Source organism: Vidua macroura, chromosome 16, assembly GCF_024509145.1.
Source record: "Vidua macroura isolate BioBank_ID:100142 chromosome 16, ASM2450914v1, whole genome shotgun sequence".
Classification (NCBI taxonomy): Eukaryota; Metazoa; Chordata; class Aves; order Passeriformes; family Viduidae; genus Vidua; species Vidua macroura.
This window is the reverse complement of record NC_071586.1, coordinates 15,020,817-15,281,008: the sequence shown is the minus strand read 5'-3', so window position 1 is coordinate 15,281,008 and position 260,192 is coordinate 15,020,817. Positions and strand designations below refer to the sequence as shown.

Sequence of the window (260,192 nt, the reverse complement as noted above, 5' to 3'; positions counted from 1 at the left end):
AAATTCCCCCTGATCCCCCTTTTCTCCAGGCTGAGCCCCTTCCCAGCTCCCTCAGGAATTCTCCAGCCCCTCCACATCTCTCTTGTCATGAGGGGAAAATCAAAAAGTGGGAGAAAATGTAGGGGGGGGGGAAAGAAAATTTAAAAAGTGAGGGAAGTTTGGGGAGGGCTCTGCAGCAAAACTTTTCCCTTTGGGATCCCCCTTTTCTCCAGGCTGAGCCCTTGCCCAGCTCCCTCGAGTTTGGGCCATCCCAGGAATGTGCAGTCCCCAATTCCAGAGGGATTTCCTGGAGATCAGGCACCAAGCACAGACTGCACCAGCAGGGAAAGGTGCTGGGTGAGGGTGGAGGGCTGGAAATGTTCCTTAAATATGCTCAGAGTAGGTTTCTATTCACTGCACTGGGAGTAAGGGAAGAGACTGGAAACAATTAATTAGAAATGTGAGCAATTAGTGGATGAGGAGGGTCCTTGGGACCCCCCTGGACACTGCTGCCCCCAGGGAAGGCAGGGACAGCCCTCCCCTGGAGCTGGGGAGGACATTCCCACTCCAGATTTTAGGGAAATCCCTTAAATTCACCATTTTCCTAAGTGAAATCTACCATTTTTTCCAGGTGGAATCTCACCATTTTCCCAAGTGAAATCCACCTTTTTTTCCAGGTTAAATTTCACTTTTTTTTTTCCAGGTGAAATTTCACTTTTTTTTTTTCCAGGTGAAATGTCACTTTTTTTTTTTTTTCCAGGTGAAATTTCACCTTTTTTATTCCAGGTGAAATCCATTTTTTTTCCAGGTGAAATGTCACCATTTTCCAGGTGAAATCCATTTTTTTTTTTTTTCCAGGTGAAATGTCACCATTTTCCAGGTGAAATCCATTTTTTTTTTTTTTTCCAGGTGAAATGTCACCATTTTCCAGGTGAAATGTCACTTTTGGTGCTGTCACTTCCTTGCAGCTCTGCTCCAGCTCTGGGATGAGGCAGCTCCAGGGCCCCATTTCCTGCTCCAGAGGCCACTTTTCCATTTTTAATGAGCTCTGTTCTCTCCATTTCACCTGGAGCAGAGCTCAGCCTTCCTTCAGCACCACTCCAGGCCCAAAGAGAAGTGCAGAGCTCCAGAAAAGGTTTTTTTTTTTTTTTTCTCATCCATAAAAGATTAAATCATTACCTAAAGGATCCATAGGGCTGCTCCAAGGCATTAAAATTCAGCAGGGATCAATAATGGAGAAGGGTTTGCTTACAGGAAAGAAGCACTTCCCAGATTTTCTGTGCCAAGGGGGAGAAATCCAGGCTGGAAAGGGACACAAAGCACCTGCCCTAAATCTGTTCCCATTCCCTCTTTGGGGTTCTGGGATGGGGGGATTGGAGGAGGCTCAGCCTGGCCCAGTCCAACCCCAAGGCAAAAATTCAAACTTCAAAAAGAAACCCCAAAGTAAAAACCCGACACTCAAAGGAAAATCTCAACTCCACAAAAATCCCTAAGCCCCCAAAAATCCCTCAACTTCCTAAAAACCCCTAAACCCCCCCAAAACCCTCTCAAGTCCAAAAAAAAAAACCCACCCCCAACACCCTCTCAACAGCCTAAAAAAAACCAACCCCCCCAAAGTCCCTCAACTTCCTAAAAAAAACCATAAACCCCTCAAACCCCTCAGCTTCCTAGAAACCTCCCAAAAAAACTCCCAAAAAATCCAAAAATCCAATCCCTCAACAAAATAAACCCAAAGCAAAAAACCCAGAGGCAAAAAAACCCTCAAAGCCAAAAAAACCCAACCCTCCTAAAAAACAGGACCAAAATACCCAATTAAAAAAATACAAAAAACCCCAAAGAAACCAAAGCAAAAAAAAAAAAAAACCAAACAAAAACCCAAGCCCAAAACAAAATCTAACCCCAAAAATCCCACCCCAAACCAAGTAAACAACAAAAAAAAACCCACCCAAAATGTCAATGTAACAATGGAACTCAGGCAGTTTTAATGAACAAGGTGTCAAATTTCCATCCAGGTGCATTTTTTTTTGTAGGAAATTTGGGCTATCAAGAGCTGCAGAAGGCCCCAAACCCCTGGAAATGTGCAAAGTGCCCTTGGGCACACGTTGAGGTTTGTTTTCCTGCCTGCCCAAGCAGCACAGAGAGATCCCAAAGGGGCAGAGCCCAGCCCAGGCTCCAGAGCTCTTTCCCCTGCCCAGCACAGAGTGAACTCCAAATTCCCCCCAGAATTAGGATTTGGGAAATAAACCTTATTTTCAGCAGAAAATAACAGCCCAGCCTGAAAGCTGGATTATTTCCAAATCAAATCAGCTCCCCACTGCCCCACACTGGGGTTGTCTGAAGAAAATAAAGCTCAGTTTTATCTTCCAGCCTCTTGGTTTAGAATGAAACCCAAAATCAGAGCTGTGCAAACTGCACTTGACCCCAAACTGCTGCAGAGGGAGTTTTCAGCTCCCTGTTTTCCTGGTTTAAGCTTTTCCCTCTCAGCAGTTGCCTCTTCCAACAGGAGGAAAAATTCTTTGCTGCTTCCTGCTCCATCTGTGTTTCCCTGCTTTTGTCAGCTTCTGAAAACAACTCCGAGCTGCTGCCTCTTCCAACAATTCCTGAATATGTGGAACTGCAAGAAACTCCCCAAATGTTCTATTCTCACTCCAGAGCCAGTCCCAGTTGTTAGCTGACTCTTCCTGGAGGTGACAACCAAACCAAACCAAACCCAAGCAACTCTCCAGGAAGAGATTGCTTGGATGAAAAACCAACTGGAAAACATTCCTGAGGATTTGGTCCCAATTAGAGCTTCTCAAAAGCACTGACGAACTTGGAAACTTCCTGGTGAACTGTGGTGCCAAAGGGGAGCTGCCCCAACCCCTGGGAAGAGACAAAGCAAAATTAATCCCCTTCAGGAATGGTTTCTTAATACAAAAACCATTTCAATATTTAATTGGTAAGGGGTGTGATTGATCTGCATTGCTGCTAAATCCTGCAAATATTGGGATACTCACTGACTCGTGGAAAAAGGTGCAGAGCTGCTTTGCCCAGGGACATCTGAAAGAGAGAGAAATTCCCACTCATTCCCTCCCAGCTGGCCACAGGTGCAGCCACCCCTGCCTTTGCTTGACTCAAACACCTACAAAAATCCAACACTCACAGCTCCAAGCCAAGGGGATTCCAGATTTATGGGAGAATGATTGGGGGAACCCCAGGATTTGCAGGTGGTTCCAGGGCAGTCCCAGTGGGACAATGCCAGGATTTATTTCAGGTGGTTCCAGGGCAGTCCCAGTGGGACAATGCCAGGATTTATTTCAGGGGGCCCTGGGGCAGCCCCAGTGGGACAATCCCAGGATTTATTTCAGGGGGCCCTGGGGCAGCCCCAGTGGGACAATGCCAGAATTTCAGGTGGTTCCAGGGCAGTCCCAGTGGGACAATCCCAGGATTTACTTCAGGTGGCTCTGGGGCAATCCCAGTGGGACAATGCCAGGATTTATTTCAGGTGGCTCTGGGGCAGTCCCAGTGGGACAATGCCAGGATTTACTTCAGGTGGCTCTGGGGCAATCCCAGTGGGACAATCCCAGCATTTATTTCAGGGGGCTCTGGGGCAGTCCCAGTGGGACAATGCCAGGATTTATTTCAGGTGGTTCCAGGGCAGTCCCAGTGGGACAATGCCAGGATTTATTTCAGGTGGTTCCAGGGCAGTCCCAGTGGGACAATGCCAGGATTTATTTCAGGTGGTTCCAGGGCAGTCCCAGTGGGACAATGCCAGGATTTATTTCAGGGGGCTGGGGCAGTCCCAGTGGGACAATGCCAGAATTTCAGGTGGTTCCAGGGCAGTCCCAGTGGGACAATCCCAGGATTTACTTCAGGTGGCTCTGGGGCAATCCCAGTGGGACAATCCCAGGATTTACTTCAGGTGGCTCTGGGGCAATCCCAGTGGGACAATCCCAGGATTTGCAGGTGGTTCCAGGGCAGTCCCAGTGGGACAATGCCAGCATTTATTTCAGGGGGCTCTGGGGCAGTCCCAGTGGGACAATCCCAGGATTTCAGGTGGCTCTGGGCAGTCCCAGTGGGACAATGCCAGGATTTATTTCAGGTGGTTCCAGGGCAGTCCCAGTGGGACAATGCCAGGATTTATTTCAGGTGGTTCCAGGGCAGTCCCAGTGGGACAATGCCAGGATTTCAGGTGGCTCTGGGCAGTCCCAGTGGGACAATGCCAGGATTTCAGGGGGCTCTGGGCAGTCCCCAGTCACTCACAGGTGCAGGTTCTCTATGACCACGTTGAGGCTGAAGAGCCCCACAGATTGCATCCTCTTGTGTCTGCAGGTCAGGAACAGGCACAGGAACTCCCCCACGTACTGGGGACCAAGGTTCTGCCACCTGGACAACAAAACCACAAGGATTGAGGCACTGCAGGTTCACTCTGGCATCTGGGAGAAGGAGCCAATTCCCACAGGCAATGGAATCTCATCCAAACCCAAGGCAGGAGATTCTCCCAGCACTGCTGGAAGCCAAGGGGAGCAGGGGCCCCTTCTTTTCCAGCAACTGCTCCCCAGAACCATGATGAAGGAACTCCACTCCACCTGAGCATTCCCCAGATTTGCAGGCCAGGTTATCCCCCCTGCTGCATTCCCAGGCTCTGGGAGCAGGGCTGCACTCACACTCTCAGCATGGTGGCTTCCTCACGACTCAGGTCCCTCAAAAGCAGGTTGGCAGTGCCACACAGGATGTGCTCCTCACAGGAAAGCTGGTCCAGCAACAGCCTCAGAGCCCAGAAGTTCTTCTAAGAAGAGACAAAATATTATTTCACTTCAGTGCCAATCATTCCTTAAAATAATAATAATAAAAAAAAGAAAAAAAAATCAAAGCAAAGTCAAATTAAACATGGCTAAAACTTCCAGGATGGTGTTTTCATCATCACAGAGATTTTAAACATTATTTGCTTTCTTCTCTTAGAGCAGGAATCAGTTTCTAGGACTCACCCCAAAAGCCAGGACTATCTCTAAGAAGGAAGTCAAGTGGGGAAGGTCACAACAAAGCATCTGCTGCACTGCTTGCACTGCCAGGATGAGAGAAGCCTCGTGGTACAGCTACACAAGAGACAGCAACAAGGAAAGAAATGGATTGAACAGCTGCTTTCCCTTTATGTATCCACTCAAACCAGCACTGAGTTATTCCAGTTCAGCCAGAGAGCTTGGAGGGCACACAACAAATCCACAAGAACCTTATCAAGAGTTAAAACCAGGGGTTTTATTTCTGGTGCTCTCAAAGTGCTCACATAAAAGTGAAATCTCACACAGGAGCAGAAACAGAGAATTAAAGGGGAAAAAAATCCAGCTCAGGAGTCACATCTTTGGAGAATAAACTAAAATTTCCTCCAAGAAAGTAAAAAATAATGAGGCAGCTCCTTAGATGACTGCATTGAATATGCAATGTTTTTCCTGCCACCTTCAAACAAGTCCCACATACCTGAAACCCTTAATTGAAAAGAAATTTAGAACTTCTGGGCAATTCTGAGTTTTTGGGTCCTGTTGGAGCCAAACCCTGGGAGAAGTTAAGACACCATCAATTACTCCCAGCCCTCCTCCTTTATAAATCCATACATTTGGACAGGGATACAGATTTCTCCTGGCCTGAAGACGTAGAGCAGAAGAGACCCTCAGTTCTCTTCCTGCATATCTGCTCCAGATATCTGCTAATCTTTAAGCTGAACACCCCCAAAAAATCTTCCAGGCCCCTCTTAAAAGCTTTTAATAACCCAACATTTTTCAGTGCTGGGGATAAATTCTTTTGTTGTCATCACTCACCTGACCAGAGAAAATAGCAGATGGTAAAGAGACATTAACTCCAGACTTGAGATCCTCCAGGAAGTTGCCACTGGCTGCCAGCACGTTCTGCAAGGGGACAGTGAGGGACAAGCATGGCAGATCCTCCCCAAACAAACACCAAACCTGCCAGAAATGGGGTTTCATGTGCTTTGCAGTGACTCCTTCAGCATTTCTGCAGAGGATGGTGCCTGTTCCACATCACACTCAAGGGAAGTTGAGGCTCTGCAGCACCAACCAAACTCTATAAAAAACTCTTCTTTTTTGTAGGGCTGAGATGGAAAAATCACCTTGTGCCAAGCACCTCCCACTGCCCCAGGCTGCTCCAAGCCCTGTCCCAGCTGGCCTGGGGCACTGCCAGGGATCCAGGGGCAGCCACAGCTTCTCTGGGAATCTGTGCCAGGGCCTGCCCACCCTCCCAGCCAGGAATTCCTTCCCCATCTCCCACCTGACTCTGCCCCTGGCAGTGGGAAGCCATTCCCCCCTTTCTGATCTGATCCATCTCACCATGAACAGATCCAGAACCAGTGCCAGGCCTGAGCTGGGAGCAGGAGGAACCCATTTCCAGCTGCCTTTAACATTCCTGAATCCCCACATGCTGCAGAGCCACCCCTGGCACAGGAGCACTGGATGAGGCACTGGAAGTTAACTCTGGCATCTGGGAGAAGGAGCCAATTCCCACATCCAGTGGAATCTTGTCCAAACCCAAGCCAGGAGATTCTCCCAGCACTGTTTGGTACCTCTTGGAAGCCAAGGGGGGGCTCTCCCAGGGCTAAGGGAAGCAGGTGCCCCCTCTTTTCCAGCAAATCACTGCTCCCCAAAATTGTGATGAAGGAACTCCAACATTTGGCCTAAAAACCAACAGAACATTTGTGTTACAAAGTGAAATCTGTGCAGAGGGGTGAGTTATTCAGAGAAAAAAGGGGTCAGAGTAAATCCTTGCCCTCTCAAGGAGTGGGAAGAGGAGAGAAGAGGGAATTTTGGCCTCACTCACGTTCCTGTAGAGTGCCTTGCTGCTGTAGAGCAGTTTGAGTGCCTGCTTAATTAGCACAGTGTTCCTCAGGGGAGAGCCTGCAGGGATGGAAATGAAAAGAATCAAAGCCAGATCCTACACACCCCAAATAACTCCACAGCAGGAACACAACCAGGATATTCACTTGGTTACAGGCTTCTTTCTGCAGAGCCAGCAAGTGTTTACAGCTGTTTAACACAGGTTTGTTGGTGGAATAGATAAATATCAGCTAGAAACCACAGTTCTGGAAAGCTGCAAAGTCTGCACACAATCCAGCCTGAGACAGGTGATCCCAGAGAAGTGTTTGTTGTGGACATCACACCACACTGAGAGATCTCACACTTCCAAGGATTCTGCCAGTAGGGAACAATTCCCAAATAAATCTTTTGTGGCAGATGACACCCTGAGAAGTGACAAAGCCCAGGACAGATGAAGACAAATTATCAGAGGCTGAGCTCATGATTCTGAGGATGAAACACTGCCCATCAGGAGGTTTTCTCCTCAAGGTCATGGCTGAGACATAAAGCCAAGTCCCCCACTGGCAGTGGCAGTGCTGGGAGGCAATGAAGGCCTCTGGATTTTCTTGGAATAGTTTCTCTTGCTTTGCTTTCAGCTGACAAAATGAGTGCTTTGAACAAAGTGAAGTGAATAAATGCATGCTCCAGTACAAAGTCATCCTGCCTGCCTGCTGTTTTCATGGTTTGGCTTGGAAAGAACCTCAAAGCCCACCCAGCTCCAACCCAACACCTCCCACTATCCCAGGCTGTCCCAAGCCCTGTCCAACCTGGCCTGGGACACTTCCAGGGATGCAGGGGCCTCCCCACCCTCACCCAATTCTCAGCTGGGCTCAGGGTGTCACTCCTTTGACTGCCAGTGAAGAGCTGGAATGAAATTCTCAGTGAAGGAAGGAAGGAAGGAATGACACTTGCCAGCTGTAACCCAGGGCTCTGTCTCCAGCATGTCATTCCCAGAGGGAACACAGCCTGTCCTGAAGATCTTGAGGTAGACCTTGAACTGGCAGGGAGTGATCCTGCAGGCAGAGCAGCAGGCCAGGCTGTTCACAGGGAACAGCAGGGAATGGGCAGCATCCAGGAAATTCCCAGTTTTGCACAGGTAGAATGGGATCAGATCCCGAAGGTCTCGGAGCCTGGGAAGGGGAAATGAAGGTTTGGGTTTCATTAGGATGAGTTTTTATAGGATTTGTGGAGAGATCTGATTGTGCTTGATCATTACAGAGGGGAGGAAAGAGAGGGGATAAGGAAAGGGAGGAAAAAGAAGGGGAAAAGAAAAGGGAGGAAAAAGAAGGGGAAAAGGGAGGAAAAAGAAGGGGGAAAGGAAAGGGAGGAAAAAGAAGGGGGAAAGGAAAGGGAGGAAAAAGAAGGGGGAAAGGAAAGGGAGGAAAAAGAAAGGGAAAAGGGGAAAAGAGAGGGGAAAAGGAAAGGGAGGAAAAAGAAAGGGGAAAGGAAAGGGAGGAAAAAGAAAGGGGAAAGGAAAGGGAGGAAAAAGAAAGGGAAAAGGGGGAAAGAGAGGGGAAAAGGAAAGGGAGGAAAAAGAAGAAGGGAAAAGAAAGGGAAAAGCCATTTACCTTTGGTTTTCATTGCACTTCACAGCTCTCAGGTACCGAACAACTTCCTTATACCTGGGGAGAAAAACAGAAGAGGAGAAGGAAGGGGAAGTAAGTGCAAAACTCTGCACAGAGCAAACATTTCCTACAATGAAAGAAGCAAACCAGGAGAGCTTCCCACACAAGAGACATTGCACAGCAGGACAGAAATACAGCTGGAAATAAATTCCTAGAGGTTATTCCCAGATTATCTCAGCTCTGGCAAAATAAAAGGTGAATTCTTTAAGTGGACTGGATTCTTTGGAATATTGGATTTTCTGGAGCACAACCCTCTGAAGACCCAGAACAGACTCTCCTGGCTGCCTTCCACTTGCCAGCCTTTGATGAAGAGGAATTGCTTTGAAAATCAACCTGTAAAACCTGCAGAGTTCATGGAGAGACAGAAATGAGCCACTCCAGCAATCTTTTTTTGGTCCTGAGGCATTCAAAGGGCTTTGAGAAACTTTAAAAAGCTCCTGGCCTTGTTGAGAAGCAAAAAAAAAAAAATAATTAAAAAAACAAAAAAGTTTGTTTTGTGTTTCCCCATTACACCAAAGTAAAGAGGTTTGGAGCAGTCAAAATATAAGAATTGAGTTGTCAAAGTGAAAAAAAGTCAAACCAATCTCACTTTTTTTTCTCCAGCAGTTTCTCCACTCGAGCCTCCACAACAGGGAGTGCTTCCCACAGGTACATTTTCCTTCCTTTCTGTCTCCTCTGCCCAGTGATGTTCTGGCCTTTTAAAACTGTGGTCAGTGACATGTGGTCCCAGGGCAAAACATTCAAGCTGGAAGGATAAAAAGAAAGTAATTTTTAACTGTGTTTTGTTGCACACTAATTAGCTCCTTTAAGGATTATGAAGTTTGATGAATAAAACATTTTGGGGTTTAGAGCTCAGTTCTGGGGGAAAGGAAATAAATTTAGGGAGAACAGCTCAGCCATGGCATCAAACAACAAACAGGGAAAGCAGCAAACACTGAAATATTCCTCTAAAATGCTCCCATTTTTGTTATTATCAGGGAAAGAACATTCCACAGGCAGCTGGATCCAAACATACTCAGAGGCCCAAGAACTCACCTGTTTGAGAAGGCATAGCAGTGGCAGGGAAGGGAGATGGACTGGAAAAAGTCAACAAACTTTTCATACAGAATTTTTGGGAAGTCACACAACACCAGCATCCTCTGAAGTCGGGTTGTGATCCTGTGATTTGAAAAGAAAAATAATTCAAAAAGGGTATTTTAAAATGAGGCGAGTTACTAATGAGTTGTCTTTTTTAATCATATGGGAAACTGCACAAGTTTGGAGGTTTTTTGTTTGTTTGTTTGGATCTGTATTTGAATTTTTGGTTTAAGTTTTGTAGTGAGTCATGAAATTATTATTGTGCTGTTATTTTTAAAACCAAGGTTCTGTGGGGTTTAAGCTTTAAAACAAAGATCTCCAAGGAATGTGTACAGCAAACACTTCAAACTGTGCTGGGCCTGAGCTCCTGCACCTTCCCTGCTACTGGAACCATTTCTGTATTAATTGATAAGTGGAGATAAAAAAAGAAGACTTTACTCTTTAAAATGTTGGCAGGGAGGTAAAGACAAACTCTTCCCTTTTTTGTTCCAAGTAAGAAATTAAAAAAAAAATCAAGAATAGCAATTTAAAATAAGAACTGCTGAAGGATTTAGGTTGTACCTGTCATTAGTTCCAGAGAAGGTGAGAATATAGAACTGGGTTGGAAAGAATTGAATTCTTCACTCATCAACCTTCTGTGGCAGGTGAATTTGGGGGGAAAGGTGAAGGACAGAGCTAAAATGGGAAGTGAATTAAGCCAAGGGAGCTGGGTGTCCTCATTCTCCACCTCTGGGGAGCTTTTCCATGCTCCACCCCAGGGGAATCCTGCCAGGCTGCTGCTGTCACCTCTCCCAGCCACCGTTTACTCCTTGGTGTAACACCCACAACCTGCCCTCGCCTCCCACGTGCCTCTGAACAGAGGATCTGTCACCTGAAATGCATTTTAAAGCCAAGCAGAAAGTCTGCAGCCAGCAAGGAAACCAACCTCTGGAACAGAAATGGGACAGCAATCCTTAGGGAAGCAGTGTGGCCAAGGTTCTGACAGCTCCTAAGCCTGGAAAAAACCAGCACTAATTAATGCCTGGCTCCCTTTCCTGCCTTTTCCCCTTCTCTGTACTCAACTGTTGAATAAAACACTTTTTAAAGAAAAATCTTGGAAGCTGGCATGCTGAAAAAAAATTCCTGCAAAGACTGAAACAAGTGCTGAAGTGCAAAGCACAGTGCAAAATTCCCAGATAACAAATGCAGCCTGCTCCTTGCAAACCTGGATCATTCCTCAGCAGGAACTGCAGGGGAGCTGCTGTTTCCAACCAATCCATACACCATTCCCTTCTCTTTTACCAAAACCCCTGCATTTAAACCCCAAAATGTTCAGGTTTCACAAAGCCCCTTGTGCTGTTGTAAAGTGTTTTGCTGAGTTGCTAAGTGTAACTTCCAAGTTCTAAGTTAGGTTAAATGCTGTTAAAGTGTTACTCCCCTTAAATCGTTAAGGTTAAGTTTTAAGCTAAGCTTAAGTTAGGTGTTAAGTCCGTTTCTTTGTTGAATTGTTAAGCTTAAGGTATAATTTAAAGTACTGTTAAGTGGGAGTGCTGTTAAGCTTTTAAGGCCGAGCTCCTTTTAATCTTTGCTGTTCCCTTTGTCCCACGCTGCCCTCGGTGGTTCTCGGTTCGTTTCCTTTTCTGAATGCCTGGATTATGCTCGGTTTTGTTGTTGCTTGTTTTCCTTTGTTGTGCCTAAGCTCTCCTGTAAGCAGTGGAACAAATCTTGCCAACCAACTTGGTTGTTTAATATTAAATCTGGCTTTCCCTTAGCGGGGATTTTAAAAAGTCATCTCAAACTCTCATTCCTGCTTAACTTTTCCCTCTCACATCCAACCTCTCCTTTCCCCTCAGATCCCACTTCTCCCTCTGTGTGTTCATCTTCCTCTTGCTGCAGCCCAGGCCGGGATTTTTACTCGTTCCTCACCCCTAATAAAAAAAAAAACCCGGGATTCTCTCACTAATTCCCCTCCCCTGGAGGAAAGAAGGAAGATCCCCCTCTCTCCGTGGGTCAGGTACTTACAGAGCAGGGTCTTTGTGCAGGGCAATCTGTTTAGCTGCTCCCAGCAGCATGACAGCAGCAGCTTTGGGGCTTTCTTGTTCTGCCCGATTTAAAAATCTTGTTACGAGCTCGAAAACATCAGAATACCTGAGAAAGTCAAGTGGCTTGTAAGATCAAGGGTCTGCAACAACGGACTTCCTAATCAAGTAGTAATTGTGGCCATCCCAGAGCTTGAGAGCAATCAGGATCTTTCAGAGGATCTCCAGCACCCTGAGGAGGTGCTGGCACAACCAGTACTTTGGGTATTTTGAAGGTTTATTATACCAGTGAAAAGGTGAAACTCATTCTAAGAAAGAAATTAGTAAAAAATCCCAGAATCCCAGAATGGTTTGGGTTGGAAGGAACCCTAAATTCCAACCCCAACACCTTCCACTGTCCCAGGCTGCTCCAAGCCCCATCCAACCTGGCCTTGGGCACTGCCAGGGATCCAGGGGCAGCCACAGCTCCTCTGGGAATCTGTGCCAGGGAAGGATTCCTTCCCAATATCCCACCTAAAGCCACCCCAAAGCCCCGGCCTTAGGTTCCCACTTTCCCAGGTTATAATAATCAGAGATCATCAGGTGTCCTGCACAGCTCAGGAGATTTAAAGACACATTTAGGAGGGATTTTAAACTACAGCCAAATGCAATTTTATCTTGCTGACCATACAAGTTCTCTCCACTCTATTTTTGCTGTCTCAGGTGCCACAATTCTGATTATAAATCATAAAATAAATCAAAGTTGCCCGGACAAACCCAAATCTGTTGTCACTTACTTGTACACCACCTCGAAGTTCTGTGAGCTGCAGACATTGCACTGCCCTGGGGGCAATTTTGGCTTGCAGCAGCATTCATGTCCTGGGGGCCACACCCTTTCTCCTGTCAGGTATTTGTTATAGGCTACAGAAAGATCCCTGATGAATTTTTCTAGGAGATCTCCTGAGAGACAAGACAAAAAAAAAAAAAAAAAAAAAAAAAGCACAAAGAGTTTTGCATGTTTTTTTCAAAAATCAAAAGAGAAAGTTCCCCATGTGAAATTATTTAGGAAAAAAAAAGTTGCCCATGTGCAATTATTTAGGAAATTGTTTGCATCCAGTTTTATTGGTCAGGAAAACTTTGTTGCTGGAAGAGAGAAAATTCAGGTGGGATATTGGGAAGGAATTGTACCCTGGGAGGGTGGGCAGGCCCTGGCACAGGGTGCCCAGAGAAGTTGTGGCTGCCCTGGAAGTGTCCAAGGCCGGGATGGATGGGGCTTGGAGCACCCTGGGAGAGTGGGAGGTGTCCCTGCCCAAGGAAAGGGGCTGGAATGAGATGACCCCAAACCATTCTATGATTCTCCCAGATGGAGAAAGGCAGGAATCTGCACCTGCAAACCCATCCCTGGTCCAAGCATGGAGAAAGCAAGCAGGCACAGCAATTTACTCCTTAAAAACTCCCCAAGGATTGGAGTGGAGCAGCCAAGCTGTTCCCCAGGACAGGACACCCCAGGTCCCTGGGGACAGAACACCCAGGACAGGGCCTGAGCAGCCCCAGATCTTTGGGGACAGAACACCCAGGACAGGGCCTGAGCAGCCCCAGGTCTTACCCAGGACAGGGCCTGAGCAGCCCCAGGTCCCTGAGGGGACAGAGCACCCAGGACAGGGCCTGAGCAGCCCCAGGTCCCTGGGGACAGAGCACCCACCCCCACGCCGCAGCTCTGTGTCCAGCTCCAGCAGCTCCAGGTTGAAGGTGGCCAGGATCCCAGCCAGGGCAAAGTTCCTCTGTGCCTTCCAGAAGTTGCTTTTGTTGTGGGCATTGCAGTGGCACAGGGAAGGGGTTGTCCAGAGCTGACACTGTGTCAGAAAATACAAAAAAAAAGGGAGAGGTTGATGGATTTTTGTGTTTCCCCTCAGCATTGAGTGAGGGGTTGTAATTCCTTTTATCCTCCTTGCACCTGAGTAAATATTTTAAAATAGACAAGCAATAATTTGATATGATGGCAACCATTTCAAAAGAGCCTCTCACTGATTACCTGTCACTGCTGAGCCCTTCAGAGACCCTCAGGGCTCCCCACTGGAAATTGGGAACAGAGCCCTGTCTTTGCAGGTTCACCACAACTTTGCCCACAGCTCAAAGTCTTCTGAAATTCACAAAAGGTCCAAGCAAATAAACCACCCTCACACAATCCCCTCCACTCCTAACTCCAGTGGGGACAGTCTAGAAAGCTGACATTTCTCTAATTCATTTAAAAAATGTCTGATTTAGCAATCTGATTTTATGAAATGCACTGTGTGCCCAAAGCAAACAGGACATATAAATAAATGTGTGTTTACTCCAACAGCTGCCTGGACTAGAAATAAACCCCAACAGAACAACATTTAAGTAGTTACGAGGAACTGTTAATCAAATTTCCTGTATTATTCTCTTAGAGCCCCAAACTCTTTCCTGGGAGGGTAGAATTGCTGACTCCTCATCTATCCTGTTTCTTTGCCAGCTTTAATACAGGTACCTTGTTATTGTGCACTGCTTTATGTAACCTTTGTTTTATCCTGTGCAATAAATAACTGCTAAAAGCCCTTTCTCTGCTCCCTCCTGTCTATTCAATAAATAACTAATTTGATATTAGATCTGACCTAAAGAACTCCTGAGCCAGAGTGCTAAATTTAGGCACAGTCACCTGAGCAGAGCTGCTGCCAAAAATCTGAGCCTAAGGCAGGGCTTGGCTAAAGCTCTCATTTGAGCCACAGTTTTGTCTCCTGCAAGCTGTGCCCTGCCCTTACCTCAGCAGCCAGTTTGTCACAGATGTAGCAGTAGCACTGGTCACAAATATCTGCATTTTTCCCCAGGGGGAAGCAAGTATCACTCTCTCTCCTCCTGCAAGGTTGAAAACCAGAAGGTTAATGAGGAAAAATCACACCCTTACCCAGCTCTGCTGCTGCCTGCAGCTGTTACAAAGGTAAATGTGGAAAATGGGAGCCCAAAGGGGATTGCCCAGCCCTGGACATACTCAAAGGGGTGCGTGGTGCAGTCGTGTCTGGCGTGGGGCATCACATTGGCTTGTTTACAGTAGGTGACCACTAAATCCCCCTCCTCATCCACCAGTTCTTCTGATTTCTTCTCTTCCAGGGGAGACTTCTCTGCAGGAAAGAGAGCACGAGGTGCAAATCAGTGTGAAGGCAGCTACAAAGTCCTTAGAAATTACTGACATTTACTTTTTGAACACTTTAAAGCACATTTTTTTGGGGGGGATCTCACAGAATGGCACACAAAACTTCCATGAACTATCAGAGCAAATCGAAAAGGACCCAGCTGACATTGAAAAGGCCCAGTCTGAGCCAAATTTGAAGTATTTGAAAACTACACAGCAGCATCCTTTGGAGTAGTGATATCCCAACAAATTGGGGATTTCCTCCTGGCTTTATTCACTTGTGCAGCATAAGGACAGATTTCAAGCATAACAGAGAATTAATTCAGTTTATTCCCCAAATCTTGCAGGGAACTCCAGCAGCAGCGAGGGAACAGCTCTTACCCTGTGGCTCTACAAACAGGACAGAACTCCCTTGGGTGCTTCCCCCTCCATCATCATCATCTGGGCATTGCACTTCATCATCATCATCATCATCGCTGATCAGGATTATGTTCCCCTCCTTCTCCTTTTCTGATGGCCACATGGCCACCAACTTCCAAATTGGAACCATCTGGCAGCCACCAGGGTAACACTGACTGTCCATTTGTACTTTTAAGGTGTTTTCTTCAACAAGGGAAGAAAAAGACTCCTCTGAGACCCAAATTCTTCTTCTCTGCTGGGTAAATTACACTAGAGACAGAGATGCTTCATCCTCAGTGCACTCAGCACCTCAAAACCCACTGGAGCTTCCATCCAGAGCTCAGAGAACCCTGAAAATAAGGAGAGGGAAAAAGAAGAAAAAAACTTTAAATTATGAGATGAGCTGTTCTTCTGGTGGGTTTGGTGGGACTGGCTGTGGAATGAGGACAAGGGGAATGAGTTCCCAGCGACAGGGAAGGGTTAGAGGGGATTTTGGGATAAATCCTTTCCTGGGAGGGTGGGGAGGCTCTGGGACAGGTTCCCAGAGAAGCTGTGGCTGCTCCTGGATCCCTGGAAGTGTCCAGGGCCAGGCTGGATGTGCCTTGGAGCATCCTGATCTAATGGAAGGTGACCCTGCCCATGGCAAATGGTGGGACTGGATTGCTGGAAATGATGCAACATTAAATTAGGGACCAATGAAAGGGAATTGCTTTGGGTTTTGCTTGTATGAATCTGCAAGGTATCCAGTAAAAAGCCATCTGTATAGGGAGTATTTTCTGTGGCACATCCTGGCCAGAACAAAGTAAAGCCTGGCTCTCTATCACTATGTAGTGCTGGAGGGGTTTTTTTATCCTTCCCAAATTCTGCTGACAGGATGAGCTTTAAAGTTCCTCCCGTCCCAAACCCTTCCAGAATTCCACGACAACAACTCCTGTTAACAACAGCTCAGCTGTCCCTTAAACCTGCCACATCAGAAACAGCACAACAACAACAACAACCCTACTCCCTCTCCCTTTCCCCAAACTCCAAAATCTCCTTCCTAAACCCCAACATCCCCCACCTCACCCCATTCCCAAATTCCAACACTCCCCATCTCAACTCCTTCCCAAACATCCCCCACCTCACCCCATTCCCAAATTCCAATATTCCCCATCTAACCCCCTTCCCAAACCCCAACATCCCCCACCTCACCCCATTCCCAAATTCCAACACTCCCCATCTCAACTCCTTCCCAAACATCCCCCATCTCAACCCATTCCCAAATTCCAATATTCCCCATCTCACCCCCTTCCCAAACTCCAACATCCCCCATCTCACCCCCTTCCCAAACATCCTCCACCTCACCCCATTCCCAAACCCCAACATCTCCCACCTCACCCCCTTCCCAAATTCCAATATTCCCCACCTCACCCCATTCCCAAATTCCAGTATTCCCCACCTAAGCCCCTTCCCAAACCCCAGCATCCTCCATCTCAGCCCTCCCCACAACACCAAGTGGGGAGGGTGTTACAGCACCGGGGAGGGAAAATCTCAGCGCTGATCCCGGGGGAATTTTTTTCACTACCAAGAATCAGTTAAAGCAAACCTAGGAAGGATTTTAACTGAAGCAGAACTTGCCCACGGCAGGGATGGTTTTTAACGTCCCTTCCTTTCATGCCCCGCTCCTTTCCCCTCCCTCCGACACCCCCAACGCCTCACCCGCCCCTCGCCCCCACAGCCCCAACCGCCTCCTCCCAACGGCCGCAAACGCACCCCGCGACCAACCTCCAGTGGAGCAGCTCGCGCTGCCCGCTCAGCCCTTCCAGCCGTGCCGCTCTCCCCGGGATTCCCGGCGTTTTCCCGGCGTTTTCCCGGGATTCACGGCGTTTGTTTTCCCGCTTCCCGCCGCCCGCCACTCTTTGAAGGCCGCGAGCGCTTCCGGGCCGGGCCGCGCGCGCCGCTTCCGCCCTCAGCGCGGCGCCGCCATCTTCGGTGAGGGCACGGGCTGGGGGCTAAATAAATAAAAACACTTTCGGTAAAATAAAAATAATAATAAAAAAAAAAAATAAAACCCTTTCAGTTAAAAAAAAAAAAAAAGGGTTAAACCAACGCTTTAATCTCCGCAAAATCGGCACCCGCGCAGCGTCCTGCGGGCGGTGCCTCCGGTGTCTCCGTCGTGCTGGTCCCTGCTGTGAAAAATGCGTGTTTTATGATTGGCTTTTCGCAAATGTTACAAATGAGTATTATGTGTGTGTAATGTTGGAAAGTTATGCTCTATTAACATTTTAATAATAGAGTCAACGTAGTTTTGTAATTAAAATTAAGGTTTAGTAGTTGAAATAGAAACTATGTGTGTGAGAGAAGATAATCAAGAAATTCTTCGTACAGAGATAGCAATTACAGAAACCCCTGAATTTTCCAGAGGAGAGGAATTTATGGCTTTCCCTATCAACAGAAACGAACTTCTTCAAGCCTGACTTAGACTCGAAGGCGCCTGGGGATTAACAGAAACTTTTTGACAAGTACCAGACGAATTTCTTGTTTTAAATAAAATATATGCATAATTATTTAGTGTTTTGTATATGCAACAGGTTACCCCTCTTAAGGGGTAAATTCTCTTTTAACGGTGTCCTTTTTCCTGGCTCATTTTTGTCCAGAAAGAGGTACCCAGCCCGGGCTGTAACTCTTTGCTGTTATTGTCTCATTAACTGTCCTAACTCTAATTGTCTAACCTTTATTACTATACATGCATTATTATTTTTATAACCATTTTCTTTTTATTAAACTTTTATAATTTTTTTTTTTTTTTTTGAAACAAGGGATTGGCGTTTTTCACACCGCACACCCCGCGGGAAGTGCCGCTGGGACAGGCCAGCGTCCACCGAGAGACAGAGGAGTCCTGCAAAAATCAGCTTTATTCGGACCACGGCGACAGAGCCATACCTCTGTGGGGTCTCTCTGACAGAGCCATACCTCTGTGGGGTCTCTGGGGAGTTTTTTTTTTTGAAGGCACAGCCTCCTTTTATCCGCATTTCCCTCCTCTTTTACCCCTTGGCCGAGGCAGTAGGGAGGTACGCTCTCAAATACTACATATTCCCCATTTAACATGTGTCCTCCCCCATCACGCCTTGCATGACCATTAAGATTCGATTTAAACCGAACCTGGATGAAGTTCTTACTCACAGATCTATGAAAGCTGCATGTTTTTCCCTGATTCTACTTAACCAACGAATCTGCTCGGTTTGAGGTTCTTCAACCCCCACACCATTCCTCCAGACCTTTATTGGTTCTTTCAAATGTAGTCGTTACAAAAAACATTAACACCCATTTCTCCTGCAGTTACTTAGACCCCCACACCCTTTCTACCAGTGACTAATTAATTTGTTTCACAATTAGCTGCCACATTAAGACAAATTAGTCAGCTAATTACCAAGACTCCCCCACACCCATTCTGCCAGGACCTGATTCGTTCTTAGAGCTAATTAGTTACATTTTTCATTAGTGAAGACCCCCCCCACACCACACTCTGCACTGGGGTTGGCCCCACCTCGAATATTTTGAGCAGTTTTGGTCACCAAAATGTAAAATACTGAACTGTGGGAGAGTATCCGAAGGAGGAGCAGCTGAGGGAATTTGGTCTGTTCAAGGGATTGGGATTAGACCGTCTTGAAGGTGCCCCCAAACCATTCCAGAATTCCATGATAATCACAATAATTCTGTGATAATCACAATAATTCACGAGATGGTCTTGAAGGTAATTCCAAACCCCAACCATTCCAGAATTCCATGATAATCACAATAATTCAGATAATCACAATAATTCACTAGACGGTCTTGAAGGTGCCTCCAAACCCCAAACCATTCCAGAATTCCATGATAATCACAATAATTCCGTGATAATCACAATAATTCACTAGACGGTCTTGAAGGTGCCTCCAAACCCCAAACCATTCCAGAATTCCATGATAATCACAATAATTCCACGATAATCACAATAATTCCATGATAATCACAATAATTAATGGGATGGTCTTGAAAGGTAATTCCAAACCCCAACCATCCCAGAATTCCATAATAATCACAAGAACTCTGTGATAATCACCATAATTCACGAGACAGTCTTGAAGGTGCCTCCCAACCCCAACCATCCCAGAATTCCATGATAATCACAATAATTCAGATAATCACAATAATTCAGATAATCACAATCATCCATGATAATCACAATAATCCAGGCCCTTACTCCAGTTACAGCAGGAGCACCCAGCACAGGAGAGAGGAGCCCCATTGCAGGTTCCTCGCCAGGGAAATGTGATTTTTTGGGGGTGGTTCTGTGCGGGACCGGATGATCCCCGTGGGGTCCCTTCCAGCTCGGGATATTTACTCCCTGATTCTGTGATTCTGAGTTGTTCCCCTCTCAGCTCTGCTGGACCTGCCCACCCCGTGCCTCAGCTGCTGGAGGAGGAGATGCTCACCCCAATCGCCACCTTCTGTCGCGACATCAGCGAGGAAAAGCCGCATCCAGCAGCTGAGGCTTCCCCCAGTAACACTAGATGGTACCAGAGCTCCACACAGGCTCAGCCAAGACTCGACCTCAAAAAAAAAAAAAAAGGAATTCTGAACCAGGGAGAGCTGCGATGTCTTGATGTGCTGCTGGCACAGAGAATCGAGTTTTTGAAGGGGGAAAAGCCGCCGGGACCTGTGAATAAAATAAAGATATTTTTCTGGTGTTCAGGGCTACAAGCGCAATGTGTTTGTGGTTAAAGTTGTTCAGCAGAGTGATGGTGTTACAGCACCTGGGAGGGAAAGTTTGAGGACAGATTCTGAGGGAGTTTTTCACTAATAGGAATCAGTTAAAGAAAATCTAGGAAGGATTTTAACTTAAGCAACCCCATGGCAGGGGGTTGAAACTGGATGGTCTTTAAAGTCCCTTCCAACCCAAACCATTCTGGAATTCTATTCCATGGTTACATGTTAAAAATGAAGTTCCCTGATACCTTTAATTCTTATCCTTAATATTAGGAACCACTTAAACAGCACTCAGAATACGATCACCTTTTCCTTCAAGCAACTGCACACCCTGCCTGAAATATTCATGCATTAAAACAAAAAACCAAAAACCCCTCTTCCTGCAAATGAATATTTATTCCATGAATAATCTTTAATGTCTTCGTGGCTTTCAACACATTTGGGCAAAATGTTTCAAGTTTCTCTGCTTACAATGACAAAATCTAAACCTGACACCTAAAGAGGTGGCCTGATTTCAGCTCTGTGGGGCATTTTCTAGAGACATAATTTCCTCCCTCTTGCTGCCTCCTTAGCACTACACGGTTTTAGCAACCTTGAGTAACTCAACAGGGCCATTTGGGGGATGAAATGAAGTATGGAGATAGCAGGGAGAAATAACAACAGCAGAGCTGGCCCTTGGCCAGAAGACTTTTCTCTAAAACTCTGCTCTCATGCAGAAATTCCTGATTCTCTGCCCGTGGCAGGGGGTTGGGACTGGATGAGTTTTAAGGTCCCTTCCAACCCAAACCATCCTGTGATTCCATGATTTTTGTGAAGTCCTGGGAGATGATCTTATGGCTAAATATGGTCAGGACTTGAGTGCTGTGCCTTGTCCAAGACACAGTGACATCGGTGGTTCCTCTTTCCAGATGAAGAGTTGGCGGCGGCGGCTTATTTTTAGTGGTGTGGGTGTAAAATATTGAATTTCACATCGCCTGAGCTCGGTCTGCTCTGCCCTGGTGGGTTTTGTGCCCAGACCCAGCCAAGCTCGAAGTCTGGGACTGACATCATGGAATCAGAGCATCCTGGAAGGGACCTTAAAGCTCATCCAGTTCCAATCCCAGCACCTTGCACTGTCCCAGGTTGCTCCAAGCCCTGTCCAGCCTGGCCTTGGACACTGCCAGGGATCCAGGGACAGCCAGAGCCTCTCTGGAATCTGTGCCAGAAACAGCTCAAAACACAGCTAGAAATGCAAACAGATTGATGTGTTTGACAGGTGGTTCCCACATCCCTGCTTCCAGGAGACTCTGCAGCTGTTGGGACATCACCTGGAGACTTCAGCTCCCTGGGAATGAGCAGCTGAGGGCCAGAGCAGTGGGATTCTACCCTCCAGCTCCTGAAGTCAAAGGGAATTTCTCTCTGACCACAACAGCAAACAGACCATTAAAACATCTGTTCAAAAAACCCTTCCCACGTCCCATTTACATTCACTGCTACTTCATTCTGCTGCACAGTTTGTACCTGGTGAAAGGTTTGGGATAGATCACTGGACTGGAAAAGGCTCTGAGGATCGAAACCTCCAATCCCACCTGGGCAGGTGCTAATCCAGCAGCTGGGCCCACCCCAGCTGACTCCTGCCACGCCTCTTTTGGCCCCAAAAATGATGTTCAGAGCTGGAAATGGAAACGAGATTCTTAGAACTGAGCTTTTGGGAAAGAGCTGTGGGATTTTCAAGCTCTTTCCATGGGGTTGTGAGGGCATGTCCCCCCTTTTCACCTTTGGGGAGCCCCTCAGCGCTTTGCTGTGTGGGACCAGCTCAGGTTTCAGGGGGAAACAGGATTTAGGTGATTCTAATGTGTCTGTGAGGGAACAACGGGCCCTGTTTGTACCCTGGTGTTGCTGAGATGGGAGGAAACCAGCCCAGGTGTCCAAAAAAATCCTGGATTCAGGAGGAGGGCTTGGGACAAGAACGTGCCTCACTGTGCGGGAGGGAAATGGGAGCAGAGCGAGGAACGTGGCTGAAGCTCAGGGCCTGCAGCAGGGCTCTGCTCCACCTCAGTTAGAAACAAGCTGTTACCTGAGCCCTGATTTTGTGAGGGAACGAAATTTCTGGGGTGATGGCCCAGTGATGTTCCCCTCACAACCTCATCCCAATGTCATTCCTGAATTCTGGTGCCAAGTTCAACCAACTGGACAGCAGCTCCAAATCCCAGAGGTACCACATTTAACAGATTTGTGAGAAACCCTTCATTGATGCCTTCTCTGAGTTTAATCACAACCAAAAAACTTCAAATCCACAAAGAAATGGGACAAACATTCCCAAACCACAGAAAAGCCTTCACACCTGTGAGATACCAGAGGTCCACACAAGAGAAAAACCCCAAAAAGAGGACTCTGGGTGGCTGACCAGGCAAGAGCTGCTCTGGGTGAGGGATAAATCCTGTTTTTTTCCCCCTCACGTGGTTTTCCTGGTGTGTAGGAAGGGGTGAAAGCCTGACAGAGCCCCAGTTCAGTTGGGTTTAAAAGTCCATCAGCCCTGAGGCACAAATCCATTGCACACCAGGCTCCATCCCTTCCAGCACTGACAGGACCAACACAGATGTCAGCGCTTGAAAGAAAACGTTTTGTTCTGCTCTTTCCTCCTGTAATTTCTTCCCTCTCTCAAGACCACATAAAGCAGAAATGAGATGCTGTGAGAAGGACGGTTCTCTGGGTAGTTCAGAACACATGAAATGCTCTTTTTTTTTTTTTTTTTGGCTTTCCAGCAGGACAGGAGCCAGGCCAGGGCAGGAGAATCAGGCGGAGCCGCCGGCGCTGGTTCCCGAGCCAGGCTGTGTCCCGGCAGTGAGGAGAGGAGATGCTCCTGCCTCGGCACGGCGGCCAAGAGCTCTCGATTTAAGAACCAGATGAGTCTGAACCTCGTTGGAATTCCTTCAAAAATCTGCCAGCACTCTCCTCCCCGCCGAAAACCGGATAAATCCCCTTCGTATTCCCGGCTCCGAGCGAGGCCCTGAAATATTATCAGTGCTCTTTGACACCCTACCTGCCCCTCATCCCACCTGGCTTTCCACAAAACGCATTTCCTCTGCTTTCAGGGGAAAAAAACGTCGGATTCATTCAAGCCCTGACACTCCTCCAGCACTTGGGTGATCAAGTCTCCTCCGGTTTATATCTGATATTTTAATAGGGTTTCCTTTTGGCCCTTTAATGAGTTTTTATTCCCCTCTGTGCATCAGACGCTTCAGGCTGACCGACAGTTTTACTCACCCCATGTGGAGGAATATGAACAGCCAGGACAGCCTTTTCTTCCTGTGGCAAGCTTTGCTCTGCCAGCATTTTTCTTCAGCTCACAGTCAGGGGATGTGTCCTGACCCTTTCCTCGCCCATCCTCCAGCCTTGGAGCTGGGATGTTCCCGCTGCTGCCGAGGCAGGAACAAACCCAGCCGTGCTGTCCACGCTCTCGGCTCTCCAGCAAGGAAGGAGGGAGAAAAAGAGGGAGAAAATGATTCCAAATTAAAGCAAATGTGGGGTTTGGCTCGCCCGAGCAGCTGAGTTTTGTCACTTCAGCCTCAGCCCAGGCACTGGGGACAATTTCCTACAGGGTGCAGTGAGTGGGATGGGCTGGGGCTGTGCTCGTGACTGTGGAGAGCTCCATTCATAGAAATTCGGAATCACTGAAGGGTTTGGGTTGGAAAGGGCCTTAAAAACCATCCCATTGTACCCCCTACAGCTTCCACTATCCCAAATCCTGTCCAGTCTGGCCTTGGACGCTGCCAGGGATCCAGGGGCAGCCACAGCTTCTCTGGGAATTCCATCCCAGTCCCTTCCCACCCTCCCAGGGAGGAATTCCTTCCCAATATCCCACCTCAACCACCTCTCTTTCAGTTTCCCCCTTGTCCTGTCACTACAGAAGTGATTTCTGACGTAGCCCAAGCTGAGCATGGAGAGAGAGAGCAGATGCCATCCTGCAGGGCAGGAGGTGCTCAGTGTCCTGCTGGGAGAAGATCCCTGACTGCTCCTCCTGGGCACGGGGCACTCCCCACATCCTGCCCCGAGCTGGCAGTGCCAGATCCCATTTCCCCTCCCATGGATGGCAGCAGTGGCTGATGCCACAGCAGGGCTTGGTGCAGGACACCTGCCTGGAGTCCTGAAGGATCCCACACCCCACGTGCTGCACAATAAATCAGTGCCAGTGCAGGCCCCCAAATCCTGCTGGACAATGGGGGATGTGGGAGGGGAAGGAGAGGGGGAAAGGCAGAGCCACCCAAGGAACTGAGACCCCACATGGGCAGGCAGTACCTGCTCCAAGTGATCCTGGCCTACTGGAGTTCTCCAGCACAGAAATTCATGGAAAAACTGAAATAAAGTAAATTTTGGGTTAGAAAGATTGACATGAAAATCTGTAAACCCTTTTTTTGGGGTGTTTTGTTCTGCATTTTAGGAATTCTCAAGGTGCTTTCTGCTGTCTGCAGGCACAGGGGTCCCAGCAGCGCTTTGTGCTTAATTCCACAAATCCAGCAGAATTACAGAGTTTAAAACCAACTCTCACTGAAGGGTCCACATTAAACCTGGGCTTGGTTTTTGATGTTGCAGGAGGCTGATGCTCATCTGCTGAGAATTAGGAGGTTATTATCCTGTAATCCAAATTGCCTCCATAGGCAGAAAATGACAGGAATATTTAAGCCCCTTGCCCAGATTGCAAACTTGGTGGCAGAGCTCTGCACCCAGTAGTACCTTGCATCTGATAGCTGCCAATAATTTCAGTCAACTGTTTAACATCTGGCATTACTATTTAATGTCTGGCTTAAACTGTAACCTTTTCCCCCCCCACTGCTTTTAAAAAAAGCTTTTTCTGCTTTGAGAGAATTTTGATTACTAAAGCCTTGCCCAGGACAGATCTATCCTGTGATTTAACGTTTTCTGATGGAGCCTCATTTTGAATCAGTTGAATAATTGGCAGTGACTTTGGTATTAAACTGATTCAGGATGTACATGCAGGCCCTTCAATAATTGAACATTATTGTCTTTATAACCAAAGCCCCTTTTTGGACCATTAAAAACTATTGGAAACAGTCTGGTGATCTGCTTTAATTAAAAATAAAGCACAGAGGATTGGAAATGAGCGGGGATGAGAGGCACTTTGTGGCCCTGGGCAGCTCCAGGATGGGCTGAGGAGTGCAAAGCCAGGCTGGGTGTGCCTTGCAGCAACCTTGGGTAGGTTTAGGTGGGATATTGGGCAGGAATTCCTGGCTGGGAGGGTGGGCAGGCCCTGGCACAAATTCCCAGAGAAGCTGTGGCTGTCCCTGGATCCTGGAGATGTCCAAGGCCAGGCTGGATGGGGCTTGGAGCAGCCTGGGATTGTGGAGGGTGTTGGGATTGGAAAGGGATGAGCTTCAAAATTCCCTTCCACCCCTAACCACTCCAGGATTCTCTGATTAAATAAGTTTTCTCTCCCTTCTTTGGAAAGGGATGAGCTTTAAAATTCCCTTCCACCCCCAAACCACTCCAGGATTCTCTGATTAAATAAGTTTCCCCTCTGCTTCTTTTGAGAGCTCTTAACTGGGATCAGTTAAAAAACCTGGGGAGCGCACGAGAGAAATCCACAACTCTCAGCACCATGAGGTGCTTTGGGTGAAAAACAAACACAAGTGGCCCAGCTCCCTCTCTTTTGGGATCAACACAGCTGCTGTGGCTGGATTTTGGTGTCCCTGATGCCGGGGAGAGCCCTGGGATGAGCGTCCATCTGAGGAATCCCACCGGGAGAGGCTGGCGGGGCCTCGGCTCCCCGAATTCCGAGGTGTCCTTTTCACACTGCAGCCCTGGCCAGCCTCTGGCAGGGCTCTGATCTAACAGGTTTTGCATAGCTGCTAGACATCTTCCTAATAGCATCCCCTGGGAATTCTAAATTTCACTCACAGCCTCTAAATTTTCATTAAGAGCAGTCACACACGGAGAATGATGGATTAGATTTTATTGTTGGAAAATCTCCAGATAAAATTAAAGTGCTTCTTTCTTTTCTGAAACCTTTACCTTTCCCCTGTGGTGCCCTATAAATAAGGTATCAAATAATGTTTATCCTTTTGAATTTTGCCATCTTACATGTTTCATGCTTAGTCCTGACCACTTTCCTGCCTCTGAAGAGATGTCACTCTTCAGTTAAATCCCGGGAACAGACAGCTACCTCATGGATTTCATTGTGCAGCAGCCTGACTGTGTCCCAGAGCCTTCACTTCAACCCAGTATTTATAAATACAGCGTTGTCTCCTTCCCTTTCCTGGAAGCCTTTCTTTCATTTCCTTCCTCTTTCCATCAAATTCCCTCTGTCCTTTCTTTTATCCCGACTTCTCCAGCCTCTCTGTGTCCCCCTAATCCTGCAGACGGATGAGGCATGGCTTTGGGATATGCTGGGATCACGGGGCTGAGGCACTTCCAGCCTCCACCAGCCAAACCCTGAGAAGTGGGATCCGCTCCCGCTGCCCCTGGCCAGCAGATTTTTATAGCAGATGTTGTTTTTTCCTCAGTGAAATTAAAAAAAAAAAAACAAAAACCAAACCCTCCACTATTATTTTAGGACTTTAATAGTTTTGAGATGCTTTTAGTCTCCCCTTGAAAAAGCAAGAGCCCTGCAGGCAGTTGGTAGGAAGTGTCCAAGAGCTGGGAATGCTGCTGTGATTCATACTGGTGTCAGCTCAGTTAAATTGAATTCCACGGGGATTTATCCAGCCAGGCCTCCAAACAAGTTTTAGACAGCATCTCCCACCCCCAAACCTCGCACTTCACAGCATCTTAAATTCATCCAGAGACAGGGACTGGGGAGGGCTCCTGCTTCCCACCACAGCCCAGGGAATCAGCAGCCGTGCCCAGGGGAGGGAGAAAAGCAGGATTGCAGCTGGTTTAACACAAGTCACCACTGGTCCCCATGGCTCAAATTGGGTCAGGGTCAAATTACCTCAGAGGGTGTCCCTGGCAGGGCTGTCCCCAGCCCAGGTGGCTCTGGTCACCCCTCGGGCACTGCAGGTGGGTCCTGGGCTTGTGCAGACCCCCAGGACAGGGGATTGTCCTCAGAGCACGGCCAGGGCTGCCTTTCCAGCCCTCCTGAACCTCTCCTGCTGCTGTTTCCCCGCAGCTCAGGCTGCTCTCGAGGCTCATTCCCACCATTTTGGGACATTTTCCTGTGATTTATGTACTTAAATAGGAAGCTATTCCACACTGCCACAGAGCCAAGCCACATCCTTGTCTCAAAGTTCCTCCAACCTGCCTGCATCAGCCAGGACTCAGTTTCCCTTCTGCACAGGGAAGGTGAAGAGATTTCCAAGAGGAATCACTTCCCCTTCTCCTTATAATGCCTCTCCCCAGGAGCATGTGAGGGAGTTACAGAGGTGACTGTGAGGGTCAAACTCATTAAAATCTGAAGGATTTGGCCAATTTTTACCAGCTGGGCACTGGGCCCTTGGTTTTCCCCCCAGTTTTGATTATCCACCCCTGACCTAAGGGCTGCTTCCCAGAGCAAGCACACCAGGAAGAGCCCACGAGCACCCGTGGCCGTTATCCCTCTGTTTTCCTTCATAAAATAAATCCTCAAAACTCTTCTCAGGCCAGAAGAAAAATTACCCACAGGCCGGGGCACAAACAGAACAGGATGCCAGCCTCATCCTCTCTGCTGCACCCTCATGTCATCCCAAAGGAAGCAGAGAAAGGAGGAAAACTCCCTGGATTTATTGGCCACTTTTATGGCTTTGTTGGTGCCACAAGAAAACCCTTCGTGCTTCCAGAGGCCTCCAAGGGGCAGAGGTGAACCCAGGAGAGGAGGCAAAAGCTGGGAAGGCAAAGGAACCTTGTAAATTTGGAACCAGTGAAGTGCCAGAGGTGACCAAAATGTGCCACAAAAAGGAGTGAGATCTCAGCCGTCCCCTTCCCCGCGCAGGAGCCCTGACGCCCACGGCTGGGAGAGGTGCCAGGGTTATTTCTGGGGAGGGTTTGTGCAAGTTCCAAGCAGAGTCTCAGCGAAAAGGAAAGAGGAGGGAGAGATGGAGCTTTCTTTTGAGCAGAGATGTTGGAAACACGTGGGAGTGAAGAGTTGGAGCAGGGAATGCACAGCCACGGACCAAAGCCAGCTGTCCCAGAGGAGCTCCTGAGCTGGAGTGACAAATCCAAGGATCCCCAGGGCTGCTCCCCGTCCCACTGCAGCTCTGGGTGCAGGATCACAAGGCCACAGTTGCAAATCCAGTTTAGTGGAGCAGAGGGGGCTTCCCTAAAGGCCAATCCCCAGCTGAGGACAGAGGCAGAGCAAAGGGCACAGGGAAGCACAGGACCTTTGACTCCCTTTCCATTTGGGAGGGAGGTGTTGATGTTTTAAATGCCAAGATGGATGGAGAATTGGCAGTGTCTTGGATTCACGAGGCCGCTGAGAAGCAAAAAAACTCCTTTTCCATGCCTGTGCTAAGAAGCCAGCATTGGGTTAGAAGTGAGCGAGCGAGGACCGGGCACGCTCGGGGCTGGGCACGGCTCCCAGCACGCTCCAGAGGGTGTTTCACAAGGATCAGCTGGACACCAGCCTGTCCTTGTCCTGCTGCTGAAGTCATCCTGCCTTTGCACCCCCTCCTTGTCTCCCTCCCCCGAGGATGGAGCAGAGCAGCTGCAGCTCGGCTCATCGGGCAGAAAATCCTCGTATTCTTGCCCTGTGCCTCTCTGGGACCCTGATTTCAGGGTAGAAAATCCTCATGTTCTTGCTCTGGGACCTCAATCTCAATCTCAGGGCAGAAAATCCTCGTGTGCTTGCTCTGTGCCTCTCTGGGACCCTGATTTCAGGGTAGAAAATCCTCATGTTCTTGCTCTGGGACCTCAATCTCAATCTCAGGGCAGAAAATCCTCGTGTGCTTGCTCTGTGCCTCTCTGGGACCCTGATTTCAGGGCAGAAAATCCTCATGTGCTTGCTCTGTGCCTCTCTGGGACCCTGATTTCAGGGTATAAAATCCTCATGGTCTTGCCCTGTGCCTCTCTGGGACCCTGATTTCAGGACAGAAAATCCTCGTGTTCTTGCTCTGTGCCTCTCTGGGACCCCAATCTCAATCTCAAGGCAGAAAATCCTCATGTCCTTGCCTGGTGCCTCCCCAGGCCCTGATCTCAGGCCTTGGGGACAGGTTTGCTCTGCCTGGGCTGAGCTCTTCAGCTCCTGCCTCGTTCCCAGAGCACCCAGAGCTGAGCAGAGCCAAATCCAAGCATTTTTTCATGGATGAAAATGTTCAACAAGGTCCTTCTGGCTGCCACTGCCCCCATGTAGGAACACCTGAGGTACCACAGCTCCAAAGCTCATGAGGAGAAGGAAGAATTTACTTTTGCTTCCTGGTTGTTCCTGGAACTTTGCACATCACCCCTGACAAAGAGGAGTGGCCCAGCTGCTTCTCCCAGGAAATCCTTGCTGGAGCCCTTGAAGGCTCTGCATGCACAGCCCTGCAGCTCCAGCTGAGCCTCTGAAATCATCCCAGGCATGGAAGGAGACCCCGAAGCAACAGTCTGGGGGCTCTGGGCACTGATCCTCACGCCTGGGTGGCTGCTGAGCTTCAGTGACATCAATGAAGTGTCACCATGTCACAGTCCAGGACACCCCTCTGGCTGCCCTGGCTGGCTCCACACCCTGGCAGGGGCTCGGGGACCTTGGAACAGAGTCAAAAACACCTGTGGCTTCGATTTTAGTGGGAAAAAGCTGCCAACTTTGTGTGAGGAATCACAAGCCACAAGGGTTTGAGTGCTGTGGTAGTTGAATTAACACAGGGTGAAAAAGTGGAATTTTGGGGCTTTTTTAGAATGGGGTTCGAGGGGACAAGATGTTGGGATTTGGGCGTGTCCTGACCTCCTTCTCCTTCTCCTTGCCCTCCATGTCTCGCTGTGCTGGTGACACTTTTCTGTTGGTTTAAGGCACAGACACACTGTCCAACACCAATGACAGATATTGGCACGTTATTGTAACCATGGTAGTTGAATTAACACAGGCTGGAAAAGTGGAATTTTGGGAGTTTTTTAGAATGGGGTTCCAGGGGACAAGATGGAGGGATTTGGGCATGTCCTGACCTTCTTCTCCTTCTCCTTGCCCTCCATGTCCTGCTGTGCTGGTGACACTTTTCTGTTGGTTTAAGGCACAGACACACTGTCCAACACCAATGACAGACATTGGCACGTTATTGTAACCACGGCACACGGAGGTTTGGGTATAAAATGTGAACACCATGGACGAGCTGCTGGACAGAGCTCAGCAGGGCAGAGAGAGAATGGGACAGATAAGGGAAATAAACAACCTGGAGAAGCTGATCCTGCGTGTTCAGACTCCTTTGGCTGCCTGGGCTGGGAAAACAAGGAATTTACAATCCTGGGGTCATCCTGACACCCAGACCCCGAGATCACCACTGCTGACCCCGCTGGTGCAGGCCCCATCCAGCACCAGTTTGTGCCCACCCACCCAGGACCAAAGGAAAACGCTGTGGGAGCCACAGGAAAATGGTCCCTTCAGAGAGCAGGAGGAGCAGAGCCACAGCAAAAATCCCAGACTTTGGGGATTCTGGAGGGATCTGTGCATTTTTAGCCAAAACACCGGAATTTTCTTTTTCTCTGGTTGTCTCAGCACACCCAGATAAACCTGGAGACAGGACACTGAAAGGAACAGGACTGTGGAGCCTTATGTTCCCCATGGATCCATTGAAAAAATCTGTTCCAAAGGCACTTTCCAGAAAGGACAAATCTGGGAGGAGTTCCTCATCCTCAAACTCTGAGGGGCTTTCTCATCACTGAATTTACAGAGGTAAATTCTTGAGCAACTCAAGTTGGCCTTAGGAAAAGGCAGTGCAAGTCAGAACCCCAGGATGCTCTTCCACCAACCCATCCTGTGCTGATTTTCCTATTCCTAAACCCAGAGTAATTAATACTGAGGAACCTCTGAGGGATTTCACAAATCTCAAAATTCTGTTCTTTTTCTCGGTATGGAATTCTGGAAAGAAACTTCGGAGGAAAATCGTACCAAAAATGGACTTTTAGTAATTTTTTTTTTTCCCCTCCATCAAAAATAAGGTTCTGATTTTTAGCAACAACAATAACCTGAAAAAAGAACGGGATTAACTCGAAAGCTCCTTCACTTTCACTCCATTTCTTTTGCCCCTCCACAGGGAAATCCTCAATGCACAGCTCCCAAATGTTAATGAACACCAGCCCTTTCTCGGTACCTTTTAGGGCCTGATTCACCAGGATCATCCATAAATATTCCTTTAAAAACCTTCCTGAGGAGCTCCCCAGGGCAGCCGATGTCAGGAAATGTCGGATATTTCTCCCTCTCCTCCTCGAGCCGTTGGTAGCCTGCTCGGAAAAGAACAGATGCGTTAAAAGTTGGGAGATTTACAGCCCCCCACACACACGGGAGCCATAAACCCACAATTTGTTCCATTCCCAAAGCAGCCTCTGCCCGCTGCAGGACCTTTCATCGCTGCTGGAAAGCTGCCTTGAAAAAAAACCCGCGCTCTTTTACGGCCACACGGACACAAAGTTCAGCTCTCGGTGCCTAAAGGATGGAGATGGGGGGGAGGAAGAGATGAATTCGCTGCCCCACTCCTGCCCTGGGCTTGCTCCTGGCCCTCTCTTGGGCAGGGAGATATCCCAGACTGGGAATACTGATGGGAACAGGGCCAGGAGGGTGGGAATCCCTGACACACGAGGTGTGCTCCCACCTGTGACCCCCAGGTGATCACTGCTGGCCCTGGTACCTGTTCCTGACCTCCAGTGGTGCTGGGAGCATAAAAATCCCTGCGTGACCCAGGAGCTGCTGGCCCCACAGGACAGGCCAGTCCAGGCTAACAAAACCCAGCCTTGACAAAGGTGTTGGTGCAAACACCAAAATCGCCCTCAGAGCTCTGCATTTATGGCTTCAGTAGCTTGAGGTGACTGTAATGCAGCCAGATTTGTTCCTTATATCCACTGCTGGAATCAGCAAACGCCCAGAGGAGCTCCTCGATCTGCCTCTGGGATTTATCTGCTGAGCACAACCCAAACCTGCTTCTCCTTCCACCCACGGCCCCCTCTGCTCCCACGGAGATTCCCCCAAAGCACAAAGGGTTAAACCTCTGCCCTGCCCACTCCAGTCTGCCCTTCCAGCTTCCCCCAGTTTGCAAAGGGTGGGAAGGGAAGGATTAGAGGGGAGAGATTTATGGAGAGCCCATCCCGAGCCTCCGTTTGATGCTGGGGGAGCAGCCCCGCTCCAACAAAGGGCTGCAAAGCACTGCCCACCACTAAACCCTCTGTTGGGGGCAGCCAAATCCCTCCTGGGATTATCCCGGGCTCGGAGAGGCCCTGGAAAGAAAGGCTGCCCCTTTTTCTGGCTGCATTATTAATAAAGAGCTGGTGAAATACTCACGGCCGCCCCGTAAATCTGCCGAGGCTGCGCAGACGTTTGGGCTGGGAGGAAAAGAAGGGCTGGGGGCTTGGCCTGCATCCCCCATCCCACCTGGGGTGTTCTCTGGAGCAGGGAGAGCAGATCCGTGCCCTGGAACCCCTTGGGATGCTGCTCTGGGCAGGGAGAGGAGCCCAGGCTGGAGTCACTGGATGGTCCCAGTCGCTGTTCCCACCGACCAGGGGGCTCTGAATTGTCCCAGGGATTGCAGGGATGGATCCTGGAGGAATCCACACTGGAATGAACAGCTCTGACTTTCATCTAAGCCTGTGCAATTCTCCTTTAACCCCTTCAGGTGTCACAACCCCTCAGGGTCACTGGAACTCACCCAATAAAGAGGGACCAAGTGACCTCTTAGAATGTTTTTTTTTCCTCCTCTCCATAGGATTTTTTTTTTTAGCAGAGGAGGAGGAATTGATGGAAAACCAGAAGTGCTCCATTTCAAGTGAGAAATGGCAGAAAAAGCCTGCTGGCACTGGCCAGCCAAGAAGCAGCTGGTGTTGGATGTGAGCTCAGAGCAAGCTGTGATCCACAGGCTCTGGCTTTCCAGAGGGGAGGAGGGGATAACTCCTGCTTTGTCACAGCCACTTTGTCACCCCATGAGGCTGTTCCAGGCTGGTCACCTGCGTCCCCTGCTGTGGGATGTTTGCTCTCCCACACATCTGTCCTCACAGAGCCACGGAACCCTTCCTGCTCCAGGGAAGGCACCACCACCCCTTGCTCAGCTTCCCACCACCAGCACCTGTTTGGAGCAGCATCCCGAGAAACCCTGGAGAGCTCAGACCTGGCTGTGCTGTAGAAAAAGCAGAAATAAACAAACTCTCCTGACTACCATCAAAATCCAAGCCATGACAACGACAACAAACAACAGCAAAAAAGTTCCTTCCTAATTTCAGCTTCTGGTCATAAAATTTTACTTTCATGGAACAGCGTGAAATCTGAACAGCCCGAGCAGGGGTTTTTCATAAAAGGCAGAGCTGGTGGAATATCCCAGCCAAGGTGTTTTTATAAGCCAGAAGAAGAGAGACAGAAACACAGAAGGAAAATAATTTTCTTGACTTCCTTCCAGAAAGGAATTTTATTTAGATTTCCTTTAGCCAGGCTGAACTTCTCCTTCCTCCCCTTGCATGGGTTTTATCAGAGCCCTCCCCGTGCATGAACCCCAGCGAACCCAAACCACTCATTCCTCTTTGCATCCGAGCCCCAACGCCTTTAAAATCTTGGGATTTTGAGGAACAGAGCGATTTGCAGTGGGAATTTGGCTCCCTCTTAGCCCAAAACACAAACCAGAGTGTGGAAGTTCAGCCCTGCACCCAGGGTAAGCTCCTCTTCCAACACCCGTGAGGATGGGGGGAAACACTTCCCAACATCCAAATCTATGAGGTTTGAGGAGAGAATAATGTCTGCTAAAGGCCAGAAACAGCTCTCAGCCCGGTGAAAAACGACTTCCAAATGCCCCCTGCTCTGGGGATTTCATGAGGGAAGATGGATCTTTCTATCCCTTTTCCTTTCTTCTTCATTTTTCAACTCTTGACCTCTGCTGGAGCAGGGAGCTCGCGGGTGAGAGCCCTCGGCAGAGGAAACGCTTCCTCCAGTTCATTTGTCTCCATGCTCTGTGCAGCTGAAGATGCTCCTGTGGCCCAGGAGGATGCTGTTCCCAGCCCTGCCCATCCCAAATCCTCCACCCTGGATTTGCAGCTCCAGCTGTGCCACTGAGAAAACCAAAGTCAGGGCAGTTTTGGCCCCGCTTTGGGGCAGATTCGCAGCCCGAGACTGAGAGAGGCTGATGTGTTTAAGGAAATCAGAGGGGATGGGGTTTGCCAGGCCGTGGAGGACCAGCTGGGAAGGATATTGTTGGGAACCTGCTCCCAGGTGCCTCAGGTCCCAGGAAAGCTGCTCTGGATGACTCCAGCTCCGAGCTCTCAGCTCAGAGAGTGGCACCAACCACAAATCTCAGGCACAGATTTCAAATCCCTTCAAATCGCCCAGGGACTCCCAGCTCAAGGTGCAGAGGCAAAACATTGCCCAGTGATTCCAGCATAGAATCCTGGCGTGGTTTGGGTTGGAAGGGACATTAAACATCACCCTGTTCCACCCCCCTGCCATGGGCAGGACACTTCCACTATCCCAGGTTACTCAGCATTCCCAAGGTCATTGGAAAGCACCACAGATCCAACAGGGAAAGGAGGGTGGGGGTTGAAGCTTCATTTTTAGGAGATAATCCAAGCTGGAGCATTGAGAGCCCAGAGGCTGAAAGATGAAGAAATCCCTTTCTGAAAGGAATTTCTGTTCAGCACCTTATTTACAATCAGGGTAAAATGGGAGGATCTGTGTCATTCCAACCTCTGGAGATTTTTTGAGGTGTCTCAGAGAGCCCCAAACCCACATTTCCCTGGATGTTGTCCACAGGCTGGAACAGGAAAGAAGGGAAAAAGGAGTGAAAGGAGGGATGCTCAGGTGTCTCCCCAGCCTTTCCTCCTTCTTGGTTTGAACATGGGGTCTTAATTTTCCTTCTGTTTTCAGGGAGAGGCAGAACCCATTGGATTTCAGCCCTTTTCTCTTGGATTTGCTGTCCTGTTAAAAAGTAGGACATAAAAATCCCAGATTTCCAAGCTGGGCCTCTCTCCTTAGCAAAATAAAACTCAAGAGGGGAATTTTTATAGGACAATTTGTTGCTCACCATGAAGGCTTGAGGAGGCCAAAGAGCCCGGCCTGCAGCTCTGCTGGGGAAAAGGATCCTCCTGCCCTCCTCCTCCTCCAGAGCTTCCCTTTGGCTTCCAGCAGCCCATGATCCAGGGAAAACACAGCAAGGGCCACTGTTATTCTTTATGGAGGCAGGAGAGGAAAAGAGGCAGCATCCAAAGCTCAATGTGAGATGGAAAAGGCGTCCAAGCTCCGCGGCACCGGATGAAACAAAGCACACACAAGCCCAGGGAAATGCTGGAAGAGGGATTTTTGGGAGTGGGAATGGAAGTGTCTGTGTTTGCCTTGGAGAAGGGGGAAGGAGCCACAGGATTTCATGTCAGCATCTCTTTTCAGCACAGAGATGTGGAGTGAGGAAAAGCTCTCCTGCCAGGCTGTTCCTGAGATCCCAATCCCATTCCTACTCCCATGGACAGGTGATACCCACACAGCTCCTGCCAGGCTGTTCCTGAGATCCCAATCCCATTCCATGCCCAGGTGATGCTCACACAGCTCCTGCCAGGCTGTTCCTGAGATCCCAATCCCATTCCATGCCCAGGTGATACCCACACAGCTCCTGCCAGGCTGTTCCTGTGTCCCAGCTCCTCAGATCCCAATCCCATTCCATGCACAGGTGATACCCACACACCTCAAACAGATTTTTGCAGGAAGAGAAGGCCAAAAAAAAAAAAAAAAAAAATCATCAAGGCATCAGCATCGCATGAGCTTTATCCAGACTTTGCTCCATTTTCCCAAAGCTGGCTCCAGGAGTCCTTCCCGTGTGTCCTCACTGCTCTGGGCTGGGGGGCTTTGATCTGGAGGGGATTTGTCCTGGTGGGATGGAAAGCACTGGAGCTGGACAGGAAAGAGCCTTTGGAGCTCCCTGATATCTCCAGGAGTCCCATAATGGACCAGACCTTAAAGCCCATCCAGTGCCACCCTGCCATGGACAGGGACACCTTCCACTATTCCCACTATTCCCAAGCCCCGTCCAGCCTGGCCTTGGGCACTGCCAGAGATCCAGGGGCATCCCCAGCTCCTCTGGGAATCTGTGCCAGGGCCTGCCCTCCCTCCCAGGGAGGAATTCCTGTATCCCAACACGCCATCCATCCCTGCCCTCTGGCAGTCCAAACCCATTCCGCCTTGGCTGCCACTCCATGCTCTGGGAACAGCATCTCCCCGAATTTCTTGCATGTGGACATCTGAACAAATCTGAGGAACAAATATTCCCGGGCTGGGAGCTCTGCTCTTCCCAGGGCGTTCCTTTGTCTCTGGAGCGACGGCGAAAGCAGCTGCGGGGTCTTGGCTGGGGGATTTTCCCTGATGTGGAGGCAACAAGAGGAGTTTTCACCTGATCTAAAACAATGCCATGCACAGAGGGCCACATTGTTCCCCTGCCATTTGGAAGCAATTACCTGCGTGTTACGTCAAACTTTTATGAAACGCCGGCAGAAATTCGGTAACGTGTTAATCAGGGGCTGAGTGACATCTGCGTGGTGCCCGAGGTCTGGGAGCTGCAGGAGGAGGGGTCGGCACTTCCCGGTGATTACCAAAACACATTGCTCCTTTTCGCGGCCTCCCACGTGTTAATTTTTCAGATTTATCCTCCCAGGCTCCCAGTGTTCTCCCTGCACTCAACATCTGCTCCATCCCTGCCTTCTCCGGCTCCATCCCTGCAGCTCCATCCCTGCCTTTCCTGGCTCCATCCCTGCAGCTCCATCCTTGCCTTTCCCAACTCCATCCCTTCCTTCCCCAGCTCCATCCCTGCCTTCTGTGGCTCCATCCCTTCCTTCCCCAGCTCCATCCCTGCAGCTCCATCCCTTCCTTCCCTGGCTCCATCCCTGCCTTCCCCAGCTCCATCCCTGCCTTCTGTGGCTCTATCCCTTCCTTTCCCAGCTCCATCCCTTCCTTTCCCAGCTCCATCCCTGCCTTTCCCAGCTCCATCCCTGCCTTCCCCAGCTCCATCCCTTCCTTTCCCAACTCCATCCCTGCAGCTCCATCCCTGCCTTTCCCAGCTCCATCCCTGCCTTCCCCAGCTCCATCCCTGCCTTTCCCAGCTCCATCCCTGCCTTCCCCAGCTCCATCCCGGCCTTTCCCAACTCCATCCCTGCCTTCCCCAGCTCCATCCCTGCCTTTCCCAGCTCCATCCCTGCCTTCCCCAGCTCCATCCCGGCCTTTCCCAACTCCATCCCTGCAGCTCCATCCCTTCCTTCCCCGGCTCCATCCCTGCCTCTCCCAGCTCCATCCCTTCCTTCCCCGGCTCCATCCCTGCCTCTCCCAGCTCCATCCCTGCTTTCCCAGCTCCATCCCTGCTTTCCCAGCTCCATCCCAGCCTTTCCCAACTCCATCCCTGCAGCTCCATCCCTGCCTTCCCCAGCTCCATCCCTGCCTCTCCCAGCTCCATCCCTGCTTTCCCAGCTCCATCCCTGCCTTCCCCAGCTCCATCCCGGCCTTTCCCAGTTCCATCCCTGCAGCTCCATCCCTGCCTCTCCCAGCTCCATCCCTTCCTTCCCCAGCTCCATCCCTGCCTCTCCCAGCTCCATCCCTGCTTTCCCAGCTCCATCCCTGCCTTTCCCAAGCTCCTCCGGCTTTGCCCCGCCGAGATCCCGAGGCTGCTCCAGCTCAGAGCTCAGGCAGTTTCCCAAACTCATCCAAAGGACAATTCCCAGGGAAATCTGGCTCCTTTCTGCCATCAAAAGGGGTTTGCAGATGGATTCAAAGAAAAAAAAAAAAAAACAACAAAACAACAACAAAAAAAACCCAACAAAACAAACCAAAAACCCCGCAGGTTTAGGGAAAAACGCGCTCAGGGCAAGGCTTGGTCAGGCTGGGGGTGAAAGATGGGAAGTGTGCTGGAGAGCTGCTGAGTGCATCCCCGTTCCTGGCTGCTCCCGCACACCCGGGGCCATTCCCGTCACACCCTGAGCCGTGGAATCCTCGGGAACGCTCACCCTCACATCGGGGCGTGGGATGGGAGCCGTGGAATCCTCGGGAACGCTCACCCTCACATCGGGGCGTGGGATGGGAGCCGTGGAATCCTCGGGAACGCTCACCCTCACATCGGGGCGTGGGATGGGAGCGAGCCTGGAGCTCACCTCGTTCCTGCCCTTCCCCTCTCCCCGGCTGCTCCCAGGCTGTGGGATGGGATTGGGAGCACTGGGAATCCCCATGGAGCCACGACAGAGAATTCCAGCCCAGCGTGACTCCCTGAAAAACCTTCCTGCAGGAAATTCCCGTGCATTTCCCTGGATCTTACTCCAGGAGAAACTCCCCTTCTCCACGAGCCAAAAGCTTTGTGTGCTCCTGTCAAACCCCATTTCTAATTTATGCTTTTTTGATTACTCTGGTCCCTCACCCGTGCTCTGCTCCCCTTTCCCAATAAAAATTACAGCTTCCATTTATCATTTTTCCAGAGGTTGCCATAAATTCTGTTTGTTCCATCCCTCCCTCACCTTACGCCAGCTCTGTCCTCCTCCCTCTGGGGCTGTGTCGTTGCTGTCACCTCACACATCTCCTTCTGTCCTTTTTGGAGAGGGAGATAGAAATAAAAAATAAAAATAACCAAAAAACAAACAAATAAAAAAACCCCCAAAAAAAACCCCAAAAAACCTACCCCCCCCAAAAAACAAAAACAAAAACAAAAAAAAAAAAAAAACAAACAAAAAAACAAAAAACAAACACAAAAAAACCCCAACAATCCCCCAATCCTGAAATCTTTCCGGGTCATCTCCAAACCTGCAGAATGGCCGGAGTTCCACACAAATAAAACTTTTATTTTATGGTTTTTTTTTTTGGTTTTTTTTGTTTTTTTAATGGGGTTTTACAGCGGAATTTCCTCATTTTCCCCTTTTTTCCCCCAGGAATTGGCACCAGCTTGGAGAGGCAGGAGTGACACTCACTGCCCTCAGAGCCTGTGGGGTCAGCAGTGACTTCAGGAGCCTCCTGCCTGTTTTCTCCCAGGCCTTTTCCACATTCATTTCCCAAAGATTTTTAATTTTCACCCTTTTTTTTTGGTAGGGGGGGAGCACACAGAAAACAGCTCATGCCATGCTCTGCGTCCCATCACGTGGAAACATTATTCCTCCTAAAGCCCTGGCTGGGATAATGAAAAGAAATCAGAAAAAGGTGGGAATGGCTGCAATTCCCAGGGTTTGCTGTCCCGAATTCATCCTCTGAGAGTGGCAGGAGCTGCTGCCCTGCCCGGGGCTGCTCTGGGATCGCTGCTTGTTGAGATTTGTAGAGTTTTGTCCAAAAATCCTCCTTTTTCTCCATTTTTTTTCCACAGACAGGATAAAAAAAATCAACTCTAGAGAGGTGTGGGGGATGCTGAAAATTAATGAGCTAAGGAATTTTAAAATTAATGAAATTAAGGAATGCTGAAAATTAATGAATTAAGGAATTCTTTGGGAGACTCTACCTCAAATTAATGAAATTAAGGAATGCTGAAAAGTAATGAATTAAGAAATTCTTTGGGAGACCCTACTTCAAATTAATGAAGTTAAGGAATGCTGAAAATTAATGAATTAAGGAATTTTTTTGGGAGACTCTCCTTCAAATTAATGAAATTAAGGAATGATTAAAACTAATGAATTAAGGAATTCTTTGGGAGACTCTACTTCAAATTAATGAAAATAAGGAATGCTGAAAATTAATGAATTAATGATTTTTTTTGGCAGACTACTTCAAATTAATGAAATTAAGGAAGGCTGAAAATTAATGAATTAAGGAATTTTTTGGGAGACTCTCCATCAAATTAATGAAATTAAGGAATGCTGAAAATTAATGAAATTAAGGAATGCTGAAAATTCATGAATTAATGATTTTTTTTGGGGAGACTCTCCTTCAATCTTTCTTTTTTTTAAACCCAGCCCTTCAAGAAGCTGCTCTGACTTAAGCATGATTTGAAAGCACCGAGCTCTGGCTGCGCTTCCAGCGCCCAAATGTGTGACCTTGGATGACACCAATCTGCCAGAAAAGCAGGAAAAAGAAAAGGTGTTGCTGATATTTATTTATTTTCTGCTCTGATTCCTCATCCATCATCAGGGAAATTCGCTCTTGGCAGCGCCGGCCACTTCCTCAAGCGCAGCCAAGGTGACCACGAAAATTAGCATCAAACCCCACAAGGTTTTCCGTCATGGACACGTTGTTTTTCACTGGACACAAATCCTGAGGTGTTTCCCTTTTATTCTGCCTCCACAGGGATCAGGTTGTTACTCCAGGCATTGCTCCATGCGCTGACGGAGTCTCCGAACGGAGAAGTGAAATTTTGTGTTTCACCGGAGAAATTTCCCCCGTCCTCCCCAGCTGAACGACTCGAAACGGCTGCCCCTGGCCTCAGACAGCAAAACTCCACTTTCACCCTCCCTCGTGATTTTTTTTGCTTAATGAGAAGTCCTGGAGGAGCAGATTTCCCTGGCAGAGGCAAGGAACACAAACGTGTGGCAGCACATTTCTCTCTCTCTCTCAGGATTTTTCACACAGGAGCACAGAGAAAAAGAAAGAAAAAACAATTTCTATTTCTGCTCCTTGTTTTTCCCCATGTGGAATGTGTTTGGAGAATTGTTTACCTGGGGTGATTGCTTGGTTGGATTCTGGTGAGGATTGTTTGGGGCTGGTGGCCAATCCAATCCAATCCAATCCAATCCAATCCAATCCAATCCAATCCAATCCAATCCAACCCAATCCAACCCAACCCAATCCAATCCAATCCAATCCATTCCAATCCATTCCAATCCAGTCCAATTCAATCCAATCCAACCCAATCCAACCCAATCCAATCCAACCCAATCCAATCCAATCCAACCCAACCCAATCCAACCCAATCCAACCCAATCCAACCCAATCCAACCCAACCCAATCCAATCCAACCCAATCCAACCCAATCCAACCCAATCCAATCCAGTCCAATTCAATCCAATCCAACCCAACCCAATCCAACCCAACCCAATCCAACCCAACCCAATCCAACCCAATCCAACCCAATCTAATCCAACCCAATCCAACCCAATCCATCCCAATCTAATCCAATCCACCTGTGGCTGCACTCTCAGAGAGGGTCACGAGTTGTGAGTTAGATATGGCAGTTAGAAAAAGTAGGTTTGTAGTTTTAATATCTTACTTTATATAATATATTAATGTATTATAGCATAGTTGTAATAAAGAAATCATTCAGCCTTCTGAGCTGGAGTCACACATCAGCATTTCTTCCCACTGGCTTCGCCTGCATTTACAACACAAAGGTGTGCGTGGTTAAAGAGCCCTCAGAGCACCGAGGGTGTTAAAGAGCTGCAGCCAGGGCCCTGCTGGAGCTCCCACCCCTGGCACTGCCAGGTGGGGAGTGCAGGGATGCTCTGGGAAAAGCAGTTTTTTCATCCCAGAATCGCTGAGGTTGGAAAAGAACTCCAAGCTGTGCCTGATCCCCACCTTGTCCCCAGCCCAGAGCTCTGAGTGCCACCTCCAGGAATTCCTGGGACACCTCCAGGGTGGGCACTCCAAACCTCCCTGGGCACTTCCAATGCCTGAGCAGCCTTTCCGGGAGGAAATTCTCCCAAATATCCACCCTGAGCTCCCCTGGCCCGGCCTGAGGCCGTTCCCTCTCCTGTCCCTGTTCCCTGGAGCACAGCCCGACCCCTCTGGCTGTCCCCTCCTGGCAGGAGCTGTGCAGAGCCAGAAATTCCCCCTGATCCCCCTTTTCTCCAGGCTGAGCCCCTTCCCAGAGGGGCAGCTCAGCTGGGATGGGATCTTTGGGATCCACAGCAGGAATTCTCCTGGTCTTCAACCCTCCTGGCTGGTCCTGGGGCAGGTGTGGAGCAGGAGTGAGGTCACCCAGGAATGTGAGGTCACCCAGGAATTGTGAGGTCACCCAGGAATTGTGAGGTCACCCAGGAATTGTGAGGTCACCCAGGAACGTGAGCCCAGATCCCTCTCCAGCCTCACCAGCAGCACTGGGAATTCGGGAGTTGCTGTTTCAGGGAGGCAAAGGAAAATTTTGGCCTTTTTTTCCCCCCCATAAATGTCCCCACTCGTGGTTGGTTTCAGGCTTTTCTTTTCTCTTTTCTCCAGGCTGAGCCCCTTCCCCAGCTCCCTCCTGCTTGTGCCACGCCAGGAATGTTCAGCCCCCAATTCCAGAGGGTTTTCACGGAGCCTTTCCCTGAGCAGGAGATGGAGGAGTGTGGCTGAGGGTCTCGTGAGGGCTGGGGTGGCTGTGGGTGCTGGCACGGCTGCCACGGCTCTTCAGCAGGAATTTCCCCCTGGAAAGGGGGCTCAGGCCTTGGCAGGGGCTGCCCAGGGAGCTCTGGGGTGCCCGTCCCTGGAGGTGCCCAGGAATTCCTGGAGGTGGCACTCAGAGCTCCGGGCATCGGGCGCTCAGCGACCTGGGAGTTCTTTTCCACCCTAAAAGATTCTGGGATTTTCATCCCCAGGCGAGACTTTGAGAAGTGAAGTGAAGTGGGAGCTGTAATTAATTAGGGTTAATTAATTTTAAAGTTGGAATGTCATCCAGGGATGCTCACCAGGGCAGAGTCCAAGGAATTCTGAGGGCAGGTAAGGAGCACCTGAAGGTCCCTGAGCTGGAGAAGGCACTCAGGACTTGCTCCATGGCTCTGTAGGAATAATAATATAACATATATCTAATATATATTACAATATATAATAGATTAATATCTATTAATGTATATTAGATTAATATATATTAATAGAAACAATAATAGTATATTATCTAATATACTATATACTATATAATAGTATATTATTTAATATACTATTATAACATTAATATAATATATTAATATAATAATCTATAATATAAATAAATAATATTATCATATATAATATAATATATTATATAATAATATAATGTAATATAATATTACTATAATATAATGATATTATTATACTAGAATACTACTATATATAATATAATAATATAAATATAATATAGCATAATATAATCAATAATATTAATGTAATATGTTATGATATATAACACATCTTATAATATATTTTATATATATATAAGATATATTTTAAATATATTTTAACTATTTAAAAATATAAATATAAATATAAATATAAATATAAATATAAATATAAATATAAATATAAATATAAATATAAATATAAATATAAATATAAATATAAATATAATTTTTTTTTTCAAGGAATATTCAAGGAATTAAATAGAATAAAAGTGGGAAAAGTCTCCGTCAGCAACAGGAAGATGGAAATTCCCCGCAGGGATAACCTTGAGTGCCCCAACATCCCCAGGCACCGCCTGAATGATGACTTGGGATGGAATCACAGATTCCAAGGGCTGGAAAACACCACCGAGGCCAAGCAGAAACGAAATTGTACAAGCTGCGGGGACTCGGCGGGCGGCTGTGCCCGGCCCGGGCAGGGCTGGGGGGCACTAGAGGGCACTGTCGCCTGCAGATCGGGACAGGGAGGGCTCGAAAGACATCCCGAGATCCCAGCTCTGCATCCCGACCTCTGGAATGAGGGACTGGGCCGGAAAAACCTGTATTGAAAAAAAAAAAAAACAAACAAAAAAAACCCAAAAAAAACCTAATAATTATTCAATATGTACTTCCTAATATCAGGTATTTAGTATCACAGTGTCATATATTTCAAAATAAATCCTCCTCAGGCTGCTGGGAGATGCTGTGGGGGATCTGTGGGTGCAATACCCAAACCTTTTCTCCCTGAATACTGCAATAAATGGGATTTTTAGCGTCTTCCAACCCACTCAGCCTCGGGCCAGCTCCAAAAGTAGCCACGGAATTTCCTGGGCTGGAGAGGGTCAGAGCTCTCCAGGGTGTTTGCCTCGGGGTTCCTCCTCCCAGGAGGGATTTTCTTTGGGATTTTGCACTGGAGCAGTGGGAGGGAGGGGAGGAAGGCACAGGGGCTGCCCAAGGAGAAGTCATGGAGAGAGTGCTCGCAGGTAAAAATTCACTTGTTAAAGAAAATGAATGAGGGGAAAAAGGAATTCTGCCCCTGCAGCAGATCCTTGCCAGGACAGGGGGCTGGGCTGGGCTGGGAGCAGCCCTGGGGATGTGGAGACAGAACAGAAATTCCTCACCTGGAGTTCAGCCTGGAGCCCAGGACTGGGCAGGATTTAGGGATCCATCATCTCTGCTTGGAGAGGGAAGGGTTAAAGGCCTTGAGGACTCCAATGAAATCCCAGGTACAGCTCCGGTGACTGGAGGTAATTCCAGACTGAAACCAACCACGAGTGGGGACATTAAGGGGGAAAAAAAAAAAAAAAAGGCAAAAAAAAAAATTTCCTTTGCCTCCCTGAAACAGCAACTCCCAAATTCCCAGTGCTGCTGGTGAGGCTGGAGAGGGATCTGGGCTCACGTTCCTGGGTGACCTCACAATTCCTGGGTGACCTCACATTCCTGGGTGACCTCACAATTCCTGCGTGACCTCACATTCCTGGGTGACCTCACATTCCTGGGTGACCTCACAATTCCTGCGTGACCTCACAATTCCTGGGTGACCTCACATTCCTGGGTGACCTCACATTCCTGGGTGACCTCACAATTCCTGGGTGACCTCACATTCCTGGGTGACCTCACAATTCCTGCGTGACCTCACTCCTGCTCCACACCTGCCCCAGGACCAGCCAGGAGGGCTGAAGACCAGGAGAATTCCTGCTGTGGATCCCAAAGATCCCATCCCAGCTGAGCTGCCCCTCTGGGAAGAGCTCCAGCTCCGGCTGCTCTGGATCCCGAGGTGTGGCTGAGGCCCTGCATCCATCGGGAGACCCCATCCCAAACTTCCCAGGCTTTGTTCTGGTGAAATCACCTGGCAGGAAACGAGCTCCCCCCACCCGGGGCTGCCTCGGGAACGGCTTTTCCCAGGTGTGGGCGACCGAGCAGGACGGGCTCAGGAGCACAGGCACCAGCTGGGAGGTTGCCATGGAAGCCACAGGCTCCTGCTGCTGCTTTGAGACCCAGGAAAACTGGGGGAAACAACTTTTTGGGGACCCCCCCCCATGGCTGGGTCATCCTGGTGCACCTCCACCCCCCCCCGGGCAGATCTTATCTCGCAGAGATTTATTTCCAGTCTTCTTTTCAAGACATGATGTCAGGATTCTAATAACCTGACTGAGGCAAATCCTGGCTGGAATTACCATTGTGTTTATCAATTTCCTCCTCTCTTTTCTTTTCTTGTCTCGATTAATCATGGAACAGCCCCATGGAAAAGAGCTGTTGGCCCGACCTCCCAGCCAAGGCAGGCCTGCTCCCCGCTTCATCCAGGTTATTTTTAAAAACTCCCCAGGGATCAGAACTGTTGGATCACGGGAGCGAGGAGTGGAAAGGAGCTCTGAGCTCATGGAGTCTGTGCTGGCCAGGGCAGCCCGGGCCCTGCAGCTCCCCCGGGCTCAGCTCCCAGCCCGGGCTCCCTCGGGAGATTTTCCTGCTGGAGAGCAGAGCTCCCCCCCAGCTTTGTGCTGATGGCATCTTGGAAAGGAGAGACCCAGCGCTGGCCTCAGCTGACTGAGGGGCTTGAGGCTGATCTGTGGGATGGGATAAAGGATTGGGAGCTGCCCTGCCTGGACCGTGGGGGACACGGGAATGCTGCTCCGTGAGCCCGGGAATTGCCAGGACGGGATTTGTCCAGCTCCAAACCTCTCACTCTTCCCTGACCCCAAACCCCTCGGCCTTCCCCGATGCTGTGCCAGCCCTGAGGCTCGTGAACAAGACGAACAAAAAGGGCAGCCCAAAATGTGGACGGGCTAATTAGCTGCAGCACGGCTGTTAATTGCTTTTGAGGCAGAAATGTCTCAGCTCTCCCTGCAGACATCCCTGCCTGGAGCACACGAGTTCCTCCTGCACACCCACGCTGCCCAAACCTGCCCTGCTTCCCCCTGGCACCGTGCAGGGAGCTGGGATGGCTGCTGGGGGCTGCGCTGGTTGCCAGGGGCTGGGATGGGCGTTGGGGGCTCCCGTGGCTGCTGGCCCTGCCCAGCCAAGGTGCCCAAAGCCCGAGGTGCCCTCGATCCCTGGCGGCGCTCGGCTCTGCCCCAGCCTTATCTGCCTGGAGTAATCACAAATAATTGGTGGCTCCCCAGTGGCCTGATCTAATAGCAGCACGAATAAAGTTATTTTGAACAGTTGTTCATGAGTTCATCTCCTGGAAAGCCTCAGCCCCAGCTGTTGCTGTGCTTTTGATTAAAAAAAAAAAAATAATAATATATTAAACTCAAACTGGGGATTATCGGGGCTAAGCACGTCTCAGCCCTCCCTCCTCCCCGTGTCAGGTGCCCGGCCGGGCTATAAACCCCTCTTTGTGTGCGGCTGCCTCGGCGCTTTCTCCCGGAGCTGGCACGGGCACCGCGGCGCTTTGGCAGCGCTCCGGGATGCCGGGCGAGGGATGCTGGCAGCCCGCGGTGCCCGGCCCGGCTGGCAGCAGCGCCCGCGGCAGCCTCAGCATCCAAATGGTCGCCCAGGCCTCCGGCCAAGTCCGTTTGTTAATGGTCAAGCTCCGGGGAGCTGCGCGGGGAGGGGAGAATCGAGTCAGGCACGAGCAGGGAGGAGGGAGGGCGGCAGCGGGGATGGGGATGGGGCTGGGGGGGGGTCTGCATCCCGCAGGAGGGCGGGTGGCACTGCGGGGGCTTGGGGACAGTGTGATGGCGAGGGTCCTGCAGCACAAAGGTGTCCCCAAAGCCCCTGAGCGGCGGTGTCCCCTCGGGGACAGCCGAGCCGTGCGGAGCAGCCTGGCAGTGGAGGGGGGGGAAATCCCTGGAATGCCGAGCCCCAGCGCAGCCCGGCGGTGTCACCGCGCGGGTCACCCCGCACAGGTGCCCGGGGAGCCCCCCAAGGACATTCCCTGCTCCTGCCGGCGGAGCTGCTCCGCTGAGCGCAGCCCCGGGGCTGCGGCTCGCAGGCTCCGCACGCTCCGGGCGCTGCTTCTCCACCGCCGCGACCCCTGCTCGGAGCAGCCCAGCAGGGCGCAGGACGGGAATGTCCCCTCTGTCCTGCGACGGGGCTGCGGACCCGAAAAATCCGCGCTGAGGACCCGAAAAATCCGCGGCGGAGCCGGAGCAGGGATGCTCCCGCTCCCACCTCCCAAATCCCGGGATCCGGCCGGGACGAGCCGCGCTCTGGCAGCAGCGGGGTTGGGGTGGGGGCAGTCGGTGCCCTGACCCCCCCTCTGCCGCCCCTGTGCCCGGCACAGCTGTCGGGACGCGGAGCCAGCGGTGCCTCCCCCTGCCACCAACATCTGGCAGCACAGCTGGCCACGCGTCCCCGCAGCTGGACGGGGTCAGCCCCTTCCCACACCTGCGGGATTCGCTGCGCTCTGGCTGGTGGCAAAGCCCGCGGCCAGAGCCCTCGGGATGAGCGGCGCGGAGGTTTGGAGGAATTCTTGCCGAGGCAGAACGAGGGAGGGAGCGGGGCCGGCACATTCGGGGATGTTCTTGCTGAGACAGGATGATTAGGGAGAGGATACGGACAATAAGGAAGAGTTTCACACTTAACTTCCCTTGTCCAATCAGTTAGGTAGGAACAGAGTCACTCCATCCATCCATCCATCCATCCATCCATCCATCCATCCATCCATCCATCCTCCCAAGGAGGTGCCCCCTCCTCCTGAATAAAGACAATTTCAAAAGCAGAGCGATGAACTCGCACCAAATAATTGCCCAAAGGTTGGGAAAACTCGGGAGCAATGCAGTGAAAAAAGGGAAAATGAGGTCAAAGAGCAGAAAAAAAAATGGATTGCACCAGATCCTCGACACATTCCAGGCTGAACATGCAGAATAATGCCTTAAAGCTCAAGCTGATAAGGAGATGATAGTAACTAAATGGTCTTAATGAAGATATTAACTCCCAATCTCTGAATCTCCTTCTCCAACCCTTTCCCTGTTTCCAAAATAAAGGCACAAACCAGTGCAGGTTTCCCTGGGCCAGTTCCACCCTGCATTTCTTGCCCTGCCTCTTATTTCCCTTCTCAGCATCGGCCTCGAAACATCTGGGTGGTGGTGGAGCTCGGAGCTGGAAGCGCCACAATCTAGTGAGAAAGGATGTTTTTGTGCTATTTCCAACCTTCCCAGAACAGAGACCTTCAGAAAGCCCCTCACAAAGGCATCTTTCTTCCTCCCCACCACTTTGAAAAGCTGGGTGAGATCCTCCCTTATCTGCCTTCAGCAGCCTTGTACAAGACAGAGACGATCAAAAAGGAGGGGGAAGGGGTGGCACAAACCCCAGCCAACTCTGGTTGGTTTTGTTTTTTTTTTTTTGGGGGGGTTGGGTTTGTTTGTTTCTTTTTTAGCTTCTTTTGGTTCAAAGTGGAGTTCTGGAGCCCCTCCAGCCTCCTCCGTGCTGGGGGAGGATGTGGGATCACAAAGATTTACTGGAGACCCCCACTGATTAGAATTCTGCTTTTCCCCATATTAAAATTTCTTTTTTTTTTAATATTTTTTGGTAAAATATTGAACCAGAGTAACTTTGGGGGGAGGTTTAAAGAAGCTGCAGTGCTGAGCACAGCTCATCCATCCCCACTGGATCCAGCTCACTCCCCGAGTCCTTGGGCTGAGCTCCACTTGTCCCCACAGCCTGGGGAAGTCTCCCAGCTGTATCCCCTCGGCTCCTGTCCCACCCCACAGCTCTTTTGGGGTGTAATCGCCTGTCAGGAATGCCTGGGAGCATTCCAGGATCCCATAATCCTGCAGAGCTGCATCCCTCAGCTGCCTGAAGGGCAGCCAGACTCCCCGGGCAGCGCCCAGGAGAAAGGGACAACACGGGTAAAGCTGCTCTGGGGGAGCTTCCTGCTCTTCAGGGCATCCTCGTGGGAAATCCCACCCCTGGGGACAATCCCTGAGGGGTCAGGACCCCCGGGAGGGCACAGGACCCCCGGCACATCCCTGGAGAAGAGCACAGGGACTCAGGGAACCCAAACAGGGCATTTTTGACCCCATTTGGCAGAACCACCGAGAGGGCAGGGACAGGGAGTAACGCCAGGCCAGCCCCACACTGAGCTCCCATTCCCAGATCCTGGAAAACCAGGATGCCCCTTTCTGCAGCACATCCCTGAGAACATATTTCATCTTCTACATAATCACAAGGAGGGGGAAAAAAATAAATTATTTAAAAAAAAAAAAAAAAAAAATCCCCTCGCCTTCGAGATTCCCAGACAGTTCACTCAGCATCCTCCTGCTACTGATGTAATCCTGGAGGAAAATCCCCCGGGTCTGGGGAGCTGGAGCTGCTCCCAGCCCGTTCCTGCAGCGGGGGTGGGCAGCCCCCAGAGCCCCTCGGAGCTGCACCTCTGCAACACCCTGGGCACGTTTTTATGGCCCCGTTTATGCACTTGTTGAGTGCCTGAATTCCCCGTGCCCCCGCGGGGAACATTAATAGCTCAGCAGAGCTCTTTGCTAATTCCATTTGCTGTCCTTTTGTGTTCAGCTGCAAGAAAAATTAGGCAGGAATAAAAAATGACCTCATAACAAACAGCACTAAACCCAGCACCGCCGATTCCTGAGCAGGTACCGCCTCCAGCCCCAAAAAACTTCACCCTGCACTAAAAACCACCTCAGGGCAAGCCCCGAGCTGAGGGGGGACGAGTGAAACGCGAGCTAAGGCCGTGGCACGAGGCCAGGGGGCAGATTTGACCCAAATTGCTCCATCTCCAGCTGGTTGAGTGATTCACTCATCCAAGGGCCTGGCCTGGCTGCCAGGTTGGGGCTGCTCTCCGCAGAGATGGGAGGGAGGGAGGGAGGGAGGGGGGGCTTTGTTTTGTTTGTCCCAGCGCCTTGGTTATCCAGGGAAGCGTGACACACGTGGTGGGAACGCCTGGAGCTGCCTGGCCAGCTCCCCTGGGACCTCTCCTGCTCTGCTTTGAGCTCGGGAGCAGCACCTGGGAGCTGGGACCCAAAACTCTGCCCTGATCCCATAAATCTGTCCTGACCCCATAACCCTGTCCTTGTCCCAGAGTTTTATCCAGATCCCATAGCCCTGTCCTGATCCCATAGCCCTGTCCTGATGCTATAACTCTGTCCTGGTCCCAGAGTTCTATCCAGATCCCATAGCCCTGTCCTGATCCCATAACACTGTCCTGATCCCCAGAGCTGTGTCCAGATCCCATAGCCCTGTCCTGGTCCCATAACTCTGTCCCAATCCCATCACTCTGTCCTGATCCTATAACCCTGTCCTAGTCCCCATAACCCTGTCCTAATCCCAGAGTTCTATCCAGATCCCATAACCCTGTCCAGATCCCATAGCCCCATCCTGATCCCATAGCCCTGTCCTGATCCCCTATCCCTATCCTGGTCCCCAGGGCTGTGTCCAGATCCCATAGCCCTGTCCTGGTCCCCATAACCCTGTCCTGGTCCCCAGAGCTGCATCCAGATCCCATAGCCCTGTCCTGATCCCATAACCCTGTCCTGATCCCAGAGTTCTATCCAGATCCCATAACCCTGTCCTGATCCCAGAGCTCTGCCCCAATCCCATCACTCTGTCCTGATCCCATATCCCTGTCCTGGTCCCAGGTGTGACACCCCAGGAGAGCACTGGGATTTGCAGGATCCCCAGCACCCCTCCAGCCCAGTGCCAGTTTTTCAGGGATTGAGGGAGACCCCAGGAGCAGCAGGGAACCCTCCCACGGGTTTGGGGCTGTTTGGGCTCTGCCACCACCACGGACATCGGGGTTAGCTCCCACCACAGGTGGGGGTGCAGGAGGAACCAGCCCGGAGTGGGGTTTTCCAGCTGAGCAAGGTTTGAGGAATGAGGAGTTATAAAATCATGGAATCATTCTGGCTGGAGAAGAGCTCTGGGATCGCTGAGGCCACCACTGCCCCCAAGTGCCACATCCACAGGGATTTAAATCCCTGCAGGGATGGGGATCCCTGCCTTGTCCCAGGATTTGTGCCTTCCCACCAAGCAATTTTCCCAAATCTCCAAGCTGAACTTCCCCTGGAGCATCTGTGGGTTGGGCAGAGCAGCATCCAGCCCAGCCCGGCCCCAGCTCCATCCCATTGATTTTTTGGGATGCACACAGAAACCCTGCAGGGCTCAGGGCTTGGCCAGACAGCTGCTGGCACAGTGACCCGAAAAAACGCTGAGATAGAAAATGCAACAAATCCTACAGTTTCCTGTCCCTTCCCATTCGGGTTTTGCTCGGCTAAATTGTTCCTGAATCAGCCAAGCTGGGTCAGAAATGTCCTTTAATGAATTGCAGCAGGGCTCTGGCATTATTTCCCAAGCTCCAGCAAGGTTTAATCCCTGCCTCTCTAAGCCACATATGCTTCAAGGAGGATGTTTTTTACTCCCTGGCATTTCACGCGTGTTGTGCTTTAAAGGCCGTCGCCAGTTTAGTTTAGAGCCCCAAAATGTTGGTGGAACTGCAGGGTGGAGGTGGAGAGGGGCTTAAAAATAACCTCAGAGCAGGGTGACCCGCGGCCTGAGTCTCCTGTGTTCTCCTAGAAAGGCTGGAAATGCCCCCCCTAAAAAAACTGGGAATGTCAGAAAACATCCTGGGGGTGATGAGCACCCTCAGCTTCCATCCCCAGCGCTGCTGCAGCCACCAGGGGTAATCCCAGGGCACCCCACAGGCACCAGGAATGGACTTTGCTAATTAGTCCTGGCTTAACTCGGGCAAACTTTGCGCTCTGTTTGGTTAAGCCCGGCCTGGAGTGAGCCAATCTGCAGCAGGGAGGAAAAGCCCTCCTGGCCTCTCTGTTCTTCCCTGGGAGAGCCCCACTCGGGGGGGATATTAAAGGCTTTTGTTTCCAGGAGCTGTCAAAGCCCTCACCTTTCACAAGCACTAAAACGGCCCAGGGAAAAAAAAAAAAAAAAAAGAAGAAAAAAAATAAAAAGATCTGCGAGTGGAATAATAATTGTGGAGCCATAAATCTGAGCCTGTAAATCAGGGGCTGACGGGGCGGTTGCTGTAATGTCTTGGGAGTTCACGTTCGAGGGTTTCTTTCACCTGAGAAAAAGAGGAAAAAAAAAAAAAAAATCCCTGAGTCTGTGCCCTTCCACTCCAGGGATGCTGTAAATCACCTTAATGTTACACCCTGGCTCTTAAACAGCCCGAAAAGAGCAGAGAGGGAAAGTGGCTGAGTGAAACAGGACAGGGAGAAAGCTTTGATTTCATCCAAATAACCCCAGGGAGCCAAAGCATTCCCTGTTAAAGGCAGAGGGCAAATCCTTCACTCCCCGAGGCCGAGCCCTGCTGCTGCTCCTGCTGCGGTCACGGGCTCGGGGACAGCCTGGGGACAGCTTGGGGACAGCCTGGGGACAGCTTGGCTGCTGCTGGAAAACCTCGGGATCAGCCTGTCTGCTTTGGGATTTGGGATTGAGGGAACACCAGGTGGGAGCAGAGATGGGGAAGGGGGGATGGGGGTGGTGCTCAGAGGATGCGAGCACCCGACCAGGGAATCATTACAAAAAAACGTTGGAAAATGGTTGGAAAATGCCCTAAAGTCCAACCTTTGGGCAAACCCAGCAGCCCACAGGGCAGGGAATGACCCTGCAATGTCCCCATCCATCCTGGGAACGGGGAACAGCATCCCAAGAGGAGCTGGGATTGGCATCGGAGCCACCCCTGCGTGTCACAGGCACCCAGCACGAGCCACCCTCTGCCACAGGGCAGCTGGTCCCCAAACTGGGGCCACCCTGCTCAAACTGGGGCCACCCTGCCCAAACTGGGGCCACCCTGCCCAAACTGGGCTTGCAGCAGCTCCAGAAGATGGGAGGGAGGTCCCACCAGAGGAGCCCAGAGAGGGGACACCAGCGCCTGCTCCTCTCCTGGGAGGGTGACACTGAAGTGGGGAACAGGACGGGAGAAGATGGAGTGGGGAGAAAACCCCACAGCTGGCACCGGGCTGTGTGCACGAGCAGAAATTAAAGATTGTTGGGGTTTTTTAATTTTTCCCACTGTGATTTTTACCTTTTTTTCCCCTTCCCTCCGTGCGTTTACCTGTTTATTTTCCTACGGTTTTACCTGATGGGGATAAAAAGGCTGAAGCTCAGCAGGTGTGACCCCGGTGTCCCAAGGGACAGGAGCTGCTTTGGGTCATCACCTGGGCATCGCCCCACCTCCAGCCCCGCCGTGCCGAGGGCAGCCGGGCCCGGGAGGCGGCGGGAGAGGGAAGAGGAGGAGGAAGAGGAGGGGAAGGCGCTGGCAGGTGGAGCACAAGTGCGTGCGGGATCTCTCCTCTCCCTAATCCGCCCTTCAAAGCCGCCGGGTGGGGCCGGGCGCAGCTGCGGCGTCTGAGCTCCAACAGGTGACAGCTCAGCTGTCCCCTCCCCTCGCTCGGGGGTCCTGGGTGGCACACAGGGTCCTCAAGGCTCCGTCCTGCCCTGGGGACACCTCCCGGGCGTGTGCTCCGTGCCCTGCTCCCGGCGGGATGGGCACGGCAGGGATGGGAGGAACCCGGTGTGCGAAATCCTCCTAAAAGCGCTCCGAGCTGCTGGGAAAGGCGGGATTCACCTGGGGGAAGGTGGGGCTCACCTGAGGAAAGGTGGGGCTCACCTGTTCTGCACGGACACAGCACCAAGACCCTGCCAGCAACCTCTGCCCTGTGCTGGCACCTTCCAGCAGCGCAGGGACACGGCGGGAGCGGCGCTTCCCAGCCCTGACCCCGGGCAAATTCCTGCGGGAATCCTCTCCGGGGAAGGAGGTGGGAGCCCCTCAGCGGGAAATGTTTTATCCCATCACTTTGGAAAACCCACCTGGGAACAGCATCCTGTAGTGCCTGTGCCCTCCAGAGCACCCAGCAGCAGCACCAGGAGAGAATTTTTGGGCAAGCCCAGCCCCAGGAGAGGCTTTTTGGGCAAACCCAGCTCCAGCAGCAGCACCAGGAGAGGCTTTTTGGGCAAGCCCAGCCCCAGGAGAGGCTTTTTTGGGCAAACCCAGCTCCAGCAGCAGCACCAGGAGAGAATTTTTGGGCAAACCCAGCCAAATCCGGCAAATCCAGCACCCGGGGAAACTGGAGGGAGTTTTATTTCAGCAGAAGGGAACATCTCGCTGCCACCAGCCGGGCAAAGTGACGGGCAGGGCACGTGGAGCATCCCGGCCAAAATCCACATCCCTGCCAGCGCCAGGCTCGGGCTGGGACAGTGGCACAGCCTGAGAAGCTCCAGGTCCATCCCCGGCCTCAGCATCCCCCAGCGCTCCCGTTCCCACTGCAGAGGGACGCCCGCGTTTCCCACGTTTGTGTATAAAAACAACAAAGCGTGACCTGAAATCACCGCCCCCAGCTGCGGCTCGGATAAACAACTCCCTCACCTCCACACCCCCCTAAAATACCCCTTAAACCCTCAAAGGTGCAGGTGTGGGGGCAGCCCCGCGCCCCCCATCCCGCAGAGCCGCCGGCAGCGCTCATTAAGCCCCCGGAGCCGGCGCTGTCTGAGCAGCACCATTATCTGAGCATTCCCCAGCCCCCTTCCCCACCGGTAATTTCTCCTTATCTGCATATTTTATTGAAAATTAAAATCCTTTCACATTTTTCCCAGGGCTCGCGCGGGAAGGATCTCTTCTCGCAGCCCTACTTGACTCCAATTAGTTGGGATAACAAAGCTGCCGCTGTCGGGGGATTATTGACAAATGCTCGAGGGGGAAAAAAAAAATAAAGGGGAGCGGGGGGGGGGCAGGAGAACGGTCTGTGAAAATGACAGCTTTTAAGGCTGGAAACAAAAACTCCGGGCCACGAACAAGCGCTGGGGAGGCAAGGAAAATACCAATTCCTGCTTTTTGCATGGCATTTCCATTGATCAGCCCCCTCGAGCCAGGATTCTGTGCCGCGCTTCCCCCGGGTCACCAGCAGCATCCCTCCCTGCATCCCCGCCGGGAGCAGCAGCCGTGCCGGGAGCTGCGAGGGTGGAAATCCATCCCATCCCATCTCTTCCCAGTTTCCTCGTGCTCCCAAACCCAGTTCCCATGGGCGCCCGCCGGCTCCTGCCCCTCCAAACCTGCTCCTGCAGCTGCGCCCGTGCACAAAAGGACTGAGGAGCATTGAGAGCAGCACAGCTCCTTCACTGATAACTCCTTCATATTTTTTTCCCTGACTTTTTCCACCCCCCCCCCCTCCTCTTCTCCTTAATTTCGACTACAAGGATAGAGGGGGTAAAAAAATGAAGCGCGCTCGATAAAGGGCAGCGAGTGTTATCCCCGAAAAAAAGGGGGGAAAAAAAATCAATAAAAACCGCACAGAGCTTTTTTTCTTCCCTAGGTGGCTCGGACAGCTGGCTCTTTAAATATTAATCAGGGGCTCATTGATATGCAAATACGGCGAGGGGGAATAATGCTGCCGCAGCTGCGCAGCCCCGGCCGAGTGCTGGCCTCCCCTCCAGGATGAATGGGAATATCTGAGGACACAGGTGCAGGGAGCGGGATCCTGCTTAATTCGGGAATTTGTGAGCCATGCCCCACGGAGCCCAGGCGGGGCAATCTTCTCCCACTCGACGCTCCCTGACCGCCGAGCAAGGTGTTAATCTCGTGGTTGTGCCGCCGACTGTCCCCTCGCAGCCCCGCTGGCCTTTTGCCCTGACGCTTGGCCAGTGCGGCTCGGCCCCGCGCCAGCCCATGGCCGAGGAATTATTTATTGTTCCCTTCCCAGAACCAGCAGTAAACAGGAAAAACGGGGCGTCCCGCGGCGAGAGCCACTCGGGATGTGCAGCGTCCCTGTCCCCCCCCTGGCTGTCACCTCCTTGTGACAGCTCAGCTCCAGGTGAGCACATCCCGTGTGACAGCCCGGCGGTGGCACCTGTGGCCAGCGACCTGCAGGTGTTGGGGTGGCACCTGCTGTCCCTCCTGCCTGATTCCCACCCTGCTGTGGGGGCCAGGAGAGAGAGCAGAGGGGCAGAGGGAAGGTCAGCAGCTGCTGGGTGTCACCGCTGCCTGTCCCGGGCACGTGGGACAGGCTGGGGTGGCCAAGCTGGGGAGCCTTGGCCAGCGCCGAGTTCTTGCTCTGTGCTCCTGCAGCGCCCGTGGTGGCACCGGGGGGGACGGGGGGAAGGTGGGGCAGAGCCCTGGGCAGCGTCTCAGGTAACCAGGGCAGAGTTGGGCACTCCAAAAACGCCCAGCAGGCTCCACTCGCACAGGTTGGTGTCCCCTGCCATTTGTCACAGGTCAGAGTTACAGAACCGTGGGAAACCCTCAGCTGGATCCATGGGGATCATCCAAATCCTGCCTGGGAAAGGCCTCTCTCCGTAAGGACACCAAGAAAGGTCCCTCCACCCCCTCCCAACACAGCCCACTGCTGATTTAAACACAGCCCTTCGGAAGGGTCGCTCCTGCCTCCCCCTGCTCCCACCCCTTGGAGCCTGGACCATTCCCTGCCCTCTTGGAGCCTGGACCATTCCCTGCCCTCTTGGAACCTGGATCATTCCCTGCTCCTTTGGAGCCTGGACCATTCCCTGCTCCCACCCTTTGGAACTTGGACCATTCCCTGCCCTCTTGGAACCTGGATCATTCCCTGCTCCCTTGGAACCTGGACCATTCCCTGCTCCTTTGGAGCCTGGACCATTCCCTGCTCCTTTGGAGCCTGGACCATTCCCTGCTCCCACCCTTTGGAACTTGGACCATTCCCTGCCCTCTTGGAACCTGGATCATTCCCTGCTCCCTTGGAACCTGGACCATTCCCTGCTCCTTTGGAGCCTGGATCATTCCCTGCTCCCACCCCTTGGAACCTGGACCATTCCCTGCCCTCTTGGAGCCTGGATCATTCCCTGCTCCTTTGGAGCCTGGACCATTCCCTGCTCCCACCCTTTGGAACTTGGACCATTCCCTGCCCTCTTGGAACCTGGATCATTCCCTACTCCCTTGGATCCTGGACCATTCCCTGCTCCCATCGCTTGGAGCCTGGACCATTCCCTGCTCCTTTGGAGCCTGGATCATTCCCTGCTCCCATCCCTTGGAGCCTGGACCATTCCCTGCTCCCACCACCCCACCCCACGCCACATCCTGCCCCTCCTCCTCCTCGGATGCTGCGGGTACAACCCCTCTGCGCCCGGGGGGTTTTGTAGCTTTGCCTCCCGTGGCTCCCGTGCTCCTTTTTCCCTGCCAAGCCCCGTGCCCGGGCTGCTGGTGCTGAATGAGCCCGCGGGTGCCGGTACCAGGCGGCCGCAGCTGCTCCCGGGGGCAGATGGCAGCTCCGGGCCACAGCTGCAGCAGCTGGGTGGCCACAAAGGCTCAGGAATCCTCGGAATGGCCGGGAGAGCGGGAGGGACCCAGCCGTGGCTCCAGGACGGGCACCAGGGAAAGCTCAGCTCGGACAGTCCGGCCTCGGCTTGGATGGGCGGGGTGGGATCAAGGCAGGGGTTGGCTGGCTGGTGGGTCATTCCCAGAAAAGTGAAGTTTTTCCTCGAGACAGGGAGAGGATTTGTCTTCTGACTCAAATTCTGGCCTGTCTGGTGCTGGTTCTTCTTGCCCTGTTCTACTGCAGGGGCAAAGACATGAAAATATTCCACCAGATTTAGGGACTGGGCTTTTGTTTCCAAACCATATCTGCCTTAGTGTCTCAGGATTCCAATCCATTAATTATTAATAACTGATTATCAATGATAAGTCACTAACTATTGCAGTGATTTTATTTCCAGTGGGCTTTGCCTCTTCCCACACTTTATTTGGAACAAACCTGGATGCACAACCTGGGGTGTTGATCCCACCTTCCTGCTCAGAGCCCACTCCAGGGGAGCAGCTGCCTCTGGAATTTGGCCCAGGAAATGAGGATTAACGAGCCAGTGACCTGCTCCAGCCCCTGGGCTCACACAGGATAGCAAATCCTGCTCCTGCCTTGCTCCGGGAGCTCATCCCATGGATCCAACTCCAATCCCGATGTGAAGCCATTTCTTTAGAAGATTTTTTTTCCCTAAAAATCCTTTCTCCACACTGAGGAGCAGCAGGGCTGCCCAGTGGCTGAAATGATCCCAAAAAGGCCGAGCCTGGAGCTGCTGAGCGAGGATGGAGCTGTGCAGGAGGAGGTTGGGATGAGGCCAGAATGATCCCAAAAAGGCCGAGCCTGGAGCTGCTGAGGGAGGGTGGAATTGTGCAGGAGGAGGTTGGGATGAGGCCAGAATGATCCCAAAAAGGCCGAGCCTGGAGCTGCTGAGGGAGGATGGAGTTGTGCAGGAGGAGGTTGGGATGAGGCCGAGACATTCCCGGGATGCGCTGGCACCGCGGCCACGCTGCCTCAGGGGATCTTCTGTCCCTGGATCTCCTTCATGAACAAAAGCTTTGGGAGAGTGGGAGGCTGGGCCAGACAGGGAATAAAGAGGGATCAGTGTCACGGAGCCCCGGAGCCAGGATCGGGTTCTTTTCCCCTGAAATCCAACTCCTCATTGCTCCTGCACCATGCTGGGAGTGCTCCATCCCCTCCCTGCCATCATCAGCTGGGAAAATCAGCTTTTCCAGGAGTTTTTACAGCCTTTAATTCCTTGTTCTGTTCTCCTGTGCCTGTGGAAGAGCAGAGGCAGTGCCAGAGATGTGGCACATCCCTGCCCATCCTGCTGCATCCCAATCATGGAATATCCCAGAAACCCAGAATGGTTTGGGTTGGGAGGGACCTTAAAACTCATCTTGTTCCAATCCCTGCCACAGGGACACCTTCCACCATCCCAGGCTGCTCCAAGCCCCATCCAACCCGCCCTTGAAAAGACTTCCAGGATCATTTTCCCAACCAGGGAATGATGATTCTCAAATTCAGGACCCCCCTTCAGCCCTAAACCGTGGCGTGTCCCCACATTTGTCAGCGAACACCAGAATTTCCTCCTCTATAAAGCTGGAAAAATACCCAGTCCGTGTTGTTCCATGCTCTGGAAGGAGCAATTATTCCTTTCCAAAGCCCAATGAAATCAAACCCCTTCCCATAATCACCTACTGGATTTTATCAGCGTGTTTGGGTTACGCTTTGCCCCTTTGGCTAATTCCTAATTGATTCTTTAATCCTGACAAGTTTTTTATTGCCTGATACAAGAGGGATTTAGCCCAGGAGCGGCAGGAAAGCCGTTCCCAAACCCTGGGAGACGCAGGACACGGGGCAGGGATGACCTCATCCGAAGCCAGGGCTTTATTTGATAATCTATCAGTTATTTATTATTCTAAGTAACCACTTGCAGGTGCTGTGATTTCAGTGGAACTGTCCCAGCACCCGGCACACGCTGGGAAAAGCTCAGCCCTGTGCAATCCTACCCGGAGCTGCTACTGCACAGGGAGCGGGATCCAGCCTGTGCTGGGGAAAGGGGGCAACGTGGGTATGGGCATGGCAAAATCTGTGGAAAAATGGGAAAAAAAAACCGTGGAAAAATGGGGCAAAATCCGTGGAAAATGGGAAAAAAAAAAAAAGTGGAAAAATGGGGCAAAATCTGTGGAAGAATGGGGTAGAATCTGTGGAAAAATGGGGTAAAATCCATGGAAAAATGGGGAAAATCTGTGGAGGAATGGGGCAAGATCCGTGGAAAAATGGGGTAAAATCCATGGAAAATTGGGGCAAAATCAGTGGAAAAATAGGGCAAAATCCATGGAAAAATGGGACAGGAGCTTGCCCTGAGCACCACTGTACTGGAATGGTTTGGCTGGGAAGGGCACTTAAAGCTCACCCAGTTCCAAGCCCAACAGCCCCCACTATCCCAGGCTGCTCCAGCCTGGCCTGGGACACTTCCAGGGATGGGGCAGCTCCTCTGGAATCTGTACCAGGGCCTCCCCACCCTCCCAGGGAGGGATTCCTTCCCAAAATCCCACCTAACCCTGGTGAGGAGGCAGAGCAGGATGGACGCCCCGATGCCACCGGGAGGGACACGCACGGTGTCCGGCTGGGACAGAGCTCACACGGGGACAATTCCAGAGCTCACACAGGGGGACAATTCCAGAGATCACACGGGGACAATTCCAGAGCTCACACAGGACAATTCCAGAGCTCACACAGGGACAATTCCAGAGCTCACACAGGACAATTCCAGAGCTCACACGGGGACAATTCCAGAGCTCACACAGGGACAGTTCCAGAGCTCACAGAGGGACAATTCCAGAGCTCACACGGGGACAATTCCAGAGATCACACAGGGACAGTTCCAGAGCTCACAGAGGGACAATTCCAGAGCTCACACGGGGACAATTCCAGAGCTCACACAGGACAGTTCCAGAGATCACACGGGGACAATTCCAGAGCTCACACAGGGACAATTCCAGAGCTCACACGGGGACAATTCCAGAGCTCACACAGGACAATCCCAGAGATCACACGGGGACAATTCCAGAGATCACACAGGGACAATTCCAGAGCTCACACGGGGACAATTCCAGAGCTCACAGAGGGACAATTCCAGAGCTCACAGAGGGACAATTCCAGAGCTCACACGGGGACAATTCCAGAGCTCACAGAGGGACAATTCCAGAGCTCACACAGGGACAGTTCCAGAGCTCACAGAGGGACAATTCCAGAGTTCACAGAGGACAATTCCAGAGCTCACACGGGGACAGTTCCAGAGCTCACACGGGGACAATTCCAGAGCTCACAGAGGGACAATTCCAGAGCTCACACGGGGACAGTTCCAGAGCTCACACGGAGACAATTCCAGAGCTCACACAGGGACAATTCCAGAGCTCACACGGAGACAATTCCAGAGCTCACACGGGGACAATTCCAGAGCTCACACGGGGACAGTTCCAGAGCTCACAGAGGGACAGTTCCAGAGCTCACAGAGGGACAGTTCCAGAGCTCACAGAGGGACAATTCCAGAACTCACACGGGGACAATTCCAGAGCTCACAGAGGGACAATTCCAGAGTTCACAGAGGGACAATTCCAGAGCTCACACAGGACAGTTCCAGAGCTCACAGAGGGACAATTCCAGAGCTCACACGGGGACAATTCCAGAGCTCACAGAGGGACAGTTCCAGAGCTCACACGGGGACAATTCCAGAGCTCACACAGGGACAGTTCCAGAGCTCACACAGGGACAATTCCAGAGCTCACACAGGGACAATTCCAGAGCTCAGCTTCCTCCTCCTCACCTGCCGGCCTGGCAAATGTGAGCAAGCTGAGGATTTGGGGCTGTGACAAGGAACCAGGCATGGATGTTCCCACAGAGCAGGCTGGCATCGCCCGTGTCCCTCCAGGGGCCAGCGCTGGGATCACGGCTGGCACCTGGAGGGCTCAGCCAGGCACATCCCTGTAAAATCCTGTGCAAATCCTGAATGTGCATTTGGGGGCCTGTTCTGGATGCCTCTCTGTTGTTTTTTTTTTTTTTTTTTCCCCTGCACAGCCCTGGGGAGAAGTGGGATGGACACCCCAGGGAGGTGCCAGCCCAAAGCCACCCCAGTGCCACAAAGCTGCCACTCCTGCACCAGCAGACCTGGCAGGGGTGTCCCCCCCCACCCCAGCATTCCCAATCCCGGGGGATGCTGCTCCCACTGGAGCCCCTGGGGCTGCTCCCGAGGCTGCAGCTGAGAGGAGGTGACAGAAATGAGCCCCTGAAGTGAGAGCACAGCAAGGGGCTTTTAGCATCAATGAATTCTGCATTCCCCTCCCAGACTCTGGACATGGAAATCCCCTGGGATTGGAGGCACTGACGTGTTCTCCCAGCGAGGAAGGGGCTGGGCCCCAGGCAGAGCAGAGAAGGTGCCTTCCCAAATTATCTGCCCCTTGCTGTCTGCCCAAGCTCCTTCAACCAAGCAACACCCTCAGGAAAGCTGGAAAATGGGATTTTGAGTGGCAAGACCCCATTGTGGCTTCACTTTTAACCCCAAGTAGGGGGGGGGAAATAAAAGCAGGGAGTTGGGAGAATCATTTTTTCATTAAAATCAAAATCGATCCATAATGAAAATAGACTTGGAATGGGAAAAGTTGAGGGCAAATGGAAGCTTTTAAAAATTCTTTTGACTGACAATAACCTGAAGACCCTCCAGGAACTCCAGCCTGGAATAATCAGATTAAATGGAAACTAATATACGATCCTGAAATTCATCCCATGCTGCTCTAAACTTGGAGCAGCTGGATAATTTTGCCTACAGGTTTGTGCCTCCTGCCCAGCAGTTCACACGGAATTGTTTGGCCAAACTTAATCTACCAGGAAGGGAAAGAAAAAAAAAAAAGTTTTCTTCCTTTCATATGTGTTAAAGCAAAGCCAGCTTTTCCAAGCAGCTGGGAGCAGGGAATGGATATGGCTGCAGGTATTTCCTATGGGAATTCCCAGCCTGGAGCTTGGCTGCTTTAAAATCAATAACTGATTTAGAAAAGATCCAGGAATAAGGAATTCTCTGGGTTGGTGCAGTGCAGGCGTTGGTGGGGGTAATTCCTGGGCATTCCTGCATGGACACAAACTCACCTCCAGCAGCTCCTCACCACCGACCCCTCCACAGGGGCCACATGCCCAAAACACAAACCAAATCCATGTTTTTAGAGGAATGCTTGAAAATGGAAGCTGTGTGGATCCAGGGAGGCCCTGGCACAGATTCCCAGAGCAGCCGAGGCTGCCCTGGATCCCTGGCAGTGCCAAGGCCAGGCTGGGTTTTGGAACAACCTGGGACAGTGGGAGGTGTCCCTGCCATGGCAGGGCTGGGATGGGATGAGCTTTCAGTTCTTTCCAGCCCCTCTGGGAATGTCTGGATGGCTCAAGCCAGCCTCCCACCGCCCCATCCCTTTACCATGGGATCATCCCTTCCTGCTGGTTCTCCCCGAATTACGCAAGCACAAATCATTTCCTCATTCCCCACGCCCAAGGGATGAGCTAAAACCCCTCTGTCCACTCACATTCACTTTCTGCTGCCCCCAGGAACAGACCTAGATGTGGGATTAAAAAAAAAACAAAAAAAAAAAAAAACTGGGAAAATTCTTTCTTTTTTGGGGGGAGAACAGCTGGGATGAGCTGGATCCGACCTCGCCACAGCCGGTGGCCAGCGGGCAGAAATGCAAACCCAGCTGGGCTTGTGAGGGGACCTCGTGCTTCCAAAAGGCTGCAATCTTGGGAAAAAAGGGGGAAAAGTCACTTCTACCTCAGTTATACCAAGTGCAAATACTTGGGGTACCCCAAGGGTCAGTGACTTCCATGTAGGAAAAGAAAATAAAAGAAATAAAATGGATTATTTCTGATCTGGGAATGGCCCTGAGATGTCTCCAGCCCTGGTGGAGCAGGAGCTGCTCAGGATGGACATGGGGTGACCACCTGGCCATGTCCTGCCTGTCTCAGCTCTGGAATTTCCTTGGACCTGACAGAGAACCAGGAGGAGGGAGCGGGATTGGGATGAGCCAGGAAAACACAGCCCAGAGAAGGGCGTGATCCCAGGGGGCTCAGCCCACTGAGGGACCCAAACCCTGCCCTCCAGACCTTCTGCAGAAGGTGGTGGGAGCTCAGGGACATCAGAGCTGGCAGGAGCAGCTCCCAGATGGAGTTTTCCTCCCCACAGATTCCCGGTGCTGACTCGGGAATGCCGCAGCATTTTCCTTCCAGCGCTGAACTCCGGGATAAAAATCCTCTCCACAAAACCCTTCCCAGTGAGCAGATAACACAACGTGGTTCTGATTTCCTCCCACCTCGGAATAATTGTTCCTTTTCTCTTTTAAATTCTTGTCCCAGGGAAACGTTTCCAATGGAATCCCCTCCTGCCCCTTTGGATGGGTTTTATCTTCCAGGCACTGCTCCGGAGCAGAGCGGGGAGCTTGGATTGAAAAAAAAAAAAAAAAAAGGGAAAAAAGAAAAAGCTTAACAAGCAGCAAACAGGAATGGGAATGCTGGTCTGGGATCCATTATCCCTGACCCAGAGGTTGGAAAGCAAAAGAAATTCATTAAATTGGGGAGGGGGAGGCCAGCGCTGTTGGGTGCCCAGTCCATGGGGGGTGCCTGGGGGTGTCACCCATCACCTGTCACCCATCACCCATCCAGGGCTGCACCCACTGGAGAAGGAGCAGCTTGGAAGGAAAATCCAGTGAAACCGAGGGGGAGCCCTGAGCAAAGGCACCCTGGAACCCAGGGGAGAAGGGGAGGGAGAATTCTCCTCTCACAGCCCCGGATCGCCAGGACAGGGACAGACACTCGGACACCAAATTTTGGATTCTGCCCAAAACACAAATCAAGCCCAGGACTCACCTCATTCTTCACCTGCCACCCCATTCCCACAGGAGCTGCCTTATCCCTGGTGAGCCACATCAGGGCAGGCGCTGGGGTTCCTTCTTTTTTCCCCTTTTTAGCACTTCCAGGAAAAACAAAAACCCAGTGAAGCTCCTGCTGGTTATTCAAAGATTGTTTACTTTAATTCCTTTCCAGGAACACTCTCCCAGTGGTGCCCATTTGATATATGTGGTCAAAAAGGTGCAAAAAAAACATGGGAAAGGGCAATCCTGTGCCTGCATCCACAGCCCACACAACCCCAGAGATCCCTCCTGGTTTGTTTTCCCATTTTTGTTTCAAACCCACATTCAGCTGCTTTTGGCAACACCAACACCTCGCCCAAAACCAGTCGTGGTTACTTGCTTGCCCTTTTCCCAATTCCACAGGAATTCCTGAATGGAGCAGCCTGGCAAAAGAAATCAACCACTGAGGTGAGAAAAAGCAGCTCCCAGAGCAAGTGGGCAAATTGGCCGGGAATCTTCTGGAAAACAGGTGTGAACAAGGATATGGATAGAGGCAGGAGATGTTTGGAAGGGAGCTGCCCATTCTCCATCTTCCCAGCTGGTCCCTCTTGTCTTGGCCATCCTTTTCCCTCAGTTCTGCACGGGATAAGGCCAATTCCTGTCCTCAAAGAACTTCCTCAGGCCCTGCAGGTTGACGGGGGGGAAATAGGGGCCGATCCTTTTCCGGATCCACCACTTCCCATCGCTGGCGTGCTTCCCCCCGGGCTGGCTGAACTTGTACTTGAAGTGCTCCCCCCGGATCCACCTGTGGGAGACAAGAACAGCAGCTCAGGGCTTGGCATGACTTCTGGGAAGAGCCTTGGACCATGGTTTTATTCCCTTTGGACTGGTGTTTTGGAGTCTTTCTGGATGGAGAAATTAGCTTGAGGGTGCTCAGGGTGGCTCCACATCCCAGTACTCACTCCATCCATCCATGCATCCATCCATCCATCCATCCATCCATCCATCCATCCATCCATCCATCCATCATCCATCCATCCATCATCCATCCATCCATCCATGCATCCATCCATCCATGCATCCATCCATCCATGCATCCATCCATCCATCATCCATCCATCCATGCATCCATTCTCCATCCATCCCTCACCCATCCATCCATCCATCCATCCATGCATCCATTCTCCATCCATCCCTCACCCATCCATCCATCCATCCATCCATGCATCCATTCTCTATCCATCCCTCACCCATCCATCCATCCATGCATCCATGCACCCATCCATCCATCATCCATCCCTCACCCATCCATCTTTTATTCATCCATGCATCCATCCATCCATCCTTGCATCCATTCTTTATCCATCCAGCCAACCACCCATCCCTTATCCATCCATTCTGCATCCATCCATCCATCCATCCGTCCATCCATCCATTCTCCATCCATCCATCCATCCATCCATCCATCCATCCATCCATCCATCCATCCATCCATCCGTCTATCCATCCATCCATCCGTCCATCCGTCCATCCATTCTCCATCCATCCATCCATCCATCCATCCATCCATCCATCCATCATCCATCCATCCATCATCCATCCATCCATCCATCCCCCATCCATCCTTTATCCATCCATTCATCCTTGCATCCATTCTTTATCCATCCAGCCAACCACCCATCCCTTATCCATCCATTCTCCATCCATCCATCCATCCATCCATCCATCCATCCATCCATCATCCATCCATCCCTGGGAAGGCTTTGGGAAGGCTTTGGGAAGCTCCCAAGCTGCTCTTGGTGCCATTTAGGAATCCAGCTGTGCCTTGGGAACGACGCACAAGCAGAGGAGCTTTAACACCCCACACCTTTCCACAGCTAACTATGAAAGAATAATAATAAAAGCAGGAAAAATAAGATTTTTTTTTTCCTTTCTCAGAACCTTCCTGGAGTGTTTCTGCCTGGGATATTTTGGAGCAGGGAGTCTGACTCCCCCAGCACCCCCTGCCCAGCCGGCGGCCGCCCCGTCAGCGCGCCTCTGAGCGCATCTGTTTTCCGGCTGCTCCGGGAGCTGACAGCAAAGGAGGTTTGAAAGCAGCGCAGAAAGAAACATTCATCAGTGTCAGGAAACACTCTGGGAGCTGCCCATGCCGCTGGATCCGGGGGGTTTGTCCCCCTTGATGTAGGACATGCTGACAAGGGCCGGAGCGGCGCCCGCGCCGCCTTCGCCGGGAGCATCGCCGGCGTCGCCGGGCGAGTCCATAAAATACCCACAAAATAAAACTGTCAAAGTCGTGTCAGTGCTCATTTAAACCTGCTCTGCTCCACTAGGAAAATACAGACCCTGCTGCTGAGCAGGGCACCGCAGCTGTGGGATCCCTGGAGCGGCGGGAAGGTCCTTCCTGCTGCTAAAATAATTAGGGACGGCTCCGATGGATTTGCCATCAGCGCTCGGCTTTGGGGAGCAGGGCGGAGTGAGGGGCTGGGAGAAAGTGGCACTCAGTCCCAGGGTGGCTGCCAGCACAGCCCAACAGCCCTGCTCCACTCCTGCTGGCACCCAGGAGAGCACCACAGGAAGGATTCTCCTACAAAACCACGGGAATATGGGACGCCCAGGGAGGTTTGGAGTCCCCATCCCTGGAGGTGTCCAAGGAATTCCTGGACGTGGCACTCAGAGCTCTGGGCTGGGGACAAGATGGGCATTGGGCACAGGTGGGATGGGCTTAAGGCCTTTTCCAGCCTCATTGATCCTGGGATTCTGTGTTCATCACACCCATCATGTTTTCCAGAGAAGCTGTGGCTGCCCCAGGATCCCTGGAAGTGCCCCAGGCCAGGCTGGATGGGGCTTGGAGCACCCTGGGACAGTGGAAGGTGTCCCTGCCACGGCAGGGATGGCACTGGATGGGCTTTAAGGTCCCTTCCACCTCAAACCATTCCATGATTCCATGACTCAATGACCTCCATCTTCCCCCCTCCTCTGAGGATGAAGGAAGATAAATGGGAAAAGGGGCCCTGAGTGGAATTTGGGGAGCACAAACCTGCATCTCACCCCCACAAACTCTGCCCTGCAGCTGCTGCCTTCACTCCAGCCTGGCCCATTCCTGCACTCCCTCTTTTCCCTGCTTTCTGAGGTTGGGAAAAGCCAAACAGGGGCTGCAGTGTTATTCCCACAGAGTTTCCTTTGCAGGAACACGAAATTCCTGTTAATAACTGGAGTGTTATTGAACAGCCTCGTCCCTGAGGGCCCAGGTAGCCACTCCAGGGTGACTGGAGTTTCCCAAGCTGTGCTGCCTGACTGCTTTCTGGAATTCCCAAAACATCTCCACCTCCAATCCCAGATCCACCTCCCAAAAACGCTTCAGAGGCTGATTTGATGGCAGCCTCCTGCTCCCAGCGTCCCTCCACCTGCCACTCTGATGCTCTGGGGTTTTTCCTTCACTGAGTGGCTGCAGAGCATTCCCAAGCTGGACCCATCTCCATATATTCCCAAAATAAATGTGACAAAGGTGGAAAACCTGGAAGCCAGGAGGGAATATTTCTTTGCCAGGCTCAGGATGTAAAAGCTGCAGTGTTTAATACCCACTGGAGCCCCTCATTTCAGGGCTCACAGAGTTTACAAGCTCTGCCAGTGTTTATAACCTGCCTGGGTGCCTCAATCCTGGAATTATGGGGTTTTCCAGCTCCTCCAGTGCTGCTCCTGCTCCCTCTTCCCGGGATTCAGGGAGGGAAGGTGCTACAAACTCCCACCCTTCCAGGGTTCACAGAGCTTGTGCAGTTTTGGGGCTTCCACAAAGATCTCCTGGCAGCTGGAAGGGATCCACAGGAGATTCCTGCTCTGGAGAAAAAGCAACAGCCTCTGGAAGGTCAGGAAGGAGCTGCCTGACCTCACCAGGATGTCCCAGGTACTCAGAGAAGGATGAGAAGGATTTGTGGGGCAGAGGAAGGGTGGGGAAGGACCATCCCAGCCACCAGCAGCTTCCCAGGATTTATGGAGCAAACTCAGGCTGGCAGCTCCTCCCGGCTCCCTGGCACCAGCTCCCTTTAAAAAATGGTTTTAAACTGAAATATTTCGTTGGGATATTGGGAAGGAATTCCTCCCTGTGAGGGTGGGGAGGCCCTGGCACACATTCTCAGAGAAGCTGTGGCTGCTCCATCCTGGAAGTGCCCAAGGGCAGCTTGGATGGGGTCTGGTGGAGGATGGGACTGGATGGCATTCCAAGAACTCTTCCAGGAGATGGAAAACCCTCTCTGCTGTGAGGAAAAGGGGACAAAAGGATCCTTTGGGCAACCTCTGCTCCAACAGCGGTGCCAGGAGAGCGACGGCACTGATAGAGGAGGGAGGACTGAGCCACCCCAAGGACCCTTCTGCCACCACCCTTCAGGGCATCCCCACCGGGCCCTGGCCTCGGGGAGAGGCCAGAAAAGCTAAAAATAATCAGCATTATTTCTTAAATCAACGTTTTGCCCTCAGCAGATGCCCGGCAGCAGCTGCCCCGCAGCGCCTTCGGGAGCCGCTCGTATATCAGCCCCTCCTGACATCTCCCAACTGGACGTGTTAGAAATTAGCAGCAATATTGGAGTTGTTGGGATGGAGGCCTAAATCTCCCAGACAGCTGTAATTAGTTCCAGAGGGTGCAGCTGTCTCCCTGCAACAGCTGAGGGGTTCCAGGGAAAAAAAACCCAGTGGTGGTTTCTGTTAGAATTAATGGCCTGCCAAGGCGAGGAGGGGTGGGAGAGGGAAAGAAAGCAAGCAAAACGTGGGGTTTTTGGGTTGTTGGGGATTTTTTGGGGGTGTTTTATCTCGAGGTTCCTTGCTCTGCTGTAAATCAGGTGGTGGGAAGCCCAAATTCATCAAGGTAACATTGCTCCAGCATCGCTGTTCTTGCCCTGTTGGTGGGAGGGAGCAATAAATTAATTAATCTTGGCCTAAATTGAGGGAATCGGGGCAGTTTTTCTGTGCTGATTCTGATTCTGAGGCTCCTGCAAGGTCTGGTCCCACAGAGCTGGAGCATCCCAAGGGCAGCTGATCCTCAAAATGCCCTTGGGAAGTGGCACAGTGGGGTTTTTCCTCTCTGGATGGGTTGGGAAGGGTGGGACAACACCAAGGGCAGAGCAAACTGGGTGTGGGGGGGAAAAAACCTGGTTCCAGATGGATCCAAGGCTGGAATTCACCCTGCCAAGGAAGAGAGATCCCATGGCCACCAGATTTCCCAGCCTGGGGCAAGTCCTGCCAGCTTGGGATGAGCTCTGCCTTCCCTGAAACGCTGAGGGGTTTTTCCACCAAAGAAAACCCCTTAAACTTCCCTTCAGGACAGTGGAATTTAATTCTGGTAATAGTTGAGGGATTATTTTCCACCTAATCCCAGTGAGGCCTGGATTTTCCTGGAATTCCCACTCGCTGCCTGCTCTCAGCACTGCTCCAGAGTCACTTCTGTCCCTCTGGGGAGGGTCCAAACCCCAAAGTGGCTTTTACAAAGTGCAAATACGACCAAGCTCTTCCCATGGCTTGGGGCTGACTCCACAGATCCCAGCCCAGGCATCAAGTCCAGTCACTTTTAAATGGGAAATAATAAAATAAAATCCCATAAAAGAGGATCCCAAATGCCCCATTGCCCTGTGTTCCAAAGCATCCAAAGGGAAGCTCCCTCACAAACACCACCACTACAAATCCAGCTCTTCACGCCCATGGTGGGGCTTTTCCAACAAAGTGCTGCTTTAATTGGAATAAAAATCCTGAAGTGACCATGATTTAATATCAGAGATACCAAACAGACCCAAAAACCTGGAGGGTTTTTTTTCCCCTCCTGTGGGCTAAATCTGATTTTTGTTTCCTTTGATTGTTGCAGCCTTTTCCATGGTGTGTTCAACACTTCTTAATTTCTCAGCCCAAGCCCTCCCGTTCAGATTTATGAGGGCTGGGCTTTTATGAACTATCCCCTGCCCTAGAATATTTGGGAAATCCACATTCCCCAAACATCACCAGCCTCGAGCTCCAAGCTTCCCACTCAGCCAGGCCCTCAACAATGCCCTCATTTTTAATCAGTCACCTGTTTCTCATTTGAAGTTTATCACACTTGAAAAAATACTATAATTTCTTGAGTTGTAAAGAGCCCTCCAAACTTTGGTCTCCGAAATTTCATTTCGAAGGCATTAACTCATTCTGAAAGTCCCTTGGCTATTTGAGGTGTAGAGTTTCCATTAACAGAACAAACTCCGTGGAGGATGGAGTGCAAGGTTCTTATGGAAAACAGTCCCTTCCCCTAATTATTTAGTCTAGCAGGGAATGAAAATAATTAAGTCTCAAAATTCCCTTTGGAATGGAGGGAGGGGGGGGAATAATGGTAGGAAAATTAGGAGTTTTTTTCCACCCAGCTACTGTGGTGGGAATTGAAGGGATCCCTAAGGTTGGCAGCAAACTTCCCCCTCAATCTGGATAAAAGTCCAGGATCGTGGAATGACAGGATCAGGGATGGTTTGGGATGGAAGGGAGGTTAAAAATCATCCAGTTCCATCCCCTGCCAAGGGCACCAGGCCACAGAGGGCAGGGTTATGGGATATTGGGCAGGAATTCCTGGCTGGGAGGGTGGGGAGGCCCTGGCACAGATTCCCAGAGAAGCTGTGGCTGCCCCTGGATCCCTGGAGGTGCCCAAGGCCAGGCTGGACAGGGCTTGGAGCAGCCTGTGACAGTGGGAAGATGTTGGGGATGGAACTGGGTGAGCTTTAAGATCCTTCCCTACCCAAACCATTCCAGGATTTAGGGGTTTTTACCATCTTGGGCTTTACAAAGCACCTCAGAGGAAACATTTTGGTAAAAGTGGGAAGTTTTCTGTGCCCCAGCTGGAGAAGGAGTCTCTCTCCTCAGAAGGTCTGGGGGATGCAGTGCCCTAAAGCTGGAAAACATCCCTGGGATCCGAGGGGAATTGCATTCCACACAGAGCTCTGGGCCTGCATCCCTGTTTGCAGTGCATCCTCAGAGCCCCAAATGGAAAACATTAGCAGCAGCATAACATGACTTGAGTTGATCCAAAATGCCCCAAAAAAATGTTTTCTCAGCTAAAAATAACTCCATCAACAAAACAGACGCTTTTGGGACAAAATTCCTTTTGTATAAAACCTCGGAGTTTTCCTCTGTGCCTTTCCCTGGCTGATGTTGGCTTTGTCTCTTCCTTGAAAACACAAACAATTCCAAGACGAGTGTCCACAAACTCAGTAATTCCTGCAGGGCTGTTTTCTCTTTGAAACACCTCAGGAGGTCCATGGAAATGGTGGGGTTTGAGCTGAGCTCACAAAGAGAACGTGGCAAAAACCCCAAAGCTGAGGGGCAGGAAACCACAGCAGGAGGAGCCATTCCTGGCCAGGAGCAGCAGCACCGAGCCCTTCATGGATCTGCTGGGAATGGGCTCATCCCAAGGGTCCCTGTGGCACCTCCAGGTGGGGAATCGAGGTGCTGGCAGCACTCTGGTGTCCATCAAAGCCACCCTAAATCCCACCCTAAAGCCCACCTGGGTCCCATCAAACACAAACCCCAACAGGAACCAGGATGGGAACGAGGTGGAGCTTCCAGCTCCCTTGGGATAACTCCAGGCTTACCTTGGAGGGTCTCTGCCTGCAAAGGGGTTTGTGGCCAGCAGGGACAAGGTCTCCTCCTCCTGGGCCAGCAGCTTCCCAGCCAGGTGGATGATCCATTCGTTCTGCTCGTAGGTCTTGGGGGAGGCAGGAGAAATGGACACATTAGGAACTGCCGGGCTTTTTCCTGGGATTAAAGATTTCTGGCCTTGGGGAGAGATTTTGGCAGGTTTGGGTGGAAAATGGTGGATTTCCCAGAGTTTCAACACATGTCCCAGGGGATACTTGAGGTCCAGACAGAGACTGGCACCCTCAGGGAGGAGGGAGAGCTTCCCTGGGTTTGTCTCATCTGCCAATTCTGCCCCCAGATATTTGATTTAAATCATTTATTTAGCAGCAAACCCCACAGGGGAGCCATAACAGCACATTTTCTATGGAAAACCCATCCATCCTTCTAATCCAGATTGCTTTACCCTGGGAAAAGGGTTTGGGTTGGTTCCCTCGTGTTATCCAAAGGAAAACAGAAGAAAGGGGCTTCTCTATTCCCAGTTCCTGACTCCTCTTTATTTCCTGCTGTGTGATCCATCCTCTTTAAATTCCCTCCTCATGGAACCCCTTCTGGAGCAGCACAGTGGCAGAGTTTGACTCTGAATTCAGGTAATCCTGAGGAAGCAGGGATTTGGCCTGGATGATCCTTATGGATCCCTTCCAGCTCGAGATATTCCCCGATTCTGTGATTTCCCTCTTGCTCTCTGCTCTTCTTCAGCCTCCCTAAAAGCATTTCCCCACGGTGACTTCCTGAGATTTCTCCTTTTTTTTTTTTCCCTGCTTTTTCTTCGGTGGATTTTTGAGTGCAAGCAGTAGGGGACACTGTGGGAAAGGGAAAGCCGGGAGCTGTACCTGCAGGGCTCTCAGCAAAGCACAGCCCCGAGGCAAAGCTGCTCGCAGAGCTCCCCTCCCGGCCCGCTTTGTTATTCCCGTCGCCAGGGGAAACGGGAGAGAAACCATGGAAAACACCAAGGCCCATCGCTGCAGCTCTGCCTCGCAGGGTTTCTCACCCCAGCTCATCAGGATTTAGAGGAAAACCACAGTGATTTCAGCCAGAAAGCTTCTCAGGATGATGACTCTCCCCCTCCTGCTCCTTCCATCTGCTCTCGTCCATCAGGGATGGGTGATGGAGGCAGGGATGCTCCCCACCAGCCCCTCCACCAACCCCCGGTGCCACCTCCTGGCACAGAGGGTCCTCAGGGAGGGACAGGGGACACCGTGAGAGCGAGGCCATGGTGGTCCTGACACAACAGGAGGCACGGTGAGCCCGGGCAGCAGGAGCCTGGCATCGTGTGGGATGTGCCACACACCGACCTCACCCACGCCCCAGGGAGAGCTGGCACTGTCCCCATCCCTGCCCGAGGCCTGGCTGTGTCCCCACGGGTCACTCGCTCCGAGTCTCCGTGTCCCTCGACAGCTCTGGGATGCTGGAGGGGCTCAGGTGGGATTTGGGAAGGTGCTGCCACCCTGGGAATCCCTGCCTGGGACAGAGGATCTCCCAAAAGGCGCCACAGCAGGGATCAAACACCACAAGTGACACCCTCAGCATCCTGAGGCTCCCTGGCTCTGGATGATGTTAAACACCGTTTCCAGGAGAGCCTGGGAGATTTGGGAGCTCCTGTGTGAAAGCTGGGAAGCAGCAGGAGGATGGAAACAGGAATCACCAGAGTCCCCGAGCTGCAGCTCGACGGAGGCCCCCAAACCTTGCAAGCCTGACTGAGAACCGGGAGGCTCCAGGAAGGTGGGATCGGCTCCCGTGCTCTCCAAATTGTTAATTAGCAGCTCCGTGCACACCAGAGTTGGGACTTCTGGTCTGTAAAGTGTTTTTCTTGTAAAATTTACAACATGTCTGGCCCCAGTGAAGTCTGCGGTGAGAAATTTCCAGGCGGGGCGGCCCCCGCCCCCCTCCCCGGGCTGTGCTAAGGACCCTGCTTAACTCATTACTCTGGAAAGTGACACCGTGCAAAACGGGGGGGAAAGAAAGAGTCCAGGAGATCCGGGCTGCACCCAGGGAAGCACCACTCCAAGGGGTTCCTCTGTCTGTGGATCCAGCTCTGGACTGGATCTGCACGGTCAGCATGGAGGGATCTGAGCGTGCAACGCAGAGCCTGAACCATCCAGGGGGTTGATTACAGGAGAAAAAAGAATCCAGGATAGATGCACGCGTTGCTGGGAGGTGGGCTGGCCTGTTTTGGGGTCAGTTTTAGGGTTTGGATCTTCAATGAGCACGAGAAGCAGCTGGGAGTGATCCTGCACAGCAATGGAACCCTGGGCTCCATCTCCATCATCTCCATCTCCATCATCTCCATCCAGACATGGACCACGACTCCCTCAGCTGCTCCTGCCCTCCCCGGACCCACACAGAGCCTGGGCTGCATCCATACTGGGATAACTGGGGAAGCAGTGACTGCACAGCCACTGCAGGGAGCACCACCCCTGTGTGACCCTGCCCAGAGCACTGCCGGGGAGGTGCAGCCCCCCCCCAGGGGAGGAACACACTTCCCTTGCACATCTTTGGAGAGTTTTCATTCTGTTTTAGCACAGAAAGCAACTCAGGGACCTAAAGGCACAAAAAACCCCCATGGCCAACCCCAGTGCACAGGCAGCACAGCTGAGCTGAGGGGTCCCAAAGTAACACAGCCCTGAAGCCAAAGCCTTTGCTGTTCATGGATCCATGGAAATGTGAGGGGCAGCTCTCCAGCCAGAGCATCCTCAGCTGCCCCTACAGCTGGGACCAGCACCCAGAACCTCCAAAACTCCTATTTCAGGTACAACAGAGGGGACTAACAAAGAACTTTTTTGCTAAGACCCTCCAAGCTTTGAATTCCTGATGGGTTTCAGCCTCAGGCAGAGCTCAGGCAGACACTTCCCCCCACCTTTCCATGCCAGTCTCACCCCAAATGCCACTTTGGGATTGGGCTTTGCTCCTTCTCCCAGCCACAGGTGAGGAGCTGAGCATCACTGCTCACCTCACCAGCAGCGTTGCCCTGGGACTTCCCTGCAGCTGTTGGCACTCCCTGACCTCCCCACTCCGACACTTTTCCAGGGAATAAACACGGTGTTCTCACCTTGAACACATTCACTCATGTCCAGGAGAATTTAATAAATGTACAGAGCTGAAACCCACAGCTCTGCTAAGGCAGGCACCAGAGCAGAGCAGCCACAGTAGCAACCAAACTGCTGATAACAAAGTCAAGGGAACGTTATCATCCCAAAAAAAACCCCCAAAACGCCCCCGGCGCTACAGGGAACGTGTTCCCAACTGAAATAATAATAATAAGGAGGCTTTTCCTTGAGCTTTAATTGGTCATTTAATGAAAAAGGGCTGGGGATTAGTGTGGTGTTTTATGGAATCTCGGGGCTGGCACAGGCACAGGAGGAGGTCAGGATGAGATGCACATGTGGGAACAGCTGGAAACTTGGCACGGGAGCCCGGGGTTATTATTTCACGTGGTTGGGAGCCCTGAGTGGTTTCAGGTCGGAGTCAGTGGCTGCCAGAGGGGCAGGGCAGGTTCCATTTCCCCCGTTATGGTGTGAGGGGCTGTTTCTGTGTCACAGCTGAGCCACCGTGGATGTGACACGGGAATTCCACCATGGAATTCCACCATCCTGGGCATTCTCACCCCATATCCACTCTGCTGTAGTTCAGCACCTTCAGCATTGCTGCTTAGGGAGTGTGAGCCACCAGGAGGAATAATCCCTGTCCCACAGGAAGGAGGCCACAGTTAGTGGCACCCTTTGTTGTTTTATGGAATTCCAGCTCACCACCACTAGTTACCATCCTGCTGTCCGAGGAAGGTCCATCTATCACCTCCAATAAACCCATGGAATCCTGGAATGGTTCGGATTGGAAGGGACCCTAAAACCCATCCAGTGCCCCCCCTGCCATGGGGAGACACCTTCCACTGTCCCAGGGTGCTCCAAACCCCATCCAGCCTGGCCTGGGACACTGCCAGGGACCCAGGGGCAGCCACAGCTTCTCTGGGAATTCTATTCCAGCCCCTCCCCACCCTCACAGGGAAGAATTTTTTCCTAATTTCACCCCTTTTTTTCTGTGAGTTTCCCAAAGCCATGTGTCCAGCCCAATGTGCATTACTCACTAAAAGCCATCCCTCAACCCATCCCATCAGAAAATCCTTGGGAAAGCAGCTGCTCCCTGAAGGAGGCAGGAATAAAAAGCTGCATGAGAGAGCAGAGCAAGACTTTGGGAATCAGCTCCTGGATCCCACCTATCCAGGGAAAGGCCACACCTGGCACAGCTCCTCTGTCACCTCTGGCTCGGGGAAGAAAAGTCCCTTTGTTCCAGAGTGGGGTCTGGGCAGGGCCACTGGACAGGAATCATTCCCTAAGCCAAGGTCTCCCTCTGGACTGCTCCACGACAGGAGATCGGGCTGCTTTGGCATCCTGGGCACTTCCCTGGCACTGCTCCTGCGGGAGGTGAGGCTGCCTGGGAGCCAGCCTGGAATTCTGCATGGCCACAGGGAGACAACGATCCCAGGGCAGGGAGGAAAGCAAAGCTTCCCTGGGCACAGGGAGCAGAGTGCTGCAGTGGGACACGGAGCGAGCTCAGCCTGTGCTGCACAGGGGAAGGGAGGAATTGGAGAAGGCTGAGCTGGGTGCAGGGAGCACTGAGGCTTGGTGACGACACCCACACCTCCTCCCCCGGGCAGATTTTCCCTCTAAGCACCTTCTGGCTGCAAGGCTGAGATAACAGGAGGCTCCAATCAAATATTTGACAAGAATTTGAACCTGCCTTCTCTAGAAATGGGGTTACTTCTCCTCAGCTCTTCCAGCTCATGCATAACCTGAAGTTCCCATCACTCCCTGTTACCACTCAGAGCACCAACCCTGCTGCTGGAGGCTCTCTCTGCTCTTAGGAAAGCAGCTGAAGATTATAAATAAATATCCTCATCTCTGGAAAACACACATTGCATCCCAGAGCATCCCAAGCTCTGCTCCACGGTGGGTTTTACATCCACAGACTTTTTTGGAGCAGCTTCAAGGAACGATCCAACAAACGCTGGGCTTTAAATCCACCCTGAGGGCAGCAGTATTTTGTTATTTTGGAGCAGTTATTCTTTGATAAGCACCAAGAGGGTGCCTTTGAGTTGGCCATGCAGCCCCCAAACAGAATAAATACCCTTCATGCCACAATAAGGAAGGGAAAAGCCTTTCCCTTGGATTTTTCCTTTTCCACTGGTGGACAACAAACCTTTGGGGCAATAAACATCCAACTTTTGTAGAATCCACAACATCCCAGCAGCAGCAGAACTGACCAACTCAAAGCCCCAAAAATATGAGCAGTATTTTGTTTTCTGCTTGTTATTGATCAGTGATGCTGAATCCAGGAATTGGAATTATTTTTGTGCCAGCCCAGCTCAGTGTGGGGCTATTCCTGGAATTCCACCATAAACCAGAAGTCAAATAATTACAGGAGGGTTGGCATCAGCAGCTGGAGCACAGATAAGCCTTTAACAATAAACCAGGATGTTTCTCCACTCACACATGGAAGTGTCAAGGGGAGGAAAAGTTATTCCTAATGCTTAACCTCAATTTTGTGGGATTAAATCATATTCTGCCATTTCAGCCTTCTCTGAGGGTGGGCAGGCCCTGGAATAGAATTCCCAGAGAAGCTGTGGCTGCCCCTGGATCCCTGGAAGTGCCCAAGGCCAGGTTGGAGGCAACTTCCCAGTGAATCCTGCAGCCAATCCAGGCTGGGAAGTTCCTCGGGGATCCCGGGGTCGTTTGTCAGGTGCTGATGAGGTGCAAAGAGGAGCCTGTCAGGAGCAGCACAAGGGATGGGAAATATCCTTCCCTCAAGTCCGGGGCTTTTCCACAGCCTGTCAGAGCTGGGAATGTCAGCCCTGGCCACTGCCAGGGAGGTGCAGACAGCCCTGGAGCAATGGGAGAGTGGTGCCAGAGAAACATCCCAGAACTTCTGGAAACAAATTAAATCTAATCCAGAGGCTGAACTCGCTCGGGTTTATGGACTCTGTAAACTCCCACACGGGTTTTGCACAACTCCTCTGGCTTCACGAGCTCCTCCTGGGCTTTCAGCTCCTGCTTCTCCTCCTTTCTGCTGCTCTGGGGGGCTCAAGGTCTAAGCAACACGCAGGGATTTCTCTGGCTGTGCAGGACCAGCAGCCCAGGGAGGCAGCTGGCAGCAGATCTGCAGCTCTCAGTGCTCCAGCCGAGCCGTGGCCATTCCAAACGGGATTTATTTCCATGCTTAAGCAGGTATTTACATGCCTGAGCATCCCAGCTCACTGCCCTGCCCGGGCAACTCGCCTTCCCACAAGAGTTACCCCCATTCCCACTGTTCTCCACAACTTATCCCCATTCCCACTGTTCTCCACAACAATTATCCCCATTCCCACTGCTTTCCACAAGAGTTATCCCCATTCTCCTGTTCTCCACAACAATTATCTCCATTCCCACTGTTCTCCACAACAATTATCCCCATTCCCACTGTTCTCCACAACTATTATCCCCATTCCCACCATTTTCCACCAGTTATCCCCATTCCCATTGTTCTCCACAACAGTTATCTCCATTCCCACTTTCCAGAGGGTTTTTTTCCTCCTTTTGTTAACAGATCACCTAAGCAGGATCTGGACTTGCTCCGTGGAGATTTCTGTGTGTGCTGAGGGGCTGTGGGAAGTCCCAGGGGCAGGAGGGGAATGTGGGAATGCTGCAGTGGGAGGTGACAGATCCACCCCACGGGAGGGATGCACCTCCTCCTGCCACAGCAAAGACACCTTCAACACTAATTGCTGCTAATTAGCTGCTGTGGACACACCTCGGGAGACCAACTCTGCAACAGGTGAATGGGAACACTTGTGGGGAGCTTTCAGTGAATTCAACACTAAAAGTAATGGATGAAACACTAATAATGATGAAATAAGCACTAATAATAGTGAATTACACACTAGTAAGAATGAATTAAACACTACAAATCATGAATTAAACACTAATAATACTGAATTTAACAATAAGCATGCAGAGGCTGAGTTATTTCCTCTTCCTCCTCCCAGGTACAGCAGCACCCCTCGGCACAGCCCACACTCTGCTCTGCACAGCAGGACCTGTGTCCCATCCTTCACCTTTTAACCTCAGATCCCTTTTATTTGAAACCTTCAGGACGTTTCTGCCCTGGGCAGAGCCTTCTTCACACCTCAGACACAACCTCAGCCTGGGGGAGCTGATTTCTCCCCACTCAGAGCTCTCCCAAAGCACAGCCTGACTTCGACCCCGAGCTCCCACCCACCCCCTGCACCTTTCCCTAATTCCAGGCACTGCTCCTGGCTGGAGTTTGGACCTTGGCTGTGGTTTTCCTGAGGGATAAGCAGCCCTAATGCAGATTAAATGAAATTCCAGCACACACAAACCAGCGGGGTAAATATCAAACCATGGCCTGATGTCAGGGCCCAGGAATCCCAAAGGCTCTGGAATGAAAACACCACAGGGACAGCAAACCCAGGCAGAGGGTAGAAGATATTCCAGGAGAGGATGCAGGGACAAAGAGAAAAGCCTGGGATACTCTGAGATGGGTTTTCCTCATGCTACTGCTGTCAGTCAGTTTTGGAAAACCCAGCCCAATGTCATGTGGGTAAGATTTGCAAAATAAGCTAAACAAGAATTAACGTTCAGCTTCCCCCCCCTATTTAATTTCTGGCTGTCACCTGTTTGCTGATATCACGTGGGGACAGTATTTGGAGGGATCAATGTCCATGTGTGGGCAGGTGGGGAATGGGAGCTGCTGTCCCCAACAGGGATTCTTGGTATTGCTAAGAAACCCTTAAAAAAAAACCCTCACATAAAATTGCCAAGAGTTTCATTACAGTAGCACAGTCCTTTAGGAACACAACCTTTGTTCTCGCTTTTTTTTTTTTTTTTTAAACATAATTAACTCAGCCACTGCTTCCAACATTCCCCTGTGATCCCAACACGTAGTAAATCCATGTAATTGGTTTTTCCTGGTCAAGGAAGGCCCAGGCTTTCAGAGGCACCTACCTGGAAGGCAGCAAACCACATGAGCCAGTCGAGGCGGTAGTGGTAGGGGGAGATGAGGCACGGCCTCCTCCTCAAGTCCCCGGGCTTGCACTTGAACTCAAACTCCTCCCAGACTGCTGTGGGGTCCTTGGGATCCAGGCTGGATGTTCCCTGAAGGATGACTTCTGTCCTCTCCTTGGTGATGCTGTGGGGCACAGCAGGATGTTGTTATTTGGCTCAAATCGTGGAAAATCATAAAAACACAGAAAGGTTTGGGTGGGAAAAGCCAATCCAGTTCCAACCCCAACACCTTCCACTATTCCCAAAGTGCTCCAAGCCCATCCCACCTGGCCTTGGATGCTTGCAGGGATCCAGGGGCAGCCACAGCTTCTCTGGGAATCTGTGCCAGGAAGGAAGGAGAAGGATTTCTCCCCATGTCTCAGCTAAAAGCTCTGGTTCATGAGAGCCCACTGGAGGCACAGCTGGGCCCTGACATCCAGAGAACCTCTGGATCCTGAGAATTTCTCCAGCAGCAAAGTCAAATTCCATGCCCCTCCTTTTACCACCTGCAGCTGTCCCAGCCCCAGGGACAGCTGGGATCCATAAAGATGATTCCTACAGGACAGGTGGGTCTGTGGATCCGAGCAGCTCACGTGGCTCAGCTGCAATCCCAGCACGGAGCAGTGGGAATGGCAAACTGCAGGCCATGGAAACAGCACCCTGGAGTCCTGGCTGAGCTGCCAGAGACACCCACCTGCACCAGGAGCTGCTTTCCATATCGAGCACGGAGCTACAGAAACCTGCCTGGCAAAGCTCTCCAGCTACAACACCCTTTGGATTTTTTTTCTACTTTGATTTTGCCTCCTCCAGCCCAAGAAACTGAAAATTTGGGAACACACAACCTCTACCTTCTGCCCTGATGGCTCCCAGGGAGAGATGCTCCCGACCTAAGGAATGCTGAGCATCTCCTCTTATAATTGTTCCTTCCATTGAGGAGATCTGTGGATTCTCCAGCCAAGTTCCATTTTATCCCCTGGGCTGAGCTCTGAGCCGTGGCCAGCTGCCCAGGGCTCAGGAACACCCTGTAAATCAGGGACACCAAATTACCCATAAAAGTGTGCTCCTACTGTGTGATCCCAAACCTGTCAGCTTTCACATCGTCCCAGATTCATTATAAGCTGCAATCCTCTTTTTATTGGTTTACATAGGCTGGAATTACCATCATATTACAGCAGCATTTCAGCACATGCTCTGTAGGGTCTGGTAACTGCTGAAACAGAAACCAAGGACTGGAGAAGAAAAAGGACAACAACCCAAAGAAAACAATCTCCTGGAGCTTCACCACTCCAGCCTTCCAAGAGGTTTGGGGCTTATTTCTTTCTCTCTCAAAAAAAAAAAAAAAAAGAGGAAAATTTGGCATTTTCCACAAGTGTTGATGTTTTTAATATTTTTTCTATTTTTTTTTCTGTCCACAGAAATTTCTGCTATTTGAAGAACTGAGGAAAAGATTAGATTCATTTGATGTGTCCTCAGCATCTCCAGTGCTTGTGGTGGGACTCGTTCCTCCCTTTCACTGGGGAGGCCAGACCTTTAACAGCCCAACTGCTTCACCTTCTGCAAAATATATTTATATTTATATTTATATTTATATTTATATTTATATTTATATTTATATTTATATTTATATTTATATTTATATTTTTTATATTTTTTATATTTCTTTATTTACAGCTGGCTTCTCCTCTGGGCCTTGGCCAGAGCCCATCCCAGAGCTCTGGAGAACATCCATGGTCACCACGAGCATGGTGGTGGCAAAGCCTGCAGAGAATCCCAGCCCTGCTGCTGTCCCTGCAACAACCTGATGGTGCAGCCCTGCTTTTCATCATTTTCCCAGCTGGAGGAGGCTGGGAGGGACAGCACATGAGAGGGGTTATGCTGAGCCCAGCCATGGCTCACCTAAGCTTTAATCTCCAAAAAACCCAGATTTGGATGTTTAAAGCTCAGCCCAGACCAGTCTGGTTCCAAACACAGCTGGAGATGCTTCCCTTGCCCATCCCACCTTGCAGCCCTGAGTGGGATTTCCTGGGCTGCTGCTGGCCCTGTCCTCTCAAATCTTCTTTTTTTTGAGGCCATTTATACTTTGGTCTCCACAGTTTCCTGGAGCAACGAATTTCCCAAGCCACTCATTGGAAAAATCTGCTACCAGGAGCTGCTGTGGATGTTTCCAGGAGGGAGAGCAAAGGAGTGCAGGGGAAGAGAAGCTCACCAGAAATAAAGAGGGTTGGAGATGGTGAAGATATCCTGGATGAACTCTCCTATGGATATTTTCATCTTGCTCTTACATTTGCTATGTCGATGGAATGAGCTGACTCATAAACAGCTCAGAGAAAATAAATTCAGTGGGAAAGAAACCTGCTCCTTTTCTCCTCATTTCTCATAAACAGATAATCCATAAATTGTAACTTAGTGGGAAAGAAACCTGCTCCTTTCCCCGTTATTTCTCATAGACAGATAATCCATAAATTGTAGTTTAGTGGGAAAGGAGCCTGCCCCTTTTCTCCATTCTCTCTCATAAACAGATGACATATCATACATTGTATTTCACAGGGAAAGAAACCTGCTCCTTTTCTCCATCCCTTCCATATTCCAGGTCTGCAGGAAGGATTTCTCTTTAGGTTTAAGGCCCACAAAAGGTCTGGCTCAGGAATACCCTGGAGGGAGCTCTGGGATGTGCCACTGAAGGCCCAAAGGTACCTCCCAAAGGCTCCGTAGGTGTTGACGATCCTGAGGGGGTTGAAGGAGGTGTTCATGACCTGTCTGGAGCTGAGCAGGTTCAGCACCACCGGGATGCTCAGGTAGGCAATGAGGAGGCCCAAGGAGATGTTCAGCACTCTGCGGACACAGGAGCCTGTGGGGGACACAAAACCAGAGCAGAGGGAGGTGATTTCACTGCTCTGCTCCCATCCCCATTCCTGCTGAGTCTTTGCTTCTTTTCTGCCAGGGTCAGGATTAAATGTGTGAGATGGTATTTCTTGTTCAGACTCAGATGTTTGTCAGTGCTTATCCCTGTCACAGTCTCACAAACCCTGAGTTCTGCAGCCCTTCACTCCAACAAACTAAAAACGGAGCCCTGTCTCTCTCTCTACAAGGCCTTTTAAGGATAAACTGTGCAATTAAGAAATGACACCTGAATTATTTTCACTTTTAACCCAATAACCAACCACCCGTGCCCACAATGGGGACTTTTTATCCAATTACACAAAACCACCCAAACCCATGGGGAAGAAGGGGAAGAAGAAGGACCAGCCTCCATCCTAAAACCTCCATCTTGCTTTATATATATTACTACATTCTAAACCCTTAAACTCTAAGTTTCCCACCCTGTGATATCACACCCTTCTACTCAAACTCCACACCCACAATCCCAGTTCTATCAATTTTGGAAGCTTCTCCACGGCCTCAGGTGGAATGCAGTGTTCTCTTGGAGGTCAGTGCCTGCCAGGACAGAAAGTCTGAAATTCTCAGCAGTCAGGGTTCCAACACATCCCCATTCCCATCCCATTCCCATCCCATTCCCATTCCCATCCCCAGGCCCCTGTGCCGGCCCCGCCGTGGCCACCCCGGCCTTGCCACAGGCCACTATCGCTGCTGGGATCTGCCTTTCTCTAAATAGTCTGAGCAAGGGCTAAAGGGAAAAAATGTCTAAAATGTGACATCAATCATGGCTTTAATACAGGGGAAAAGCCACAGCTGGCACTTGCACCTTGCTCGGGATCAGCCTCCTGCTCTGGGAGCCGCGCGTGGAGCCCTGGGGCTGCTCCTCCTCCTCCTGCTGCTGTCCCGAGCTCTCCCCATCCTCAGGGCTTTTCCTCCTGCAAAATCCCAATTCCCCAGCGCTCCTGGAGGAGATGTGTGTTGCTGTGCCAGCGCTCTGCGATGGGGTTTGCAGGAGCAGCACGGGGCTGGGCTGGATCCCAGGCCACGATCAGACAAATAAGCAGAGGTGACCCCCGAGGGGCTCCTTCCCTCACGGCCCTTTTCAATTTATTTAACATTGACAGCCAAAGGATCAGATTCAAAGCAATTGCGTGGAGCTTTCCCCTTATCTCTGCAGGAGAGGGATGTTTATTTGAACCTCTCTCAGAAGCTATTAATAATTGTTTAGTCTGAGAACATTTCTGGAGAACCGTTTGAATCGGGCCTTCCCTCACCCCCTGTGCTGCTGGGTACGAGGCTTTGGGGTGGTTTTTTGGGGTTTTTTTTTCAGATGGGCTGAATTTTTTCCCCTGTAGTTCAAGAGCAGGTACAGGCACAGAGCCTCACCTGGCTCCTCAGGCCATGGCCATGCAGGGAGTGCTCATCCTCCAGCAGGAGGGATTCTCCTCCTGTCTCCAGGCCCTTGGGGTCACAGCCACTCAATCAGAGAGAAAAAGGGGTTAATTCAGGGAAAAAAAACCCAAAAAAACCTAGATGGAGCAAAGCGTGGGGACAGGAGCCAGTGGGATCTGGATGGCAAGTGGAGGCCTCAGTAGGAATCAAACACTTTAAGGTTTGGCCCCAGAAAATCAGGATATGGCTGAGGGCCCTCCTGTCTTCTGCTCTGGTGGCCCAGGACTGAGGGCTCCTCTGATTCTCTTGGCACCCATCAGCACCAGCTCAACGGCCCCTGCTTCCTGAGCAGAGAAAACACGCAGGAATTCCAGTTCCCAGGATGGAATTGGAACAGACAGACACCCCACCCCTTCTGAGGGTGAGCTCCTCCCAGAGTGGGATGTACATTCTCCTTGCCTGGACACCCTGGCTCAGTCAGACCTTCTGGAGAACATCACAGAAAAGGTGCAAGTTCCTCAAAACAGGATCTGCCTCCCCCTCACAGTGACTCCCTTTGGCTTCTCCTCCCAAAAACAAGGTGCAGCCTCAGTGTTGTTTGGGACTGGAGGCATAAATGGAGGAGGCAAGTTGAGACTTTCACGGCCTCTAAAGCAAAGCTCCAGGAGGAGAAAAGCTGATAAAGATTTATTCCAGCAAAATATGTGAAATAAAAGACAGAATTTAACGAAGCTGCTTTGCTGGACCTCCCATTTTTGGTTAATGAGCTGCTTCTTGGTAGAAAAGACTGGAGACAGATGCTGCCTCTTGTTGACATTTTTCCTTCCTCTGACAGATGTTTGGGATATTTAACCCCAGCAGCTGTGATTGTTGTTGATATTACAGGCAATTTGTTGCTTATATGCGGTTTATAAAAATGCTGCACACACCACTCTCCATCTGTTCCGCAGCCTCATGAGAAACATCCCAGTGCTGCTTCTCCTGGATCAGGGCAGCTTGGAAAGCGCCTCTGGAAGGGGAAATCAGCCACCTCGAGCCCTTTTTTTCCAGTTAGAACCCCCCACTGTATTTGTTTTTTCACATCCACGGGATGAGCAGGAGTTCTCCTCCTCCCTGGTTTGGGGAATTCTCTCCCCACCACCCCGGTGGCCACGCTACCAGTGGTGGCCACCAGCAGCTGCTCCTTCCACCATCCCAGGTGCTCCGAGCCCTGTCCAAGCTGGCCTTGGGCACTTCCAGGGATCCAGGGGCAGCCACAGCTGCTCTGGGCACCTGTGCCAGGGCCTGCCCACCCTCCCAGCCAGGAATTCCTTCCCAATCTCCTACCCATCCCTGTCAGTTTGAAGCCATTCCCTGTGTCCTGTCCCTCCATCCTTTGTCCCAAGTCCCTCTCCAGCTCTCCTGACGCCCCTTTAAGCCCTGGAAGGGGCTCTAAGTTCTCTCTGGAACCTTCTCTTCACCATGCCCTGAAGGAGAGCAAGTGAGGAGGGCAAATGTGAGAACCCATCTTCTGACCCCACCTCAAGTCCCACGGGGTGTTTTATTCTTGACTTCAACCAGTCAAAATTAAAAAACAAAATTAAAAACCACTAAGTTAAATCATGCAACTCCACATTCTTATTTTGAGTTCGAGTCACTGGGGGCAGAGCAAGGATTGACTTAAGAGCTGCAGCTGCCTGGACTTGCTGTGACAATGATCCTGCAGAGGACATGTCCTAGAAACAATGGCAATGTCCCCACATGTCCAAGTCCAGGACATCCCTCTGGCTGCCCTGGCTGGCTCCAGACCCTGGCAGGGGGCTCAGGGACATTGGCACGAAGTCAAAAACACCTGTGGCTTTGATTTTAGCCCGTGGAAAAAGCTGCCAACTCTGTATGAAGAATTACAAGCCACAAGGGTTTGAGTGGTGTAATAGGGGAATTGACACAGGGTGGAAAAGCAGAATTTTGGGGTTTTTTGGAATGTAATTCAGGGGTACAAGATGGAGGAATCTGGGCGTGTCCTAGCCTTTTTCTCTTTCTTCTTGTCCTCCATGTCTTGGTGTGCTGGTGACACTTTTCTATTGGTTTAAGGTAGAGATTCACTGTCTAACACAGGTGGTGGGCATTGGCACAAAATCTGTAAACGGGCAACATGAAATTTTGAGTATTTAATGTGGGAGCCGCCTGAGGCTCGGCAGGGACTGCCATGGCTTCTGTATTAGGTGGACCTCGGCGGGTCAGAGAAAATTTTAGATAAGAAAAAAATAAACAACCTTAAAAACTCGACTTCATGCTCTTCTTCGGCTGCCGGGCGAGAGGAACAAGGACTTTTATGATTTTGGGGTCATCCCAAGCAGGCAAACCCCAACAAACCCACAGACCCTCGCCATGCAACCACCAGCCTCACGTCGCGAGGTCCAGGCCCCCTCCGCCCACGGAGCGGCAGAGCTTTGCTTTGAAGGCGAGAGCTTTGGAGCCAAGCACACCCAAATCCCACCTCTCCCCTGGCTGGGAATAACTCACCCAGGGAAAGCCTCTCTCCCTCCGGCCCCGGGAGCTGCAGCCGCGCCGCCCGCTCCCTCAGCCGCGCGCCGAACAGGAGCGCCAGGCTGGCGTCGTCAAAGCAGGCCAGGCTGGGCACCATGGTCAGCCAGTTCAGGAAGCTCAGGTTCCCACTTACGATCAGGAGCACCTGGATGGGGGACAAGGAAGAGGAGAGTGTTGGAGCTCCCGAAATGCCAGCCGAAAGGCGCGGTGATGGATCCCAACGCGGGGCTCGCCGATCCTCCGGGATGGCAAAGCCTCCCCGGAGCCCAGGCCCCAGCCCAAGCGTGTCCCCCTGGCTCAAACGTGAGCTCTGCCTGTGCCTTCAGCAGGAGGGATCAGCCAGGGCATGGAGTGACTCCATTTCCAAGTGACTCCATTTCCAAAGTGACTCCATTTCCAAAGTGACTCCATTTCCAGTGACTTGATTTCCAAAGTGCCTTGATTTCCACAGTGCTTTTATTTCCAGTGCCTCGACTTCCAACGTGATTTATTTTCCACAGTGACTTGATTTCCATAGTGCCTTGATTTCCAAAGTGACTTATTTTCCACGGTGACTTGATTTCCACAGTGCCTCAATTTCCAAAGTGACTTGATTTTCACAGTGACTTGATTTCCAAAGTGCCTTGATTTCCACAGTGCCTTGATTTCCAAAGTTCCTCAATTTCCAGTGCCTCAATTTCCAATGTGACGTATTTTCCATGGTGACTTGATTTCCACAGTGCCTCAATTTCCAGTGCCTTGATTTCCAAAGTGACTCCATTTCCACAGTGCCTCGATTTCCAAAGTGATTTGATTTTCACAGTGACTTGATTTCTAAAGTACCTTGATATCCAAAGTGACTCAATTTCCACAGCAACTTGATTTCCAGCAACTTGATTTCCACAGTGCCTCCATTTCCAGTGCCTCGATTTCCAAAGTGACTTGATTTCCCACGGGAATCACCCACTTCCTGCTTATTCCAAGGGATCCGTGACAGCAACGCTCCTGAAACCCTTCAGGAGGAAATCTTGGAACTTCTAATTAAAGAGCAGCGTTAAATATAGAAGCGTGCATTTTAAGAGGCGTTATTTTGTTTAATTTTAGCTTTTATTGGCTGTTTAGGAGAATATCTTGCATGTGGTCTCCCAAAATACCACTCCACAGTACGAACATCAAGAACACAGGGACAGTTTCAGCCTGAGGACTTTCAGCCAATGTTCTGTTAAAAAAAAAATCCATGTTTTCTCATTAAAAATGACAACAAATAAATGCTAAGAACGTGTGATTTCATATTTTATATGATTGGCACCATGGTTTCTGACATGGTGATTTGCAGGTTACAAGTTTTAAAACCCCAGCAGGACTCTTCAGAAAGTCAGAGATTGTTAAAAAAAGGAGAGCTCTGACCAGTCACAGCAAGGAACAAAAATCCTAACTATTATTTAGTTAAAAAAAATAATAATTTATGCTGAGTTGGATAATTATGATGGGGAAAAAAAGCGATTTCTATCTGAATTCCAGACACATGTTGAGTCCTGGAGGGGAACATGTTACAGTTGAGGTTTGGGGCTTGCTCTGTGACCTGAATGTGATTTAACTCGATGCATATTAATCAGCCTGGCTTCATTATCACACCTCTCACTCTGCTCCTGTTCCGAGGTGATTTTGCCTCGTGCAGTTGCAGTTGTGTTAAGAAAATCCTTCTGTGCTTTGCCACTTCTGGTTCCCAGCTCTGCAGGAGCCCCTGGGTGGTCCACGGGAGGGTTTTTTCAGGAGTGATTCACCTCTCTTTATTGCTTGGAAGTCAGGAGCAGGAGCTCTTATTTCCAGCAGCCCTGAAAAATCAGGGGACTCAAAAATAACACGAGTTTGGCGTTCTCTGGGCTGGGGTGGAACTGCGGAGCCGACACATTTTTAATTTCAGTGCTTCTGGCTGAGGCTCGGAGCTCACGCCAGCTCCTGCTCAGCCGGGGGTTGATGAAACCATGGACCCCTCGGATCTGCAAGGACAAACCTCAAAGGAATTCCTGCTGCAAAGCCAAAAAAACGGGATTTGTCAAACATGCTGAGGGGTGGTGCGCCAGCAAGCGGCTTCGTGGCCATGGAGAGTGAGTTTGATGTTATTTCATCATCATCATCATCATCATCATGGAGTGGTTTGGGTGGGAAGGGACCTTAAACTCCTCCATTTCCACCCCCAACACCTTCCACTGTCTCAGGCTGCTCCAAGCCCTGTCCAGCCTGGCCTTGGGCACTGCCAGGGATCCAGGGGCAGCCACAGCTGCTCTGGGAATCTGTGCCAACCTCCCAGGGAACAATTCCCAATTCCCAATATCCCATCCATCCCTGCCCTCTGGCAGTGGGAGCCATTCCCTGTGTCCTGTCCCTCCCTGCCTTGTCCCCAGTCCCTCTCCAGCTCTCCTGGAGCCCCTTCAGTCCCTGGAAGGGCTCTGAGCTCTCCCTGGAGCCTTCTCCTCCCCAGCTCTCCCAGCCTGGCTCCAGAGGGGCTCCAGCCCTCGGAGCATCCCTGTGGCCTCCTCTGGATTTGCTGCAGCAGCTCCACGTCCTCATGCTGGTGGCAGTGCTCCAGGTGAGAGTCACCAGAGCAGAGCAGAGGGATGGACGTGTCCGTGGCACCAAGGCTGAAGATGAACTCTGGTGTCTCACAGGATCCCAGAGGAGCAGCACCTCCCAGGATTTAGGGATCCACTGCCATCCAAACCTCACAGGCAGCACGTGCTTCCCCAAATCCTGCCTTTCCTCTGGCGCTCCCATGTGCTGCTCCCTCAGAGCAGAACTGTGCTGGCTCCACTTGGGATGTTCAATTTCGGATGGATTTCCCAGGGCAGATCCCTGTTGGAAGAGCACAGGGAGCTTCCCATATTCTTCATCAGCTGCACGAGGAGGGAGAATTCATCCACACTTCCCCCAGCAATCCCAGCCTTTGGCTCACATCACCTGGACTTTTCCATGCTCCAACCACCACCAAAACCCAGCTGGATCTCCAGACCTCCATCCTCATCCATCCTCAGCCTTGATTTGTGCTCCCGGAGCGTCCTTCCCTTGCTGGACAATATTGAAACTCCCAATTACACCAACCAGATGGGATCAACCCCTGTGGTGACTGGGAGAAATTTTTTATTAAAGCCCAGTATTAATCATGGTAATTGGGGAGGAACTTTGAGGTTATAAAACTACAGCATGTCTAATGAGCGAGCTCCTTCTAGGAGGAACTGAGGGTTTTAATCTAATAATGTCACTTTTATGGATTATGACTGGAGTTTTATGAAGTGTGATATGAAATACAGTGGATTCATGGCTCTCGCTGGATTAATTTGGAAAAGTAGTTTTCCTGGTTCTAGGCCCAAAACCAATTATTCCTCACATTTCTGTCCCCTGCCCCGTTACCAAACCCCTCTGTCAGAAAATGGGCACCTCCAGCCGTAACTTTTTTACAGGTTGGGCTTCTTTGTTTGGCTGGGGTTTGGGTTTTTTGGTTTTTTTTGATTTTTTGAAATCCCAGATTGTTACAAACATCCAGTAGGCAGAGGAAGCTCAAATTCCATGGCACAGCCAGGATATTTGTCCAGGAGGGACAAAAACAAACTGGAAACTCTTTAACACAGGCAAGAGCTGCCTGGAGCTTGTCCACAGCAGGGGGACAAGATCACCTCACTGGGGCTGCCTGATATCGAGCCACTGGCACAGAAAAGCCAAAATTGGGATGTCTGGAACGATTATAAATCATTTAAAGGGAAAAAGGAGACCTCAAGGACCATCCAGTCCTTTCTGCTGTCCCAAAATAGAGTCTAAAAGTCAAAGTAGAGTGTCTATCTGCACTGGAGTGTATTTGTTAAACTATTCCTAGAAAAATACTCACATATGTAGTTTTCCCCAAAAGTTTATCATAGGCACAGACAAAAAAAAAAAATCCCATTAAATAGCAGCAACAACAATTTTTAATTTCCCCCCATTATGAATTTAATTTCTTGTCAACCCATTAATGCTCCAAGTGCTGCACTGAGCAGCTCCATCCCACTCATTAAAAGCACTTTTATGGCGCTGTCCCAGGTTGAGAAGCGAGTTGTATTCATTTCCCATCTGCATGGCAGTTGTCTTCTGTTAATTGGGCAGTTTTCCTTATCCCTTCCACAACCAATCCTCCCTCAGGGGAGACATCTGCTGTTAATGGGCTATTGAATGTCACTGCAGGACTGATAAGAGCTGTGACATCCCATTGGGAGATGTTCCACCCAGAGGGAGGAGCCAAGCATTCCTACCTGGATACAATCTGGAGTTTCTGGAACACCAGCACGGCTTTTCCTGCGCTGGATTTCCCAGAGGAACAGCTGCCTCTTCAGAGGAAGACTACACCTTTTCTACAGGATCCCTGCTCCAACAGAACCACACCTGACACTCCAGGAGGGCTGCAGCCACAATTCCAATTTGACTGCTACCAACACCCTGTCCAACAGGGAGTCAGGTTGTGTTCTGACTCTGTCAGTGTTGTTTTGGTTCACTGCATTGTTTATTTTATATTTTTGTTTTCTTCCCTAATAAAGAACTGTTATTCCCGCTCCCATATTTTTGCCCGAGAGCCCCCCTTAATTTCAAATTTATAACAATTCGGAGGGAAGGGGTTTACATTTTCCATTTCAGGGGAGGCTCCTGCCTTCCTTAGCAGACACCTGGCTTTCCAAACCTAGAGCTGAAGTCCAGCAGAAGGGCTCTGCCCCACCTGTCTCCACGTGGGGATGTTGGGAAGAGCCCCACGAGCTCCAGAGGGACCTCTGCCCTCCATCTGCCTCCTCCACGGGGAGAGCAGCTTGGGAAGGGTTTTTTTTCCAATCACAAGTTGTGAATTCATCAAAATATCAAATGGGCCAGGCTCAGCTCTGAGCACTTTGCCCAGGATGCTTGGAGACCATTCTGCTTCATGAGACACCTTCCACTAGGCCAGGCTGCTCCAAGCTTCATCCAACACTTCCAGAGGAAGGGCAGGATTGGGCAAATCAATGGCAAATAAGCTGAAAGCATCTACCTGATCGTAAAAAATGATTTAATTATATTTTTTTCTTTGTCAGCACAACTTTAGATCTTTCCAAAGTACAAAGTTTTCGTTAATTTTTCCCTGTTTTGGTTAAAAGCAGCAGATGGTTTGTGATATCAAAATCAACTTCCTTCCTGAAAAGTGAGGAATGCACCCATGGACATTTTTTTCACAGCTCCCTTTCAAACCACTTTCAAACTGGAGCTGGACACTCAGGAAAACAGCTTTAAAAAAAAAATAATCCCAAATATTCTGGATGGCACTGGCAGGACTGGGCAGTTCCTGCCTATTCAAGCTGTTCTGGGAGTGTTTTGCTCCAGGTTTTTATCTTCCCTCTCTGCTCAGCTCTGTTCTATGCTTGGATATTAAGACATCATAAGAAAAATTCCATCACGGCAATGAATCATTAACTGTCACCGTTTCCCAGAAGGTGCAAATTTAGGGTTATAAAACTGTCAAACCTAAACAGTAACACGGGGTGGGGGGGGGCTGTGCCATTGGCTGGATCTGCCTCTGGAAGGGGATGCAGACAAATCCTCAATTTTTTGGCTGTGTTTTCAGGGCCATTATCTGGTTTTATCTCTTGAGGCATCCCCGATGAAGCAAATGCTTGCAGAAAATGCTGACATAGGTGATTGGTCATCTCCCCTGTACACAGGGAGGCACAGACTGCACCTGAAAAAGTGTCCAGTGACACGTGGATGTTTTTTAAGGAGCTGTGGGATGCAGCGCCTCGGGAACAGCCAGGGCACATCCATGGCAGAGACCAACCCTGTGGGAAACCACGTGGATGCCAAGAGGGGCTGGGGGATTGTCCCTGTGACCCACCTGGGGTGGGTGTTCTTTGTAATCATGGAATTATTCAGGTTGGAATCATGGAATCATTGAGATTTGAATCATGGAATCACTGAGGTTGGAATCATGGAACCAGTGAGGTTGGAATAATGGAATCATTGAGGTTGGAATAATGGAATCATTGAGAGTGGAATCATGGAATCATTGAGGTTGGAATCATGGAATCATTGAGATTTGAATAATGGAATCATTCAGGTTGGAATCATGGAATCACTGAGGTTTGAATCATGGAATCATTGAGAGTGGAATCATGGAATCATTGAGGTTGGAATCATGGAATCACTGAGGTTGGAATCATGGAATCACTGAGATTGGAATAATGAAATCAATGATTTTTGGATTATCAAGTCCAACCATTCCCCCACCACAGCCAAGGCCACCACTGGCCCCAAGTGTCCCCAAGCACCACATCCACATGGCTTTGAAATCCCTCCAGGCATGGGGATTCCACCCTGGACAGCCCTTTCCATAAAGGAATTCCTCCCTGATTTCCAACCACGTGCAAACCGAAACACAAAGCAGAGGGTCACTCACTCCAGCAGTGAAATGAAGGCTCTTTAGTTCTAGACAGCAGCCAGGATGAGGAATTCCACCCCAGGCATTCCCAGCACCTTGGCCCTTCCCAAAAGGTTCCAGGCATGCAGGTTTTGGAGGGTGGAACCAGCCCTCAGCTCCGTGGGGCCTTTGCCACCAGCTTCAGGAGGACCCAGGCACCTCAAGGACCAGCTCTGGACGTGGTGAAACCACAAACACCATTTTCATTTGCCATTTGTGCTGCAGAGCCAGGATTACGCCCTAACACCAGCACACAGGAAAAGAAGGATTCAGGAAAAGCATTTTCCAGCCCTGTAGAAATAATGCTGGTTTGAGGTTTAATTACAGCCTGGAGTGGGCTGGCAATAGGCACCAATCAATAACTCAGTTACACAGAACTCCCCTGTAATTAACACTGGATGGTTATTGAGTGATCAGTAATAAAGTGGAACACCATCGAGAGTAGGAAGTTAAAGCCTTTCCCAGAATATCCTCCTCCCTACTAATTAGGACATTTTTAGGAGATATGTGGGTTCAAAATTCCCTCTGTGAGAAATGATGTGAATTAAACCCTGCTCTCAAATCCTGGATCGGCCCAAAGTCACATGGAACTGTTTATATTCCTTGATTGAAGGAATGCTAAAACACTTCTGGCAAAAATGCTTCCATTCCCTTTCACCATCCAGGCACTGCAGGCTCCTTTGAAAATCACTTTTTCTGTAATATTTAGAGGTATTTAACAATTGCCAAAGTCAGAGCAAACCCAATTTTTTTGGGGGAAGGAGAGAAGGAGAACACATCAGAAAAAAATCTATTCTGATAGCAAACATCTTCTCGAGTCCAGGTCTTGGTAAAATTTGGATAAAATTGGTGTTAAAGACAGAGTATGGGGAAAACAATGTTCTTGGGAATAAATACTGATGGGAATGCTGAGCATGGCCAATCTCAGTCAGCCCTGGCACAGGGAAACGGGATCTGTGTCCAAAGCCCTTCCAAAATAATTCAAATCCAAGGTTTTGGTTTCACCAATTCACAAATGGAGACATCTGCAACAGCTGGATTGGGACTCTGCTCCCCAAATTCAAGCCCAACACAGATTCAAACCCATCTCTGCCTTTTCAAGCTAAAAGGAAAGGACGTGACCACATCCGCAGGCCCAGGGAAAACGCAAGGAGAAAGTCGAGGATGTCACATCTGATCAGCCTGACAGCGGCCTGGAAAGCACTGGTGGCTTCCCTCATTTGGATCTTTCTGCAGCTCCTTTCCTTGCCTCGTTAAATCCATAATTTTGGGAAACTTTAAGCTCTCAGCAACATCTGCAGTGAAATATTTAACTTGGGTTGGCTACTCGGTGTCACTGGGAGCCAAGGCTGGGTGAGTTTCCAACTCTGGGATGACCTGGATTTTTCCAGCAAACCAAGAGCACGTTCTGGGGGGAACACACGGAGCTGATCCCTGATCCCTGAGCCCGTGGGCTCCTGAGAGCCCGGGAGAAATGGGAAACAGTTGTGGCTGAAAACACACCAGGAAAACCCAGCCCGGTGCTGCGTTTGGGGCTGGGCAGCATTTGATTTTAATAAAGCCAGGCTGCAAAAGCCTGGAGGATAAAAAAAAAAAAAAAGTGAAGGACTGGATGTAAAAAATTTTATGGAAATGCTAAAAAAAAAAAGAGGGGAAATGTGAAGGAAGGGCAGAACAGCCACCGTGCCTCGGCATCTCTGTCGGTGAAGGGCCTCTGCAGCAAGGCTCTGTCCCAAATCCTTCCCTCAACTCCGCTGGAAAATGGCTTCAAACTGTGATAAATATGGAATCAAGGAATACCCTGAGTTGGGAGACACCCACAAGGGTCACTGAGGTCCTTGGTGAGGATCTGCCACAGGTTTCCCAGAGAAGCTGAGGCTGCTCCATCCCTGGAAGTGCCGAGGCCAGCTTGGACAGGGCTTGGAGCACCCCGGGACAGGGGAGATGTCTCTGCCCATGGCAGGGGTGGGGAATGGTCACTGAGGTCCCTTCCAGCCCAAACCATTCCAGGATTCTGGGATTCTAAGTCCAATCCCTGGTTGTAACCACCCAGCTCACTGACACTTTTAAATTTTATTAAATTTTGTTAAATTTTCTGAGGTCAAAAGAAGAAAAAGCAGGAAAAATAGGCGTTTTCCCATTTTCTTTCCATCCCAGATGGCAGCTTAGCAATCCCTGAGCTGTCAGAGGTGGGGACTAAATAAATAAAAAATGAAATGTACCCTGGGCAAAACCAGAGATGCTTAAGAAAACACAAAATGTGTTAAAAATCACATTATTATGCTGCCATCTGCAGCAGTTTCTTTTCAGCCTTACTCACAGTTTCAATTACAATGGGAGCAAGGTGTAAATAATGAAATAATTTTTTTAAAAATAGGTTTTTCAGCTTTTTCCTTCCCTGAGCAGTTGGTTCTGTGTGGGACAAAATGATGCTGGGATGGAGGCAGGGAAGATCATGAGAGATGGGGATGCTCATTGCTCCAGCCCTGATTGGGGGTGGCTTTTATTTTATTTATATGGATTTATTTACCTGTAGGAAAGCTCCAGCACAGGGAATGATGGAGTCTGTTCAGCACTAGATAGGAACAGAAGCCAAAAGAAACCCAAATCCTGCTTTTAGCTTTGCAGAGGAAGACAAGGTGCTCCAAAGGGATGGGATTTAATAAACCTGGAGCCATTTATCTCTGAGCCTGCTGCCTGCACTAATGGCAAATGAGGATTTCAGGGCTGCCTGAGGAGCCTGGCTCCTCGTGGGAGCTTTGAAGATCCCGGCCATAAAGAGATGAGGGCAGTGGGTATTTCCTGGAAGCCTCATCCTGCTTTTCCCAGCCCGGATTTGGCCCGTGGCAGACGGGATCACATGAGCTGTGGATCCCTGAGGATGCTGAGGAGGAAGCAGAAAATGCCACCCACTCGCAAGGTCACAGCTGCAGGATCCCTGCTCAGGCTGCTGCACTGATGGCTTACATATGAGAGGAGCCCTTGGAAGAGGAATGAAAATATTCCGGGCTGGATATTCCAGGCAGGGCTGTCACCCCCAGGAGGGGGAACTCTGCCCTGACAAACACCCAGGGGCAGCTGTGCTGCTCTCAGGGAAAGATGCTGCCCTGCAAACGTGCTGCCCAGGGCTCGAGGCTTTCCAGCTCCAAGGAATCTGCAGCAGAGGATGAAGTGCAGCTGCCTGTCCGTGAGGAAGTTCCTGCTCCCCACAGTGACTCATCCCACAAAACCCAAGGGCATCCACATCAGCCCCGGGGCTCGCTTTCAAGGGTTACTCATTATTCACCCGCAAACTGGGTTTGTCAACAGAGGGGAAGAGCAAAAATCCATCATTGCCTCATCCTGTGATTCCAACAGCCTCATCCAGCAGCGTGGATAAGGAGCTCCTCTGAGCCAGGTGCCAGAGTGGCACTGGGACAGACACTGGGAATGAGGCACCAGGGCAGCAGAACGTGCCAGGCACTGCCTGGTGCTGCTGGAGGAGCACTGGAAAGGGACTGATAGGAAGGAGCAAGGATCTGAATGCTCCCAGGCTGCTGAGCTGGGAAAAGAGGCAGGGAGGTGGGAAAAGATAGAAAGAACTGGGAGGGGGGGGAAATGCAGGGAGCTGGGAAAAGATGCAAAGAACTGGGGGGAAAAAATGCAGGGAGTTGGGAAAACTGCAGGGAGCTGGGAAAGATGCAGGGAGCTGGGAAAGATGCAGGGAGCTGGGAAAAGATGCAGGGAGCTGGAAAAAAATGCAGGGAGCCAGGAAAAGATGCAGGGAGCTGGGAAAAGATGAAGGGAGCTGGGAAAGATGCAGGAAGCTGGGAAAGATGCAGGGAGCTGGGAAAGATGCAGGGAGCTGGAAAAGATGAAGGGAGCTGGAAAAGATGAAGGGAGCTGGAAAAGATGAAGGGAGCTGGGAAAAGATGCAGAAATCTTGCTGTTCCAGTTTTCCTGCACCATCCCCACAACGCTCAGAGCTTTGGCAATGAGTGCATGGCCAGTGCCAGGTCAGGACATGGATCAGGAGCAGGACAGAGGCACCTGGAGAGGTGAGAGTGGATCTGCCCAGGTGTCCTGGGTGGATTCTGCAAGGAGAACCTGCTCAGGAGCCCTGGAAGGTCCTGTTGGGTGAGCATCTCCATCCTGGACCTTCAGGAGAGTTTCTGTCTGGCTTTGGAGCTTAATTCCTTCTGACAGTGAGAAGGAGCCCTGAAGGTTTCTGCAAACCAAACTGCTCAGGAGCCAGTGCCAGAGGCAGGGCCGGGGCCAGCGTGGGCTGGGAGCAGCAATCCCAGAGTTCCAGAATTCCCTGCTGGAGCACAGGCTGTGCTTCCCTGAGGAAGGGAAGGGAAGGGAAGGGAAGGGAAGGGAAGGGAAGGGAAGGGAAGGGAAGGGAAGGGAAGGGAAGGGAAGGGAAGGGAAGGGAAGGAGCAAATTACAGCCCTGGCCAGGATTTAGCAGCGGGAGCCCACGGAGGTATTGCCCAGCCCTCCCAGCTGTGGTCACAGCCGCTCCTTTCTGGCGTCCTGTGGTGGCAGCGCCGCTGTCACCGTGCTGGGGCGCGGGGGAACTGGGCCACCTCGGGCACTGCCACCAGGGAACACCAGTGGTGACAGCCCAGGAGACAAAGGGGACTGGTATGGGTCCAGTGAGAGCCTTTGGAACCGGCCCAGAGGTGTCTCCTGGTCCTGAAGACCCTCCTGGTTTTGGCCTTGTCCTGGCCAAGGAATGGTGATGAGGGAATTGTGACACCTGGCACTTCTCCAGTGTGGGATCATCACAGGCTTTGCCAGCTCAGGATGGCAGGAGAGGGACAAGAGGAGCAGCAGTGTGACACAGCAGCCACGGAGACGGGAGCAGAGCCACCTGAGCCCCACCCAGCCACTCACCTGCAGCCACCTCAGCTTTGGGACATGGTGAACCCCTGGTTTGGGACACATCACAGCCACTCCTGACCCACCCCAGTCACAGAAACCCCTCCACGTCCCCAAACACAATCACTTCTCCCAACTTGCCCATATTTGCAATCAAAGTACAGGTTATTGGCTCTACACTGGGGGTTTGCACTCAGGAACTACTGCAAGGGAGGAAAAGCAGCAGGAGAAGCAGCAGAACCACAAGAACATCCCTGGAACAACTTCCAGCCAGGACATCTCCACCACAGCGTGGCCAAGGGCAGCCCAGGGAAGCCACCACAAGGACTCTTATCACAGCAGTGGCTGCCTGTGGAGTATTTCATTTGGCACCCTTTGGAGCTCTCATAATCTTTTCCTTTATGATTAATATTAAACAAGTCATATTCCTTATGGAATTTCCTAACCCTGTCTGTTTATATTTTTCTCTACATCAGAGTTAATATTTTAAGATCGCCTCTCTCTTTTTTTTTTCTCTTTTATTTCACGTTCATCTGTTTTTCCTCATTTTATAAATCAGGTTTCTTGTTTAGTAGCCATGACAACATCTGCCTGCGGTGGTTACACCACAGCCTGGGGCTTTTTATTTTCTTTTCTCCCCCCAAGCTGCCTAAGAATTAAAAAAAAAACAAAAACCTTTAAATAAATAAAAGCATAAAATGAAAGGGGCAAGTTGGGAAGCGCCTCCTCCTGCTTTCCCTCCAATGACCCACTTCAACAAGACTTCCCAGCATGGTGGGTGAGGACTCATTTGGCTTTAATCCTGCAAAGTCTTATCCACTTAGTTCACTTCAATGGGAACATCAAGTCAGGCACATATGAAAGTCTTTAAAACCTTGAGGTCTGGGCCTGAGAGGCACAAAAGCGAAAAGCTGGAGTTGCATTTTCCTTCTGGGCGTTGAGCTCTGCACAACAGCACAAGGGTTGGGGTGGGATGGGGTGGGATGGGGATGTGGTGCTCCCAGGGGGAGGATGGGGTCACTTCCAGGAGATGTTGGAGTTCAACGTCATCTTCTCAACATGGACCACCACGAATCCGGCCACCACAGCCACCCCATGGCTCCCTTGCTCTGGATTCCCAAAAAAAACCCCAGTGGCTCCCGGAAGCAGCAGGACCCACCTTCACACCCTTATTTCAGTTAAACCCTGTCAGGACAAGCTGGAGATCAGGCAAAGGAATTCCAAAGCAAAGTAGCATCACATCACCAAATGCATTCCTAGGATTTGGGAATATTGAGGAACGCAATTTTCCCCCCTAAGTTCAGTCTTTCAGGATGCTGGGAAGCAGTAGCTGAGAGGGAATTTAGGCTTTTGGAAAAACAGGAGTGGCTTCTTCCACGAGCACAGCAAATGGCCATGGAGTTACGGATCTGTGCTTGCCCATGGAAAAAGACACCACTGAAATTCCACGGGGTGTTTCACCCAGGGGAACCAGGAGATGGCCAGGAACACTGAGAGCAGCCCTGAATCCAGAGGAGGCAAGGAGGAAGGGAAAAGGCCAGGGACTGAACAAAGGCAGATGAACCTTCCATGCAGCAGAACCTCTGGGAGCCCTGAGCCACGGTGTCCAGATGTTCCGAGGTCGCTGTAACCTGACTCCGAGAAGGAAGAGGATGTATTCCTTCAAATTCCCCGTGGTGCTTTAATTTACTGCAGCCTTGCCGAGGCTGCCTGTGGTGATCACAGGTGGGGTTTCACACTGACCAGAAACGTGGAGTTGGGGGCAAAAGACTCCAATCCTTTCAGCTTTGGCTGCCAAGACGGTTGAGGAACAGATTTCCATGAAAACATCTCCCTTTGCCTGCTTTCAGGGGCCAGAGGAAAACCCTCCAGCAGGAATTCTGCAGTGCCAAGGACCCTCTCACTGATGGCCACCAGCACCTGAGACTGCCCTGCCAGGACTTCCCAGCTGATCCCTTCCTGCCTGGGTGGTGGAGAAGGGACACAACATTTTGAAGCTCCAGTTTTTATCTGTGGTCACATTTTTTCCCAAATAACCCCAGGAAAATGATCTCTCTCCATCTTCAGGACTCCACTGTCCCTGCAGTGTCGGCCCTGCAGCACCATCCCTCTGCCCCTGGAATCTCAGGGGTGGAGCTGATTTGGGTGCACTGGGTTTCAGGGTGTCCCCCTGACCCTTTTCCCTTGGCTCTGCTCCCTCTGAGGTTTCTGGCTGCAGGGATGATCCATGTTGGATGAGGAGAACTGGCAGATTTGCTCCAGAGGGATTTGTGTGGGGATTACAACTGCTTTTCAAGGGCTGGCTATGGAATAAAGGACATTAATCATGCCATCAATGCAATCCCTGTCTCTTTCCCACTCCCCACTCCTGCCATTCCCAACCCCATCCAAACAATCAATGCAATCTGACTTGTTTTTCCAGATGAAATTTTGAAATTTCTGTTGACTGAGGCATCCTGAGTTTTCTACTGTTGCTACAGAGGGGCTGGCAGCTTCTCTGAGGGTGACCATGGTGTAGAACCTGGTCCAGTGGGAGGTGTCCCTGCCCAAGTTAACCTTTAAGGTCCTTTCCAACACAAAACATTCCAGGATTCTATTTAATACCTGTCCCTTTCTGCTTCTTTGCTCACAAAGTGCAGGGAATCCATCCATGAGCCATCCCAACCACCACTGCTACACCACACTGGCCAAAATTTGGGACAAAACATTCCCAAACTGCTCTTCTTGTGCATTTTTCTCCCTGACTTCCTCAGCCTTTCCAAAATTGGCCTGCCACTTCTGTCCCTGAACAGCTCCACGTGTGGACACCAAGCCCAGACCAAACCCACGTGGTTCCTGCAGAGCTTAACCCGGCCCCAGAGGGAGGTTCACGTGTGGAAAAAGTTCCTCAGGAACGTGGGCAAAGCAGCACCGTGCTCCTGGCAGCGATGGAAATAAAATCCAAGAGGAAAGCAGGAGAGGTGAGACCTTGTGCTGCAAACACCTGCCTGGACCGAGGGTTTTTGGGGGCTCAGCTCAGGGTTTAGAGCAGCAGCAAAAATCCAGGATGCTCTGCACAATGCCAGCGTAAATCATGGGATCTTTTCCACGGATCAATCAAAACCATGGAATGGTTTGGGTTGGAAGGAACTTCAAAGCTCATTTCCAACCCCTTACCATGGCAGGGACACCTTCCACTAGCCCAGGCTACTCCCAGCCCTGTCCAGCCTGGCCTTGGACACTCCCAGGGATGGGAGGCCACAAGCTGTTGGGAAATGTTGTTCCCAACAAAAGGGAAAGTGAGATTGGGGTTTGCAAACAAATTCTCCAGGGAAGGACCACCACTGACCAGAGCACAGCATCTCCATCCCACACCCAGCGCAGCACCAAACGAACCCCAGCTGCCCCACGAGGATCCTGCACTAATCTCTGAGCCACAGCTCCAAAAATCCCAGTTTTTACAGGAAGATGAAAGCAACGAGTGCCACAGGTTTCCTGCAATTCCTGGCTGTTGCATCACCAGAGAGATAACGGCCCTGCTGGAGCCTGGGGAAGGGGATGGTGCAGCTGTGTAAACTGCGTGTGGGCTGAAGCATCCCAGGGCTGCAGCCTCATCCCAGCGCTTCCAAAGCAAAATAAAACCTCTCTGGGGGCAGCAGCGTTTCGCAGGAACATTAAACCCACAACAAGCCAAGGAGTTCTTCTCATCAAAGCAGGAAAAGGGAAAATCCATCTTCACCTCCGTCCCCGAGCAGCCCAGGCACCAAGATCCATCCCTCCGAAATGATGTGGGGTTTGTAGAAATGGCTTTAATTAAAGCTGTCCAGTGAGGGGGACTGGGGAAAGTGACACCTCTGTCTGTGCATGGTTTCACACATAAAAGCACAAACTCACTGAACTTGGCAGGACAGAACTGATTGGGATATGCAGATTATTATTTAAAAACCCTAAGCTGAGCCTGTGGGAGGACACAGGGCACAGGGAAGCTGTGGCTGCTCCATCCCTGGAAGTGTCCAAGATCAGGTTTGGAGCAACCTGGGATAGTGGAAGGTACTGGGGTTGGAATTGGATGGGCTTTAAAGTCCCTTCCAACCCAAATCATTCCAGTTAAACCATGCCAGGAACCCACAGTAAGAGCATAATCAAAACTGCTCTGACAGCCAGTGATCCCAGAGGGAAGATGAAGGAGCAGGGATGGGAAGAAGCCTCTTTTCAGCCAGGAAAGTCACTTTACCAGCAGCAAAATCCTCCCCTCACTCCAAGAGCACCACACCAAAGGCATCATCCCACTCCAGCCCCTTCCCCTCCTGGAACGGGCACATTCTGTCTTCACACGTCCATCTCTGACACCAATAAATGACTTTCTTCATCATAAATGCATTAAAAATCCTCTTTAAAAGAAGTTTCTCATCTGCCATCTGTTTCCAGTTAGGCTGTTCTGATTTCATCTTCTTTTTATTTTTTTTGAAATGGAATAGAAAACATTATTTAAAGGTCCTGTCATCTTGCTGGTGGGAGGAGAGATCCCAAATCCCAAATCCCACCACTGTCCGAACAGCAAAGGCTTGGTGGGAGCCAAGAGCTGGGAAAGTGCAAAGGCACCAGTTCAGGTAAGGACTAAGGGACAGAAAATGGGATTAAACTTGGAGGACCTTCACCATCTCTTCAAACCACTGCACTGAAACTGGAGAAATTCACAGATATTTCAAGATATTTGACACATTTTAGTGGGCGAGTGCTTTGGCTTGGGCACAGGAACGGGTTGTGATGGTTTTATTCAGCTTTAGCAGCTACACCTAAACGTAAATAAATAATTATCCCTGGAAATACGGTGCCAGAACATGGTGAAGATCATGTCATGGACACCAGGAACATCTCTGGTTTGCAGCTGCTCTGGCTCTCATCAGACAGAAATGTTTTATGCCCTCACTCACAGCCCCCTGCACTCACATGTGCAACACATCCTTTATCTCCCAGCCTGGAGCTGAATCCTGAATCCCATCTGGGAAATGCAGATGTTGGAAGCTCCAGCTTGGATCATTTCACTGACAGCATCCTCAGCATCGATTTTCCCCGTCCTGCCCAAGCACCTGGAAATTCTGCTGCAGGACACAAAGGTTCTGGAGCATGCAGGGATTTGGAAAATCAGGTGCAAAATCCAAGCAGGGAGAAAAGCCACCCACCCCGAGCTGCCCCAGAGCCCAGGAGGTGAAGCCTCCCTGCCAACCACGTCAGAGCTCTGGAAGCTGTTCCTGGGGTGGGAAGAGCAGGCAGGGAGCAGCACAGAGAGAGCCCCTGCTCAGCTCTAACGTGGCCAACACGCCAGGACTGGGTGAGCTCCCACCCTATTTCAGCCAGTCTTGCAAGTTTAGGATCCAGCTGGTGATTCTGGAGTCGGTGCTCAGCAATATTCCCAAGGACACCGTGGCCCACCCGGTCCCTGAGGCTCTCTGGCACAGAGGTGGCACCAAACTGTGCCACCAGCACCAGGCCAGCCTGGCACAAGTGGCAGCTTCCAGCAGGAACCTGGAACTCTGCTGGAACTTGTCACCCTGTTCTTTTTTTAGAAGTTTTAAAGTTATTTTATAAGTTTTCCGTGCCTTCTGATGTTTATGTATTTCTACTGGAGTTCTCACACATGTTCATGTAAATAATGAATTCTTCTTTGTGGGAGGAGAGAATTGATGGCCTGTTGGTTTGACCAGAGTGGTTGGAGAGGTGGCAATTCCACCCTCCAATCCACTGCCACTTTTGGGATTCTAAATATTGCGAGGTCACAAGTAAAACTTCCTCTTCTCCTTCTTTTGCATCTTGCGTGAGCGCGTGAGCTATTTCGTGTCGTAGTGTGACAGGAACTCATCCCTGCCGTGCTCCTGGATGGCCAAAGGCCCTGCAGCTCCTGCTGGCCCCAAACCCAAGAGCCCCAGTCAGGAGTGAAAACCAACCCCGAGCTCCCTGCTGCGTTCTCCAGCCATGGCAGCGCTGCCCACCCTGCAGGCTGTGGCAGCACATTCTTCTCTCTCCCTCAGGATTTTTTTCATAGAGGAGCACAGAGAGAAGAAAGAGAAAACAATTTCTATTTCTGCTCCTTGTTTTTCCTATGTGGAATGTGTTTGGAGAATTGTTTCCCTGGGGTGATTGCTTGGTTGGATTCTGGTGAGGATTGTTTGAGCCTGGTGGCCAATCCAATCCAATCCAATCCAACCCAACCCAATCCAATCCAATCCAATCCAATCCAATCCAATCCAATCCAATCCAACCCAATCCAATCCAATCCAATCCAACCCAATCCAATCCAATCCAATCCAATCCAATCCAACCCAACCCAACCCAATCCAACCCAATCTAACCCACCTGTGGCTGGACTCTCAGAGAGGGACACGAGTTGTGGGTGAGTTAGATATGGGAGTTAGAAAAAGTACGTTTGTAGGTTTAGTATCTCCTTTAAATAGTAAATTAATGGATTATAGCATAGTTCTAATAAAGAAATCATTCAGCCTCTGAGCTGGAGTCACACATCAGTGTTTCTCCCCCCCGGGTTCACCTGCAGTTACAATACTGAGCCTCCTGTGCACATCTGATCTCCTGGCTGGGCACCACATCTCCCTCTCGGGTTTAAGAGCAGAGCCAGGAGCAGCAGCAAAGGTGAGCTGCCAGGGACAGGACAACCAGAGACGCTCCCAGCCCTGCTCCAGGGGAAAGCAGCCCCTTCTGAGCCCACACCAGCACAGGCACCGGGAACCCGGCGCTGCGGAGCCGCCCGGAGCCGCGTTTGGTTCCCAACTCCCCAACGGCCCAAGCGCAGGGCTCTGGGATGCCCTCCAAGCCCCCGAGGTGCCAGCAGCATGAGGGATGGTGAAGGAGCCCAGCTCCAGCCTGCTGGAGTCACTGCTGCTCCCCTCTCCAATTAATCAAGTTCCCATACTGATTAACAGCGTGATTCATGGCTCTCGTTAGGAGCATTCTGGAACAAACAAGGCTGTATTTCAAGGCCACTGGCTTAATGGTTAAAATAAATACCTTCCAAATTTCTATTTTCAAGTAGCTGAACCTTTTCCACCTTTACAACTAATTCAGACTTCCTTCAAATTATTTTTCTAAGTAATATAACAATTTGTTTTTCATTAGAGCTTGTCAAAGCCGGACTTGGGTTTATTTTGAGAGAAACCAGCGCTCTCCAGAAACTGTTTAGTACAATCTGAATGACGCCCAAAGGGGTTATTGCAGCCACAATCAAAATAGAGTTTACAGCACTGGCTTGGGGTGACACTTTATTTAATGATTTCAAAAAAAAAAAAAAAAAAAAAAAAAAAAAAAAAAAAAAAAAAAAAAAAGAGAAGAGAAAAAGCCCCCAGCGCCCTGAATCAGGAGCTAATTAAATGCACTCCTCTGGCTCCCAGTGAGTGTTTCTCAGTCCCTCTGACTACTGCAGAATGCAAGGACTTAACTTGTTGCTAACTAATCCCAGAGCCCATTATGGGAGCGGTGTTATTTACTGGTTTGGGTTGGTATGTGCTGCTATTCCTGCGTCTGGCACTGCAGATCCTATCGAGCTGGATGTGAAATCAAATATCAGAGTCATTAAATAGTTTGGGTTCTGCCTGCTTAACTCAGAATGTTTCTTGTTGGGGCGGGGAGGGGGGGGAGTGTAGAGCTCAGCATTTAATTTAAGGGGGCTTAAATGTAACAGAAAATCTGCCCTGTAACTGCTTTGATTTCACATTCCTTCTGTTTTGCTGTGGGGAAAAGCTGAGCTGGAGCAGCGCCAGGGCTGAGGGAGGGGATCTGGGGGTCCAGGAGGGCCTGAGGGGCTGGGACACCCCGGCCAGCCTCACCCAGGACCAGGATGGGTGCACAGGGCTGGGCATCACCCTCCATAATCCCAGCCCAAGCTCCAGCACTCCCAAAGAACCTCGGAATCTCTCCCCCTGCACCTTCCATCTCACACCCCAGGAGATTTAAAAATCCAAAGCGGATTTTTGAACAGCTGAACTGCAAAACTCTTTTCCACGGGCCCATTCCTCCAGTCCTGTTCTGTTGATTTTCCTGGGACTCTCTGTTTGTTGTTTCTTTCTAAACCACAACAAAATCAACACGATTTGGACTTTAGGGAAGGTTGAATTTCCTCTGCCCAGCCCAGGCAGTGACACCCGCTCCCCAGCATCCTTAGGGATTTATAAAAAAGCAGGAAAGGGATTTTTTTTTTACAGGGGTATGAAGCAATAGAACAAGGGGGAATGGATATAAACTGAAAGAAAAGAGATTTACATTGGGTATCAGGAAGGAATTCATCCCTGGCAGGGTGGGCAGGCCCTGGCACAGGGTGCCCAGAGCAGCTGTGGCTGCCCCTGGATCCCTGGCAGTGCCCAGGGCCAGGCTGGACGGGGCTTGGAGCAACCTGGGATGGTGGAAGGTGTCCCTGCCATGGCAGGGGTGGCACTGGATGAACTTTAAGGTTTTTTTCCAACCCAAACCATTCTGGGATTGTGTGAACTGCAGAATAATTCCCGAATTTTCTGTCTGCTCCATCCTCCAGCGAACTGGGCTTTATTCTCACACACACTGACACCACCACTCGCCATCCACACAGAAAAACTCCTCCTCCAGCAGTGCCCGTGGGTGCCCAATTAAAGCCCTAACGAGGGGCCTGATGCTCCTGCCACGAGCCTGGCACTGGTGTAACCCCGCTAATCCTGCTGGAGACACCCCTGATTTACACCGGCCTCGCCACGAGAACAAACCCAGCTCGGGTCTGACAAGTGAAAACAAACACTGGATTCAGACACTTTCTGCAGGGAGGGGGGGCCTGGTTAATTTTTGTTCCCTCTCTCCGGGCTGCTGCTGTGACCTCTGCTACCTCCTAAGTCAGCAACACAATCTCTTGCAGCTGTGGCACTGCAGCAGCCTGATTTAATTTGTGTGTGTGTGGCTGCAGGGGCAGCTCATCCCTCCAGCATCTCGTGGTGTGGCAGAGGCAGCGCTGGGACAACGGGGGGGGGCTCGGTCCTCCCCTCCCAAAAAAAGAGGGGGGAAACCTCCACTTGGCCTCCCCTGCCTTCCTGGAGAGATGGGAACAAAATCAACCAGAGGGAAACGTCCTTTTCCATCAAAATTTTTAAGAGGTTGGGGTTTGGCCAAGCCAAGGAGAGAAGAAAAAAAAAAAAAAAAAAAAAAAGCCAGAAAATATCTGTTCAACAACTGTTTTCTGCCTAAAAAAAAAAAAAAAAAAAAGAAGGAAAATGACTGTGCTCCTGCAGGGGCTGCCTGTCCCTGGTGCAGTGCCCAGCTGGGCAAGGGTGCTGCTGGCAGCTCGTTCTCCAGGGGAACAGAGCTGGAGGCTTCTGCCACATCCCCAGCAGGTCCCCCCTTCCCAAAGTCCCCGACTGCTCCTTGGCTGGGTCCCGGAGCTGCCTCGGGGAGGGGGGGGCTCCTTTCAGGGCTCTGAACCTCGCAGGGGCTCTGGCTGAGGAGGTTTCACCTCTGCCTTCTGCAGGGCTGGAATTGTGTCTGGCTCCTGGCACTGCCACGCCTCTGCTGCTGCATTGTCACCCCTGTGCTCCTGGCACTGCCATCCCTGTGCTCCTGCATTGTCACCCCTGTGCTCCTGGCATTGTCACCCTTCTGCTGCTGGCATTGTCACCCTGTGCTCCTGGCATTGTCACCCTGTGCTCCTGGAATTGTCACCCTGTGCCCCTGGCATTGTCACCCCTGTGCTCCTGCATTGTCACCCCTGTGCTCCTGGTATTGTCACCCCTGTGCTCCTGCATTGTCACACCTGTGCTCTGGCATTGTCACCCCTCTGCTGCTGGCATTGTCACCCCTGTGCTCCTGGCACTGCCATCCCTGTGCTGCTGGCATTGTCACCCTGTGCTCCTGCATTGTCACCCCTGTGCCCCTGGCATTGTCACCCTTCTGCTGCTGGCATTGTCATCCCTGTGCTCCTGGTATTGTCACCCCTGTGCTCTGGAATTGTCATCCCTGTGCTCCTGGCATTGCCATCCCTGTGCTGCTGGCATTGTCACCCCTGTGCTCTGGAATTGTCACCCCTGTGCCCCTGGCACTGTCCCCCCTGTGCTCCTGCATTGTCACCCCTCTGCCCCTGGCATTGTCACCCCTTTGCCCCTGGCACTGTCACCCTGTGCCTGGCACTGCCACCCTGCCCCTGGCACTGCCACCCTGTGCTCTGGAATTGCCACCCTGTGCTCTGGAATTGTCACCCTGTGCTCTGGAATTGTCACCCTGCCCCTGGCACTGCCACCCTGTGCTCTGGAGGTGGCTCCTGCTGAAATCCATCCCGGGCCAGCCTGGCTGGGAGCAGGGAGAACCTCGTGAGCAACTCTCAGGACCTGGAGTTGGGGGGGACGTTCCACGGCCAGCCCGGCTCCCCCAGGAGCTCTGTCCTGCCCTGGGACCTGGGGCTGAGCTCGCCCAGGGCCTCCTGCAGCCCCCAGGAGCTTCCCGGGGCCGAGGCAGGGAGTCAGACTCCACAAACCCCTCCAGATCCAAAGGCACTTAACAGCTTAAAACTCTGCCCACATTCTCAGCTCCTCAGATTGTGCCTTTATGGCCGTGAGTGGGAATCAAAGCAGTGCCCCTGCCTTTCCGACAGCACTTTCCATGCTATTTATTCATTTATGGATTTCACCTTTCTGATCCTGAAGCTCCTTCCCACCTGGCACTGCCAAATCCACCCCGGCCCCTTCCAACCCTGCTCTACCTGCCAGCTCTGAGGGGCAAGGTGGCTTTTTCCTGCCTCTTTTTTTGGCTTCTCTCTCGCTTCCCCTCATCAACTCGTTTGCCAAGCAGTGGAGTTTTACTGCCTGGCTTCCAAGGAGCCAAGAAATACGTTTGGTGTGAGCTGGGAGTTAGACAGCGTGAAAAACACACAGATCCAGGGCTTGAGGAGCCAGATCTGGGGTTTGAGGAGGCAAATTCAGGGTCTGAGGAGGGAGATCCAGGGTTTGAGGAGGGAGATCCAGGGTTTGAGGAGGGAGATTCAAGGTTTGAGGAGGCAAATTCAGGGTTTGAGGAGGCAGATCCAGGGTTTGAGGAGGGAGATTCAAAGTTTGAGGAGGGAGATTCAAGGTTTGAGGAGGCAAATTCAGGGTTTGAGGAGGCAAATTCAGGGTTTGAGGAGGCAGATCCAGGGTTTGAGGAGGGAGATTCAGGGTCTGAGGAGGCAAATTCAGGGGTAAGGAGGCAAATTCAGGGTTTGAGGAGGGAGATCCAGGGTTTGAGGAGGGAGATTCAAGGTTTGAGGAGGCAAATTCAGGGTTTGAGGAGGCAAATTCAGGGTTTGAGGAGGCAGATCCAGGGTTTGAGGAGGGAGATTCAAAGTTTGAGGAGGGAGATTCAGGGTCTGAGGAGGTAAATTCAGGGGTAAGGAGGCAAATTCAGGGTTTGAGGAGGGAGATCCAGGGTTTGAGGAGGGAGATTCAAGGTTTGAGGAGGCAAATTCAGGGTTTGAGGAGCCAGATCCAGGGTTTGAGGAGGCAAATTCAGGGTTTGAGAATCCAGATCCAGGGTTTTGAGGAGCCAGATCCAGGGTCTGAGGAGGCAAATCCAGGATCTGAGGAGGCAGATCCAAGGTTTGAGGAGGCAGATCCAAGGTTTGAGGAGGCAGCTCCACGGAGCAGTGAAATCCCCGCCAAGCTGAAGGATTTGCCTTCCCCAGCAGCACTTCCAACCTCCCACACCCCACAAACTCCTCGGGGTATGGGCAGGCTCTGCCCTGGTGCTTCCACAGAACCAAGAATAAGAGTCCAGACCTCACCTGGGGTCTCCAAGACCCCCCAAGATCTTTTCTGCCCCCCTCCAGGTACTGAGAGCCCCATTTTAAATTTGATTTCTCCTGAATATTGGGGTGTTTCAGATCCAGGTGTGCATTTCTGAGGCCCACGCCCCACCTCTGCTACACATCACAGAATTGTTAAGGTTGGAAAAGCTCTTGAGCATCACTAAATCCAACCATCAACCACCACATTCACCACTAAACCACGTCCTGAAGTGTCACATCCACCATTTTCGGAAGACTTCCAGGGATAATTTAATCCTGGCAGACACAACTGGCAGCAGAGCCCAGGAGGTCCATGGAAATGGTGGGGTTTGAGCTGAGCTCACAAAGAGAACGTGGCAAAAACCCCAAAGCTGAGGGGCAGGAAACCACAGCAGGAGGGGCCATTCCTGGCCAGGAGCAGCAGCACCGAGCCCTTCATGGATCTGCTGGGAATGGGCTCATCCCAAGGGTCCCTGTGGCACCTCCAGGTGGGAATCGAGGTGCTGGCAGCACTCTGGTGTCCATCAAAGCCACCCTAAATCCCACCCTAAAGCCCACCTGGGTCCCATCAAACACAAACCCCAACAGGAACCAGGATGGGAACGAGGTGGAGCTTCCAGCTCCCTTGGGATAACTCCAGGCTGGAATCCCAGCCCCAGAGGAATCCCCTGGTGGACACACATCCATGCTCAGGCTGCTGAGCACCTCCTCTCTGATGTTTCCACCCTCTCTAAGCTTTTTTCCTTACAAAAGTGAAGCAGGCAAGAAGAATAAGTTCACACTTGGAAAAAGAAAAAAAAAAACCACTTTCCTCTTTTAAAGCCCAACTTTTTTTGGGTTCCTGACAAAGCAATATTCTCCAGGCCAGTTGGAATCTGGAAAAATACACTCGCTCAACCTCGCCACCATGACTCCAATAACAATTATAAAATGTCCAATAAAACTTGTCTGTAATGTCAATTCAAATCTTGAAAAGCAGAATTAAGTGGTGTATCAACATTAAACTTTATTGCTTCCTTTGCAGAGCACAAGGATTGTCAATAAAAGTCATTCTGAATGAAGAAAAGGGCAGTAAATATTAAATAAACAGGTTTTTTGTTGAAATGCTGTAAATGCACCAGAGCTGCCTCTTACACTGGGAGCCTTTCTGCCTTCTCAGACTCCCCTCGTGATCGAAACAAGTCACTAATTGCCAGCTATCAATAAAGGGCCAATTAAAGGGGCTTGATGCCTGCACTCACTCGCTGTCATTAGGACATTTATGGGGTGGCCTCGGCTCTTGCAGGTCCCCTGGCTGTGTCTGAGGTCCCCCAGCCCCCCCCAGGGCCCTGCTGCTCCTCAGGGGCCCTGGGGGAGCCGGGAAGGAGCTGGAGGTGACAGGGATGGAGCGACCCCGAGGGGACAAGGGGAAGAGAGGGGAGCACTGAACGTGGAATGGGGTTGGGGTGGCAGGGACCTTAAAGATCACCTCGTTCCAACCGCCCTGAGGGCACTTCCCACTATCCCAGGGTGCTCCAGCCTGGCCTGGGACACTGTCAGGGATCCAGGGGTGGCCACAGCTTCTCTGGGAATTCTATTCCAGGGCCTGCCTGCCCTGACAGGGATGGATTTATCCCTGATCTCTAATCTAACCCTGCCCTCCTCCATCTTAAGCAGAAGAGAGGGTAGGTTTTGCTTTGTCCGTGGAGTTTTGGGGTTGGGCTGAATAAAATCCTCCCAGTGCCTCCAGAAATCTCAGCGGTGCCACAAACACAGCTGGCACCTCTGCCCAAACCCATCCCAAGCCAAGCAAAGGTAAAACCTTTTCCCTTTTTTTACCCAAAAAGGTAAAAGCTGAGGTCCAGTGGCACCCAGACACAACAGGAAGCGTTTGGGAAGCAGAAGGAACCGGGAGGGCACAAACCCTGCCGGGGTTTCTGTCAGACCTTTAAAACCTGAGCAGCATTTTTGTGGTTTACCAGGGGGCTTTATGAGCTGTTCTCCAGTTTAATCATCACATGAACTCACAGGAAGCAGTAACAGCTCCTGAGCAGGAATTTCATGATGCTGAAATGATGCTGGACAAAGGCAGGGCAGCAAGGGCTGGAAATGGAGTTTCATGAGCTCTTTGAACTCTGCCAGGACAGACAGGACAGGAATCAGGTGGGCTCGAGGAAAGTATTTATGCAGCAGCTTCTGTCCTCTGAGTTTTGCAGAGGTACAAAAAAAACCCACCCAAAAAAATCAACTGGAACGTGAATCCATTCAATTTTCAAGGAATTATTTTCATTTCAAACCTTGGCACAGGCAGTCTGGTATTTGTGAAGAGCAGCTCAACCCTTTTCAGAGATAAAGAACAATCCTTGAATGATAAATACAGAAAGAAAAATGCCTTCAGAGATGGAAAGATGTCTATAAAAATTAACTCTTGAGGGAATCACAAGGATTCCCCACAGACCCTTTGCACGGATCCTGGGCTGCCATTTCTCTGCCACACAGAAACCAAACATCCAGCAGTGGGAAACAGCCAGGAATTCCTGGCTGGGAATCATCCCCACTCTCTGGAGCCTGAACTCTGAGCCAGCTCCTCCTGGGAGGAGTGGGGAAGCCCAGGAGAGGAGGGGACCCTCAGGATGATGCCTTGGGAAGGCTGAGCTAGAGCAGAGGCTGGACAGAGTTAAAGAATAAAGCAGGGATTTATGAAAAGGATCTCCTCCATGGATCCACCTTGGGCAGCACAAGAGATGCACCCAAGATGAACCAAAATGGTCCCAAAAATGGACTCAAGGTCTCTCTCTTTGATCAGCTCTGCTCCATTTGCACCTTGCAGTTCATTGTCCCATTCCAGCTTTAGCCCCTGCAGTCCCATCCTTGTTTTTCTCTCTCCAGCCCACGCTGTTTGTGCTCCTGGGCTGAGATTTGGATCATTTGTCCTTGGTGCCCAGCTGGAGCAGGAATTGTTTTGTCTCCCTGCTCTGTGCACAGAGCTCAGCATCCCCTGACATGAAGCCCAGACCCACGCACTAAATCAGCACAGAACCTGAAAATACAAAACCAAAACCTGAGGCATCAGGACGTGACTCTCACAACAACATCCTAAAGCAGCACGGAAACTGAAAAATATAAAAGCCAAAGCCTGAGGCACCAAGGACACGAAGCAGGAGCGGCTCACCTGGAAGAGGATCTGCAGGAGCCCGTGCAGGATGCTCATCCTCCTGCCCAGCAGCAGGAAGAAGGGCACCACCAGCTCGATGAAGTGGTTGACCAAGGTCTCGAGGCGGTGGAACCACCAGGGCGAGCGGTGCATGAAGTACGAGATGGGGCTGGGCACTGGCTGGGTCTGCAATAGCAGAGGGAAAAAAAGGAGATGAATCCCCTCCAAAACTTGGTATGAAGGGCTGCTACGAAGTTCTGGCCTTATTCCTTATTTCTCTCCCCAAGTTTGCCATCCTGCACCTCTGGGAACAGACAAAATGACTTCACTCAAGTTCTCCCGCACGTCTTTAAACAAATTCATCTCTTAAAAACCAAGAGTTTTAATTTTCCCTTTTGTCATCATAACCAAACCCCATCTTAAATTAACCCCACTGTTACTGAACACTGAAATCTTACACTTAGCTCAGCACTGAGGGATGTTAAACCGAGTGAGGATCCTCAGAGCAATGGAGCACAGAAACTGAGCCTAAGATTTGCTCGGGGTCAGGCCTTGGGTCAAACAGAGCCAGGAATGGAAACCAGATTTCAAAACCTCGGAGATCTGCTTTCAAAATGTTTAAAATTCAAATAAATGTGCTGGTAGAGCTGCTTTCCAAGATGGTAATTTGGGAGAGGAAAGTGTAATTCCTCTAAACATGCTCTACTGGTTAAGGTATTTACATACTGGCCTTGGGACAATATTATTCTTTTGTCAGCCTGAAATCTTTTGACACTGGGAGATTTTTCCATCCAGGACAAGAAAACGGGAAATTTTTCAAAGGGAACAACCCCAAATTCTGATATGCTAATAAGTGCCACCCTAAGAAATCCCACAACTGGAGCAAAAAAGAAACGTGAATTTATCTTAGTGCATCTGACAGGCTCAAATTCCCTGGTATTGTTTTAAAACTGCAACAACAACAACAACCAAAAAAAAAAAAAAAAAAAAAAAGAGAGAGGTTGAAAACACAAATGTTAATTGAAGGAGACACAACACATCTTTAAATTATTTGTAGTTAAACCCAAAATACAAACAAAACAGGGCAAATCCTGAAGGATGCACGGCAGCCAAGCACGCTCCCGCTGCCAAATCCCACAACTATTGTAATTCCTTATTAGCAAAGCTGGGATTAATAAAGCCTGGCCTGGGCTGGAGGCTGCTGCGGCCCCTGAGGACAGGGAACCGCATCCTTCCTTCCCGGATGGAGCCGGGCCGGGGTCAGGGAGCTCTGCCAGGGCCACTCCGGCCAGGCTGGGGGGTCAGGGCAGCCCCAGGGGTCCCCCAGGGTCCTTCCCCTCCACCGGGACCTGCTTCCACTTAATCCCCTGCTGGGCTCCTTCCCAGGGAGCCTCCCAAAGGGAATTTTTGATCCCAGATTGCTGAGAAATGCTTTTATCCTTCCAAACAGGCAGCTGGTTTCCTGGCTATTTTATTGTTGTTATTATTATTATTATTATTATTATTATTATTATTATTATTATTATTGCTTGTTCCTTGGCTCTATTATTATTATTTATATTATATTATATTATATTATATTATATTATATTATATTATATTATATTATATTATATTACATTATATCATATTACATTATATCATATTACATTATATCATATCATATTACATTATATTATATCATATAATATTATATCATATTACATCATATTATATCATATTACATTATATCATATCATATTACATTATATTATATCATATAATATTATATCATATTACATCATATTATATCATATTATATTATATCACATCATATTATATCACATCATACTATATCACATTATATTATATCACGTTACATTATATCACGTTACATTATATTACGTTACATTATATTACGTTATATTATATTATATTATATTATATTATATTATATTATATTATATTATATTACATTATAATTGTTTTATTTGGTATTATTCTTAATTATTATTAATCATAACCATAATTATAAATGTATTATTATCACCATTACGACAATTAGTATCATACTACCACAATTTATCATCATCATCACAATAACAATCATTATTATTTATTACAATGATAAATATCACATTATTATTGTTGTAGTTGTTATTTTTATCATTATTAAAATTATTAATATTATTAATAATAATATTAATATTATTATATAATAATTATTATTTTAGATATATTATATATTATATTATATATATATGATATATCTACAATATATATAATTATATAATTATATATATATATATATATATATATATATATATATATATATATATATATAAAAATTATTATTCTTTTTAAGTGCTTGAACCACTCCTGACCCAGCTGAGGCATCGATCCAGCAGTCTGGAGTGTTTGGCTCTGATGGATGAGGACCACGGAGGGCAGGGAGGATTACAGACGGCACACCTGACTCATAATTGCAATTAACACATTAAATGTGCATTGCTCCCACCTCTTGTTGGAGCTGGGAATGGAGATGTTGACACCCCAAATTGTTTGAGGGCAGCAGGAGAAAAGTCCAGCCTCAAATCCCACTGCAGGGGAAGTTCAAGGCCAGGCTGGAGCATGGTCCTGGCAGGAATTCCCAGAGCAGCCGAGGCTGCCCCTGGATCCCTGGCAGTGCCCAAGGCCAGGCTGGGTTTTGGAACAACCTGGGACAGTGGGAGCTGTCCCTGCCACGGCAGGGCTGGGATGGGATGAGCTTTCGGGTCCTTTCCAGCCCAAACCAGTCTGGGATTTGAGGATAAAGCAAAGCAGTGATTCACATGTCCCAGAAATCCCTGAAAAGCTGCTGGGGGAGGAGGTGTGTGTGTGTGTGTGTTCCTCCAATGCCTTCCAGATGCTGCACAGCACAGGTTTCCCGGGAATCCTGGCTTTCTTTGGGATGGGACAGTGAGGCAGGAGCAGCCTGTGAATCACCAGGATGCTGGAAAACTTGCTGGATTCTTTTTGGGGCCCCAGAGGCACCTACAGCTGGGGAAAAGCCCCCTTCTTTTGTCAGCCTGAAATCTTTTGACACTTGGGAGATTCCTCCATCCAGGACAAGGAAATGGCAAACTTTTCAAATTTTTACAAATTCGCATATGTTAACAAATGCCACCCTAAGAAATCCCACAGCTGGAGAAATCCCACCTTGCTGGGATTTTGGAGAGGGAATTTGCCCCACACCTGCTGTTCCAGAGAAATCCTAATCCCATGGGAACATCCCGGTGCTGTCGGAGGTGCTGCTGTCAGGGAGGGAGGGAAAAGCTTTCCAGGCTCTCTTGTTCCTGGGATTTGGAGCTTTGCACTTTGCTTTGTGGCTGTGCTGTGAGGGGAATTATGGAGCCCCAGAACGGTTTGGGTTGGAAGGGACCTGCAGGATTATTTGATTCCCACCCCCTTCCACTGTCCCAGGCTGCTCCAAACCCCATCCAGCCTGGCCTTGGGCACTGCCAGGGATCCAGGGCAGCCACAGCTGTGCCAGGGCAAGGATTTTATCCCAATATTCCATCTTAATCCACCTGATTCCATCTTCCATCATAAAGCTGCTCTTTTTCAGTTGGAAGCCATTCCCCCATGTCCCGTCAGCCCAGTGCCTGATGAAAATTCCCTCTCCTCATCCTAGGAAGGATCCTTGAAGCAGCTGGGAGCTCTCCTACATGCACAACTGTGATCTCCTGGCACACAGACATGGGAATTGCAGCTCCAGTTGCTGGAACTCAACAATCCCAAGGTGGATGCACACGGAGAGGGAGCAGAGCCCTGGGCTCGGAGCAGCCCCCTTTCTGGGCACCTCTGTGAGACTGAAAATGTTTTTAAATTAAAAAAAAAAAAAACAAAAAAAACCACCACAACAATTAGCAAACCCTGGCTTTGTGTGTCAGCACAACATCATAACCCTGGTGCCGGGGAGGAACCGCTGCTGCAAACGCCTTTGGAAAGGGGAGCAGGAAAATGAATTCTGTAATTCACGGGGCAGATTTGTAAGGTGTGAGTGCTGCTGCAGGAACTCTGGGTCGCCAGCTCGGGCCTGTTCCCTGGCTTGGATTGAGCAGGTTTTATGAGGGCTGGTAACAGAGTCTAAAAATACACACAATAAACTGTTTTTTTTTCTCCCTACGGGGTCTATGGTTTAATTATGTTCTTAGTGAGAACCATTAAAGTGCTAAGTACCTGAAGACTCCTAATTTACTAAAGTGCACCCCACTAAAAGCCAACAGAAGGCCATTATACAGAGGAGTGAAGGCTCTTCTTGGGGGCTGTGAGTGCCCACGGTCCCTCCTCCCAGCCCCCTTATTTCCACAGCTTCCCAGAAACTCCAAGGGAGGATTTAATCCCGGCCTTGGAGAGCCCAGCCCAGCCCAGCCCGGGGAAAGCTCCAGGCTCTTCTACAGGAAAACAAATCCCACATTGTCCTCAAACAACCCAGTGCTCAGACAGGGCTGGGACTGGGGCAGACTGGGATAGGGGAAGGTGTCCCTGCCCATGGAATGGGATGGGCTTTAAGGTCCTTCCAACCCAAACCACCCTGGGATTCTTTACTGGGCTCACAGCACGGCTGCCATGCAGGGAGCTGAGCAGCAGGGCAGTGTGGGGTTGGAGGGTGAGGAATCAGGGGATCATGGAGTGGTTTCGGTTGGAAAAGCCCTCTAAGATCAACAAATCCAGCCAAGTGCACTGCATGGCAGAGAAATCCTGAAAAAAAAAAAAAAAAACAGAAGGAAAGGGAACAACAGCAAATAGGAATGGATAATGAGAAAAAGCAACTATTTGGTCAAAAGAAACAGAATTGCAGAATGAGCCGGGTTGGAAGGGATCTGAAATCTCATCCAGTGCCACCCCCTGCCATGGGCAGGGACACTTTCCACTATCCCAGGCTGATCCAAGCCTGGCCTTGGACACTTCCAGGGATCCAGGGGCAGCCAAAGCTTCTCTGGGCACCCTGTGCCAGTGTCCCACCATCCCCACAGGGAAAAATTCCGTCCCAGTATCCCATCCAACCCTGCCCTCTGGCAGGGAAGCCATTCCTTGTCCTCTGGAATCACGGATTTTCCTCCCCCCTGACCCCACAGAGGTGCAGTGAACACGTCAGGAGCAGCTCTGCAGGCTCCCACAGCCAGGAGAGAGGGAGGGAAAGCCTTTGGCACAGCCAGGCGAGCGTGAGGAGCAGCAGCCCCCTGGAAAAGCAGGCTGAGAGGTTTATTAAAAGTTTTCTGGAGAGCTGTGGAAGATCCAGATGAACTGCAAAGCTCGGCTCTCCAGCTTCCCAAGCACTGAGGCATGAACTCATCTCCTCGGCTTCAAAGCAAAGCCCCTCGCTTCTCTTGTGCTTTGGACCAAAGAATAAAAAGGATTCTCCACCGTGGAGCCTAATTGGATCAGCGTGGTCCAACAGGCTGCTCCCTGCCAGTCCATTCTGCTTCAGATGCTGACCTGGCTCCTCAGGCATCTGCACATCAAAGCTCCTCGTTCCCGAGCCCCACGGGAGCGTCCCCCCAGCCCCGTGCCAGGAGAGGAGATCAGGGAGGGCACTCCCAGCTGCTGGGAAGTGTGGGCAGATGAGGGTCCTGCCTGAAGCCAGCCTCTCTCGGGTCCTACAGCAACCAAAGATTCCTAAAAAAAACCACCCTGCTTGGAACAGGGGGAGATTCCGGAGCTTCCTCACCATGGAAAGGCTCCACGTGGGCAGCGCCCTTGACTGATGGGCAGCAGAGGGATTTCACACAAGGATTCTCATCTAGGGAAAGGTTTGGGAAGGAAATGGAGCAGGGAACTGCTCAGGCTGGGTTTAAACCCAGCAGCATCTTGTGCTGGGGGTATTTTATCTGTACACTCAAAGCTCCACGTCCACGCTACTGAAATACTCACGACAGCTAACCGGTTAAAAATAGCCCCTTCAAAACTTTCCAGTTATTAATAAGATTCCAATCCAAATAAAATCAGAAAGGAAAGAAAAAAAAAAAAAAAAAAAAAAAAAAAGAAAAAGCTGGATCTGGCTTGAAATGCACACTGCTCTGACATCCAGTGGGTCACAAGGGGTCGGCTCTTCAGCAGCGCAATATCAAAATAATCAAGCCTCGATAAAGTAATAAAAAGAGAAGTTGCCTGTAGGTTCTTGCTGGGCAGAGCTCCCCTCGCCCAGTCAATAGGAATATTCAGTCCATAGAAAAACAGACTGGAATCTGCCTGTTTAAGACAGCAGAGCAAGCCAAGGAGATGTGTGTTTGACTCGGTGCCAGCACGGCCATAAAATGTTGGCAATTTAGTAGAGACGTGGTGCCGCGCCACTCTCCCAAAGGACCTAAATAAACTTCAGATGGAGAACATATATTTTTACTTTTTATATATATAAAAATCTGCTGGTTCATTTTTAACTCCTTTCCCCAGCCGGCCCGTGCTCAGAGGTTTTTTCAGAGCTCCAGCAGGTCCCCGTTCCTCCCGGCTGAGCGAAGGAAAAGTTAAAAGCCCGAAAAATCCGAGCAGTGCTTCACGTCTGGAGGTCGGGTTTCTTAGGGAATGGTGGCTGCAGCTGCCAGAGGGGAAAGGGGGCTTGGGGAGAAGATTCTGCTCTGCAATTTCATGCCTCAGCTTTGTAAAATGTCCCGGGGAATTTGCTGTTTTCCTGTTGACAATGCTGTAAAAGTTCAGGGTGGAGGTGAAACCTCCCTGCCACCTTCTGTTTAGGTCAGGGTGAACCACCCCAGGAGGATCTGGGGGACACTGAATGATGGGGGCTGGAATCCCAACCACCTGGGTGGGGGCAGAAAGCTCCTTTCTGTTTGCTTTTCCAGCCTGCACCCAGCTCCTGGTCTGAGCCTCCACTCGCCAGGAACAGAGCCCACATTTCCAGGGCCCGCAGCATCCCTGTTTATTGACACTGCTCCTCCGTAACGTGCTCCGAGCTGCTCCCGGAATATCCAGTTAATTGGGGATGGATTACAGATTCACCTATTTATTCTGGACATTCTTGGAGAGGTCCTGAGCTAAAATTACACAAGGAGCCACTGAGCTGTTGAGGCTATTTATTTGTTCAAAAGCCCGTTCAAATAGCTGGCGGGGCCTGGGGCAGACATTTTGGCTCTGGTGGGGCCATGAAGAGCTGGTGGGACCAGCTGTGGGTCCTCCCTGCCTTTGGGGCTTGTCAAGAGCAGCAGAGATGGGGCAAGTCGGGCTCAGGGAGTGGGACAGGCTGGAAGGTCCCTCCGTAAGAACCTCCAGGATGGTCAAGTCCAACATTTGACCCAACACCACCATACGGTGGAGAAAAACCAAGATTTAAGGGAAACACAAGAAGCTTCCATCCCAAAGGCAAGGGAGGAGCTGAAATCCCTCTCCAGGTTTGCTGTTTCCATCAGATGGTGCTGTTCTGTCTCACACTCCAGGATTTTCCAGCTCAGGTCCCTGGCCTGGAGCTCCCTTTCCCCACGGATCACTCACCAATATTTTAAATTGCCATTTAAGAGCATATTGCAAATGTGATCCTTTAATTGGTCACTGTTATGACTCTCTATTAGAGAAGACAAGTTTTTCCACACAAGGTAAGCCCTGAAAATGTTTAAAAACAACCCAGAGCTGATGTATTTATTATGCATTTCTCCATATATAAATAATTCCATGAAAAGGGGACGTAGTGAGTGGAAACTCCATTTAAAATGTGATCCCAGATGGTGGCAAAGCTCTAAAATTGCAAGGCAACATGTAAAGAAAGATTAACGACCTCAAACAGGCCCAAATTTATGAGGTGAAAGCCCCTGTAATCCTGGAGAAAAATGATACCAAACCTTCGACCAGACAGCCAGAAAATACCTCTGCTTACTCCATGTGCCCTCTGCCATTTTACATTTTCCTTTAATACTCATTATTTGGGGTTCAGTTGGTGTTCTCTCCTGCAGGGCAGAGGTTTTGCTTTGGGAGCACGGTGAGGGATTTGCCAGCTCCCACCAGGGCCCACTGATAAATCAAGGAACAGGAAAGGGATGGGAATAAGCGGTGGAGAGGAGGGAAAACGGAGCCAGGACACCTCAACGAGCCTTGAGCATCCCTGCAGCACCCAGAGCTCCCCCATGGGAGTGGGCTGAGGGGACAGAGTTGAACAATTCCAGCATCAACCCCTTGTTGTGGCCAAGTGGGAAACGTTCCGAAGGGAAGGACGTCAACATTTCTTCCCAAGGAACGCGGGTCGTCCCAGGCCAGCAGCAGCTGCTGTGTCTGAACTCCAGCCAGGAGCAGCCCATTCCCCTGGGCACCTCCAGCATCCCCTGACACTGCTCCTGCTCATCCCCCTGGCCATCCCCACCTCAGCAAGGCCATCTGGGCCATTCCACTACAACGTTTTCCAAGGATTTTCCAACTTCTTCCACAGAGCTCCTTGCACACTCTGGTGCCTTGAAGGGCAAGCCTACGGCTTTGGAGAGTGGAAGAACATCTTTCTGAACATCTTTCTGAACATCTTTCTGAACATTTTTCTGAACATCTTTCTGAACATCTTTGCAATGGCTACACTCAGAGGACCCAGAGCTTTACCCTTCCACTCACAACCCCAAAAACACCCCACGGCTGCTCTCCCACAGCCCCTCATTCCCTCATTTTTTTTTCCCCCCTTTAAAAAGTCCAGTGCTAAACCCAGGCCCAGTCTCCTTGAGAGGGCCTTTTTTTGGTGTGTGCTCATAAACACGAGCTCAGCACCAGGCCAAGGAACACACGGAGCCCCGGCTCGTGCCTGTGTTTGGATTAGGCAGCTCCGTGGCCTGGACGTTTACAGTCGGGTTGGGGCTTTTTTTTTTTTTTTTCCCCCCCCTTCCACAACTCGAGACAAACAGTGAGAGCTTTCATAAAGTGCGTTCACAAAGGGTAAATTGTGCCATTAGGAGCCGACTACCTGGTTGGTCACTGGAATTCTCCGAACTGGAACGCCACCGCGCTCCCGGCCAAAGCCAGCGCCGGGAGGGGGAACTCGTTTAACTCTGCAACTGCCCGGGAGACAGAGCACACCCAGCACAGAACTGCACAATCATTCAGGCTGGAAAAGAGCTCTGAGACCATCGAGTCCACGGCCACCACCAACCCATGTCCCCGTGTGTCACATCCACATGGTTTCAAATCCAGCGCCGGCTCCACAGGAACCATCGCGACTTCAGAGCTTCAGCTCTGAGCATCCTGTCCATCCAAGAGCATTTCTAGAGCAGGATGGGATGAAAATAAGACAACGGGAAAAACCAGGTTGCTGAACCAAGATGGAGCCAAAAGCTTGGGAGAGTTTGTTCCTGTTTTAGGCTTTCTGCCGAGTAACAAAGGATGCAGCCGGGAAGAATTTAGGACAATCAAAACGAGGCACAAGAAAACTCCTGGCCATAAGGAGCTGATGTCCAAACTCTGTTGGGTGAATCCAGCAGCCAATTCTGCTCCCCCTCGGCAAAGAACGAGGGCCTGGAGTGGCAGGACAAGGGGGAACAGCTTCAAACTGAAAGAAGGGAGAATTAAAGTAGAGCTTAGGGAGAAATCCTTCCCTGGGAGGGTGGGGAGCCCTGGCACAGGTGCCCAGAGAAGCTGTGGCTGCCCCTGGATCCCTGGAAGTGTCCAAGTCCAGGTTGGATGGGGCTTGGAGCAACCTGGGATAGTGGAAGGTGTTGGGGTTGGAACTGGATGGGTTTTAAGATCCTTCCCAACCCAAACCCAAGTGATTCCGTGATTCCATGGGCTGCACCTCTCCAGCAGTGACACGGGCACTGCATCTCCTGCTCTGGCCATCATTCCAACAACTCCTTCTTAAACAATTAAGAGGTTAAATTAGTGACTTCTTACAAAAACATAACGTACTCCAGGACATAATACACACAGTGATATAGAACTTTAAATCCTACTCATGTTAGGAAACAGGCTCGGGCATCTTTGGACTCCTGAACGCAAAACCGCGCTTGTTAGAAATATCCTTGTCGTGCTCAAGGCCTTCCTTGGGTAAAACCAATAATTAACTACATTTTAAGGGACACAGTTTCAGGGAAGCTCTCCAGCACACCCTTAATAACTCCAGTGGTTTCCCTCCTGACACAAAAACGTGACGGATTCCAAGCAGCACGTGCCGGAGCAGGGAGTTGTGCTGTTATCCAGGAGGGAAGAAGCCTCTCCCAGCAGCACCGATGTCCAAATCCTCTTGCCTCGAGCTCTGGCAAGTTCTGCCCTTGTGTAATCGCTTGTTTTGTAAGTGTTGCTTGTTTCTGTGCTTTTCTTATAAAAAGAAATCAATAAATTCTCCAGGCAGATAAATTCCACCCAATAAATGTGTCGCTCCTCTATCCCCGTGGACATAATAATGCCCTCACTCTTGTCCCAACTTGGAGCGCTCACAAATCACCATTAAAAATAAATCTGCCAACCTCAGGCAAGCAGCTCATTTTTAATAAAGCCTTTTACCTCCTTTCCTAACGCCAGACAAGATCCTGGAGCAGCTCAGTGCCCGAGGGATGGCAGCTCCCATCCTCTGTGCCAGCCCATCCCGGTGCTGCCATGGGGCTCCTGCCCTGTGTTCTCCTGGGATAGGTTTGGGGCTGGATTTGTCACCCTGGGGCTCGTGCCCTGTGTTTTCCTGGGATAGGTTTGGGGCTGGATTTGTCACCCTGGGGCTCGTGCCCTGTGTTTTCCTGGCATAAGTTTGGGGCTGGATTTCTTGGTGCCAGTGTTGCTGTGGGGCTTGTGCCCGGTGTTTCCCAGGAAAGGTTTTGGGCTGAATTTGTCAGTCCTGGTGCTGCCATGGGGCTCGTGCCTTGTCTTTACCTGGAATATGTTTTAGGCTGGATTTCTCCATCCTGGTGCCACACTGGGGCTTGTGCCTTGTGCTTTCCTGGGATATTCTGAGGCTGGATTTCTCCATCCTGCTGCTGTAATGGGGCTCATACCTTGTCTTTACCTGGGATGAGTTTGGGATGTCCTCTGTTCACCTGGGATGCCTTTTGGGCTGGATTTCTTGGCCCTGCTGCCACCCTGGGGCTGTGCCTTGTGTTTTTCTGGGATATATTTGGGGCTGGATTTCTCATCCCAATGCCACCGTGGGGCTCGTGCCTTGTCTTTACCCAGGATATGTTTTGGGCTGGATTTCTCCATCCCAGTGCTGTCATGGGGCTGGTTTGTGCCTTGTCTTTACCCGGGATATGTTTTGGGCTGGATTTCTCCATCCTAGTGCCACCCTGGGGCTCGTGCCCTGAGTTTTCCTGGGATATGTTTTGGGCTGGATTTCTTCATCCCAGCGCTGCCATGGGACACATGTCCTCAGTTTACCTGGGATGTATTTGGAGCTAGATTTCTCCATCCCAGTGCTGTCATGGGGCTGGTTTGTGCCTTGTCTTTACTCGGGATATGTTTTGGGCTGGATTTCTCCATCCCAGTGCTGTCACGGGGCTGGTTTGTGCCTTGTCTTTACTCGGGATATGTTTTGGGCTGGATTTCTCCATCCCAGTGCTGTCATGGGGCTGGTTTGTGCCTTGTTTTCCTGGGATAGGTTTGGGGCTGGGTTTCTTGGTGCCGGCATTGCTGTGGGGCTCGCACTCTGCGTTTCCTGGCGCAGGTTTTGGGCTGCATTTCTCGGTCCCGCTGCCACCCTGGGGCTCGTGCCCTGTGTTTACCCAGGCTGCGTTTTGGGCTGGACTTCTCCCATCTCCCACAGCCCGTCACCCCCGGGAGCGGGTCCCAAACACTGCTCCCATTGATGCCGCGGGGCCGGGGCGATGCCGGAGCGGGGATGGTGGGTGGGGGGGTTTGCCTGCCGAAATTCGGTTCTGGCTGGGTGTTTAATATTCCCCCTCATGCCGGGCTGTTTCTGCTCGCTGCTGCCTGTCAGTTAAGCCCGGGGATGTTTATTTTAACGGCCACTTGTGGTCAAGGCTGGTGCCAGTTGTACGGCATCGGTTACGCACATTTAGCGCTGGGGACTCGGCCCCCGGCTCCCCGAGCACGGAAGGCAGCCAGGGCTGCCCGGCCTAATGTGAAACAACTGAACTCTTCCAGCAGTCCCTGCTCCAGATTTAACCCTTGCTGGGCAGGAGCTGGCTGATTCCACAGCTCAGCCTTCCCACATCATCCCATATCCTGGCCCTTGTCCCATCTGCTGCTTCCCAAACTGCCCCGGCAGCAAAACGTCTCGGGGTGATGATCCGAAAGCACCAGAAGGAGCAGGCATGTCCTCACTTGTTTAAGGAAGCAGTTTTTAGGGGAAGGAGAGGATTTTTATGGATTTATCATTACTCCAAGAGCACAATACACTACTGGGGGTGGTCACAAATTAATTGAACTAACTGGAAAAGCCCTCCAAGATCATCGAGTCCAAGCTGTGACCGATCAGCACCCGATCAACCAGACCAGAGCACTGAGTGCTACGGGATGCTCTACATCCCTGCCTGGTGGGCTGACACGTGCTTGGGGCACAAAGCCAGGCCAGCCCAGCTCCCTGACAGGAGCCTGGCCTTGGCACAGCCCCGTCCCCAACCCCAAACCTCGTGGCGAGTGACCGGGCAGTGCAAGGCGAGCCCCTGCTGCTGCGCCAGAGCCGGGCCCATGCTCAAACGTGAAATAACCCGGGGCCCGCAGCAGAACTGTGCATCATTTCTGATGGCCTGGACGGGCTCCAAGATGCTAATCAGCCCCAGATTAAGTCATCAAGCAAACTGATGAGCAATCACATTCTGTCAGCGCAGCTGCACGGCATTACCCGGCGCGGAGGGAAGGGAAGGCGGCTCCGTGCGCGGATCCGACGGGAAGGGAGCAGGAGGGCTTGGAGGAGCTGGGCTGAGCTGCCACGGGCTCTGCACAGCAGCAGCCCCAGCTCCTGGCCCTGCTTCTGCCCCCAAGATTTGCCAAAATCACGCCCAGGTGATGGGTGTGGCCGTGCCCAGCCCGATCTGGTGGCACACGGCTGCTCCCATGGCATCCCAGGGTTCTCCGGGATTACCACACGTGGCAAGGGGCAGCTTTGTTTTCCACGGAGAAGCCCTGTGGGAGTGCTTTAACTGGACCATCAAAGGTGCTGCTAACAACTATGAGGGGCAGTAATTAACAGAAACTCGTTAACAGTGAAGCACATGGAAAACTGATGCTCAAATCCCAACTCCATTCGGTGGGAATCTCTCAAGGAGAAGAGATTCCAGGCTTGTTCTCAACATGACCCCACTGGCTTTGCAGAGTTCTCACCCAGAGAGAGCTTCTTCCTAAAACCTGCCCAGGAAATAAATCAAACCAGGAAATAAATCAAATCAAAGCAGCCTAAATGTCCAATAAAGAGATGCAGAATACCTCTGGGAAGTTTTATCACCATAAAATACTAATTCTGAATTTTTCTGCTCTAAATTTTTCTGCTGGCAATATTAATTAAGAGAAAGATTTCTACTCATATTTTAATACTGCTTGAGAGGAAATGAATTAACTAGAGTTGCTAGCAGGGAATGGACTCTTTTTACAGATCATGGACGTGGATACACAGCACCACATCTCCAGCCATCCCTTCCCTGTGGTTTTCTCATCACTTTTTTTGGCTCCTTTGGGAACTCCCCTCCCAAGACGATTGTTTGCCTGGATGTGAACACCTGGAAAGTCACAGAATCCCTGGAGGGGTCAGGCTGGAAGGGCCCACAGTGGGAATCTTCTCCCACCTCCCTGGGTCATCCCAGAGCACGGGATTGTGCCCAGACAGCTCTGGAATATCTCCAGTGAGGGAGATTCCACAGCCTCTCCGCGGGCACACAGGGAAGGGGGATGATGACATTTAATCCAGGACAATGACCCACAGCCTCCTTTCAATTCCTTCCTCTAAAAATAAAAAATAAAAAAAACAATTTAAAAATTAAAAAAAAAAAAACAAAGAAAAGAGAAGAAACTCTGCATTTCGGGGCAGGTGATGGAGATGAAACCAGGACGCAGCGTCAGACGCTTCCTAATAAAACCCTGGGAATAGCAAGGCCAAGCTGCACCGTGTTAAAATTCAAGGCTAATTTAAAATCTTGTTCCTTAGTGCAAAAGCTGGAAAGACGCCCAAGCAGAGGGAGGAGGGAAAAAATAATAACCAAGCCAATTGTATATTTCTCCTAGAAATTCCATGTCAGGAGGTACCTCAGGACTGCACCCGCGGGCTCCAATTTCAATAAATCAACACAGCGTGCGGGGCAACGGTAGCACAAAGTCCTGCTCTCCCTGCAGAACCCAGCCAGGTAAAATCACCAGGAACAAAATGCCCATTCTTCCTGCTCCTTGGCAAGGGGACAAATTACTTTCTGCACCTCTCTGTGCTGAAGGAGTGGTTATTAAATGCAGTCGGGGCTGCCTTTCCAGCTGAAATCGCGGGCGGAACCGAGCGAGCGCCGCTGGCCGCGAGGGATGCGGGGAGCAGCGCCGGGATGAGGCCACCCCCACGCGCCTCCCTGCCCATCCAAGGGCTTAAACGAGTCGGGTTTGGGGTCAGGATGGACACAGATGTGCAGTGGGCACAGGTTTTTGGCAGTAATTTACGGATTGTTCCGACGGTCGCGGCCGGAACGAGGAGGTGAGAGGCGCTCCGAGCTCTCTGCTCATCCCAAACGTGTCTGCACACAAAGAATCCTGGTGGATTTGGTTGAAGAGCAGCTTGCCCATGTCTGGGACACGGCTATGTGAGGACCGTGAAAACAGCAAGGAAGGGAGGGATCAGAAAGATTTATGAGAGGAAAGGAGAAAAAAAAAATAAAGGGCTGGATGTAAAACACAACATTAAATCAGTGATTTGAAGAGGGGTGTCCCCATCTCTTCACTCACCACCTCCACTGTCCCCCCCATAAGGACATTTCACACCATTTCTACTACAAATCATTTCACATTTCCTTTACAACCAACCTCCCTCTCTTTGTTACTGGATGGCACCAGAAGCTCCAACTGCAGACATTATCCCGAAGGATAATGGGAAAAGCCAGGGTTTGGAGCACTTCTAACTCAGTGCTGAGAACGAGACAGTTGGTGGGAACAAAAAAAAAAAAAGTATATAGAGATTTCTATAAGAGATTTACCTTTTTTTACCCCTGAAATTTGAATTTTCACCGAGTCTCCCAGCACGTGGGATTTTGGAAAGTTCTGACTGAGAGAAATGGGATTTATTCCAGCCACAACCAGCACATCCAAGCAGCCACTGGGTCCAACCCCTCCTGGAAGCCACATGCCAGTGGGAGATGTCCCACAGCCGGTGACCCTGAGCGCTCCAGAGACACAGCAGGGAAAAATAAAGACTTCAGGATCCAACTATTCCACAAAAAAAAAAAAAAAAAGCAGCCAGCCCAAATGTAGCCACGGGCTGGTCCTTGAGGAAAGGACTGCACGTGGCACTCGGTGCCCTGCTTGGTGACAAGGTGATGCTCAAGGCCCCAAAGGTTGGATTGATGATCTTGGATTCTGGGATTCAGTGATTTTGGGGAGCGGCAGAAATCTGGGTTTTCTGTGCAGCATTTCTGCACAGACACAAACTCTCCATGGATAACCCCTCAGCTATTTGTTGGGATTTAAATTCCACCTTTAGCTTGCCACATAAAACACCTCGGAGACTTCGTGCCTTCCATAAAATATTCCAAAAAGCAGCTTCTCACCCACACAGGCACCTCAGTGCCTTCAAAGTGCACCCCAACCCCGAGAGAGAGCTGCCAGAACCTCTCTATTAGTGATTAACACATTTCCAAATCCATGCATTAATTAAAATAAAATTAAGAAGCCGGGAAATGAAACTCCTGAATAGCACTGGCCATTAAAACATCTTTAGTTCAGCACAGCCAGCAATTTCCTCCTATATTTAGGGAAAATATAGTTATGGGGCTGACCATTGCCTGGTGTTAATAACAATATTCCCAAATTTGGCCTTTTCTCCCAAATTTACCCTGAACCAAGACAAATACAGAAGGAACTGGCAAATTTGGGAAGCCACTCAGGGCTGGATGGGCAGGAGAGTCCGTGGCTTCTCCCTGGATGGAGGAGCCAGTGCAGAATCCATGGAGAGGGATAATTTCAGTGGGATTTTAGAACTGGGACCACCTCAGCTGCCTGAAGCGCAGATCTCAGGAATGCCATCCAGGCCCTGCAGAGCTCCTGGAGCAGCACTCTTTTCCAAAACCAAGGAACATTGGGAAATGGTGGCGTGAGGGCACAGAACTCCTCTTTGCTTTGTCCAGCTGCAATATCTGAACTTCATCCCTCGTGGCTTCACCCAAAAAACACAGCTCACGTGGAAAACAGCAACTGCTGAAGGGGAGCAGGAATTACTGCAAGGAATTCAGGAGAAGCTGCCATGGTCACTGGAGAGGGAAGTGCCCAGAGCATGGAATCTACTGGTTTGTGACCAATAAAAAACACCCCACAATGATTCTGTGCCACATTACACCAAAATACCTTTTTCTAACATCAGTGGTGGAAAACTTTTAACCTTAAATTTTAGGCTGAAACCCTCAAAGTCAATCACAGCGAACGCTGAATTCTAAAAAGCGACAACTTGGGTGGTTTTTAAAATTCTTTGAACAAAATCCTCCTGCTACGTTTTACCCAGGGACTCACAAAAAGAGGGAGAACTCCTCAGGGATCACTGCCATGAATAAAACAGAGGTGTACAAATATTGATAATTCCCTTCCAGCCAGCCCCCAGCCGGCAGGGGAAGGGTTAATCCTGGGAGCACTGGAGCTTTATGGTGTGCACAGCCCAGAATTAGCTCCCACCCCAAAATGAAACACCGCCAAAGCTGTCCTGCATTAAGGGCACTGGAACTCCATAATAATTTATGAACTGGACTCTGGTTTTTTACACCCCGGGCAAACAATGGCGAGGCAGGAGGTCCGAGGAAGCCGAGGGTTAAAGGTGATTTTGTATTACCCGAATTCCCTTCAAGAACTCAGCACATGACCATTAGCCTGCTTTATCTGCCTCCATTAAGAAGAGCTGATGAAAACTTTTAATCTGCTTCCCAACGGCTCCAAGCACTGGAGGGGACAGGAGATTGTTTTGTTGGGAGCACGGGGATATAAAAATAAAATGAAAATGGAAGTGGGGAGTGGGGTTGGCCAGGCATCAGTGGGGATTGAGGAGCTGTCCCCTCACTGTGGGCACCTGGCCATGGGTGACACTGCCCTGTCCACGCCTCTGCCCAGCCTAGGGATGGGTGGGATACCAGGGAGGAATATCCCTGATGGGATACCAGGCAGGAATTCCTCCCTGGGAGGGTGGGCAGGCCCTGGCACAGATTCCCAGAGCAGCTGTGGCTGCCCCTGGATCCCGGGAGTGTCCAAGGTCAGCTTGGACAGGGCTTGGAGCAGCCTGGGACAGTGGGAGGTGTCCCTGACCATGGCAGGGGGTGGCACTGGATGATCCCTAAATTCCCTTCCAACCCATTCCGTGATTTCTGGGAGAAAACACCAGTCACAAATTACCACGGACTCACTGCAGGTGATAAATCACATTTTTTCCCCACATCAGGATGACTTTCTGCACATTCCCTCCTGTCCTTCCTGTCCTTCCCACTGCCCCAACACCAGCCCTGCCCCAAGGGGTTCTTGGTCTTACAAACCCCACCCTGCACCCTCCTGCTCCCAGAGCATCCCAGGCACAGGGCCCAGGGCTCTCCCTTCTCCTCTGTCACAGCAAACTGGCCCCAAAAACTGAGCAAATTTATCCCACTTTGCCCCAAAATCCCAGGAATTTGGCTGACAGCGAAGCTGCCAGGAAGATTTCATGGGTGAGATGTGTGGGGATTTCAAAGCAGGGAGGTTTTCCCCTGCTCCTCCTCAGCTTGGCACTACTCTCACTTTACAAGAGGTTCAACTCCTGGAGTAGAAGTTGTGAGTGGAGAGCATCACCCAGGGAGAAGGGAATGGGATGCCCCCCAGTCCTACAGCCCTGCCTCACCCAAAATCTGCCTCCACCTCTGCACCCCCAGGCCCTCGTGGTGCATCCCTTTTAAACAAACCAGGATGGAATTAAGCCAGTGGCTCACCCAGCCCTGCCTTGCAGCTCCAGCTACTCAGTGTGCATGTGAGGATTAAAAAAAAAAAAAAAAACCAAAAAAACAGAACTAAACTGGAAACCCTGGAAGGGGAATATTTATTTATTTATTTATTTATTTATTTATTTATTTATTTATTTGAAAGTGGATTTTAATTTTTTTTATTTAGTTATTCACTTGGAAGTGGATTATTTATTTGTTTGTTCATTTGGAAGTGGATTGTTTATTTATCCATTTCTTCATTTGGAAGATGATTATTCATTTATTTATTTATAATGGATTATTTATTTACTCATTCATTTGGAAGTGGATCATTCATTTATTTGCAGAGCCAAGCCAGAGGCATCTTCTGCCTTAAAGCCCCAAACAAACCCGAGCCACTGCTCAAGGAGAACAAATCGAGGATGTTTCCAACAGAAACAAACAGCACAGGCACGAAGCAGAGGGAAAACACTGAGCAATCCCCAAAACCTGTCCAGTCCAAGGTGACAGAGGAAAGCCCTTCAGCACCCCCAGGGCTGCCCTGGCAGGTTATTTCTCTCTGCAGGCACATCCATCACCCACTGCCATCCCCAGCAAGCGCCAGCAGGGAAATTCCTCCCTGGGGCTGGGTTCTGGGGTGATGGATTTACCCTCACACGGGACAGCTCCAGGAAATCCAGGAGCTCTGGGAATGCAGAGATCTGTGGGAATCAATCCCCAGGGATGGATCCTGTGCCACACAGCCTGTCCCTGTCCCCAGGGCAGTGAGCACCCTTTGATCAGCACAGGGAGCCTGGGACAGACCCTGCCAGAGCCCCAGGGAGCAGGGGCTGAGGGATGGCACCACTGACAAGGGCTTTGTGCTGAGTCTTAACTTCTTTTTGCCAGGCTGGGACTAAATGCATGAGTCAGTATTTCTGGTTCAGACTCAGATATTTGTTAGTTTTTATCTCTGTTACAGTCTCACAAACCACTTCACTCCAACAAACTAAAAATGGAGCCCTGTCTTTCTCTCTCTACAAGGCCTTTTAAGGATAAACTGTGCAATTAAGAAATGACACCTGAATTATTTTCACTTTTAACCCAATAACCAACCACCCGTGCCTGCAATGGGGACTTTTTATCCAATTACACAAAACCACCCAAACCCATGGGGAAGAAGGGGAAGGAGAAGAAAGGAGGAGAAGGTGAAGGAGAAGGAGAAGGAGAAGGAGAAGGAGAAGGAGAAGGAGAAGGAGAAGGAGAAGGAGAAGGAGAAGGAGAAGGAGAAGGAGAAGGAGGAGGAGGAGGAGGAGGAGGAGAAGAAGGAGGAGAAAAAGGAGGAGAAGAAGGCAAAGAAGAAGGCAAAGAAGAAGGAGAAAAAGAAGGAGAAAAAGAAGGAGAGAAAGAAGGAGAAAAAGAAAGAGAAAAAGAAGGAGAAAAAGAAGGAGAAAAAGAAGGAGAAAAAGGAGGAGAAAAAGGAGGAGAAGAAGGAGGAGAAAAAGGAGAAGAAGAAGGCCCAGCCTCCACCCCAAAACCTTCATCTTGCTTTATATCTATTCCTGTATTCTAAACCCTTAAACTCTGAGTTTTCCACCCTGTGATATCACACCCTTCTACTCAAACTCCACACCCACAATCCCAGTTCTGTCATTCCATTTTGGAAGCTTCTCCACGGCCTCAGGTCAAATGCAGTGTTCTCCTGGGGGCCAGCACAGAAAGTTTAAAAAAAACTCTCAGCAGTCAGGGTTCCAACAGCTTTGGACCCTCCAACTCCCACTCTGAGCACAGTCAGGGCAAAAGCAGCCCTGGAAAGGGAATTATTTCCTTCACCCCTTTGCTCGGCGTGGCCCATCCCAGATGGCACCAGCACCACCCCCCTGTTCCAACGAAACCAATTAAATTTGGATTAATCCTGGTTAGCACAAGTCTGGAAAAAAAACTTTATTTGCTCAGATCCCAGGCCAGGAAGTGGAAGCCAAGGGGATCAGGGGCCTGCAGTCCCCTGGGATGGCCAGGACACTGCCAGGGGTGTGCAGCTTCCAGGGTTTTGCTCCCCACCAAACCCCAGGGTGAGCACAGAGGAACAGGGGATGGCACCAAGGGACAGGCTCAGAGCAATTTCTACAGGCACAGACCACAGAAGCTCTAAAACATAACCCTTGGGTGCTTAAAGCAGCCTGGGGCCCAAAGAACAGGAGGATTTTTAATTTAATAACCAGTCCTGCAGGTGCAAACAAGGTGGGAAAGGCAAGGGAGTTGTTTTCCCTTCCCAACAAGTCTGCAAGGGTCAAAACATCCCCGCCCCGGGCTGGTGACAAAATGTATATTTATATTTTAGAATTTTATATTTATATTTATATAGGAGTGTATATTTATATAGGAGTGTATATTTATATAGGAGTGTATATTTGAGTGTATATTTATATTTATATTTATATTTATATTTATATTTATATTTATATTTATATTTATATTTATATTTATTTGTGTGTGCTGGAGCTGAGGGTTTGGGGGAGCAGCGGGCAGAGCACTTTGCTGACGATGCAAAATCTCATTTTTAGAGCAAGATCACAAAATCCCACAAGGCTGGAAAAGCCCTCCAGGACCATCGAGTCCCAGCTGTGCCTGATCCCCACCTTGTCCCCAGCCCAGAGCTCTGAGTGCCACCTCCAGGAATTCCTGGGACACCTCCAGGGATGGGAACTCCAAACTCCCCTGGGCAGTTCCACTGCTCAGAATCCCATTCTCTTGTCTTTCAGCTTGTGTTTGACACCAAAACGAGAAGTAAATTCATGATTAAACGAATGAATCCCTCCTGCAGAACACGGGACAGCCGAGGTGTTGGGATGTGGGTACCCAAAGCTGCAATCCCACAGAACAACATCCCCCTGCCACGGATCTGAACCCCCAGAAGCCACGGGGCCACCAGAGGTCTGTCCCTGTCCCCAGGCTGGGCACGATGGGGGCTTTGCAGTGGCTTCTGGTGGCAGCCAAGAAACACCAGAGAGCCCGAGGAGAGGATGGGAAGAGAGGGAGAAAGGAGGAAAGGCAAATGAGGGATTTCACACCTGGAATGTGTTTAGGAAATGCAATTAAAACAACTGATCCCTGTTACTAAACTGCCAGGTTGAGATTCCTGCTCCTCTGGGAATCTGTGCCCACCCTCCCAGGGAGCAATTCCCAATTCCCTGCATCCCACCCATCCCTGCCCTCTGGCACTGGGATTCCCTGTGTCCTGTGTCCATCCCTTGTCCCCAGTCCCTCTCCAGCTCTCCTGGAGCCCCTTCAGGCCCTGCCAGGGCTCTGAGCTCTCCCTGGATCCCTCCCTTCTCCAGGTGAGCAATTCCAGCTCTCCCAGAGCAGAGGGGTTCCCTGGGAGGAGCAGCCCCCACACCCAGAATGGCAATGCCAGGCCGGGAGAAGCAGAATCCACTAAAAACAAATAATCAGGAATAGCCCAAACCTCTCTCCTGTCCCTGTAACCTTCACAGACAGAAACAGGAACTGGAAGTTGAGCGGTCTGGGGGTTTTAGATCCCCCAGGGGTCAAACCCAGCCCCTTCCTCTCCCTCCTTCCCTCAGATTCCTCTTGCTTGGAATCTTCAAGCAGGTAAGAAAATAAAAGCCCAATTAGAGCTACTGTAACTCCCCAATTGTTTAGACATAATTGTCTAAATAAAACAAAGGGCTTAATTAGCAAGATCATCAACATAAAGGCAGATTTGAATAAACATTCACTTTGTCAGTCAGAAGCAATTAAGGTTTCTCTTGATAAGAGCAATCTCAGCTGGATGCAGATGTTTTTAATAATGCAAATATTTTTTCTGCTTGGAATAATTAAGCCCAGTATTTTTTAAAAGAAACTCTGCAAAGGCTGGTGCTGGGAATAATCAATATTTCCCTTTTTCCCCCAAGAACCACACCATGAATGCTTGATAAGGGAATTTTCAGCAGCAAGGGAAGTGTCCTCACACTGAGGATTTACAAGAAATACTTTTGTGTCCCACTTCAGTCAAACAAAAAAAAAAAAAAATCTGGCCTTTAAAAGTCTCTCCCAGCTCAAACCATTCCAGGATTCTCTGATTTCAGCTGAAATAAGAATATAAATGGAAGCAATTTATGCCCAGTGAGAGTGGGTTTCTGTGCATTAATACAAATGCCAAGTGCCCAGTGGGATATTTCTAGGGGCAGATAAAGGAAGGACTCACAGAAATGACCTCCTGTGATCGCTCTGATGTTGCTCCAACCCAGCTGACTGCTCCTGGCCCTGCAGAGATCCCAGGATGGGATTGTTCCCACTCCATGAGCCCTGTCCCAAGGCTGGACTCCATGACCTTGGAGGTCCTTCCCAACCTGAATTATTCCATCCCTGCCTCTGTCCCCGCAGGGCTCAGCCAGGACGGTGGTTTGGAAGATTTCACCCACGCAGGAACATGAAAATCCACTTATTTAATACCCTCTGAATGGGCTTTGCTCCTTGCTGGAGGTCAAGGGGAAGAACACGATGGTAAAAATAAATAAATCACCCTGCAACTTCATGCTGGTGGTGCCCAGGGCAGCTCCTGTCAGTGCTGAATTCCTCCTCCCGTGGCTGATCCTTCTGCACACGCTGCTAATCAGCTCAGCCCTCCCTCCCCTCTGCCCCAAACTGCATTTAAAACACAAATAATAATAATAAAACATCATAAAAACGTCACCAGACAAAGCAAATACACCAGAACCCCAAACCTGCTCTCGCTCATATTTTGTCCCAGCCCCTATAAAATTAACTTTTACAACTTTTACTGGCAACTCCAACCTGGGTCGAAATTATTCTCTGATTACTGTGCCCATATATCTCAGGGCAGCCAGTGACCCTCATCCAATTACCTTCAGGAACACTTTGCACACACCCAGGCTCCACAATTAAATCTGGGATAATGCACACCCCGCTCCCAGGGTGGAAAAGTCTCCCTGGATGATTTGAAATGTGGCAAAAACGAAAAAAAAAAAAAAAAAAAAATTTGCTCTTTTAATCCCAAAATCAATCATGCACAAACTTTAACGGCCTGGGAGGGTTGTGAGGGTGTTTTTTTGTTTTTTTTTTTTTTGTTTTTCAAACACAAAAATCCAAATAAAAGCCCCCTCAGCATGCACGGTGCTGGCTTTAATTTCCTTGAGTGAACAGCGTGTTTGCAGGGAAGAGGAATACCTGGAATTTGGGCTCGTTACTGCCCTATGAAATATGTCTCCAACGCCAGGCCTGGCTGGGGGATGGATTTAAGCCTGACTTAGTGCAGTTGCTCCAGCCCAAGTGTCAGGAAGGGGGAGTTTAATTAGCCCTGGCTGTGCTGGGCACTGCAATCAGGTTCTGCTCACGCTGAGCCGCTCTGGCTCCCACGGCCCCAAAAGCACTGAAGGGGAAGGGGGGAGAGGAATGGGGTGGAAAGCTCCCATTGGATTTTATCCCACTGGATTGATCCCATTGCATCTGTCCCATTGGATTGATCCCTTTGGATTTATCCCACTGGATTGATCCCATTGGATCTGTCCCATTGGATTGATCCCTTTGGATTTATCCCACTGGATTTATCCCATTGGATCTGTCCCATTGGACTGATCCCTTTGGATTGATCCCACTGGATTTATCCCAGTGGATTCGTCCCACTGGATTTATCCTACTGGATTTATCCCGTTGGATCTGTCTCATTGTGTTGTGATGCACTAAAAAAAGGGAATTACTACACCATTGGATTTGTCCCACTGGATTTACCCCATTGGATTTATCCCAATGGATCTGTCCCATTGGATCTATCCTATTGGATCTGTCCCACTGGATTTATCCCATTGGATCTGTCCCATTGGACTGATCCCATTGGATTTATCCCACTGGATTTATCCCATTGGATCTGTCCCATTGGATTGATCTCATTGGATTTATCCCATTTGATTTATCCCAGTGGATTTGTCCCACTGGATTTATCCCACTGGATCTAGCCCATTGTGTTTGTCCCACTGGATTTATCCCATTGAATCTGTCCCATTGGATTTATCCCACTGGATTTACCCCATTGGATCTATCCCATTGGATCTATCCCATTAGATTTACCCCATTGGATCTATCGGATCTGTCCCATTGAATTTACCCCACTGGATTTATCCCATTGGATCTATCCCATTGGATTGATCCCATTGGATTTATCCCATTGGATCTACCCCACTGGATTTATCCCATTGGATTTACCCCATTGGATCTATCCCACTGGATCTATCCCACTGGATTTGTCCCACTGGATTTATCCCATTGGATTCACCCCACTGGATTTACCCCACTGGATCTATCCCACTGGATCTATCCCACTGGATTTGTCCCACTGGATTTATCCCATTGGATTCACCCCACTGGATTTACCCAATTGGATCTATCCCACTGGATCTATCCCACTGGATTTGTCCCACTGGATTTATCCCATTGGATTCACCCCACTGGATTTACCCCATTGGATCTATCCCACTGGATTGATCCCACTGGATTTACTCCATTGGATCTGTCCCACTGGATTGATCCCATTGGATCTGTCCCACTGGATTGATCCCATTGGATTTACTCCATTGGATCTGTCCCACTGGATTGATCCCATTGGATCTGTCCCACTGGATTGATCCCATTGGATTTAAGTTTTTTGGGGTTTTAACCCCCCCAGGACTCAAAGCCAGCCCTTCCTCCCCCTCCCTCCCAAAGCCCTGGGGAATCTTCACGCGGGTGAGAGAATGAAAGCCGATCAGAGCTTTAGGGTTTCCCACCGAGTCTGGAGCAGCAGAGATGCTCTGGGAAGAGGGGGATGCCCCCAGAGGATGCCCAGCCCTCGGGAATGCTCCCACAGAGCCTGGCACAGCCCCTCCCCTGGCAGGGAACGGGCACAAAGAAATAATTTTGATGAAATGGGCTGAACCCGTTTTTTCCAGCAGAGTTAGCCTCTATCTTGAGGTTAACTCTGCAATATAAATAGCTGGAAGAAAAGAAATGCTTATTAATGATCAAAACTTCCCAGGCTTTCAATTAATGAATGAAAGAAAGTGCTAGCCAGTCACATCTATGTCCTCTGAAAGATTCCACTGAGGGGAGAAACGATAGGACATTTCCAATATTTTTTGGGTAAAGAAAGTGAGCACAAGAAAACTAAAAATCTTTCAAAGTGACTTTGAATACACCTGATGAAACAAAAGCAAGTAGAGCTTGAAGGGTCTGTGATCCCTCAGGTTTAATTCCTCAGGGATCAGGGACAGCCTGGGGCAGCAGCTGGGGATTCCTGCCCCCAACACCCTTCCCATCCCAATTTATCCCAAAATGGACACATTCCTCATCTGCCAGCAGCTCTGCTCCTGAGCTCTGCATCCACCTGGAAAAGGGGGAGATTTCTGGGGGAAAACCTCCTGTGGGCTGAGCCAGGGCCTGGAAGCACAAAATAAATGGGGAAGCTAAAAAGGCCTGGAATCTGCTTGCTGATTATTTGAAATTCCAATTTAAAAATATTTATTACAACACAAATTCTATACAACTGTGTGTACCAGCCACTGTCTGCAAGCTTGAATTTACCATGAAAAAAAAAAAAACAAACCAAAAAAGGAAGCGACTCAATAATAAAAAGGCAGAAAATCCCAACTCTAGAGGCATCCAGAGCTGCTCCAGCAGGACCCCCAAACCCAGAGCTCAGTCAGCAGATAAAGAGCAGAACAGTGCAAATCCTCACGGAAAAAAAGCCTGAACTGACTACAAAAAGCAAATCTAAAGAATAACCAATAAACCCCAAGTTAAGCAGCACAGGCGAGAAGCCCAAACAGAATCCTAAAATCTCCTGAGCTGGAAGGGACCCACGAGGATCATCGAGTCCAGCTGCTGGTCCTGTCCAGGACAATGCCAACAATGCCACCTGAGCCTGCCAAAGCCTGGGCATCACCCCTGAGGCTGAAAACCCTCCAGGAGAGGCGACTCCACCACTTGGGAGGGAGCTGCAGAGGAAGCCAGGCTGAAAAGAGCTGTCAGGAAATCCTGACAGAAGGCAAAGAATTGGAAAGGACAGGCAGGGGATGGGGAAGAGGGGTGTGAAAAGAGGAGAGGGAGGGGAAGGCCCCGTGATGCCCTCAGGTACTCCATGTGCAGCTCCTGCCTTTGGCTGGGATGCACAAAGGGCTCCTTCTTCCGAGGGAGAGGGAGCCATGCAGAACATTCACCATGGCTAATTAATTTCGGCCCCTCAATTACCAGGGGGATCTCGTGACACAGCTTTATTTGTAGCCTCTTTTTTTTTTTTTTTTTTCCCCACTTTTTTTTTTTTTTTTTTTTAATAAACAAAAAGCAGATAAGAAGCGTGACACCTTTAATGGCTTTACAATGGCTTTACAACGGCTTTACAACTGCTTTCCTGCCAGCTCATCCCACGTGGAGAGGCTTGTCCTGCCCTTGGGAGTCCCAGCACTCATCCCTAATCGGATCATCCCTGTGCCAGCCACAGGGACACCACACAAATCATGGCATGGTTTGGGTTGGAAGGGACCTCAAAGCTCATCCCAGTCCAACCCCCTTCCACAGGCAGAGACACTTTCCACTGGAATATCCATCCAAATCCTCCAGGCAACGGAAATGCAAGTGGAAAATGGAAAAGCGCTAAAAATGGAATGAATTCAGATAACAAAGCAGAAAAAAAATCCTGTTTTATTACAAAAGATTTGCTGCCTCACTTGCTGCGTTTGGGCAGGAGATGCCCTGAGTTCCTGGACGAAAACCACAGGAAGAAACAACACTGTGGGTTGTTTCTTTTTTGTTTAACTGGAAAGGGAAAAGCTGTTGTTTCTACCCCCCCCTCAGCACAGATCTCCACATGAAAATAATTCACCAAACCCACCACGGTGGGAGCTGCTGCCAGCGTGCCCGTGGGGAGTCGGGGACCTTCACAGCAGAGCCAAACTCCCCAAAAATGTGACAACACCTCGATGACTTTGGGGTGAAGCCCTTGTTCCCTCCTCCTCCCGTCCCTGCAAAGGACACGGAGCAGCCACGAGGGCCTGGCAATAATGGGGACATTCTTCCACCCACCCCAAGCCTCCCACGGAGGGGCCTGCCACAGGAACGGCCCCATTTCAGTTTAAAGGAACAAAAGACATTCCCTGAGCGCCCTGGGGCCTGGAGAGAAACCCTAAAGCCAAGAGTTTGTGCCCACAGCTGTGACATCCGGGGGGGGGGGAATTCCATGGGGTGGTGTCTAAAAGACCAGGATCAACCGTGCTGGATAATGTAAAATAAATTCATGGTTTGACAGTTGCTGGTGCAGAGTTTGCCTCTCACAAACCAACTTCTGCAACCCAGAAGCTCTTTCCAAGGAGAACACCAACATGAAACCTCCAAAGGAACGGAGAAGTTTTCCACAAAATCCCTGGTTTAGCTCGACAAAAGCCAGCAGAGGCCTTTCCCTGTGCCAGAGGGAGGGTTTGGGATGCTCCAGTGCTCCGGGATGCCTCTCCCAGAGCCAGCCCAAGCCAGGGGCTCTGCAGGAGCAGCTCTGGTGCCTTGAGTTGGAGCTTTCATGGTTTCCAGATTCTGGGCTGCATTGGTTTGTAACTCTGAACTCCATTTGAAGGGTCAGCAAGTTCTCCTCACAGCTCAGGCACACACAACAATCCTTTTTTTGTTGGATTGAGCCCTTTTCTAACCCAGAGATGGGGTAACTGAGAGGCATTCTAAAAACTTTTATTCCATTTTCAGTCTCACGTGAAGGGTGAGACCATACAGATGTTATAATTCACACCATCACAATCAGAAGCTGAATATTTCTTAATTCTATTATAAGCTTTTCTTGGCCTATCAGCTTTTGCTACACTCTGCTGTAAATGCCTTAAAGTTAATAATCTAAAATTACCCCGTGGGTCCTACTCCAATGCATCTTCCACAGCTCTATTTCTCTGAAGTATCCAGTCTTATTTGCAAGGCCACCCTTTGAAACTTGTTCCCACTTCCATTTCTCTCTCAACAATGCCTGTTTCTCTAGAAATTCATATTTCTCTACAAACGTTTCTCTGCAAATTCATTTCCTGCACTTTTCCAGCCCCAGGACCAAGGACACGGCTGCAGCTCCAGCCCCAAGAAGTGCAAACAGCAGGGAATGGAGGAGAGCAGCCTGGGAGGGTGGGACTGCAGCACCTGAGCTGGAATTGGACACTGAACCCCAGTGTGCAAATGGAACAAAACTTAGAAAAGTGTGAAAACTCCTGAGCCAGGGTCCATCTTGGGTGGAGCCTTGGCCAGGCCCTTGTACTGCCCAAGGTGCATCCTTTGAAGGCCTTTTCATAAATCCCTGCTTTATTCTTGAACTCTGCCCAGCCTCTGTTCCAGGCAGCCTCTCCAGGCACCAGCTGGATTTCCAGGATCTGGTCCCATCCAGGAGAAGCTCCTGGGGCAGCTCCTGAAGGCTCTGACAGCCCCAGCACCCTCCCAGCTCTCTCTCCCTCGTGGACACACCGTGCCAAAGCCACGGGAGCTGAAATTCCCGGTTCCTCCAGCTCTGCATCCTCCTCCTCATCCCACATTGACATCCCTGCACCGCCACGCTTCCATTGGCACCTGGCACCTCAGCATTCCCGGGATTTCAGCCACCCCACACCCCCTCCAAGCCCTGCTCCCCTTCCCACCTGGGCCAGGTTTTCCTTCTCCAGCAGCACAGATTTGGTTTTAACCCCACGATCCCGAGATCCATACAAGCCCCGTCCTGGACAGTCACAGCTCTCCCACATGGAAGGGTTTATGACACCAGAGCTGCAGATGGAATTCCTGTCACTGGAAAAGGGTGAATACCCCAACCCCACAGCAGGTGCTCAGCTGGGAACCACAAAGTGCCCCGGAATTCCTTTCTTTCCATGAAGATAAGCCTTGGATCCCCACGGAATGAGCAGATCCCGCTGCAGGCCTGACCTGGAATTTGGGGAGAGGAGCAACTCCATGATGGTTTTGGGCTCTCCAAAGGCTGCTTTAAACGAAAAATGGAAAAGGAGAGGCCTCTCCTGCCAGACAGCTCAACATAAAGCACATTTTTGGGTAAACTTCAAAAGTTTAAACCATCCCCAAAACTCGGGCACGGAGCAACTTCAATTTGGCAAAACATCAGCCGTGCCTGGAACCCCAAATCCAGCCAGAGGAATGCTGGGGCTGGGAGGGACGGTTCAGAAGGAGATAAAGTATTACATTTCTGCTAAATCTCAAGCAATAAAATCAAATTCCAGCTTGCAGGGAAGGGAATGAAAAGGAATTGCTTGGTGAAATTTGTGTTTCGTTTACTCGAGAGGGACATTTTGGAGTTTATCAAAACCAGCTGCTGTCACAGCCACACATCCGTGGTCCTGGAACACGGGTGTGATTTATCCCATGAAATCTGCAAACGAAACAAGACAAAGCTCTCAATATCTCCTCTAATAAATTCTTTCGACAGGTAAAGCAAATCCTGCAGCAAGTTTTCCCAATGGGTTACAATGACAAAAATCAGGGATCCACGAGCTCTGGGTGGTTTTTAATTTTTAATGGGTTTGGGCTCTCCAAAGCCACCAAACCATCAAAAATGTGGAATATTAAATGATGACTTAATTATTGCCCAATGACACCTGGAACTCTGACACACCCATGGCATGCTCAGGACTGGGATGAAGAAATTTCCCAGCAAGGAATTCTTCCCAAGATGCTTTTAGGAGAGCTAATTTTGGCTAAGAGTCAAATATTTGGATAAAAATCCAATATTCCCATGGGCTGGCACCTTCCCAGCATGAACTCATGACCACATCAGGCCTTGTGGAAGCTCCTGGTTCCACACCCAAAGCCAGCTCCTGGGATTTGATGGTCCTTATTCCCCTTTCCCAAACCCAAGGTCTGGCATCACCTTGGGCTCCAATCTGGCAGCTGGAAAAGGGGGGGATCATCTTCAGGAAACCAGGATTTGGGAAGTGGCAACGAGATCCATGGATGAAGGAAGGACCAGAGTAAGAGGAGGAGGAGATCTAAAGAAGTCAATTCTCTGTTTTTTGGGATGAAAGGCAGCTCTTCTTTTACAAACTTAATCATTTCATCCACTATTCCAGGATAAAAATTCCTGTCTGGAATCTCCAGCAGGCCCTAAAAAAGGAGGTGGACTAAAAAATCTCCAGGGAAATTCATCAGAGTATGGGTATCTAGGGGTTTAGTCTGGGAATGTCACAGCACACCCTACAAAGGGCTCTCCTGCCACAAAAACCACAGGGATTGGCTCCACCATTGCAGGGAATGGGGCCAAAAATGCAATAAAAGGCTCCTGGATGTGCCAAGGAGCTCCTGGGACAACTCAGGGAAAGGCAAACCTAAAGTTCTCCGTGAGGATCTGGCTAAATGATTACATTTGAGCTAAAAACCAAAGGGATTTCACCCTGTTTTGGTCACCACCTTTAAGCAGCAGCACAAAAAAAAAATCCTGAATCTGGTACAGGGATGTGAATAGGATCAGCAGTGAGAGATTCCATGGAAGTGGAGCCTCTGGAGCAGGGGCAGAGCTGCTCCCAGGCCCTGGCACAGCCCCAGGGCAGCAGTGACCCCCTGACCCCACTGCCCCCTCAGCATTCCCAACCCCCTGGCTCCCTACAAACACCACTGCAGCCAGATTCCTGGGATTTATCATCCCATTTATCCCTGCGTTTGTGTCCTGTTTTATTGCAATGTTCTTATTGCTGTTCACACCCCCAAAACGTGAAATGGATCCCAAAATGCATCCCAAAATTCCCCTGTCTGCAGCATCAGCTCCCAGCCTTTATCCATGTAACAGGCAGCCCTTTGTTCCTCCATGGAGGAGAGTGTGGAACCCATCCTGTCCTGTCCTAAAGGGAACTTTTCCTTCAGTGCAGGGTGCAAATGGAACCAAAGAGCCAGAGGAATTCCAGAGGCTCCCCCAGAAACCCCCAGCCCCAACGGCTCCCGTGTGGGTGACAGATAAAATCCTGGAGGAGAGGAAACATCAGACATCCAGGAGAAGTTAGGAACATCCTGACTGGCAGTTAAACATCACTCCATGGGTGATGTTGAGGCAATCCCACTAAAATCCTGGATTCTTGCCCAAAAAAAAGGGGTCTGGGAGGGAGATGCAGCCTGGCAGGAGCACAGGACAGGAAACCTGGATTCATCCCTGGAGGATGAAACAGGAGATGGTGCTGAGCCAGGAGTGAAGGAAATCCCTGCTCCCCTGGGTCACTCTTCAGTTATTGCAGCTTGGGAGGAGAGCAAGACCCAAAAATTCCTACAGGGCACAAATACAGACACTAAAGAGGGCAAAGCCAGGGATAAATGGGTTTAGACTTCCAGAGGGCAGGGTCAGATGGGATATTGGGCAGGAATTCCTGGCTGGGAGGGCGGGCAGGCCCTGGCACAGAATCCCAGAGCAGCCGTGGCTGCCCCTGGATCCCTGAGAGTGGAAGGTGTCCCTGCCCGTGGGGTGCAGGAATCTGGAGAGGCACCAGCACCTCAATTTTAATCTCTACAAATCCCAAACCCAGGTCTGCAGCATAAACCCAAAGTTTCATCAGGAAAGTCAGGTTTGACCGGCTCTGAGCCCTGCCTTTGATAGCTGTGCCTAAATTACCCTTCCCCTTGTCCTGGCACAGCAGAGAGCTCCTGGAGCTCTCCCTGGCTCCCACTCCCTCCTGTCAGTCCCTGTGCACTCAGAGAGTTCAGGTTCAGTGCTCAAAGGGAGGGAAGTGTCCATCAGCTCTGTTTACCAACACAACTGCTGAGGGAGAGCTCAGGATCCACCCTGCTCCCTGCCCACGGGGAACTCCTGCTGGAGCTGCTGGAAAAACCCTTTGTGATGATTTTTAGCAACTTAAAAGTGTGGCAGCTACACTAAAAATCATTAATGAGCGACACAAAGAGCCCAAAACCATTCCCAGCCCGTTCCTGCTGCTGCTGGATTCCCACATCTGTGCTGGTGTTCCCAATCCTTCAGCTGAGATCAGAGCAGGACGGGGTCTCACATCACCTGCCAAGCTCCCACAGGCTGCTAAAATTGTAATTAACTCCTGGAATTAAAATATTCCCCTCTTTGCCTCGGGGCCAAGGATAACACATTCCATGATTTCCACTGTGGGCTGCTCACAACCTGCTCATGGCAACTCCTGCCCTAAGGATTCACCAACCCTGATGGATCCCACGTGGAGCAGGGCCACCTCCATGGGGACACTCCTGCTCCTGCAGCAGGTGACAGGGATCAGGGAGGGGGTTTTGCCCCTCTGCCCTGCTCAGGTGAGACCCCACCTGCAGAGGGGAAGGACCTGGAGCTGCTGGAGCCAGTCCAGAGGAGGCTCCAGGATGAGCAGAGGGATGCAGCAGCTCTGCTGGGAGAGCTGGGATTGTTCACCTGGAGAGGAGAAGCTTTGGGGTGACCTCAGTGTGGCCTTGCAGGACATTTTAGGGGCTCCAGCAGTTGCTGGTTGAGGACTCCCAACTCTCTCCTTTGCATGAGCAGGGGTGGCCTGACACCCTCGAGTTATAAAAGCAGAGATCTTCCCGGGGGAAAAGAGGGGTGGAGAAGGGATTGTGGTCCCAACTCACCAGCAGTGTGGAATATTGCACTGGGAGAAGAGCAGAACCAGCAGCAGGACGCCAGGAGCTCTTTCTTAGGGAAGGGAAGTGTGGCAAGCACATTCTTCTCTCTCTCAGGATTTTTTCATCGAGGAGCACAGAGAGAAGAAAGAGAAAACAATTTCTATTTCTGCTCCTTCTTTTTCCCATGTGGAATGTGTTTGGGGAATTGTTTACCTGGGGTGATTGCTTGGTTGGATTCAGGTGAGGATTGTTTGAGCCTGGTGGCCAATCCAATCCAATTCAATCCAACCCAACCCAATCCAATCCAATCCGATCCAACCCAACCCAACCCAATCCAATCCAATCCAACCCAACCCAACCCAATCCAATCCAACCCAACCCAATCCAATCCAACCCAATCCAACCCAATCCAATCCAACCCAACCCAATCCAATCCAACCCAATCCAATCCAACCCAACCCAACCCAATCCAATCCAACCCAACCCAATCCAATCCAACCCAATCCAATCCAATCCAATCCAATCCAATCCAATCCAATCCAATCCAATCCAATCCAATCCACTGTGGCTGGACTCTCAGAGAGGGACATGAGTTGTGGGTGAATTAAATACAGTAGTTAGAAAAAGTAGGTTTGTAGCTTTAGTATCTCCTTTAAGTAGTAAATTAATGTATTATAGCATAGTTCTAATAAAGAAATCATTCAGCCTTCTGAGCTGGAGTCACACATCAGCATTTCTCCCCCCCGGGTTCACCTGCCTTTCCAGTAGGGGAGTCCATGGAACTCCTTGGCTCTGGGATAAGAAATCCTGCTCCCACCAAGTCCCACCAAGCTTTAACTCCATGCCCTCAGCAGCTGATGGGAAACCCCAGCACGGCCCAGGGCAGCCCTGGGGAAAGGTGGGCACTCCCTCACCTCATCCCAGAATCCATAAATCCATGGATGCACTGCAGACACCGCCCAGCTCAGTCCTGTCACGTGTCCTGACTAATGCTGAGGCCAGAAAAGCCCTTCCAGCCACTGAGACTGAGAGGGAACAGGAAGGATCTGATTCTTGGAAAACACAGATCAGTGAATTCCTGGGCAGGAGGAAGAGAAATGCCATTTTTAATACAGATATTTCCACGATCTTGGCAAGGGCAGCAAGTCACAATCCCTATTTTCCGTGTAAATTGGTCAAGAGGGAAAAGCCTCTGGAGAGAGCTTGGAGGAGTCAAAGCTTTTTCCCTGGAATGGGGAATGACAGCAAGGTTAGCAAAAAGTTTTATTTCTTTGTCTTGAGCTATTTGGAGGCAGACTAGAAAACTTGGTTATAAAATTCCATAACTAGAAACCCCAGGAAGGGGAAGAAATGGGTCTGAAAATGGGAATACTCCTAAGGCTGGGAAGAGAAACCAATGTGACTCCACACAGGGATTTCATAGATTCAAAATTATTAAAATTTAAAAATTCCAAATTAAAAAATAACACAAAAACCAAAACAAACAGGAAAGGGTGTCCTGTTTTAAACTGGTGAGAAAAGGCTCCCTCCTGCTTTTATGGGAATTTTATCCCCAAAGTGGCTGTTTTTTGTTGCAGCACAAATGACATCACACAGGAGATGACTGGATGGTTCCACACACGATTTTACTGATCTGGGGAGTTTTCAGGCTTGAAAGAGCTAATCCACCCCGAGTTCCCCTCCCAGCTTTTCTGGAGAATGCATTCCAAAAACGATAAGCAAATTATCTGACATTAGATCTAATTACAGAAGCTCCTAATTACACATCCCCGTTCGGAGGCAGCGGAGCAAACGCTGCGCTTCCTAGAACAGCAATTCCTGCAGTGCACAGTAAATCAGCTTGTGCTTGCCACTGATTTGAAACTTTAACCTATAAATTAAATTAATAAGAGACAAAGGCTCCTTTTGTGCATTCGCAAGCCTGTAGGATTTTAGAAATAATAGGACTGGAAAGTGATTTATATTCCAAGATTAAAGGTCAGTTTGGCGCACACGACTTTGGAGCAAAACACGGCAGAGACTTCAAATTAACTCGTTCCTGCACCCCCCCAACCCTGGATTGCTCTTTTTCCAGAGCTACAAGGGCTGGATGGGAGAACTGGAGCGCTCAGAAGATTGGAAAAAACCTGGAGAAATATGTGGAATTCTTCCTGGTCTCTGGGAAGGAAGGAAATGTGCCTGGGAATTGGCTTGGGCCATCTGAGGCGATCACTGAAGTGACACAACCTGTGAGCTGCACTCCCAGTCAATGTGTGTCCAACATGGAGGGGCTAAAACCACAGGGAACTGTATGGAGGTGGCAGAAATTACCTGGAAATTGGAGCCATGCAAATAAAGGGAAGGGCTCAGCTATTTTTAAAGTTCTGCCCATGGTGGGGTTTTCTCCTGGCCAGGTCCTGTTTTATTCTGGGGGAATGAAAATTCCAGCTGAGCTTAAAACCTTTGGTGCACAACGAAAAAAAATGGAATGGTTTGTGCTGGAAGGGGCCTTAAACTTTTCCAGTTCCAACCCCAACACCTTCCACTGTCCCAGGCTGTTCCAAGCTCCATCCAGCCTGGCCTTGGACACCTCCAGGGATCCTGGGGCAGCCACAGCTGCTCTGGAATCTGTGCCAGGAATGTTCCCCAGAGAACTGGGACTGGGCATTACTTTTATTCCCAAAAGCAAATCCCAAAAAGAGGCTGGAGGAGGAGGAAAAGGAGGGATGTGCAGCCCCATCCACCACTGGGAATGCAGCTCCTCCAGCAGAACTGAGGCAAGGCACCTGGAACGAGGGAAAATTCCCTACAAACCCTGAGAAAGGTGGGAATGGGTGGGGAAAACAACTCTCCTCAAACTGCACCCGCTGAGGAGGAGACCAGGAAAGAGATTAATGTCCCTAAAGTGGTTCTTTAATGTCCCTAAAGAGGTTCTGTAATGTCCCTAAAGAGGTTCTTTAATGTCCCTAAAGAGGTTCTTTAATGTCCCTAAGTGCCAGGAAGGATGAGAGGAAATGACTCTACTCGTGGCTATGGGGATTACCTCTGACCTCTGGGAGAATCCAGAGGTGGATCCAGAGGTTCTCACTGGGAGAATCCAGAGCTGGATACATCGGGATGAGGGCTCTGGGCAAGGTCAGGAGGTCCCAAGGCCCCAGAGTGGAGGATGAGGACCAAGACACTTTTGTAGGAATCAAGGAGCTGCCAACAACACCCCAGGAGGCTCCTGGGCCTTGAGGAAGCATGAGGAAAACCAGACCTGGTAAAAAGTCCTTCCCTGAGAGGGTGGGGAGATCCCAGATTCCCAGAGAAGCTCCTGGATCCCTGGAAGTGTCCAAGGCCAGGTCGGAACCTTCCACCCTGGGATAGTGGAAGGGGTTTGGAACTGAATGGGCTTTAGGGTGCCTTCCAACCCAAACCATTCCATGCTGCTTCTAAAGACTGGGAAGTGCTCTTCTGCCACTTCCCCCCCTCATTCCTGTCTTCCAGAAAGCATCAAAATTTGTCATCTTCCTCCTCTTTGTGCATTTCTTGAAACACCCCATTAACAGGCTCAGAAATCCATAATTTCAGTAATTACCTGAGCCTTGCCTGTGTTACCTTCCGAGCTGCCAATCCTCCTGGGCCCTGCGTGCTCCAGGAGCAGTGCACTGTTCCCCACAGCCCTGGGAGGCTCAGGGAGGTGATGGGATCCAACATTCCTGCCCCTGGAGCAGCCCAGGGAGGACAAGAGCCACGTGCAGGGGCAGAGCAGGGAGAGCTGGTGGAGTGAGGATTAATCTGATTAGGATTGAAACAGACCAAAAGCGTGGAGGGGGGAGGAAAAGGGAACATTTAAGGGAAGTGAGGAGGGTCCTGGGTGGTCTGTAAACGAGTTGGGAGCAGTGGGAGCGTGTGAGGAAGAGATGAAATCCAATAGGTGCACAGGAAGCTTTCACCAGGCTTAAAACAAATCCGTAAGAAAAACAGCAAGGAATCCAGGAAGAGGAATTGTGTTACTGCTGGAAAGGGGATTGGCATATTCCCAACGCAGAGTGACTGACAGCTCTGCTGCTGATCCCACACCCCAAACCCTCCTCGGGGGGGAAAAGTCCCTGGATCCTTCACTGCTTTATCCTGCTTTGGGCTGCTGTTGCTGGGAGTTGTGCAAAGCTGAGGGAACCACGGTGGGCACCAGTGGCAGGTGCCACCCCCCTGCTCTGGAGGCAAAGGGGGAAGCCCAGAAGGTGTTTTTGGGTAAATACAGATGATTTTGGTGAAGAATCACAGAGAGAAAAGCAGATCTGAAGCGCAGCAAAGAGAGGAATGAAACCCTGCCCCAATCCTGGTGCTCCACTGCCCGTGGAAGCCATGTCTGCATGGGATCATCACTGGAACGTAGAATTTACTTGGAATTCTGGAATGGTTTGGGTTGGAAGGGACCTTAAAGCTCCTCCAGTGCCACCCCTGCCATGGCAGGGACACCTTCCACTGTCCCAGGCTGCTCCAACCTGGCCTTGGACACTTCCAGAGATCCAGGGGCAGCCACAGCTTCTCAGGGAATTCCATCCCAGCCAGGAATTCCTTCCCAACACCCATCCAACCCTGCCCTCTGGCAGTGGGCAGCACTCCCTTGTGCCAGGATTCTCCTTTGGGCAGTTTCTCCCTCAGCACCTGCCTACCTCCCATTTCCTCCTGAATCCAAACAAGCTGCGGCTGTTCTCTGAGGCTGATCTGCAGCTCCACCTTTTCTTTTGATAAATTCTCTGACCAGACACTTCCTCCCCTTTTCTCCTGAATTCCCTTGCCAGGGGAATCCTGGTCCCCCTGGACACAGAACTGATGCTGATTTTGGGGTGTTGGGACTTCACTTCCCGCCCGCCTGCTGCGTTCGGTGCTCCGGGAACGCGAGGCTGATCCTGCCCCAGCCCTGCCTGACAGCAAAGCCCTGCTCCCACCAGGACCTGCCTCTGGAAAGCTGCTTCCCTGCCTGCTCTGCTTGGAATAAAATATCCCCCGCCACATCCCTGCATAAATCTGCTTTAGTCCTGCCTCAGGCCCGGCGTTATTAATCACCCTCGTTCTTCCGGCACATCCTTTGAGCCCTGGAATTCCTCCCCACTTTTTAAACCCGGCCTAACTGGGCATCACTGTCAGTATTTATCATTCTGTCTCCTAAAACTGCATCTCCACCAGGGTGGTTACACTTCTGGGAATTCACTGCTCCGAGAGCTCAGCCCTCCTTTTCTGTGCTCATTTTTCTGTGCTCATTTCCGCTGCACTTCCAAACCCTGGGAATCCAGGACTCCTTCCCTGAAGGGCTCAGCTGGAAGTGACATCCCTGAATCTCCGCCAGCAAACCCGACCTGTGCAAACCCAGCATGGCAGATCCTCCAAGCCAAGCCTAAATCCTGCTTTTAAAGCATCTGCTCCCTCTTTTTTTTTTCCAAGTGATGGGCACCTTCAGAACAGCAGAGCCAACCCAGCCTTGGGAATAACAAACCTTCCCAGCAAACTGCACTCAAAGATCCCTTGAATCCATGTCAGAGACCTGGGATTCATCTGGAAAGCTCTCTGAGATCAAGCTCTTCTTGCAGAGCCCCACACAAAGTCCAGAGACAGCCTAACAAGCTTTTGATGTCCTGCTGACATTTATCTGCCAATATTATTGCTCCAAGCACTTACCCCGTGATGGATCTCATTATTTCCTTGATCTCAGGCCAGCTCAGCCCTTGGCCCTTCCTCCAGCCTCAAGGAACTCCCCAAAACCCAGCAGAGAGCCCCAAACCCTCAGCTTCCAATGCCCCCCCACAAGCAGCCCTTGGAGACATGGCAATAAAGACAAGTGGTTTTGCAATTCTGCCTCTGGAAAGGTCAGTTCTCAAAACTTCTGACCAAATGGGAAGGAAAAAAAAAATAAAAAACACCAAACAGCTGAGCACCAGTGTGTTCTTCCTTTGGTATCAGCCACCTTGACTCAAAGAGCAGTTTGCTTTTGCCCCAGGAGAAGGAAATAAACTGCATTTACAGCCCCCCACGGGCAGGACTTTGCTCCCTCCTCGCTCTCCTTAGCCAGAACTCAGCAGCAGCAGCTTTGGTTCCTACCCAGAGCTGTCCCATGAGGGCAGAGATGGAGCACAGCTCGCCTCCCTCCTGTTTTCATGGAAACTCAGCTTCCAGTGGATGGCTTTTCCCATTCCAGGCTCCAAATCCCACGGTCAGTGCTCCGAAGTGGCCCTGAGCTCACAGCCACGTGCCCAGCTCCCCCGGAGCAGCCCAGAGATTTGGGACGCCCCCAAACCCTGCAAATGACTTTTTGGGGAAATCTGGGACATCTCCCCACGTCCAGGCTGCCTCTTGTGCCAGACTCAGACACAGCCCTGAGCTGGGAGCAGCAAAATCCACCAGCAAAAGCCTCCAAGCTCACACCCTGCACGAAGCAAGGAGCAGAGACACAAACTATTCTGCATTTCATTAAAGTTAGGAAGGAATCCTTCCCTGTGAGGGTGCTGAGGCCCTGGCACAGGTCCAAACACTGTAAACTTAGGATGCTCCATAAATATTTTATATATATATATATATATATATATATATATATATATATATATATATATATAAAAATATACATCTATATATATATCTAAATATATATCTATATATATATATAAATATACATCTATATATATATCTAAGTATATATATCTATATATATCTAATATATCTAGATATATATATCTAAATATAATATATAAAATATTATATAAATATATTATATAAATATACAATTATATATATAATAGAATCTATTTATATTGTATAAATATTATATTTTATATGTTTAATATATTTATCTATATTTTAATATTTTATAATGTAATTATAATATATATTATATATTACAGATTACATATTATACATATATAATATATATTATATAAATACCATAACATATATTATATATATTACATATCATATATATATATATGTATAATGCTACCAACAAAAAGATCCCCAAAATTATTTACATGGCGACTTCCTTTAATAATTATTGTTTTCTGTTTAATTCAGCACCACTTTCCTCGTCTGAATTTGCGACTTCAGAATTTTCAGCACGAAATCTGAGCACCTGCTTTCCCTGCTTAGGAACATTTTCCCTCCCAGCCATGCAAACTGCTGGAACGAAGCCCACCCTGAGCCATCCGGGCTCATAAAAGCAGCTCGTTTTCTGATTCATCCCAACAGATTGCTAAATATTATTTACTTTTCGTTTCATAATGGCTCGGAGAAAAAAAAAAAAAATAAAGCTGGATGAAAAGCTTAACGAGGTCTAATCCGGGGGAGAGGAGGGAGAAAAGGAATGAAGAGGCAGTTAAGGAGCAGTTTGAGCTTCCTTATCGCCCTTATCAGCACAGCTATCAGTCAGCAAAGGCTAATTAGGCACAAAAGCCATTGTGCTTCACCCAGAGCTTCTCCAGGAGCTGGGGCTGCAGCAATCAGGGACGGTTTGTCCCCTCCACGAGTGGCTGTGCAGCGTCTTGGGGACAGAGCGAGGCTTTTCTCAGCAGCAGCGACACTTCTGGAGCTAAAACGGGGCTGGGGTTAAGCAGAGCTCAGTGAAATCCTCCAGACTTTGCTGCTTTGTGGTGACCAACCCATGCCGAGCAAATCCTGCATCTCACTTCCAGCTCTGACCGAGATTCCTTGCTCCAGGAGCGGGGTTTAGTTTTGCTTTCCCTTTATCCCTTTGCCTCAGAAAACCAATTCAGGTTGGAAAAGACCTTTAAGGAAACCGAGTCCGACCATTCCCAGCAGCACCACCACGGTCACCACCGGCCCGTGTCCTCAAGTGGGTTTTGGTCACCTCCAGGGATGGGGACTCCACCTCTGCCCTGGACAGCCCTTCCAGTGCCTCACCAACCTTTTAGGGACGGAATTTTCCCAAATAATCCCATCTAAATCTCCCTGGCCCTGAGGCTCTTCCCTCTCCTCCTGTCCCTTGTCAGCCCCCGGCTGTCCCCACCTGCCAGGGAGTTGTGCAGAGCCAAAAATCGCCCCCTGATCCCCCTTTTTGTGCAGGCTGAGCCCCTTTCCCAGCTCCCCCAGCCCTTCCTGGGGCTCCATTCCCTCCTTTGCTCGGACAGGTCAGCGAGGTCCCTCAGGAGGGACCCGTGGCTGTGCCCAGCAGCTCGGCGTGGGTTCGGTGCCCAGCAGGGCTCCTGCCCCAGCAGCTGCTCCCACAGCTGCTCCCACCAGTTGGTGGCTGGATTTTCCAAGATATCTGTCTGGAATTAAAACAGCAGCAGCAGCAGCAGTTTGGCAGCCAGTAGGAAAAACACATCACTGGATTGCATCCCACCCCGAGCACCTCCCTGGTGGGACAGGAGAGGAGAGACCACGCAGGGCCTGCCCATCCCAAAACCCCTTTGATTATCTGAACTGCTCTGCCAAAACCTCCAGCAGCATCCAATTCTGGAGTGGCTGGGGTCAGAAATGTTCCCTGTCCTGCCCGTGCCACCAAAGCTGCTCCGTGCCAGGAGATGTGGGCAGAGGGGGCTCTGCAGGGCTGTGGGATTTTCCAGCCTGGCTCTCACCCGAGGGGATTTGCTCTGCTGTGCCCGTGCCAGCCAGGCTGCACTCCCAGACAAAGCTTGGAACAAGGCAATGCTGAGGCCCTGGGGAGGGGGAGCTGCTCCCCCATCCCCATCCCAATCCTGGCTCAGACCTGGTGCCTCCTAAGAGGGCTTGGAAAGCTGCTCCAGCCCACCTGGGAGATGTCCTGCCAGCTCCAGAAACGGCCTGGAGTGGGCTCAGAACCTTCCAGGGCAGATTTTCCCAGAGTGGCTCTGGGATGCAGCTCCTGGGCTCTGGGAATGATCCCTCTGGGGCAGGCAGGGACAGGGGGACACGCTCAGGTGGGCTGGATGTCCCAGGCACTGTGGGCTGGTGGCTCCAGTGGAAGCAGAATTCCAGCTCCAGCCTGCAATCCTTGCTCGTGGATTTGTCAAGCCTGGTGCCCACAGCAGATAAATCTGAATAATCCTCATGCCAAGCAGACCTGAGACCCTGAGCAGCTTCTCCCTGCAGCAGCCTCGCCAGGAACAGCTTCCACTGAGGGAAAACTCCCTTCTCCTGGCATTTCTTGCGGGGCAAAGAGCCCTCTAACCACGGTGAAACAACAGCAACCCCCAAGGAGGGATAAATAAACCCATGGAAGGCAGATTCCAGGACTTCTCCTGCCAGGTGCCACCCAGGTGTGTCCATCTGGATGTGGTGATGTGGACACGTGAAGCTGCAGGACACCACAGGGATTGGGATCCCATCCCACAGCCACTCCAGGTGCTCACCTTGGAGCCCCTGGCCTGGACAGCACAGAAATCCATGGAGAAGGAGGTGAAATTCCCTGTTTGTGGTGTCCTGCCAAGCTGGGATTAGAGTTTGGGGCTCCTGGCACCCACAGGCACCATTAATCCCCCGAGCCTCACCCCAGGCAGTTTCCACGTGCCAAAGCTGTGCCTGGTGCTGCAGCAGAGTCTTCTCCAGCTCCAGCAGAGCCTGAATTCTCTCCCACACTTCCTGGAGCCCATCTCCTCCTGAGGGACCCAGGAGGCTCAGGCTGGTAGGAAAACCCCTCTCCTGTGCCAACCACGCCACTCCCCTCTCCAAACCACACAGAGAGCCCTCAGTGAGGAGCAGGGCTGGGATGAAGGCCCTGCACACCAGAAGGGAAGGAGGAAGGGAAAATGACCCATTTAACCATAACACCACTGGACTATCCCATCCACAATTCCTGACAAAAGTGGAAATGTTCTTTTCCACGGGCAGAGCTGCAGGTCCTACTACAAATAAATAGTCCAGGCAGGGATGGAGGCCATGTGTTTCCATTAATTCTCTTGGCACAGGAGCCCATGTAGATCTTGGATGCAGCTCGTGCTGGAGCAGGAGAGCTGGGGTGGCCAACATACATCTCAGCACAACCCATCTGGCCCAAATCCATCCCTGACCTGCTCCAACCCCCACTTTTATCATCCTAATTACGAGCAGATTCCCTCCCTCCCTCCCAGAGGTACCTCTTCTCCCTCCCTCTGGCTGAAACCAGCAGGTGAATCCCAGCCTTTAGGTATTTCTGTTCCGTTGTTGCTGGTGGACAAAGTTTGGCCTCTTTCATTTGCCTTTTCTCGCAGCCTCTTTTGTGGGGATTAAAATAATTGATATTGATAACGAGATCTGCCCCCTGCCCCAGGTCCCAATTACTTGCACAGGCTGGGGATCCTGCCTCATGGATCTGACAGGAATGGTCTCAATTATCCCTCTGGGCTCCAGGACTGATGCTGGGATTGATTTGGGAGAGCTGGGATTATTGGGGCTGATTGTTGTGGGCTGGGGTCAGCGCTGGAGCCGGCCGGGGGCTGGCTGGGAGCTGCATTTTCCCTGAGTGCTGCCAGGTGCCTGGAAGAGTGGAAAATTTACTGCAGGCACCCCCATGCTCAGGATTAGAAGGACAGCACTGAAGGGGCTTTTCATCCCAGGTTTTACTGGGGATGAAGTTGGATCCTTGGTGCTGTGCGAGAGCCGAGGAGCAGCAGCTTTTTTTGGACAGGCCCAGCCCCACACTGAGGGGGAAACCCCAGTGAAAGTAAATGAGAGCCACACAGAAAAGGAGATTCAAAGCTGAGAAGGCAAACAAGAGCCTTTTGGACCTGCAAAATCTTATTTCATAAAGTAATGGAACTGTAGAGTTGGAAAAGCCCTTTAAGATCATCAACTACAGCAACATCAGCCACGTTCATCACCTTGTCCTCAAGTGCCACATCCACGTGGGTTTTGGTCACCTCCAGGGATGGGGACTCCATCACTGCCCTTCCAATGCCTGAGCATCCTTTCAGGGAAGGAATTTTCCCTAAATATCCAACCTAAACATCCCTGGCCCAGCCTGAGGCCGTTCCCTCTCCCCCTGTCCCTGTTCCCTGGAGCTGTCCCCTCCTGGCAGGAGCTGTGCAGAGCCAGAAATTCCTCCTGATCCCCCTTTTCTCCAGGCTGAGCCCCTTCCCCAGCTCCTCCTCATCAGACTTGTATTCCCAAATATTTGATGGCCACGGATTCCAGAGCAGAGACATTGGAACTGGCAGTGGCTGTGGGGTGAATCCAGGGAAGGGAATATTCCTTCAGGACCATTCCCTTCACCAACCCCGAGCTTCTCCCCCTGGGAACATCACTGGATGCAGCATTTTCCTTTTTACCACCATTTATATAAAGCTCAAATGCAAAAATAGAGGTGAGGAGAGAAGGGGAGCCGAGTTTGCCTCTGTAATCAGAGAGGAGACGCACCCAGAGCCAGCAAAACCCCCCCAATTTATAATTAAAATGCAACATAATCACTGCAACAGATGTCAAAAAGATAAACCCACGGAGTTCTGAACTGCCAAGGATCTGCTCTGCACGTTGGAGAGCACAGGGATGCTCTGTTCCTGTCAAATGGCCTCTTTTTGGGGGTGTAAGCAGGAACAGCACCACAAAAAACCTCCTTTTCCCTTTTCTCCTTTGCCTGCCCTGCAGCAGATTTACAGTGGAAGTTCTCAGCAAAGCTCAGGTTTGCTCCAGGATCCACGATGGGGAGGGGAGGCAAGGAGAGAAATTGGTCTTTTAGGACTGTGGTTGGGAAAAACAGCATCACCCAGCTGGCACATGGACATGGCCTGACTGCCAGAGGCTGGGATAAAGAGGGAAAACATGGAGAGCTGCCTGGCAGGAGAGGAAAGGTTGGGGGAAATTATTCTACAAAAGAAAAGCAGACAAGAGAAATGAGGTTTTGTGTGCACATCACTCACCTCGTAGTGGTAATCCATGCAAGTTAATTCTCTCCAGCAGCGATCTCCTCGGATTTTAATCAGCCCCTGGGGGGAAAAAAAGGGCAAAAATACTGTCACAGTTATTTTATTTTACTTTGTTTTGTGTCTCAAGGTGCCAACTTCTGTGGTTAAACTGCAGGGGTTGAGTGAGACCCACGGCACATCCACAGCCCGGGTCCAGTTGTGGTTCCCAAGGGAACACAATGGATCTGACTCATTCCACTGCCTGGTTACTGAAAATCTGACATAAATCCTCGTGGAATATGCCAAATTCCTCTTCCAGGAAGAAGCCTCAGCCACAACTGAGCCTCTGCTCAGGTCTGAGCAACGCAGGGCTCCTGGCATAGCTCCCAGCATCCCTGGGAAGCAGCAATAGGAAAAATCAGGCTCTGCCCCTGGGATAAGGGACAAAACCCAGCAAGATTCACAATTTTAACATCCAAACCCAACTGTTTCCCTCGGTGGCAAAGCCACCTCTGCTGCCTGTGGAAAAGGGAGCAGAGCCATGGAGCTCTGGGGATGGGGACATGGAGCCAGGTGGGGACACGGAGCTGGACACAGAGATGCAATTAAAATAATTAGAGAAACAAAAGAGGGGCAGGGGAAGGGAGCTGCCAGCCCCAAACACAGCTGGCTGCGCTGCTGACAGCTCTGCCCCACCTCAGGTTAGAGGCTGGACCAGCAGGTATCCCCTGCCCTGGGACTTCAGAACAACGAGAGGGGACATTTCCAAATCACTGGGTCCATTGCAGGGCTGGCAGCAATATTGGGATTGAATTTCTTTGCCTCAGAGATGAAGAGCAGAAAGGAATCAGTCGGCCAGAGCAGGAAAGACACCTGGGCAGGGATGGGCTGGAGCAGGAAGCCGAGCAATCAAGGCCGGCTTTGATGTCCGGGAGAGGTCCCTGATTAGGATCACAATATCCCAAATTGAGGAAAGCTTCACTAGTCAAAAGGTTGAAGCAGCTCTGTCATCTGCATACAATTAGGGGGTATTTGCCTGCCTCTGACATTGCCCTGATTGTGAGGGTTCTGCCTTCCCCAGGAGAAAAACCCTGGGTGTTTCTGGGAGCATCCTGAGGCTTCCTGACATTCTCAGCAGGGAAGGGATCAGTGACCTTCCAGGGCTCAAATGGGAGCTCGGAGCAGGAGATTCCAGCATTTATGAATTCCATCTAAATTCCCAGAATTGGAACAGGTTGGAAGAGACCACAGTGGCTCCTCTGCTCCAAGCTCCCTGCTCATGCTAAAACAAATCTTCACTTGCAGCACTAAATAAAGTTTAACATGTTTGCAGCTCAAAAGAAATTTAAAATTCCAGTTAAAGACCCTCCAAAGCTGTCCAGACCTAGGAAATACCCAGGAATATCCAGTTCCCAGGGCAGTCTGTCTGTCTGACAGCTGAGAGCACAGGGCAGAGCAGAGTTTATGAACTCCTGCCCAGCAGAAAAGGGATGCAAAGCGGTATCACCCAGCATTTCTGGGATGGCAAAGCAGTTTTTATCTCCAGGGATTTACTCAGCACATCCCCTCCATCCCTCTGGAGCAGGGACAAGACACCCTCACTGTCAGCAGCCACTGCAGCCTCCCCTCCCCAGCCTGTCCTGCCCTCCAAGCTTTTCTAAAATTACAGGATCTGGCGATAGCATCTCCCAGGATGTGCCGCAGCTCCAGCCCTGGCAGGGCCAGGACACACTGAGGAAGCTCTGTGCAGGAATGCTGGAATATTAAAACAGGACAGTTATCTTGATGACCTTCCCTCCTCCTTTTGCAGGGCTGTTATCAAGCTCTATTATCCAGCAGGGATAATTAAAACTGCAATTAAAACGAGGATGGGGAAAAGCAGCGCTCTGAAAATCCCGATTTTCCCCTGCAATGACTCACTCGGGCAGTTCATCCCTTTTTGTTTACTAGAAAGCTTTCGAACAGGAAAATCTTCATATCAAAGATGTTCTGCAGCATAAGAAACTCCCACTCTCATCATTAAGGGGTTTCAAGTCAGCTTTTCCCTGAGCTGTCCTCGAGGCCACTTCACTCCCACACTGGCACCTGAGTTTTCCACTTTTCCCAAGGATTATGGACCAAGAAACGTGCACAAGAAAATCTCTGTGTTCCGAGGCTTCAGCTCTGCTGGGAAGAGGCAGGAAAGGAGAATCACAGAACCCTGGAACTGCTGGGGCTGGAAAAGATCTCCGAGCGCCAGGCGCGGCACGGCAGCTCCGCACATCCCGGGGACTGCAGGACAGCGGGAACTTTTCAGGAATACAAATCCAATCTGAGTCAAGGCAAGCGACCAGGTGGCCAAGTGAACCAGCAGAGGCCCTTTCACCTCCGTGGCCTCACTCTGAATCCAGGATTATTAAATTCCCACTGCTGGCTGGTGGCTGCAGGGACACGGGGTCGGGCACCGCTGGCATTATCTCGGGATAATGAGAGCTCCTGGCCTGGGAAGGGGGAGCTTGAGGTCCTTGTCACAGGAATTTACAGCAGGAGGACTAGAAAATGTTGCCCCTGGATTGAATTAAGCTCCAGAATGAAATATGGGCTCAATTCCTCCTCCCCTGCCAGGTTTGTTCCCTCCAGGGCACGAGCTCAGGGCAGGATGGAGATGCAGCACCTGCTCGGACCCAAACCCCAGGCTCCCCTAATTAATTAAGGGGAATTAAATCCAGCAGCATTTCTCACAGGGCAAGGAAAATTATGTTTAGTTGTTTTTTTTTGTTTGTTTGTTTGTTTTTGTTTTTTGTTTTTTTTTTTTTTTTTTAAGATTTACTTTTTTTAAGATTTACTGGATAATAAAATTCCTGGGTTTAACCACTTTGCCCCCACACTGTCTCCACGCACCAGCCCTGCTCTGGAATATGGAATAAAACAACCCCAAAGCAGAGAAAACACTCCCATATTTACAGAATGCCAGCAAACAGAATGCAGGGGGATCCAGCAGGGAATCCAGCCCCCACCTGAAGGGAGGGAAGAGCTCCAACACCAAATCCTGCCCTTTCATCTTCCCGTGGTGGCTGTGCCCCTTCCAGGCTGCTGTACTTGGGTGATTCAAAGCGAAAAAAAGCCAGAATAATTAAAATGTCATTCAAGCCCTAAGCCCATATGAGTCACTGCTCCAAAAAATATCTGAAAAATTCCTTCAGGAGTGGGGGATAATTATATTCCTCCCTATCTATTGATTTTTCTCTACAATGCAGATGTCAGATTTTCCACGGCTTTTTTTTTTTTTCCTTTTTCGCTTTTTTTTTTTTTTTTCTCCTTCTTTTTTTCTTTTTTTCCCTGGAGTGAGTGTCAAGGAGGAACAAAGCACTTCTTTGAGACTTTTTCAGCCCAAAATTAATTCTGAAAAAAATGGTACAGACAGGCCAATAGCACGGGAAGCTGAGCAAAAGCTTGGTGACTCAAGCTATGTCTGCAAAATTCCCTATTGATCCCGGCTCCAGAGGGAAGGGTGGGGAATGGGGCACCCACGTTACAAATTTAGAGTCAATTTAAAGACCTTTCTGTATCTTTGTTCTACAAAAGATGGGCAAAAACCCACCCTGAATTCCCAACTAAATTCTAGATTTTCATTTTGCTCCTGCTATAAATAAGGAAAGCTTCCAGGGAAAATCCCAGCTCCGTGCACTTCCCACCTCTGCTACTCACAGGAGAAGTGGTTTCACCATCTCTGTGAAAGCCAAACCCTCACCAGGGTATTCTGAGACAAATTTAGAGCCCAGTTTGTGGGAGAGGCAGGAGCTTCCCAAGGTGAAATCGAAAAATAAAACCATCTCAGGATTATAGGGCAGGGCTGGAAGAGGCTCCTGGAGAGCCTAAATCCAAGGAATCCAACGAGACCAACTTCAGCTGGGGGTCCACAACTCCCTCAGAGCCCCAGGACCCCAGAGCTTCCCCCTCTGCTGATGGACCCGGGTGCGTGGTGCAGGAGGGATGAGCTGGATCCCGGGTTTTCTGTTCCCACGGGGAGCAGGTGACACAGGTACAGCTGCTGCTCCAGCTGTGGCCACAGGTGAGAACCAGAGCTGCACCTGCTGCTCCCACCAACCTCACTGAATTCACATTCCTGCTGCTCCTTCCACGAGAAGAGAGGAGTGGCAGGATGCTCCACGCCTGGAGGGGTTTGAGGACAGGCTGGATGGGGCTTGGAGCAGGCTGGGATGGTGGGAGATGTCCCTGGCCATGGCAGGACGGGCTCTAAGGTCTGTTCCAACCCAAACCACTCCATGGCTTTACAATTCCTCAGCCAGGGAAGCACAGCTCTGTGCTCCTCAGCTGCCTCTGCTTTGCTCTGCACCTTGGCCATCCCCTGCCAGCCCTGCTCAGCTCCAAGCCTGGCACCTCCACATCATCCTGAGAGCACTGTGAGCGTCTAGGGCCAGGCTGGACAGAGCTTGGAGTCACCTGGGACAGCAGGAGGGGTCCCTGCCCACGAGGCTCCCTCCCACCCCAAACCACTGGAGGATCCTGCGGTGATCCAGGTGAGCAAACCCCACCTGCCTGCTCCCAGCTGCACAGAGGGGCTCTGAGGTGGCCCCAGGAGCTCAGGTGAACCTGCAGGAGCTCAGGTGAACCTGCAGGGAGCCAAACCAGAGCCACCACAACCCCAAAGCCCCGCACGGGCGCAAAGCCTGCAGGAGAACTCGCTGAGGTTGACTTTGCTTCCCTTTGGCTTGCTGCTGTTTGCCTCCCTCAGCTCCCCCCCCACCCCCAAAAATCCCCTCTGAGCAGCCCCCAGCAGCATCTGGGGGGCTCTGAAGGAGCAGTGGGTGAAAGGGATTCTGCAGAATCCTTGGCATTGGCGGCTCCTGCCTTTTCCAGCCACCAAGGAACAACAAGTCCCGCTGCCAAGGGCTATTACCAGACAAACGGAGAGGGATCAGAGGCACAAAGGAGGTTGCTAAGGAGTCAAGTGTGGGATCCCTGCAGAGAGGAGGAGGCTGCAGCTGGGACGGCAAAGGTCAGAACATTGCAGACATCATTTTCCAAAAATTCCCATGAAGGGCCGGCGCGGGAGCCGGGAGCTGGCCCCGCCGTGCTCGCCGAGGAATAATGAGAAAGGCAGCGAAGAAAGCTCCCTTTCTTCCCTCCTACCCACGCTAATGTAATAAAACAAATTAGAATAATTATTCTCCATTTCAGGGCCATAATGCCCAGGATGAGGGCACGCCTGTCACCGAGCTGACATCTACATCCGCTGGATTCTGCTGCTGCTCCCCCCTTCTGCAGCTCGGGATCGCCCCAATTCCAACTTTGATTTGGTTCCATTTTACTGCAGGCATCCAGATTCTGTTTGCATCAAAGTCTTCCTTATTTTTGCCAGAAAGTTCATCTCCCTTCTTAGCTAATCACAGCCCCACCCTTTCCAGTAACCTTTCAAATGCCACCCACGTCCTGACACTTTTAACAGGCTCCAAAGCAAAAACAAAACAAGGAACACCAAGAGTTCCACACGAACCACAAGGTTCTGAAAGGATTTGCTGCAGTGGGTTAAAAGAAATGTTTTTTAACAGCAAAAAAAATTCAGAATATGTTTAAAAACATATTAAATATCAAGTGATGTATAAATTATCTGCAAGGAATTGATTTTTTTTTTTTTTCTTTGTGAAAAGACATCTCGGAGAAAGAGGGACAAATCCACAGGAAAAAAAACTGTGATAATTTAAGGGGAAAATAATTTATTATTATAATTCTGCACTGTTTTTTTCCCCAAAACTGTCACTTTAAATGATCTTTTATCCTCCTGCGAAAGGGGAAAATATCTCTTGTGTAGATTAGAAACAGCAAAGGATTGAAATTATTTTCGAAGTCTCTGCCTGCCAAAAGCTGCTCCCAACTCCTCTGTTCTGCAGCCACTTCCGAGGATGTTCCTGAACAGCTCAGGGGGCTGAGCCTGGATTTGGGAAGGGGGGGGGGGCATTCTGACAGAAAGGGAAATCTGGGAAGTGGCAAAAAAAAAGAAAAAAAAAAAAAAAATTTGTTTACAGGAAGCAAAGCAAGGGGAGGCACGGCCAAGTTACAAATCCCAAGTGGAAAAGATGCTCTTGGGTTTCCCAAAAATTCCCCTAAACTCCCCCTAAATTCCTCCTCAGAACCTCGTGTATGACGTGAGGAGGAGCAGAGGGAGCAGCTCCTGGGAAGGGCTCTCCAAAGTGGGAGGATAAAAGGGGGAAGAAAACCCTTCCTGAGGGACCCATCCCAGATCCTGCAACACTTCAAAGGGCATCACACGGAGAAGGTGTCCAGGGCACTGCACACAGGGCAGATTATTACAGAAAAACACATTTCTGTTATAAAGAATAAAATTATCAAAGAACACACCTATTGAAGGATCTCGTTCCTGGGACAAACCCAAAGTTTGGGATTGGCCTCATGGCCCCAGGACCCACCTGGACACAGACCCCAGAGCCCTCCCAGCCCCAACACCTGCAGCAGGCAGGCAGAGATTGGCAGCTTTAAATCTGAATTTCCTTGCTTTGGGCACTCCTAAATGAAAGTGGTAATGTGCTTTAAATCCCCTTTCCCTGGTTTTTCACTCTGCTCTTCAATCCTTTCCTGCAGAAACTAATCAAGATGTCTCAGACTCACCCTCGCTGCTCCAGCCACCTTCCCTGGTAACTCATTCCATATGGCTGGGATGCCCTGCAAGGCACAGCTCCACCTTCATTCCCTGCTTATTCCCACTTTTCCAGCCTGCTGCTGCACCCCTGCTGCTCAAAGCTCCCCCATCTCTGTGCATCCCCAGCAGGGATAATTATCCCTGTTTCCCGTGGCTGCCCCACCCCTGGGAGGGTCCAAGGCCAGGTTGGATCACCTGTGACAGTGGAAGGTGCTGGGGTTGGAACTGGATGAGTTTTAAGATCCTTTCCCATTCCGGGGTGATATTCCTTGTACAGAACATCATCAAGTGGGCACGAGTGAGCCAGGAGTGCTTTGGATAATGGACACATCCCAGCAGGGCCCAGAGATCCAGGGAAGTGCTGAGGGACACCAACCAAGCACGCAGGGTGCAGCCTGAGCTCCCACCCCAGGGGTCAGCCAGGGAATGCTGCTCCTGCAACCAGGAACAGCCCAGGGCAGAGACATCAGGAGAAGCCCCCCAGCGCTGCCCCCTCAGCCACTGCAGGGCTGGAGGATGAACCTGCTGCTCCGGGGCTCTTCCCAACCCCCCTGAGATCCCATTCCCGTGCTCCTGCAGCTTCCAGGTGTGCTCAGTGCTGCTGCAGTTGCAGGCAGGTGTTGATGTTGTCCGAATTCTCACATTTCTGAGCTCCCCCAACGCCCCTCAGCCCCTGCACTGATGAAGAAACAGAAACTCTCTTTTATGGTTTACTTTAACAATCCCTGACGACTTTCAGGGCACAAGGAGCTGCTCCAGGCTTTCCTCGGGATGCTGTTGGCAATTCATCAGCTCCAATCCAGCCCTGGGCAGGAATTTGGGCTCCCCCAGCACGAGGGTCTCACCTGCAGCAGGGAATTCCCCAGAATGTATGGGCTCCATGAAGTTGTCATCTGCTCTCAGGCCTCGCAGGAGAAACCCAGGACTAATGTTTGCTGAATGGGGTTTTAGCCACAAGCTGTATTTGTTGGAGAGCTCCTGAGCAAGGCTGCTGCCCAAAAAAACCCCAGAACAACCCAAAAAATGAAGCAGAAACTCTTCCACCTGGGAGGGAAAGCCTCACCTTGGAAGCACAGGATGGGGATTCAATCAGAAGCTGCCCAAAAAGCTCCAGGCAGAGCTGGCACCAGTGGGACTGGGCTTTGGGAATCCGCGAGATTCAGGGAGATGCTGGTGCAGGGAAGCACAGCTCCAACCAAGCCCTTTGTTGGGAATCAGGGGTTATTAAACTCTGCACTTTGGCAAAAGGGCTGCCAGGAGCTCCCTCAGGACCCCCAGCCTGCAGCGAGGGGCTGGGAGAAGGGGCTGACACCACCCCAAACCCATCCACCAGCGAGGGAATGGAGCAGCTGGAAAAGCAACTCTGCCTGCTGGATCAAATATTTGTGTTTACTGGAGAGAGGGGCAAGGCTTGGAGAGCACAGCAGGGTCCCCAGGAAGCTGCAGATGACAAAACACCTCAGTGCCACCAAGCCAAGGACCCTGCTGGCAGTGGGGCTGCTCCTCTTGGCAAGTCCCTGTGGCTTGGTTAACATGGAATCACAGAATTATCCAGACTGGAAGAGACCACCCATGTCCCCAAGTGCCACTTCCAATGTCTCAAACACTTCCATGGTGACTTCACCACCTCCCTGGGCAACTCATTCCAATGCTGACCGTTCCTCCAGAGAAAAAAAGAAATAATTTAAATATTTAATTTGACCCTCCTGGTGCAAGTTGAGGCTGTTTCCTCTCATCCCTTTGCCTGAGGCGTGGCAGGAATCTCAGCACACACCTCTGCCTCCCACCTCGTGACTCTGATGGCATCACAAACCCATACTTTGCATCTTCCAAGCCTCAGGAAATCCGAGTGACAGAGAGTCACAAACAGAATGATGAAGCCATCAAACCACCGAGCTCTTCTGAGGGAAAGCAGCCCTGCAAATGTGTGTTTGCATCACTCGCTGCCTAACGAGCTGCTGGCTCACACAAAGAGCCCCTATTCTGTGGCGTGTTCCTGGGAAGCATCCCTCTTTACATCCTGCTCTAATGGCTGATTAGGAACATCAAACATATAGATTGAATCACGTAATTATGCCTTTTAAAAAGGCAGCAATATTTGAGCTCAGCCCAGCACTCGCTGCCAATCAAACCCCGGCAGCAGCGCCTGCCTGAGCTCCTCGCCTCCCACCACAGCTGGGATTATCCCACTTCTCCCTAAACAAGGCCAGCCAGCTCCTGTGCACAATACAGCAAGGTCTGGATGTGATTTTTTGGGAGGTGGTTTAGCCAGGAAACACCAAAACTCCCTAATCATGAAACGGTTTGTGTTGGAAGAGACCTTAAAGATGGTCTCGCTCCAACCTTTCCTCCAACACCCTCCTCCAAACCAGACCAGCTTTGCTCAGTGCAAAGTCCCAGGTTGTCAGAGCTGCACGTGGAGAGAGATGCCAAATATGAGACATGGAAATGGAGGGAAAGGGGGCTGACAAATGAAATCAGCCCCGTGGTTCAGGAAGTGACCATGGAAAACAGGAGCGCGCTGGGATGGGAACCTGGAGAGGAGACAGCACCTCGCCCACCCAAGGAACACTCCCAAAACGCTCCCCTAACACCCAGCACGAGGTGAGGAAAGCCCAGCTGCCCCCAGGGAATGCTGCTTGCTTGGAGGATTTCCCAAGGGAAGCCTCACCCCAAGCAGCCCAGAGAATCCCGGGAAAGCCGAACTTCCTGCAGAAAACACCAGCACTGCCAATCCCAGCCTGGGAAAACTCCTGCTGCATGTGCTGAGCTCCTGGCCAGCTCAGGAGGAAAGCAAAGATGCACTGGGAGCAGGTGCACCTGGGTTCCAGGAGGATCCTTCTCCTTCCCACTGCCTGCCAGCGCTGTTCCCCCAGCCCAGGAGAAATCCTACACGACTTCGGGCCCCAAAACATTAAAGATCCCATCAATCACTCGCCTGGGGGGGGGTCTCCATTTAATGACCTTTCCATGTTTTCCTCTCCCGTGGCTGTTGGTGATATATCAGCATCCCAGGCACAGAGGGACACGTCTCTTCCCAAAAATATCAGGAGTTATTGCTCTCCTGGCAAAGCTGAGAGCAGCGCAGAGATAACGGGAACGGGGATGTTTGGGAAGCAGAGTTTTCCTTCATATCCAGCCTGCCCCATAATTCAGAATATATGAGACACAGCAGCAGGAAAAAAGCTCAGGCAGATCCCAGTTTAGAAGGAATGCAGGATGCAAACTGGTGATCAGATCAATTTTTAAGGAAATTGGGGATGCTTGGCTATGCTTGGTGTAAATTCACTCGACAATCCACATCACAGCTGAGAGCCACAGAATCCTGGGATCACTGAGGCTGGAAAAGACCTCCAAGATCATCATCCTGTGACCAATCCCCGCACTGCAAACCAGAGCAGAGCCCTGAGTGCCACATCCAGGCATTCCCTGAATCCAAAGAAGCATCAAGATCCTGGGATTCAGCCTGTGCTGACATTTGGTTCAGCTTCCCATTGGTGAAAAATGCCCCAAATAAAGCCTTCACCCTGAGATCCCTGAAAAAATTCCAAGGCAAAATTCCCAAAAAAACCCAACCACTCCTCCTACAGTGATGATCCTCAGCTTTTAAGTTTTGGGATGTTCTGGAAGGTCCAAGCAGATGGAGCTGACAGGAGAACGCCCCTGCCACTCCTTGATTTTAACAGGGATGTGTCAGGCCCTGATGGATTCCCTTGGGAATTCCCTCTGGCACTGGGACAGTTCTGCAGCAATTGTTCTGTTTGGAAGCACGGAGCAGAGAGTGAGAGCTCAGAAGAGCAAAAACAAAGGAGAAGAAATCCGGGGAAAGCTGGGAATTACCCTGGATTCCAAGAGTCCTGTGGAAAAGCCACAACGCCCAACTTCCCTTTAATTCCTTTGGAAGAGCCCCTCAAGTGCAGCACCAGCACATCCACACAGACCATCCCCTCCTGCTTTTCCTCCTCCAAACAAAACTCAGCAGCGAGCTGAAGGATCCTGAGGACCAGAGCAGGGAGCTTTTCCTCGTTCTTGGGAAAACTCCCAAACCAAGGGATCCCGAGGTGCTGGACTGGGGAAATTCCCAGCTGGGATGGGACGTTCCTGCTGCTGACACCCCCAAGAAGCCAAACGTGAGTTCCCACTCACCGCTCCCAGCATGATCCTGAAAATCAGCCAGCGGAAGCTCCAGATGACAATTCTGGAAGGAGGAGAGCCCTGGGGCAGGCGGGACAGGGTCCAGAGGGGGCACAGGAATATTCCCAGGAATCCTGTCTCCAGGAGCTGTGATTCCCATCCTGCAGGGCCAACGAGAAGTGAAGAAGGAAATGATTATGGTGAGAGTGCTGGAAGTCATCCTGGAATTAAATTTAAATGGAAGGGTTAAAAAAATAAACCACCTTGAATGCTTTTTAAGGTTAATTTGGGGGAAATCAGGCACCAGCTGCCCTAAAGCAGACATCCCACACAGGGGGGAATTCAGGGGTTTGAAGCTTTGGGGTTGTGTTGTTCTTCTCCAAGCACAAGCAGCATAAAAGGGGGGATTTTATAAAAATTAATAACTTCTATGAAGCAGAAAAAATGAGATTGAGGTGCCCTGGGAAGTGGCACGGGACAACCAAGCAAATGATTCCTCCAGTCATGGATGGATCCAGTGCCATGGACTGGGCTGGATTTTTGCCAAAATGGGGCAGTTGTAGCTTCAAAAAAATAGTGATTAAGATCCTGTTAGGACTTCTCATGAACATTCAGTGCAATGAGAAGCTTGTAATTTTAATCACAAAAAAAATCAAAATGGTACCAGAATTGTCCATCAGACCACTGGATTTTACACATCCCTGGATTTAACCAAATTAGCCTGGACTGAGCTCAAAGCAGAGCCTTGGGATCCCACCATGAATCCATTCCCTGGATCCTCTGGAGCAGACAGACTCCGCCTAATCCATGCAAATCTGTATTTTGCATTTTCTCCTCCATCCCAGCCTATAAATATTGGAATGATTATTCCAAGAGAGGCAGAACACACAGCTCTGTTTTGACAGGTGAAGTCCAACCCTCACCACGTCTGGAAGCACCAATTTATCCCTGCCAAAACAAAATTGCTGCAGCTTTGTCCCACCTCCAATTATTCAGATTCTCAAATATTTCTGCGTGATAGAATTGTACTCTGAAACCATTAATAATAAAAAAAAAAGACATTAAATGGCACATTGGAGAGGAGAATTCCTGAAAATTCCTTGGTGGAGCCATTAAGGCACAGATATTCTCAGCTGTGCCAATTAAACCAGGCAGTGTCCGTGGCTCCAGTCCATTCCCAAGGTTTGATCCAAAACAATTCCCTTCACCCAGCCCAAAGAAGCAGGGAAACCCATCCCAAACCCATCCATCCCTTCCAGCTTCAGCCTGAGCCCCCTGGTCCCCCACCCCAAGATTTTTCCAGCCCCTGATTTGATGTTGCCACACGGGAAAAACCACTTTGAATTTGCTTGAAAATATTTCCAATAACAGTCGTGAAACCTCCTTTTTTTTTTTTTTTTTTAATCTTAATGTGCAAAAAACCCTTAAATCAAAATGGATCTTTAAAAACTCCGATTATTACACATCAAAGCCATTAAAAACTCTCCCTCCTCCCCCCACACAGCCTGTGGTTCCCAGCGCAGCTCCCCCAGATGCCCAAATTAATGTTTCTGGAAGGAGAAGTAAGGAATATTGTCCCAAAAGCAGCTGCAGCAGGAAAGCACCGGCTCATCCCAAAAGTGAAAGGTTAATTGTGCCTGAACCCAGCTCCGGGGCTGACTGGCACCAAAAGGGTCGTAGATCTCCCTCATGCCTGCCGGCACAAGAATCCCACTGTTATCCCTGTTTTCATATGGTAATCACCACCCTGCCCTGCTGGGGATGGGTGTCGGGGTGGGATCCAAACTCCTGCATCCCCGTGCATCCATTCCCCTGGAGAGCAGCACTGCCCTCACCCACGGGGCACACCAGCAGCTCTCCCTGCTGCGTTTTTAACCCCAGCTGCCGGGAAAGGGCACAGAGGGACGCCGGGATCCTGCAGGACAATTCCCGCACATCCCGTGGCTCCAGGAGGATGCTCCCAGCACCCGCGTGGGCCAAGCCAAGCCAAGCCTTCCTGGCATGGCCTAGACCACGAGTTCAGCCTTGCACCTGTGCTTTTATCCCAAAGGGATGGGCTGGAATCCTGGCACCAGCTGGCACAGCGGGACGGAGCCGTGCCGGGAGGAGCACGGAGTAAACAGCGCTGCCAGCTGCTGGGACACAGCCCCGGCACCCCCGGCTGCTCTGCAGCTAAGCTGGGTTTAACTGCAAGTGCAGCCAAGGACAAACCCTGCTCGCAGGCTGGGACAGGAGTCTGGGCCCCAAAACTCGCCCAGTTTGGGGTTAAACCCTGCCCGGCTTGGGCTGCTCCCTGGTGAGGGCATGAATGGCATGTGGGGCTGTGCTCCTGCCTCAAGGTCCTGCTAAAACCAGGCTTAGGGGCAGATAAGCTGGGAGAGGCTCTGGTATATTCACAACCCCCTTCCTGATGGAGTCTCCACAGCTGCCCATGTGGGATCAGTTTTCTGGGAACCATCACACACTTGCTCCATCCATCCATCCATGATCCATCCATCCATGATCCATCCATCCATGATCCATCCATCCATCCATCCATCCATCCATCCATCCATCCATCCCATCCATCCATCCATCCATCCATCCATCCATCCATCCCTCATCCATCCATCATCCATCCATCCATCCATCCATCCATCCATCCCTCATCCATCATCCATCCATCCATCCATCCATCCATCCATCCATCCATCCATCCATCATCCATCCAATCCATCCATCCATCCATCCCATCCCATCCATCCATCCATCCCATCCCATCCATCCATCCATCCATCCATCCATCCATCCATCCATCCATCCATCCCTCCATCCATCCTCACCCTGGACCTCTCCTGGCCTCTTCCTTCTCCATCCAGCACGGACTCATCCTGACCATAATCTGTCATTCCTAGAAAAACGTTAAGCTTGGAGAAGACCTCCAAGACCCCCGAGCCCACTCCTCTTTCAGGCTTCATCTCGTGCAAAGTGCTGCTGGACGCTGCTCCATGGCCTCTGGGAGTGCTGGGGGTGGTGGGATTATCCCAGATGCTCCTGTGCTGTGATTTCTATAAAAATTCCAGCTCAGGCAGGATGATCTGGGGAGATGAAGATGTTGAACACCACAAGTGAATCCACAGCTCAGAGGAGGAGGGAGCTGGGCTCCAGCTCACCCTCACTGGGTTGTAAGATGATGCCAGGCCCAAGATTACCAAATCCACCAGCAGAACCTCCCGTTCCTCCCCGCTGACTCACACGCAGTTGTTCACATCTGCCCTAAAAGCCTCACACTCCAAATCCTTCAGATTCTTAGACAGCTCTGAGGCTGGAGCCACGGCCCTGCTGAGGTTTGAGTGTTGTCACCTCTGAACGCCACTCGGGGGTTCACAGAGCCCAGACACATGAAGGGATCAGCCAGGTCCTCCCACCTGGCGGGGAGCTCTGAGGAGCAGCTGGTTCCTCACTGCCCTCCCAGCTCAGGAACTCCAGGATTTCTCCAGGGTTCCTCACTGCCCTCCCAGCTCAGGAACTCCAGGATTTCTCCAGGGTTCCTCATGGACCCTCCCAGCTCATGAACTCCAGGATTTCTCTCCCGGTTTCGCCCTCCTCTTGCTGCTATCACATGGGAGCGGTGATGAAGGTGAGGAAGGTGATGATCTAAGGTCCCTCCCAACCTGAGCCATTCCAGGATTCCACAGTGAGACGCGTTTGCCAATGTGTCAGTGCCAGGAGGTGAGCACTGCCACGTCCTCCACGTGCACCAAACACCCTGGGAAGCACATCCCAAACCCTCCTCCAAGTGCAGCAATTCCCACCCCTGACATTTTGTAGGGCAGCAAAAAACACAGACAGGAAGGAGACATCTCCATGACCTGGGGGCACTCAGAGAAGAAACTGGGATAGAATCATGGAATGCTTTGGGTTGGGAGGGACCTCAAAGCCCATCCAGTGCCACCCCTGCCATGGCAGGGACACCTTCCACTGTCCCAGGCTGCTCCAAGCCCTGTCCAGCCTGGCCTTGGGCGCTGCCAGGGATGGAGCAGCCGCATCTGGGACAGCCCCACTTTGGGGCTGGGGGATGGGAAGGCAGGTATCAGCCACTGGGAGCTCCAGGAGCATCCACATGGAAGCCACGGAGCATCCCAAAACCAATGAACAATCTGGGAGTGCAAGAAGCAACAACCTCCCGTAACATTCCCCAATCCTGGAGTTCTGGGGGTGAAACCCATCCCATAAACAGCAGCAATCCCCATCAGGGCTCTCTCCAAGAGACAATTCCCATCCTCCAAGCCCCAACCAACACATCCTTATTCCCGGGCTCCATCCCGGGGCTCACTGATACTGCTGGGAACGAAAGGGTCACGTTGTTGACCCACCTGCTCCTGTTTTCCTCACTTGGATCTCGTCAAATTTCAGCAGCTGCAGGGCAGCACAAAGCACCCCATTGTTATCTCTGGCGCAGCCGGAGAGGGAGCCACGGGCTGGGTTTTTTTGGGGAGAAAAAGAAAAAAAAAAAAAAAAAGGGAATAAAATCAAGCGCCAATGGCGGCTGCGCCCACCCCACACGCGCTCCGAGGGTCCGGGACGCGCTCGGAACTCGGCGTGGCAAAATCCACGGTTTGGGATTTTCCAGAGGTCTCCCCCGGGGAAGGGGAGGAGGAGGAGCAGGAGGATGTGCCGGAGGGGAGGAGGGAAGGGAAGAAGCAAACCCCAAACGTAAATACACTTTCCCCTGTTCCTTTTAGGGTTTTCAAGTGTTTTGCCTCTTCCAAACGCTCGAGCCCCTCACGCAATGGAGGGTTTGTATTTGTAGCTCGACGTCAAGTGATGTCTAATTTTCATCTTTTTTATTTACCATAAATAAATTCACCACCACAAGTCACCACAGCCTGGCCGTGGCTGCAGAGGAGTCAGCACAGCCCTTTCCCCCCAGTCTCCTCATCCCAAACCATTTTGTTGGACAATCAGGCAGAAAGCAGTGAGGGAGGAGAGGACTGAAAGCCTTCAGAAGATAAAAACTAGGCTCAAAAACAATGAATTTTCTTATTTTCTGGTTTTTTGACTAAAAAATATCACCAGGCCAAAATCAAACCCTCATACCTGGCTAAGCTAGAAAGAGCTCACGTAATTAATTCTTTTTAATCCCCCTTCCTAAAACACGGGGCAAGGTGAAAACAGCCAATTGTTTCTCTTTGCACAGAAACACCCACACATCAAATTTACCCAGAGCACGTCTGCACGGCACAGACAAATGCTGCTCCAACAGATCCAGATTTTCCAGCTCCCAGTGCAGCTGTCTCCCGATGGATATTGTGTGTCAGACAGCCCAGCAGCCAAGGGGAGGGAGATATCCCATCCAGACTGACTTTCCCTGGAATCAGACCTGCTCCCGAGCCCACCTCCCTGAAACCCAGCGTGGTTTGGTTTCAGCTCGGGCCTTAAAGCACCTGTTGGAAATATCTGAGCTGTGCTGCAGAACGAGGGGTTTATCCCTGCTCCAGGGTCTGGATCACCCCTGATTTGGGGGGTGATTTAATCCCAAATGACACTTTGGGATTGAGCCTCTCCAGGCTCGCAGGAGCTTCCAGCTCCCAGGGTCTGACAGCCAACCCAGCTGGGAATCCTGGAGCCTTCTGGCACAGAGCTCCCTGTGCTGTGCCCAGGGATGGGCACGAGAGTGGGGATGGCCCCGAGCCTCGGGCACAGCCAGGTCACATCGGGGCCGTCCTCATGCCTCAGGTTTTGGTTTTTGTATTTTCAGGTTCTGTGCTGCTTTAGTGGGTGGGTCTGGGCTTCATGTCAGGGGATGCTGAGCTCTGTGCACAGAGCAGGGAGACAAAACAATTCCTGCTCCAGCTGGGCACCAAGGACAAATGATCCAAAGCTCAGCCCAGGAGCACAAACAGCGTGGGCTGGAGAGAGAAAAACAAGGATGGGACTGCAGGGGCTAAAGCTGGAATGGGACAATGAACTGCAAGGTGCAAATGGAGCAGAGCTGATCCCAGTGAGAGACCTTGAGTCCATTTTGGGACCATTTTGGTTCATCTTGGGTGCATCTCTTGTGCTGCCCAAGGTGGATCCATGGAGGAGATCCTTTTCATAAATCCCTGCTTTATTCTTTAACTCTGTCCAGCCTCTGCTCTAGCTCAGCCTTCCCAAGGCACCAATTCCATGGAAACACCAATCCCAGAGCGGGATGTGCTGCAGCTCACATTTAAAGGGTTGATTCTGAAACACCAAATCTTGACTTCAAAGTGTTCTCCTCCTCTCCCTGGCCACCGGCTGGAGCTGGGCAGGAAGGTTTTGGTGGGATACTGGGAGAAGGGCACTGCCCAGGCTCCCCAGGGAATGGGCACGGCCCTGAGGCTGCCAGAGCTCCAGGAGAGTTTGGACACCACTCCCAGGGATGCCCCAGGATGATCCCTGTGGATCCTTTCCATCCTTCAACAACTTCCTCAAAGGAAAGCAAAGCTCCAAACCATCCCTAGAAGAGCTGCCTGGACAACACACGCCCCAGCCAGTCAAAACCCCAGAAATGCCCCAAATCCTGCTCCTGCCAGCTCACCAAACTCCTCGTTTATCTCCAGTGTGGAACAGCAGTCCCAGCCAAAGCAGAACCAGCCCCAGTTCCAGCTGGGTTTGGCTCTCACAGCTCCCAGTCATCACCTGTTGGAATGAGTTGGTTTTCCCAGTCGTTTTTCCTTTTCCAGAAGGACAACATCCCTCCCAGACTCCCTCCCTTCACTCCCCAGCTTTGCAATAGCAGCAGGAACAGAGGCACAAAGACAAGAAATGCTCCAGTTCATGCTGAGTTTTCCCAGTTTTCCCTCTAACTGGACAGGATTTGTGGTGATTCCTAATGGAGAGACCAATAATCACAAACATCAAAGTCCTGTTAATAACCTCAAAGAGCAGCTCTGAGTCTCCTTCATCAACAGGCAGAGCACGTAACTGAGGATTAATACAGAAATAATTCAGGTTTTCCAGTCAGTGGGAAAGCAAAGCCCAGGCACTTGCACAGCAAAGCTCTCTTTTTGATCAATATAAAGCAGAAAGTTTCAACTTTATAACCTAAAAACACTGCAGAGAAACAAGGATGCTTCATTTTGGGGTCACCCCCAAAAATCCCCCCAGAATTCTGAGGTGCTGCTCTGAGAAGTGGAGCTGGACCAAGGCAGAGAAAGGATAAATGAGCAAGGATAAACGATTTAATTGCCCCTCAAATCTCTGAGGAGGAGACAACAAGGAGAGCCCATGATTTATTGCTTCTCCCTCAGCGGTGCCTCTCACTCCCAGACCCCAGAACAAAGGGACACCTCTCACAGATGGGGTCTCGAGGCTTTTCAGGGCTCTGAGAGCCAAAACTCTTTGCTGAAGCTCACAATCCCCTTTGGCACCACGTCCTGGGCAGAGCTGGAACCCCCAGCCCTCCACCCCAACCCCAGGACACCACAAACCCAAGATCTGACCCAGCTTCCCACAGCCAGACCCATCTTCAATATTATGAAATATTTCCCATTCCTTGTTCAAAGTCACCTCAGCCTGGGGATACTTCACATTCCTGCAGCCACCAGAAAAAGTTCTGGCTGTTGTTGGAAGATTTGGGAGAACGTTAGCAGGAACTTTTGTACTTAAAGTATAAACTACCCAGAAAAAAAAAAAAATAAAATTTAGCATAAAAACTTTTAAAAGCTTCCAAGTGCTCTCCAGGGTAGTCATTAGGAACTACTTAGGTAACAGGAGGGTGATAACTGGGAGTTAATGCAGCGTTAAATTAGCCCTCCTTCCATGCAGAACTTTAAGTGACAGAGGAATCAGTTGGGAGGATTTTTATTTTATTTTTTAAATAATGAAGTTAATGGATTTCCTGTTTTTAGCTCTGTGGGCGGCTGTCAATTTGAGGGATCTGTACATACTGGATTTAATTACTCTGTCTTCAAGGAAGGAAAATAAGTTCAGCCCTGTTCTTATGAACAACCAGGAGCTCTCCAGCTTGGCCTCAAGGTGAGGAGAAGGTGCCCACACTGCTCAGGGAGGGTGAGATGCCCCTGGAGGTGGGAAACAGCATTCCCTGAAATCCTCCTCTCCCGAGAATTTGTGGCTGCTCCACCCCTGGCAGTGCCCAAGGCCAGCTTGGACAGGGCTTGGAGCACCCTGGGAGAGTGGAAGGTGCTGGGTTTGGGACTGGACGAGCTTCAAGGTCCCTCCCAACCCAAACCATTCCAGGATTCTCAGCATCTTGACCATCCCAGAAAACCCTCACGTGGTCAGTGAGCTGTGCCTCAAATCCCAGGGAGCGAGGGGAACGAGCCCAGGAAAGGCTCAGAGCCCGACAGGGCACAGCACTCCCGGGGTCCCCCCAACTTAGAGGCTGGCCAAAGAAAGGAGCAGGATCCCAGCATGGTTCAAGCTGGAAAAGCCCTCCAAGGTCATCAAGACTGACACCAGACACTTCCCATCGAACTCAGGCCATGTTTTCCCCAGTTGTGGGAGACCAGGATCCAGCTCCCTGCTTTGAAACAAACGTTGGAGACAATTCCAGTGAACCTGGCAAGGCTTCAGTCTGAGCCTTAACACAGCCCTGACAGTCACCCAGGCCAGTGCACCTTTTCTGATGGAAATCATGGAATGCCAGGATCAATGAAAGCCCTCCAGGATCACCGAGTCCATTTTCAGAGCAAGATCACAAAATTCCATAATCACTGAGGCTGGACCATCGAGTCCCAGCTGGGCCTGATCCCCACCTTGTCCCCAGCCCAGAGCACCTCCAGGAATTCCTGGGACACCTCCAGGGATGGGTGTTACACTACGACACGAAATAACTCACACAAGCAGGTTAGATGGAAAGGTTAAAAGGAAAGAAAGTGAACTAAAAAAAAGAACTAAAAAAAAAAAAAAAAAGACAACTAAAAAAAAGCAAACTTTATTTTCTGACTCCATTATATGTAGAATAGCAGAAGTGGCAGTGGATTGGAGGGTGAAACTGCCACCTCTGCAACCACACTGGTCAAACCAACAGTCCATCAATTCTCTCCTCCCACAAAGAAAAATCTAAACCAATCATTATTTATATGAACAGCGTGTGAGAACGGTGGTAGAAATATGTAAACATCAGAAAGCATTAAAAACTTTTAAAAGAACTTTAAAACTCGCAAAAGAACAGGACAACAGATGGGGACACCAAACCCCCCTGGGCAGCCCCTTCCAAAGCCTGACCAGCCTTTCCAAGGGGAATTCCTCCTGCTGTCCAACCTGAAGGAAAGCAGAGCTTGTGGGACACACAGCCCACGTGTCCCGCAGGGAAATGGGAAGGGCTGGAAGGGCCTGGCTGAGAAATGGGAACAGCCAGGCAGGAGAGGCCAGGGAAAAACCACACCACCAGGAGCAGGTGATCACAGCTACGGATTTGCTACAAATACACAAAAAACTGAAAAGCTGAAGTGCCAAGGCATCGCTTCAGCACCACACGAGGACACAGCAGCACATTCCCGCTCATCCCAGAGCCATTCCCAGCTTTTTGCACAAGCTGCCACACTCATCCCATCTGTTCCTCCCGGGCAGGCCCCGTGCCATGTGCCCGAGGAGCTGAACTGCTCCCAACAGGTGTCTGCTGGCTGTTAAATCTTCCTTTTCTGGCAGCTTCAGAACCCGTGAGCAGCTGCTCCCCCTGATGCCTTGAGTTGGAGCTTTCATGGTTTCCAGATTCGGGACTGCATTGGTTTATAACTCTGAACTCCATTTGAAGGGTCAGCAAGTTCTCCTCACAGCCCAGGCACACAGAACAATCCTTTTCCAGCCCCAGAACCAAGGACACGGCTGCAGCTCCAGCCCCAAGAAGTGCAAACAGCAGGGAATGGAGGAGAGCAGCCTGGGAGGGTGGGACTGCAGCACCTGAGCTGGAATTGGACACTGAACCCCAGTGTGCAAATGGAACAAAACTTAGAAAAGTGTGAAAACTCCTGAGCCAGGGTCCATCTTGGGTGGAGCCTTGGCCAGGCCCTTGTACTGCCCAAGGTGCATCCTTTGAAGGCCTTTTCATAAATCCCTGCTTTATTCCTTTAACTTTTTTATTCCTCTAATTTTAATTCCTTCCTGTCCAGCCTCTCAAGGCACCACCCCAATCCCACCTGCTCTCTCCATCCCAAACTGCCATTCCCTGCTCACACACTTCAGGCAGCAGCAAATCAAACCCAACACCACCCAGGCACCTGGCAGGGGCTTTTGCCAGCAGCAGACAGCGAGCCAGCCTCGAAATAAAAAGCAAATTAAACAAATTTCTCCTGCTGTGTCACGTGAGGCCCCCCCTGCCCTGCACAGATTCAGTTTTAGCCTCGTGCGAGCACAAGTTTCATCCTGGGTGTTTGCAGGAGATAAATCCAGGCCAGGGGATGTTTTTCCTCAGGGATTTGAAGTGAATCTCTCATGGAATATCATCTCTGCCTCCCTGATTTCTTTTTTTTTCCTGAATGGTGTTTCTTAAAGCACAGCTTCTGTATGGTTTAGGGTAAAAATTGTTGGTTAACTGATTAACCTCAAGGCAGATATCCCTGTCTTACACCCAAGAGACACAGGAGGGACACCAAGGGTGGGATCTGAAAGGTCTGTGTGAGAATTGTGGAGTTTTTAAGGTTGGAAAAGATCTCTTAAATCATCAAGTCCAATGATCAATCCGGAGCCACCACGCTCACGGTGTCCCCAAGTGCCACATCCCCGTGGTTTTTGAACAATTCCAGGGATGGCAATTCCACCACTGCCCTGGCCTTGACAACTCTTTCCATGGAGATATTTTTTTTTTCCTAAATTCTAAGAGAAGACCATGAGTGGTTTCTGATGGAATTTACCAGTGCAGAAGGAATTTTTTCATGGAAAGGGTTTCAGGCATTGGAAGAGCCCATCCTTGGAGGTGTCCAAGGAATTCCTGGACGTGGCACTCAGAGCTCTGGGCTGGGGACAAGGTGAGGAACTTTAAATAGTCTTGGAGGTTTTTTTTCCAATCTGAATGATTCCAGAATTCCTGCACCATCTTTTACACCCAAAACCTTAAAAAAAAAAAAATCCAAACCAACCAAACAACAAAAAAAATCCTATTTAAACAAGACACCATGACATAGGTACTTTTATAGTAGCTATAAATATGATTTTTTCTGATTCTAAAAGGGGATTTGCTCTGTCCACGCTCGAGGCTGTTTTTCAGGATTACAGTCAAATAAGAAAATGGGCATTGCCAGTTCCTTTTGGACATCCCTCCATCCCAATAAAAGCAAACAAGAGTCTCCATTCAGCCCCATCCCTCATGGAACTCAACCAGCTCCAGGGAAGCTCCGGGGCTGGAAATCTGCTGCGATTCAGGGCTGCTTCCATCCAGGCCTTCTGCAGCACCACGAGCTCAGAAGTGACCAAAGTGACCCCAACACCCACAGCCTGAAGCTCCAGGAACCTCCAGGAACAAAGGAAGGGGGAGCAAGAGGGAGGAGAACAAATGCAGACCTCAGGAAATCAAAAAGCTGCTTTCAAAAGCTGATTTTAAAAGAGATCTGAGGAGATGGAGGAGGGAGCAGCAGCTTTTTGGTGATTGTGGCACAAATGGCAAAAAGCCAGCTGGGTTAGGAAGCTGTTCTCTCCCTGCACAGTGCAAAGAGGAGCAGACACACACACACAGACACAGAGAGGCAAAAATGCTGATGGCCAGACACCTGAATTAGGGGCCAAGGCTGAAAATCTCCCTGGTGATCCAAAACAAAAAAAAACCCCAAAAAACCAAACCAAAACAAAACAAAAAACCCCCCGAAAAAAAAAAAAAAAAAGAACCAGTCCAGCATCATTTCATAAAGTAACACAGAGTGCAGTGAGAATTCCTAGTCAGAGAATCCTGGCATGGTTTGGGTGGGAAGAGACTTTCAAGATCAGCTCATTCCACCCCCTTTCCATGGGCAGGGACACTTTCCTCTGTCCCAGGCTGCTCCAAGCCCTGTCCAGCCTGGCCTTGGGCACTTCCAGGGACCCAGGGGTGGCCCCAGCTCCTGTGGGAATCTGTGCCAGGGCCTCTCCAGCCTCATTTTCATGGCTCCTGGAGAAAGTCACAGGGTTGGATAATCCAGCAAAAATCCACCTAGGGCAGCTCCAAAGATCCCCTCCTCCAGCCCTGCTGCAAACACCACGGAGCCTTCCTGGTAAAGAGAGCAGGGGAGCAGAAAAGTAGAGTTTTCCCCAAAAAAATTCCCATTCCCTGGGTCCTGCTGCCAGCTGGACGGATCCAGCAGCTCCACGATGACACAAGCTAAGATTTTCCTGTGCTGCTGGGCAGCCTGGGTGGTGGCTTTGCCACGTGAGTGACATCAGGGCCACTTGTGAGCACATTCCCCGCCACATAATGAAGGATTTTTGCTTCTCATTTGAAGCAGCAGCTTTTTACATTTCGCTGGAAACCGCTGGAATCGACCACATGAAAACAACAATCAGCCAGGGCAGTGACAAGTGATATTAAACAGCTCCTCACAGATGTCCCAGCACCACAAAGCTTGTTCCCCCTGTAAGGAATCCAAATGACTTCAGTGCCTAAAGTGAACCAGATGAATGATTTCAGTCCTCACTCTGCACTTATTAAATCAGGCTGAAAAATCCTACAATGTTTTGGGGTGGGAGGGACTGTCGGGATCATCGTGTCCATGCCCCAGAACAGAAGGATCCAGCAAAAAAAAAAAAACAAAAAACCAAAAAAACCAAAAGAACCAAACAAAAAAAAAAAAAAAAAAAAAAAAAAAAAAAAAAATCAAAAAACAACAACAAAAAAAAAACCCCAAAAAAACCAAACCAAAACAAACAAACAAAAAAAAAAAACCAAAAAAAAAACAACAAAAAAAAAAGCAGTTTTTAAGTGTTCAGCAACAGGAAACCAACCTGGAATTGTAAAACTGTGAAAAGCAGGTATAGCTCAGGATTTCCAGACAAATAATCATCCATACCCTAAAAGCTGGGAAAATCTCCTGCCACTGCTTTAATCTGCAATTTCAAGTGGATGGCAGCACCTCTTGCTCCAAGAATGAATTCGATTTCTGGACAGGAATCTCTGGCCAGGCTTTGATGCAAACGTTCAGTCATTGATGGGGAACTTGTCAGGGAAGCTGGGGGCTGGGATTCCCTAACTGGAACCATGTGGGGAGGCAGCTGGAACACCAGCACTGCTTATCCTGGTGATTTATCAACCACCTGAGGCCACGCGTGGCACCCGGTGACACCCCGGCTGCAAGAGGAGGGAGAAATGTCCTGGTTAAAAATCACTTGAAACGAGAAGAGGGAACCAAATCCAAATGGAAAATATCTGTTGTTTGTTAAAATAATTACTAACCAGCCCGTTTTTAAATGGTACTGGGTTTTATACATTAAAAAATTCTGGTTTTCTTTTATATAATCACGATGATTTGGGCTGGAAGGGACCTTAAAAATAATCTAATTCCAAATCCTCATTTGGGCTAGAAAAGGATTTAAGAGGTCAACCCTTTATAAAGTGAGAGTGTCCCACTCTAAGTGACCACATAAGCACAGATATTAAAGATAAATTATCTTTTGAAGTATCCAAAACTGTGGAAATAAAGAGAAGAGAGCACAGCAAAGCATCCCAAAGGAAGGAAAACTGCATTTCCAAAGAAGAGCCCAGATCCTCTCCCTGATGCCTCTGCAGAGAGGGGAGGTTTCAGCTTCTGTGGCATCCCAGGACTCAAAAATGAAATCAAACACTTCAAGATATTCCTGTACAGGATAATTTTCCAAAGAGAAAGTGCTGACCCTTAAAGAGCAGCACGTGTTGGGAGCTGCTTTAATTTCATTTTACCTTAAAGCCTCACCAAGGAGAAATTCAAAATGCTGTCTGTAACTGAGTCAGAGTTAAAAGGTTCTCAATAAAAACCTTCACTGATTTCTTCTGGCCATAAATCCAAAAGGTAAGGTTGTGCAACACCAGTCCTTCATATTTAATAATAACAAACAGATGGGAAAATATTCTAATAAATTATTTGAACTGTCCAAGCTGTGTGCCAGAAAGTCCTGGCCAAATTCCCCTGCTTAACCATCTCTGGGGCATTTTCCCTGCAGATCTCTGAGCTCTCCCTGTTCCTGCAGGGGGAAATATCAGCATCCAGTGCCTTTCTTTTAAAATAAATTTAAAAAGAGATGAAATCACCACTGGAGCTACATCCTAGGGCTGACACAACACAGCTGGACACGAGGAGGGGTTTTCCACGACAGAGAAGGAGCTACAGCATGGCTCAAACCCCCAGGGATGGGCATTTATCCCTGCTCCAGGGCCTGGATCGCCCCTGATTTGGGGGGTGATTTAATCCCAAATGACACTTTGGGATTGAGCCTCTCCAGGCTCGCAGGAGCTTCCAGCTCCCAGGGTCTGACAGCCAACCCAGCTGGGAATCCTGGAGCCTTCTGGCACAGAGCTCCCTGTGCTGTGCCCAGGGACGGGCACGAGAGTGGGGATGGCCCCGAGCCTCGGGCACAGCCAGGTCACATCGGGGCCGTCCTCATGCCTCAGGTTTTGGTTTTTGTATTTTCAGGTTCTGTGCTGCTTTAGTGGGTGGGTCTGGGCTTCATGTCAGGGGATGCTGAGCTCTGTGCACAGAGCAGGGAGACAAAACAATTCCTGCTCCAGCTGGGCACCAAGGACAAATGATCCAAATCTCAGCCCAGGAGCACAAACAGCGTGGGCTGGAGAGAGAAAAACAAGGATGGGAGTGCAGGGGCTAAAGCTGGAATGGGACAATGAACTGCAAGGTGCAAATGGAGCAGAGCTGATCCCAGTGAGAGACCTTGAGTCCATTTTGGGACCATTTTGGTTCATCTTGGGTGCATCTCTTGTGCTGCCCAAGGTGGATCCATGGAGGAGATCCTTTTCATAAATCCCTATTTATTCTTTAACTCTGTCCAGCCTCTGCTCTAGCTCAGCCTTCCCAAGGCACCAATTCCATGGAAACACCAATCCCAGAGCTGGATGTGCTGCAGCTCACATTTAAAGGGTTGATTCTAAACCACCAAATCTTGACTTTAAAGTGTTCTCCTCCTCTCCCTGGCCACTGGCTGTTTGAAAATCTGAACGAGCCAGAAGAATCTTATTAGGAACGTTATTAGGAATATTAAGAAGCCATGTAAATGAGAACGGAGAATATTTGTATTAGATGTTGTAATAAAGGGGACGAAAAGTGGGATTTTAAGGCTTAGCAAAGGACAGATGGGAAGAGCTAGAGCTCTGCATTATCCCCTCAGACACCTCCCTGGCATTCCCCTGCCCATCCCTCTGGGAATTTCTGTCTCCAGCACAGCTGGGCAAATCCAAGTGCACTGACACTGCCCCACATTTACAGCTGGGATTTCCCCCTGCTGGTTCTCAACCTGTATTTAATGAATTAAAAGGTCCTGGCAGTGCTTGCCCTGGTGACAGTCTGTGACAAAGGGCTGTGGCTGTTTTCTCCCTTCCAAAACAACAGCATTCCCTCAGGAACCCAAAACAAGGGACAAGAACCATGTCACTGGAGGTTTCTGCCCCTCACCCTTCACCTTTTCCATGGCTCCTTTCCCCTCCAGGATCCCTTCACACCTCTTCCCACTCTAAGCCACCACATGAGCACAGATATTAAAGATAAATTATTTTTGAAGTATCTAAAAATGTGGAAATAGAGAGAAGAAAGCACAGCAAAACTCCATTATTTCTTGGGGCTCCTTCAGGTGCCAAAAACCCCGATTAGGTCACCCAGGAGCCTCCTCTCCTCCAGGCTGTAACAAGGACAGGTAATTTTGGGATGCATCCAGGCCCACCCCTTAAAGAAGAAGAGGGAAACACCAGAGAATGGCCCTAAAAGCAGCAACTGCTCCAGGCCCGGGAGCTGAGGTGCAGCAGAGATTTCAGCTGGAATTTGCTTTGAAATCCTGACACTTATCTGCTTGGAGTAACAGCAAATATGTACCTTGGCTCCTTCCAGCTTCCCAGGGATGGCTGGGAGGAGGATGGCTTAACACTGCGGTTTCAGCCGGGCTGGGGATGGAAAAAAAGCCCATGAGAAAATGATTTCCCTGGCCTTAAAGTAAATAAATGAATCCCATTTCTTGAGGAGTTGCAGGGATGCAGTGAGGGGGTGGCCAGAAATATTTGGCTAGGTAGCACTGCCCTGAAATCAGGAATGGGAACATGAGTCTGGGACACCCCAGGGCTGGGGGAATATTTCAGGAAATCGAGGCAGCCCACACAGGGCTCAGCAGGAAGCAGGCTTGTGTGCAAAGATGCCACGAAGGACAGAAAAACACAAAAGGATTTCAGCTCCCAGGAAATTCCTGTCAACAGACAGACCCTGGGGACAGCAGGAGAAGTGGCAGCTCCATTCCTGAGCTCCCTGGTGGCTTTGAGACACGGCTCAAGCACTTCTGTGCTCTTTCCCTTCAGGTTTTGCACACTGGATCTTGGAGTGATTTAACCCCAAATCAGGAGTTCAGGTGATGCAGTGAAACCCCATAAAGTCCCTTCAAGCCAGACTTTAATGATGCTCAGTCATTAATGAGCTCCTGCTCCCATTTCAAGGCAGGGGAATACAGAAAATCTGGTTGCTAAGAGTTCTTCACGTGCACAACCTCACTAAACCACACCATTCCTGTTACCACTGAAGTCTAAATTTGTATTTATCTCTCAACTACGACACGTTTTCTTCCTAATTTAAAGACGGCAAGGCAAAATAACTGCATCATTTCCAAAAATCCTGACTTTTCATTTTGTTGATCCAAAAATCTGCTCAACCTCAGCACATTCCCACAAACAACACCAAGGAAACAACATTTTTGGGCAGAGGGACTTCAAGAAGAAGTCCACAGACAGCTCCATTCATGGAGTTTGTTCCCTGCTCCAGGCAGATCAAGGAGGCTGGATTTAGAGGAAGCTCAGACTTGACCTCTGGCTCCCACTTCCACCAGTTCTGATGCACGAAGAGAACACAGAAAATGCAATAAACCTCAAAATAGAGACTTGTGAAGAATCCCAGAGAATTCCAAAAGGGGCTCTGCCAGCATAAATACAATTAAACAATATTTAACTTTCAGTAGCATCAAGCTGTCAAATAAATATCCCTAAGAAGACAACTTAAAAGAAGGGAAAAAAACCAATCCCATTCCTCCTCCTCCTTCCTGCAGGAAAAAAAAAGGGATAAGAATAGATAAGAACACAGGACAAATGTCCTGGAAAAAAGCCTTAATTTTATTGCTCAAACCAATGGATTTTTAATCCATGGCCAAAAGAAAGTACCAGATAGGAACAGGCAGGAAAACTGATTTTTTTTTCCATTTTTATTGCAATGCTGTGGCTGCTTCCAGCTGGGATCCTGCAGGGAGATGGAGAAGGTGCTCCAAACCAAGAGCTTTTCTAATCCTCTCACTGATAAATAAAGGGCAAAAAAAAAAATCAATCGTTTAACCTGACCCAAACTTCTTCTCTGCTCATCAAATATTCCTGCTGGAAAGCAACACAAATCCACAGACTTCCACACCCCGGATCAATGAAAGGGATGGAGAATATCCCAAGAGTTGGATTCCTTCAGAAGGGTCCAACCTCCCTCAGAGCTCCCCACACAACTCCCAGCTGCCCTGAGGTGTCCAGTGCCAAGATCTCAACCCTTTAATTAATAATTCTTCCACAGAAGAACATCCAGCAGGACCCACCACCCCCAGGAAAAATGGAGCTCCAAAACTCCACGGGAAGAGCTGGAATCACCCTCACAAATCACTGCCAGAAAACTTTTATGGGATGTAGATCAGGGCAGAAAAAGGGCGTGGGATGGGAACGAGCCACAGAGAAATCCATTGGAAGTGACAGTGGATAATGGAAAAGGAAAACTCCAGCAGTTCCTTGGATGCCCTTTGGTTTATTGTGATTATCCAGGGGTTACTCTGCACATCAAGGTTTATTTAACTTCAGGAAAACACTAAAATAAAAATCAAACTTCTTCCCCCGTGCCAGAGCTGAGCTTTGGATGGAAGCAAGCCTTGAAGGCAGCTCTGCCCAGCTCTCATCCTCCCTCCATCAAAAGCCTGGAGACAGCACAGGGAATTTGAACAGCTCCATGCTGAGAGGTGTCAGCCTGTGGGAGCCAGCACTGATCCAGTGCTTTCACTGGAGCCTCCCCAGCTGGTCTTTCTCACTAAAAATCAGGAGAAAACCTTCCTATCTCCCACTTCTGAGGTGGATTCTGCTTTTAGGTGGGTTCTGGGCTCACAAAACATTCCCTGGAGCCGGTTGTTTCCAGGTGAGGCCAAGCAGGTGGATTTTCCCCAGAGTTAGGGACAGCTGGCAAATACTGCAGGGACAAAAAGTGCCAAAATTGCTTGGCATCTCGAGGTCCTTCAAGCACAAAGGTTTAACATCCAGCAGAATTCCACAAATCAGGTGGAGGAGGGCTTGGAGCAACCTGGGATAGTGGGACCTCATGGAACAAGATGAGCTTTGAGGTCCCTTCCAATCCAAACCATTCCATGATTCCATCAAATAAAGCCAGTGTCCTCTGCAGCTGCTGTCACACCTGCCAAAAATCCTCTTTAAAACACTTGTCTGGGTTTGGTTTAAAAAAAAAAAAAAACAGAGCAAAAGGCTGAAATCAACCCCACAGCACAACATTCACAGGAGCACTTTGTGGGGGCATTGCTGGTCAGCCTTGCTGGGGGACTCTGCTCTGGTTTTCCTGCAGGAAAACTCATCCTGTGTAATGAAATGGGAACAACCAAAAGAGGGAGAAGCAACAAGCCCCAGGATGTTTGTGATCACAGCTGGAGCAGCCCCACATCCCTGATTTTCTTTTCCAAACTGGCCATCCCAAAGCCCATCCCAGCCTGGGCAGGTGGGGCTCAGCTTTCCCCAAGGATGCACAAAAGGAGGATTGTCTCCTTGGGGTCATTAAAATTCCCACTCCCCGAAGGAGTGGGGGAATAAATCACCCCTTCCCAGCCACATTCCAGCTGGGGAATTCCATGGGATCTCCTAAAACCCCAAAGAAGGGGGTGCTGTGTCCAGGTCACCCCATCCCACCCTGAGCCCTGTCCCCAGGCACTGTCACACGATCTGAACTCCAGCCCAAAGTGGTGGCAGCACTTCCCTGGTTTACAGTGACTTTGGAACAAGCTTTTCTTGGTTAAAAAAAAAAAAAAAAAATCCCTTTTTTAGCACCAACAGGGAGCAATCAGCCCAAATTGGGATGTTTGGACATTCAAATCCTCCTCAAACCTTGGGGTTCAGCTCCACCTCGCTGGGAAAAGGCTGCTCTAGGATTTTGGTATTTTTTAAAGAACTGAGCTGGCACTTGCCTGACCCCCAGGTTTGCTCCTGCTCTTGCACTGAAGGAGAACTGGGAGCAGGCAGAAAGCCTGGGGGTTTAATGGGAGGATTAACACACATCCAGGGAAAGCTCGGGAGAGATAACAGAGAGGCTCCTGCAAGATAAGAACAAGTGCTGGCTTGATAAGGAACCCAGGAGAGCTCAGGGCCAGGATCAAACTCTGCAGGTGAACCTGAGAACAGGTTCAGTCCTACACACCAAGAGCAATTACAGCTAATTACACTAATTGCCTTTCTCCTAGTGTAGGATCATGACTGGTTTGGGTTGGAAGGGACCTTAAAGCCCATCCAGTTCCAATCCCAAAACTCTCCACCAGCCCAGGGTGCTCCAGCCTGGCCTTGGACACTTCCAGGGATCCAGGGGCATCCACAGCTTCTCCGGGAAAGCCATTCCAGCCCCTCCCCACCCTCACAGGGAGGAATTCCTTCCCAACATTCCATCTATCCCTGCCCACTGCAGTTTAAACTCGCTCCCCCCCATCCTGTCATGATGTGCTCCTACAAAAAAATCCCTCTCCCTCTTTTCTGACCCAGTCCAGAGTCACTCCTCAGCTCTGCTCCAACAGCAACCCATGAGCTGAAGCAGCAGACAGGAACAGGAGATAATTCCCTCAGCCACACCAGACACTTCCCATCGAACTCAGGCCATGTTTTCCCAAATTGTGGGAGACCAGGATCCAGCTCCCTGCTTTGAAACAAACGTTGGAGACAATTCCAGTGAACCTGGCAAGGCTTCAGTCTGAGCCTTAACACAGCCCTGACAGTCACCCAGGCCAGTGCACCTTTTCTGATGGAAATCATGGAATGCCAGGATCTTTAAAGCTGGGAAAGCCCTCCAGGATCACCGAGTCCATTTTTAGAGCAAGATCACAAAATTCCATAATCACTGAGGTTGGGAAAGCCCTGCAGGACCATCGAGTCCCAGCTGGGCCTGATCCCCACCTTGTCCCCAGGCCAGAGCTCTGAGTGCCACCTCCAGGAATTCCTTGGGCACCTCCAGGAATGGGAACTCCAAACCTTGCTGGGCATCCCCTTCCAAAGCCCGACCACCCGAATTCATCCCAAATTTCTCCCAAGAACAAAACCCCTGCCTGCAAAAGGCGTTTTTGTTTGCTTCCTTTTTCTCGAGGCCGGGCCAAAAGCCGGTCACAAGAGCTGTGCAGAAACAATCTGCTCAGGGAAAGGCTCTCCCACTTTCTGCAAGGCCAGCGTTCCCATTCCACCCACTTACATTCCTGGATTAAGGGAAAATAAAATCACATCCGCAGGCCAGTCAGCAGTGACACAGGTCGAGATCCAGGAACGTGGCAAAGGGCTGGAAGAAAATTCCGGGCATGGAAAGCTCCTTGGAGAAGTTCTGCACCCCATTCCAGCACCACCATTTCCATCAGGCCTCGTTAAGGAGTATTTTATCCCTTCAGCTCATTTGCATAATTGCCGCAATCAAAGGCACTACTTCACAGTAATAACTTTAATGGCAGATTTTTCCTTAAACATTCTTTTTTAAATTCAGCCATGTGCCGGGAGAAATACAGGCAGGAGGTGACACTGGGGGAATGTGGGGTGTGGAGAGGGACCAGTTGCTTTTCCTTTTGGGATTATTTCTGCTTTATCATGCTCAAGGTGCATCCCAGAACCGAAATATTTGTCAATTAAACAGCAGGCTGGTTGGTACATTGGGAATTTCCTGCTTTTTTCCCCCATTAATTTTGCTACTATTGTCTTATCAGGAGGGAATCTGGCTCATTTCCAGGTTAAAACCAGGTTTTGGAAGGGAGAGTCCAAATCTCAGCCTTTGGTTTGGTTTTACAGAACCCTGGGGTGGTCTGGGTTGGAAGGGACCTTAAAGCCCATCCCATTCCAACCCCTGCCATGGGCAGGGCCACCTTCCACTGGAGGTTTTCCCTGAAAATTTGGAGCTCTGGCCTGTATCCCTCAAATCCACGGAGATAAGAACACGGAGATAACATCTCCAAAGCTTCAGCAGCCTTGTAAGGTTTATTTTGAAGACAAGCAAGAACCACTGGCCTAGTTTTTAACATAAAACACAGAGCAAACAAGCTGAGATCCAACTGGAAGTTGACAGCGGAAGCCAGCTGGGATTTCCACCCTCAGGCTCCTGTCTGTGCCCTCCAGAAAACCCAATTTCACCTCAAACCTCAGCTGTTCCAGCAGTGCATCTCCAGCTCCATGGTGCTGGGACGTTCCTCATGGAAAGCTTCCCCAGGAGCACCGTGGCTTCGCCCAAGCAGGCTCCACACCTCACCCCTGGGGCAGCAGATTTGGGGGAATACTTCCCCTCTTTAGGGGGAAGTAATCGTGTTTTCCTCACTCTGAGGCTGGCATCTTTACTTTATCCCCTGGAAATATCTCTCAGCCCCAACTTTACAGGCCCTGAAGGAAAGCCTTGCTCCCAGTTCTACTGGGAACAGCTGCCCTTGGTGCTGGTCAGCACGAAAGGGAACGGGCAGCAGCTGTGGCAGCACATTCTTCTCTCTCTCAGGATTTTTCATAGAGGAGCACAGAGAGAGGAAAGAGAAAACAATTTCTATTTCTGCCCCTTGTTTTCCCCATGTGGCATGTGTTTGGAGAATTGTTTACTTAAAAATGATTGTTTAATTAGATTCTAGTAAAGATTGTTTGAGCCTGGTGGCCAATCCAACCCACCTGTGGCTGGACTCTCAGAGAGGGACACAAGTTGTTAGTAGTTAGATATGGGAGTTAGAACAAGTAGGTTTGTAGGGTTAGTATCTCCTTTAAATAGTATATGAATGGATTATAAAAAAGGCTCTGCCAGCATAAATACAATTAAACAATATTTAACCTTCAGTAGCATCAAGCTGTCAAATAAATATCCCTAAGAAGACAACTTAAAAGAAGGGAAAAAACGAATCCCATTCCTCCTCTTCCTTCCTGCAGGAAAAAAGGGATAAGAATAGATAAGAACACAGGACAAACGTCCTGGAAAAAAGCCTTAATTTTATTGCTCAAACCACTGGATTTTTAATCCGTGGCCAAAAGAAAGTACCAGATTATAATAAAGAAATCATTCAGCCTTCTGAACTGGGGTCAGACATCAGCGCTCCTTCCCTCCGGGTTCACCTGCAGTTACAACAAGCAGCTCTCCGTGCCACAGGGGGAAGAAAGCAGGGATTCAGGAGAGGCAGTGTGGCTTCAGGCCCTGCTTCCTCAGCGCCCCAGGACACGAGCTCACGCTGCAGCAGGCTGCTGGCAGCACGTAGCAGCCACCAGGTTGCCAAACGAGCCCGGCACGAGCCACGGCCCCGCTGCCCTTTAAGGCAGGCCTAGCAGCTTTAAACCCAGCCACGGGGCGAGGCTGGGCAGGGAAGCAGACAAGCCATAAATTAAAGCAGAGGATATGAATTCCGTGCAGGCTGCAGCGCTGGGGTTAGCGTGGGTCTGGAAGCAGTTTAGGGAAAACCTGGAGTGGCTAAGGGCCAGCTCTGAGCTGAGCTGCTCTGGCCTAATCGTTTCCTTCAGGCAGGCTACTCCAGCTCACTAATAGGTTTTAATAAAAACTTCCAATTGGGCCAGTAAACCCCTCATTAAGCTGTTTTTAAAGCATGAATTTAAGAGGGCCGGGGGTAAAAGGTCAGGGGGAGTTTTTAATTCAGACCGGCTGGCAAAAGGTGCTGTTGTGATTGAAAACACCAGAGTTCAAGTGTCCAGGGCCACATAAACATCCGACTCTGTCACTAGACCTGCTTAAGTGACAGCTTGAAAAATAGATTTAATAAGACAGAGAGAAAAGTTTCCCACTCTTACAGCAGCAATAGGAACAGCAGATCCCAACATTAGGCTGGAGCAGGAATGGTTTGGGAAGCAGCTCCAGCCCTCCCATCCTGGTGTGGGGGGGATGAATAAAGAGCAGCCATGGCCAGCTGGGTGCCCAGCCACTGCCAGGGGCTCTGGGATCCTCTGGGATCCTCTGGGATCCTCGGTGTCCTGCTGGGAATGGAGCAAAGTGCCCTGGGATCAACACGGGGCAGCCCAACCCCAGGTGCTGCTGCCAGGACCAGCAGTGCCACAGGATGCCAGCTTGGGAATCCTGTGCTGCCACGTGGAACGTCACAGGAGCCCACACTGGACTGGGCTGGAAGGGAGCTTTGGGCTGGTCCAGCTCCACCCCCTGCCAAGGACAGTTTCCCACTCTCCCAGGTCCACTCCAGCCTGGCCTTGGGCTCCCCCAGGGATGGAGCAGCCACAGCTTCTCTGCCAGGGAATTCTCTTGGGCAACCTCCCCCTCTGCAGAGGGGTCTGCAGCAATCTCCAGCTTAGCTCTGAGCTGGGCCCAGCCCATCCCCACCTTAAGCCAGGCTTTGGACCAGCACCTGTGAAGTTTGACCTCAGTTGTTTCATTTTCCCCTCATTTTCCTCCATGACCATAGAGCTGCTCTCCAGGCTGGTGCAGCTGAAGGAAAACTTCCCCCCTTCCCTGGGAACACTCAGAGAGCAGAAACATCTCCTCCATCTCACCCAGAACCCAGCTGTGCACTCGAACATTTAATTTTATGTCAATGCACATCTAAAATTCGAGATCCCTGAAGACCTTTTAAAAGAAAATCCTCCTTGGAACAATTTGCATTGAAGCAAAGAGTGAGGATTTAACAAGTGATGGAGAATTACAAATACTCGGCTCTCAACTTTTTATTCTACTTCTAATCAAAACACACTTCAGCTCAAATTCTGAGCTAATAGATGCCACATCAAACTGGGGGGCATTTTGGGCAGGAGCTCAGTTATTTGCTCATTCCATGTTTACAGATAATGGAAAAAAAACCTCCAGAGTTTGTTCAGGGATTGTCTTTTCTCCACACCAAAATGAACAAGGAAGTTTACTGGGAGAGGGAGGGGTGGGGGGAAAAAGAAAATTTTTCTTTGTATTTTAAATGTGCTTCTAATTCTGGCCTGCAAGGAGTGCAGGAGCCAGGCTCCCTGGAATGATCCCTAAGGAAACATTTGCTTTGGCTCCAAACAGGACACTTTGGAGCATCAGGAGTCAAATGGGATCAGCTGCTCCTCCATCCTTTCTGTTTAATGATCCACTGATAGCCACGAGGGCAGCAGATGCATTCCTGCCTTTCCTGCCTGCTCCTTGCTGGGAACAGGGATCCTACAACCACTGGGATAATTCAGGATCCCTCTGGACAGTGGCCTCATTTCCCTGGATTTCCACTCTACACAGATCCACTACGACTCACTCCATCCTTGCAGTTTTCCTGCTTTTACCTCCCCAGTGCCACCTTTTTTTTTTTTTTTTTCCCCGACCGAGACAGACTCAGGACCCTCAAAGTTTCTTCTAAATATCTGGGGGCTCCTTAAAACCAGAAGGCAGAGCAGAAAAAAAGAGGGAAAAGAAAGCCTGGAAAAGAGCAGCACCTTTTCCAAGCCTCTGCTAGAGCAGGGATAATAAATCCCTACAAGGAATCAGATTTCCACTGGGGAAAAAAAGGAGTCCTTGGAGACAGAAGCTTCCCCAGGAGCTCCTGCTCTTGGAGAGAACCCAGGGCCAGAATCAGCAGAGGTGGCACCACCACAGACCTGGTGAGGCAGTTTTGGTCTCGTTCTGAGCCAGGAGAACACAGCTCCTGAATTTTCAGGAAGGATAAAGCAGAAATTTGCCTTGGGGGCTCTTTTTAATCCCAGCAGCTCAGAGGGAACCTGGAGAGAGGCAGAGCTGAGCCAGGCCAGGCCACCAGGACTCCTGGAAGGGGCTCCAACAGGGAGAACATGAGGGAAAGGCCTTGGAACAGCAAAACTCCAGGAGATTTAGGCTGAGGAGGGAGGAAAGCTCTGGAGAAGCAGCCTGGTCCTGCAGCTGTGCTCCAGGGAGGACAGGCAGCACATCCAGCCATCCATCCCAAAAATCCATCCACCCAACACATCCATCCATCCATCCATCCATCCATCCATCCATCCATCCATCCATCCATCCCAAAAATCCATCCATCCCATCCATTCATCCATCCCATCCCATCCATCCCAAAAATCCATCCACCCATCCCATCCATCCCAAAAATCCATCCACCCAACACATCCAGCCATCCCTCCATCCATCCATCCCTCCATCCATCCATCCATCCATCCATCCATCCATCCATCCATCCAATCCCAACAATCCATCCATCCCACCCATCCAGCCAGGATCAGCCTCACCAGAACACTGCCCTTCCAAAACCAAGGAGGAGAAGTGGTCCTGGACCTGGATCTGTGCCCATCCACAGGGAAGGACCAGGTGCCTCCAGCACCCCCTGACTGAGGGCACCCTGCTGGGCCCAAAGCCAGGTTTACAGCAGAGAACCACTAAACTAAACTAAACTAAACTAAACTGAACTAAACTAAACTAAACTAAACTGAGCCTAAAGTGATCCCAGCTCAGCTGACTGCAGAGCAGCACAGGGCCTGGCTGATGCCCCCTCCGGGATCTGCATCCCAGAGCAGCTCCTCAGCTTCCAGGCATCCACAGCCCAACCTGGGGCTCTGCACTCCTGCTTTCCCAGCTCCTTCCCTCCACTGAGGAGGATTTTTAATCACTTTTCCCCACCAGGAGTAAGAGCAAAGAGCAAAACCTGTGGCAATACCAGTTGGTCCCACAGCTTGTTGTTATTTCCAGGCTCTGGAGTTCTTTAAAATTCACAGGGACAGCCTGGAGATTGAATGGAGGCTACCAAAACCCATCCTGAGATGTAGCAAAAAAAAAAAAAAAAACCTCCATACTTCCTGGAGGGGGATAGGAAACAGTCAGCACTTAACAAAGAACTCTCCAGGAATTTTTTTTTTTTTTTTTTTAAAGGATCTTGCTTTGAAGTAGATGCTCCCAAAGAACGAGGCTTCCAGAGCTCAGCAATATTTAATGTACTGCCCCAGCAATGGATGACAATGTTGTTGTTTCAGCTATATTATAACAAAAATATTGTGGTTTTCCTGTGCTCTAACAAAAGGAACTGGAGATTTACATCTCCTTCATCTCATTCCGAAGGAGCCCTCACGCCAAAAACGGGGAAGGGAGAGACCCCACTGCGTACAAAGGGCTCCTTGGAGGGGGATCTCCACTTGGGACACAAGGAAAAGCCAAAAAAATATGAAACACCACTTGAAAAACAAAAAAAACAAACCGTTTTTCTACACCCATCAGCAGCACACCCAGAGGGTGAGCAGCTCCAGTCCAGCCCTCTGGGTCTGTGCTGTCCTGGATTAAACATCCACGTTTAACAGGGAGGAATTATCTGGAATGCTTTATGGAGCAGAATGGAGAATTCTCCATCTTCTGGTCTCCACTTGAAGAAGCTCCACCTCAGCATTTTCCCAGAAAGCCTCAGGCAGTTCGAGGAGCAACTCCAATTCCAGAACATTCCAGTGGGAATGAGGAGACAGCTGCAATTCCCAGAAGGAAAAGGGCTCAAACCACCCTGGAACACACAAATGGAATTTAACCATTCTTGTGCCTCCTTTCTGAATAACCACATTCCATCTGGGAACACAAATCCCATTTCCAACCACGATCCAGAGTCCTTCTCCACCCACCCAAGCCTCCTCTGAAGGGAGAACACGCAGCCAAACTGGCTGATTTAAGGTGTTATTCCATGGAATTCCCAGAAAACCAGCACTTTTCCCAACATTTCCACAGAGAGGAATGCTTCCAGCAGGATTTGTAATTTTCCCTTTAAGAATGGGTTGGAAAACTGCAAAAAAAAAACCCAACTGGGGGAAAAAAAAATCTGACCTCCAAGAGAGCAATGGCTGCAGCTCATGCCAGGAAAAAGCCCATGGTAGGAGTTAGAGGTTCCTGATATCCAAATCACCTGTGGAAAGGGAATTTGGGAGGAAAGATTCCCTCCCAGGGAAGTCCTTCAATCCCTTCATCCCAAACATGACCCTTCCATCAACTCTCCTCAGGCTCAATTTACAAAATTTCCTTTCTTTAAGGGCACGTGGGCAGAAAGAAATGCAGGGAAACTGAATCAAAAATTAATGCAGTGAAAGTTAATCAAAAGCTTAATAAAAAAATAAACTTAACTAAAATACCCTTAAAAAAATTAAATATGCCAGCAAAAGAAAAAAAAAAAATCTAAATTTAAACATGCCAGAGGAAGAGCAAACAAGCTGGAATAATGGAAAAGCTACATACCCACAAATGCATCAACAAAATATTACTGCAGCTTTTGGCTCATTTTTAGTCACTTACCAAAGGAATACCTGCAAAACAAAATGAAGAGAAAGCAAAAGAATTAAAATTGGGGTTGATAAATTCCAGGGAGCGACGTCTCGTGCTGGTTTTGTTCCTCACTTCCAACATTTGGGGTTTCAAAACGCTGTCAGGGAGTACAGAAAAGTCCTGAATTGCACAAAATGTGCCATAAACAGGCAAATGCTGCTGCACGGAAATGGAAGGGGAGAAAATTCCTGAATTTTTGGGCTGCTCAGCGCTCCAAGGAATTGCTTTGGCTAAAAGGAAAATCCCTGCCCCAAATCCCACCAGGTCCCAAGGGCTGCTCCTGCTCTTCCCACTGCAATTCCCTTCAGCCTCAGCTGCAGCACGGTGATTTCCTGTGAAATTACCAGCTCTGATTCAAACTGACTTTTAATCCCAAAGTTGGGCAAGTTTTAAGATGCTGTTCTTCAAATTGTGTTTATTCCCAGTATGGCTTCAATCCCATATAATCCCAATGTATTTATTTATCTGTGATTGTATTTGTATTTGTTTATATTTGTATTTATTTATATTTGTATTCATTTATATTTGTATTTATTTATATGTGTTTATATTTATTTGTGTTTATATTTATTTATATGCATTTGTATTTATGTATATATTTATTTATATGTAGTTATATTTGTGTTTATTTATATGTATTTATAATTATTTGTATTTGTAGCATATTAAACTAACCCCCCCAAAAAACCACCCCAATACATATTTATATGTATTTATAGTTGTATTTATATTTGTATTTATGTATTAGTATTTATTTATATATATTTATAATTATTTGTATTTGTAGCATATTAAACTAACCCCCCAAAAAACCACCCCAATACATATTTATGTGTTTATATTTGTATTATATGTATTTGTATTTATTGTATGTATTTGTATTTATTTATATTTGCAGCATATTAAACCCCAAAAAACCACCCCAATACATATTTATATGCATTTATAGTTGTATTTATATGTATTTATTTATATGTATTAATACTTATTTGTATTTGCAGCATATTAAACTAACCCCCCAAAAACACCCCAATACATATTTATATGTATTTATATTTGTATTTTTATGTATTTGTATTTATGTATTAGTATTTATTTATATATATTTATAATTATTTGTATTTGTAGCATATTAAACTAACCCCCCCCAAAAAAACCCAATACATATTTATGTGTTTATATTTGTATTATATGTATTTGTATTTATTGTATGTATTTGTATTTATTTATATTTGCAGCATATTAAATTAAACCCCAAAAAACCACCCCAATACATATTTATATGTATTTATATTTGTAATTATTTATATGTATTAATACTTATTTATATTTGCAGCATATTAAACTAACCCCCCAAAAACACCCCAATACATATTTATATGCATTTATATTTGTATTTATATGTATTTATTTATATGTATTAATACTTATTTGTATTTGAGCTATTTGTATTAAACTAACCCCCCAAAAAAACACCCCAATACATATTTATATGTATTTATATTTGTATTTATATGTATTTGTATTTATTTATATGTATTTGTATTTATTTGTATTTGCAGCATATTAAACTAACCCCCCAAAAAACCACCCCAATTCTAAGACACACACCAGGTTTCAAAGATTTTTAGAAGGATTTGCTACGACTGAAAAATCTCCTGAATAAGTTGCATTTTATTCTCATCATTGATGGCTTTTTGACCTAACCAACCTCAATATTTCACACCATATTCAACAAGAATTTCCTACAAATTCACCGATGTATAAAGAGAGAAAAAAAAAAAACAAAAAGCAGGACAATTTGTAATTTAATTAATAATAAAAGCAGCTTTTAATGAAGTTATTTGTCATTAGGGGAACCTCACTTTGCTGATCTCCACCGCGCTCCTGGTGCTGCTCAACACCAACTCACTGGAATTATTCTCATTTCTTGGCACAAGTTAAGAACCCCCTGAGGCTCATTAAAAACACCCCTCCCCAAAACGAGGAATTAATAAAATATTGTATTTTGCTGAACCACATGAAGTTTTCTGACGTGTGCCTGGTGCTGATTACATCAATCCAGGCTCCCGGCCTCGTCATGTGATGACAGGCAAACACTTGTGGATTTATTTCTCTGAAGAAGCCTGCGAGACAAATGCCAAGGAAACCAAACCAAATGGCCCGCTCCGAATCCATAAAAACAGCAGGAATTCTTGCAGGGATTTCTTCATTTTTAATAGGTACAAGCAGGGCAGGTACCCAACTCCCACGGATTTCAGGTTGGGGTTTGGAATTTAATCACCAGTTTCCCTTTTCAAGGCGGCTATAATGAGTTAACAGAAGTATTTATTAAAAAAAAATGTAGTTGGGGTTTGTTGTTTTTTTTTTTTTTTCCCCACATTTTGGTATTTAAAACATTCCCAACAGATAAGGAAAAACATGGATTTGATTTCGCAGGCTTGGGGGTAAATTTCACCAGCAGAACTTTTGATCTGCGTGTTGTCAAACGCAGAAATTCTGCTGATTCAAAGGATATTCCACTTGGATTGCAAAAGATTCTGCTGATTCAAAGGATATTCCACTTGGATTGCATAAATCCCATTAAAAAAGTGATGTCACAGCTGCTTTCTGCTGGGAGAGACAACATTTTTAGCCCTGAGTTGTCAGGGGAGGAAAATCCATGTCCCACTTAGCCAGGATCAGCTGGGAATCATAAACATCATTTAATATTTGAGTTAAATTGTTTTCACCACCTTGTCCTGATGATTAATTCTAGCTTCAGTATATTCCTGGGAAGTAAAAACTGAGAGCAAAACCTGCTTTGAACCCCATTATTCCCAAGGAAAACACTTCCTGCTGTCAGGGCTTTGAGGATACAAAAGCTCCCAGGGAGCAGGAATTCCCCACCTGACACAAAATGCCACCTTTTCCAGAGAATTCCTTTTTTTCCTGCATGCAAAGCAGGAGGGATGATGGTTTTTGTTTGCTGGAGAAGGAGCTCATCAGCCAGACTTGCCCCATAAATTCACATTTCTTTCTCCACTCAGCTACCCCAGAGCTACACAGGTTATTTAATGCAGGGGTTGTTTGGGACAGGGGTCTCTAAACCTGTAAAATATTCCCCAAAAAAATATATTCCAAATAGAGTCCATTAAAAATAGGATAAACCAGGCAGATTTTACCTTCACATCTATAAACTCTGTTTCACAGCTATAAATTCTGCACGTTCTGAGGAAAACCCAGCTGAATTTGTAACAAAACCAGAGTAAAACCAGTTCCAGCCCAGCAGTGCCCAACACCTCCCAGCTAAATTCCCACAGGCAGAGAATTCCCTGCTCATCCCTAAATCTGCAGCTGGTGTTAACAGCTCCCACTGCTGCTCCCCATGCAGAACATCCCCCATGGAAAGTGATCCCAGATGGCAACTTCCATCTCCATCATGAATCCCTCTCTTCCCTGGGCTCTGGAACTTGGGATGAGGGAAAATTTATTGGGTACAGGGATATTTTCTATTCTCCACCAGGATTTGGTCCCCAAAAGGAGGTTTTCCAGGAGGTCTCCACATGGTGGGAGCTCCACTGGGAGGAATCCCATCCCTGGGAAGGTTGGGAATGTGGCATTTTAACTCTGCAGGTCTTCCCTCTGGCAGGGAGGGATGGATCTCCATATCCCAGGGGATCACCTGCTCTGGAGCAGCCCCAGGCAACAGCAGGCAACCAAAAGGAGCTTCCTTCCAAAATTCCAGCCACAGGGAAAGCTGCACGAGCCACCTGCCACAAAGCCAGCAGGGTGCTGAGAAGGGTTAAGCCATAGAAGCACAGAAAATGTGGGAAATGCACCTGTCCCAGGAGAGGATTGTGAGAGAATCACCTCAGCCAGAGGCCTGGCCAGGCAGAAATTGGGATTTCCCCTCCCTCTCCAGGCATCCAGCCTGGGATTATTCCACGTGGGCAGTTAGGAGGCTTTTCCTCAAGCCTGACCTGGATCTGCCTTCCCACCACACAAACCAGCAGCTTCTCGTCCTGTGCCCAGGGAGACAGGACAGAGAACAGAATCCTGGGATGGTTTGGGTTGGAAAAAGCTCAGATCCCACCCAGTGCCACCCCTGCCATGGCAGGGACACCTCCCACTGTCCCAGGTGCTCCAAGCCCTGTCCAGCCTGGCCTGGGACACCTCCAGGGATGACTCCACAACCTCTCTGCTTCTTTCATACACTTTATTCTCTGTCTCCTTTCCCTCAGCTAATTAATTTAATTCACTTTTTAAATTGTCTCTCAGCTAATCCAACTCAGCTCCTTCAGCTTTCCCCACCCTGTGCCAAGGCTTGAGCCTCTCCTGTGCCCACAGCCACCTCCAGAGCAAAGGGACACCCAGGCACTGCCACTTCCCTGGCTCTGAGCAGTGGAAAAGCTCATCCACAGCTTCCAAAAGTTACTGAGAGCTTGCTGGAAAACCACAATATACCAACCAAATTAAAGCTGTAAACACTTAGGATGGAAAAACACCCTTTTTTTTTTTTTTTTTTTTTTTTTTTTTCCTGGGACCTGGGGATTCACTTCCCCAGCCCAGTTGGGAAACATCCCTGGCAAAATCCATCAAAATGAGATCCAGGATTAGTCTGGTGCACCATTAATTTCAGAACATCATTAACTTAAAAGTGTGGGGGTAAGAAACCTATTTGACAGCTGGTTTTGGTCCCTGCCAAGCCTTCAGCACTGCACAGCCATGGTGGGGGGAGGAAATCAGCTGGAATGGGAGCAAATGAAACCAGTCTGGTTTCTGGATTCACTTTCTTGTGGTCACAGAGCTCTAAAAGCTGGGATTCTGTGCTCTGTAATTACAACATCCACACTGAAGTGGGAGGAACACGGCTAACATTAAAAATAAAGGGTGAGGAGGAGGAGGAGGTTTTGCTCCTCGTGCTGGGAAAGGTGCCTGGAGCCAAGCTGGGGGTGAGGAATGGGATGTGCATCCACCTGGCTCTTCCCAAAACATCACACTGTGCTCCCCTGGCAAGGCCTGGTCAGGAGAGCAAATGGGAATTATGCAGCTGAGCCCCAGCACCCACCAACTCTGCCCACGCTCCTTCCCAAAGTCCAAAATGATCCCAAAGCCTGGCTCGGGTGACTGCCCAGTTTGTCAGACTCCAGTGGGGCTTGCTCTGGTCAAATCCTGCCAGTGCTGAGGTGGCAGCTTTGGGAACCCCACTGGGAGCTGCTCCTCGGGCTGGACACTGAGTCCAGGGAAAGGGAAATGGGAACAGAGCCCAGGCTGGGATGAGCCCCAGCTGCAGGTGCACAGCTGGACACCTCTGGCAGCACATTTCTCTCTCTCTCAGGATTTTTCATAGAGGAGCACAGAGAGAAAGAAAGAAAGAAAACAATTTCTGTTTCTGCTCCTTGTTTTTCCTATGTGGAATGTGGTTGGAGAATTGTTTCCCTGGGGTGATTGCTTGGTTGGATTCTGGTGAGGATTGTTTGGGGCTGGTGGCCAATCCAATCCAATCCAATCCAATCCAATCCAATCCAATCCAATCCAATTCAACCCAACCCAACCCAATCCAATCCAACCCAACCCACCTGTGGCTGCAGTCTCAGAGAGGGACACGAGTTGTGAGTTAGATATGGCAGTTAGAAATATAGGTTTGTAGTTCTAGTATCTTCCTTTATATAATATATTAATGTATTATGGCATAGTTCTAATAAAGAAATCATTCAGCCTTCTGAACTGGAGTCAGACATCAGCATTCCCTCCCATTGGGTTCGCCTGCGTTTTACAACAGACACCGATGGAAAACCTCGGGATCAGCTTCAGCCTGGACACACCCAGGACCCAGAACCAGTGGGAATCACCTCCTGAGCACTGCTGGGATCCTGCTGCTACCAGCAGAAAGGTTCTGCAGGTAAAACCCCAGGAGAACAGGATATCAGGAACTGCTTGATTAAAAAAGGAATCCCTTAATTGCATTAACGAATCTCTGTGGGGTTGGCCCCTGCTGCCCAGCACTTTGCCCAGTGCCTCCCCCAGGACCAGCAGCCTCCCACATTCCAGCTCTGCAGCACTAACCCAGCCATGGATCTGCTCCTCCTGCCCAGCCACTCCAGATCCCAGCTGAGCAGATCCCACTGGGACCTCTCAACCCCAACCCGGGGCAAGGAGGGGAAACCTTCCCCACGCTGGGAGGGGGGGAAAAAAACACTCAGTGCTCCATTTCTGCCATCAGCCACGATTCAGTTTCCATCCCTCACCCCAGATATGGTTCTCATTAGCTTCATTAGCTCCCAGTTGTGCTGCAAGGCAGCGGTGTCACATGGAATTAATCTCTGTTTTCATTAATGTGTCATCCCCAGTGCTCAGGGCTGCTCGCAGCATTCTTTGAAACCGATCCATTCCCTCTCTTCTGGGCGGGGAGGAAGTGCCAAAAAGCAGCTTCCTGGGCAGGAAGGATGACCCCCTGAGATCCTGCAACTCTGGCTTGATGTTTGCAGAGATCATCTTTTCTTGCTGGGGACAGAGGGAGGGCAGCTCGGAGCAAAAGGGATGCGAGGCTGAGATAACAAAGAAATTCCTGAGCTTCCCTGCCAAGGCCAGATTAAGGAATAAGATATTCTGGCTTTTCTAGGTGTTGTTTCTGGGGTATTTTGGAGAGCTGGGAAAATAAAGCCAGGTTGCAAAAAGGGTTCTGTTTACAAGGCAGTAAAAACCTCCAGTTTAGCAAAGGCACCAAGGTGATATTGGTTAATGAGGTTTATCTAAAGATATTTCTTTTTAATACGCAAAACTGGACACTGCACTCAGGCACAACAGGAATTTCTGCTTCCATTTCCATCCTGAACGGAAAGCTGGTCTCAGTTAAGAATTACAGCCCCTCAGTACAAGCCTGTATCACTCCCAGAAATGATAAAGCAGGATGGAGACTGATGGGAAGCCCCTGCCAAGGTCACCCTGTCAAGCACAGCTGCCACATCCATTCCTGCCTGGGCAGCAATCCCTGAGAACTTCCCACGTGTCCTGATAAAACCCAGGACACCCAGGCTGCCATTCCTTTCTTCACAGCTCCTGAATTTTCAGGGTCTGCAAAAAAAATAAAAAAACATGGGAAACATCCCATTAAAAAAAAAAAAAATCTTCCTGAATTATCCAAACTGCTTCAAAACCCCTGAGCCACTGACTCCTGCTGCCTTGGGCTGCTGGGAGATGCTCCAAGGGGGATTTTTCCATCTGCTGCTCAGGACAGGGCTCCTCCAGGCCAGAGGAAAGCCCAGGATGGGCAGAGGGAGGGAGCTGGGATAGTTGGGATTACTCAGCCTGGAAAAGCCTCAGGGTGACCTAAGTGTGACCTGCCAGGACCTGAAGGGAGCCTGCAGGAAAGAGGGAGAGAGAAGATTGACAAGGAAAGGGAGGGATGCCTTCAAAGTGGCAGAGGGCAGGGCTGGGTGGGAGAGTGGGAAGGAATGTGAGGATGGTGAGGTCCTGGTGGTCCCTGGAGTGTCCCAGGCCAGGCTGGACAGGGCTTGGAGCAGCCTGGGGTTGTGGAAGGCATCCCTGCCCATGGCAGGGGTGGGATGGGATCATCCTTAAATTCCTTTCCAAGCCAAACCACTCCAGGATGATCCCATCCACACTCTTGTGCCCTCAGCATCAAAGGGTCACAACCAAAAGTGCTCAAAAATGGGAATGTTTTGCCAAATCCAGCCCTGATTCACACCCTGGCTGCTTTCCACACTGGAGTAAGAAACTCAAAGAGCTGTCTCCAACCTTTCCTGGGCTGGATCACTCTGGACAAAGCACCTGAAGTCTCAGAACCCAAAGGTGGAGAAAATAAGAGGAAAAAGCACTGGAAGAGGTTCATTTAATGGCCACTCACATGCTCCTGGAGAGGGAAAACACTCCCTGAGCCCCAGCAGGCACTGGAGCTCAGCCTGACCCAGCCCTCAGCTCACCCTGATTAAACCCTGCATGGCTCAAGTGCTTTTTCATGAGAATAAACCCCACAAAGCCTCCACCACACTCCAGCCCTTCCTCTTTCTCTGCTGCAGATGAACTCCTGAGGACACTCATTTCACTGCAATTAAAGCACCTGCCTCAGAGCCAAGCCTTCCTGACCTGCTGCACACTTGGCCTTCCAAAATGCCCTTTAATGTGAAGCTTCCAAACTGTTCTGTTCCAGCAGCTCAAGAAGAAAAACCACCAGGAACTCAGGGGCAGAAACTGAGGCATCTCCTCCCCTCTGGGCCATTTTTGGGGCTTCAAAGGGCACATTTCATATTCCTTGCAGGATAAAAAGGTGCTGCCTGGTCCTTTTGTGGGCCCCCAAATCCCTGCCTGGTCCTTTTGGGCCCCCCCCCAAAATCCCTGCTGGCAGCAGCTGCCCCACCCTTTTCCCCAAGGGAAGAGCACACTAAAAAGAACCTCGTGCTATAACATTTTATTTATTGCCTTGTTTAACTTATTCCCTCGAGCTCCTGTAACTCAACCAGAAAGAAAATAAAGGATTTGAAAATCCCACAATCCCAGCTTATTTTTTTTTTAATCTGTGCTGTCTGACAATGGGCAATGAGCTTTGGGAACACAAGAACCCAAGGGAAGGAAGGGTTTTCAGATGCCAGTTGGAAATGCTGGAAGGGAGGAAACAACAGGAGAAGAAACAGGAGATCAGTGGCAGAGTAGCTGAAAAGTTTGTTTCTATAAGAAAATGTAATAGCTCTCTGGAGACACCTTACTGGGGGATAAAAGTGAATTTATCTCAGAATTACTCAGTCATTTTAGAAGTGCATTAGTGACTCTGGTGCAGAAACTGATTTAATTCCTGCTGGAAGCCTCTCCCACAGAGCTTGTCCTGCTCATCCCCACAAACACCAACCCCACAAATGGAGGCTTCTGGGGTCACCTGCAATGAGGATTTTGGTTAAACCAACCAAGCTTCTCCCATCTTCTTGTTTAAATGGATGAAAACCCACGCTAGGAATATCCAGGAGGGAGGAAGTGGGGAAAAAGGCAAAGCCACTTGTATGGGACCAGTGGAGCTGCTCTCTGGACAAGCTGGATTTGCAAAATGGATGCCAGGCTACAAGGAATTCTCACAAAAATCTTTTTTTAAAGATCTTGAAACCACTTCTACTCGATCCAAACTGACTACTGTCATTTTACTACTGCAGAAATGACAGGAATAATCAAGGTTAAAATGAACATAATGATTCAGCACTTCACCCAACAGGTCAGATATTAAATATTCCTCTGTCCTGGCAGATTTTGAACTTCTTTACAGTCTCCTACTTCAAAAGGAAAAAGTTCAAAGTGGCAGATGGGGAAAAAAGAAAAAAAAAAAAAAAAAAAACCACCAGTATTTGAAGGCAGACACACTGAGCTTCTGATGGAAGTGTGACACCATCACATGGGTGGCCTTGACCCCAAACACACCCAGGTTTACTTTGCACAGAGCCACAGCTGCTTTGGGAAACACTGTGCCCAGAATGACAAAAACTGCCACATTTCAAGGTGGAAAGCACTGGCAATCTCAACCCCACACTTCCCAGGCACCAAAATAAATAAATTTCTCTGCCAGGTCACTTCACTTCGAGAACCACCACAGTGCATCTTTGTGGCAGCACATTCTTCTCTCTCTCAGGATTTTTCATAGAGGAGCACAGAGAGAAGAAAGAGAAAGCAATTTCTATTTCTGCTCCTTGTTTTTCCCATGTGGAATGTGTTTGGAGAATTGTTTCCCTGGGGTGATTGCTTGGTTGGATTCTGGTGAGGATTGTTTGAGCCTGGTGGCCAATCCAATCCAATCCAATCCAACCCAATCCAATCCAATCCAACCCAATCCAATCCAATCCAACCCAACCCAATCCAATCCAACCCAACCCACTGTGGCTGGACTCAGAGAGGGTCAGGAGTTGTGAGTTAGATATGGGAGTTAGAAAAGTAGGTTTGTGGTTTTAGTATCTCCTTTAAATAGTAAATTAATGGATTATGGCATAGTTATAATAAAGAAATCATTCAGCCTTCTGTCTGAGCTGACATCAGCATTCCTTCCCCCTGGGTTCACCTGCCTTTACAACACATCTTATTTCAGGCTGCTGAGTCAAGGACAATGAACAGCCAAAGCCAAGGGACACAAGCTGGGCCTGCTTCTTGGGATTTTAGGCTGCCCAAATACTCTTATCCTGCAAGCAGCTCAGAGGAGCAGTTTTTTGAGGGGTTTAAGGCCCTCCAAGCCCTCAGCTGTGCTGTCCCCTGGCCTGTGGATATTCCCCAGCTGCCAGGTGGGGCCAGGGCAGGCAGGGAACTCGTCCTGCCCTTCAAAGGCCACCCTTTGCTCTTCTAAAGCTTCCCCTGGCTGAGCCCAAGCCAGCTGGGCAGCAGTTGAAAGAGCTGCTCCTTCAGCAGCCCAAAACAAATAGGGACATTTAAAATTAAAATAGACAAAAAGGCGATAAAAGGAATAAATTGTCCCTCACTGGCCTAAAGAAGAGAGCTCTACTCCTGCTGATCCTGCTGGACCTTCCCTGGAGTGGCTTCCCAGGGAGGCTCAGCAGAGGATTTTGGTGGATGGGGAGAGCCCAGGGGGTGGCTCACAGGAGTCCAGGCTGGCCAGTGGATAGGGACAGCAAAATTGTACAAAAAAAATGAAAATAATGTTTTTGTTTTGAGCCACAGAAGGATTTTTTTTTTTTTATTTGGGCCACAGGAAGAATTTCCTGCTCATTTCAGAGACCTCTCTGCTGGGCTGCCTCACCACTGCAGCCAGGAATGCCTGGCATTGTCCTCCCCACTTCAGGAGAGCTGTGCTCTCCTGCAGGTGGCTCTGGAGAAGCAACAGAACCCACCAAAACCTCTCAGCCTGCCCCAAACTGGGAGCAAGACAATCACTGCACCACCTACAAACCAGTGTGAGAAGGGAGGTTCAAAGCCAGCCTTGGTTTTAAGGCCAGGCTTGGTTTTAAGGGCAGCACTGCAGATTTTGGGCACTGTGAGCTGCTCCCTTTCCAGCAGCACAGCTCCTGAAGGACAGTGAGGATTGAGGGAGCTCTGCTTTGCTGGGAGCAGCCAGCATCCCTCTGTCCAGGGAGTTCCATGTCTCACTGCAGGCACCACAGGAATAATCTGGGTTTGGCCCATCCCAGATGAAAATGAGCCCACAGCTGGATGAGCTGGGCTGCTTGGAGTCTTCTCCCTCAGCCCTTCCCAAGAACCACCTCATTTCCTGTTTAATACTGAAATTAAGAGGAAAATCAGCTGAGGGAACACCTCTAATCCCCCCTTTTCTCTTATCCCTTCCCCCTTGGTGTGCTTCTGTTGCACACCAGGCTAAATTTCACCCCCTAAATCTCAAGGAGCAAAGGAGGGGGAAAATAAAAAATAATCCAGCCTTATCTCAACTATCAGGAGTCAATTCCTTCAAACCACAACAGGCTCCAGGTGCATTCCTGCCAGGATCATTGTCCTGGAGCTGGGAGAGGACCCCAACCCTCATCCCTGAGCTTCCTCCTGCTCAGAACTGGGCTTTGGACAAGGGCTGGTGAGGAGAGGGAAAGGCTCCTCTCTGTACCCCCCATCTTTGCCTCTTCCTTAAGAAAGGTGCCAAAACAGCCACTCAGAGCTCAGCAGGCACAGCTGGAATTGTTTTGGGAAGACCTCAGGAGTTCTGCAGGACTGGCCAGAGGAGCCAGCACCCCCCGTGCCAGGAGGAGTGGGAGCAGAGGAAAGGCACAGCACCCACTGCTCCAAGACATGGAAAAAAAAAATCATATTCCAGGTGTTAAAAATTGGAATATAAAAATTAAAACTACATAAATATTTTATAAAAAAATAAAACTACAAGAGCTCTACAGCACCAGCACAGGGAGCACTCCAGAGAGCTGTGGGCACTAATGAAGAGAGCCTGTCTTAATTATCCCACTGCTCCAGGAATTAACAGCTCAAAGCTCCAGCCTTGGAGTCACCAGAGCTCAGCTACAAAACCTTGGCAGCTTCAGGGGGAGGGTTGTTGGGATTTTTTTCTTTCTCCCCTCTAAACAGAAACACAAAGAGGAAGAAGCCAAGGATCACAGCCAGGTTTTGCTCCTGTATCCCTGGAAGCCAGAGCAGAAGGATGCTTTAATTCCTGTCCTTTCACATTAAAACATCTAGAAAATAGACAAGAAATCCCAGAATAATTTGGAAACAGGCAGTGAAAAACCATCCACTGAGTTATTTGTCCAACTCTGGGCTTGGTCTCACAGCTTTAAGCTGGTGCTGAGTTAAGAGCTCAGAGAATGGAGCTTTTCAGAGGCTGTTCTTCACCCACTTACATTCCAGCTGGAGTAGGATGGCAGTGAATGGGGCAGCACATGCAAACCCTTAAAATCAAATCCACTCAGCCCATCTGTGGAAAAGGGGTCCTGCTGTAAAGCCAGAAAATTTGGGCAGAATCTCCCTGGGCACCTCTTGATGGCAGAAGCTTTTCCCTCCACGTGAGCTCAGCTGCAAGCAGAGAGGCACCTCAGGAGGTGACCTGATGGAATTTGGGGTTTTCAGGGCACATCCTCTTTCAAACAATGTATTTGGGGCCTTAGCAAGAGCAAGGACAACCAAACCCCTTGATCTGGGCACCACAGCCCTCCCCTGCAGCAGGGTGACTGACAGGAGTCAGGGTTTCTCCTTTTCCCCCCACCAACTTTCTGTGCTTAGCCTGAAGCACAGAACTGCAGCTCTCCCCTGGGCAGAGCTGAAAACTGAGAAACCACCCTAAAAGCAATTACTGAGGGAATTCCCCTGCAACAGCCATGAGGGGAAGCACTGCAGAGCTGGGATAACGCAGTGTGGAGTGCCATGGAATCGTGGAATGCCATGGAATCATGGAATGGAGCCACAGGGATCATCAAACCCCACCCTGCACCAACAAACAGAGGAGAACTCAGGGCGGATTTCCCAGGTAAGACAGAGCAGGGACATCCCATAAATCATTTGTGCCCATAAATCATCCCTGCCAGGTGCTGTCCTTATCTCACATTCCTACATGGACAATCTGGTGAGGAGCAATCACAAATTGGACTGGAAACCCAAACGGCACCAGGAAAACCAAGGTGTAGCACAAAACAGCACGAGGGGAAAGCGGAGCAGAGGGACTGAGAACCCACCAGATCTGTCCAACGTTGACCAAGGAGAGGTAGAGGAGCCACAGCAGGGACATGAGGACCATGTTGGCACAGCCAGTCAGCAGCACAAAGGCTGCCACTGCCAGGCCAGCCAGGGCCAGGCAATCCAAGGTGCTGTCCATGGCAGACCAGTCCAGGAACCAGATGAGCGTGGGTGCATAGCTCAGGGCATCCAGGCCGACCTTCCCCTTGAAGTATTTCTTGATGTCCTGCAGGTAGAGCTGGCAGGGGAGCAGCCCCTTCTCTCCTATCAGCTGCTTGTTCTGCTGAAAGGCCACCAGGAAGGCCACGACTGCAGGGGAACAAGGAGAAGGGAAAAACTCTGTGAGGAATCACCCAGCATGAGGGAGCTGGTTTGAATGCAGAGCCATTCTTGGAAGGAATTTATTCCCAAGTCCTTATCTCCATGAAATCCAGCACGGCCATTACAGTGCCCAACAAAAGGTTCCCTGGCTTGCACCTGGAGGATCTTTAAGGTCCCTTCCAAGGTGAACCATTCCAGGATTCTGTGGTTGCTGTGAACCACAATGCAGCAGGGAAAGGAATTCTATCAACCCTGTCTTGGCTTTGGAGGAGAACAGGTCCCCACCTTCACACAACATTACCTGGGCATCTATCAAGGACCAGAATCTTTTCCTTGTATTGAAAACACTTCATAGATCAAAATATTGTTAATTAGACAGCTTAAACTCATCCACACCATTAATGAGGTGTTCATAGACTCCCAGGGTGGTTTGGGCTGGAAGGGACCTTACAGATCCTCTCATCCCACCCCTGCCATGGGCAGGGACACCTCCCACCGCCCCAGGTGCTCCAAGCCCTGTCCAGCCTGGCCTTGGGCACTGCCAGGGATCCAGGGGCAGCCACAGCTGCTCTGGGAATCTGTGCCAGGGCCTTACACCCTCACAGGGAACAATTCCCAACATCCCATCCATCCCTGCCCTCTGTGAATGTGAAGCCATTCCCTGTGTCCTGTCCCTCCATCCCTTGTCCCCAGTCCCTCTCCAGCTCTCCTGGAGCCCCTTCAGGCCCTGGAAGGGGCTCTGAGCTCTCCCTGAAGACTTCTCCTCTCCAGGTGAGCAATTCCAGCTCTCCCAGCCTGGCTCCAGCTCTGGAATTGCTCCAATTCCTCCCCGTGCTGAGGAGCCCAGAGCTGCTCAAAGCACTCTCAATCCTCTGAGCTCACGGTTCACCACAACTGCCCAGAACAGCAGCTCTGACCCTCTGCATCCTCTCACATCCTGGAAGGTTGGATATCCAAAATCTTACCATTTTCCCACCCCTTAAATTCCCACTTTTCCATGTCCTTACAGCTGTCCCATTTACAGTGTTTCTGCTCCAGCCCTGGACACTCTTAGACCAGTCAGCTGCTTTTTTTAACAGCACATCAGCAATTTAATTACAGCTCATAGACCTAGCATTTGATGTCCTACAGAGAAAGTTGGGCAGTTTTTAGGCATTATCTCATATTTTAGGCATCTCCTGCAGTTACCAATTTGCAGTTTGTAACTCCAGTAATCTCCATGTCTCAGGGAAAAAAAAAAAAAAATGAGGAAGGCCAACATTTCCTGATTAGGCTGCATCCACTAATTTACCCATCCTTCAAACATTACCCAAACACCAGCCACGTCATGGGCAGCAGCACCAGAGCTCCTGGAAAAAGCCAATTTGTTCCCCTCCCCAATCTTGCTTGGTTAATGATCAAATCTGTTTCCTTCCTTATCTCAATGCTGGCATTCTGCAAACAACAACCCTGGTGTTCATCTGGTGTCTCTCTCTGGGAGCACTGGGGGGAGAGGCTGTGTGAAATCAGAGCCCAAATTCCCATTTCTTTGAAGTCTGAAGCAGCAACCCAAAGTCTGCAGCCCCAGGGAATCCGACTGAAAGTCCCATTCCCCAGACAAAGGTCTCCAGTGGGTTCCACTTAATCCACTTAACGCTCCCCCAGCTCTCTGCACACAGCCATGGGTTTTATTCTCATTTAAAAACCACTAAAAGTCATCAGCAGCACACAGCAGAGGTCAGTGGGAGGGTTCCCTTTGATTCCAGCAGATCCTGGACCCCAGCGATGGCACAATAAAGTTGGGAGTTAATGGGTTGTGTCTCTTCCCATCCATCTTTTCTACACAGTGAGTGATTTTACAAATAAAAGACATTTTTCTTCAGTTATTTTACTCAATTATGGACAGGGAGAGACATGAGAAAAGCTGATTCAAACACTACAGGATCAGCTCTGGGACATAAATTAAGTGTTTTCTATTTTATCCATATTTTTCTACCAACGCTCAGCTCAGCACAACTGTGTAATCATAAAGTCTGACATGAAACCAGCAGAAATAAAATTCTTCTGAGCTTCAGACAGCTTAATATCTTCATTTTTGGCTCTTAAAAAGCCAACTGAAAGCCAGTTCTGCCTTAAAACTCCATGGCTTGATTTCCCGTGATTAGCACTGCAATTTGCTGCACAGTTATGCAAAAGTGCTAATCAAATTCACCTCTAAATGCTCCAGAATTGCTGCCCCAACCCATAAATGCTGAGCAGGTTTTTGCCTAAAAAAGTCCAAATTAGACCCCTGCGCCGTGCACAAGACAAACAAGGAAAGGGTAAATTAGGAAAAACAAACGCCAGCAATTCCAGCAAAGTGCTGGAAAAAATCCTGCAGGCAGCAAAACATGGGTTGGAGTTGCAAAACATGGGTTGAAATTCACATTTTGGATGGCCCAGCTCAGACTCCAAAGGGGGTTTTCCCATTTCCCACTGCTGGGATTTCCCACAGCACCATCCACGATGAAAACCCAGCAGCACCAGCCCTGATTTTGGGAGGATTCACCCCCCCCAAAAGCAAAGCCCACCGTCCCAGCCGTGTTTGATCCATCACCTGCCAGGTGATGCTCACATTCCCAGAGCTCCAGCCCGGATCCAGCTCCCTCTCCTGGACACTCCCCATGCTCATGGATCACTCCAGGCTCCCTCTCCAGCACCTTTGGGATGGGCTCATCCCCCATTTTCGGCTCCCACCTCCACCCTCCCTGCTCCATCTCCTGAGGTTTCCCCCTCAGGCAGCAGTTCCTGTGCTGCTGGACACGGGGAAGAGCTGAAACTAAAGACAGAGACTGCAGAGGATTTCAGCAGCACAGGAGATGCCCAGATGCAGGAGGGAAAAAGGGAAGTTATTTATCAGCTTGTCACTGCTTCCTCTCCCTGAAGCCCAGAGAAACTGGAGCCTTAAATTCAGTGTAACAGACCCTGCTGCCTTCTCCATCCCTCTGACCGTGGCTTGGTCAGGGGGTAAAAAAGTCCCTTTTCCCCCAAAGGGTGCTCCTTCCTCAACCCTTATTCTGGAACCTCTCTTCCTTGTGTTTGCAGATTTCTCACTCTGCATCCTCCAGCTCAAACAACTTTGCTTCCACCTTGGGCGCTGACTGGCACCATCACCACCCTGCAGGGCTTGGGGCACACTGACCCCCTTCTCCTTGCTCCTGGAGCTTTTCCCTGGCATCCTGCAACCCCTCCAGCCCTGGCACAACCCCCACCACGCTTCCACCACCCCTGGGCTCACTGCCTGTGCTTCCCACAGACAACTCCAGGATTTGGGAGTGCCCAGCCCCGTGTTCCACCGGGCTGTGCAGGTGGCAGGAACGGAGCAGCTCCAGGTCTGCCTCCCACTGCAGAGCCTCTGACAGCTCACATGGGAGCTGCCAGCTGAGCTTTACATAATACATGCAAATTACCAGGGCTGCTAATAGACCTTCCCTACTTATCCTCACCTCGGAAGGTGCTTCACTGTACTTTTCCATTAACTCCCCCCCCTCCCAGCCTCCCCTCTCCCCCCAAACCCAGTGTGTTCCTCGTTCAGCCCCACAGGGTACCAATAACCACCACCCAAGCGTCCCCATCCAAAGGGATTCGCTCCATCCAGACTTCCCTGGCACCTCAGCTCTCTTCCCTCAGTCCAGGCTCAGCCTGTCATGGTGGGAGAATGAGAGGATCCCATTCTTCATGCTCAGGAAAGATTTAAAGATGTGAAATCCAAAACTTTCCGGTCATATGGCTTTTTCTGTCTTCCCCCTTCTTGTTAAAAGAGGTCTTAACTTTTCCTTAATGCCCAAACCACAAGAAGAACTGAACCAAGGGCACAGAGCTTTGCCTGGAAACCAAACTACGTTTTGCACACACACACACAAAAACTCTGCCTGGAGCAGTTTATCAAGTGCCCCTTTGACCCAAGGAGGCATTTGAACAGGCCCTGAGCTGGGTGCTGCAAGCTGAGGTTGTACTGCTGGGAAGAAGAAAGAGCAGAATATTCCTGGTATTTTATTACCAGAGAAATGAATCAAATAAATTTGCAATTGACGAATTCCCCTGCAAAGTTTTGCAACACAGAAGCAACAACACCAGAGCACTGAGCAAAAGGGTGAAGCCAAGCGCCCACAAAAAACACACAACAAAGTGCTGTGGTTTTTTTTACACCTTTTTTGTTTTCTTGCCTTTCACGGCCAAGCTGAAGATTTTGGGGTGGTTTGAAGTGCTTTATCTCCTTGCTGCCTCCTTGTTTGAAAGGGTGTGGAAATAGAAAAAGCTTCCCTTTGGGTCTCAGGCTGTTCAAAACCACCCCAGCCTGCAGCTGGAGGATGCCCTGGGAAGATCCCTCTGCTCCAGGGGGGCTTTGGGCAAGGAGAAGACACAGAGAGACATTCCCTTCTCTCTGCTTTATTATTTTTTTTCCCTTTCCAGGGGGATGCAGCTGCTCAGAGGACCCAGAGCTGATGCACTGCTGGTGCTGCACAGCCCAGCCAAGGAGCACTGAGCTGGAACAAAACCTCTCAGGGCAGCAAAAGCGCCTGAAGATGTTCTCTAATCCTGACCAGGCAGGCTGAAAGCTACTGGGAGCCTTTGAATAAAACTGAGAGAAGGGAAAGCAGGGGAGATGGCAGAGAAAGAGAGGAGGAAGGACACCGGGGAGAGCCAGGAGCCTACAGGAAGCCAAACCCCCCGAGAGGGCTTTGGATTTCAGATTTAGGAAGAAGGAGCCTGAACCTCCCGTAGCTCTGGCGCTGGGGAAAGAAAATACTATTAAACAATACATAAGGAGAAGGAAGATAAACTGGATTTAAATAATAGCTTTTATTTCAAAGCTCTCCACAGAGCCTGGCTGAGATTGGGGAGGGTGGTATCTAATTACTGAAATTTCTACAGCTGGAATCTGATGATGGTAATCACCCAAAAAGAGGACTTAAAAATTATTTAGAAGGAGGGTGAAGGGAGCAAATAATGCACATTTGTTGTCGAGAGCTTTAGGACCAGCTATTTACCTGTAAGAGCACTTCCAACAAGACCTCAAAGTATTTCTGGATTGCCAAAACACCAATCCCTGTCACAGGGAACACACACAGGGCATGACCAGGATGGAAAAGCTGCAAATCTCCAAGTGACATCTGGCCAAACCTCTGCCCTGCTCAGGTGAGACCCCACCTGCAGAGCTGCCTCCAGCTCCAGGGTTCCACCACAGGGACGACCTGGAGCTGCTGGAGAGAGTCCAGAGGATGAGCAGAGGGATGGAGCAGCTCTGCTGGGAGAGCTGGGATTGTTCACCTGGAGAGAAGCAGCTCAGGGGTGACCTCAGTGTGGCCTTGCAGGACCTGAAGGAGCCACCAGGAAGCACAGAGACACCATTTCCAAGGGACAGAGGGACAGGACAGTGCTGTAAGGACCACAGCTCACAGAGCCCTTCCAGCTGGATCCGCTTTCCCTGCCAGCAGCAGGTGGGGTTGGTCTCTGACCTCTCCAAACCCTCAGATCTTCTCCCACCTCCCATCTCCAACCTGCCTCTCACACAGCAGCTGCTTTGCCAGGGACTTCCCAGGCTCGGGCTGCTTCTGGAAAACCCCTTCAAAAGACACAAAAAAAGAAGGGAAGAGTAAAAGTAAAGGGGGAGGGGAGGGCACACAGAAGGACACTCCACACCTGCCTTGCTCTGCCTGTCCTCCTTCCACACAGGAAGATCCTCAGGGAAAACATCTCCCGTACCTGCAGCAGGCAATGAACACCCCCTTGGGAATGGGGTGGGGGCAGGAAGGAGGTGACAAACCCTCAGAGCACACTTTGGGGTCACTGCACATCCCAAATCGTATTTCTCTCCACCCCATCCTCAAGGTTCTTCACTCTCCCACCCAGGAGGGGAACAATCCCTCAGCTCCCAGAGCTGAGCTCCGATCACATTCCCTGACACCTTAACACAAACCCACCCCCCCCAAAAAAAAGGAAAGGGAAAGGAAAGGGTTACACATAAAAGGGTGAAATGAAAGAAGGGGGGAAAACATCCCACGGCTGAGGAATGTCAAACTGTCACAACGGCATCAACCGTCTCCTCAGCGAGTCTGAGCCTCGGCGCGCGCGGAATCGCCGCGTCTGGGAGAAAAATCAGCTGTCACAGTAAATGCTTCCATCTCCACAAAAAAACCTGGAAGAGCAGCTTGGCACAGAGGCACAGAATTGTTTTCTGCTGTTTCTAAAGCCAGGCATGCCGAAGAGATCAAAGGGCAAAGCCTCCTTCCCACTGGAGCATCCAGAGGCAATCTGCCCGCTCACACACAACAAGCACTTTGCACCCCACAAATCCTCGTGGGGCACCTCTCCTGCACTGCCAGCCCCAGCAGTGCTGCCCGTAGGAATCTCACCTGTCTCAAACCCTGCCCAGCTGCCTGGCTTTGGTTCACTTGGCACCCCAAACCAGCAGCAGAACTCCCCAGGGCCTGAGCGCAGCCAGGCGCAAGTTGCACAACAAGCAGGTGAACTTTTCCTCTCCTCCACCTCTCCCCTTAACAAGAGACACAAACATTCTCCTGCCCTGCTCCTTCCAGCTCCAGTAGCCCAAACTCTCCCTCTGCCACCCCACACATCCAAAAGGTTTCCTCCCCCCCCACTTTCAGCCATTCCCACTCCTCTCTCCTGCTTGAAAAAAAAAAAAAAAACACTACAAAGAATTCTCCCTCTTTTTTTTAGCACCCCAAATTTACTCACCAACCTGCAAGCTCAGCCCCTCCCAGCCTCCTTTTCTCCTGCAGCCCAACAGTTTCAATCACTTCCACCTGTAACTCACCTGACCCCCCCCAATCAGATCCTTGTTCCCCACCTCGTTGTCCCAGGTGTCCTACTCACCACAAGCTCCCACACCTCTGATTTCCACCAATTCCCACCCCTCCAGCCAGCCCCTGCTCCCTTCCCACACCCCCTTTGGTGTGGCACATTTATCACCCCAAATCCACCCCCCGGGGAAGCAGCAGCCTCCACCGAAGGCACAGCAGAGAGCACTAATCAGTTTCTCATAAGGAAACTGCAAACTGAGCCACGGGAAACTCAGCAGCCTGGATTTACACACGGGGGAATATCGGAATCGCTTTCATTTTGACTGAAAGAGTCATAACCTCGCATTTCACCGAGAGCTGAAACCAAACTAGAACCAGAGCACGTGTCAAAGCCATACGAAACTACAACTTCTGCATGGTTTTGATGCAAAATAATCTAAGCAGGCTGGCAGGCTACAAATTCTAACGATTCTGTGGACAAATCTGGGGCAAGTTTAGAATTTGTACTGTAGTGTGTTACTTGTCAGTTTTGGTTTCACTGTAAATATTTTTAAGCGGAGCACCAGTGGGCTCTGAGCACAGCTCTCAGTGCCAAAGCAGGAGGCAAAGGAGCACGGCAGAGGCTGGAAACTGCTTTCACTGTGGAATATTTTAAGGTCATGTTGACTCTAGGTCCTGGCTGTTGGTGGTGTTGGCACCCAGGGATGGCATCTGTCCCTGCAGTCCTGCTGCTGCCTAAGACAAAGAGTTCCTCTCTTGCACTGTGAGCGCACAGCTTCAAGGGAAAGGATGAGCAGCTCTGCTGAGAGGTGCCAGCCTCGTGGTGTGAGCAAACTTCTCCTTCCAGCTCCACCAGCTTCCAGCACCACCAGCCCCACCAACCCAATCCACCAGGAACGGGGGAGCGGGAAGGAAGAGAATCGTGGAATATGCAGAGCTGGAGAGGACCCACAATGATCATAAAATCATAGAATATTCCCAAGTGGGAGGGACCGCGCTGATCGCGGAGTCCAGCCGCTGTTCCCGTACGGGACATCCCCAAGGATGTCACCATTGCTTGGGGAGCGGTGTCCAAGGGCTCCTCTGGCTCATTCCTCTGGCTCCTCTCGCTCATCCCCCTGGGGAGCCTGCTCAGTGCCCCACCACCCTCGTGGGGATGGGGGGAAACCTTTCCCCGCTCTCCCCCAGCCCTCCCTGGCACAGCTCCAGCCGTTCCCTGGGCGCCGTCCCCGGGCGCTCCCCGGGGGGAGCGGCGCCCGCCCGGCACTCACAGTACAGGAAGGCAATGGAGCGCAGCAGCACGATGCGGGTCAGCCAGAAGGTGCCCGGGGAGAGCGGCGAGGCCGCGGTAACGAGCCGGGGCTCGGGGGATGCGGCGGGGGCCGCTCCGGGAGCTGCAGCGGGAGCTCCGGGCCGGGCCGGGCGGCGCTGCCGCGGCCCCGCGCTGGGCGCCGCCATGTCGGGCACAGCGAGCATGTGCGGCCCGGCGGGGCGGGCCGTGAGGGGACGCGGCGGGGACGGGCAGAAAATAGGGGAGAAATGGAGAAAAACGGGCAGAAATGGGGAAAAATGGGCAGAAACGGGGAGAACGCTCTGCAAATTGGGGCCGCCGTATCGGGCACGGCGAGCGTGTGCTGCCCCGGCGGAGCGGGCCGTGATGGGACGTGGCGGGGACGGGCAGAAAATAGGGGAGAAACGGGCAGAAACGGGGAGAAACGGGCAGAAATGAGGAGAAATGGGCAGAAAATAGGGGAGAAACGGGCAGAAATGAGGAGAAGTGGGAAAAAATAGGCAGAAACGGGGAGAACGCTCTGCAAAGTGGGGCCGCCGTATCGGGCACGGCGAGCGTGTGCGGCCCGGTGGAGCGGGACGTGAGGGGACGCGGCGGGGACGGGCAGAAAATAGGGGAGAAACGGACAGAAATGAGGAGAAATGGGCAGAAATGGGGAAAACGGGCAGAAATGGGGAAAAATGGGCAGAAACGGGGAGAACGCTCTGCAAAGTGGGGCCGCCGTATCGGGCACGGCGAGCGTGTGCGGCCCGGTGGAGCGGGACGTGAGAGGACACGGCGGGGACGGGGAGAAAATCGGGGGAAAACGGGCAGAAAATAGGGGAGAAATGGGCAGAAATGAGGAGAAGTGGGCAGAAATGGGGAGAAACGGGCAGAAATTACGGGAAAAACGGGCATAAACGAGGAGAACGCTCTGCAAAGCGGGGCCGCCCTGTCGGGCACGGCGAGCGTGTGCGGCCCCGGCGGAGCGGGACATGAGGGGACACGGCGGGGACGGGGAAATATAGAGGGAAAACGGGGAGAATTCTCTGCGAACCGGCGCAAAAATGCAAGGTTTTATTTGAAAAATAAAACAAAAGAGGCGTTTCAGCGCGTCTGCGGAGGTGTGAGAGGGCTGGAGCAGCTCTGAATGAGGCTGCGGGAGCTGGGGAGGAGGGAAGGTGAGAGCGGATCCCATGCATCCAAATATTTCCAAGGGGTTTTGGAGGATGATGCCGGGCTCTGTTCGGTGGTGCTCAGTGACAGGATGTGGAGAGATACCGTAAGGTAAATCAGAATCCAAATCGCAGAATATTCTGGTTTGGAAGGGACTGACGGGGATGATCGAGTCCCTTCAGCGAATGGCTCACATTGAATCCACAGCCTTGGAGTTGTCAGCACCATGCTCGGACCGGCTGGGCTCAGGACAGATTAACTCAACAAATTCCACCTCAATTTACAGAAAAAACTGGTTTCCATGGAGGTGGCAGGGCCATGGAACAGGGAAGGTGTGGATCTCCCTTTCTGGAAACATCCCAAACCCACCTGGACACAATCCTGTGTCACCTGCTCCAGGTGACCCTGCCTGGGCTGGGGAATTTAAGTTCATTTTAAGTCCAATTCCTCAGGTTTTCCTCATGGAATCACGGCATGGTTTGGGAGGGAGCTTAAAGCTTTTCTGGTTCCAATTTTAGGCACCTTCCACTGTCCCAGGGTGCTCCAAGCCGTGTCCAAGCTGGCCTTGGACACTTCGAGGGATGGAGCAGCCACAGCTTCTCTGGGAATTCCATCCCAGCCCCTTCCACCCTCACAGGGAAGGATTTCCTCCTAAAATCCCAATCAAATTCACTACTTTTGATGCCACCATAATTTTTATTTTAAATAATTTACAGACGTCAAACACTTGGCTGCGTGGAATTCACAAATAGTATTTTTGGGCATAAACATACATTGAGTATCCCCTTAGTAAACACCTCGGTGTTGGTCGCTGAGAAATCATCTGCTATCAGGTGTAACATTATTCAACACTTCCCAGCCTCTAAGCCAGTCCCTTCTAAATGCCCCTTTTGTTTTTCCAGTTTCCCATCACTGCTGCTTGCATTGTTCTCCTTAGGGGGAAAAAAAAATAGAAAAAAAAATGCCACATAATGGTGCATTGTATAGGGAAGGAAAAATCAGCTGTTTGTTAAAGGCCACTGGAATACTGCAGTTCTGGATCTGCCACGAGGTTTGGAGAGGAAAATTTAAATAGATGGGAGCTAATGGTTTTCTTTGTGGGGTCTTTTCCAGCAAATTCCACATTAAACGGGGATGTCTGTAAAACAAACTGGATAATTGAGGGAATTACTGCGGGAAAGCGGAGGGTTTAGGCTAAAGTTTAGCAAAAAGGGAAGAGTAATTGGGGCTGGGAGGGGAGGTTTTCATTGCCGAGGGTGGCTCTGAGATGTGCCACATCGAGCACCAGGAGCACCTTCCAGCAGGACAAGCTGGAAATTTTAAGCCTAAACCAGCAGAAATGCGTTGTTACTAAAAAGGACTCAATTCTCATAACAGGCAGTGGAAGCATTTCCTGGCTTTCCTGGAAGATGATTCAGGCTAGAAAGAAAAACGTGATAAACCAGTAGTTGATCAGGACACCAAATGACGCCTTTTCTGTCCCAAATACCACTCGAGGATCTTTGTGTGTCCCTCCCAACTCAGATATTCTGTGATTCCACGAATCCCCTTGTGGGAACCATCACCTGTGCTGGCTTTTCTGCTCACTTCTGGATTTCTTTTTTTTTTTTTTTTTTTATTTTCACCTGGCGACTCGAGGAAAGAAAACAGTGCAAACCCCGAGCAAAACTAACTCAGACGAGGTACTTCAGAGCGAGGTTTGGAGCCTTTCAAGCCTCCAGGGGAAGGCAATTCATGAATGCCAGGCGGGCAGGGGCATCATTGATGCTCATCTTCATTCACCAACGCCACGTCCCCTATTTTGCTGTGTTCCAAACCAGCTGCAGGAGTGGCAGGGGAACAAGCCTTTACTGTCACAGCAGGCAGCAGCTGTCCCCAGCAGCACCCCAACCCCGCTGGCTGGCCCTGGCACCCGAAATCGCTCTGTGTTCATTCAGCTCTGGCCTTTCTCCCCTCTGGCTGCCAGGATTCGGCTTGAAAGGGAGCAGAGAAAGCTGAGCTCGGGAGCTCAGGAGGCAGCATGAGCACGGGGGGCTCCTCTGAAGGGAACAGACATTCAGCTGTGGATAATGCAGGCACACACTGAGCGCTCAGCTGCGCTTGCTGCAGGGGACGTGGGCACCTCACAGAGAATTCAGGAGCTTCCTCCTGCTAATCCAGTTTTTTTTTCTCCAGCAGTAATAATTCTTCCCTTTAAAATCCCCAATTTTCCCTGTGGAAATCTGATCTTTAACTCCAGGATTAAGGCTGGAAAGGATTCTTAGAGGAAAAATCACCTTTTTTTCTCGTGTGTTTGTGCAGGTTAATGAGGAAGGGCTGGTTCAGAAGAGGGATCCTTAAGTGGTACCATAGGACAAGCAATTAATCACAATAATTGTAATTAATCATAATAATCCCCATTATTTTGAAAAGATGCCATCCAGGCTGTGCTGTGCAGGAGGAAAGAAGAGATCCTTTGCCAACACCTCACCTGGCATTTAATGTCTCATTCATACATGGGTGGGTTTTGATCCTGCAGAAACAGTTTTGTATTTTTTGCTGGGATCTTCAAATACTTGAATAAATAACAAATGAACTTTATGCAATAAATTTTGAATTTTAAAATTGACATAAGATGTCCTTTTTCTTTGGTATCCACTGCTAGAAGAAGAAGATTTAGGAATCTAGAAGAAGATTTAGGAATCCCAGGCGCTCCTCTCCACTTGCATTCCAAGCAGGAAAGAGAGAAATCAGTGGAGTCTGGCCCAGTGCAGGCGTGCAGAGTTTTTTTATCCACACCAGGTAAATATTCATGTTGGAAAAATGCTGCTGCAGGTCAAAGAGTTGTGGGATTGGGATGGAAAAGCCCCCTTGGATCATCCAGTGCCAAGGCCACCCCTAACCCATGTCCCCAAGTGCCACAGCCACACGAGCTTTGGGTGAGGCAAGGCCCATTTTATGTCAACAGAAGGCAAATTTTGGGTCTGAAGTGACCTGCAAGGAATGGATCTGCATAAATTTGGCCTTAAAATTGCACGAGCGGGCAGCAGAGCCTTCCCAAGCACCCAGTGTGGGATGGGACCCGCCACTATTGTCCAGCTTGAGGGCAAAGCTTTTTTAAATTGAAATTAATTGAAATTACCACCTGTCTTTTTATTCCTTCTGTTCAGATAGCATGAGTTTTTCTGGAAAGGCTTGAACATTGTTTCACAGCAGCCTCAGAGCTGCCACGTTCTCGGGGCTGAGCATTAATCCTGCGGGTGTCAAAGGCTGATTTGAACACCACAGGTTCCTCTTACCTGATCAGGGTTTGTTTTTAATTCCCCATAAGGCTCTTTCTCTTTGCTCCTTGGAATTCCCATGTGCAATCTGCTGGCAGGTCAAAGGAGGCCATAAATAAATGGGATAAATGAGAACTTTCCCCCTTGGTCAGGTGAAGGATGGAGCCCAGTTTGGGAGGAGCACGGCCTGTGTGTGCATCCCAGAGCATATCCACGGGCTCCAGAGATTCCACGTGCTCTCATCCTCTAAAAATGCCTTCCCTGGCTGCCACTGGAAAGGAAATTTTTCCTTCCTGGCACGAGCAGGGCTCTGCCTGCTCTGGAGCCAATGCACACACGCTCTTATTCCTGCAGGAGGAAGGGGTATGGAACAGAGGAACCGGGATGGGAGGTGGAGCAGCCTCCATCCCACAGGGGTGCTGAGGATTCCCAAGTGGGAATGTGATGGAGCCAGGCACACAGACCTTGGATTCCCAGAAACACTGGCTGAGCTGGCCAGGAACTTTCTTGGAGGCCACGTCAGAAAATGAAGCAATATCCCAAATATCAGCCTCTGCCGTGCCCACTCCGTCAGGAAGAGCTGGATCTGTTCCCCGAAATCCTCTCTAAACTGGATGCACTGGGCAACAGGAACCTGGGTCGTTCCCTCCTAAATCTGCACCCTTTTCCTGGGAATGCTGATGCCTGCTGTGTCAGGCCAGGATGACACAGCCTGTGGGATCCTGCCCTGCAGCTCCAGCCCGTGCCCATCCCTGGGCAAACATCCCCCCATCCTTTGTCATACAAAAATCCGGCCACGAGACCCCCGCAGGACAAACGGCCCCACTTGAACCCACTTGTTCCCTGAGCGTTATCTCATTCCATTTCATGGATGAGTGAACTTCTCAGGAAACCAGAGCTCCTGAGCACCTCCAGGTGCTCCAGCTCCCTCCTTTCCCTGTGTTCTGGCTGTGTGAGGCCGGGGAGTTGTGCTCCAGCCCCCGAGGAGGGACAGGGGAACGCGGAATGGTTCGTGCGGGATCACGGACGTGCGGCAGGACACGTTCCCTGCCCCTGCTCCCAGGCACGGCCTCATCCCCCAGCCCATCTCTGGAATAAGAGGAACCAACCACCCAAAGTCACCTTCCTCCTTCTACCTGTGCTGGACAAAGAGGAATTCAAGGCTGTGGGCTGGGAAATGCAATTCCCTGCCTCAGGCAGGGCTGGGGAGCCCTGGAAGGCAGCAGCGAGCGGGGAAGAAAACCAAAGTCTGTAATTCCTCCTGTCCTTGGGGGCTTCTTTTGCAGGAATCTTTGGAGCTGAAGACAGGGAGCAGAAAAAAGAGGTTCTTGTTCCCATTCCTACCTCCAAAACTCCGAGCATCCCACAAATCCCTTCCCAGCCTCAGTCACGCGCTGAGGTTGGGATCTTCCGAGGAAGGAGCTCCACAGGAGGGGCTGGATTAGGAAAAAAATGGACTAAAAATAGTGATTATTGCTTGGCCTCACCCCTGGCTAAAACAGATGAAACACTGGAATTCTGCGAGTCAAGGTAAATTGCCCAATGAGACAGGATTTATAGGAATATGCATTAATTATGTGTCACAGGAGAGGGGAAAAAAAGATTTTCCCAAGTGTCCAACAGCACTGCAAAGTCACCAATCCATAGCCCAGGGAAACATAAGCTCATCCCGAATCTCATTAAAATTTAGAAGAAAATTCCAATTATTCAATTAGCAAGTCCAACGTATTTAGTTCGCCTTGGGCCTTGAAATTAATTTTTTTTTTTAAAGATGCTTTGAAAATTGTATTTCAAATATGTCAGGCGGTAACTCTGCAAACAGAAAGCTGAAAACTGGAAAAATTACAGTTTGGGGTTTTTTTTAAAAAAGTAAAATTAAATCCTGCTTTGCCATTTGAGAGAACAAGTTAATTTTCACATAGAAAGCAGACGGATGTTTGGGCACATTTAAACACATTTAAATTCAAAGCATACGGTTTATTTATTACACATCACAGTAATTAAACAAAAACCACCACGTTCCTGGTACTTTTTAAACGCTGGAATGCTTGAAGCCCAATTTCTTATTTTTCCCCTGTCAATCTTATACGTGACTCTATTTTTCCGGGGGAAAGTAGCAGAAAAAACTTGAATTTGGGGAGCTGCTTTTATTTTCCCCCCCCCCAGTTGCAATTAGAAGGCTGAATTCCGCGGATAATTAGAATCAAATGCTCCAAAGAAATGCTGGAAGAGCAGGGCTGGCTCGGAAAGGGACAGACGGGGTGAGATTTTGGGGGTCACCCTCCCCTTTTTCCCCCATCCAAAGGCTCACCCCGAGGTGCCGCATCCTCCTCCGGCCGGGACCTCCCGGGCGCTTCCCGGTGCTCGGGATGGAGCCCGCTGCGGGAATGCTGCGGGAAAAGAGGAGGGACAGTCGGGGAGGGGACACGGAGGGGGCTCGTGTCGCTTTTTTTTTCCAGCGATTCCCCGATTTCCTCCGTTCCTCTGGAAAGAGAGCGGGGCCGAAGCGACGCGCTCGGGGCTGCGGGAGCGCACGGCCCGGGGGCACCGGGGATGGGCTGCGGGGGGCACTCAGGGAAGCTTTGCCCTCCCGGCCACGCACCGAGCGCCCCAAAAAAAAAAAAAAAAACCCTGGAAAAGGGGATTTGAAATTACCGGCGGTCCCACGGCACCGCTCCGGAGCCGCTGCCGCTGCCCGCGGCGCTCGGAAAAAGACCCGGCCGCTCCATCCCGCACCCGCTGGCCGGTACCCCGCTAGGAGACCGGCACCGCGGCTGCACACCGGAGCGTGAAACACATCCCCACCGGCGGGGGGGGTCCCCGCCAGTACGGCGCGGCGGCGAAGCCCCCGGACGATTTGCAGCGGAAAAAGCACAGAGGAGCCGAAAGAGGCAGCCGGAACAGGGAGGCGGAAGAGCGGCGGGTGGCATCCACCGGGCCCGGGCGGCAGCGGAGCCGGCAGCGGAGCCCTCAGCGGGGCTCTCGGCGGGACCCCCGGCCGGCGGCGGCTCCGGCCGGCGGAGCGGCAGCTCTGAGGCGGCGGGCGGGCGGCACGGCCCCGCCGCCCGGAGCCACGCCCCTTATGCAAATCACCGCGCCCTCTCCGCCAATGGCGAGCGGCGGCGGAGGCGGGGCCGCTCGCCCTGCCCTTAAAGTAACTTGTTGCCAGGGGCCCCGTTTCGCACTGGACGTGGAGCGCGGCGCGGGCAGCGCGGGGCCCCGGCGGCGGCGGCAGGACCGGCTGCGGAGCAAGGCGGGGGGAAACGCGGATTTTGAGCTGAGTTTTGAGCGTTTCGCGTCTTTTTTTTTTTTTTTTTTTTTTTTTTCCCTTTCTAGAACTTCTTGTTTTTTAACTCGTTTCCCCGCGGCGCCCCCGCGGAGGGTGCGCGGCCCCCGCCAGCCCCGGGCGGGCAACAGCGCGCGGCCGGCCCGGCTCTGCCGCCCGCCGATGCTCAACATGACCGAGGAGCACGACAAAGCGCTGGAGGCTCCGTGCAGCCCCGCGGGCACCACCAGCTCCATGTCCCACGTGGACTCGGACTCGGACTCGCCGCTCTCCCCCGCCGGCTCCGAGGGGCTGGGCTGCGCCCCCGCGCCCGCCCCGCGCCCGCCGGGCGCCGCCGCGCTGGGGGCCAAGGTGGACGCGGCCGAGGTGGACGAGCGCTTCCCCGCCTGCATCCGCGACGCCGTCTCGCAGGTGCTCAAGGGCTACGACTGGAGCCTGGTGCCCATGCCCGTCCGCGGCAACGGATCGCTCAAAGCCAAGCCGCACGTCAAGCGGCCCATGAACGCCTTCATGGTGTGGGCGCAGGCCGCCCGCAGGAAGCTGGCGGACCAGTACCCGCATCTGCACAACGCCGAGCTCAGCAAGACCCTGGGCAAGCTCTGGCGGTGAGTCCCGACCCGCGCGGGTCCCCCGCGCCGCGTCCTCCGCGGGGCTGCGCGGCCGGACCCCCCCTGCCAGCGCTTCCGTGAGGCTTCTGCCCGCTTTGTTTTTGTTAATTCTCTGCTTCTCGGGGCTCTCGGAGCCGTTCGAAGGGAGGTGCCATCCCTTTCCCCGAGCATCCCGGCGCGCTGCGAAGGACTCGGCGGTCCCTGCTCCGAAAAATCCCCCGAGCAGGGGCTTGGGCACCCTCGCTCCTGCCACGGGTGGATTTTCGCTGCTCCGTCACGGAGATGGAGCACAAGCCCTTCCCTTGCCTGCGGCTTCTCCATCCCCACGCGATGAGACTTTTTTAATGACTTGTTTTATGGCTTTTCCATTTTTCTTTTTTCCTTTTGGCTCGCTTGATGCTTTACAAGCTATAAACGCGGCTAAACTCATTTTTAGCAGTTATTTTAACGAGCTTCCTAATTTCCCTGCTTATCTGCTCAGTGCTGCCCGGGGATGCAAACTTTTATTTGCTGAGCAGCGCCCGAGCCCGCTGTGCTTTCCAAGGCTCTTCCCCGAGCCACGTTTCTCCGTGTGGTTTATCCCACGGTGTCTGCCTGTACCTAATTCCCATCTTTCCTGCCTGCTCGGGCCAGCGATGCTCCCGCTGCGGTTCGAGCCTCTCCAAGAGTTTGCAAAGGGAGGTGTGGGCAGGGGGCAGAGAGTTTGGAAAGCAATAATCCCATCCTCGGTGCCTCGGTGGTTTCTTTGTAAGCACCAAACAAAGCTGGAAATGTTTGTGGCGGCGAGGGGGTGGCATTTGCAGGGCAAACGTGGGAATTATGTTTTGTGATTGTGTTAGAAATGTGGAAGGGGGATTTTGTTTTGCCCGGTTACTCCTGTCTATAGTGGTCGGGCTTTCCATGCTGCTGCAGTTGGTATTTTAATCCATTTTTTTGCCGTGGATTTTAACTCCTTTTTACCACAGCAAATTAATTTTGTAGTCAGCTTGCTGAGTGCCTGAGAAGTGGGGATGTGCGAGTCTAAAAACAAGAAGAAAACTTCTAAGGAAAAAAAAAAAAATCCTAATTTTGGCTTCTATTTTTTTTATTTTTTTTCCTTCTTCTTCCTCTCTTCCTTATTAAAACAACCAACCCCCCCAAAAACCAGTTTGTTGAGCGAAAACGAGAAACGTCCCTTCGTGGAGGAAGCCGAGCGGCTCAGGGTGCAGCACAAAAAGGATCACCCGGATTACAAATACCAGCCCCGGAGGAGGAAAAGCGTCAAAGCCGGGCAGAGCGACTCGGACTCGGGGGCTGAGCTCAGCCACCACGCCGGCACGCAGCTCTACAAGGCCGACACGGGGCTGGGGGGCATGGCCGACTCCCACCACCACGGGGACCACACAGGTAAAGGGCAGCATTCCCGCTGGTCCCTGTGCCTTGCGGGGTGGGATGGGATGGGATGGGATCCCGCTGCTTCCCACCGTGCAGAGCCCAAGGCAGGAGATGTTGTCCCAAGAGCTGGAGCGTGGCTGTGATTTTCCTTAGTGAGTGCTCTCAGAGCTGCCTGTGCCGTAGGGAATGCCAAAGCGTGGGGATCCCGGTCTGTGGGATGGGGAGAGCGACTTATTCCGGGCTAATTATTTGTGTGATGGGCTAATAAGGGTGCCTGGGGAGCAGGGTCCTGGGGCAGAGCTTCCCAGCACTGGGAATTGGCGTGCTGACAGATTCTGGGAGCACTGGGGACATCCTGCAGCCTCAGACCCCGCTGGGATCACAGCCCTGGGTCCCTCTGCAGCCCGCAGGGAGAGTATGAGCTCCATCATGGGCTTCACTCTGTGAATGCACCCCCCGGTGCTGCCAGGGTGTCCCAGAGCGATCCTGATGGGCACGGCGTGCTCCCAGCTCCATCCCATGTCCCGTGTGTGGGAGGCTCATCCCGGGGGAAGGGGGGGACGCGGTCGCAGGGCTGGACATCCCCCGCGTGCGACACGGCGCCGCAGGTTGAAATCCCCAAAGAGAGCAGTGACAGACAGGTGGAACGCCTTCATTGAACGGTGAAGGAGTTGGGTGTTGTGTGGTCACTGCTGAAGCCTCGCTGTCCCTTCATCCCCAGGCCAGCCCCACGGACCCCCCACGCCGCCCACCACCCCCAAAACCGACCTGCACCACGGCAGCAAGCAGGAGCTGAAGCACGAGGGCCGGCGCCTGGTGGAGAGCGGCCGCCAGAACATCGACTTCAGCAACGTGGACATCTCGGAGCTGAGCAGCGAGGTCATCAACAACATGGAGACCTTCGACGTGCACGAGTTCGACCAGTACCTGCCCCTGAACGGCCACGCGGCGCTGCCGGCCGAGCACGGCGCCAACGCCGCCTCCTACGGCGCCTCCTACGCGCACTCGGGCGCGGCCGCCCAGGTGTGGACTCACAAGAGCCCGGCCGCGGCCTCGCCGGCGGCGCCCGAGCCGGGCCAGCAGCGGCCTCACATCAAGACGGAGCAGCTGAGCCCCAGCCACTACAGCGAGCAGCCCCACGGCTCCCCGGCACACTCCGACTCGTACGGCTCCTACGGCGGCCAGGCCTGCGCCACCTCGGCCGCCCCGGCCGCCGCCGCCGCCTCCTCCTTCTCCAGCTCGCAGTGCGACTACACGGACCTGCAGAGCTCCAACTACTACAACCCCTACCCCGGCTACGCCTCCAGCCTCTACCAGTACCCCTACTTCCACTCCTCGCGCCGCCCCTACGCCACCCCCATCCTCAACGGGCTGTCCATCCCGCCGGCGCACAGCCCCACCGCCAACTGGGAGCAGCCCGTGTACACCACGCTGACCAGGCCTTAAAGGATTCCCGGAGCCTCCCGAGGCTTCCCTGGAATTATGCACTAATGAAGGAATGAGGAGGAAGAGCGTGGAGTGTTCCAAAGTGCCTCCTGAGCCGCTGGGAACTTTTCTGCTGGTCGCCGCCTTGCTTCGAAACTCCCCGAAAGGACGCAGCTCTGTTTTTTTATTTTTTTTTTTTTTTCTTTGATCTGTAGGGTTTAAGAAATTCAAAAGAACTAAGGGGGGAAAAAAAAAAACAAAAAAACAAAAAACAAAACCACCAACCAAACAAAGGACAAAAAAATTAAAAGTAAGAGGAAAAAAAAAAAGAAAAAAACCAACAAAAACAAAAGGAAAAGGACCGGCGATGCCTTTTGAGTAAATGAAGGACAAAATGTTGGACTGAGCCGAACTCGCTCGGCCTGGAAGTTTGGCCAAGTGCAAAACGTGGAGCAGGGGTGGACAGAGAGAGGGGGGGGAGACAAAACAACAACAAAAAAGCTGTTTGAGACTTTCAGGGTCTATTGCAATGTGAGGAACGGACCAACCTTGAGGGCAGGAACTCACTGGGACCAACAGGGATGAGCCCCGAAATCCCAGAAAAATCCCGTGGGAAGAGTCTGATGGGACCAACCAGTTCAGTGTCTGAAGTGTTTGTTGATTTATTATATTTTTTTTTTTTTTGTCAGGAGTTTTTCCAAGCAAGGTTTGGCTGTAATTAACATTTTGTTTTGATTTTTTTTCTTTTTTTTTGTTTTGTTTTTGGAAGCTTCAAATGGTTTTGGTTGTTTTGTTTTCGTTTTTTGTTTTTTTTTTTTTTAATCTGTTAAATATGTATTTATGTTCTGTATTATTTTGTCTTTTAATTAATGAAGTCATTTTGTGCAAAACGGAAAAAAAAGTAGAATTTTTAAAAGATTTTAAAGACGGGGGAGGGAGCCTAAAAAAAATAGTGGAGATGATACAATAAACTGGTGTTATGAGTCTATAGATTTTCCTTGGTTTTTGGGTTTTTTTCATTTTGGAACCGCTGCAGGAGCCGTGCTGGAGAGAGGGACTGAAGGAATCCGCCTGGAAACTCCGATGGGAATGTCAAATAACCAGGGGGGGGAATTACTAATTCAATTGGGAGGCTCAAATGCTGCCTGAAAAGGGCAGGTGATTTTCTGGCCACCTGTTTTGGGCTGTTAAAATCGGATTTCAGGAGTCTTCGGAGGCTTTCAGAACCAGGACTACTTTAAAGGAGCTGTAATTCCATGAGAAACCATCGACTTCTGCTTTAATTTTGGCTTCTAGGGACCAGATATCATCCATCAAGCTGTGAAACTAAAATCTCCTCCACTAAAAAAAATGGGTTTAGGGTACTTAGTTTTTAGACTAATATTTCATTGATATATTTCTACTTCTTCCATTGTATGCTGAGCATATAAATAACCATCTATTTTATGGGAACTCGTGCCTTTAAAAGCCTTTGTAAATCTAAACCCACCTTTCAGAGGTTATTCATCTTTTTACCTTTTCTACGTTTCCTACTCTTTTTTCTAAAAAAATATTTTTTTGCATATTTCCTTTCGTGGGGAGTGGGGGGGAGGGACACGCTGGGCTGGGGGAAAAGACAAAAAAAGCTCATTTTTATGCAATCTATTTTTCTGTATAAAGTTTGAAAGACTTTTGGTTGTTACTGATCTGTTCTCTTCACTCGCTTCTGACTAAGCAATGCTAACTTTTGTACAGATCCATTTGATAAAATTAAAAAGTGCTTTTTATCAAGGATGTGTTCTGTTTTCTTTCTGCCTGAGCCTATTTTCTGTGCCGGGAAAAAAAAACCTGGGAAAACAGCTTGGAAGGCGATGGAATCTTCAGAATAAAATATTCTCATCAAGGATTTATTTCCCTTTTAGGCTGGATTATTTTTTGTTTTTCCTCGCTCCTTTTCCCTGCGCTTTGTGTCTTACTCTTGAGATTTTTTTTTTTTTTGAAATACAGATGAATTAATTTGATTTTTCCTTTAAGAAGGGCTTTTCCATGCCCGTAATCCTGAGGATTTCCCAGGATTTCAGACCGCTCACACAAGGCCGGGTTTGCAAGCTTTTAGCCCCAGCTGATTTTCCTTCTGTAGGAAATTTACAGGAAGAAATTCCCTTTTCTGCTTGCTGAGCCCTGGTAAATAAATCCCTCTGAGCTAGGAGAGCAACCAAATTACACGTTGCACATCAGGCTTGGTGTATTCCTTTTTTCAACACGGTCATTAACGTTGTTGCATTTGTAACTTTTATTTTGGTTTCTTACAGCAAACATTCCCTCCCTCTTCGGGTTCCGTCCGCTCGGGGTCTCAACCTGGGAGCAAAAAAGTTGGGATTTGGGAATTTCAGCCCTCCCTGCTTGAGAGAAAAGGCTCGAACAGGGAGGGGAATAAATGTGATGACAATTAATGAAGCTGCAGCCCATTAAGAAGGGCTGGGGAGCAGAATCCCAGGCGGAATTTGGTGTTTGCAGCCTCTGCCAAGAGGGGCTGGAAGGCGACACCATTTTCTCCGTGCTCCTTTCCAGCGCTCCTGGCAGAAGGATTTCATTCCAGCCGGAGCCAAAGTGCAGCGTAATTCCCTTCCCTCCCTTCTCCTCCTCCCGTGACTCTGCAGATTTCACTTTAATCCTGATTTATGCCTGGAAAATGGATGCGTTTTGGCTCTGCCCTTGAGGCTGGGGTTTGCCTCCAAACCCGCTCGCTGCGAGGTGGGGGGAAAAAGGAAATGAAAGGTGAGCTGGGGATATTTTTGGGGATGATCTTTGCTTTCTGCTGGATGTTTGTGAAGCTTGGAGTGGCTTCACTGGTGGCTGATAAAATTAAAATATCTACGTGAGATCAAATGGTGAGTTACCCAAAACGACGACATTAAAAATTGAAAATCACCCCAAAATTTCAAAGATTGCACTGAAGCACCCCTGGTTCCTGGCAGAGCACGGGGAGGGGGCTCTGTGCATCCAGCAGGATGGATCCTGTCCCCTTTCCCTCCTCCCGGTGACGTGGGTGACACCAGTGCCACGTCCTTGTCCCAGCCAGGAGCTGCAGGACGAGCGTGGAGCTCTGCTCTCATCCCAACCAGGCAGCTTTTAAATCCACTTGCTGCAGCCACGGTTGGTTTTACTTCCCGTAAGCTTTGCAAAAAGAAATTTAACTTCTGCTGGTATTTTACAGAAATAAGGTCATTAAATTGTACATTATAATATAGATCTGTGTTGTGTTTTACCATGGAATTGGGGTTGGGAGTGATCCACAAGGGTCATGCGAATCCAATCCTGATTTTAGGTACCATAATTCTGTATTTTAGATCCATTCCATAGTTCAGGGGGTGATGGGAGCTTTGGAACCATCAAATCCTGGGATGGTTTGGGTTGGAAAGGACCTAAAAGCTCATCCTGGTCCCATCCTGGGCAGGGACAACTTCCAGTGTCCCCGGCTGCTCCATCCAACCTGGCCTTGGACACTTCCAGGGCTGGAGAGCTCCTGGAAGCAATTCCAGGGAACAGCTCCTGGGGCTCTGCGGGGCTGTGGGTATAAAACTCAGAGATGTTGCAGAATGGATGTTCAGGAGGGTGCCGGGCAGGTCAAATGCAGCATCCTGGATAATCCAGGGCTAAAACTCAGGGTTTAGGAGGAGCTGGACATTCCCAAGCTCTCCCAGATTTCATTCCCTACCCGTCAATTTACACTTGCTCTCAATCTCCCATTCGAGAGGAAAACACGCATCAGTTTTTACCCCCCCAAAAAAAAAAAAAAGATAATTTTGATCAGAAATTACTGCTGCTCGCACAGCTGCATTTCCAGCCTTGTCCTCCCCTTCCCTTTGCCCATCCAGGCTGAGGGAGGAGAAGGATTTTCCGTGAGTTTTGCAGGCTGAATGGCAGCATTGTGTGTCCCGTGCTCGGGGCTGGTGGCTCTGTGCTGGCGTGGGCTGGAATGCCTCTGCAGAGTCAATGAGATCAGGTGAAACCAGGGCTGCCTTTTGACCCCTGCCTGCCAACAAAAAAAAAAAAAAAAGGCTTCTCAAGATAATTGCAGGAATCCACGGGTGAGAAAAGTCCCTCCATTTTATTTTTGGAGCAGGGAATAAAGAGTGTTGCTGTTTAGCTCAGACAGTGCTAGTTAGCAAGAAAGAGGAAATTAATTTTATAGACCATATCCACATTCTTTCTGCAGGCTGGAAAAAAAAGTCCCTTCCCATCCTCCTTGTTTTAATTTTTTTTCTGGAGTGACATCAACTCGTGTTACACTTTTTTTTTTTTTTTTTTTTTTTTTTTGTAGGTCTGCTGCAAAGAAATGATTAAAAGGCATTTTTATGACAGCCTTGGGCTTTAATAAACTTCCACACAGGGATGTCCCTGCCTGTGCATCGACCTCTTCCCTCTGCCACCTTTACATTCCCAGGGCTGGATGCTCTCTGTGGCCTGGGATTTGTATGGGAGGAAAAAAAAAATAAATAGAAAATAAAAATGCCTGGAGATGTGATGTCATTTGGGATTCAGGGTGGATTCCAGGAGGGCAGGAAAAGCCTTTTCCAGCTGATCCTGGCAGGGCAGAGCTTTGCTGCCACAGGGATTTTGGGAGCAGGAGAGGCACATCCGAGCCCATGGGAGGCGTGGTGGCCACGAGGAGGTTTTGGTGGCCACCTGAGGAGGTTTTGGTGGCCATGGGAAGGTTCTGGTGGCCACCTGAGGAGGTGACACTGCCGTGACCCCAGCGTGGCACAGCCCTGTCCCCACGGAGCTGGGATGAGTTTCCCTTTGGGAACCTTTAAGGAAACTCCAACACTGCTGGAAAAGCCTTCAGGGCCGGGAGTTTGGATTTGGGGCTCTGAGGGCAAATTCCTAAACACCAACTGACCAAGGGCTCCGAAGTCCCTTTTTGGGGGTGGGAGGAGGGAATCTCACATCAGTTCCTGACTGTCCATGAGGGATACATGGAAAAACCCCAGGAGACAGCACTGCCACGGCCTCACCCCTGCCCTGCTCCTCCTCAGAGACCCTGCAGAGGCTCTGCCAGGGTTTTTTTTGGGGGACTTCTCCACATTAACACAGTGAGGGGACCCTGCAGAGGATTCCAGGATCCCGGGAGAGCCCATCCAGCTCCGGATCCATCCCCTCTCCAGCAGCTCCAGCTGAGCCAGGGCAGTGCCATTCCCAGTCCATTTCCTGCCTGTTCCAGGCAGGAATTTGGGATGGCACCAGGCTGAGGCTTGGGGAGGGGAAGCCATTTCCCAAATGAGTCAGCAGCAGCTAAAAATAATCCCCCCGGAGATAAACCCAAACCACAGCAAACGGGGCTTATTCCAAAATGCTTCGTTCCCTGCTGGCCTGCACCCCCAGCCCTGCCGGGGGATGGGGTGCAGGGGATGCTGCCTGGGGGGATTTGGGGATTGGGAGCCCTCCAGGCAGCACAGGTGGCTCAGGGCGGGTGTCAGGCTGCGGGGGCTGCTGTCGCAGAGTGTTTGCAGAGGTTCCAGCTGGGGGGTGAGGCCGGAGTGAATGAGGTGGGAAGGGAGTTTATGATATTCCAGGCATCGTTTTTCCATAAGCCCACGCTGTCTGCATGGGAAAACTCGGTTTGAGCGGAGCTCAGACACCAAACCAACCCCGGCTTCTGCTGCAGCCCAGTGCCACAGAGGGGTGGGACACTGTGGGGTGGCTGCTGCCACCAACCCGGGCCCTTTTTCCCAGAAATAGTTGGGATAAAGGGGGTGGCTGCTGCTGAAATCACAGCTCTGCCCTTCCCAGGCTTGAAAGAGCAGCCAGCATCGCTGCTGACCCCTATTAAACTGTTCCCATATGGCCCCGGAGCTCAGGCAGGCCCAGTGTGTCACTGGCTTAACTCAGACCCGGGTTTGACCTGATTTTGGACAGCCCAGGTTAAAAAAAAAAGCCAGTTGGACACACTGAGTCAGGTTTAAAAGCCCCTTCTTTCAGATTATCTTAAACAAATCAGGGATGAAAACCCAGCTGCTCCTAATCCAGAACAAGAGGAATTCCCTCCCTGCTTTGAACCCGCTCTGGGGCTGGGCTGGTTTGGGGAAAGTGAGGCAAAGGCACTGCTGGGGTGGGAGGGGAGGTCCAGGAGGGATGGGGAGCCACACACCTGTCCCAGCACGGCACCTCCCACAAATCCCATCCCAGGACATCACACCCATCCCCTCCCACAAATCCCATCCCAGAATATCACACAAATCCCAGAACATCACACAAATCCCATCCCATCCCATCCCACAAATCCCATCCCAGAACATCACACAAATCCCATCCCATCCCACAAATCCCATCCCAGAACATCACACAAATCCCATCCCAGAACATCACACAAATCCCATCCCAGAACATCACACAAATCCTATCCCAGAGCATCACACAAATCCTACCCCAGAACATCACACCCATCCCAGAACATCACACAAATCCTATCCCAGAACATCACACAAATCCCATCCCAGAACATCCCACAAATCCTATCCTAGAGCATCACACCCAGAACATCCCACAAATCCTACCCCAGAACATCACACCCATCCCAGAACATCACACAAATCCCATCCCAGAACATCACATCCATCCCCTCCCACAAATCCCATCCCAGAACATCACACAAATCCCATCCCAGAACATCACACAAATCCCAGAACATCACACAAATCCCATCCCAGGACATCACACCCATCCCCTCCCACAAATCCCATCCCATCCCATCACACAAATCCCATCCCACCATGGAACTTCACATCCGTCCCAGCACCTCACACTGATCCCATTCAATCCCTTCACACTCATCCCAGCATGGAATTTCACCCCCATCCCATCCCACCCCATCCCATCCCATCCCATCCCATCCCATCCCATCCCATCCCATCCCATCCCACCCCACTCCTCTCCGTGTCCCCTCCTCTCTCTCCTCTGCCCGGGATTTGTTTGTGGCTGCGTGCTCAGGCAATATTGGGACTGTCAGAGTGACATTAAAACATTTACCCAAAACACCTCTGCCTGCCTCTCTCCTCCCCTCTCTCACCCCCCTCCTCCTCCTTTCCTCACCTTTTTTTTTTTTTTTCCTGGTGCTGTCAAAATTCCCAGCGCGGGGCTGGGAAAGGGTTAAACATTTGGAAAGGTCTTGTTTGAGGTAGAGTGAATTTTAACCACCACACACATAACGAATGCTGCAGCAGCCTGAATTGCTGGTGAGGAGCCAAGAGCACAAGAGAGGAGCTGCTGAATTTTAATGATTCATTATTGCATGGAAGGCCTTTGTCTTCCTTTATCCGGTGCACAATAAAAGAATTAATTGGACAGAAAATGGCAGGGCAAAGAACTGACAAGTCATTAAGGGGCTCTGAATGGCTGATTAGGTGCACATTGGGGGTGGAATTTCAACTGCACTGTTGCAGCAAGGGCTCCGGAATAATAATGGCATGGCACAGTTTATATTTTGTATGCAGTACCAGAAAGGCCTTTCTGTCGGCATTGTGGGGCTATTTATTCTGCTGTCTATTTAGCCATTGTGGGCATTGTGCTGCCAATAAGAATGCGCAAACAAAGTTGGGATTTTTTTTTTTATTTCCCCCTTTTTTTTTTTTTTTTTAAGAGGTGGCTGTGGGGAGGGGGTTGGATTTCAACTTCAAAATAATTGGGGAAGCAGAATCTCGCTCCGTGCGTGGTTTTATTAATTTTGCTCTCTCTCTCTGTGTGTGTGTGTGTGTGTTGAGGACTGGCTGTAAATATTTAGACTTGCCAGAAGGAGCTTCATTTAGCACGAGGAAAAAAGAAGGAATGAACTTCTCCTGCTTTTTTTTTTTTTTTTTTTTTTTGGCTTTCCCCCATTCCCGACGAGCCGGCGAAGCCTCGCGCAGCTGCCGGAGCCCCCGTGGGGGTGAAAAACGCCGGGCTCGGGGCAGGGAGCGCTTCCCCAGCCCCACGCCGGGAGGATGCAGCCCAAGGAAAAGCAGCCAAGTGGAATTATCGGTCGCTAGGAAGTCCCCGGGACACCTCGCATCCTTCGGGGCGGCTCCTGCCGCAGCCGCGCTGCTGTTGTTGATGCCGAGTTCCAATAAAACCCCCACGCGCACACACGGGAGGGGAAAAGGCAGGAATAAAAGCCCGGCCCGCTGGGTAGGTGTGATCCCCATGAGGAATGGGCTTGGTTGGTAAAAGGAATAACAAACAGGAATCGCAGTTTGCTGTCAGGGCTGGGCGCAGCTGCTGCAAAGTTTCAGGGGGGAAAAAGGGGACTTTAATGGAGATCCAGCTTCTTTCCCTTTCCCCTTTCCCCTTTCCCCTTTCCCCTTTCCCTTTTTCCTTTTCCTTTTCCTTTTCCTTTTCCTTTTCCTTTTCCTTTTCCTTTTTCCTTTTCCTTTTCCTTTTCCTTTTCCTTTTCCTTTTCCTTTTCCTTTTCCTTTTCCTTTTCCTTTTCCTTTCCCTTTCCCTTTCCCTTTCCCTTTCCCTTTCCCTTTTCCTTTTCCCTTCCCTTTCTCCCAGCTGATTGATCTCATCCAGCTCCTCTGAAACATCCCTGGATGTTCCTGCAAAAGAGATGGGAAGGACTGGGATGAATGGGGATGGACTGGGAAGGACTGGGATGGACTGGGATGGACTGGGAAGAATGGGGATAGACTGGGATGAATGGGGATGGACTGGGATGGACTGGGAAGAATGGGATGGACTGGGAAGGACTGGGAAGAATGGAATGGGGATGGACTGGGATGAATGGGGATGGCCTGGGTTGAATGGCATGGACTGGGATGGACTGGGAAGAATGGGATGGACTGGGATGGCCTGGGAAGGACTGGGAAGAATGGGATGGACTGGGAAGAATGGGGATGGACTGGGAAGAATGGGGATGGACTGGGATGGACTGGGATGGACTGGGATGGACTGGGAAGAATGGGATGGACTGGGAAGAATGGGGATGGACTGGGAAGGACTGGGATGGACTGGGAAGGACTGGGAAGAATGGGGATGGACTAGGATGAATGGGGATGGACTGGGAAGAATGGGATGGACTGGGATGGAGTGGGAAGAATGGGGATGGACTGGGAAGGACTGGGAAGAATGGGGATGGCCTGGGATGAATGGGATGGACTGGGATGGACTGGAAAGGACTGGGATGAATGGGGATGGACTGGGATGGACTGAGGTGGATTCCAGCTCTGCCTCCCACCCCAATCCATTCCCCATCCCCATCATCCCTCCCCACTGCCCGGCCCAGGGGGTTTAGGAGCCCTCCCACCGCTCCCACGGCGTCCCAGCTGGAGAGCACAGGGACAGCTCCGTTTGCTCCTCCTCCAGCTCTGATCCCACATTTCCCTGCCTGGCATGGGTGGGAGCAGAGGGATCCTCATCCCTACGCGGTGCCATGGCTTTAAAGGAGGGACGATCACTCCCGGCGGGATGCCAGGAACGCCCGGCAGGGAGGCAGCGGCCCTGGCTGCTCCATCCCTGGCACTGCCCAAAGCTCCTCCCCACACCTGCCCGGCTTGAATTCCTCCTTGGAATTCCTCCTTGGAATTCCTCCTTGGAATTCTTCCTTGGAATTCCTCCTTGGAATTCCTCCTTGGAATTCTTCCTTGGAATTCTTCCTTGGAATTCCTCCTTGGAATTCTTCCTTGGAATTCTTCCTTGGAATTCCTCCTTGGAATTCTTCCTTGGAATTCCTCCTTGGAATTCCTCCTTGGAATTCCTCCTTGGAATCAGGGCAATAAGGGGTTAACGATTCCTGGGGAATGGGGAAAACGGGAGCGGGGCTTTGCGTGCGCGGGAGATGGAGGAGCTGCAGCCCGAAAGGTTTTGTTTGGGGAAGAAGGAAAGGGAAAAGCAGCCAGGGGCTGGGAGCAAAGATGCCACTCCAGGTAGGATACAGCAATGAGGTAAATAAATAAATAAAATAAAATAAAATAAAATAAAATAAAATAAAATAAAATAAAATAAAATAAAATAAAATAAAATAAAATAAAATAAAATAAAATAAAATATAAAATAAAAATAAAATGAAATAAAATAAAATAAAAATTAAATAAAAATAAAATGAAATAAAATAAAATAAAATAAAAATAAAAATAAAATAAAATAAAATAAAAATAAAAATAAAATGAAATAAAATAAAATAAAATAAAAATAAAAATAAAATGAAATAAAATAAAATAATAAAATAAAATATAAATAAAATAAAATAAAATAAAATATAAATAAAATAAAAATAAAATAAAATAAAATAAACAAACCAGCTTAAATAAATAAATAAATAAATTTAAATAAGACTAAATAAATAAATAAAGATAAAATAAATAAATAAACTAAATAAAACTAAATAAAAAAAATAAATAAATAAAGAAATAAAATAATTAAACAAACAAACAAAACTAAGTAAATAAATAAATAAAACTAAATAAAACGAACTAAGTAACTAAATAAATAAATATATATAAATAAATAAAATGTTTATTCAATTAATTAAATAAATTAATTGATTAATATTCAGTGATGCAAAAGTATTTCAATAAAATGCTGCAATATTTGAGGAGGGGCACTCTTCATTCAGAGAGGGAAGGGATGCCCAGCAAGCACAAATAGGATAAAATAAAATAAAATAAAATAAAATGAAATAAAATAAAATAAAATGAAATAAAATAAAATAAAATAAAATAAAATAAAATAAAATAAAATGAAATAAAATAAAATGAAATAAAATAAAATAAAATAAAATAAACTATAAACTATAAACTATAAACTATAAACTATAAACTATAAACTATAAACTATAAACTATAAAATATAAAATATAAAATATAAAATAAAACAAAGTGAGAAGGCACCTGGTTCCACTGGAGTTTGTTTTTCCTTCAGCTTCTTAACAGTGTGAAAAGAGAAAAAATGGCATCTCTAATATATTTAATTTATTTATACCACTTATATTTCATATAAATTTAATAAATTTATATATATTTATTCTATCTATCTAGTGCCATTTGTGCTTCAGTATTTCAGATATCAATTGATATATTTCATATATTAATATATAATAAAACAATTGTCATAGAATATATTAATATAGAAATAGGAATTGAAAATTAAAAAATTCTATATTTTTATGATTTTTAATTTTATATATTTGTATATTAATATATTTACAAATATTGAATACATTTATATATCCTTAAAAATTTATTTTTACAAATTTATTTCTATGTTTCATGACTTTTTAAGACATTTGCATATATGCATTTTCTAAATGTACATATTTTGTATATATTTACTTATTTTTTATGAATTTACATGATTTTTGCATTTATTTTATATATTTTATAAATTCATCTTTACTTGTACATATATATTTCTATATTTCTATTTTATTTTTATTTTTATTTTTATTTTTATTTTTACTTTTACTTTTACTTTTATTTTTATTTTAATTTTTGTTTTATAATATAGTTCTATTTCTATTTCTAGTTATAGTTATAGTTTTAGGTTTTTATTTTTATTTTTATTTCTATTTTTCTTTTTCTTTTTCTTTTTATTTTTATTTTTTATTTTTATTTTTATTTTTATTTCTATTTTTATTTCTATTTTTATTTTTATTTCTATTTTTATTTTTATTTTTATTTTTATTTTTATTTTTATTTTTATTTTTATTTTTATTTCTATTTTTATTTCTATTTTTATTTTTATTTCTATTTTTATTTCTATTTCTATTTCTATTTTTATTTTTATTTCTATTTTTATTTCTATTTTTATTTTTATTTCTTATTTATTTTTATTTTTTATTTTTATTTTTATTTTTATTTCTATTTCTATTTCTATTTCTATTTCTATTTCTATTTCTATTTTTATTTTTATTTCTATTTTTATTTCTATTTTTATTTTTATTTCTATTTTTATTTCTATTTCTATTTTTATTTCTATTTCTATTTCTATTTTTATTTCTATTTCTATTTCTATTTTTATTTTTATTATTTTTTCCCAGCCAGGAGAATCCAAGGAGAAGCTGCCGGCACCTCCCAGGAGCTCCAGGATCACCTGAACCCCGCAGGACCCGTTGGCTTTGGGAGCCTCTCCTGGTGCCCACATGGAGACGGGACTGAAAAAATGAAAAAAAAAAATCCAAATTTTGGGAGAAAACAATTCCAGGGAGGAGGAGCTTGGAGCAGAATCCGTTGGAACAACGTCAGGAGCGGCTCCGGAGCAGCTGGAACAGGACAGAGAATCCCAAAACCTCTCCCAAATCCCAGCTGGAAGGGATTTCTTTGTCTCCATGGAAAAACCCCACGGAACACCCGAGTGGGAGAAGTTTGTGTTCCATTCCTGGAAAAGCAGGAAAAAAAACAGGGATTTCAACAACCGGCCCCGAAGCACGGAGATTCCCAGAGATTTTCTTAATCCCAAAGGATTTCAAGATTTCTGCTTGGGAGAGGGAGGGAAGTTGGAAATTTCTGGTTTGTGAGGGAAAAATTCTGAGTTTTGGGTTTTCCCATGGAGAGATTTCGAAATCTTTATGAAAATCCACTCAAAGCAAGAAGATAAATCCACAATTTTGGGTTTTCCCAGGGATACATTTCTAAATCTTTGGGAAAATTCACTCAAACCAAGATAAATCCACAATTTTGGGTTTTCCAAGGATACATTTCTAAATCATTGGGAAAATCCACTCAAACCAAGAATATAAATCCAGAATTTTGGGTTTTCCCAGGGAGAAATTTCTAAATCTTTGGGAAAATCCACTCAAACCAAGATAAATCCAGAATTTTGGTTTTCCTAGGGATAAATTTCTAAATCTTTATGAAAATCCACTCAAACCAAGAAGATAAATCCACAATTTTGGGTTTTCCCAGGATACATTTCTAAATCTTTGGGAAAATCCACTCAAACCAGGATAAGTCCTGAATTTTCGGTCTTCCCAAGGATTAAATTTCTAAATCTTTGTGAAAATCCACTCAAACCAAGATAAATCCAGAAGTTTGGGTTTTCCCATGGATAAATTTCTAAATCTCTGGGAAAATCCACTCAAACCAAGAATATAAATCCAGAATTTTGGGGTTTCCTAGGGATAAATTTCTAAATCTTTATGAAAATCCACTCAAACAGGATAAATCCAGAAGTTTGGGTTTTCCCAGGCATAAATTTCTAAATCTCTGGGAAAATGTACTTAAACCAGGATAAATCCAGAATTTTGGGGTCTTCACAGGGATAAATTTCTAAATCTTTGGGAAAATCCACTCAAACCAAGAAGATAAATCCACAATTTTGGGTTTTCCAAGGATACATTTCTAAATTTCCGGGAAAATCCACTCAAACCAGGATAAATCCAGAAGTTTGGGTTTTCCAAGGATACATTTCTAAATTTCTGGGAAAATCCACTCAAACCAAGAAGATAAATACAGAATTTTGGGTTTTCCAAGGATAAATTTCTAAATCTTTGGTAAAATCCACTCAAATCAGGATAAATCCTGATTTTTGGGGTCTTCACAGGGATTAAATTTCTAAATTTCTGGGAAAATCCACTCAAACCAGGATAAATCCAGAATTTTGGGTTTTCCAAGGATAAATTTGTAAATCTCTGGGAAAGTCCACTCAAGGCAAGGCTGTGGGAATGGTGTTGGGATTTGGGGTGGTGAAGGAGCCCGTCCTGCAGGAAGGAAGGACCAGCCTGGGGGAGCAGCTGGAGCTTCCTTGGGGAACGACTGGCAGAGTCTGGGAATGGGAACAGCCCGATCCCAAACTGGGGCTGTGTCCTCATCCCGCCCTCAGGATTTCCTGGGAATTGCCATTCCAGGGCTGCTCCCCCATTCCCACCTCCCACAAGCTCCTGGGCTGTCCTGAGCTCCCAGCCCAAACCTCAGGGACACGGATTTTCCAGCCTGAAATTACTCCAGCAGCATCCTTTGGATTTTCCCTTTTCCCTAATTACGGGGATTTATTTTTATTACCACCACGGGCTTGTTCCAAACCCAACCAGCTCAGGGAAAGCTTCCTCTTGGATCTGAGCTCTTGGATCAGGCCGAGGCACTCGGGGGAGCTTTTCCCGTAACAAATTATCCATTATTTGCCGGCTCTTATTTAATTATCAGCCAGAAGTTGCAGATATTTCCCTTCCACGTGCCCTGGGATGGAGGAGCAGACTCCCACTGCCCGCAGGAGGATCCCACTCCCACAATCTGGGGGCAGTTGGATCCGTGGGGTTGTGCCCCAGGTTGTTTGGAGCCGAATATTCCCGACATCAGACACACAAGGAGGTGGATTTTGGCCAAGGTTCCTCCAGCCCAGCCTCCTCTGTCAGCTCTGTGCCCAACACCTGCTTCACCTTTTTGGGAAAAGACCCTGGAATTGCCTCAAAAGCCCAGCTGGACACAGGATCCAGAGGGATCGGAGGCATCCCTGCTCCGTGGGCTGAGCTTCAGCTCTCAGGGAGTTTTGGAAAGGATTTGGAAATGGATGATTTTGGCTTCTTGCAGAAGGTAGAAAATGAAGATAAGTTTTGGGTTCTTATCCTCAGGGTGTTTTTCGTGTCCCATGCAGCAGAGGATCCCGTGGAGCAGCAGGGAAGCAGAAATGTTTTAATTCCTTTAAAACCAGCGAGTTTTGCCATGGATTTCACTGGAGACCCCCTGACCTTTGGAAATGGGCTTTGCCTCTCCCTTAAAGCTGCTCTTGGTGTGTCTCATCCTACCCGGGATCACCTGAGCGTGGGAATGATCCTTTCTCCCAACCCTGGAACGGTTTCCCCATGGATTCCCTGTTGCAATGGAGTGTTTGGAGAGAATAATTCCCAGGGCTCTGCCTCCAGCAGGGATATCTGATGGTGCTGACTGATTTACGGGATATGGGGAGGTGGGATGTGCTCTGCTGCTGCCCAGACTGGTGCTAACCGAATTCCACCCCTTTTCCCACACTGGAAATCAGGAATTTCGGTGCTGGATCCAATGCTTGGCTATTCTCTGCAGGATTGCAGCAATAACCAAGTCCTGGAGGAAAATCTTCCCCCTCGGGACACCTGTGCCTCCCTTGGGAATGGGATTTGGTGCCATTTCTGGAGGTGTAAAGCTCCATAGCAGCAGTTAATATATGCATACTTTGGGTTCCCTCATTACCATTTCAGTTGGCTCGTTTACATAATAACACAGAACAGAGGATCATTTGCATAAAATTAAAAAAAAAAAAAGGGGGGGGGGGGGGAAAAATCAAATAACTGAAAGTTGCTTTTATTTGGAGAAGGAGCCTGTGAAGTTATTTATATCCCCAAAGTCCCGAGGAGCCGGATCCCCGGCAGGGAACCATGCTTTCCACACAAAACAGGACTTGACCACTTCCATTTATTCACGGAATATCAGCTCCCTCCGTGCAGGAGAGATTTGTTTTTTTTGTTTTTTTTTTTTTTTCCAGCAGCTGACGGGAAATCCCCTCCCAGCTGCAGCAGGAGCAGCCCCACTCAGAGCCAGACAAAAGTCAATTCCCCCGGCTCGGCTCCGCACCTGAAGGGCTGGGAATGAGGGCTCTGCTCCTTGGAGACCGGTGGCGTGCTGGAAAAATGCCGTGGAAAAGCGCTGCTCTCTTCCAGCGCTGCTGCCTGGTGGTCAGAACCTGATCCGGGGGGGGTTTCACCCGGTCCCATCCCACATCCAGCACCGAGAGCCCAGGGAAAGCTCCTCATGGCCTTCCCGGATTTCCTGTCGCGTCCCGATGGAATCACAGGATCATTCAGGCTGGAAAATCCTCCAATCCCATCAAGTCCAAGCTTTGGTCCATCACCACGGTGTCAGTGGAACCACAGCACTGAGTGCCACGTGCCAGACGGAATTTTTCCCGATTTCCATGGCAAATATTCCAGCTGGCCTTCCTATGGGATGGCTCCACGCTGCAGGCGGCGTCACCAGAACCATTTGGGTTTGGAGCCGGATCATTTGGAATCACAGGATCATTTGGGCTGGAAAACACCTCCGAGGCCATCGAGTCCAACCTTTGATCCATCACCACCGTGTCAATGGAACCACCCCGTGCCAGAAGGAGTTATCCCAAATTCCATGGGCCAATATTCCAGCTGGCCTCCCCGTGGGATGGGTCACTGCAGGTGGTGTCACCAGAGCCACCTGGGCAGCAGAGGAGCCCCCAGAGCCCTGGTGAGGCCGTGGGGAAGGGTGGGAACAGGGGAATGGGATCATTATTGAGGCCATGTGGATATTCGGGGCAGAATTCCAAGCCTGGCAGGCTCAGAGAGCTGGACACCACCACGCCCATGGCCAACAATTCCCATTCTTGTTGGCATTCCCAGAGGAGCCAGGGCAACCCTTGCACTCCCATTTTTCTTGGGAGCATCATGCTGAGGGACAGGGAATTCCCAGCAAAACATTGTCCCATTGTCCCCTGGATCCCAAAGAACAGGGGGAGGAGGCAGCTCCGGGTCAAGTTTCCAAGGTTCCATCTACTCTGCAAGACCTTGCCAAGTTTGGCACTGCTCATCCCAAAAACCTCCAGCAGGATTGGCACCGGTGGGAAAAATGTGGAGGTCAGCTCCTAACGAGGGTTGTGGTTTAATTTCAGGGATGGTTTCAGCAGGAGTTGCTGGAATAAACCTCTCCATGCTCCAGAGGCTTTGGATGCTCCTGGGCCAGGCTCAGCTCCCGTGACCCCTCGGCAATCCCAAGTCACATTCCCGGAGTCCAGAAAGATGCTGCAAATTTGGAGACTCGGAAATGAAAGGAGGATTTGCCCTGAGATTTCTCCCACCAAACCTTTCTCACGCAGATCCCAGCCCTCTGCATGCGCCTGGAATTCCAAATCAGCCCCAACTGCACTGCTCCGGCTCCCATCCCCTCATGGAACCCTCACTTCCAGCCCTGTCCGTGCTGGGAACAGCACACGGCTCTCCTGGTGCAGATCCCACTGGGTGAGACCCAGCCAGCTCCAAGAGACCCCTTTGGATCTGCTTGGAGCTGGATCCAGTAATGGGAATTCCCTTGGAATCCCATCCTGCTGACGCCCTGGCCGTGCTGCAGGGAATTCCAGGGCTGTTGGGTGTTGGATTATGTCTTTTTCTGACTTAGAGATGGGGTAACTGAGAGCTGTTTTAAAAACTTTTGTTCCATTTTCAGTCTCATCTGAAGGGTGAGACAACACTGACGTTACAATTCACGCCACCACTAACAGAAGTTAACGACTTCCAAACTAAAAGTCCCAAAAGTTAACCACAAACCTATTTCCCACAGTTGGGAAGTGCTGTTCTATGACACAGGGCAGGTGCTCTGCCTGCAAATAACCAGAAAAATAATTATGACCGCTGTTAATTGCCAAAAAAATTAACCCCAACCCCACTCCCGTGGCTTGTAACTCCCTTTTTGGCAGAGCCAGCCGAGGACGTGGAGCTGTCGGAAGAAAATGAGATCCTGGCTCAGCCCTGGAGCATCCCAGAGGGAATCACCAGCTCGGTTTTGGGTGTTTCATTGCCAAAAAAGCAGATTTGGCCCAAGCCGGGTGTTCCCCGGGTGCAGAGCTCCTGATTTGCAAGGGAAATGCTGGGTAAATAATCCTGCTTACCCGGGAGGCCGCCCCTTCCACTGCCCTCGTTATTCCCATCACCTGACAAGCCTCTTTTCCTGAATTTTTTACTTTCTTCTACGCTCTGGCCTCGCTGCAACAGCTTCATTTTTAATAACTTCACAATAACTTTAATTAACTTTAATGATAATAGCTTTATTTTTATATTTTAATAATATATTGTAATATAATAAATTATATACAATAATATATATTTCATTAATAACAACAACTTTATTTTTAATAATATTAGTTATTATTTTTAATAATATTCGGTTATTTTTGCCCCATGTGCTCATCCCGACTGAAGGATTTGTGATTCCTTTACCTCCAGGCTGGGGGCTCTGTGCTTGCTCCCCACTGCTTCTCCCAGAACATCCCAGCTCATCACTCCCTCCGGGCTCTCAGGAGCTGCCCAGGCCCTCAGCCAGGATAAAACCACTGGAGCAGCCCCCTCGGGATTATCCCAGCTGCTTGGTCACGCCGAGGGCAAAGGGGCTCTTTTTTCTGGGAATTTCTGCTTTTTCTCCTCTCTGAGGAGGGATCAGGACACAGCACGGGGCCTCAGGGCTCTCTGGGATGGATGGTGGAACATCTCCCTCCCCAGCTCCCATCAGATCCAATTTTCTCCTGAGGTCAATCTTCCCTGCAACTTTAGTCCCTTTTCAATGGTGATCGAAGCTGGATCATCCCAGTTCCTGCAGCAGGGAGAAGGAAGGAAGGAAAGTGCCAGCTCAGGTGCTGCTTCTGGGCTCGGGACCTGCCTTGAGAGGCATCAGGGCCACCCCATGTCCCCGTCCTCATCCCCATCCCATCCTCATCCCATCCTACTTCCCATGCTAGTCCCCATCCCTTTCCCAATCTCCATTCTCTTCCCCATCCCTGCCCCCATTCCCACCCCCTTTCACTATCCTGTTTGCAATTCCCATCCCCATTCCCATTCCTATTCCCATTCCCATTCCCATTCTCCATTCCCATTCCCATCCCCAATTCCCATTCCCATTCCCATTCCCATTCCCTATTCCCATTCCCATTCCCATTCCCATTTCCATCCCCATTCCCGTTCCCATTCCCGTTCCTGTTCCCGTTCCCATTCCCATTCCCATCCTTATCCCCATTCCCACTCCCTTTCCCCATCCCTGTTCCCATTCCCATCCCCATTCCCATTCCCATCCCCATTCCCATTCCCATTCCCATTCCCAGCAGGCAGTTCCCCCCATTCCCGCTCTCCCCCCAGCCTGTCCCGGAGCAGGAGGACGATGCAAATGAGATGCAGATGAGATGCAAAAGAGGGGGGGCCAGGATTTGCATCCTTAGCTTGGTGCAGAGGCTGCTTGGAGCGCCCCAGGGCGGGAGGGAATTGTTTTCCAGCTCTGCCGGGGGTGTCCTCATCCCTGCTGGGCCTCGAGGGATTTCGGGATGTGGGATTTGAGGAGAGCTGGGTCCGTGCAGCCTTTGAAGCTCCTGCTCCTCCCTGAGCGAGCGCAGCTGCAGCTGTCGCAATTAACTGCCTCATTTTTTCCTATTAATTACTTTTTTTTTTTTCCTTCCCGGTGGAATTCCCTGAATTTTAGCTGGTCCAGGCGCTCCTCCCTTTCATCCGGAGCTCTGCACCCCCCCTGCTCCTACAAACTCTGCAGAGTTCTGACAGAGCTGTCCCGGGAGAGCGGCTCGGTGCTCCCCAAAAGCAGCTCCCTCCTGGATAATCCCAGGAATTCCAGAAGTGGATTTCACCGAGAGGAGCGTGACTTTCCCCACTGTTTTCCACAACAGTGAAGAACTTCCCCGCCTGCAGGAACTAAAACTCCTTGTCCCCATTTGGGAGCATCTCGTCCCAAAGGTCCCTCCTGCCTGCGGCTCCTCAGGAGGGCGCTGGGTGCTGGAGCCCGGGGTATCCCTGGATGCATCCCAAGGGATTGGGCAGCACCGAGAGGGACAATCCCGGGATTCCCGTGTGCCTCTGGCTCCTCCTGAAGGAAAGAGCCCCGCGCGGCTGGGGTGGGATGGAAGCAGGGAGGGAATGGGAGGAGGGCAGGAATTCCATCCCTTGGAATGGTGTTATCCCTGCCCGCGGCAGCTCCACGGATCCCACATCCTGGGGCAGCTGGAGCAGGCACAGCCTGAGCTGGGGATGGAAGGATGAGGACGGAGGGGTGGGATTTGGAGGGATGGGATTTGGAGGGATGGGACTCACAAATATCAAGATTGGAGGGATGGGATTTGGAGGGATGGGGACTGGAGAGATGGGGCTCACAAATATGAGGATTGGAGGGATGGGGATTGGAAGGACAGGGTTTGGAGAGTCAGGGTTTGGAGGGACAGGATGGTGAGATGGGATTTGGAGGGAAGGGGTTTAGAGGGATGTGGATTGAAGGGACAGGGACTGGAGGGACACTGGCTCACAGGGACTGCCCCAGGAGGGTGGAAGGAGCAGCCAGGGGCTCAGGCCCTGCTTCAGAGCCCTTTTCCACGCAGGCAGCCAGAGCAGATCCCACCCTCTGAGAGCAGGACAGGAGGTGGGTACAACCCTTTCGTTTAATCTCCTTATCCCCAGGGGCTTGGAATTCTTACCCTGGGCTTGGATTCTGTGCTGTGCTGCCAGTCTCCACTCCCAGATCCTGACAGGGGTAATAAACCTCTCCTTGCTTTGCTGGGAAGAGTTTTCCCAGTCAGGCTGAAGGGACAACCCGCTGGGCCGGGTTGCTCCAGGGCCACCAAGGCCTGGATGTCCTCCCTGCCCCTGCTCTGTGCCAGAAAACCCGGCTGGCACAGAGCTGGGAGGTGGCTCCTCATTCCCCAGCCAAGGCACAGCCCTTTTCTTTTTCCTGGGACAAATATCTCATGTTAATTGTCGCTGGATTTCTGTGGGGTGGGCTGCAGTGGGAAGGCAGGGACACGGCTCTAAAGGGAGAGGGAAGGAAAAAGGGATGGATGCTTGGGAAGAGAGCAGCCCCCAGGGGGCTGAGCCAGAGAATCCAAGTGTTTGGGTTGGAAGAGACCTTTAGAAGCCATTTATCCAACCCCAAAACTTGCACTCAGCTGGGGATAAAGGTTGGAATATTGACTTCACATCCCAATTTCTCACCGTGTAGGGCCGTTAGGGTTTTCCCAAATTTTTCCTTTCACCCACCCTTCTTCTTCTGGGTGACGTCGACCCCGAGCCCTGTCACCCCAGAGTTCCTGTGGAACACTGGGTGTCCAACATTCACAGAATTCACAGAATCCACATCCGAGGTGAATCTCCTGCGGAGAGAAGGAGAAACCCCGGGAACTGCTGCAGCCCATCCCGAGCAGAGCCAGCGCTGCCACCCAAACGACTCCATGGAAGAATGTGCCCATGGCAGAGCTCCCTGAACATTCCAGGCAGGATCCTTCCTGCTCCTGGATGCCACTGCAATAACATTCCCAAAAAACCAGCCGGGACTCCGCTCCGGGGGCAGCAGGAATGGGGAGGTGCCGGGGATGGGGGGGCTCCTTGCTGCCCCCCACCCTCCGTGCCCAGGGAATTCTCTGCCCAGGGATGTGGGGTTGGAAAAGCCAGGGATGCCTGAGGGTTGAGGGGGGCCCTGCTCCCTGGCCACCCCCGTGGGTAAATCCAGGTTGGCTCCAGGAGCTCGCTGTGCCAGGCGCCCGGCGCTCCTGGCAGCCATCCCGGCCTCCTCCATCCCATTCCCGGCTCCTGCCAGCCTGGACACTGCTCCTTCCTCTGCAGGGCTGCTCCTCCAGCCCCTGCCAGGCTGCCCGGGACCCCACGGCTCCGGTGCCCTGCGTGGGCACCAACTGGCCCCGGGGCATTCTTGCTGGGAGTCTGGACGGCTGCTTGGAGCTGCTTGGCCAGTTCCAGGGAAAACTCCTGGCATTCCTCTGGGATGGCACCGTGCAGGCTGTGAGGCACCTCCAGGTTGTGTGTGGGCCGAGCCAAGAGGGATTTCACTGCCAGAACAGCAGCTCTCCCCCTGCATCCCTCCAGAGCTGCAGAATCCATCATTTTTCCATGGGATCTCTGACAGCAGCTAACACTTCTCCCCGGCGCTGGGCAGTGCCTGCTCCCAGCTGGGCTCCGGGTGGTTTCCATCCCTGGACATCTCTGGCTGTCCCTCGCTGGGCCCTGCTGGGGCTGCTGCCACCCCAGAGTCTCCTTGTGGCTGGACGTTCCCAGCCCGGTGCCTGCGGTGGTTTTTCCAGGGAGAGCCGGCGGCTCCCGGCGTCCCAGGCCAGCCAGGGCTGGGCTCTCTCCAGCCTGCAGAGAACAAGGAACCGATTCAGGAGGAAACTCAGAGTGTGCTGCTGTCCCTTCACACCTCCCCAGGCAGCCCATAAACCCCTCCAGAGCAGACCTGCAGGGCGCAGAGGCGTTTTTGGGATGTGGCTCTGGCCAGTGGCACCTCACCCATCCCGGCTCTTTCTCCTTGACCCAAGGTCCCTCTCCTGGTGTGGCTCAAGGTGGCCTCGTGCCAGCTGGGGACAGCACTGGGGGGGCTCTGGGTTCACCCCAAAATAAGATGGGCAGGAGATCCTTGGCAGGGGAGAGTTGGGATGGGGATCTGCTGTGGGGATCCAGAAACAGGAGCAGAGTCCCTGCAGCCCCCTGGAGCCGCCAGGGCCCTTCAGAGCTGCCAATTCCCGGCTCCAGCAGCCCCATCGCCCAAAATTCCCCCTGCTTCCCCCACCTGAAGGCTTTACAAGACAAACACCTAATCCTGCGTGGAAATTAGAGCCACATAATATCTCTTTTCACTCCGAGCCGAGGTGTTGAGTCTGATTACAGCACACACTGTTTGCTTTGTGCCAGGGCAAAGCCCCTGTAATTTCTCGGCCAGTCAACGTCGCTCCTGCCACGAGGCTGAAAATCCACAGGCTACTGTGCAAACGAGCTAGCAAATATTAATCCACGGGAAATGATCTGGGAGGGGAGGCAGGGAAAGGGGAGGGAGGTTATTTATACCCCCTTCCCCCCCCCCCCTCGAGATTAATAATGCCAAATTAAAAATGGAAAAAAAATGAAAGAGGGGGATGAGGAGGAGGAGGAGGAAGAGGAGGAGGGGGTGACACATTCCTGCTGTCGCTGCTCCCTGATTCACTGGGAGGGAAAATGCCCCATTTCAGAGGATCCTGGAATGTCCCGAGCTGGAAGGGACCCACAGGGATCATGGAGTGCCAGGATGGATCCTCCCTGGTCTCCCAGGAGCTTTGGAGGGTGGCAGAGCTGGGTGAAGCTCCTCACGTTGTCCTGACCTGCCCTGGGCTTCCCACAAGGGAGTGGCTTCCCAAAAGCGCCGTGACTCAGTTTCCCCATCTTTAAACACGGAATTTTGAGGCTTCCTAATCCCCAGGAGCATCCTAGCAGGATGAGAGGAATGGATGCTCAGCGCTGGGGTGTTCCCCACGCAGACACCCCTCGTTTCCCACCTTACAGACCCCCAGGAATGGGGGTTTGGGGCTGCAGCCCCCCTCAGCTCCCTGCAAGCTCTGCCCTGCTGGACCAGCAGCACCTTTGGCAGGGCTCTGCAATCCAGCTCTTGGGCTCTTCCCAGGAAAAACAGCACCTCGGCCTGGGAGGCAACAAGGGTGAGGTTGTGTGCAGGGAATGAAGGGCTGGCTTTAACCCCTGTGGGTTTGCAGGGAAAGCCCTGGGGGCTCCAGGAGAGACAGCCCTGGAGCCTGGCCAGGCACGGGATGGGATCATGGGATAACGGGATAATGGGATCATGGGATCATGGGATCATGGGATCATGGGATGGGATGGGATGGGATGGGATGGGATGGGATGGGATGGGATGGATGGAATAGAATTTGATGGGATGGGATGGATGGGATGGATGGGATGGATCCTGCTCCTCATCCTGGTCCTGCTGTGCATTCTGGTCCTGCTCCCATCCCGATCCTGCTCCCCATCCCAGTCCTGGTCTCCATCCCAAACCTGCTCCCCATCCCGGTCCTGCTGCTCCGCATCCCAGTCCTGCTCCCCATCCCAGTCCTGGTCCCCATCCCAGTCCTGCTCCCCATCCCGGTCCTGGTCTCCATCCTGGCTCTCCTGCTCCTCTCCCATCCCTCCTGCCCTGCCATCCTCCCATGCCAGCCCTGCCCTCCCCTTCCCGGCGCTTCCCGGGGCTCCGCCCGGGTTATCCCTGCCTGGGCTGGGGGCGGTGGAGCCGGGCCAGCCCCGGCAGTCGCGGCTCGCCCGGCGGTGGCACGGCCAGGTCAGGGGTCCCTGGGGCCACTGGAGCCCTCGTCAGGCGGGTGTTAATGAAGGAAAGCCAGGCCCGTGCGCTGCAGCGCCCTTAAATCTCCGGGAAAACGGGAGGAGAGGAATTCCTGCTCCCAGCGGGGCCGCGGGGTCACTGCTGGTGGCTCCAGGCGGTGCCCACGGTCCCACACAACCCTCTGCAGGGATCCCGATTAAATTAAAAATAATTATTAATTAAAATAATAATTACTAATTAAAAATACTAACCCAGCTAACGCAGCTCGAGGCGGGCAGGAGACGCCCTGGGTGGACGCAGGTGCGTCCCACCACGCCCCGAACCCACGGCTGGCACATCCCTGCTCCACGTGGTGCCCACACGGGATTTTGGGGCCGGTGCCCAGCCGGGATTCGGAGCGGGAGGAGCAGGGAACTGTTCCTGCAGCACTCCAGCTTTCCTTCCAGCCTCCGAGCTGCCTTGCCAAGTGTTATAAAAATATATCAGTGTGAGCCAAAACATTTAGCACTCCACTTATTACTTTAAGGTTATAGGTTAAACAAATTCCTTCTCAGAATTTACTGTGTTCATTTTAGCTTCACAACACAGCCCTGCTAGTGCAGGATATATTTCACACTGTAATTCCTCCCTTATGGATTGCAGGGGGTGGGGGGGAAAGGAGAAGAGGAAAGGAGCTTTCTAAATTTTTATGTGAACAAAAGCTACTATATAAACTAGCTGCAAACAAGTCCTCTGCAAGAGATAGTTTGTAAAACTTATTTTCCAGTAACCAATAAAAGCAGGAATGAAAGGTAAAGTTTGTTTTTACCTTACCTAATAGCTACTTTTTTTTTTTTTTTTTCCCTGGGTTTTGCCCTTTTTTTGGGAGCAATAAAGCCTAAAAAGAAAATAAAGAGCCCAGCTCACACCTTAGGCAAGCAGGTGGGATTGTTGCAGGGAAAGTGCAGCTCTTTGAGCTGGGCTTAAACCCCTCTTGGGGGGTGAATGGATTCAGGGAATGGGAATGGGGTGCCCAGAGCAGCTCTGGCTGCCCCTGGATCCTTGGGAACATCCCAGGCCAGGCTGGACGGGGCTTGGAGCAGCCTGGGACAGTGGGAGGAGGCGCTGGGGGTGGATCAAGGTGATCTTTAAATCCCCTTCCCACCCAAACCGTTCCGGGCCTCAGCTCCATCCCGCGATGCCGTTCCCATGGGTGTCTCAGGGAAATGCTGGAAGCAGCTCCAGGGTCACACAATCCCAAAACAGCCCAGGTTGGGAAGGACCTCAAAGCCCACCCAGTGCCATCCCTGCCATGGCAGGGACACCTTCCACTGCCCCAGGTGCTCCAAGCCCTGTCCAGCCTGGCCTGGGGCACTGCCAGGGATCCAGGGGCAGCCAGAGCTGCTCTGGGCACCTGTGCCAGGGCCTGCCCGCCCTCCCAGCCAGGAATTCCTTCCCAAAATCCCATCTTTCCCTGCCCTCTGGCAGTTTAAATCCATCTCCCCTTGTCCTGCCACGACCAGTCCCTATAAAAGCCCCTCTCCCTCTTTCAGAATCCCCCTCACGGGCCTGGGAGGATTTTCCCTTGGTGCTCCAAGCTGCTGCTCTGGTTTCTGTGGAACAGACCTCAACAAAAGGGCTAAAAAAACCAACAACAACAACAAAAAAAACAAACCCAAAAAAAGAAAAAAAAAACCCATCAGGTCCGGTTCACATTTGGGGTTTGGATTTCACCTCGGAGGGGAGGGAAGAGGGAAATCAGACATGGAGGTGTCGTGTCTGTGAGCTCATAAACCGGGGCCAGCAGCTTGAAGATGGAGGAGCTGAGGGACTGTTTAGAGGTTTCCATCACCAAAATGAGGAGGTGGAGGAAGTCTGGATGATAGTAACCCCATATTAAAAAATTCTGCCCTGTCAACAGGCGAGGAACTACACGGTGGAAATCCGTCTGTGCCGCTGGAACTGGGAAACCAGATGTCTCCGAGCAATAACTGTCCTGGGAAGGACGACAGGAACACGTTTGCCTTGAGTTAGAGGAGGGGGGGGATAAAAAAAAAAAAAAAAAACAAACCTAAAAAATCCCAGCCGTGGTTTCAATTAAAACGGCTCAACCCAAATATTGCTGCTATTAATGGGATGTCCAGCTGGGAGAGCAGCGGGGAGGATCCGTGTGCAGCATCTGCAGCCGAGGGGCTGCGAGGCTGCTCACGGCTCTGCCCGTGGCTCAGCCCACGTGGAAGGGGGAATCGAGGCATGGCAGAGGCTGGGGGCACAGCAAACTGGGCCTAACTGGGCGAGGGAGGGGTTTTGGGGGGTGTAAAACTGGGAATACGGCACGAACTCAAGGTTTGGGCGCAGCAGAAGCAAGGCTTGGGTGCTGCAAGGGAAGAGAGCACTTTGCTGCTTTTCCAGCATTTGCAGGGAGCCTAAAATGGGTTTAATAATCCTAAACCCAAGCCTAAATCGCAGCGCTGGGATGGGAGCTCACAAAGCCAGGATTTGCAGAGCAGGAGCTGCTCCCACCCTCTCAAGGAGTGCTGCCCTGCAGTGTGGAAACTCTGGGAAGATATTCCTGGTCCCCTGGGTGAGACCTGGGGTTTTTGTGCCCTCTGAGGGGAGGCAGGCACGGGATGAGCACCCAGAGCCCTGTCTGGGATGGTGGGCAGGAGCTGCTTGATGAAAACAGTCCTGGATTAGTGGGATTTGGGTTGGAAATCGTGGAATTTGGGTTGGAAATCATGGAATTTGGGTTGGAAATCGTGGAATTTGGGTTGGAAATCCTGGAATTTGAGTTGGAAATCATGGAATTTGGGTTGGAAATTGTGGAATTTGGGTTGGAAATCGTGGAATTTGGGTTGGAAATCGTGGAATTTGGGTTGGAAATCGTGGAATTTGGGTTAGAAAATATCAGAGGTCAACTGTTTTCCCACCAAACCCTGTCCCCAAGGGCCACATCCACTGTCAAATCCCTGCAGGTGACAAGAAAATGCTGGAATGGGGCTGGGCTGATGGGAACTTTGCAGCCTGGTTCCTTCTGAAATCCCTCTCCTGAGTTCCTGTTCCTTAGGAATTCCTACAAGCCCAGTGGGATTAAAACTGCAGATCTGGCAAGATTTGGGAGACACGTGGAATAAAGAGAGGCCCTGCTTGGTGCCTGGGGAGGCAAAGGGATCCTGGAAGGGCGCAGAGAGAAGGCGAGGAAGGGGAAATGTCTGCTCTTGGAGAGGAAACCATCAGCAGCTGTGGGAGAGGGAGGCAGGGAAGTGTGGAGTCCCTGGGAGTGACGAAACCTGAAGAAATAACTTGGAAGAAAAGTCTGGAAAATCCCTGATTCTGTGGAGAAATGACAGAGGAGGAGGAGGAGGAAAGTGTGCAGGGAGGTGGGAAGCTCCAGCCCTGCCCTCTTTGCATCCTGGTTCCTCTCCCAGAGAAAGGGGAACTCTGGGATGGGGGAGGAACAGGGATGGAGCACAGGGCTCACCCTGACCAAACTCATCCATCCAAATTCCTTTGTCAGAGGCAAAGCACAAAAATCTCCCCATTTTTCCATCCAGACCTGCGCCCTGTTGCAAACCCAACCTCCTGGGACACCCCTGCTCTGTCCCACCCCATCCCTGCTCAGCATAAAATCCTCCAACTTTTCCATCCAGACCTGTGCCCCAGTGTCCCCCAGTGTCCCCAAGCTCCTGGGACACCTCATCCCTGCTCAGGGAACGAATCTCTCCAACTTTTCCATCCAGACCTGTGCCCCAGTGTCCCCCAGTGTCCCCAAGCTCCTGGGACACCCCATCCCTACTCAACACAAAATCCTCCAACATTTCCATCCAGATCTGTGCCCCAGTGTCCCCCGGTGTCCCCAGTGTCCCTCAGTGTCCCCAATGGCTCTGTCCCACCCCATCCCTGCTCAGCACAAACCCCTCCAGCATTTTCCATCCAGACCTGTGCCCCAGTGTCCCCCAGTGTCCCCAAGCTCCTGGGACACCCCATCCCTGCTCAGGGAACGAATCTCTCCAACCTTTTCCATCCAGACCTGTGCCCCAGTGTCCCCTGGTGTCCCCAAGCTCCTGGGACACCCCATCCCTGCTTAGGGAACAAATCTCTCCAACCTTTTCCATCCAGACCTGTGCCCCAGTGTCCCCCCGTGTCCCCAAGCTCCTGGGACACCCCATCCCTACTCAACACAAAATCCTCCACCATTTCCATCCAGATCCGTGCCCCGGTGTCCCCCGGTGTCCCCAGTGTCCCCTGGTGTCCCCAAGCTCCTGGGACACCCCATCCCTACTCAACACAAAATCCTCCAACATTTCCATCCAGATCCGTGCCCCGGTGTCCCCCGGTGTCCCCGGTGTCCCCACGCCCCAGGAGCAGCCCAGCTCTGCCCCAGCCCGTTGCAGGGCTCCAGGTGAGTGCGTGCCTGCCGTGGTTTGGCGTTTCCTGCCCGGGACAGGAGCGGTGTAATGTCTGTCTGCTTTTCCTGCTTGTCTCGCTCCTGGGAGCCACGCGCTCCTCCCCGCCCGTGTTTATGGAGCTGCAGAAGGAGCAGGAGGAGCGAAAGGAGCTCTCTGCAGCAGCGGTGGCGACTTGGCCGGGCTCCAAGGGGACCCTCAGCCACTTCATTTGCAGGGGCTGCAGTCAGGGCGGGGGGAGCCCGCCGGGGGAGCAATTCCAGCGCTCAGACGCCTGCGCCGGGCTCTCATTTCTACCTCATTAACTTTACAGTTTGACAACTTCACAAGGCAGGGACTTCTGTGGGGATGGCTGCGGCTCAGCCCGGTGGCAGACGGTGTCCCCCAGGCCGGGGGTGACCTCATGCGCCGCTGCGATGGGTTTTCCTGCAGCCCTGGGCTGGCAGGGTGTCCCCAGGGGTCACCTCGGGGCCCCCGGCTGCTGTCACAGCTCCTCCAGGTGAGGCCTGGCCATGGTCTCGCACACCAGCAACGGCCCCGCTCTGCCCCGACAAAGGGAAAGCCAGGCTTATGGCAAAGTTAGTTAAAATTAATTAGCTCTCTAAAAGCCAGAGAGGACCCAGTGCCCTCTTCCCAGTGTTCAGTGGTCTCAGCACAGACGCTGAATTAAAAGCTCTGTTTTCTTTTGCCGTAAAGAAAACGACTCCGAGGCGCGCGGGGAGAGGCGGAGGGCTGGAAGCACAACTTTTATAACCTTTCTTCTGTTTATAAGGATGGTTTAACCTTTCAGACTTTCCAAAAGCTCGTTGCACAACCCCTGTCTGGGCTGGCTGGGGCCTTGTGCCGTGGCAGGTGACTCAGGACGGGCTGGAGCAGCAGGGAGGGAGGAGGAAGAGCCATGAAACACAAACACCCGGAGCTGGAGAGCCTCAGGAAAAGCCCAGAAGCAATAGCTGGGAAAGATTATAAATTCTCATGCTCCAGTGCTCTGCAAAGCTCCAGTGAACAGGGGGAAGGACAACCTTTCCCTTCTGGACACGTTGGCTGCCTGCTTGATGTTCCTCCCAGCTGGCCTGGGTCGCTCCTGAAGGCGAGGGAGACCCAGCTTGATTAAATTCCTCCCCCAGAGCCCGGCCAGGGCACTCGTGCAGCTCCAGCAGGAGCTGGTTTGTCGAGGAGGCAACGCACCCATCACTTCCCGGGGTCTGGGATCCAGCCTGGGCTGGTGGAGGCCGGGAATGCTGGGCTGCAGTGACAGCTCCGAGGCTGGCGGTCCTTGGTGAGACCCTTGTCACCGAGGCAGCAAGGCCAGCTGGGCACAGCGACCCAGACGGAGCCTGCAGACCCCCGGAGCAGCTCAGGCCGAGCCCACGGCTCAGGGAAGTGCAGGAAACCCAGGAAGTGAACTGGGCAAATGCCTCTCACGTGGTGCTCGGCAGGGAGGGCAGGAAGAGCTCTCTGGAAACCTCCCCGCGTTCCTCTGCTACCCAAAGCCACATCCCGGAGAAATCCCACTGGGAACGTGGAGAGGACGCTTGTTTTAGGGGCTGCTCCACGGGATGAGAGCGGGATCACGAGAGGGAACACAGGCAGGTCACGGAGGGACTGGGAGGAAGGTGAGGAGGAGGAGCAGAACGTGCCGGGTGTCCAACAGAGGAGCTTTGTTTGGAACCACCACAGGTGCGGAGCAGAGGGTTCTTCCTGGTAGAGGAACAAGTGACAGGGTCAGGTCCTTGCTTGACCTGAGAGAGGTGAGATTAGATAAGAGCCTGTCCACGCAGTGCCAAACCTGCACCTGGCACTGCCCAGAGGGGTGGGAACCATTCCTGCCATTCCCAAATCCCTGCGGTGTGCAGGCGTCCTCTCCTCTCCCCGTGGGAGCTGAGCAGGAGCTCTGTCCTGCAGGACGAGTCGAAGGTGTGATCCCCTGGCCGTCCATGGAGCAGAATCCATGCTGGGAGTCACTAATTAGGAACAGCACAATTCCACCCGGGAAGACTCAGAGGCAGAGATAAAACGTGGGGCGCAACCCCCTACAGATACAAAGTGATTCTATTTTCCCTTTCCTCCAAAGGGAGATCAAAGAGGCGTTTGATGGAGTTAAAACTTGGGGCCAGCTCTTTTGATGGCATGAATTGACTTCCCTCCAACTTAGCGCAGGTGAGAATCTGGCTTTATCTATTCAAATAAAAGCTGGTGCAGCACACGAGGTTATAAACTCAGCGAGGCTGGATTATTGTTACAGCAAACAGCTCCCAGCTGCCAAAATGGTTGGAGTTAGATGGGAATCAGGATAGAAAAGGTCGTGGCTGTAACAAAAATGGGAGTATCAGGCTGGATTAGTTCACCAGCAGGCGAACAAAGGGATGGGGTGCTTGGAAAAATGCGGTGAATCCCTGCAAGCCTTTGAAAGCAGCCCCTGCTCAGCCACAGTTTGCTGCTGGTTGGGCAAAGGGTTGGGCACGAAATGCCCACGAGGTGAATTTCATGGAAATTCTTCACCTTCCCCGAGCCAGAGCGGGGCAGGCTCCTGATGAAAGCTCGGTTCTCCCTGGGTTTTATTTCCCAGGCTGAGCTGGGGTTTGGGAGGCAGCAATCCCTGCCTTGGGGCTCACCCCTGGCAGGCTCCTGCTGCCTCCTCCAGTGGAGCTGGGTTTGGGGTCTCAGCAGGCTCCGATTTCTGAGGAATCACCAGCTCTACGTGACCAGCAGCCCCTCTGCCACCAGCAGGGACAGGGATGCCCTTCCTTCCCTTGGGATGCAGCAGATCCCTGGCCTTGGGGTGCCCCGGCTGTGGAGTGGGGCTGAACTGCCCTGGGGTCAGGATTTGGGCTGGGGTTGGGGTTTGGGGGGGTCAGGGAAGGCTGAGCACCCCCAGTTTCCCTTTCCTGGCCTCAGCTCTGCCGGGAGCACTGGGACCAGCACGAGGGATGTCACCGGTGCCACGTGGATCCCCGAGGGGACCTGGAAAGGAGCCTCATTCCCATCCCACCGTGCCCTGCCCCTGCCCCTCTCCCACACGAAACCCTCCCACAGCTGACGCTCACTCATGCAGCAAATTAAACCTGCAGAAAGGCATTTCCAGCTGCTCCCAGTTAATTGGGTCGCCCGATCCTGCGTGGCTCCGCGCTGCCGGTGGCACGGTGGTGGCATCACCCGTGGCCTGGGGACACTGCAAGCCCAGCTGCACCCAGCTCCAGCAGCCCCTGCAGCTCTCTGCTGTGGGAGCGGAAAGGTTTGGACGCTCATTCCAAAGCATGACCCCCAGATCGTTTTAAATTGGTTTTTTATTACCGTGAGGAGGTTTCTGGGTCTGTGTCTGCCTCTGCTGCTCAAGGCAGTGAGACCAACTTTGCAGGAAAGGGATCCCCTGCAGATGCAGCTTGTGCGGAAATTTAGGTTGGATTTGACGATCTCTGAGGTTTTTCCAACCTAATTGGTTCTGTGATTCTGGGAAAAGCAAAAGGATGAGCACACAATTCTCCTGACAGACTCTGGAGAAGCTTCCAGGGCCTGAAGGGGCTCCAGGAGAGCTGGAGAGGGACTGGGGACAAGGGGTGGAGGGACAGGACACAGGGAATGGCTTCACATTCACAGAGATTAAGATTAGGTGGGATATTGGGAAGGAATTCTGCTCTGTAAGGGTGGGCAGGGGCTGGGATGGAATTCCCAGAGCAGCTGTGGCTGCCCCTGGATCCCTGGCAGTGCCCAAGGCCAGGCTGGACAGGGCTGGGAGCAGCCTGGGACAGTGGGAGGTGTTGGGGTTGGAACTGGAGGGTTTTAAGGTCCCTTCCCAACCCAAACCATTCCAGGATTCCACGGGGTGGTGCTGGCTGGGCTCTGGTGACCTCTCCCAAGTGCCTGAGCAGGGCCTGGAGGAAATCACCCCTCAGTGAATCCCTGGATCTCAGTGCAGGGAGGAATCTCAGATTCTCCTCAACGTTCCAAGCCATTCCAGCTCCTGCTGGAAGGAGTTCAGGCCTCATTTCTCCCAATAACTTCTCACTCAGCACCTCCCTGCTCTGGGTACCAGCGTGCTCCCACTTCAGACGCCGGGTAATTCTCTGGGAATTCTCCATTCCTGCCCAGCCAGCTCGTCTGTTCCCTCATTCATTCCTGTCTGCTCCCTTATTTATTCCCCACGATCCACCAAGAGTTAAAGGAGAAGAAAACATTTGGCTGGTGGTGGTTTCCAAGGCCTCATTACAGCTGA

The 260,192-nt window shown here is 50.3% G+C and overlaps 4 protein-coding genes and 3 long non-coding RNA genes across 12 annotated transcripts; 4 read left to right on the top strand and 3 right to left on the bottom strand.

Annotated features, from left to right (window-relative positions):
* Positions 1–1,938: 1,938 nt before the first annotated feature.
* LOC128815143 (uncharacterized) lies at positions 1,939–16,914 on the bottom strand. 2 transcript variants are annotated; one of them, XM_053991557.1, is made up of 20 exons: positions 16,829–16,914; positions 15,047–15,414; positions 14,525–14,654; positions 14,298–14,391; positions 13,220–13,370; positions 12,315–12,477; positions 11,522–11,647; positions 10,446–10,514; positions 9,479–9,601; positions 9,033–9,188; positions 8,387–8,440; positions 7,731–7,948; positions 6,784–6,860; positions 6,530–6,640; positions 5,772–5,858; positions 4,947–5,054; positions 4,626–4,747; positions 4,222–4,344; positions 2,976–3,018; positions 1,939–2,841 (listed from the first exon to the last, which is right to left on the bottom strand). In XM_053991557.1, the coding sequence occupies exons 2-20, from the start codon at positions 15,246–15,248 to the stop codon at positions 2,764–2,766; spliced, it is 2,235 nt and encodes a 744-aa protein (XP_053847532.1). In that variant the 5' UTR covers positions 15,249–15,414; positions 16,829–16,914; the 3' UTR covers positions 1,939–2,763. The 2 variants fall into 2 exon arrangements, with proteins under 2 accessions (XP_053847532.1, XP_053847533.1); XM_053991558.1 differs by lacking the exon at positions 16,829–16,914 and adding an exon at positions 16,650–16,724.
* On the top strand, positions 15,760–20,732 carry LOC128815576 (uncharacterized). The gene is made up of 5 exons (XM_053992393.1): positions 15,760–15,810; positions 16,782–17,035; positions 17,863–18,114; positions 19,465–19,682; positions 20,701–20,732. Exons 1-5 carry the CDS (start codon positions 15,760–15,762, stop codon positions 20,730–20,732), a joined length of 807 nt encoding a protein of 268 aa, XP_053848368.1.
* Positions 20,733–44,525: 23,793 nt separating this feature from the next.
* On the top strand, positions 44,526–45,999 carry LOC128815148 (uncharacterized). Its single transcript, XR_008439563.1, has 2 exons — positions 44,526–44,612; positions 45,074–45,999. It is a non-coding gene; the product is annotated as an uncharacterized LOC128815148 (long non-coding RNA).
* Positions 46,000–64,044: 18,045 nt separating this feature from the next.
* Positions 64,045–216,890, bottom strand: LMF1 (lipase maturation factor 1). Of its 4 annotated transcripts, none has more exons than XM_053991562.1 (10): positions 216,714–216,890; positions 208,328–208,648; positions 167,667–167,815; positions 156,878–156,943; positions 112,561–112,728; positions 86,330–86,498; positions 82,250–82,403; positions 79,517–79,700; positions 71,480–71,592; positions 64,045–64,695 (listed from the first exon to the last, which is right to left on the bottom strand). In XM_053991562.1, the coding sequence occupies exons 2-10, from the start codon at positions 208,476–208,478 to the stop codon at positions 64,521–64,523; spliced, it is 1,329 nt and encodes a 442-aa protein (XP_053847537.1). In that variant the 5' UTR covers positions 208,479–208,648; positions 216,714–216,890; the 3' UTR covers positions 64,045–64,520. The 4 variants fall into 4 exon arrangements, with proteins under 4 accessions (XP_053847537.1, XP_053847535.1, XP_053847536.1 ...); XM_053991560.1 differs by lacking the exon at positions 216,714–216,890 and adding an exon at positions 208,817–208,882; XM_053991561.1 differs by lacking the exons at positions 112,561–112,728; positions 216,714–216,890 and adding an exon at positions 208,817–208,883.
* On the top strand, positions 132,197–135,051 carry LOC128815147 (uncharacterized). Of its 2 annotated transcripts, none has more exons than XR_008439562.1 (3): positions 132,197–132,429; positions 133,274–133,445; positions 134,901–135,051. It is a non-coding gene; the product is annotated as an uncharacterized LOC128815147 (long non-coding RNA). The 2 variants fall into 2 exon arrangements; XR_008439561.1 differs by lacking the exon at positions 132,197–132,429 and adding an exon at positions 132,625–132,752.
* A 6,128-nt stretch (positions 216,891–223,018) lies between the features above and the next one.
* Positions 223,019–224,132, bottom strand: LOC128815447 (uncharacterized). Its single transcript, XR_008439644.1, has 2 exons — positions 223,804–224,132; positions 223,019–223,538 (listed from the first exon to the last, which is right to left on the bottom strand). It is a non-coding gene; the product is annotated as an uncharacterized LOC128815447 (long non-coding RNA).
* A 218-nt stretch (positions 224,133–224,350) lies between these two features.
* SOX8 (SRY-box transcription factor 8) lies at positions 224,351–229,603 on the top strand. Its single transcript, XM_053992490.1, has 3 exons — positions 224,351–225,039; positions 226,190–226,428; positions 227,138–229,603. Exons 1-3 carry the CDS (start codon positions 224,597–224,599, stop codon positions 227,860–227,862), a joined length of 1,407 nt encoding a protein of 468 aa, XP_053848465.1. The 5' UTR covers positions 224,351–224,596; the 3' UTR covers positions 227,863–229,603.
* Positions 229,604–260,192: the final 30,589 nt, after the last annotated feature.

What these genes read in the sequence shown, in the direction of transcription:
- LMF1 (XM_053991560.1), bottom strand. Translation starts at nt 208,853, where the DNA reads ATGGTTCACCTTGGAAGGGACCTTAAAGATCCTCCAG. An exon ending in GCATGGATTACCACTACGAG is followed by an intron (nt 112,729 to 156,877) that starts GTGAGTGATGTG and finishes CTGCTATTGCAG; the next exon opens with ACCCAGCCAGTGCCCAGCCC. An exon ending in ACCTACGGAGCCTTTGGGAG is followed by an intron (nt 79,701 to 82,249) that starts GTACCTTTGGGC and finishes TGTGCCCCACAG; the next exon opens with CATCACCAAGGAGAGGACAG.
- LOC128815576 (XM_053992393.1), top strand. Translation starts at nt 15,760, where the DNA reads ATGAAAGGGAATTGCTTTGGGTTTTGCTTGTATGAATCTGCAAGGTAT. An exon ending in ATGAATCTGCAAGGTATCCA is followed by an intron (nt 15,811 to 16,781) that starts GTAAAAAGCCAT and finishes TCGCCCCCACAG; the next exon opens with CCCCAACCGCCTCCTCCCAA. An exon ending in GAACCAGGGAGAGCTGCGAT is followed by an intron (nt 19,683 to 20,700) that starts GTCTTGATGTGC and finishes TCCTCTTTCCAG; the next exon opens with ATGAAGAGTTGGCGGCGGCG.
- LOC128815143 (XM_053991557.1), bottom strand. Translation starts at nt 15,248, where the DNA reads ATGGACAGTCAGTGTTACCCTGGTGGCTGCCAGATGGTTCCAATTTGG. An exon ending in CCTGTTTGTAGAGCCACAGG is followed by an intron (nt 14,655 to 15,046) that starts GTAAGAGCTGTT and finishes TCTTTCCTGCAG; the next exon opens with AGAAGTCTCCCCTGGAAGAG. An exon ending in GTCCCATTTCTGTTCCAGAG is followed by an intron (nt 9,602 to 10,445) that starts GTTGGTTTCCTT and finishes TTCAAATCACAG; the next exon opens with GATCACAACCCGACTTCAGA.
- SOX8 (XM_053992490.1), top strand. Translation starts at nt 224,597, where the DNA reads ATGCTCAACATGACCGAGGAGCACGACAAAGCGCTGGAGGCTCCGTGC. An exon ending in ACCCTGGGCAAGCTCTGGCG is followed by an intron (nt 225,040 to 226,189) that starts GTGAGTCCCGAC and finishes CCCAAAAACCAG; the next exon opens with TTTGTTGAGCGAAAACGAGA. An exon ending in CCACCACGGGGACCACACAG is followed by an intron (nt 226,429 to 227,137) that starts GTAAAGGGCAGC and finishes CTTCATCCCCAG; the next exon opens with GCCAGCCCCACGGACCCCCC.